This window comes from Elgaria multicarinata, chromosome 9 (assembly GCF_023053635.1).
Source record: "Elgaria multicarinata webbii isolate HBS135686 ecotype San Diego chromosome 9, rElgMul1.1.pri, whole genome shotgun sequence".
Taxonomy (NCBI): Eukaryota; Metazoa; Chordata; class Lepidosauria; order Squamata; family Anguidae; genus Elgaria; species Elgaria multicarinata.
The window spans coordinates 26,810,399-27,098,756 of record NC_086179.1 but is presented as its reverse complement, the minus strand read 5'-3'; the positions used below and the strand labels follow the sequence as shown (position 1 = coordinate 27,098,756).

The 288,358-nt window shown below is 42.9% G+C and overlaps 2 protein-coding genes across 4 annotated transcripts in view; one reads left to right on the top strand and one right to left on the bottom strand.

The window, feature by feature from the left end:
- Positions 1–43,867, bottom strand: part of TBXAS1 (thromboxane A synthase 1) — a 290,659-nt gene extending 246,792 nt beyond the window's left edge. Inside the window, exons 1-2 of the mRNA XM_063133347.1 lie at positions 43,800–43,867; positions 20,488–20,686 (exon numbers count right to left, since the gene is read on the bottom strand). Of these exons, the coding sequence (XP_062989417.1) occupies positions 20,488–20,585 (98 nt within the window). The 5' untranslated portion in view covers positions 20,586–20,686; positions 43,800–43,867. The remainder of the gene's footprint in view (positions 1–20,487; positions 20,687–43,799) is intronic.
- Positions 43,868–77,643: 33,776 nt separating this feature from the next.
- HIPK2 (homeodomain interacting protein kinase 2) lies at positions 77,644–275,296 on the top strand. Of its 3 annotated transcripts, none has more exons than XM_063133341.1 (15): positions 77,644–78,127; positions 145,956–147,048; positions 217,912–218,035; positions 221,468–221,587; positions 222,797–222,883; positions 224,255–224,439; positions 226,264–226,426; positions 229,947–230,073; positions 236,808–236,929; positions 245,539–245,681; positions 248,974–249,153; positions 252,483–252,764; positions 264,220–264,467; positions 265,318–265,478; positions 267,741–275,296. In XM_063133341.1, the coding sequence occupies exons 1-15, from the start codon at positions 78,109–78,111 to the stop codon at positions 268,203–268,205; spliced, it is 3,519 nt and encodes a 1,172-aa protein (XP_062989411.1). In that variant the 5' UTR covers positions 77,644–78,108; the 3' UTR covers positions 268,206–275,296. The 3 variants fall into 3 exon arrangements, with proteins under 3 accessions (XP_062989411.1, XP_062989409.1, XP_062989410.1); XM_063133339.1 differs by having other exon boundaries at positions 77,645–78,127; positions 229,851–230,073; XM_063133340.1 differs by lacking the exon at positions 77,644–78,127 and adding an exon at positions 138,079–138,128 and having other exon boundaries at positions 229,851–230,073.
- The last annotated feature ends 13,062 nt before the right edge of the window (positions 275,297–288,358 follow it).

The following is a 288,358-nucleotide window of genomic DNA, read 5'->3' as shown; positions in this document are numbered from 1 at the left end:
TAGCCGAAGCTCTCTGGGCGGTTTACAAAATACCGCTTTCATACCACTTTCATAGTAGAATATCCTGTTTGGTGTAGATGAGCTCATGGTTTCCCTAATGAGGTGCCCGTGAGCAGCAATGTGCCCGCAGACACCTGCATTGGTACCCACCTGCCCATCCTGATTTATTTTATTTTTTAGTGGAGGCTGGTGGCTCTGATTTTGGTGGGGCTGTAAATTCATTCTGGGATTCAGTCAGAACCAGCAAGAACTCTAAAGGAGCTATCCAAGGTGCTGAACCTATTTTGGTGCAAGGGTTCAGAATACTTGGATAGCTCCTTTAGAATTCTAACTGAAACCAAGAATGGGTTCATAGCCCCACCGAAATTGGGGCCATCAGCCTCCACCGCAATTAAGTTCATTAAATATTTTCCATCATTGCCAATGGGAGCTGATTTCTGAGCTTAACGGGCATGCAGGGAGAGATTTTCAGGAGGACCCAGTTGAGAAGGGAAACATTTCTCTCCCTCCGTGCTGCAGCCCCCCAAAATCCTCCCTCCTGTTTGACAATAAAGCTTAGAAGACAAAACTTCCATTGGTCCCAGTGGGAGCTGTGGGTTTTTTAAGCTTAACTGCATGGGGTTTGGAGCACTTTCCCTACAGGAAGGAAAGAAAAAGAAGTGGAAGGGGGAAAGAGAGATTGCAAATTCAGTTTAACTGAAGAGAGACTACTGATTTGGAATGATATGCAGCGGTGCACAAATTAATTAAATAATCAATTTTATTTGAGGCGATTTGAATGAGAACTTAATTGGCTGTGCCTTCTGTGAAGTTTAAATAAATCCATGGGCATAGCTACACCATCCATTTATCCCGGGGTCAGCTTGAGGTCATCCCTGTGCGTCCAAATGATGCACAGGGAATCCCAGGGATGACCACTCACTTTCCCCAGGATAAAACAGACTACTTTTATCCTGCTACTTCCCATGGTCCCAGAACAATCCTGAGGACCGTGAGCAGTATGGCCAGTGCTCCCAGGTCCTCCCTCCTCCCACAAGTAACAGGGCTCTTTAAATGGGCTCGGAGCTGCATAGGGTGACTCCGTGCCCATCAGGGGTAAGGTGGGAGCAATTTTGCCATCCCCAGGATGGCTGCCAGCACTTTTGTTTACTTACTTTTTCAGAGGATCGGGGCCACACAATTGCATGACCAGCTCCTCCTTCCAAAACAAACCACATGCCACACTGGACATCCCTCTTTCCTTCTGGGACATTGCGGTGGCATTTGGACACTGGGGGAGGATCCAGGAAGCCAGAAAACCTGAGATCCTCCCCCTCCCGTCCCAGAAGGCTCATAGATGTAGATGAGCCCCTAATAATTATTTCTAAATATATAGATATAAATAAGCATACACAAATGCTATGCAGATGTGCCCCTGCCAACAGGGAAAGTTACCCTTTGATTGGAGATGCCAAAGGCCATTCCATTTACAAACCATGTGCTCCACCACCAAGCGATGGCCCCTCTGTGCTTTAAGGTTGTTTTTATCTTTCATCCTCGCAAGACACTTTTGTAGAAGGGTTTTACTGATGGGGACACAGAGCTGGAAAGGTGGAAAGACAACTTAAGACAGCCCTGCAAAGCTTGTGAGCCACCAAGCTGAACGCAGCTCATCAATCAGGTATGGTGACCTACCTTCGGCATGATAAGCTTCCTGGTTTTATTTCCCAACAGAACCAGAAAAAGAGGGCAGTCATCAAGCACCCTGCCTGCCACAATATTTTATTTATTTAACGCGCAATCCTATCGGGATGTCCGTAAGCCTCCAAATTCAGAGGCTTACGGCCATCCAATGCAGAGCGGGAGGAGCACGGAAGTGATCTTTGCCTCCTCACTCCTCACTCCCACTCTGCATTTTGTCTAGATGGGCGGTTTTGCCCTTCAGCCCATGAAGGTGATTGGTGGGAGATTCAGGACAGATAAAAGGAAGGACTTCTTCACACAGTACATAGTTAAACTCTGGAATTCACTACACAAGATATGGTGATGGTCACCAAATTGGATGGCTTTAAAAGGAGGTTGGATAAGTTCCTGGAGGAGAAGGCTATCAATGGCTACTAGCCCTGAAGGTTGTGTGCTACCTCTGGTATTCGAGGCAGTAAGCCTGTGTGCACCAGTTGCTGGGGAACATGGGTGGGTGGGTGCTGTTGCACTGTGTCCTGCTTTGTTGGTCCCTGGCCGACAGCTGGTTGGCCACTGTGTGAACAGAGTGCTGGTCTAGATGTCTGATCCAGCATGGCTCTTATGTTCTTACCCAGGGCTTTGCAGAGCAGGAGGGAAGGAAGCTGGGAAAACCCAAAGATACATCGTAAGCGGGCATTCCCAACCTCCTCCTGTCCTTGCTCACCACAACGCCCCCTTCCCCTCCTCTCTGAGGTCGTCTTTGCAATTCTCTTTGCACTGGCTGCGAGCAGATGGGAGAGGGGAGCTCAGATTCCTGCCTCTGAGGTCGGAGCACTGATTCTGACCTCCGATCCATGACTCCGAACTATCCTATAGCCCCCAGGCTTGGTCAAGGGGGCATAGGATTGCTCCCTTAGTAGACTTTGGCCCACTTTTCTACAAGGCTATATTCAAAATGGCTAAAGAAAAGGTATTATATTTGTGTATTATGCACCTTTTTATTGATTTTTAAAAATTAAATGTGCCAAAGGAAAAAGACAACCCAGAGCCATGATCAGTGCCATCTTTTTGGTAGAAAGGCAGGGTATAAATCAAATCAAGTCAATCAATCAATAAAAGACGTGTTGCACAGTCAATGTGTACCAACATTTCGTTTTACCAACAAAAACAGTTTATCAACCCTTATGGTTCGTTGACTGTACCAGAACTGTTTAAACCACTTCTATTGTTGCTCAACCTTAGAACAAGACCTACCTGCCTGACAGAGATATTATAGTTGTGCTCTGACCTAGCCCATTGGTTTGGTGCATGATGGGGAGGCTAAAGCAATTTCTTCAATATTCCTCCCTGTCCACAGAGAGTTCACAATCTAGTTTTAAGGCTAGATGACTTAAGAAAACAAAGAAAGGCAAACAAACAACAAACATACAATTTCTATCCACCCTAGGCTTGGCTCCTTTTGTCCTGTCCCAAGATACACCTGATTTTGCAGGAAGGGTTACTTCAGGCAAACCCAAAAAACAGAAGCAGCATTTGCCAGGATGCAGGGAGAGGAAAGGTGAAAAAGTTTGTGCCATTTCAGGAGGTTAGCAAACACACCCCATGGCAATTCCTGCAGCTTCCTTTCTTCTTTTCCCCCAGCTTGGTGTAAAAAACCACCTCAGGTTGCATTTGAAAGCTTGATCATCAAAGTCTGTTCATGTCTTTATGACAATTTAGTAGGTCCTAATAAAAGTATTCCCTTGTCTCACTTTTGAAACATAAAAAAAAAGTTTTAAAAACTATTTTGTAAATGTTTTGGAAGTGCTAAACCCCATACTGCACAATTCCCGCTGCAAAAATACCAATCTAGATATTTTAAAAAAATATTTTAAGCGGTGAAAGCTGCATTGGGGAAATAGCCAGAAATTGGGCGGTATATAAAGACAGGAATGAATGAATGGTGATGGAAGCACAGTATATAAATGCTGTAACTGTTTGTGAACCGCCCAAGGAGCGTCGGCTATCGGACGGTATAAAAATGCAATAAATAAATAAACAAATAAAAGCAAAACTACGTAACTCCCTTTAATGTTGTCCAGTGTCTACATTTTCACCGTGGGAAAAGCTTCACCTATTGAATTTCTGCTTCTCGCAAGGCTGTTAAAGGCACAAGAGCCTCACCACAAAATAGCTGGCAACTGATTCTCTGCTCTGTAGAAGTATCTCACCAGTGGAGGAAGCCTTTGCATGCAGTTTTTGCTTTCAACATTCTTTGCAAGGCATGAGAACACACAACCAGCTTGCAGCCTGTAAGCTCCCACTTATTGGAAGGAAAAGTTGTACAGGAGAATGTCTCACCTTACATTTCCTTAGGCCTGCAATCCTGTGAACATTTTATGGAGAGCAAGTGACATTGGATTTAGTGGGCCGTTCTTCTGGGTAAACATGCACACACATGCATAGGTCTGCATTTACAGGAAGCTGAAGATAACATACAAGACTGTGAAAAATATGCTCTTTGAAAACAATTCAACTGACACGCCATAATTGGTATGGAATGTTCCTTCCTCATTATCATTGAGCACATTTGTAGGAAAACAGGATGTTTTGAATTCATCCGATTCTCTCGAAAAAGTCACTGCTCTGTACAAAACAATTGGATGTCTCCGCTTTCAAAAATGGATTCTTATGCTCCAATATAGTCAAACCCAGTTGTCCTTCCTTCCTTCCCCCCACTCCGACAAAAAAGAAATACAGATCAATCCAGATTTCATGTCAACAGGAGTTCAGCAAGCGTTAAAAAGCAAGTTTGCCAACACTCGAATTAGCCTACAGTTTGAAAGCATATATTGGACTCTTCCATAGTTCAATTCCATGTGGATGTCATCAAGCGATGGCTGGAAGAAAGGCCAAAACAACAAAGAAAACAACAAAGCCAGCCGAGTGAATGCATGCGACCATTTCATCTGGTTGCGTGACTTGGGCCACCAGGCATCAGCTACAGTGCAATGCCAAAGTTATACGTGGTTAACTGGAATTTCTAAGGAAACAACTTTTGTTTGCAAACAGAACTGTACAAAATGTCAAGCTAGTTGCAATAGAGGATTGGTACCTGGATTGGCACAGTCAGTCACAACAACACTCATGAGAAGACTTTTAGGATTTGCACAGGCATAAACTGGCAAAGCCCATTTACAGACAGGCCTGTAATTTAACTGTGCATATACAATTTGGGGTAGAAAGGAATGAGTGGCACATTAAGTGAAATGAGTGGGTTTTGGACCAGGGGGAGCAGTTGTTTTTGTTTGCTGGGAAAGAAAATGCTGCAGAATTTATATCTTGTCCGGTTTTTCTTTTTTGGAAAGTCTGCTTGGAATGACAGCCAGGGCATTTGTCAATCAACAGTATAACATCATCCGGTTGAAAGCTGCCATTCAAAGGCAGCTTGCTTGATGTTTTTAGCAACAAACAAAGCCTGAGCTGTGCAGAGGAGCGCACTTGTACATCACCAAAAAGAGAGGAAACACATAATCAAGAAAGAGGATCTGGATTTGCATTAACATTTGTATTATTATTATTATTATTATTATTATTATTATTATTATTATTATTAATTTATATAGCACCATCAATGTACATGGAGCTGTACAGAGTAAAACAGTAAATAGCAAGACCCTGCCCCATAGGCTTACATTCTAATAAAATCATAATAAAACAATAAGGAGGGGAAGAGAATGCAAACAGGCACAGGGTAGGGTAAACAGGCACAGGGTAGGGTAAAACTAACAGTATCAAGTCAGAACAAAATCAAGTTTTAAAAGCTTTAGGAAAAAGAAAAGTTTTTAGCTGAGCTTTAAAAGCTGTGGTTGAACTTGTAGTTCTCAAATGTTCTGGAAGAGCGTTCCAGGCATAAGGGGCAGCAGAAGAAAATGGACGAAGCCAATTCGATATCTATAGATGCAAACTTAGAAATAATAACTATCATTTAAATCTGCAACTTTGCTGCAACTTCGGTGGATCCTGGGGCCAATTCTCTGCCCCTCCGACTTCCCCACGAGCCACACACTCCTGTCACCACCAAATTCGGTAGCAGCAGTGGCAAAGAAAATCAGCGGTTTGCCACCAAATGTTAATAGCACACTGCAAGGGAGCAATAAGGAGGCCAAATTAAGCTTGTTCTCAAGTTAAATGTGTGTGTTTTTAGCATGGTATTCTTCTTTTACCACTGCAAATTTGGTGGAGGCAGGCAGCAAGATCCAGACCAAGGAGCAGCAGAAGCTGCATGCGGCCCATGTGTTCCCCACCCCTGATTTAATAAGGACCAGTGTGGCATAGTGGCTGGGAGTCGGGTGATCCAAGTTCTAGTCCCCACTCAGCCAGGGGAACCCACTGGGTGACTTTGGGCCAGTCACAGCCTCTCAGCCCAACCTACCTCACAGGGTGGTTGTTGTGAGGAGAAAATGGAGAGGAGGATTATGTATGCCACCTTGGATTCCTTGGAGGAAAGAAGGCAGGATATAAATGTAATAAATAAATACATAAATTTCATCACAGTGGCCTGCTTAGTCTTGCTGTCTAGGTGCTAACAGTTGATGAGCAGCCACCACTCTCACTGCTCAAAGTTTTTTAAACCAGACTTGGATTCAACATCCCGTCAAATAGTGGATGCCTTCAATTAGAAAGACTGCCCCCTTTAAAGTAGGACAAATGGCCACCCTAGCATCAGATAACATAAAATAAGAATACAGTTTGTATTCTCTGAGAACAGATATATTCTATTATGGGGTGGAAAAAAACATGCCACACTATTCTGCTTACTAGCAATACCACTCCAAGAGAGGACTCCACCATACTGGAGATCTAGTGTGGTATAGTGGAGACCCACATTCTAGTCCCCACTTGGCCATGAAGCTCACTGGGTGGCTTTGAGCCAGACACCAACTCTCAACCTAACCTACCTCACAGGGTGGTTGTGAGGATAAAATGTCCATCGCCTTGGGCTCTTTGGGCAGGGGGGAAGAAGGATATAAATGTAACCCATAATTAAACAAATAATACCTTTCAAACTACAGGGAGAACTTTGTGCTGTCCACTCAACCACACATATAGGGGACAATTTGGAGTGATCAAGATGTCTATGAATACTTATCAATATTAGACTGCCTCTTAAAGACCCTTGTTTGGAAGTGGGGGGCGGAGAGGACCTCAATAAGATGCTTCTATCAACAGCCACGTACGTGCCTCATGGTTCCTTGCTTTCCTTAAAAGTACAAAATACAAATAGTTGTGTGACAAATTCTTTAAGCACAGAACCTTCACAGCTGCCAAGGAGCACATCACAAAAACAGAAGAAAGGCTATAATTTCCCCTCCTTCGTTTTATTATTGTTTGACCTTCAATTCTTTGTTGCCCTTGGATTGCTTTTGCAACTAGATACAGTCTTCACTGTTTAGACATTTCACAAAAAAAACAGCTTTTTGGTGCCAAGGAAGGAAGTGTTATAATTTTATTTTTGCTCCCAATTGTCTTCAGAATAGCATTTTTAAAATATGTTTTTTAAAAAAAATACAGAAAGAAAGAGAGATAACATTCCCGCCCAATATCTTTACTAGAAGCTCTTTCAGTTTCAGGCCATTCCCAGAGAAAATGCCATGAATGGCTCAGTCTATTCTTCACAAGTTGGCCAATCTTAAATTAGCACAGTATCCGTTTATATATAGTTATTTCTCCTCCAGATGGATTCCATCATAATTTATCAGTGTATACAATCTAAATCAAGAGTAGGCAACATTTTCGGGGCCAAGGGCACATTTGTATATATTTTTTCCAGTCCCATGGCCACATTTATACTTGAGGAGGGATTCTCTCTCTTCTTACCCCCACCAGCAGGGAATCTCTATTTCCTCTGCCCTCCACCTGCTATCTCCCCATTTTCAGCTTCCCCTGCCTGTATCTCTCTACTTTTGCACACAACTTCCCGAGTACCTAATTGTAATTCCCACCCACCCACAGCCTACCACACTTCTGTTCCACTGAAGCCCTAAGGAGGAAGCATTACATATAGTGCACAAGGACAGACAGTGCAAAGGAGTCTTGGTGGATGTTAGGGTGCCCATAGGCACCGCCTTGCCAATCCCTGATCTACATCGAGTTCCTATCCCCCACCCCACCCCACCACACTCCACCCCATGCAGGAACAGAAAATTACACAACGTGTATCCTAATGGGTTCATTACAGGTGTTTTCACCTATTTCAATGACTTTTATTGGAAGCTACCCCATTTCCCATGGGGATCCAGCTTCAAGACTGAAAGGTTAAGAAATAGATCAAAGAACGCTGGCAATATTTGCTTCCATTCCAGCCTTCTTTCTTACTGCTCTCTACCTACCTCTACTACAAAGCTCAATGGCCACATGCTCTCCCAAATCCTGCTGTTCTCTCCCTGCTCCACAAATTCATTTCCAGTTGCTCTGGAAACCCACACACCAGTATAAATAGTGTCCCATTACTTTCCACAGCCTGTAAACTTTTCTCTATTACTGTTCCCAGTCTCCTACATTATCGCAACAGATTTTATTCCTCCATATTCTCCAAATTGTTGTGCCCGATTCCCATCACTCCAAACTTCCACATTTCTTTCTCTGCTCCTCCAAATCGCAACTGGAGTTTGTTGTACCACCACTATGCCATAGAGCACACCATTTTCTGATCCGTACAACAACTTTGACAAGTCTACCAGCTTCTCCAAGGTTAGTTAAATAACTAGGTATCAAAAGTACCATTTTAAAAAGCAGCAAAAGCATCGCAAAGAGCGTGCAGATATCCAGGGGGATCGGTGAGGTTAATACAACTCTGCAAAAGCCTATAAATGTTTACAGTAGTAAATCCTGTGATGCAACATGGCAACAAAGCAGGAGGAAGGCTAGACAGATCTAGCAAATGCTGGGCACTTGATCCCACATGTGACTGGGGAGAAGACCCATTAGAGCAAATTTAGCTGTCCAGGTGACTCTCAGTCATGGGGTTGCAAACATATTTTTGATATTAATTTTTATTGTACATTTCACCAAAACAAATTGTAAAAAGAAAAAAAGAGAAAATAATAGGCATAATTATATGTGTTAAAAGTATCAAGTTAAACTGGCAACAACATTCTAGAAAGAGTGGATTATATATAAACTTCATGGAAAGCAGGACAAGTATCTGCATTTGTCCAAACATGAGTGGTGCCTATATACCACTGTTCAAATTTTGATAGCATTGTTAGGGCCTCAATCCATTGCATTATAGGAGGGGAGAATTCATCCTTCCAATGTTGTAGTATCAATCTTTTGGCTGTCAAAAAAGTGCAGAGAATCCATTTACGCTGACCTTGAGTCAACTTCCAGGAAGCAGGTCAATGATTTAATAGAACTTGTACACCAGTAAATATTAAAGAGAGTTCCAGTACCCAGTTTATCCATATAATAACTTTTTCTGAAAAGGAAGCAACTATTGGGCATTTCCAAAACATTTGGTTAAGAGAAGTATTAACGGCATTATACCTCCAAAAATCTGCCAAATTAGACAAACCCTTATTAAAGAGACATTGTGGTGTCCAATAGACACTAAATAAGAGGTTTTGCTGAATAACTAGTGTTGCAATTGCAGGAGTTGCAGCCATGTTGATTACAGGATGGCTTAAAACCTTAGTCCTAAACTCCAATCACCAGGGCCCATAGCTCAGAGCCCCTATGAAGCTCTCTTACATGGAGCCAGACCACTGGTCCATCTAGCCCAGTACTGTCTAGTTTTGTTGGTGATGCCAACAAGAGGTGATGCTAGCTAGAGATGCCAGAGACTGGAGCTGAGTTCTTCTCCATTCAAAGCAGGTACTCTCCTTCTGAACTGTGGTACCTCCCACTTGCAGGCACAAAGTTCCAGGTTCAATCCCTGTAGTCTCAAAGGGAGCAGAGATGGAGGGTGGGGAATCCTGATACAACAAAGATCCGTTGCCAAAATTGCCTGACATAGTACCAGGCAGCTTCACATGTTTACAAAGGATGCCAAATATGTGTCACCGCATCTGCGCACATTCATTCTTTGTTAGAAAGGAAGGGAAAGGAACCTCTCGTGCAAGCACTTGAGTCATTGCTGACTCCTAGAGGGACACCTGCTTTCGCTGACATTTTCTTGGCAGACTTTGTAGCGGGGTGGTTTGCCATTGCCTTCCCCAGTCGCAGTTACCTTTCCCCCAGTTAGCTGGGTACTCATTTTACCCACCTCAGAATGATGGAAGGCTGAGTCGACCTGAGCCGGCTGCCTGAGAACCAGCTTCTGCTGGGATCGAACTCAGGCCATGGGGAGAGTTTCGGCTGCAGTAACTGCCGCTTACCACTCTGCGCCACACGAGGCTCATATTTTGTTAACCTATAGCCAAATTTTACATTGTAAGCTCCTCGGGGCAGGGGTCTGCTTTTTTTTCCTTGTGTTAACTTTGTATAATGTCATTCACATTGAGGCGCTACATAAATTATTTTAACCGCCTGGATGTCTTGTCAGAGAGAGCAACTCTATTCAGCTAACACAAAGCTCTTTCGTTTAGAGCTTGGTGGTCTGCCTTAAAATTTTGGATGGAAGTTAGTCTTTTTGGGAGGGGCTCAGGTCTGCTTCCCTGTCTGGCTCAGGACAACTATGTGAACAGCTGGTCCAAGCTTCTTGCCAGGAAGGCAGCTTCAATAGGTCTCTCCTCTTCCCTCCTCCTTAATCTGGGCTTGAATTTTGCTTTTAAAGCTATCAAACAAAGACTGTGGGATATAGCCTTCTGCGACTTACGTGCTCGCTCTCATGTCTCTTGCTCTCCCAGTGCATTGCACATTCATTACGTTGGGCCTCTTCAGCTGGCTGACTATCTAAAGAACTTGTCGGTCGCTAAATATCGTATTGCCTTCTCCAAGGCCAGATGCAATGTTTACTCTATTGAATTACTTCAGGGCAGATATGCTGGTATCCCTTATCAGGAACGACGGTGCCCCTGTAGGAATACGGAAGTGGAGACGATGGAGCATATCCTTCTGTCCTGTAGCTTTTATAATCAGGCCCGCCATCTTATGATTACCCCATTGTTGAGCAAACTGTCCAGAACTTCAGGCAAATTTTATGTTAAGTTTCTGTTGGAAGATAAGTCTTCAAGTGTAACTTTGGCTGTTGCTAAATTTCTTACAGTGGCGGCCAAGATTAGAGCTCTTTGTGTATTAGACTAAAGTTGATAATAGCTCTAATTGTATGATTTCATGTCTGATTCTTGTGTTTGGTTGTTTGTTGTTTGTTTGTTTTCTTTTTATGGATCTATAGATCGCAATAAAGAAAGTAAGTAAGTAAGCTAACACAAAATACGAAAACTTTCCTCACAAACTTACCACAGCGACATTTGTTCCAGTTAGCAAAACTGTTAGTATTTTAATCATTCATATACTGAGTCAAAGGTGAGCTACGTTTTTTTAAAAAAAAAATCTAGATCCTTTCTTTTACAAGACTTCAGAAACAGGATACTAGCCATATCTCAGCCATCATACATCATTTTTGATGTTATAACAACTTACATCAGTTAAAAGATACAACAGACTCTGATTTTGACATAACTGTTGCAAATAGCTCCCAAGAAATTATATACTTTCCCCCTTTTAAAGGAAGTCTGTTAATTTATCTCATATACTAATACGTTATGATTAACATCATTGTTAAGCAGAAAAAAATATCTTTGACATCAAAATTCAGGGTCAGTAGAGAATCCAAAAATTCTTGAGCCATAAAGCAGTCATTGTCTCATAACTAAAGTAACACCTGGGAAGTCATGATTTCTAGGGAGTTAAACCTGGGCTGAATTTGTCTTATTTCATCCTGTGGATATATAATCTGACACTAGTAAAGCCTCAATGACAAATCTCCCTGAATGTCAGGTTTTAAAATACCTGGCATGCCTTAGGCCAGATATGGAAAGGCCTCAAACACCCAAAATACACAGTGCTCTTTTATAAAATAAGAAATATTTTATCTTACTTTGCTCTGTTCTGGCTTATGCTCATTTTTCCTATCACTCTGCTGCCACTGAACAAAACCCAAATCCCAGATTCTATGCTAGAAGCACAAACTGCTTTTTCCACATGATGTTCCCCAAGGAACCCTGGACAATTGGGCCAAACTAAACATTTCATTAAGCACACACAGTGGAGCTATGCGCACTACTTTTATTTACTCTCCAGTAAGTATGCACAGCCACAATTTGGATTGGGAGCATGGGGCTTCAGGAGAGAAGGGTTTAAGCTTCCCTCCCTGCCACCAGTTCCCATCCCAGAATTTCACCCCACCCACCCAGTTCCCATCCCGGAATTTTTCATTCTTCAGATTTTGATGGAAAAGAAAGATGGGCCTCCCCTAAGGGCCTTTAAAAACCTGGGCAAGCTTGTAGGGGAGAACACAGCCTCTCAGTTATTGGTTTAACAGAAGCTAAAATTATCCCCTTCCCCACCGTAACCAACTGTCCAGTGGGAAATTCAGCAAAGGGAGAGAAAAACAAAACAGAACAAATGCTATCATTACACCTGCTGCTGGAATAGCTGTGCTTAGATCCTCCTGTTCCGTTGCCATGGCTCAAGCCTCTCCACGCTTATATGAAGAACTAACTGACCTATCTTTAACAACAAAAAGACAATATTTTTTGTCTGTCCTTTGTTCCCTTCCTTTATTTCTTTCACAATATTGCTGCTAATGTTGTAAGTCCTTGAGGGTCCTGCATATACCCTTTTATAGAAAACTGACATCATCCACCCAGAACCAATGAAATAGGGCGGGCTATAGATCTTTTTTTTTAAAAAAAAAACACAAATAAATATGAATCTAGATTAAAATAATCTGTCTGTGTGGACAAGAGCAATTGCAATACATGACAGTTTAGTTTGCGTTCCCTCTAAGCCTTTACAAGATAAAATACTTCCTTAAAATACCTGCTCCTATTTTCCCTCTATCCCTTTCCCTCCCACAAAAGAAAAAACTTTAAATAACCAATGTTATTCCCAGCAAAGTGTCAGCGGCTGTGACAGCAAGACATTCTCTCCTTGCTAAATGATAGGCTATTAAATAAGCAAACATCTCAGTGCTATTAGTAATCTTATTATTACCCACATTGTAAAAACCCACAATGTTTATGACAGTGCTGCTGTCTTGAGGAAGCCTACGCGTCACACACCCAAGCAGGTAGGCCGACTTATTTTATACGCTTGTGGTACAAACTGCACGGAACAGAGAACAGCTGGAAGAAAATGGCTACAGAGAAATGGGTCTCGAGGGCCCCATCTGTTGATTTATTTTGTTTATAGATGGAATAAGATTTTTTTAAAAAAAAACTCAGCTCAAAATATTAAAATGTTGCCATGGCGCGGGGCTCTCTGCTCGGAGATGCAGCAGCTAAGAAACATGAAAGCTGGAGTAAGATGTAGAAGGGATGGAACAGAAGAGGGTGTTGCAAAGAATGTGTGAAAAGATACACCAGTGGAATTGGAGTGGGGGGGAGGGATCTTTTATAAAAGAAACAACCAATTAGTAACCATTAAAAAGGAGGACTCAATCTCTTTAAATAGTAGTAATTTTGTTAACTGCTTCAGATCTATGACTTTGTTACGAGCTAATGAGCTGGGCATAATGAACCAGGTATTTCTGGTTTAAAATACCTGTTTACTCCCTGCACCAAACTCTGTCAACTGGAAACTAAAAACCACAAAGTCTGCAAAACCCTGAACTACATTTGACAGTTGTTCTTACCAGGGCTCATAAGGCAACAAAGAGAGGGTGCATCCAGACATACACAACACAAGTATCTAAAGGATCATTCTCTACCTCAACTGTCTTTCAAAGGGTGCTCCTGCCTTCAGAGGTCAGATGATTTGCTCAGGCGGATGGTCATCCGTGAGAGGCAGCTCTGACTATCATTCAAGGGGAGTTGGCCCCCTGGGCTAACTGTCCACACGTGAGCGGGGATGGGGAGACAAATCCTCTTTGAAGGAGCTCTTATTGGGTTTGGAGTCAGAGCACTGACAGATCCTGACAAAAACTGATAATTTACAGTATAGACGACACTTTCACTCACAAGAAGTCAGCTTTTCCTTTCCCCAAGGGGAGATGGTTACATATTGGGCGAGTTCACCCGTTACGATAAACCACCTGGAAAGAAAGCCACAGTGACTTGGATGTTCGCTCACTAACCCATGTTACTCCTGACAGATGATTGGGCACTCTGTGGCTTGCCATGGCTTGTTCCCTCTTTGTCCTCCAGCCTGTTCCATGGACATATCCTACTGTCCTTTGCAACACAACCCCTCCTCCATACAGAGGGAAACCTTTCTGGCTTCTTGCCCCGTTCCAATCGCTACCTCTCTTCTGTGTAAATGGGTTCATTTTGTTGTTGTTGTCATTCGCAGGTGTGGACTTGCAGACAGAAAACAACAACCCCAAACACATTTGCACAGTAAGCATACCCATACTCCCGAAGTAGTTACATCCACTCGCTCCCAACAGCTGTCTCCTTAAGCCGCTGCTTTCAGAGTTCAGGGTCCAGGGAAGCCCTGCAGTGAGGAAGGAAACTGACAAGTGTCAGTTCAACAGGCCAGGATGAAATTGACAAGTGGGATTTCAACACTCACAGAGTGGATATTGATTGATACTGCTGATGAGACAAAAGAAAGTAAATAGAGGAGAGGCAAATTTATGCACTTGCACATGACAGAAAAGAATTTAAAAAACAAATCCACTTGTATACTTCCAAAGCACCCAAACATAATTTTTAGAAAGGGTTGAGAATGAGTTATGGACATTCTCAAGTGTCATTTCTGTATCGGTGGAGGGGTGGATGGCAGTGATGAGGGAGGAAGGAGGTGCATTATCGACATGGTGAGGGAGCAACCATGTTTTCCCCCACTCTTGCCAGGTGGTTCTGTAGCCGCTTGGGAAAAGCCTCTCACAAGCCATCATGCTAGGTTCTCACATAATAAACTACCCTGAATAACCCAACAACAACCCATAGATGTTTAGGGTGACTTGTGCACAGTTAACAAACCATGCTGAAGAAACCATGTTGGGTTTGAACATCACAACAAGTCACTCTGAAGCAAACAAGAGTGATAACCCACCATGGTTATCGAATCATGGAAACCAGGTCATTGTTTGAGAGAAGAAAAGCAATCCTTGTTTTCCTAATGTTAGTCAACACTAGTTTTGCTCATGACACACAAACACAATGTGTACTCTTGAAAGAAAGCTGAACCTTCCCCATCATTCTCCAGCCAGCATGACCATCGGGAGTTGGAGCACATCACATATGCAGGGCACCAAGTTGGGGAAGGCTGCGTTAGGACATCTCTCTCAAACATCTGGAAAAGAGCTGTTGCAAAGGTTCTACCCTTGAGTTACAGGGGAGCCACCAAGCTGAAAATCCAATAGCATGTTTTGAGCATCATTGTTTAACCCTGGAACAATAATGTACAACTACAACAACAACAACAGATAATGCGTATGAGCATGTAGGAGAATGGCCATCTCACACAGCCCAATTCCTATAAAATTAGTGTGATAACTGTTCATGTGCAATGGCAGCTGGGAACCTACCTGGAGTGAGAATAGCTTCTTTGTGATGAACCCAAGAAGCTACCTTAGGACACTGTTTCCATCCCGCCCAGTATTACCTACTTGGACTGGCAACAGCTCCTCGAGCTCTCAAGAAGAGATGTTTACCATCACCTCCTACTTGACCCTTTTCGCTGGAGATGTTAAAAGATAAAACCTGCGGCATTCTTTGGGCAAACCATGTGCCTTTACTACTCAGCTATGGCCCATTCCCCCATAACGTCTCAGTGTAGCTTAGAGGAAAACTGGTGGTAAAGAGTGGGTGGGCATGCATTGCTTTTTGCAAAAATAGAGACAAGCACCTTTCAATTTCATAGGCATGGCTCAAGCCCTACACTTCTGTGGAATTCAGCATATTTTCTACCTTCTCTGCAGGAAGATGTACTAGAAGTTCCTTTAAAAAAAGAAAAGAGAACAAAGAGTGAAGAGAGTCTCAAATTCTATGTCTAAACAGCTCACAAAACACACACACACCATCAGTCCAGCATGTTCCTCATAGTGTAGGCATGAATGTTATCTATGCAGGCCCTAGTGATGCAAATGTTTTGTTACCAGCATTAGCCCGAGCACGTAATTGTTGTTTTTCATAAATCCTTCAACCAGCTAGCACATGAAGGAGAGTGCCTCATTCCATGGCATGTGCCTAAACAAAGGAGCCATTTAAGGGCCAGCTCCATTTATGCTAATCTCCCAAAGACGAGCAAAGAGACATGTCACACCACTGTCCACTGTTTATTTTAACATCGGAGAGAAGCACAGCAGGTTGTCTAGGTCAAGTATCCCAGCACTTATAATCTGCTACGAGATGAGAGCTTCTTCCGACTTCCAGAGTTGACTTTGGCACAGATTTCTAACAGAATCAGATAAGGGAATGGAGGCTGATCCTGTATATGGACTGAAAGATGATCTAAAAATGAAGAGTGAACTCCATCCCAAACATAACTGGGAGATAATAACTCCAGACAAGCATCATAAATACCCATCTCAGGATCCTGAAACAATGCAGTTTGAAGTGCGTCCCACACACATATATACAGACACCCACCCCTCAATTTCCACATTTCTAACACTCAGGTTTGTTTAGACAAGCCAGTGAAGATCCACTTTGAACAAAGATGTCTCAAAACTGTGACAGCTCCTTCATAATGGCAAGCTTACGGTACATTAAACTTTAAAAGGATGGTAAGTTCCTGCATTCATTTTATCAACACTTTCACAGGCAGCAAAAGGAAATCCACAAAAGGAATATGCACACCCACAGCAAAGCATGGGAGACTTGACTCAATATGCAGCTAAAGATTAAAAAAAACCACCGCACACTATTATTTATACTAATAATACTCTGCATGATGAACCACAGCATCTGCCACCCTAAGATATTAAACTTTTGCAAACCTCACACTTTCTCATTAAAACCTCATTAAAGCCTCACACACTTTCCTTGGATGCAACCATCATCCCAGATTGAAGATGGGTCACCAAATCATGTCCAATTAAGCTACCTTTTTGAATAAACACAAAACCAGCTCAGGACGAAGTTTGGGAAATCAACGAGCAAATGCTTTCAGGTAAGTGGAGACTTCTTAGTTGGCTGCTCCACATTTTCTGAAAAGGACCAGCAGGGTCAATCCATTAGTCCCATTCCTTAATTAACCAAGGAGCTGGAGTCTTTCAGATTTCTTGAAAATGGCTCAGCATGATCTGAATTTAGCAAAGGGGCACCAAGTTTAAGTGCCACCGACAAAAGTCCCTGGCTTAATAGAGCAGACCCCCTAGGTCATGGGAGAGCAGAAAGTAGAACTCCAGATGTTTTCGACTTCAACTCCTAATATTCCTGATCATTGACCATGCTAGCAGGGACTTTTGGGAGTTGAAGTCCAAACCATCTACCTTCTGGCCACCCCCACCCTGGGCATGCCTGTGCCATAACTTCTCTACCCTCAGATCACCCTTGAAGATGTACCTTTTCCCCAGGACATCTATATCCAGAAAGGGTTCATTCAAAAGCACATGCCCAGACAGAGGTACCATTTATTTTCTGAAGCATTTTTAGCATTTTAACATTCCAGTCTTTAGCTCTGCTGTTTTAAAACTGCTACTGTATTTTAAATCTCTGCGCTACTGCTAGGTATTTACCCTGGTTGTGCTTTTATGTTGGAATTTCTAAGCCTTTATATTGTATTTTATGCTGTGGTTTTAATTTTTGTCAACCGTCCAGAGAGCTTTGGCTGTTGGGTGGGATAGAAATGCAGTTAAATAAATAAGTCAATAATTTTAGAAGGAGATGCCCCAACTCCAGTGGCGTTACTAGATGGGGCTCTAGCACGCATTACCTTCCACAGTCACATCGAGGCTTCCAGATGACGTTCACCAGGATCCGCCGTTATCCTGCGGTGAAGCCTCTTTCTCCCGACTTTAAAAAAGTGAGTTCCAGTGCGCCTTTTCCTGCCATCCCGCGGTAATTCGGAGTACGTGTGGGAGGATGTGAGGTCACTGCGGTCTGCACTGGGCAGGAAAAGGCGTGCTAAGGGGGAGTGGTCAGCGGCTTCGGTCAAGCCGCCTCTGCCATTTGCGCCCAGTCCGCCAGCTGGGGCAGCACGGCGGAGCGGCTTTTTTTTTTTACTCCCCCAGTGACAGTTTGCGCAGGAACGGAGGAACGGAAAAGTGGCTGGTGACTCCTTGCGGTGGGCAGCTACCGTGGCCGCATAATGGCGGTGCTGTACGCTGCCTGTTAGTGTGGGTACCAGGCTGGCAGAGGGCAGAGCTGTTTGTGGGCTGCTGCCATGGCTACGGCCAGATGTGGGTTGGCTCCTTGGGATGGGGCACAGGGCACAGAGGCGGTCATCGCCGCCGACACCTCAGAGGCATGATGGGAGATGTAGGCACAGAGTGCCCATGCAGACGATTGACCTCGGGTCATATTACACCCGCCACGACCCCCATCAGGAAGTGAGCGCATCAATGCCCTCAACAGCACCAGCAGCACTTCAGCTGGCACTGGCACTGCCGCCGCCGCCACTGGCTCCGGTGCCGGCAGCAGCATCGCTGACGGCTGTGCAAGTTTGCGGTCTTTCGGACTTGCGCAAACCGTGCCGCGAGCGGAAAAAAAAACCCGCGGCAATCAGGCTGGTGTGGCTGCACAACCGTGCTCGCGGCGGCAGCAGCACAACCGGCGCAAACTTCTGCCACAAATCGAAGGCAGGTGTGGATCATGAGACGTCACGGCTGAACGGGAAAATCCGCTTTCACCGCTCCTCAACGACGGAACACCCGGTAGGTCTAGCAAAGCCCCAGGTTTCAATCCACATGAAATTACCTTTTCCTTATACGGGAGTGATTATTTAGCTTGTGTTGATTAACATTACTATAGTTACAAAGTATAGAAAGGTAGCCACAACACACACTCTTAAAATTCTGCAGTGAGTGCGTGTTTTGCAATTTAACCTTGGTTATCATCCTAACACAGATATTTAAAACTGCGCTGAGCCCCGCCCCCCTAAAAAATCTAGTTGCTCTTCATACTTAATGGTGCCCCTATCTGTGGGACATCTTATTTTTCCAGTAGCAAAATAAAGCATTGGGAAGTCTGAGGTTGCATTCTAGCATCCTCTACGGCATCAGAGATGATTCTGGTCCACAACTTTATATCTTGCATGCGTGATGCTTCATTTTGGTGGCTGCTGCATTTTCAGCTAAGAATTGTGCTTTGGAATCCTTTGCAACATTGCCAGAAGGTGTTACTTGGAGTAGCACAAAGGGTTGTCCCTCCCAACCATTTTAGCCTCACAACAGCCCTGCAAGGTAGGTTAGGCTGATCTCACCTAATGAGCCATGTGGCCAAGTAGGGATCTGATCCCAGGTTCTCCTAGTCCCATTCTGAAACTAACTACTATGCTACACTCACTCTTGCGTATTACAGTGTCTTCAGTCATTCAAGGACTGCTGAATGACTGAATTCACGCTGCTGCAGATACAAGTGCACATCTTTTCGTCATAATCACCCCAATGATTACACCTATTACACTGATAGTGCTGAAATCTGCCTTTGTTCCAGCATGTTATTTCCAAACTCCTTATGGACAGTAGGGCCTGAGCAGTGGAGGCTGGTGGCCCTGATGTCAGTGGGGCAGTAAATGTGCTCTTGTTTCCATCAGAATTCTAGAGGAGCTATCCAAGTAGCTCCTTTAGTTCTAACTGAAACCCACAGCAGATTCACCACCCCACTGACCTTGGAGCTACCAGCCCCCACCGGTCCTGGGTAACTACACTGCCAGTGGATTAGAGTCCAAGAACACATCTGCCCTTACAGCTGATTGTCTTCAACATTCTCACCCAAATGATATCTAATATAAAAATGTTCAGCATAAATATAATAGACTTCTATGGAGATTCTTCTTTCGGTGGTGGTAGTAGTGGGGACAATCTATACCCTTTAATAAATGGATGTTTTGATTATCCAATTGAATAAATATCCAGAACACGATTTTCTGTTAAAATAATTTCCAAAATACTTTGTTTTATTTAGGCCAATGAGCCAGTAAAACGTTTTTAAGTCGATCCACTGTCTAGTTTTCCACCTATTAATTGATGACAATTTTTACAGCAAATCAAGATACTTAATTATACTAACAGCTTCTCTCAATGAGACACACAAACCACCTATTGTTATGGAAATCCTCTTGAACAACTTGTTTGACTCAGATGTACAAAGATGGTTTACACCAGCCAGTGGCACTGAAACCCATTCGCAGAGGAAGGGTCCAATTAAAATTCGATTGCCACATTTTAAAACAAGCAATCAACGGATCATGCTGATTAATTCTTCCACCCACACATTTACTGTTTCTAATTCCCATTCAGAAGTGCGTATTGCCATCTTCTTCAAGGAAGCACAACATCCAGTCAATACAAAAAAAGAGATCCAATTTAAAACGAAGAGTCTTGTGGCACCTTAGAGACTGAAACATTTATTACGACATAAGCTTTTGTGGGCTCGAGTCTGCTTCATCAGATGGCTGGAACAAAATCCTAAATTGGCAGTACCACTGAAATCACTGGAAATTTCAAACAAGAGCTGTCTTTAGGATTGCAACTTGTCTATGGAAACCAATCAATACTGAACGCACGATGCCTGAAAAATGTACTCATGCCAGGCCTGGAAATACTGCACATCTCATGAATCCACTTACCGATAAAGTAGAACCAAGAGGATCACCAGGAGGGTCACCGTTGCTACTGGAACATTCATTTCCACAAAGCCAAGTCTCAAGGCATCCATAAGTCCCATTTTCTTTTATTACAGGAGAAGGCTGGTAGAGCGGGCGAAAAGATAAGGAAGCCACTTCGGTTAGGAATGGAGAGACGACCAACCGTTGTACAGATGGCAGTCTGCAAGAACAGGAAAACCAAGGAAGTCAGGCTGTGTTGAACTCACTCCAAACACCAACTTTTCTTGTTTTTGCTGCCTTACGGAGGCAGAATTAAAGGTTTCCTGCATCAGTAGGCCAAAGCAATGCTCTCCCCTTTTAATGACTGCAGCATCAATAAATATTTACATAGCTGCTGCTTGAGATATCGGAGCTCGCCCACAGGTTTTGCAGCAAGGCCTGGATAAAAGATAAGGATGAGCTATATTCACTCTTAGGCGATATAGATTTAAAAGCCCGGAGGGCAGTGGGCAAGGAATCGATGACACTCCTTTATCTCCATTTAATAGAAAATATCCTAGACAATATGAAGACTTTGGAATGGTAGGGCTGATTAATATGAATGTGGCTAGACAGACAGCCCTAGAAATGTGCAAGCGTAGATTAAGCGTCAGGCAGACAGTGGGAAGGTACGTTTCCCTCTTCACAGATCTGTTAATATGTCTTAATAAGGTTCGTCTCTGGAAGTAAAGGAAGAATGAATAAGTCTCTATCAAAATATAATCTCTAGCACCTGACTAGGTGTCAAGTGAACATATGAAGGTGCTTTATATTGGTCGGATTCACATGTAAGCCACCCAGCGAATAAGCCACGGAGGGTTGGTTGTTCACTGAGCAACACATCGTACACCCAACAGATGATCGGGCTTACCGTGGCTTGTTCTCCCTAAGTCCTCCCGTGGGCTCCAGCATGTATCCCAGTGTCCTTAGCAGTAGAACCCATCTTGTCTCCTCACCCTGGTCTCCTCCCCGTTCCGACTGTTACCTCTTTTGATTTGCCACCTTTTTATTATTATTATTTCGGTGCTTTAGGAGTATGCAAGTGGGGTTGTATTTTCTTTTCTCTTTTCAGTCCATGAAAATTGCACAGTTGGGGTCCACTGATTCATCTAATTCAGTACTATCTACTTTGACAGGCAGCAGGTCGCCAACCACTTTCAGAATAGCTTTCTACTCAAGAGCCTTTTTAACTGGACACACTGCGTGATTGAACCTGAAACGTTTGGTATGCTGTACCTCTGAGCTACAACTGTTGCAGATTTTTCGGACACAGATGCCCATGACTGGCTTTCCCAACCTGGTGCCCTCCAGATGTGTAGAATTGCAACTCCCAGCATCCCCAGCCAGCATGGCCATGATAGGAGTTGCAGTCTACACATTTTGAGCACCAGGCAGGGCAAGGTGGCCCAAAGCCACCATCCATAGTCTATTACAGAACTTACTGGATCATTTCTTTATTTATTTTATTATTGCATTTATATCCCGCCTTTTTTCCTCCAAGGAACCCAAAGTGGCATACATAATCCTCCTCCTCTCCATTTTATCCTCACAACAACAACCCAGTGAGGTAGGTTGGGCTGAGAGGCTGTGACTGGCCCAAAGTCACCCAGTGGGTTTCCATGGCCAAATGGGGACTAGAACCTGGATCTCCCGACTCCCAGTCCAAGACTTTAGCCACTGCACCACACTGAAATTTCCTAAATGCAGCCCATCCTCACCTTCCTTGCCCTTGGTCTAAGCATGTAGCATGAAAGAGCAGTCTAGCAGATGAGATAAAAGTCCCTTTATCTTAAGACATCTAACAATCAAACCCAACATTCAACTTAAGAATGTTTTATTTAGGACTATAAAAGGGGGAAAAAACCTGGAGTAAATGTGTAGTAAAAGAAGATCCATCCTAGACATTAAACCATTTAACCATCCTAGACATTAAAGCTGCTGACACTGTAGATTCAGTAATTCATTACTTACCCTTACATTGTGGCTGACATTTTTTCAATCACAAAAAATATATATTTAAAAAATGGCTTTTGAATCTTATGGACTCAGGAAAGCGGATAAAGGGAAGTTTGATCCACCAATCAGGAGTGAGAAGTGGGAAGGGGCTTCTAGCCATGACCCAATGGATGGAAATATTGCCATGATCAGACGGCCTAGAGCAGTTTTGACACCTGAGGTTGCCCTTGTCCTTAACGTATATATTTGCACGGAAGCATAGAATTGGAAGGTAACTTGGAGGTCATCTACCCCAAGCTTTTTGGTCCCATGGGCACATTTGGGATTTTGAGAAATTGCTCTGGGCACCATCACAAAATGACTCCCATGAAGGATGGAGTTAGTCGCATAATCATTGCTGTAAGAGCCTGACTTGTCAAAGGGGAGCTAAAAAGGTGGCGGTGAGAGAAATAGCAAGGTGAAAGGCAGGGAGGGAGGGGAAAACAGCAAGGCAAAGGGGCAGGGAGAGAAAGAACAAGTTGAAAGGCTACAAAGGGAGAGAAAGAATAAGACTGAGAAGGGAGAGAAATAACGAGGAAAGAGGATGCAGGGAGAGAAATAGCAAGGCTAGAGACTGGGGGTTTGGAGAGAGAGAGAGATATCAAATCGGAAAGGTCCGTGTGGGTGGAAGAAGACTGGGCAAGGCCAGGAAGCAACTCTTTCCTTCTCTGCTTGCCTACCAACAGCTGATCTGCAGCAGGTGCAGGCACAGAAAGGAGAACCCGACGCCCTAATGTTTTTCAAAGTTTTTATTTAAAATGATTTCATGAAAGGGGCAGGGAGTGGAGAGTTTCATGGACGTCATTGGAGGCCCTCTTGGGCGCTGCATTGGGGACCCTTGATCTAGTCCAACCCTTGAGCTCAATGCAGGATCTACAATGCAGGATGCAGCTACAGTATTCCTGAGGGATGGTCCTCCAGACTCAGATTAAATACCTCCTGCAATGGAGAGCCCACCACCTCCGGAGGGAGACGGTTCCACTGTCCTCTCTTACCATTACTTAATTTCTCCTAACGTTTACCCGAAATCTGCTCCCCTGCAATTTCCACCTTTTGGTTCTAATCCTCTGGAGCAACAGAGAACAAGCCTGCTCCATCTTCTGTGTGACAGCCCTTGAGATATTTATAGACAGCTATCAAGTCTCTCCTGCATCTTCTGGCTAGACATACCCAGCTCTTTTATCCATTCTTCATAGGACCTGCCTTTCCAGACCCCTCGTCATCCTGGTCACCCTCCTTCTTAAAATGTGGTGCATCAGTACTCCAAATACAGCCTGGCCAGTGCAGAATAGATACCAAAGAAGGTGAGACCTGAAGAATGATGAGCCCACGCACCTCCTGGCTTGGGTTCATCAATCAGGAGGGGGATCTCTTGCCTGTGTGCATGGAGGATGCTTAAGATATCTGGTGCTTGGTTAAGACAAGAGGGAGTTAATAAAACAGGCTGGACACCTGATGGGGAAAAAAAGGGAATTCTTAAAAGGAACGGTTCTTAGACTAAGTTTTTTTTTAATCCAGAGAGAGATGCCACTGAAGTTCACTTCTCCAGTTCTTTTCCTCCTCTAACATGACACTGCTCATGCCTGTAAACTTGAGTAATTATTTGCTTGGGAAAGTAATGTTTGCACCAAGCTCCAAGTAGCCTGAGCACAATGACAATGAGCACACTTTTTAACAATCATCTTGGGAGAACAAAGTACATTATTCCATTACAATCCTACTAGTTGTCACAGCAGCCTTGCAGGCCATAAACCAAAACATACTCTACGCATTCAGGTGGCAGCGGGTTTTGAAAGGCTTCTTTTACAAAGCTATGTATATTTACCATGTTGCTCAAGGATTGGGTTTCTATATTTTCTCTAGCAACTCTGAGAAACAGGCATTCTTCACCTTATATTCCCCTAACTATAAAAGGAATAGAAGAAAATATCATTTATCCCAAGGTAATAACTTTTATTTAACGCTCACAGTTTCTCCAATATCTCTCTATTGTGTTTTCTTCCTTTAGCATAAAAGAAATATAAGATCAGTAACACAAAAGAGTTTAATTCTAAGATGAGTCGGCTCTGCAATAACCAAATCACGTTTTGATACCTGTGCTATGCTACTACATGAGTTAGCCTCTACAGCTGAGGTAAAATGGTTAACTAGTTCACCTGCTCTGCACAGCATATATATCTTTCTCTCTCAGACATACGTACACATTTTATTGTATTAATAATGCCAATGTTTCCAGATGCTAGTCTACATCAATAAACGCTCTGCCACTTTACTGCTGTCCAGAAACCATATTAAGCTTCAAGACAGGAAAATTGCATCAGACAAGCCCATCCCCATCAGTAACCAAGAAGGATTTCCTGAAGTCAGCTTCGATCTTCACAGCTTCTGTATTACGTCCCTGGTCTGAAATTGGCCTCTTGGATCCTGTAGGATCCTTGGGAGCCATGTAAGATAATACTAACTTTGCCAGAAGGGGAAAAGGAAGTTACTTTATATGGTGTCAAACCATTTAGCCCAGTACTCCCTGCTTGGACCGGCAGCAGCTCACCTAGATCTCTGGCAGACATCTTGCCCAGCCCTGCTGCCTGTTATAAGTAAAATGGCTAATGTTGTAACACTTTTATATTCATGGTGCAAACAGCTTGGAATACTGTGTACAATTCTGCTTGCCACAGCTTTGGAAAAGGGTCCAGAAAGGGGTGGCTGTGACATTACACATCTGCATATATGGAATCTGTAAATATAGTAATGTGCTCCTGTTATATGTCTGTGGTTATGATTATGTATTCCTGTTATATCTCTGTGTTTTATGGCAAGTATATCTGGGGTGAGAGTGAGATGAATGACTGTGTGCTGTGCTGTGTGAATCAGATAGGGACTCAATGTGAGAAGGTTCAGATCAGGGATAGGATCTGGATTAGGGACAGACTGGGTAAGTTAGAGATATAATGAAGGTTTCTGGTGAAGACTGTGTAGTTTTTGATTGAGAGTGTTGTATGGAGTACTGTGTATGAGAGAACATACATTAATAGAACCATTACATGTTACTTATTTACTATTCAGCAACATATTGCTGTAATAAATAAAGTTTTATTTGTCTATACAAATCCTACGCCTTTTGCTCCTGGCTATGTAAGGGGAAGATAATAAAAGAGACAATACAGGTGAATAATATAAACAGGTGTGTCCTCACAGCTCGAGGACAAAGGAAAGGGTTGGATCTGAGCCTTAAAGGTCCAGGTGGCAGCATAACTGTGTGTGGGAAGGATGTTCCCCACTGGGGTGAGAAAGGCCTTAGAGAAGGGAAATTCTCACTGGGAATGGGCAGGAATGCCACAGCAACCATAGTGAGCAAAGAGCTGGAGCAACTCCACTCGGAGGAAAGGTTACAGCCCTGGCCAACGGCGTCTCATCACTACAGCACGTCCTGGGGAAGAGATCACGCTATCCCTTCCCCAGGACATGCAAATAACTCTGAAAGCTTTTGGTCACTGTATCCTCAAAAGCTTCAAAGTATAAAAACTACAGCTACAAGGTTTAACAGGCAAGATCGATCAATTAAAATACTTTTAGGCTGCAATCCTATGCATATTTACATAGAAAAACATCTACAATTCCTCTCATGCTAGGAGTTATAGGACTTCTTTCTACGTGAACATGCACAGGACTGTACCTTTAACTAAAGAGATTTTCCCAATTAATAGGGAATCAGATTTTATTTTAATTTTAATATAAGTGCCTTTAATATAAGTGCTTGGCAAGCTTTGCCTAAAAAGAGGCATTCTCTGTTCTCTCCCACAGAGACGGGAATGCCTCTTCTAAGAAGATGCCTGCTATGCCTGATGTGTGCATCATCCAAAAACAAAGAAATTGGGCTATTTGAAGCTGAAGTACTGCTCTTACCCATATGCAGATTTATGAGAAACACATTATATTCCCTAGCTTTCCAGATTCACTTGTACAGTCAAAGAAAAAAAATGCTTTCTCGGTGTTATGATCCTGCACTGTAAGAATAAAGTCTGAATAAAAGGAATAAAGTAAAAATAAAAATCGGACTGGACACCTGTCCCACCTCACCCCTACCTGGGCATTCCTTACAGCAATGACCTTATTTCTGAGCCTCCATACTGCAAACATAGAAGACATCCCCACCAAGCCCCATCTCATCAAATCACCTACATAGCTGATCTGAAGCTCGTCCCTGGGAGCAAGAGATGATGCAGCCATAAAGCAGGAAATTAATAACAGCAATACAAGACACTGCCTTATACCAGGTTAGGCTGTTTCTCCCTCTAGCTCTGCATTGCTCACTCTGACTGACAGTGTCTCTCCAGCGTCTCAGGGAGAGAAGGGCGTTCCCATCAACCTGCTACCTGATCCCCCTTTTAAATGGAAGATGCCAAGGACTGAACCTGCATGCAAAGCCAATGCTCTACCGCTAGGCAAGGATTCTGTCCCAAGCAAAAATGTTTATCCTCCCATCCCCCTATTCAGATTTTTTTTCCCTGTGACAAAACGCTCACCCTTCCCCGCTGCTCCAAGAAAATGATTCTTCCTTCTTCCTGATATTATGAGCCACCTACTGTGCTGCTCTTATGTGAAGAGTGCAAATTGTTTAAGGCGGTTTCTGTCTTACTTCTGCATCTGATAGGCAGCAACTGCACTACCTGCCTGCCCAGATGAAGAGTGGACTTTTATGTATTGTTGTCTCTTTCCCCCTTTGTTTCTTTCTTCTCTTCTACAGAAACTTTCAGGAAAGTCAAGAATTCTAAACATTAAAACGCACCCGTTCACAATTAGATGGGAATTTAACTTCAGGAAATGGGCCGTTTTTCCCCTCTGATAAGCTAGTTATTTGGAATTTAGGGTCAGGAACCCTGCTTTCCTGAACAGTGGTCTTTCCATATCTTCCTTTCTCATTTCCCTTTCTCCAGAAATGTGCAAGAAGTTGGAAATTCCAAAATCCCCGTTTTGGGAAAATGTCGTGGAGTCCATTGGCAAAGTTGACGTGATTGGATTCAGGGGAGAGATAAGAGTTCTCCCACTGATAAGGTAATTAGTTGGAATTTAGGAGAGGTTGTATGGCGCAGAGTGCTAAAGCAGCAGTTTCTGCAGCTGAAACTCTCCCCACGGCCTGAGTTCGATCCCAGCGGAAGCTGGTTTCAGGCAGCCGGCTCGGGTCGACTCAGCCTTCCATCCTCCCGAGGTTGGTGAAATGAGTACCCAGTTAGCTGGGGGAAAGGTAATAACGGCCGGGGAAGGCAACGGCAAACTACCCCGCTATAAGGCCTGCCAAGAAAACGTCAGCGAAAGCAGGCGTCCCTTTAGGAGTCAGCAATGACTCAAGTACTTTGCACGAGAGGTTCCTTCCCTTTCCTTCAAGCCCATGGGCAGGGCAGCGAAGAACTTCTGGATCAAGAAACAAATGATGGAGGAAGAAAAGATGCCGTTTCCTTTGTCAACCTCCATTCCCCAAACTAAGGGGAGTGACAACCTATGCTCATAAGGATATGAAGCAGCAGGCAGCTATTTGCTTTGATCAGAGTTGCCATTAGGTTTCCAGGGCCTCAGACAAGTTGTGGGGTGAGCTCCTGACAGCCCTCCATTTAATTTTTATGGGGAGGGAGGGGCAGCAGCTAAGCACCTGGACCTCCTCCTCCTTTCTACCCACTAGTAAAAGGAAGGAAAAATAACTCCATTGGGGCAGTGCTCACAGACGTCCCATTTCCGAGAACTGACACACCCCATGTGCTGCTACCAGTGAGTATTCCATAGCAATAAACGTAATGGCAATCCACATTCATCCCCAAGGCAAAACCTGGTGCCCTCCAGATGTTTTGGACTTCAACTCCCATCATTCCCAGCCAGCATGGCCAACGGTCAGGAATCCTGGCAGTTATTCAAAACATCTGGAAGGCCCCAAGGCTCTTGGATGAAGGCTGCCTTATATATGAACTCTCTCTCTCTTTCTCTTTCAATGTTATTTCAAGGCAGACTTCCCCAATGTGGCACCCTCCTGTGTTAAACTACAGCTCCCATCATCCCAACCAGCAGGACATACTGCCTGGGATGATGGACATTGTCATCCAAATACATCTGGAGGGCACTACATTGGGGAAGGCTGTTTTACAGGGCCAAAACTGGACATAATATTCAACGCATGTTTGCATTTAATATGCAGTGTTTGTTTCTTAAGTGTACACAATGTCAGCTGTTATTACTGATAATTGCCAGGGTCACAGCAGGAGTGGAGGGGAAACCAGACCCCTTTCTTCCCTGAGGAAAGTCTCACTTCTAAAGCCAGTGGAGTAACAACGGAGGACTTCCTCCCAATGCAAAGAGCACTTTCAGAAGAGGAATCTTCTTCAAGACTGCAGTACAGAGAGGAGTGGGTTAAACTCCGCCTCTATACTTGCTGCAATCCCTGATACATCACACACACACACACCAGCTCTTCATGTTAAACAGAACGCCTCAAATGCAAACATGCACGTAACATCATAAGCTCATTCAGATGGGGGAAATGGTGTTCCCTTACCATGGCTCTCCCACCTGCTTCTCTTCTGCTTCTGCAACAAGCTGTAATTACACGAGGAAGAGAGCAGGGACCACGTAGCTTGTACAGCCTCAATGTAGTTGAATGGGGGAGCGCCCTCTAGTGGGCATTTTATAGTGCAACTTTGCCTGCACACAGCAAGAAAACCCAACAAATATTGATATATCCCGCAAGAGTTGAGTTTTCTAAAGTTTTGTTTTTAGCGCTAAAACCAGAAAAATGGAGGAGGAGGAGGACGGCGGTGTCAAAATGACCCGCAACCATCCGTGAGTGGCCTGTAAGAAGCATACTATAAAACACTCATTTAAAGATGCTGTGTGTCTAGTCTAGCCCCAAGAGAACCATATACATGCAAACTTGCACTCCTTGTAGCAAAGGGGGATATAGACCATGAAATAAACTATTGGCTGTGGGTATCCATGACTAGAGGCTGATTTGCAGACTTATTTTTGAGGTGGTATAATCCTTGTGCTATGACTGTACCGTCTCATTTTCACAGAAGGTGCTGTTTTGTGTTTCAAGGTTGCTCAAAAGTAGCCTTCTCGCCACCTTGGTTACTTTCCCATTTTTCACACAGAATTTACTCCAAATAAACAAGCATCCCACTCATGCGTTGGGCGCAAAACAGTTTCAACAAGGGCATGAGAATATAAAAAGCAGCAAACTATATCAAAGCCCTCCCTAAGATAAGGTCTATAACTCCAATTAAACTTGTAAGAAAAATAGGAGCATGCTAAGATTACACCGTTTGCTGCTGGTTTTGTTCAATTCACCTCTTTTGCAATGGCATCAATAAGAATAAACTCGTATGTGAATTGCCCCCGTGACATATTACAAATCAAAACTAGCATGTTGACATTTAAAGATCATTGTAAACCTTGGAAAACACAGGTTTATAAACAGAGCTAAACACCAATTCACATTTAACTACAGCAGCACTAGGAGAAAAAGACAATGTTGCCATAAATTTAGCTTCAGTTTTTCCAGTGTCTATGTTTACAAGACAGGAATGACATATATCTACTTCTACACCTCTAGATGCCACATTACTCTTTCCATCATAGTATCATAGCTAGGAATTCTGCATTGTTGGCCTCTTCCATTGGTGAAAGGCAAGGATTCAAAAGAGAAGAACAAATTTTAAACTTTGTTTTTGTGTCTCTGGAAATAGCAGTCCCAGTACAGAAACAAAAATGCACTAGATGTCAAATTTGCTTGCATTACAAGACTATATTTCTGTATAAATCAACGGAAAGCCATCATCTTCTCATGCAACGAGTCCTTGGGCACAGTTGATACTATGCATTCACCAATAGAATACCCTAAAGTTCAATAAGAGAGTGCAAAAGCCAACTCAGAAATAGGCAAGTCACAATTGTCAGTCAAGGCAGATCTTGAGCAGCTAACGAAATACCGGAAGGCTTCAGCTAGACAAGTTAACTGGTGACTAAAGTGTGTCTGTGAGGAAATTCAATCAAGTTTTTGAAATACAAATGTGCTTTTTAAAAGATTTCATTTGGTTTTTATACCCTGTGAATAAGAGAAAGAGTGAGAATAATTGTGCACTGAATGGCAGAGAGAGAGAGAGAGAGAGAGAGAGAGAGAGAGAGAGAGAGAGAGAGAGAGAGAGAGAGAGAGAGAGATGTTTCCCTCAGCCAGGCTCTCCAGTACCAGAGGAAATTGTTTAAAGCAACGAGTGGGCAAGGGAAGGCAGGGAGGAGGCAGGTTCCTTTTCATGGAACAATTAGATCTCTCCCCACCTTGCATCCCTGCTTTATAGATGAGGAAAGCAGACATGTGCTTTAAATAAGAACCCGTCTTCTACCAAGTCCAAGTCAAGTTTATTGTACTTAGCAACCAGCCACCATGCAGCTTCACATAGAAGTGTTACATTCATTCGTTCATTCATTCCCTTGGCCTTTGTGCGCAAGAGCAGGGCCAGCACAAGAAATTTAGCAGTTCTAAAAGTTACACATTTGTTAAAATCATTCAATAAAAAATACAGTTTTTTGAGGGGTGATCTTCCCTTCATCCGAACTAGCAAAGGAAGGAAATAAATTTTCCTAATGTCAGAACAGACTTTCCATTCTGAAATAAAATGGGTGATTCTTCTAAAATAAAAGGGTTGTAACCTCTGGCTTCCCTGGGGTTATACCAGATCAGATGCTTTGTCCATCTAGCCTTGTATTGTCCACTCCAGTGGTCACTCTTTTCCAAGTGGGAGCCCCTTTGACAAAAGAAAATATTTTTTTAAAAAAAATCGATGTGAGAGCTGTCCCACACCCTGCCACATCTGTCTCCCTGCCCACCACCATATTCATCTTCCCCCCCCCACATAACCTGCCCAACCCGCCTGTTTTTCCCACCCTTCTCCCTACCCACTGCACTGCCACTGCCCATTCTGAAGGGTGTCTGAGCTCTATGAAAAGCCGCATCGGACAGAAAAGCAACCAACGCAACTCTCCACAAAGGTGGTCACGCACAACTGCCTGGCGCTGAGGGGGATCTTCCTCAGAGTCAGGCATTGTGGGAAGAGAGGAGTCCCTGGATATCACCTGCACTGCAGTTGCTCTCCAGGGACATCCCTCTTTCCACAAAGGTAGGGAGCGTGGCAGCTGATCCTCCCATCAGGGAGAAAGTGTGCAATCATACACATACAAGTGCGTATGATTCACCAATGGAGTTTTGGTGAGCTGCCCACAGCCCCTGCGGGGAAGTCCAAGGGTCTTCCTAGGGTACAGAGACACCTCTGGTCTTCCCTGCTCAGCTACAGAAAGGTCTTTTACCATCCCCTACGACCTGATCCTTTTAACTGGAGGCACCAGGGATTGAACCTGGGGCCTTGTGCATGCAAAGCGGGCGCTCTGCGTCTGTATGGTCCAATGATTCGGGTAACCTGGCTGCGCAGTGGCACTGCACTGTTTATATGACGCAGCCGCCAACAAGCAGACACATCAGGCTTCTCCACCAGAAACTCCATTTTCGTGCAATGTCAATTTACTGCAATTTTTGTCACCTCCATCTGTCAGTGGTGGCCTCTCTTCGGGTTGAGTTACTTGGCATTCCTGGGGGCAGATCGAAGCCCAAGGTAGGTCCAGGTCAGCATGGAAAGGCAGGGCGGGGGGGGGGGGGCTGAACAGGCCAAATGGCCACTGGCCCTGCGGCTATTCCACGGATAGCCCACGCTCCCTTTTGCTATCAGGATTTATCATTCCCACCCCGCAGCTGCTCTGCAAGCAGCAAAGTGGCATATAAAGACACCGCCCCATAGCCCACCACTCTAAGATAATGTCCAATTTTCAAGACAGCATGACCTCAATAAAATGTGCTGTGCCGCAGCAGCTGGAGGTATCTGATTATGTGGGAAGCAGGATACTGGACTACATAGTTCTTCAGTTTGATCCAGGAGGATTCCTTTCTTTTATTTATTTAAAATATTTCTTGGCCGCCTTTCAGGGCAGAAGCCCTCCCAAGGAAGCTTACAGCAATTTATAAAAACAGTTGAAAATGACAAAAGCGATAAAAACATGAATATGGGGAAATGGCAATAAAAACAAAAATAAAAGCCATCAATAAAAACAGCAGCAGCAACAAAAGCAATAACAGCCACAAGAACAGTCATATCAAGAGACGACAAATGTAAAATATGTTTTCAAGGCCTTCTTAAGCCTGCAATGATAGAGCATGGCAGACCTCCGATGGTAACCTGTTCCAAAGGTGTGAGGCCACCACAGAGAAGGACTCATCTTATGTTCTTATTTGTGAAACTCTTTAATGTTTCTTTTGCTTGCTGACAGCTGTTCCAGATAAGGTTTCTTCCTCCACACTCTGTTGCTCTACTTCTGCCCTTTCAGCACAGATTCTTGCTCCTGTCTCTTGGTCACCATAGAATCATAGAATAATAAAGTTGGAAGGGGCCTACAAGGCCATCAGGTCCAACCCCCTGCTCAATGCAGGAATCCACCCTAAAGCATCCCTGACAGATGGTTGTCCAGCTGCCTCTTGAAGGCCTCTAGTGTGGGAGAGCCCACAACCTCCCTAGGTAACTGGTTCCATTGTAGTACTGCTCTAACAGTCAAGAAGTTCTTCCTGATGTCCAGCTGGAATCTGGCCTCCTGCAACTTGAGCCCATTATTCCGGGTCCTGCACTCCGGGATGATCGAGAAGAGCTCATGGCCCTCCTCTGTGTGACAACCTTTGAAGTATTTTAGTATGTCTCCCCTCAATCTTCTCTTCTCCAGGCTAAATATGCCCAGTTGTTTCAGTCTCTCCTCATAGGGCTTTGTTTCCAGACCCCTGATCATCTCCTCTGAACACGCTCCAGCTTGTCTGCATCCTTCTTGAAGTGTGGTGCCCAGAACTGGACGCAATACTCAAGATGAGGCTTAACCAGGGCAGAATAGAGAGAAACCAGTACCTCACGCAATTTGGAAGCTATGCTTCTATTAATGCAGCCCAAAATAGCATTTGCTTTTTTTGCAGCCACATCACAATGTTGGCTCATATTCAGCTTGTGATCTACAACAATTCCAAGATCCTTCTCATTTCTAGTATTGCTGAGCCAAGTATCCCCCATCTTGTAACTGTTCATTTGGTTTCTTTTTCCTAGCATTAAGCATTCCAACAAAGTGTGTTGCCCTAGATGCCATGGAAGGGATGCTCAATGCACAACTGTCTTTTCCAAGTGGCAGCCACACATTTACCATCATCCCTAGTTTGGACCTTTCTATTCGACTGGTACCAAAAGGTCTTTCCCCATCACCTGCCCCTGGTCCTTTCAACTGGAGATGCCAAGACTTAAACCTCAGACCTTCTGCATGCAAAATATGTTCTTTACAACTGAACTTCTAAAAATTCTGCTTTCTAAATAAAAATTTGGACACCCATTGATACTGGTTTATTCTTATCCTGGACACTAAAGACTGGCAGTGTCTAGCTGCTACCTTATTTTTGTAACAAATATAGAAGGGGTGGGCCACTTGTAATGCTCCAGATCCTTTTGGCATACAACTCCCATCACGCCAGCCAGTGTAGCCAATGGTAAAGAATGATGGGAGTTATAGGCCAAAACATCTGGAAGCCATAAGTTGCCCACCCCTGAAATATAAGGTTGTATCCAATGTCAGTCCTACTTAAAGTAGATCCATCAAAATGTTGTATACAAACAAATGACCATGTTGGCTGGGAATGATGGGAGTTCCACTCCAACACCTCTTGGGGGCACCAGGTTGGGGAAGGCAAAGTTAGCTGATGAAAACTCAAACATTTATTTTTCCCTATCAACTATCTGCGCCATGCAGCTAACATAAGCCTTCAATCAGAATTCTATATAGCTGACAGACATGTGAACAGGTACAGATAAATACCTGTACCTGTTCATATACCTGCCACCTAAATGGGATTGTTCCTGTGTCCCCTGGCAGTTAAGCTGTGTTCTGTTCTCTTTCAGCAATGGCAATATGTTCCTTACATGCACAAAGCTGCAGTCGGAGAAGATGAATTCATTCTCCAGTCACCTGATCCTGGAGTTTTTACCAGTGCACTGACTCCAAGAACAAGCCCTGTGTTTATCTTACAGACATATGGTAAATGTCACTACTTCCAGCTGCATCCAAAAATCCACTTCACTCATTTTCCCCTTCTTTTTAAAAAATGCAACCGGGATCAGCATCTGACACACAGACATAGACTGCAATCCTATGCACACTTTCCTGGGGAAAACTTAACCATTGAACGTAAATGGCCTTGTTTCTGAGTAGACCTCCACAGGACTGCACTGTTTGTATAGGTTCACCTTTGCCCATTTAAAAGGCGTGGCACTACAAAGTGAATCAAAAGATTCCCTGATGCCATTTAAAATTCTTTTGGGACCTTGTTTGGGGCCTTTAGCTTAGAAAAAGGGTGGGTGGAGGGGAGGTGAAAGAGGTGAAGATCATGCATTGTGAGAAGGAAGTAGTTCAGGGAAGCTTCTCTCTCCCTCTCATAGTACTTCAATGACAAAGAACCCAATGAAACTGAGTGGTGTGAGATTGGGGCAGATACAAGGAAGTATTTCTTCCCACAGAGCATAGTTAAACTCTGGAATTCACTACCACAAGATGGGGTGATGGCCACCAACTCAGACAGCTTTAAGAAGGGATTAGACAAATTCATGGTGGATAAAGGGATCAGACAAATTCATGGAGGATAAAGCTCTCAGTGGCTACTAGTCACAATGGCTATATTTTTCCTCTCGTATCTGAGGCAATAAGCCTCTGTATACCAGTTGCTGGGTAAGACCAGTGGGAGGCTGCTGTTGTGCTCGTCCCCTCCTTATGAGCATCTGGGAGAACAGAATGCTGGACTAGACAGGCCTTTGGTGTAATCCTGCACAGCTGATCTTACGTTCATAAACTGAGGCTCCAAAAATGATGACCACATAGACACAGCAAACTACACAATACACAGAATGAGGAAATTGAATTCTGGTCAGGAGAGGGCTTGATAGGCTGGGAGTCCTCCCCCATCCTCAATAAAAATAAAATAAAATAAAAATCCTTGTAGGTAGCAAATTAACACCCTAGAAGAGAGTTATAGCATCCCCTTCTCCTGGATGTGTTAGTTTACAACTTGCAGAAGATATATTTGTGAACCGCCCAGAGAGCTCTGGCTATTGGGTGGTATAGAAATGTAATAAATAAATAAATATAAATAAATAAATATGTTCCCCTTGGAAAGCATTCAAAAATATGATACATCCCCTCACCTGAAGTCTGAAAAGATACTGCCCAGGAATCTTCCTCCTCATCCACTGACCCGGTCCACACATAACGGCAATTCCTAGTCGCATAACCTAGGAATTGCCACAGCTGTGCAGGAAGTTGCAAGCACACTGCCTCCCGCACGCTCGGCACATCCACTTTCAATCAACAACCCGTGTACGTCCTTCTAGACCAAAGACTGAGTCTTCATTATGGCTACATTTTGATGGAGAGTCCCATCTCCAAACCTCAGTCCACCTTGTTTAGGCTTAATAATATGCTGAGAGAATCTTCTGCACTAAACTCACAATTTGTATGTGCTATAAAATTGGAATTCCTATGTCTTTTTGGCATCAGATGAAGAGCTTCTTATTCTCCCAGGCATTTTAGTTTTTGTTGACCTTAAACTGTGAACCACCCAGAAAGCTTTGGCTATTGGGCGGTATAGAAATGTAATAAATAAATAAACAACCCAAGAGTGGCCCAGAAACTCTGGATTGATAGGAGGTCAACATCCCAGAGTTAACACAGAGTTTGTTGTTTGGTTAACTCTGTGTTGTTTAACCCCCTAAACAATCTTGTATTCCTGTGTTCATATGTCACAATAACAGCCAAGGAATTGGGCATTATTTAACCCAGGAATTGGCGAGCTTGATTGGGAGCGAATGTGCTGGCTATTGTGCGCTTGTCACTTCCACTTTCAACCAACAACCCAGGTACGCAAGTGGGATCAGCGGCTGACACACAGACCTGGCCTACGAGCCTGTACACACTTACCCAGGAATAACTTGCCCATTGAATTAAATTGGCCTTATATTCTGAGCACTGCGCTGTTTGTATAGGTTCACCTTTGCCCATTTAAAAGGTGTGGCACTATGGACAAAGCGGATCAACAGGCTCCCTGATGCTATTTTAAATTCTTTTAAGACCTTGTTTGGGGGTTTTAGCTCAGAAAAATGTGGATGGAAGAGACGTGAAAGAGGTGAAGAAGTTGATGCATTGTGTGGAAGAAATAAATACAAGGAAGCTTCTCTCTCCCTCTCATAGCACTTCAGTGACAAAGAACACAATGAAACTGAGTGGTGGGAGATTCGGGACAGATACAAGGAAGTCCTTCTTCCCACAGAGCATAGTTAAACTCTGGAATTCACTACCACAAGATGTGGTGATGGCCACCAACTCAGACAGCTTTAAGAGGGGATCATACAAATTCATGGAGGATAAAGCTCTCAGTGGCTACTGGTCACAATGGCTGTATTTTTCCTCTAGTATCAGAGGCAGTAAGCAAACTCCCACATGAAACAACACTCAGTAATTTGCTGCCATGGTATGGCACTTCAGTGACCTTATGCAGATTGCCAGGTTCATCTTCATGCACCAAGGGGAATCCTGGCTCCAATGTAAGTTATCCATGTTTTGCTTTATTTAACAGAGCTCCTTGGAGGAAAGAGCCTAACATCTAAAATCCACCCCTTTTTTTGCCCATGGACCAAGCCGGCATATGTTTATGCCTCAAAAGGCACAAATAGTAAAACACCCAAACTTTGTATGCAAACATTAGCTATATATGATTATTATTTATTACTGTTGCTGGGACCACCTTGGCACTACTACTTTAGCATATTTGAGTTACTTTAAGCCAATTTTATCTACTTCCCACACAAACCCTATTTTACATTTGCCTGCTGTTTAATACCAAAAATAATTAAAGTATCAAAACTGTCGAAGCATTTTTAAACGCGATAAGCACTAGGCTGGAGTTTCAAATCTTATAGATTTGCTTAGTGTAAAGCTAGTAAAATTGTTCCCACATAGTTCTCTGTTATCATTTATAACATGTCTCATTCTGGATTGGAGACCCCTGGTTACTAGATAGTCGCAGCTGGCATTTTTCATAACTGTGTGTTAATACAGCACTTATGGACTTTAGGTGACCTTGCATTGATCAGGGATGGCCTTCTTATGAAGCTATGCTTTCAGCCATAGATTTTGATGCACAGTGCGGGGAGGGGGAGACATGGTTTTTATTATCTCAGCTAAATGCCTTTAAACCAATGTGTTTCAGATGAGCGCACATCAAGCCAGTCCTTTTCCAGCTTCACTGGGATGCCAGTCCAGGTCCGGGCCCAATTCAAAGTGTTGGTATTAACATTCAAAGCCCTGAATGGCTTGGGGCCAGGCTACCTGAAGGAACACCTCCTCCCATATGGACCTGCCCCTAAGGTCAGGGGTCCTTCTCTGTGAGCTCCTGCCAAAGGAAGTAAGGCAGGTGGCTACCAGGAGAGGGCCTTTTCTTCTGTGGCACTCCGGCTGTGGAATGAGCTCCCTAAAGAGGTTCGCCTGGCACCTACACTATACTCTTTTAGACCTTTTCATTTTCTCAGCATTTTAACAGTCTAGCAACTAAATTTTAACTTTGCTGTTTAAAATTTGTAGTTTAAACCTGCGCTGCTGCTCGATTTTATCCTGATTGCGTTTTTATATTGTATTTTATATTATGCTTTTATACGGTTTGTTTTATATTTTGAATGGTTTAAATTTTTGTAAACCTCCCAGAGAGCTTCAGCTATTGGGCGGAATAAAAATGCAATAAATAAATAAATAATCTCTTTATTTAAACACGTTAAATACAAAGCTGTTAACCATTCAATGCAGGCAGTCCGAAAGGTTCCCCACCTCCCTCTTCAACATAGACACTTCCCTGGTTGTGATAACTGCATTTTCCCTCAATTGAATGCACTATATTTTGTACCTTGGAAAGTATCAGCCTTTCCCCAAGAAAGCACATACGTTTCATTTTAATGGCTGTATGCTGTGCAACTGCCAGAGAAACCTACTATGGCACAACTGGTAATAAGGGACACAATTCCCCCTCCCCCTTTATGCACATTCCATTTTCTAACTCACAGGGCGCAACCCTATCGATTTCACCTTCGCCAGCCCCCAAACTCAGAGGCTTCCTGTTTCCTATGCCTTGCCAGGCCGAAGCTGGCAGGACAGGAAGAACGGTGGAAGTGATCTTTGCTTCCCCATCCTCTGTTCTACTGTATTTTTGCTAGATGGTATTTTCAGCAGGGCCTTCTCTTCTGTGGCACCCCAGCTGCGGAATGAGCTCCCTAAAGAGGTTCGCCTGGCACCTACACTATACGCTTTTAGACCTTTTTATTCTTTTAGACCTTTTCAGCCTGTCTAGCAAGGGTGGTTTGGAGCGGGAGGGAAGAAGCTGGAGGAGGCTCAGGATAACTCATATCCTGGCCTCTCCAGTCTCTTCCCCTCCTCGCCCACTGGAATGCCCTCTTTCCTGATGCTCTACGGTTGCTTTTCCGACCTTGAAGAGGCAGCCGGCACAGTTCTTTCCACACTAGCTGTGAGGGGGAGGCGTCTGTGATCAGATCTCCAACTCCCCTTTCCAAGGTCGGAGCATCGTCTCCCAAAGACCATAGAATGGCTCTCTTCCAGCAGGCTTACCCAGTCGAGTTGCCTGGTTGTTACTTTAATCATGTATTAGTTTTATAGGTTTTTAATCAGATTTATGTATTTTATAGTATTTTTGTATTTGATGTTGTTCTCTGCCTCGATCCAGGAGGGAGAAGCGGGTAAATAATAATAATAATAATAATAATAATAATAATAATAATAATAATGTTAAAAAGTTACTTTTACTGGCTCAAATTTCTTGTACTATGTGATCCTTCTACTATTTTTGGCGAACACTAGCAAACTGATCGCCTAGAACGCCCTTCCATTTTGTGAATCTTTCACTTCCACTGATTTGTTAAAACAGCTTCTTGAAAAATCAAGGAAATGGAGCTTATTATTTACTTAAATATTAATTTTTATATCAGTACACAAAAACACAACAAGTTTGCTGCCCACAAACATCATCTTTTTATATACTTCTTGTTCCATATAACTGTTGGGGGGGAAATATTTCCAGGCATCTACCAATTTCTGAATTGTATTAAATGACTATGAGAAATTGCTGAGTTCATATTCATTAAGAAAATGTAACAATCTTTCTGAAGCCATCTCTAAACAAAGGTATTTTGCTACTTTTCCTTCGCAATAATTTTTGTTGCTAATAATCTTATCTATATACTTTTTGGAAGCATAAGTCCCACTGAACTCAATGGGACTTTACTTCAGAGAAGATATGCATAGGTTTGTGCTATAAAGTGTAATGTCTTCTTACACAGCCTCTAGTATCACTTAAATTAAAGAGAAGTAGTGTTGGTGTTAAAATCACTGAATCTTCTATTACTTCTTTTATTACTTCCTTAACAAACTGTCACCCCCATTTCATTTAGGTCTTGGAAGGCTGTGTTTTCCCTCTACATTAATGGGGTGCCTTCTTTTTTGATTTGCCTTCCAAAAGGACTGAATGGCCTTCATCCACTCTCCGACCAAGCACATTTATATTGTGCCATTATTGCCTCTCAATGGGAGCATGATGAAGGATTTTCACAAGAACTCAGAACTATGATGGATCATCTATTGACTAATATCAGAATAAGCCTCTAAAGTTGGAACTCTGTGTGCTTTTCCCTAGCAGATCCCTTACCTTTCAAAAGCCTCCTCACCCTCACGTGCAGCGGATATGGAGGGGGAATAACAGGAAGATCTTCGCTGACTAAGTTTCTGCTTCTTGTCGGGCAACAGTTAAATACATGGGAGCCCTTCTGCCTGGGAGGGTAGGTGGCAACTTTATTAGCCATTGGCTGCACCGAGTCCGCCTTTTCATCATGTTCTTTTCTTCCCAGCCCAGAAGCCTTTAAAAGCATACCACAAGCCTGTACAATCCTGTTCCTCCCATAATTTTGCCAGCCCCAAGGGCGAAAGGAAGAGGCCATGATACCTGCAGAGCTGTTTTGTCGTCCGTTTAACTTATACTCGAAAAAATATCCCCCCCACCCCGATTTCCTCCAGGCTTGAGTCAGATCCTCAGGACAGAATTTGGAAAAAAAACCCACCTGCCTTTTAGGGTGCAATCCTATGCAAGTTTAGACAGCAAGCCCTCGCATGCCCTAGCCAGTCATTAGCAATTTCCTCTGAGTGTGGTTCCACACTTTATACAACAGTTGTGTTTGCCACATGCACATATTTTCTGGCAGCAAACATGTGAAGTAGCCTTCCCCAACCTGGCCATGCTGACTGGGGATGATGGACATTGTATTCCAACACATCCAGAGGGCACCAGGCTGAGAAAGGCTGTTATAAAATATGAAAGGCAGACAAGCTCCCTTTAAACACTTAAAAATAGGGCAGCAGGGCTCTCAGGCGTGCATCTACATGGATGTTTAAGGCCAAATACACACGCCCTGTTAATATTTGCTCAGTGGAGGCTGGTGGCTCCGATGTCAGTGGGGCGATGAATACACTCCAGTTTTCAAGTCAGAACTTTAAAGGAGCTACCCAAGGTGCTTCACTTTAGAGTTCTCACTCGTTCTAAAATCTGGAGAGGATTCACAGCTCCACTGACATCGGAGCCACCAGCCTCCACTGCATTTGCTCATAAGTATCCACGTTCAGAACATCACAGAGGAAAAGTCAGTGGAAGAGAGCATGATTTCCAAGCAAAAGATGCTAAGTCAAGTCTCCAGCATCTCCAGGCAAGGCTGGGAAGGACGTCCAGAGGAAATCTTGGGGAGACATTGCCAAGGAGTGTAGATGATGCTGAGCTAGATGGAACAAGGGCTGAATCTGGTGAAAGGAAACGTCCTAGATTTTTTTAAAACTTTATGCGAGAGGTAATGGCGAAGCACCATTGTACCCATCACATACACAGCTGCTACATAAAGCAATTTGCTGTTGCACTCATGTCCTACTTATGGGCTTCCCGTAGGCACCCGGTTGGCCACTGGGAGAACAGAATGCTGGACTAGAGAGGTCTTTCGTCTGATCCAGCACAGCTCTTATTTTCTGATAAAGAACTGAGCCAATTTCAGAGACCTTGTCCAATTGACTCTGCTTTCAGAGCATGGAGCAAGTGCTTCTTGCCCCCAACACAGTGGAGACGCATGATGTGGTGACACAGCCCATGTGGCCCTCCGCCAGTCCACACAAGTGACTCAGACAAGTGGAGGCTGTGCAGGCCGCCTTGCATTCTTCCTGGGGTGAAACACTTTTCCCTGGAACAACATTTGACATGCAAGCAGAGCGGGAACCACAACAGGAAGCGTAAGTACTTTTGCATTTCCTACTCAAGTTTCTCTGAAAGCAGAGCTTCCACATCACCTCACTACCACAATAACAATTCAGAAGATGCAGCTTGTGCAAAATGCAGCAGCCAGATGGATAATAGGGACAGGAAGTTCTGAACATATATACCGATTCTGGCCCACTTGCACTGGCTGCCTGTATGTTTCTGAGCCCCAGTTCAAAGTGCTGTTTTTGACCTATAAGGCCTTACATGGCTCGGGACCACAATACCTGATGGAGCACCTGTCCCAGCATGGACCAACCCGTGCACAATGTTCAGAACCTAAGGCCCTTCTCCAGGTGCCTTGTTGCCACTCTCCAGGCTTGGAGGGTGACAACAAGAGAGAGGACCATCTCAGTGGTGGCCCCCAAGTTATGGAATGACCTTCCTGGTGATGCCTGCCTGGTGCCAACATTGTTATCCTGGTTAAAACTGTCCTCTTTTCTGGAGCATTTGGCAACATATAATGAGTTTTGTCAATTTTTGAAAACTGTTTTTAGATGTATGTTGTCTGTGTCATTTTATGTAAATGGTTTTGCAATTCATGCATCCCTCAACAACTCAAAGTTCTGGGTTTAGATGTCAGGGAGAACAACCCAGTGATAGAGTGTCCCTGGGTTATTTGCACACTGGAAGCGGGCAAATGGTCTGGAACCAACGCATTCACTTGCTCCCAAACAATCCATGTGAAATAAACTGTAGGTTGCTTCAACGTGCGAACCGCTTTGAAAAAGTAAAATGAGATGTGTGCCCCAAGAGGTGAACAAACTCAACTTAACCCAGGTAGCAAAAGATACAGAAGCAAAAAAATTGCTGGAGTTAAACTTTCTCTTCTCGCTTTCTCCCCCTTCAGACACTACGTATCAACACTACAGCACTCAACCAGAAGCACAGAAACCTGCCATTACAATATACATGTCCTTGCTGCTGCTGCTGCTGCCGCTACTGTTGTTGGTAGTGGGCCTGTTCAGACGACACTTCAGACTCTGTGATTAGTGAAAGTGTGGTTCTCTGGGGTTAGCACTAACCACAAGCTGTGCTGTCACACTCAACACTTTAAGCCACAGTTAGAGCTGCTAAACCTACTGCAGACAGTCCATCCATGCTTAGTGAGTGAGCAGTGTTTAGCAAAACGCATTGCACAAGACACCTTAAACCCTGCTGGAACCAGCAGGATTTAAGGTGTCTGAACAGGCCCATTATATTACATTTATATCCTGCCTTTTTTTCCTTACATAGTCCTCCTCTCCATTTTATCCTCACAACAACCCTGTGAGGTAGATTAAGCTGTGTGTCCATGACTGGCCCAAAGTCTCCCAATGAGGTTCATGGCCAAGCGGGAACTAGAACCCAGATCTTCAGAGTCCCAATCCAACACTCTAACCATTATATCACACTGACTCTCAATAATTATCATCATTATCGATTTAATTTGGGAGCATAGCAAATTAACCAGGAGGGAAACAATTTAAAAAAAAAACCCCAATGCTACAGCAAGCATCTGTAAGTCAACTTCATTCATTCTCTAGAACACAGTGCTGCAATCGTAAGTATGATTTTTTTTAAATCATTTTGTTCTTGTCCTGCTTATTGAAAAGTGGGTGGAGCCCCCTTTTTTCTCTCTTGTCCAGCTGCCGGGCATTGGGCGTCTCTAGAGGACCTCTTCCACGTGTTCCCATAAAAAAAGACATCTAACTACCCTCTCCTAAATCGTTAATGTCGTATCCCAACCCAAACAAGCAGCTAGTCAGAGGCTCTCCAGTGCAACACTCATTACTTTATAAAGCTTCCAAAAGCTCCTTACCTTGAGAGATGCACCACGCTTTTTGCAGAAGTTCCTGGATGGCTGGCTCTTAACTAGGAAATGCATTGTTTGCATGCCCAGAAGAAGGAGTGGCAAAGAAAGCGGGTTGGTTTCTGGGTTTTCTTTTTTAAAAAAAGGAAAAGGTGTGTGGGGGAAGCGTTCCCTGATTAGGGACAGGTGTTTCGAAATTAACCGCAACGGGAGGCTAAAGAGCAAAGAGACGCTGGAACTACTGTTCCCAGCATGCTTTGTGGTGGGGGGGGGGACGACTTTTCTTCCCTGAGTGCAAAGTGGTTTGTGGGAGTTGCAGTGCTAACATTTCCACGCTGTGCGGGAAATAAAAGGAGGAAAATAGTACATGTTCGTATGTTAAAAACAAACGAACAAGAATGGATCCGTGCATGGGAGATTGCAGTTATATTTTGCATGTATATTTACAGTTAAAAAATGATGTCTCAATTGTGTTGGAGTTTTATAATATATATTTTTGCACTTCATGGATTTATTTTTCTTAATGCAAATAACTAACACAAACTCCATTTTTTTTAAAAAAAAGAAACTGATTTATTTTTTAATTCATTTTATTTTGTATTCTAAAATAAAATGCACAACAATACATACATTCTACATTAATACGAAATATACTTTTCTATTATAACAACGAAAATAAATGAGCTGTGTCATTAGAAGCTGGGTACCTTCTTCTACCAATACTCATTAAAAGGTTTCCAGACCAACAAGAATCTATTCTGGGTTTGTCTTTCCTTTTTCTACTTTTTCATAATTAGTTAGTATTGGAGTTAACTGCATCACTTTATATTTTACCTTCCTATTCTTTAACATTAGGAGTTAATGTTAAACATTTTTAAAATATCTGGTTTATGTCATTAATATATTGCTCTGACATCAGGTAACCAAAAAGCAATGGAGTAAGCAAAGAGATGTTGGGTTTCATTGTAGTAGGCTTGCAGAGGGCAAGTCTATCTGAAAGTCTGTGGTTGGTCAGTCCTCTATTTGAAGGTGTTCTCTGAAGGGCTGTCCAGTCCAAGTCAGGCTTAAAAATAAAGGACCATAAGAAGGGAGAGCAGAGGCCTTGAAGTTGTCCATCAACAGTTGGCACCTGTTGAGTGAGCACACAGTTGAGTGAGCACACATCCAGGTTAACTGGTCACATTTTCCCCACTACAGTTGAGATGTACTGAGTTTCTATTTAGTCATTATGTCCAAATCTAAGGGGCCCATAAGGCCATCAAGTCCAACACCCTGCCCAATGCAGGAATCCATCTTAAAGCATCCCTGACAGATGGCTGTCCTGCTGCCTCTTGAATGCCTCTAGTATGGGAGAGCCCACGACCTTCCTAGGTCATTGGTTCCATTGTCATGCTCTCTATATAAATCAGCAAAGGCAGTTCTTTATGCAGCCCTCTCTCTCCTTTTGTCCTCTTTTTTAGCTATGTGTAACTAGACACCCCACTCTCACATACTCATGAGAGCAAACAGTTACTAGCCAAAGGCCCTCCTCCTTAATAGCAAGCCATGCTTGAACACCAATATCCTGGCAGAGCCCACCAGGACTGTCTCCTGCCCTGGAGCCACCAAGCCAGGCAGTTGAGTCCATGAGCCACTCCCACAATGCCTGCGAATGTTGCATTGCTCCAGGGCCTTGTAGGAAATATAAAATAGCAGCTTATAGCTGCCCACTATTTCTGCTAGGTACATCTGACATAAAAACTAGAGTGTCCATTTCCCCCTGATACACATACACCTAGAAAAAGTAAAGGGGTGCACAAGGCAGGGAGGGGGAATGGTCAGATGCCCCCAGTAAAGAATTCCATTCACCCCCATGCAAGCAGCACATAGGCTCACATCAAGCCCCTTAGCCTTGTCAGCTCCAAAGGACACAGATTGATCAAATCCACACCTCACCATATAGGGGAAAGGTTAAGTTCAGGTATGCAGGGCAAAGGACATCTGAGAGCAGGTATTTCACACTGATGGCGGTGGCCAGATGCCCCCCCCCCAGCTCCAGCGCCACCTAACTTCAAGTAAACATCACTTAAGTGCGCTTTAACACTATAAGTCAGTTTCAAAATGACACTGACCAGTTAAACTCAGCCAAGTCCTTAGGACTGCTCCCTAGCCACATCACCAATAGGGGAAGAGCTACACAGGCAAAGCACATGACAATCTCAGCTGCAATTCCCCTTCTGACCACTGCATGGAAGTATGTAAGCTATTGTCCTGCCCCAGCCCAGTGTGACTCTGATTAGCAGCGTGAGCGCAAAGAGGTTACCTTATTCTCGAGAATAAATGTTTGGAACCCAACGCCTTGTCTGTGATCTTTCGTGAGTGTCTCGATAATTGGACTTTTGCACACTCGGATTTGGCATAATTTATGCAACACATCCACACCTAGGAACTCACTCTCATAAGAAAGGGCTCATTTGTTTACATTTGTTATCCAATTTTGATCCAGCAGTGATAAACCTCTGCCTTTTGAACCATCTCTTTAATGCTCTTCTATTAACACCTAGCTACCCATTTCATTTCCTTGAGTACTTAACACAGGGCACCTCCACACCTGAGTTCCATTCATGCCAAAAAGCAGTGCTTCAATCATATTTTCAGAGGCAGTTTACCAAAAAAATAGAACAATTAAACTTTAAATGTTAAAGAGTAAAGCTCAGAAACACACACACCAAAAATGCTAAAAGACACACAGTTAGTAAAACAGCATAAAATAATTAGGGCGATTCAAATTACATCTAAAGAACCTGGGAAAATAAATAAAAGTCTTCATTGGACTCCAAAAGGACAATAAACTTTTCTGTGGAGGGAATGACACCACTGGGGTGCCATTACTGAGAAGGCCCTGTCTAGTAGTGATAGGCTTCCTCTCAAGGGGTGGGAACAGCTGCAACCCTCCACTGAAGATGTAATGGGTAACGTTTATGGAGCTGAGTAGTCCTTCAAGTACATGGTGCAACCTGTGTAGTTCTGGTCCAAGTCCAGTTTAAAGGTAAAGAATTATGAGAAGAGAAGGAAAGAGACCTTGAAGTTACCCATCAGCAGCACCTGGGCTGATCATCACTACTGCTTTTTATTGATCTGTTGGTTTATTTAATTTCTATAGTGCCCTTTAGCCAAAGCTCTCTGGGTGGTTTACAACAACTCATAAAAATACAAAATATAATTAAAATAGTCTTAATTTTTTTAACATAGAAAAAATAAAACAATGTAAACAGCTAAAAACAATTTAAATAAACAATGGGTACCTAATGCAACAAGGTAAAAGGGCACCGGGGAAAATCCCGAGCCTTTTATATTTATGATTTATTTTGATTTCTTAATTAATAATATTTCTCCTCCCTTCCAGAGGAAGCACTCACAGTTGTTTTCACAACATTTTAAAACAGCAAAATACAATCTAAAAATACCAGGAAAAGCAAACCAAATACGTTAAAGTTGGGGAGCATGTGTGTGCTTCACGGATGAGTCCTCAATGGAAGCCAGGTTTCCCTCCGATCACTGTGATCTGACCCATGGCTCCACACTCTTATATTAATCCCATCACTCTCTGTTTCTAAGAAAACTGGAAGCCAATTGTTTCTCTAGGTTGCCAGTATTTTATATTTAGCTCTTAAGACACTTTCTGGTTCCTGAAAACTACTTAGAACAACAGCTGCAGGGACAATTTTTGCTATTGCAATAAGTTTAGCATGCCTCTGCCATCATGGGTGGGCAGCTGATCTGAGCCAGCAATAAGCCAAGCTGCATCAAGACGCCTTAAATGGGCTAAGGTGGCCTAATGTAAAGGCCATCCATCTGTTCTCCTCCTTCTTTTGACCACGGACACCATTCATCTATCATTGCAATTACACTTGGATGGCTGATTCATACCTGCAAGTCGTGTCACAGTCAAGAAATCCTGAACACGCATCCTGTGTGAACCAAAGTGGCTTTTAAGTAAGAGCAACCTAATTTAACTTACCTTTCATTGTTGCTGTATTGAAGTTAAATAATATACTATAAGTAAGATTTCTCTACTAGAACAGTTGTAACCCAGTAGTACAGCACCTGTTTTGCATGGAGAAGGCTCCAGATTCGATCCTGGTCATCTCCAGGTAGGGCTGGAAAATTTCCCGCCTAACACCTTGGAGAGCTGCTGCCAGTAAGTGTCAACATTACTGGGCTAGATGTAGCAAGGGTCTGACTCAGTATAAGGCAGCTTCCTACCTTCCAAATGCTCCCCTTCCTCCAGATACGCTGGATTACAACCACCATCATCCCCAGTTAACATGGTCAACGCATCTGGAGGGCACCCGGCTGGTTTAGCTTGATTGTTTTAAAGTTTACACACCGTGTCTTTTCAGTGGGAACTCCTTTATAAAAACAAATAAACTGTGTTGTGATACTACCACAGGGCTTATTAAGATGAACAAATCCCTAAGGGTGGGAAATATAGCGCTTCCCCCCCCCCCCATCAGTTTAAAATTAAATGAATAAATAAAAGCAGCTGTTTTGTGTTTTACCCATTCTGACCTTAACTATTTTCAATTAAGGTCTTACCCTGTGTTATGGCCACCAAGGTGAATAGAAGCTTTTCAAATGGAAAAATGCACCAGTGTCTCTCATTTGCTTAATAATAGTCAATACATTTGAGGACAACACACAGCTAACCAGCCTTGCATATTGATTTAACTGCTCCTTAGCTGTCTTTTTATGCATTTTTATTTGGAAAATCGGAGATTATATTGGTTAAGAAAAAAGAAGAAAGAATAGAGAACCTTAAACATCAGACCTATGAAACAATCAACAGGAACAGACTTGTAAAATAATGTTCATATAGTTTCATCAGATTAATGTGGTACAACAAAGAAAAGCCTGCAACCACCCCACACTCTTCAAATCCTGTTGACATAGTTGTTTCCCCCATCTGCTGAGTAGACAATAAGTGATGGCATAGTTTAAGTTTTTTTATGGGGTACTAAACAACGAACATCAGCAAGAGTAAAATATTAAAGGCTTCGGACCTAGACAACATCTGCATGCAAGGGACCCCAGACTAATTGATTCATGAGTGAGTAAAAGTGAGATTCTTTGTTTCCATTTCTCTTGTATTCCCTTTTAAATATTTATTTTTCAAATGTAAATTATGTTGTAACCTAATGGCTTAGCTGGGGGTGGGGAGGAAGGGGAAACCCATCCAATCACCTGTCTCTTGCGTTTTAGCTTATCCAAGCTGCTTTGGTAGAAGGAAAAAGGCACCATTGTATAAAGGACACACTGCAGCAAGTTATAAATATATATATTTATTAAATTACCCTTGTGACTGCTAGTTGAACAACTTCTGTGTTATGTCTGAACTGAACTTCTGCTCAGATCTATGGAGAAACTGAAAACTTAGCAAAGAGTAGCCACAAGGAGTGAAGTTTATCCCTGTACGGAAGATTTGCACTGGGTGTTGTTGTTGTTGTTGGCCTTTGTTTTGAAAAAGCAAAGATAGAATCTCATTTATCTTTCTTCTGAATGTAAAATATTAATAGGTTTAGTAACTAGACCAACACAGAAAAATATGGAATTGATACTTTTAAATGCGAGGGCTGGGGTATGAATTCCAAATGACTGGTTGAAATAGCACACTGGAATTGGTTGATATTTTTACATTGTGATGAAAGCTTTTCATCTTGATTATGTGCAGACAGCAGATGTTATTAACCCTTACCCAAGCAGCGAGGGCAGGAGGAATATTAACAGGAGATCTAGTCAAATTACACACACCCTTTTTCTTTTTCTTTTTGGTGGACAGCAGTATTTTTCCAACACATTAAAAAGTATCTGTCTACATTGGGCAGAGCAAAGTGGGGGAAAGCGGGATACGGGAGAACAAAGAACTCTTTTGATATCGGCCTAATGAGGCCTCCAGGATCAGAGGTAGCAGCTTGATGTTAGGGCTGAACTTGCCACCTTTATCTTGCTCATACAGCCCACAGTCCGGCCAGCAAAACTTTGAACACAGTTGCAGGTAAATCAATAAGATTTGATTTGCTTGGCAGGAGTTCACAGGTACACAGAGAAGTGTCCTTTTATGAGGCCAGACTTAGTTCATCTAGCCCTGTACAATCTACTCCAACTAGCAGCAGCTCTTCAGGGTCTCGAGCTGAGTAAGATCTTTTCCATCGCTTGCGACCTAGTCCTTTTAAATAGAGATGGCAGGATTTGAACCCTTCGGTATGGCCCCTCCCTAGATAATCAATAGCTACTAGTCATGATGCCTATATACTACCTCCAGGATCAGAGGTAGCAGCAACATAGTCATGTGTCCTCTTTTATAGAGGACAGTCCCCTCTCTGATAAGCTATTCAGTCCTAGTCAAATTTAAAAATAAAGGGGGGGGGAATAAAGGGGAAGGAAGAGCTGAGCTTTGAAGTTGCCCATCAACCACACCTGGATAGCAGACCCAGCAAGGCACACAGGTCACTTGCTCACCATATTCCTCACTATGTGCGATATACTGTATTTCTTTTTAAATTATAATAATAATTTGTAAATTTGCATCTATGCATGTAAATTAGCAAATGTAAATTTTAAGCAAATTAGCAGCCTTTTTTCTTTTTTCTTTTTTTTCTCCTCTTTTCAGCAATTCTTAAGCAGCCATCCTATTTCCCCTGAATACCAGTTGCTGGGGGAACAACAGCAGAAGAGAACTGTTGCCCATCAACAAGCACCTAAACAGCAGACTGAACAGGTAGGCACACAGGACACCTGGCCACACTCTTCCACACTATGGTGAGATGTACAGTATTTCTATTTGAATTATAATACTTATTATATATATAAACTAGCATATGCCTATTTTATGCAAATTATGCATAAATTATGCATATATCCTCTTTTGTCATCTTTTTAGTGATGCATTTCCTCTTTTTTAGTGATTCCCAAGCGAACAGGCAGCAAAAGCAAGGAAGAGGAAAAGCAAGGCCAGCAGGTTCCAGGAATTGGCAATGAGCCTCCTGCTGGGGGTGTGGGCTGAAACTAAGACAATGAAATTCAGCAGAGACAAAAGCAAAGATCTGCATTTAGGCAAAATAATAACAACAATAATTAAATGCAAAGGCATAGGAACGGGAACATTTAGTTTGGCATTAATACAAATGAAAAGGATGTCAAGATTGTAGTTGATCAGAATCTGAATCTGAGGCAGCAATCTGATGTTGCTGCAAAAAAGGCTAATGCAATTTTAGGTTGCGTTATCAGAATCATCATTTCCATGCTACGAGAAATAATAGGTTCATTTTATTCCACATGGAGATCTCATGTGGGTGCTGCGCTTTAAGAAACATGTGGAAAAGTTGGAATGGGTTCAGAGGAGGAATGTGCAGTATGGAAAACAATGTCTTTGAATATTCATTGATGGGGAGCAACAGCAGAAGAGTGGGAAGGTTGAAGGAACTGGGTATGTTTAGCCTGGACAAGAGAACCACATGAAATGCCATTTTGGAGGCAGAAAGGCAAGACAGAAAATAAATAAATAAATAAATAAATAAATAAATAAATAAATAAGGCTGAGTGGAAACATGATAGCATCTTCAAACACCAGAAGGTTTGTCATATAGAAGATGCTCCCCAAGTAATTTTTGCAGAATTCTCTTTCGAACTAAATGGAATGGCATCCATTGAGGACAACTGATTGCTTCATTACATATAAGAAACAGGCTAGCAGTTTCTCCTGGATCTTCAGTACTACCTAGGATGGACATTGGTTAAGCAGAAGAGGCTTTAGTGTGGTGGCCCCTTCTCTTTGGAACTCCTTGCCCCTGGAAGTCAGGCAGGCGCCAACACTGTGCTGCTTCCAGCGCCTCCTGAAAACAACTATTTTCCAGGAAGCATTTCTCAACTGACCAGCCACCATTTTTATTGGTAGTCTCTTTAAAATTGATCAATTTTAATTTGCTTTTAATATTTTTAAAAAATTGTTTTATCATTTTATTCCTGTGTTCACCCACCACTCCACAATCTATTTTAGATATGAAGCAGTATATAAATATAATAAATAAATATTGTAGAGTGAACAGAGCCAAGTATCCTGTCCATAACTTCAGGAATTAGTACATGAAACGTATTCAATACAATCTGTCTAGAGGAAGTGTTGGATGCCTCTGCTATTAACTCTGAAACAATGGTGAGATCAAGGTCAGAATGGATTATTCCGGCAGGCCTATCCAGTGGAATTTTAGGATGCTTTTAGGATTTTTTTTAGGAAGTTTTAAAAATGTATCAGTATTTTATGTATTTTGTACTTGCTGCTGTTCCCCGCCTAGATCAAAATGGAGAGGAGGGTAAGTATTATTATTATTATCATTATCATTATCATCATTATTATCCGCATACACACACACTGCAAAATGGTCATAGTGAGTTGCCAAGTGATCTAACATTTCCAGAGAATGGGAGCTAGAATGTAAAATTTCAGCTGGACAAAACTGAACCGGCTACAACAACAGCGGCAGAAAAATAAGATTTCTTCCCTTCCATCACTACCTGGGAATAGGCCTTCAAATGAACTCTAGGCTGTGTTTAATAAGATTCACCACAAGTTTTCCTCCAGCTGTGCTGAAGTCATCATCCCTGCTGGCTCGTTGCCCTTAACCCCTCATTACACCCTGAAGAGGCCCAAACTCTAGCAGGCAGGCACGGACCCCTAAGAGCTATTGTGTCAATCACCCATGATAACACCCTATTCCAGGAGTCAGTCAAGGTTTTGACAGGTCAACTGGCCAGATCAGTATTGAGAATCCCTCGAAGTTATCCAGAAAGTTATCAATAAGCTGGGCTACCTTAATGGTTCGTAGTTGCAGAGCTTCTCTACATTAGGGGAAATCGTGGTCTTTACCCAAGGCTTTTGTACTTCCCAGTTCTTTGGCATGATTGTTATGGACTGTGTGACAGGGGAGGAGAGGGGTGACTACATGCTTTGAATTGAATACTAACCCTCCATTCAGTTCCATTGAGACAGCGCCATCTAGTGGCAGAAAATGCTGCTGTTTCCCAGATATTACCACTATAAAAAGTGGTTCTTTTCATACCGGGATTTCCAGAGGATACCACGGGAGACATCCTGGTCATTGACAATAACATGTAATCAACCTGAAAACTTCCATGAATGGCCAATCACAAGCATGCAACAAATTGCTCATTTAGAGGAGCTGGCAGTAAGTTCAACCTTAGCAAGATAATGATTTGTCCAGGATCAACAACAGATGCCTCACACATTAAGTTTCTGCACGAAACGTATGATGAACTTTGAGAAGGACAGTGAAGAGGGGGTGGAAAGTGTTTCAGTGCTTAGAGAAGCCTTCCCCAAACGGGTGCCCTTCAGATACCTTGGACTACAACTCCCCGCATTCCTGACCATTGGCTATGCTGACTGGGACTGATGGGTATTGAAGTTCAAAACATCTGGAGGGTGCTATTTAGACAGTAAAAAGACCTACAACTCCCAGAATTATAGTCTTTCATGCCAGTTTCCTTGATGAGATACAACATGCCTGCCTTATGTTGCAATATCTGAATAAACTCTTGGTTGTATTGCGTTGTATCTTGTATTCTTTAAACTCTCATTTTTGTCTTCAGACTTATTTTCTGGAATCAGTCTCTAACCAGCTGGCCAAAACTTTGAAAAGTTTCTTACAATAATTCCGTGGAAAACCTTTATGTATGCTGGCCCTTTGTGCACTTTAAGGTAGTCCTTGGGATCATAAAGCAATGAAAGAGAATATTGAAGAGCCAGATGTTTTTTGTAAGGTTCCACTCCATGTTAAAACCAGGAGTGTGTGTGTGTGTGTGTGTGTGTGTGTGTGTGTGTGTGTGTGCGTGTGTGTTTTAGTTTTAGTTTTACTGGAGCGTCTAGAAAATTCTCCCTTGTCTTTTAACTTGCTGCTTTAACAGAATCCTACACTGGCCTGTCTATTTTCCCAGGCTTTTGCTAATGGGAAGAAGTGAGGTTGAAGGGGCCAGGCACTTAACTGTAACACTGGGTGGGGTAGGAAGCTTTTCCTCTTTGTGACTATCAGACTGAGCTAACTTTAGCATGTGTTTATGATCCTTCAGCAGTGCCTGGAGTTTAGATAGGAGGGTTTGGGGTGTTTTTTTGAAATTACTTTCCCAATAAATAACGCTTGTGTACCTAACAGGACAAGCACATTTGGTTAATCAGAATAAAAATGAAATCTAAAGAAGAGACACAACTTTTTCCTCAGGTGCTGCTGCATTTCCAAGTTTGTCCTTTTCTGTAGTTTTCCACAGCGGACATTCACCGTAAGAAGTTACAATGCTGGTTTCTTTTTAAGCACCTCAATCTCTGCTCACATGGGTAGCCTCACCGTCAGTGTGGTTTACTGGCCAAGGTGCTGCATTTGGATACGGCAAACAAGATGGTAGCCGTCCTTACCTCAGTCCAGGTGATCAAGGTGATGCTGCTGGTTTTTAATGCTGTGGCAGGCCCAATGTAAATAGGCAAACTCTGAAAATGACTACCAGGAAAACCGGGCAGCAGATGATAGTTACAGAGGTGGGGCTTCTAGTCAGTTCAATGGTATATCAACCCTTTTGTACCTAACAGAGGGAGTGGGTGGCTATGTGTCTTTTACAGGAAACAGTCCTCTATTTGACAGGCAGTCATCTCTTTCTGAAGTTGTCCTCTGTTTGAAAGGGCTGTCCTGTCTAATTCCGGTTTAAAGATATCCATAAAAACCGTTGACCATCAACAGTTAGTACCTGAACAGCAGACCTAGGGGTAAGGTTCTGCACCCCTGTAATGGCCTCTCAGCTGGTGTAACTTGAGAATAGGATTGCTCTGTTAATGTCCTTAACTGAATGGCCTTACATAACAGTCACGTATTAGTGTAGTAAAATGTGCTTGAAGTCTTTTCAGTTGACAGTTTCTGGCTGATGAAATAGCTTTAAGGAGAAGTAAGAAGATCACCCAGAGAGTTTATAGAGCACTTTTTCATTTGTATTTTTAGCTCATGCTTAATGTGATTGTGTTTATATTTTCTTTGCAGGCTTATAACCAGCTTCTATCTATAACTTCAAATGAAGATATTCTGAGTTGAGATAGAAAGAAAAGAATTGCTCCTCTCTATGTAACTGAACTAAAAAGAGGGATTGTGAAGTTTTCCCCTCTGCGTTTTGTGTTGTTTTTTGCATGTCCAAAATCGGAAACATTTTAGTTTTACAAACGAGGAAAAGGGGTTTTCCCACCACCTACGCCTAAAGGTTTATTATTTAAAAATTCAGTCAAAATGACTTATTTTAAAGAATATAATGATTTCAATGAGGTGTTGTGCAGTTTATATTTCAACATATTACAAGGACCAGCTGACTTTTTTTTCCTGATCAGATTAATGGCTATTTCAAAATTTGTTTCAACACTACAACCCTTTATTGCAGCGGAGGCATGTCTTTTCTGTTGTTGCCTGGATGTGGAATTAAAACTGTAGTTCCGCACAATACTATATTTTCCATAAGAATTCAGTAATGCCCATCCCCCAGCAAGATCTTACTTTGTTTACCCAGAAGCAATTCCCATTCAGCAATAGTCCTGCTTCTTCCTTTAATTGGTACAGTAGTAGTAGTAGTAGTAATAATAATAATAATAATAATAATAATAATAATAATAATAATAATAAATTAGCTCCAGCAGCCATTCCAGCAAGCTATAGAGAGGGAGATGAGAACTAGGGTCATTCCACTGGCCCCATTGAAACAATTTCCCCCCTCTTCCTTCCCATTCCGTTTTTCTTGTTTCATGTCTTTCAGTCTGTAAGCCTGCAAGCACGGACTGTCCTGTTTTCCTGATGGCATGGAAGCTGCCCAAGGAGACTTTTTGACTGAGGAGTGGGATAAAAATACTTTAAATAAAGCAGAATACAAGAGCTTATCTCCCTGCCCTGAGGGCCTTACAATCTAAAAATTCAAAACATGAGAAACTACAGAGGAAGAGGATGCTGAGATTTTGTTTGTTTCTTGTAAGATAGGGAGAAAGGAGAAGATAAGAAGGGAATTCCATAGATCCCAATACAACTACGTTAGGTATGTGGTGCAGCTGATATGTCTGGGGTCACTGCTCCATCCTGAGAGAAAAGCGAGGGGATGCAGGATGAAACCAAGATGGATTCTCTCTCCCTGACTGCCCCACATGAAGGTTCTGAGGGGAAATGTTGAGGTTCTGGAGCAAGGACTGCAATTGGAAGCATGGCAGCACTGCACCAGATTCTTCCAAGCTCTGTTATGGCTTTGCTGGCCTTCTCTCTCACCCCACCCCTCTTTTCATGTCTAGGAGACAAGTATTTTGAAATTAAAATCTGGCATCCTTATTTAGCAGACAGGCAAGTTTCCTCAGAGCACCCTGCCATTTTCTTAACACAGTCCCGCGTGTGCTCTCGAAAGCTATATTTACCTTCGTTTTGCCAGTGATTAAAAATTAGAGCCAGCAGATTTTGAAGCTTTCCAGTTTAATGCCTGTCGTTTCCAGACTCAAAATGCGACGTACAGCTGGTTGCAGGTCAGCTAAAAGCTTTATAGATCTAAGCAGACTTAATTAGGCCACAATGCATGAACTTGAGTCATTACAAGCTGCTTTGCAGTGACACAGACATACATAAAACCCCTTTCCACAAGACAGGAGAGCACAGAATTTGCATGCGCACCTTTGACAACAAAGCAACTGCTTGAAGTGAAGGCCTGTTGCCAAGCAGAGAGACATAAAACAAATGGACACAACCACCATAACCTTTTCCTCTACCCCCCTTCCCACCAGCAGCCTCATTACTGTAAATAATGCTGCTCCTGATTGGAAAAGGCAGTTAAATGTGGGATGAATTCTGATCGGCATCCATGCAGATCTGCTGCCAAAATGAGGCAAATTACCTTGAGCTCGTGCGGCCCCCTTCTTTCTTCTGCCACCCTTTTTTGCCTTCAATAATAGCCGTCAAGAAATCACTTCAGTGACTTCTACAAAGTGGAGCTCAATCATGCTGCATCAGGGATGGTTGTGTTTCACACTCCTCAAGCCCCCAGTGACAGGAAGTTCCAGAGGTATCTTTACAAAACAAATTTGCTTGAGAGACCAAAGTACCTGAGACGAGCGACTGCGTTTTTTACAACGAACTGCACAGATCAAGCAGGTGGGAGCGGAGACAAGCAAGATGGACAGGCCGTGTTAGCAACGTGTATTCTGGCTTGACACCTCCTGAAACACGCTCACTGTTTCTTTTCTGCCTCCATTTAAAATGTATTTATTTATTACATTTATATACCACCCCATAGCCAAAACTCTCAAGGCGGTTTACAAAAATGGCAAAACTCTTCCTTTCAAGCTAATTTGCGACTGAAAGAGGCTTTAAGTGGTTGGGTGTGGTATATTTCCTTTATTGTGTGTATTTCATTGTGCTTTATAAATATATTTGTTCTTATGTTATCTATTAAGATTTTGTTTTTAATCTGTATTTTATTGTTAGTCACCTTGAGCACCATATTTTATTTTTTAATAGAAAGGTGGGATATAAATAAATTAAATAAAATCTTGCCTCTCCTTTCCACAGTAGTGTCATGGCCCAATCCAAAGTTGTGGGAACAATCTTGAAAGCCCTTTATGGTTTGGGACCAGGATGTCTGAAGGACCACCTTTCCCCATATGAAACTGCCCATTTCCTCAGTTCCACACTGGCAGCTCTCTTTTAAATTCCATTGATCCAAATGGCCTGTTCTAGGGAAAGGGCCTTCTCAGGAGCCACACCCAGGCTCTAGAACTCTCTCTTAAGGGAAGCTCATATTGTTCCCTCTCTTGCAGCCTTTGTTACATTTATATCCTGCCTCTTCCTCTAAGGAGCCCAAGACGGGGGATGTGATCCTCCTCTCCATTTTATCTTCACCACAACCCTGTGAAGTAGATTACACCAAGAATCAGTGAATGGCCTAAAGTCTCCGAGCGAGCTGCATGGCTGAGTGGGGACTTGAACCCTGTTCTCCAAAGTTCCAGTCCAACGCTCTAACCACTGCACCACACCGACTCTTCGCCTTATTCTCAGTCTTCCACTGTAGGCTTTTCCATTATTTGTTTGCACCAGCTGTCTTTTAATCTTGTCCTGCTAATGGTGCATCTGATGATTTTTGTTGTGGTTTTACTGGGAAAATATGTAAATGTTGAATAGTCTATGGTGCTTCCTGATGAGGCTTTTATGGAGCCATCACCATGCCTCATTCACAGTGTCCATACAACTTCTTGTGCTCATAACCCTCCTGTGTTTTCCCCTCTTCTTGCTTCTCCCACTTTTTTTTCTCAACACAGAAAATCTGTTAAGGAGAAAAACTTGGATGCCTTCTAATTGATAGTACTAGGAACCCTTCATCTGGAAGCACCTTATCATGTGGATGTGGTGGTTTTAGGATACCGCTTTTGTCTTTTAGTTTTTTGTAATGTTTAATCTATGATGCTGCTCCTGAGTTTGAACTCTTAAGGAAAGGTGGTCTACAAATATTTTAACTACATAAATGGAAAGACAAATTTTATTACGGTGCAATCCTATACTTGTTTACTCAGAAGTAAGCATCACGAGTTCAATAGGCTATATTCCCAATTAAGTGAGTACACAGGATGGCAGCTTTTAGGAATGTAGGTTTTGGGTGTGTCCCCTCGTTCTCTCCTCTCTTCTAGCAAGTAGCAACCCTGTCCTTTTTTAAGTACAGAACCGTTTCCTTAACAATATTTCAGAAACTTCCCCTTGTCAGTGAAATGTTCTGGAACAGTAATGGAAAAAACCCCACATATTGTTTATGGCTGAATGTCTTCTCTGTTGTGCATTTTCCAGTATTCATTGGCCCTCACTTGTCTAGCAAATTTTTCTGCCCGCCCTGCCCCCAACATGCTGAAACAGTTTTCTCTGACCTCTGGCTAAGTACAATCCTAGATTTCTCTTACAGATTTGGTTTCCAAGTAAAATATGCCCCATAGCTATACAAAATGGATCCCACAGAACATCAAGACTGTATGTTGTTGCGTGAAAGCTGTGGTTTATCAAATCAAGAACAAGATTAATATTACTTAAGCATGTCCTTTCCACGAGATTCTTCTCTCTGACTAATAAACGGGAGTTTGCAAAAAGCAAGCACTATCTACAAGATATTAGAGGAGGCAGGGCTCCTCAGAGATCCATATTGTGGAGGGTTCTGGTGAGCAATGTGATAGAATTGGGGGCAAGGGGCAATGGTATGCAGAGTTGCTGAGGCAGAGGCACACCCTTGTTTTGCAGGGGCGTTGGGCAAATGGCCCCCATTTGCCTCCACCCTCTGGGCAGGAACCAGGGAGGAACCAGGAGGCTAAGGTATCTCTTTGGCCATAAGGCAATGAGCAATGGAATAAGGGTGTCTCTACACGAGCAATTTTTTGCACACTCGTGATTGGTCACTCACGGAAGTTTGTAGGTCCTTTACACAACGTTGTCAACCTCCAGGACATATCTGGCACATTTCCCCCTTTATCCTGCTGTCAAAAAGATTGGAGATAAGCTAGTAATAAAAGTTAATGGACCATATCATCAGTGTGTAATGCCAGTGTAGCGCTATGAACTTGCTGAGGAAGGACTTTCCTCGATTCAAATCATGTGTCTGCCATGTAAATGCTTGAGCACATTTCTCAATCGCAGGCCAATTGGAGGGAGAAGAGGGTAAAATGCCTCTCTGCAATTTTTTTTTTTAAATAATTTTTTATTTTCTACAATACTTAAACATACACATTACATTCACATAAAAAAAACAGCAACAACAACATACTACATAATGTTCAATTTTGAATACAAAATATCTTATCTTAATAACATAATCAAATAAAACCTACAAGTGCACCCCCCACCCGGGATCTCATTCCTGATTCCAGAATCTCATACTTTCTTCTGCTGGTGGATGCCTCTCTGCAATGAAGGGAGACAGATCTGTTCCCCCACCCCACTGAGCTCAGAATCAACTTCATCTGTTGGCAGAGCACCCCATTAAGTTCAATGCGGATTACTCCCAAGTAAGTGTGGCAAAGGTTGCAGACTTATGTCTACTCAGACATAAAGTTGCAGATCTTATGTCTACTCAGAAGTAAGTCCCACTGAGTATTTATAGCAAAGTTTTTTTAAAAGTGCTTACCTTAAGAACACATCTATGCTCATGAATATAAATAAGTTGAACTGTCATAGTTTTGGGCAAAGACCTTCCCCCCCTCGACCTTTTCATACTCTGTACACTGTTTTTATGATGCTTGGTGTTTGTTTTTATTTCTGCTGCTTGCTTTTATAATGCTCTTTTAGCACTTGGTTAAATCTAATACAAGGTTTAACTTAACTAAAGGTGCACAAAGACTTTTAATGTTATTTTGTTGAATTTAATAGCTAGAGACTTCCTTTGACTGGGTTACTTTTAACTGCAGGTGTCTCTTAATCCCTTCATGATTTGTTTACAGGCCATATGCTACTGGTATATCACTGTACTTTGGTCTGCACTCATGTTTATAAAGACCTACAGAGCCTCTTTTGTGTGTGTGTGTGTGTGTGTGTGTGTGTGTGTGTGTTCATATTTCATTTTGCTCCAATTTGTAATTAGTTCTGTTTGTGTCATTATACACAAACAGAATATTTTTTGATATTACAAATAACAACTTTATGAAAATAAATAAACTCCCAACTTTAAATTACAGTAAAAATTATTGTTATTCATGGAATCTATGTTTCAAGAGCTTTCCAGTAAAGTATGTTTCACGAGAATTGGTCAACAGGAAGGCAGTCAAAAAGGGAAGACCAACTAACTCACGACTTTGAATTATATAGGATAAGAAAAGATACTGTGCTGTTGATTTTAAAAAAACCAATTAAAATGTTTTACTGTAATTGTAACCTCTTGTTAGCCACCCTGGGAACCAATTGAAGGACAGAGTATAAATCCTTTAAAATAAATTAATAGTGTGTAGAACTTTGCTGTTTATCAGTGGTTCTCAAACATGTTGGAAGGGCAACCAGAAACGTAGATTTATCTTTGAGAAATATCTGTCAGTTCTAGCCCATGCAACTCCCTTAGGCTACTTAGCTGAATTATCTTGAATATCAATTATTGGGATGGCCCTGGCACAGACCGTTTTAATAACTGATCAGACTGGTTTATTTGTTTGATTGATATTTTGTTTTAAACCACACATATCTATACAACTTTTAAACACAAGTGGTCAAAATGACTTACAAATACCAATATATAAGCATGCAATTAAAAAAAGAAACAGTTGGAATAGTTAGATAACCATAAAATGTTACTAAAGTAGTAGCTAAAATAAGTTAAAGTCCTGGACTGATGCCTCCAAATTATCAAATGTGATGCCAGGTGGGCAGCTCTGTGGAGAGTGCTCCATACTTTAAAAAGCCACCTGCCAGCCAATAGTCACTTGCCTAACTTGTGATGGAGACACTCAGAGAAGGAGCTCCGATGCAGATTTTAATGCATGGGTTGGTTCAAATGGGATAGGTCTATCAACAGCTATGACAGCCAACAGTGGAAGCCCCATCATCAGAGGCAGTAAAACTCTGATGCACGAGGCAAGCAACAGGAGATAGCTATACATATCATGCCTAATTTGTGAGCTTCCCAGGTGGATATTGCTGGCTACCTTTGGAGCCAGTGTGTTCAGTTAGAAGGATCTGGGCAGGAGGGTGCTGTTGCACTCATGTCTTGCTTGAGAGTTCCCCATGCGTAGCTGTTGGCCACTGTGTAAACAGAATGCTGGACTAGATGGACCCTTGGCCTTTTCCAGCATGGCTCTTCTTATGTTCTTATGACCTATCAGGGCAGTTCATATGACAATCAAATCAACCAAAGTTAACCCACTGGTAGATCCCTCCTGACCCATAATTATCATCTAAGCAACTTGACGTTTGATCAGTGCCCACCATATAGAATCATATAGTTAAAAGCATAATTATGGGCCAATTAGTCCAACCTCCTATTCAATGCAGGAAAACCAGAGCTAAAACATTCCCAGCAGATGTTTATCCAATCTCTACTTGAAGACATCTAGTGGGGCTTTGAATGTGAGGACGTGCAATAAGGGCACCTGCTGTACTATAACATACTAAGAATCAGTTCACCTATGGGCCCAGAGTATGCATTCTGTATATGGCAGGATACAGAAGACAGCCTCAAGCTCAACATCCTCCCTTGCCCCAGACATACACACATGCTATGCACAGAATCAATGTCCAGAAAAGCATGGAATGTCTAATGTAAACCAAGGCCTATATGCAAATTATTGTATTGTGACATAACAGGATAAGAAGAGCCATGCTGGATCAGACCAAGGGTCCATCTTGTCCTGCATTCTTATCACTCAGTGACCAACCACCTGCCATGTAAACCCACAAGCAGGACACTAGTGCAACAGCACCCGCCTGCCCAGGTTCCCCAGGAACTGGTGTACATAGTCTTATTGTCTCTGACACTGGAGATAGCATAGCCATCAGGGCTAGTAGCCATGGATAGCCTTCTCCTCCAGGTCTAACCCCCTTTAAAGGCATCCAAATTGGTAGGCATCACTACATCTCGTGGTACCCAATTCCATAGATTAACTATGCATGGTGTGACTAAGTAATCCTTTTTATCTGTCCCTATCCACTCCCTATCCTCTTTCTCCACACCATGCATAATTTTGTACATCTCCTTCATGTCCCACCTTATTCAACTTTTTTCAAAGCTAAATGATCCCAGCTGTTGTAACCTTCCCTCATAGGGGAGATGCTCCAGCCTATTAGATCATTTTAGTTGTCCTTTTCTGCACATTTTCTAACTCTACAATATCTTTTTTTAGGTGCGGTGACCACAACAGTACACAATATGCCAAGTGTGGTTGCACCATAGATTTGTATAAAGGTGGTATGATATTAGCAGTTTTATTATCAGTTCCTTTCTAATTATGCCTAACATGGAGTTTGCCTTTTTCCCAGTTTGGAGTGATCCTTTTGGAGCTCCTCGCAATCCCTTTTTGTTCTAGCCACACTAAATAATTTGGTGTCATCAGCAAATTTTGCTGCTTTGCTGCTCACTCCTAATTCCACATCATTTATCAATACCAGATTGTGGAAGAGACCTCACCCACATTTGCCTGCTTTTGTCCAGTAAATGGATTGCATGAGCCCTCACATGTCACACCCACAAGAGACGCACAAACTCTGTGGAAGATATTGGACTATGCACAAGCAGTGAGTAACTAATGTGCCTCATTGCACAAAAACACATTCTGTAGAAAGGCAGTGTGAGTTCGCCTGCCCTCCCTCCTGTTTTATTTTCGAGGGCCTTTTTAGTAAGCTCTGAGAAATATAAATTGCTCTCTTTTTTCTTGTATATATAACAAAGTCCTTTATACCATCTCTTCTTCTGAAATTATTTTCAAAGGATTTCCCTGACTTTCTTCCTTCTCTGACACTTGGCCTCTGTTATTGTTTGAAGACAGACTGAAATCGTGCGCTTGGAATGGTGTGATTCTGACATCCATTTTAGTTTTCATTTTTGCAGTGGAAATGTCAAGGGAAAGAATACTCTATAATTATACTTCAGACAAGACTATAATTACTTCCAATTAAATTGTGGCCTTTAATGTTTAAATGATTTGACCACAGTTAGAATTCCATTATCTGATAAGCACTTTTTTATATAAAAAAAATCAATTTGATTGTACTAGAAAGTGTGTACGTGTGTGTACACACAAACTCTCTCTCTCTCTCCCTCACTCCCTCTAATAAAGCAATTGTCAAAACGGATATATATATATAAAAAAAATTTCTATCGAACATTTGGGTTCCATCTTCCATCAGCGATCGTATAAGAGATGAAACAGCCCTCCAGGGTAACAGTTATAGAATGTTCATGCTCTGGATGGAATTTCCAGATTTGCAAGAGGAATACGGTAGGAGGTGGTTGAATCCACCAAGTACAGGCCATTTGGAGTCAATGTGCCCAGTCTATCAATCCAAAAGTTTTCTCTTGATTCAAAGATTATTAAACTAGATGGTGGTTCTGTTGGAAATATTGCCATGCCTGAAAGACTACGGCCATCAGAATTAGAAAGCAATTCTAGGCAGTGTTTGGGGGACATGATATTTTGGATTCCTGGTCTGAGCTTAGGACCAGGAAATCATGCTCCCCTCCCCGTCTCCCACCTCCTTGCAGCCAACGTGGAAAACTTGTAGGGCTGAAAGGGGGGTGATAGTGGGTGGGGAAGGGAGGAGACTGCCACCTCCCAACATCGGGGATCCGAGCTATCCTCAGTGGCCCCCAACCATCCACAACCCCCTTCCCTTCTCTCCCCCTGCCTGAAGCCTCCGCTAGACCAGCAAAATTACCCGTTCTGTATTGGATACTCATATACCTCCGAGGCTTACAAGTACCCAGGGCGCATCCCATAGGATTGCACCTGTAAAGTGTTTTGCCTCAGGTTTGCCTGATTGCAATGCTGTTTAGTTATTTTTCCTATAGTTATATATAAAATACCTGTGTGTGTGTATGTGTGTGTGAATATATGTGTGGGGATGAGAGAGAGAGGGTGGGGAGGGAGAGGGAGAGGGAGAGAGAGAGAGAGAGAGAGAGAGAGAGGATGAGAACGAGAACGAACCAGTGATGAACCCAAGCCCTCAATAACATTAAATGAAGCAACTGCTGAAATTTAATATTAAATGAAGCAATTGCTAAAATTAGAAGACAGGCAAGTACTTCAAACTTCTTTGAAGAGCCTCCCAAGTTTTCAAAAACTAGTAGCCCATATGACTGTGCATGTTCTCCTACCCTACTGAGTTCTATGGGACTTACTCCCTAATAAGGGGATGGAGCATTTCACCCTAGCAAAACAATTCTATCCACAAGTTAAGCCCTCTGTGCAGGACAAGCTCAGTCATAATAGCCCTTATGCTGGCAGAACAGAGCACAGCACTATTCCAGCTAAAAAAGAAAGGCACCAGTGTTGCAATATTCCTGCACCAGTGGAAAACTACGGTTGGCGTAACCCTTTCGGCTGGGGAAAAAGTTAATGGAGCAAGATCATGGCAAGGAAGGAGTAGACCTTGGGGAAATCTTATGCACATTCGGGTCTTATTCTTGTTCTGTAATGTTACAGCTGCAAAAGAGGTGATGAGATTGGCATGCCAATTGGGGCATCTAAGACACTAGTAGTAAGACCGGATCTTATATACCAACAGTAGGGCCACCCACTGATGATGCAGTGAGCCCCTATCCGCCAGAACAGAAGGGATTAGTGAGTGGATTCAGGCAACAGACTAGCATATGCCAAGAGTTGTGCTTCTGAGGCAAAGGTAGTCCCATTAGACTCCCACATGGAGAGTGCCACTCACAGCCTGTCTTCTCAGTACCTTAACCCTTTCCACCAACCACATATTGTTTGGTGCTTTTGTCCTGATTTTCTCCATTGAGAATGGTTGAAATGCTTATCCAAAGGCTTAGTTACCAGCAATAAGAGATTTAAACTAAAATATGATGATATTTTTGCTATTTTCTCTCATCAGGGTCAGCCCTGCCGTAAGACAAGGTGAGACAGTTACCTCAGGCAGCAGATGTTGGGAGGTGGCAGCAAGATGTTGGAGGAAAGAACTGTGGGCAATGTGGCCTGCTGTTCACCCCTATGTTAGCCTACTGCTTTCTTGGAGGGTAGAGGATGTTGTCCCACTGCCAATGTTGACAAAAGAGTCAACTACCAGTCCAGTCACGTAATGTATGTGGAATGGGAGGTGGCATCATCTTACCTCTCGCCTTAGGCAGAAAAATGCTGCCCACTGTGGCAATGCGGCTCTCAAGAACTTCCCTAGAATGGAATTTGGCCCTTGGGCTGAAAGAAGTTCAATAGCTCTAGTGTAAACAATACTGAACTAGAATATTGAGCTAGAAGGACCAACAGTCGGTATAAGGCCTGAACGAATTATCCACAGAATCTCAACTCCACTGCTACAACTATGGCTACAAGAAAAGGGCATTCCCCTGAGGTAAGCATAAGGAGGAGCCCTTATGTCAAAGTGGGACTCCAAAACTACCTACAAAACTCAAATCATTCATACACCCATGTCCACAAAATGTTTTCCCTCCCTCTCTAAAGTTTTTTAGGGAAACCTTATGTTGGCTTAACAACTCTCCCTTCCTCCACAGATTGTAGTAGTGTCTCTCGCAAAGGAGGCATAAAGTAAGTTTGCAGATTTCAGGTTGCTAAAAGGATATGCCCATATTGTCCACAAACGCCTTAATGGCCTGGTTCACACATAATGCTAATCCTTGTTGAATTCTGAGTTGTCAGGATTCGTGAACGTGGCCATGCTAACAAACTATGATTTGTTAACCACAAACAACCCAGAAAGAGAACAACCTATGGTTTGTTGTTGGGTTGTGAGCTCTGGGTTGTTTAAACCATATACAAATCCAGAACCATGACTTGTTTCGCCAGGCTACAGAGATGGCGGGCAACAGTGGTCAAACATTCCAGTCACTCTAAATACCAGTGCTACTACAGCGCCACAAAGGCATTTTGGAATACAAAGACGAGCAGGTGAAGGAGGAGGGAAGCAACATATGGTTTGTTCAATTGTCTGCCAGACAAACCTCAGGTAGGGCAATAAACCATGGGTTAAATAAACTAAGGGTTAGTGTTATGTATGAACCAGACCAATGCAATGGCGAAAGCCCTGGCAAGCAAGGTCATCTTTGTTGGCTAGCACCGAACACTATTCCACCTACTGGTACTGCCAGCCAAACATTCATAATTCTTCCTTGTAGTATACAAGCCAGGCCAAACAATATCTGTTTACATATTATAGACAAAGTCCCACTGCAACCTGCTTCATGGGACGGGCAAGTATCAGATCAGCCTCAGATTACATTACAATGGCCTTATCCTTGCAAAGAGACCATCTAGTATAGCAGGATGATAGGACTGCCTTATAGTAAGTCCAGCTTTTTTCACTGACATGGCAAAGTCAGGTTCAGAATTTGATCATATGTTGTGCTAATATCTCTGATCTTTTGCTTTCTTTCATATTTTAACCACAGGATGGTAATCTTGCTGTTGCTGATAATCTTGGGTAAAAGCCAACGTATGTCTTACTTAGTGTACACCCTTTGAAATGAAGGGGACTTAAATTATTCTTGACTAACTTAAGTTCATTTTTTTCAATGGGTCTACTCTAAGTGAGACTTATGTTGGTTTTTACCCCCTGTATTTGTGTTGTTAGTGAATGAACTACACCAAGTGTGCTGATAGCATGACCATAGAACCAAGTAGAAGAGTTAGGGGGATCTTTGATGTCCAAACTGCACAAAATGATCAGCCAGGTTAGAACAAAAGCTTCAATATCAATAAAAGTCTGTTGCTGTATTTTAATGACCTTCTAAAGCTATTTTTGTTGTGTTAAGCTCTCTGAAAAATGGGCTGCAAGCTTAGCAGCCTTTCTAACAGCAGCAGTTTTCATTTCCTGTACAAGTGTTAGATCAGGGACGGGAATGTGTGGTCCTCCAGATGTTGCTGGACTGCAACTCCCATCAGTCTAGCCAGCATATCCAATGGTGAGGAATGATGGGAATTGCAGTCCAAAACCATCTGGAGGGCCACATGTTCCCTATCTCTGTACTAAACATTCTTCTGTGCTAAGAAAGAAAAATAAAGCCAGGAGTACAATACACAAATGAAAACAAATTGAAATATAAATTTCAAATCATTTCCCCCCCAAGTTGTAGCATGGAATCTTGAATGGAGTCTGGTTTTAAGCCAGCAGAACACAGAAAGTGCCATCCTGCATTTGGTGCTGGGTTCAGTCATTATATACAAATGGGGGGATTAGATTCATATGGAATGTAACTGGTTAAGATTGTCTAGGTCCATCTGTGCACTCAAACTGGCCCTCTATGCCTGATGTCATCCAGATTATGGGATGGTGCAGGCGAAGAGCAGGAGTGAGCAATGTTGTAGTGATCTCATGCAACAGGGAGATCAATGGTACAATGCTCAGATTATGAGGATTGCATGTTATACCACGGGGCCTTTACCCTACCTCTCAACCACTGATCCTTTGATGATTTCCCAATTTTGCACATTTTCCCCATTCTAAAAGCTTGAAATGCCTCTCCTAAGGATCAGGTATCAGCAGTAAGTACTTTTTTTTTGGTATTTTGGTGCCACCCTTTTTGCCTTCAGTCCCACCTATCACTTAACTGTGATCTTCGAGAGCTTCTCCAAACTGGAATTTGGGCCTTGGTCAGAAAATAGTTCTTTCAGGTCATTGTCTATCACAATTTTCTAGATTACTGACTAGGCTTATCTAGTGGTGGTAACTTTTTATTTCCTGTCGAGGTCTGCATTTCCTTGGGGGTAATCTATCAGAGGCTGCCGGCTAGCAGTGGGCAGAGTTGGAGCCAGCAGTGGGTGGAGCAAGGGCAAACGATTTAGGACCAGCCCTTTTCTCTCCCGCTCTCTCTTCCTCCCTAGGGCTGCCAGGGGAGGGACAAATTGCTCTTGACAGAGGTCTGAACTCATTGCTTGCAGAGGGTTTTTTCAAATTATGCTGATGGGCGTATGCAGCCCTAGGGCCGCAAAGTGCTAATGCCTTTACCACTAAGCTAACCCCCGCCCAGTATTTCAGTGACACAGGTAATCATGTTCAAAGATGCATGATGGGCCCATCCTTCTCTGTGCAGAGAGGAGCGATCAGCCAAGCAGAAGTAGGATGCATCCGCTTTCTTTCTTTGAATTAGACCATCCAATTCCACCTAAATCCTCCTAAATTCCTGCCCGAAAGGATGGCTAAACCAGGCCTGCTTCTGTCCTCCCTCAAAGTAGTTTAGGCTGTTGCGTACCAGTCCCCGTGTTCCTTGCTATTTATTTATGTAAACTGTAGAGGGTTAGCACTGGCTATCAGTCCACAACAGCTGGCAATACTGGCACTTGCAAGCCAAATGCACAGCAGTCATTCCTCTGTGCCTTGGAAAATCACAATCAATGCATTCAGTACAACAGTAACTATTTTGTGTGCCGATTGCGTTATGAAGACAGAAACTGAAATGGCAGATGAATCATTGTTTAAAAATATGAGAGTCTCTGATGCAAATAAAATAGGGTCCCTTGACACTTCTGTGTAATAACTCCATTTTCATTAAATGATCCAGGCTATAACTGCAGGGATTATCTAAATAAAAAAAGCTTGTGTATATTTAGTAGGCAAAGTCTCCTTATTTATATGCAAAAAGGTTTTACAGATCTGTTCTGTGTTAGTGATTTAAACATTTTTCTTTTGTATGTATGTGTACACAATGGCTATATTATATTTATCTTAATGCAGCAGTGGACAAATTGTTCAGTCTAACACTATGTCCACACTGACACTCTCCTTCCTTATTATAATCCTTAATAATGTGCTTATTTGTCTTTATTTCCTTATTTGCTATCTCTCCTACGCCTACTTAAGGGCATCTCCACAAATTTACACTTGTTGCAGGAAGCACTAATGTTAGGCTGTTGTTTCCAGTAAACCGATGAAGTGTGGAAGTAAGGCACATCTTTCTCCTCTCTTTTTCATTTGAACATGTGAAGAGGCGACCTAAAACACAAAAGTGTCTTTAACCACCTGTATGCTTCTGTCTGGAACTACCCGATGACAATTTCCATTTGTAAGCCTCCCATGCCCCCCCCATTTCTTGTATTCCCCCCTGCCCCAATCACAAAGATGGGATAGCTCCAGGAGTTTCCACCTGGAAGCACCCAATGTTTAAACATGTTTGAACATATAGCCTTAAAAAAACCCACTCACAGTACTCAAATTCAAATGTCATGCTCCCCAAGGATTATGCTCCACTATTATGAGAACTTTTGAGTGTGTAAGTTTTCCTTAGGAGAGGAATTAACTGAACCAGGAGCAGGCAATCTTTTGAGGCCATGAGCACATTGGCAATTTGATAAACTGTCCTGGGCAATGCCACAAAGTGGCTGCCATTTGAGGTGTGGCAAGGACAAGCAACCTGCCCAGAAAACTGAGAACAAGACAGAGATGGGGGTCTGAGAGCCAACACACTGAACAACTCCTTTGAACCCACAGTTTTCAGCACCAACAGAAACATATTTCATAGTAAAATGTATGTGTGTGTGTGTTTTAAAGTGGGAGCAGTAGGTCATCATGGAGGGCACCAAGAAAGATGTCAGGGGGAGCATTGGTGCCTCTGAGAGTATTGGTTGCCTACCACTAAACCAGACAATATCAGAAACAGCTTCTGGATCAATTCATTTTGAGGAAGATGACAAACAGCTAAAAGAACAAAATACTATGCCAATAGTTAAAAGAATAAAATGAAACACAAATAGTTATATAAAACCACAAACAGCACAGGAATAAAGATATATAAGGACAGCTATAAAAACCTAAAAACGAAGTCTTTAAAATGTATCATCTTTTCATTGACTTTCAACACTTCTGAGTTGGATCAAGGCTAGTGCTTATTTATTTATTTATTTATTTATTACATTTTTATACCGCCCAATAGCCGAAGCTCTCTACAGCTGAAATAAGGAAAAATTCACTAATACAGAAATGATAATCTGAAGAGAGCTTCAATTTGCTTCGCACTGTCCCCAGCCACCTCACATTATGTACTAATCTCTCATTGCAAGAGGAAAGATCTCTCCTACTGCTGTTGTTTTAAGCAGGTTTCAGGAACCAGAATGCGTCTTGAGGTAAGAGCTAAATATAAAATACTGAGTATCTAGACAAACAATTGGCTTCCAGTTATCATAGAAGCAGAGAGTTATGGGATTAATAAAATGCCCGCTGGAAGTATAAGTCAGGAAATCATAATGATCTCAGCGTGGAGTCATAGGGTAGGTCACAGTGATCGTAGACAAATTTGGCTTCCATTGAGGACTCATCCATGAAGCAAACATTTCTCTCTCTCATACACACCTCCTTCTGTCTTTTAATATACTTGGTCTGTTTTTCTTGGTATTTTTTTTAGATATAAAAGAGCAGCCATGCAATTAAAATAAAGTCTTAAAAATGTCTCACCTTGTTTTAGAAACCTGCCTTCTATTGGCCCACCTCTGCAAAGCTGAATTTGGCCCTTTTAGGCCACTGTTGTGGTTTGCCACCAAAATTCAACAGCAAACTGCCAATTGTTTTACTGCTGTGTCTCCCGAAATTCAGAGGCACACAGCGGTGGTACAGCCCCTGGAGGGTTCCAGGGTGAATGGGTTTGAAGTTGTCTCCCAGAGCCCCGAAGTAGCCCACCCCTGCTTCAAAGATTAACAAATGTATTATGGCATAAGCTATTGTGGACTAGAGATCACTTAAACAAAAATGTATTGTGGTATAATAAGTTTCTTCGCCTTTCAGGTGCCACAAGACTCTCTGTTGTTTTTGCTACGACAAAATCGTTACCACTTGGGTAACGATTTCGAGCATATTTGCCAATGGAACCCATTTAATCCTGTCCCCACAATATACCCCTGTAAAATTTTTGAGGTCCAGAGATTTTCTCTGCTGATATGTGATCTTGAGGTATTGGATTAACATAATTTCTTGGGTAGACATTCTGATTCTTGCACAAAACTTTTTTAGGGGCTATTTTCATAATGGCGGACAATTTTATTTATTTATTTATTTATCATACTTATACCCCGCTCCTCAGCCAAAAAAGGCTCTCGGAGCGGCTTACACTTAGCAAAAAAGACAGTCCCTGCCCTCAGGCTTACAGTCTAATAAAGACATGACACACAAGGAAAAGGAGTCCAGGAGGGAGGGAGGGAGGGAGGAGAGAGAAAGAGAGAGAGAGAGTCCAAGAGGAGCAGGCCCCGATGTTACTTCTGCCTGCTCCTGTCCCCTAATTTTCTTTAGGTCTCTAGATTTCATCAACCACAGAAGTAACTATCTTGTGTTTGTTATCAAATTATAGGTTTTCAGGGTTAAGGAGTTCAAAGGATATGTTATTTTAATTGTCAGAGTACTCTACTATATTCCAAGATGGTGCTGAAATGTCTCATTTTCTCAACAAATCAACATATGAATGTGATTTTGGCTTTAAACTACAGTTTTTTTGGGTTGAGCAGGTCAAGGGGGGAAAAGGAAAGGAACCTCTTATGCAAGCACTTGCGTCATTGCTGACTCCTAGAGGAACGCCTGCTTTCGCTGACGTTTTCTTGGCAGACTTTGTAGCGGGGTGGTTTGCCATTGCCTTCCCCAGTCGCAGTTACCTTTCCCCCAGCTAGCTGGGTACTCATTTTACTGACCTCAGAAGGATGGAAGGCTGAGTCGACCTGAGCCGGCTGCCTGAGAACCAGCTTCTGCTGGGATCGAACTCAGGCCTTGGGGAGAGCTTCAGCTGCAGTAACTGCCACTTACCACTCTGCGCCACAATAGCAGATCAACAATTACATTAATTTTGATGGAAATTAATGTTCCTTCCACCATTTTTAAAAATGGCACCCAAGCGTCTATTGATATATGCAATCAGACATTTTTCTGTCTTGTCCAGAAAAATTCACTGATCTGTATCCCATGATGGGCATGTTCCATATGACAAAAGTAGCATTAAGATGTGCAGGAAATACATCAGTGGAAGTGGCATGGATGATGCCCTTATTGAAGCAGAAATTTTTGGCAGTAAAACTATGCAGTTAGTACTGAATGGAAGTCATTATATTCAGTCTGTCCAAGGTATGTTAATAATATAAGAGGCAATACAAACACTACAGTGGAATGCTTTTTGGTGCAGAGAGGACAAATCAGTATTTTTGGAAATCATTCAAGAGGTAAAAAAAAAAAGCTGCAGAATGTACTTGACCTAACAGACCAAAAAAAAGCTCACAATTTTTTTTATGTGCTAAGTGGGAAGGTCGTATATCTGAGAATCAAATTTGAAGCTTTTGTTAAAGAATGTGGAGAGAAATCTGAACTGTGTAGGTACTGGGAAGTCTTCCTCAAGATAGTTTCACTAGTGAAAAAATTGATTGCTGCTGATCATGATGGTAACTGGAATCTGCATGTTGACACTGCTGAGTCTTTACTTCCCATTTTTCGTGAGTGACTGCATAAGTTACCTATGATATGGCAGCTGGTACCTGGAGAGAGTAAAGAAACTGGAGCATAAGAACCCCTTCCTTTACCAAAAATTAATTGAAGGACATTTTGTTGTGAAGGATAAAGAGGGGAGGTTCAGTGCTGTAGCACCTGATATGAAGTTGGAGCAAACCATTCAAAGATCCCAGAAAAGTTCAAAAGGTATTGTCGGGTCTTGATGTCTTAAGACATGGTTCAGACCTGTATCAGCACCTCAGGCAGGAGAGATTTAAATCAAAAAATAAAAAGCTGTCAGACACAATCTCTAAAGTAAAGCTACCATCTTGTGATACAAAAAGCATCACACGGCCTACCACACCCAAACTGATAACTAAGAAAGTAATTGCTCAAACACACAGAGATATGGAAATTGCGGAAGAAAGGGGAGAATCAATAGAGAAAATTATGGAGCATGATGTACTGCCAACAAACATGCTGTTTGATGTTGATGCACCTACAAAACCAGCAAAACACCTTCCCGTAGCACAGCTTGAGAAGCATCTCTCCCCTGAAGGTTTTGAATTCAATGCATATTTGCCATTGAAAACCACTGTTGTTAATTGCCTCACCTGGATCTGATGCAGCGGTTCCTCCACAAAATTTCCCCTCCCCATGCAACAACCAGAGGATATAAGCAGTGGTTGTAGATGATTAGGGATGTGTGTGTGTGTGGACAGGCAACAGGCACAGCATGGGAGATAACATTGCAGCTTGTGGAAATCGCATGGGAGCAACAACAGCAGCAGCACCTGTGTGCATAAATAGAGAAGGCAGTAGTTGATATAAACAAGATACAACCAAAAGGTGCACAAGGCACACAACGACTTTAATATACAGAATGCAATGCTGCCAATACCCAGCCTGTATTATTATTATTATTATTATTATTATTATTAATTATTATTATTATTATTAATTATTATTATTATTAATAATATCTTTTATATACTGCCCCATAGACGAAGCTCTCTGGGCGGTTTACAAAGATTAAAAGACTGAACATTAAAAACCAATATACAAAATTTAAAACCATAAAAATAGCTAATATTTAAAACAATTTTTAAACTCTCAGCCAGGCCAAAGATATTTCTGGAGTCAGTTAAAACTCAACATATGCTATTAAATGCCTGGGAGAAAAGAAAACTCTTGACCTGGTGCTGAAAAGTTAACAATGTTGGCACCAGGAGGACCTCATCGGGGAGATGGTTCCAGAATTGGGGGGCCACGACAGAGAAGGCCTCTCCCTTGTTGCCATCCTCCAAGCTTCCCTTGGAGTAGGCACAAATCTCATCATGAACTCAGTTGGTGGCCCAAAGGCAAGCTGCTCTCTCTCAGGCTTGGCTCACCTTCTGCAATATGGGAATTATAATGGTGGCCTGCCTTGTAGGATTGTTGTATCGGTTGCTGAGATAATGGATTTGAAGTAGTGTCAAGAGCTATATTATTAATGATGTTACAGGAGCTGCTTCTAGGCCTTGGGACCAAATCATCTGTTGCTACCTAGTCTTGGTTGCCAGATAGCACATGTGTGGAGGTGTGCCTTTAAATATCTTTTGCCTTTAAGAATTTAAGAATTTTATTAGGTATTATGTAAATTATGAAGAATTGGTGTCCAAATTTGCATGTTCCCTTACTCCTTCTTCACCATCCTATTTGTATAATTTCTAGTAGATTTTAAGCCTGCAGGCAGGAATTATGTTATTGTTTTTTAATCTTAGTACATTTATTAATATACTGCTACTATTAGTATCATTCTTATTTTTATTATTTAGGGCAGGTACATTTAATCAATTATTTAGTTAGATTAACTGATTAAAGCTGTCTTTACAGTGCAATCCTAGGCATGTTTGCTCAAAATAAACCCTACTTGGTTCAATGGGGTAAATCTGCATAGGATTGCAGCATCATAGGATGGCAGCCTCAACTGACTACAGCAAGGCTCCAAATTAATCAGGTAAAATATTACATAAGAACATAATAAGAGCCATGGTGGATCGGACTAAGGGTCCATCTAGTCCAGCTGCCCATGGCAAACCCACAAGCAGGACATGGGTGCAACAGCACCCTCCCACCCATGTTCCCCAGCAACTGGTGTATATAGGCTTACTGCCTCACATACTGGAGGTAGCACATAACCATCAGGGCTAGTAGCCATTGATAGCCTTCTCCAGGAATTTATCCAACCCCCTTTAAAAGTCATCCAATTGTTGGTAGTGAATTCTATAATTTAACTATGCACTTGTGTGAGGAAGTACTTCCTTTTATTTGTCCTGAATCTCCCACCAATCAGCTTCATGGGATGACCCTGGATTCTAGTATTTTGAGAGAGGGAGAAAAATGTCTCCCTATCCACATTCTCCCCACCTTGCATAATTTTGTACACCTCTATCATGTCTACCCTTAGCCTCCTTTGTTCCAAGCTAAACAATTCCAGTTGTTGTAACTTTCCCTCATAGGGCAGATGCTCCAGCCCTTTGATCATTTTTAAAGATTATTTTTAACCCAAGTTCTTATAAAAGCTTCTGTCTGCAATTCCTGTCTTAAAAGAGGCCTTCTTCGTTCACTCCCATACTGGTGGGAATGCCTCTTTTCAGATTACACATATGAAAATATGATCAACAGATTCATCAATTACAACTCATGATAAAGTAATTAAAATTTAAAATTTACATTTACCACCTGAATCTGGAACTTAGTTTTCTAAGGATGCACGCCCTCCAACTATTTGGTAAAGTTATCCAATTTGGTTTCCTTGGTTTGTTGTTGTTTACGTTGTACACCATCGAAAACCCTCTCTAGCTGTGTAACTGTAACGTTTGTCTAGTTTTTCTCTACTTCTTTTTGCCTCCTACCAAGGAACCTGGAGTTTCCCCTGGATGGAGATAGTTTGTAGTAACATCTGGATTTTATGTTTTCAAAAATGGGGGATTCACCCATTTGTATTTTCTTCCCAGTAACCCTTGGGTGGGTCCCAAGTATCAGTTGAAACCATCTCTATACTTGAAACTTTGTAAACTGCCCAGAGAGCTTTGGCTATGGGGTGGTATAGAAATGCCAGAAATAATAATTAGAGCCACATACTCCCACTTTCCATCTTAAGACTGTAACCAAATGAAAACTCTATGGGCCTGTTCAGACAACAACCACTTTTTCCCTCCACCTCTCTCTTGCTTTATTTACTATCTTGCCCAATGATGAGATCTGGAGAACCCAAAAGCCTGCATAGTATTTTGTTACCTTTGAGTTGGCTTAATTATGGTGATGTGGATTTTGGATCCTTTTTTTTTTTTTTTGCATAATGATGATTTATGTCATGTGGAGTTAAAACATAGCTTGGTCGATTCATTCACCTGAAAGGATATTATACACTACCAATGAAGAATAATCATACCATCAGTGGTATTCTTTTTCAGTCAATGTTATCTGGTTGTGTAAATGGGGTCTGATAGCAGCTTATTTGAGTGGCTTTCTGTTTATAAGAACACCCTGGAATGTTTTAGCTGAGGTCGACCTGGGGCCAGTTTGCATACTATGAAAAAGTCGCTGTACTTGGGAGACCTCTATAAGATTAAGTTCTATAGAAGGCAAGAGGAAGAGAAAGGTTTTGCCAACAGCCCCGGGGGGAATGTCCTGAAGACATCTTACAAGAAGAGAGTTGGCAGTGCCAGGGCAGAAACTGAGCAAAAGGGATGGATCGCTTAAAATGAACACAGGAGGGGGCTCCTTGGCTGTCATACTCAATACATAAACACTCTTTTGATGTGGCTCTTTGCAAGGGGGAGGAAAAAAATCCTGAAAGCAACAGTGTATGTTTATCTCAAAATGCATCCCATAAACACTTGCACTGTTTATAGCAGACTATGTTTTAAAAAAGACGAAGAAAAAAGAAAAAAGCAACAACTTTTTCTCATTGAAACAAGACTGTAAAAAATGCAAACAGAGAATAGAACATTCTTCGAAAAGGGAGGGATGTTTGGTTCTTATTTTATGGCAAAATTTTGTATGTTCTTTTTATGCCGTTGAAAACTGCTCTGGAATGTAAAAGGATGAAGGTCGATATATCAAACAAAACTTATTATTCAAATTTCCACAAGGCTTTATTGTGATTTGTTATTGTTAAATTAACGATGAAAGTATTATGTGCATTTTGAATGCACAAGGCACTTTACAAAGTAACAAGAAAAAGATAGGACTGTGCCCCAAAGAGCGTACAGCCTTCAGCAGTGCCTTAAAAAAAATCTATCCATCCCCACATTGTTACTTAAATACTGAAAGAGAGAAAGAAGCCGCTTCACCAACTTCTGTTCCCTGTTCCGTTTTTTCTTCTCTCTGCCCCCCTCCCTGCCCCGCCCCCATCTCCTCCTCCTCCCCCTCCCCTTCCTGATTGAAATGTGTTGTTAAACACGATCCCATATAATCTCAGCAGAGGGTGATGAGGGTTTGTGTGTTTTTGTTTTGGAGGGATTTTTTTAAATTTGTTTTTGCTCCTCGCTGCTCTCCCCCTCCCTCCTTCTGGGAAACTGCGATCCATGCCATCGGTATTTGATTATTTGCAAACTCCCTGTGCTTTTTTTTCCCCTTTCTCCCTTCCCTCTTTCCTCCCTTTCCTCACTCTCCTCCTTCTCTCCTCCCCTCTTTTCTGTTTTCTCTGGCTCTCGCAGTCTTGTCTCTTCCTCTCCTCTCCAATGCAACTTTTGCAGAAATCTCCCCCGACGCACACACAGACAGACATGTTGAGCTGAGAGCTTCGGGGGATCGCTCGAGTCCCCCCCTCCCCGCCCCCCAAAACCCCAAGTCTGGGGGGACCTCCAGCCACCCACAGCCCCCTCCCCACTTGACCTGTTCACTGTGCATCGGCGCACACCCCCCTTCCCCTGTCCTCCCCCCTCCCCATCTTCTATTTTTGATCCTTTGGCTCCTGCTGCTGCCGTTTCTGCTTTATGGAGGTCTCTATGTGTATTTCCCCCCTCTGCCTCCCTCCTCGATGAATTGAAGGAGAGATGCAGGAGGCTTTTGGCCGCTTCGGCTGTACGGAGAGACACAGGCTCAAGATGGCAGATTTCTATTGAGTTTAAGGGGGGGGGGACCTGAAATCCTGCTTCGTTTTTCTTTCGTTGCCATGAATAACAGACATCCTTGCACCGATGGCCCCAATGTACGAAGGTAAGGGCAGCTTTCTAGATCTTTTTATTTCTCTTCCTGCTCAGATACATCTCTCCCATGCTCAGCCTCCCATCAGGGCGAGGATTATTATTATTATTTTAAAGCAAAAGAAGGGGAGGGAGAGGGGGGAAATGATGACCACGGGTTTGGTACCCCCTTTTTCATTATATAGGGTTAAATAGGAGCGCTGGAGGAAATTGCTTTGAAATAAGGGAGTTCTAGATCTAGCACATCACCCCTTTGTGTGTGTGTGTTGGTGTTAATATATCTATATGTGATACGTATATATTAGATCGCTGCTTTAGGTTTTAGTTGTTTGTTCTCCATTGCCCACTCCCCGCCCCCTTTTGAGATTGCCTTTTAAACATTTCTCGCCTCCGATTGTCGAGACGGTGCGGTGATAGTGCAAATGAACACGTCCCTTTCCGAGTCTTACTGTGGCGGTGCTGCTGCTGCTGTTTGCAAAAGTCTTATTTCGGTGCCGGGTTAGAACAATGAAATTGACAAGGGGCTGCCCGGCAATCGCCGGCGTCTGTCTCTATAGAATCCTTGTCCGCCTCTTAAACAAAACGAAAATGCAATTTTAAATTCCTAAGGCATTAGCGTTTAAGTGTCTCCTTTCGTTTTAATTCTCTAAAGGCGCAGTTGTGCTTTTTGTTTTGTTTTGTTCAGTCTTTGCTGATACCACCAAGATTGTATAGTTTGGGGTGGTGTTTTTTTTTTAAAAAAATAACCCAATGCAAAACGAGAAAATGATCAGTACGTATCAATCTATACGTGCGTGCGTGTGTATGTCAGGAGAGAGAATTTTGGTGTAAATACCCCCAACATTTTTCTTTCCTTCAACGATTGCCGGTACTTCTTTCAGTTTCAAGCTAAAACAGGCACTGGTCGGTGGTGAAGTGCACGAAGTTGGTTTTTCGTGTTTTAATCGGAATCTTGTTAGAGGAAACTGCTTTTGTTGTTTGCTTGTATTTATTTCTCCCCCAGGTAATAAATAAATCCGGCTTAATTTGAATCACCTTGCGCTTATATATACACCCCCTTTTTTCTTCGCCTTGGGTTGGCATTGACTAAAGAGCGTTACATAAATTGCGTGAGGGGAAAAGGCATTGCGTTTGATTATTGCTTTAAATTCAATTAATTGCCTCGTGCGATCTTCTTTTTTAAAAAAAAAATAGCAAAGACGGTGCTAAAGCCCAGCGAGGCTGCAGTGTGTGTGTGTGTGTATGGGAAGTGATACTTTTAGCCGTGCGAGGAAAGAGGGCGTTAAAACTTATAGTAACCCAGCATTACTTGTGAGTGCTGCTTCTCCCCTCTAAGAACTGGTTTCCTCGATGTTATAAAGTTACCGATCCGATGGCGTCCGAGGTCGGTTTTAGTAAATGCGTGGAGTTTTAAATAGTGGGTCTGTGTGTTTTCACAGGGAAATATATATTTATTGTTCCAGGTTTTTCTCACTTTCGGGTCAAAAGGTACCCAATTGGGGGTGGGGGGAGGAAAAAAAAAGCGAGAGAACGCATAGAAATAATAAGGTGAATTCAGCAGGCTTGAGCCCGTTAAAAAAGAAAAGAAAGGCAAGCAAGACACTCACTGTTGCTGAAAGAAGCAGGCAGCAAAGAGTTATATTTGTATTATTAAAAACTGTTTGCAAAGGCCACAGACTGCAGCGACTGGATCAGCCTGGTGCCGGGTTTTTTAATGATTACTATTATGATTTAAAGAAAGGTTTCTCTTTAAATACCTCCCTAAAGCGCCCTCTGCTGGGCGATGGTGTGACGGTGGTCTTTTCTAGGAAAGAAACTTGCACGTGAATAAGCAAGACCCGTAGGGCTGTTTTTTACTGGACGTTTTTAGAGAGTAGGAATATCTCTTCCCCCCCCCCCCCCAAGGGTAGTGTAGATCATGGTTTTAGAGCAACAGTTATTTCATTTTTATCCCACCCTTTCTTCAACAGCTCAGGGTGACACACGTGGACCTCTCCCTCCCTAAATCACCCTCAAAACAACCCTGTGAGGTAGGATTAGGCTGAGAGAGAGCAACTGGCCCAAGGTCACCCAGTGAGCTTTGTAGTGGAGGTGGGGAGATTTGGAGTTGAGTCTCCATTGGTTATTTGATACTACAATTGGGGGCTCATTGCCTTACCTTTTGTGTCACGCCCACCTACTCCAGAGGCTGGTTTTACATGGCTACAAGAGGGCCATGATTTGGCTAAAATTGGATGAGGGAGTGACAGTGAAGTGTGTGGATTTCTGTACATCTCCCCCCCCCCAATTTGAGCACATTGCTGAGCATACAAAAACAGCAGGTGTCTGACAGGCGAAATTCTCTTTGTTCACAGGGTTCCTTACTGCACCACCTGGAACATAACATTTTAGCTTGGACTTAATACTCAGAGCAAGTATGGCTACCCGTACCCTATCTTTAGCGTTCAACTACACACAGGGCCAGCCCTACCATTGGGCAGGCTGAGGCCTCCGCTTCAAGTGGGAAATGCCAAAGGGGATAGCATTAAATGGTGCTGAGGGCAGAGATGTCTGTACCATCTGGTCTTCCCTGTGTGCCTTAAGCTAGACTACTGCCCTCAGAGGCAGTGGGAGACACTGTCCCATTGCCAGGTTGAAGTAAAATTTAACTGTCAGTCCTCTTGGTTTCTGTACATAGAAGGGGTTGTACATAGAAGGGGTTCTCCTTTGCCTCAGGAAGCAAAATACCTTGGTCTGGCCCTCCCCAGTGGCCCCACTCCACAGAAAGTGAGGTCTGGATCACGCAGGCGTGTTTTGCTCATCGCTTGATGTCTGCACTGCTCCATCAAGTGTGGGCGTGCACATGGGAAGTGGACATCACAGATATATCGCCATAGACAGAACATTTCTTATCCCCTCAGTTGCAATGGAATTGATTCAGACATACAGCTGCTGGTCATTCAGGCCTGATTTATACATGCATGAATATCGTTTGATTCATTTCCCTACCCTTGATGAGTTTCCTTGTGATGATGGGTGGCTGAAAATGTGAGCCGACTGTATTGAAAATCATTTGTGTGTAAGATACAAAAGCTGCATCTGGGATGGTCCATTCACACATTCAGTTCCTTCCTGGCTGTTGCAGGGGTCAAGAGATGGGCATGCACATGTGAACCACGCCCAAGCCTATGGTAAACAAGTAGTGTAGAGAAACAAAGCGATACACACACGTGTGAATCAGCCCTTGGTCACACTTGAGTAATGTTGAACTCGGTGGGACAAATTAGCTGTGATGAACTCAACTTGCCCTCTCATTTCAGTGGTTTTAAAGATGGAATAAAATGCTAATTTGTACTAAATCAGAGTATTTGTCGAACTAGCCTAGTACTAGAGCATAAGAGGAGCTCTGCTAGATCAGACCAAGGGTCCATGTAGTCCAGCATTCTGTTCACACAGTGGCCAAACAGCTGCCCAAGGAAACCCACAAGCAAGACATGAGCACAACAGCACCTTCCCATCTAATTTATACTATCTACTTTGGTTGGCAGCCAGCCTTCCAAGGTCTCAGGAAGAACTGCTACCTGGCCATTTAAACTGGAGATGCCAGGGATTGTCTCCAGGACTTTTAGCATGCAAAGCATGTGCTCTACCCGTGGTTTGTGCCCCCTCCTCATAATCTTCACTAGTCCTGGTCTGTCTTTTTCTTGCTACTGTCTTCCTGAATTGCTCCACCCACCCACCCAGAAAATGCCTACTATTGGCCTATGCTCCTAAAAAAGAGAGAATATAAATGTTGTTGAATCATGCAGTTCTTTATATAAAGACTATAGAGAGAAGCTCACTGGGATGAATCAGCCAGGACCCTGCCCTCAGCTGGGCAGGTTCTAATTTAAATTTTGGATCTGAAAAACTCATAAGAGATTAGGCAGGTAACTTCTGTCCCATGAAAAACAACAACTGGAGTGTGACATAAGGAGATTTGTACTTGATCAGACCAAAGGCCTATGTTGTGATTTCACACTGGCCATGCAAATCCCCATAGGAACCCTACAAGCAGGACACGAATACAACAGCACCTTCCTGCTTATGTCCCCCAGCAACTGGTATTGAGAATGTTGGAAGTTATACACAGCCATCACGACCAGTAGCCACTGAAAGCCTTATCCTCCATGAATTTGTCTAACCTTTTAATGCCGCCCAAGTTGGCGGCCATCACTCTACCTTCTAGAAGTGAATCCCATAGTTTAAATACTTGCTGGTTGACCATTGACATAGTTCTTAATTGTCCCCTTCAGAATATTTGTCTCACTTCAATATTCTTTTCAGGAAATCACATGACAAATACTAGGTGGCAATACTAAACTCAGGCTTAATCTTTAAATGTCAGCCTTAATTTGGGACTATTACACATTACACAGTGAAGCAGTACACCTGGGGTTTACTACCGAATGTGCACTTGCTGGGATCTACAGTGAATCCTGTTCCCTTAAGCAATACAAAACACATTTGTCTCATTCACACATTACATTTTTTCACAATGCATTTAAAGGTGTATGCCTAGAAAATGTCATGTTTGATGAGGCCCTTGGGAGCCATCGCACAGATGCTTCAGAAGCTTTTAGGAAGAACATAAGAAGAACCGTGCTGGATCAGTCCAGCATTCTGTTCATACAGTGGCCAACCCACAAGCAGGACCCGAGTGTAACAGCACCCTTCCGCCCATGTTTCCCAGCAACTGGTGTACATAGGCTTACTACCTTTGCTACTAGACATAGCACATAGCTAACAGGACTAGTAGCCATTGATAGCCTTCGCCTCGAGGAATTTATCCAATTCCCTTTAAAGCCGACCAAATTGGTGGCCATCACTCCATCTTGTGGTAGTGAATTCCATAGTTTAACTGTGTTGTGTGAAGAAGTCCTTCCTTTTATCTTTCCTGAAAACCATTTCTTCATCTGAATTGCTCCAAGTATCATACGGATCATTAAAACAACACCAGCACTACACATTAATAGAGGAGGTCTATTTGGAGGCAGGATATATATTTAGCATAAGAGGTACAAAACCAGGCATTGCAGTGCTTCATTTTCTTGGTCACCTGAGTGCATAGGTGTACATGGATAGTTATGAAGCGTTCTTTCATTGTCGATTGTGATCACTTGATGAAAAATGAACCATTTTTCCTTCTTCAGAATCAATTAAACAACCTGGGAAAAATGCATGTCTTGTGCGTAATTTATTCTGCTTCTAAGATTCTGGGGGATTTGATTTTTCTTTTCTTTTTTCCTGTGGTGGCAGATGGTGAGGAAAAGAAGTAGAGAAAGATAATTTTATTGAGGAGGAGGGCGGCAAGAATTTTATTGAGTTTTATTGGGTGTTGTGATCGCTGGACAGGGACAGAAATCCGAAGCAACCAACATCATAAATGTTATTATCCTTAGTATTTGCATCACACTTCTTTTTAATTGTTTAATACGCTTTGGTCATCCATGCAACAACACTGTAAGATAAAATTATTGCCCCAGTATATTTATAGATGGGGGTCTGAGCCTGAGAGATTGGTTGCGCAAGGACACCTGATGCATTTATGGTTGAACTGAGATTTGAACTGGGAATTTTCAGTTTACTTCTTTTAACCACTGTGCTACACTAGTCTGGGACATTGAAGTCCTAACCTGCCCTAATGACTTAGATCTCTTTGAAATTATCTGAATCATCAGGGAAAGAAATATGTTGTTGCTGTTCTTCTTCTTCTTATTATTATTATTGTATTTATTTGTATCCCGCCTTTTGCCCAATGCTGGGCATTAAGGCGGCTTTACAAAATTAAAACATATGCAGTTAAAACTTATAAATAGAAATATACAAAAGTTAAAAATATAATTATACTTTAATACTAAAACATTTAAAATATGTAACAATTTGAAGAGTCTTATGCATAGACGGAGGTCCATACTATTCGCCAAAGGCCTGCCAGAACAAAAAAGTTTTTGCCTGCCTCCAAAAGCACATTGTGAAGGGAGCTAGTCTAGCTTCCCTGGGAAGGGAGCTCTAGAGCTGTGGATCAGCCACCCTCTTCCAGGTTTCTACCAAGTGTGCCTGTGATGGTGGTGGGATCCAGAGAAGGGCCTCCCCTGAAGGGGGAAAGACAATTTCAAATTGCAAGAGTAGGAAGAAGGGCTTTAGCTCATTAGTAGAGCACCAGATTTGTATGCAGAAGGTCCCAGGTTCAATCCATGGCATCTCCAGGTAGGCTTGGAAGGACTCTTGCCTGAAACCCTGGAGAGCTGCTGCTGGTCACTGTAGACAGATGGATCTGATTCAATATAAGGCAGCCACCTATGTTCCTATTGTTCCTTAAACTCAGTGGTGCCACCAGTAAAGAGTATATGGGCAGACAACCACCCTCCTGCACAAAACTAGGGCATTTTACAAAATTGGAAGTGGGGAGTTGAATGGGCAGTGCCAAAGGGAGCCCAATGATACTTTCGTCACCCCAAGGCAACCCGGAGCCAACCCTGAATATTACCATCTAAATGGGGTGGCCTCTAAGATCTTTAAGCTCATAATCTAAAATTACCTGCATGCAACACTGGTTCAACTGGGAGCAAAGCAATGGAAGCAGCAGCCGGATTCTTTAAATGGAAATTTTAATATTTGAAGGAATCATCTTAGTCCAGGTTTCCAAAACCAGTATGAAGGGTTAAAGATCTGGATACACCTTGCATTAAAAGAGATTGGTAGACTAGATTTTTATTGTAGTGAAGAAGGGATATGTTCTCTCCGTCATCTCCTCTTCTTCCTCGTGATTTGCAAAGTGCTACATTCTTTGGTGTTGAAGTAGAAAGAGATGGTGTGGATTTGTTCATCACATGCGATGTTCTAATCACGACAAGACTCATTGCTTCCTGGTGTACTTTCAATAACAAAAAGTTGTGGATTCCTCCCCTGTCCCCCCTCCCAATTGCACTCTTTCAATTCTAGCTTCTCCAAGTATCAGTTACTGCTAGGTTACTGATGGGTTGGATCAATACTGTTCTCTGTTGCTGTGCATAGCAGAACTCCTGTAAGGCCAATATCCCTACTGCAAGATGCCGATGCTGTTAATTGGACATGTTAATAACACCACCCTCAATAAAAGATGGATCATGGCCTATGGGAGAAGTCACCTTTCCCCAGCCACGTTCCACTTGCACACAATATGGGTTTGTGTCACTGTTATTTTATGGCCCCATTACACCGACTTGACTGTGCAGAAAGGCCTTGAAGTGCCAGGGAAACCGCTTCATTTATCATAAGCAGTATGATGCACTCATAATAAATAGATACGCAGTACAAATGGTTTGGGGAGTTGCTGTATCACAGTGGCTCAGAGTTTGATCTGTGAGCTTCGACGCTCCAGGATTTTGGGACCCCTCCGACAAGGCATGCTGCTCAGCTGGGTCCCATAGCATGCCAGAGGAAGGGCATGGAAATGGAGAGTTAGGAAGGAATATCAGAAGCTGCCTTTTACCAGGTGAGAAGCTCTTCATCCATCTAGCCTAATGCTGCTTACTCTGGTTGGCAACAGTTCTCCAGGGTCTCAGGCAGAGATCTTCCCCATCACCTGAGCATAGGAAGTGATCGCATTCAGAGTGGGACCATTGGTCCACCTAGCTCAGCACTGATTGGCTCTGAAGGGTATCAGTCAGGAGGCAGGGCTGGCATTAAGGGTCAGCATGGTCGGGCACCTGCCAAGGGCCCACATAACAGCAGGAGCCCACTGAAAAGACCCACCCCCCTGGAGTTGCTCCTCCTCTTCCCCATTGCAACCTTCTTGTACACCTGCCTCTCTCTCTGGCCCAGATGGTGGTGGTGAGAAGAAGGAGCAGCAGATGCCAGGGCCTCCTTGCTCACTGCCTCTCTGCCTGTCAAGGAAGCAAGTGGTTGCAATCGTGAGTAAGAGGATGAGGAGCAAGAGCACCTGGTCACAATGGTGAGGAAAAGGTAGACTTGCTGAAGGGAAGAAGGCCTACAGAGAGTGCTTATACAATCCTGAAACTGGCAGTGGTCAGGGGGCTTTCCTCAGCCGAATACCTGGAGATGCTGGGGTTTGAACCTGGGACCTTCCGCATGCAAAGTAGGTGCTCTACCACTGAGTTAGGGCTCCTTCCTTTGCATTCCATTAACGACAGTCTTCTTGGCTTCTCTGTGCAAAGCGAGATTATTATTATTATTATTATTATTATTATTATTATTATTATTATATTTATTTGTATCCCGCCTTTTGTCCAATATTGGGCCTCAAGGCGGCATTACAAAATTTAAAAACATATACATTTTAAAACCTATGAATAGAAATATACAGAGGTTAAAAATATATTAAATATATTCCAATATTTAAACATTTAAAATACACGACAATTTTAAAAGTCCTTAGCACAGATGAAGGCCCAGATTAATTGCCAAAGGCCTGCTTCCCAAAGTGCATCAAGGAGGGAGCCAACCTAGCTTCCCTGGGAAGAGAGTTCCAGAGCACTGGAGCAGCCACCGAGAAGGTCCTCTCCTGTGTTCCCACCAGACATGCCTGTGATGGTGGTGGGACTGAAAGAAGGGCTTCCTCAGAAGCTCTCAAAGCACAGGCAAGTTCATAAGGGAGAATATGGTCTTTCAGATAACCTGGACCCGAGCCGTATTGGACTTTATAGGTCATAACCGGCACTTTGAATTGTGCCCAGAAACAGACTGGAAGCCAGTGAAGCTGTTTTAAGAGGGGAGTTGTAGGCTCCCTGTAACCAGCCCTGGTCAACACTCTGGCTGCAGCTCTTTAAACCAGCTGAAGTTTCTGAAAACTCTTTAAGGGCAGTCTCACGTAGAGCACATTACAGTAATCCAGTCGGGATGTAACTAAGGCATGTGTCACCGTGGCCAGGTCTGACATCTCTAGGAACTGGTGCAGCTGGCGCACTAGCTTTAACTCTGCAAATGCACTCCTGGCCACTGCTGAAACTTGGGCATGCCAGCTCAGGGATGAATCCAGAAGTACACCCAAGCTGCGGACCTGTGCCTTCAGGGGCAGTGTAACCCCATCCAGCACAAGCTGAATCCCTATTCCCTGATCTGCCTTTCAACTGACCAAGAGCACCTCTGTATTGTCTGCATTAAGGTTCAATTTGTTCGCCCTCATCTAGTCCATTACTGCCGACAGACACCGGTTTAGCACAGAAACCGCTTCCTTGGAATTGGGTGGAAAATGTGTGGTAGAGTTGGATGTCATTGGCATATTGGACGTATTTGGTATAATGAACCCGTTGCAAGTCTTGGGCCTTGATAAGCATCTAACGTTGCATCCTTCCGAATGAAATGCAGTCCCTTTGGTGCAGCAAAAATGATCTCGTGGAATGCAATTATAATTTCTTCAGTTTCATTACAGATGGAATTTGGCAATGGTTTATGGATATAGGTGGCTTATCCATTCAACCTTTTAAGAATGGAAAGTCTTTACTGGAGTTTCTTTGTTGATTTTTTAAAAAAACGAGGATTCCTAAATATGCTCAGTAAATGGACATTTTACATGCAAGCTGCTAAGAAAGACTCATGATCAAAATGCATTCTGCTGGTGTAAGGGTTGATTTTTGTAATTGAATAATGCTGTTTTATTGTATTATATAAATATAATCTTGTACTTTAATCTTTTTATTATTAACATGTGGAATAAGTATGTTGCAATTATGATTGTTTTGTAAAAGGGTACAGGTAAATCATTTATTATTGTACTGATTTATTGTCAGGCCTAGCTCTGAGTTTCTTTAGGCACACATCTTACATCAATCACGAGCTCACTGTCTCTCAGTTTCAGCACGCACACAAGTCTGCAATATGGGGATAATAAATCATGCTTCTCTACCTTACAGGGTTGCTGTAATTATTATATAAGTGAAGCTCTTTGAACACTTGAAATGTGCTATATAAACACTCACAGTATTTTTTTTAATTATCTAACTTATTCCTGTACCATGGGACATATATAAAACAGGCAGTGGACAGTTACCTGGGTAAACATGACTTCTTTTTACCTAGAAGGTTGCTGATATAGGGCTGCATGGTCATAGGGTAGCCCCTTACTCATCGTTGGGAAAGAGGAATTGCATCACTCAAGAATAGGACATGGATTTATTAAAATAAGAATTTACATAACATTTGCATATGCTAATTTATATGCACATATGCAAATTTAGATGTCAATACTATATTTTAAAAAGAAATATAATACATCTCACCATACTGGGGAAGACTGAGCATTTTGGGGTGGGGTCTTGCTCAGTCTGCGTTCCAAGGCCCCTGCTGCTCTTCCTTCTCATGGTTCTTCTTTACTTTTAAACTGGAGAGATCTTCAGATAGAGGGCACCTTCAAACAGAGGACTGCCCTTCAATAGCCCTTCAAGTAGAGGATTGTCCTCCCTAAAGGAGGACACACGCCACCCTCCTTGGTAGATCTGTAACTCATTCAGATAAGCAAGCGTTTCTGATCAATTGTTTTGCTTTGGGTTTTTTTGTTTGGTTTGTTTTTTGCTGGAGAAGACAAGCGGAAGGGTATAAAACAGACGCAGCAAAATAAACCAGAAAGGCAAGCTGAAGCTAATGGCGCATGGTTTGATTTTTAGCTGCTTTATTCTTAATCAAGAGTTGGAAATGTATTGGCATGATGCAGCAACAGTGGGGCAAAATCCAATAGGCGTATGTTAGATGATCACAAAGGCCCTTTAAAAATCAATAGGGCAGTTTTCAGTAAAATCATTTTGATTTACATCAAGCAGAACAAAATGACCCTCCGTGAGTATAACCTGGGAATGGAGGGCCTCTTGCAGTATACATCCCTTGCTTGTGATGTACCTAAGGGCCAGTGTTCCTCAATGGAAGAAAATGTCTGTCAGCATAGGAAAACGATGGTAGGAAGAGGAAGAGGGAATTATCTTTAAAAAGAGGGAAATTTTGCAATCAAGAACTGAAAGGAGAGTGCCTCATTTTGAGCAGTGGTTTGCTTCTTGTTTCTGTATTTACATAGACTCTCTGCATAAATAATAACTAGCCATTACTTGTTCTCACTAATGGCTTCTGATACACCTATAGTTCTTGGAGGGGGAGTCAGGGCTTCTTTCTGTAAGCTAAATGATGGGTTCATTGTACCAGGTTTAGGGCAACAAACCAGGATTAGCAGTAATCCCAGATAGACGTTAGGCCTGCTTCAGCCTAATAGCTCCAAAATTTTTTTTTTTGAAGGCTATTCTGCAGTCACAACGCATGATGCTTCCCTGTTTTCTTTCACACATGCACCGCATGCTTTGACAAAAGGCAAGCTTTACTGCTGCAAAGTGCAGGTGTGCTCAGCAGTTGCAGTGTTTGTACCTACATCGCCATTTTGGTACATAAAATGTGTTCCAATAACCTCACTGGAAGTCTGGAGATAATCCCTCCCCCTCAATAAGGCAAATTCTGGTGCATGCAAAGGGAAAGTTGATTAATGAAATCTACGAGCGTTGCTTATCTGTGAGCCAAGACTTGTGAATGTGTCAAGTCCCATTCATTGTACAAAGAGTCGCCTTGCCCTTGCAGATGTTTAGTTACTTTTTGTCTTGGGGTGAGTTTCAGCTGTTCTTGGCTTGCTACTCCATCCAACCACAGTCTGGTTTTACCAACCTTTGGGGTTCTGTGGGTGTGTCAACAGATGTTCGTAAGCTTTCATCTTTGTTGACTGTATTAGAGACAGATCGTTATAATATGTATTCGTCTTGGCATCTCACTCTCTCTTTGTTTTTGCTTGCTTTGCTTACTGCTTCTCCTTGACAACTTTTATAGCAATTTGCAGCATATTTTTAGCAACAGTAGGCGGTATTTTGAATGTGGGCGGCTTGTGGAATTAATATCTATAATTTCTGTAAATTGTGCATAGTGGCTGACATCGGTGGAAGAAGGGGTAGGAAAGTGTTGCACTCCCAAGGCACAGCACAACTACTGTGTGGAGTTACTTATGGTTGGGTGGGCTGCTGGCTGGAAACCCACAAAGGGCCAAAGTTGGAGGTATGGGTGCCTTGGTCAAATATTTCTAGAGGTCAAAATGAAGGTCACTCTCAGGAAAGATATGCATTGTGTGGAAAGTCACACTGGGATCAGGGGAAAAAAACCTAAGTTCAAGTTTGGTTATGACTAACTGTGTGGCCTTAGTCAAGTCACTTATCAAGAGTTTCATCTCTAAAGTAAGAATTGTAGTGGCCACAGTTTTCATCTTCTTGCCCCTTAAAGGTTTACCAGGTGCTGTCCAATTAATAAAATAAGAGCCTGCCTCCATCTTTGAAAGTATTAAAAATGTAAGATACAAGGGAAGGGGGGAAGTAGGGATTAGAAAGAAGAGCAAATATGCTAAAAATCATACTGTGTAAAAGATTAATGAAGTCAAAATGACTGTTGCAACTGACAAATCAGAAGAATTAGTTAAATCTGGTCCACCCAAACTTTTCCCATGGAAAAGCTGTCTTTACCTTCATCCTTTTCTCCTACTATATATACAATGGCTGCGGTAACATTTAACCAATTAAATTCAAATTTATTTGTTTCGGCCTAAATAAAAAAAGGGGCCATGTGCCCTAGCTACCCACGGGGCTCTTATGAGCTATTACGAGTGGCTTTGCCCTAGCCATCCTTTCGTGGAAGCTCTCATGATAGTTGGGCCGCAAGGCGGGAGCGTCGACAATGCTGTCAGGAGCAACTAGCAGGAGAGCAGTGTGCTGACCTCCCGGCCCAGCCCTTGTCAGGAGGGACACCGCGGCTTGAGCCGCCGCCCTCCCAGCCTATGCCCACTCCCTCATTTGCTCAGGCAGCCAGCTGGCCACTTGCTCCTGCTGACCCAGTCACTCCAGCCTTTTGCCCCAGCCACCCACGGAGCTCCCAAGCTATTGTGAGAGGCTGCAGTACTTGAGGCAGAAGACAGAAGCCACGGCCACCCCAAGCTGACCTGGCTTGCTGAGTAAGTAAGGGAGAGGCCAGCCAGCTGGCCAGCCAAACAGGGAGGCATGCAGGAGTGTGAATGGTGGCTGGGAATTGGAGCGGTGGCAGCAAGAACAGTGTGTGTGTGTGTGTGTGTGTAGGCCTGTTGGCCAGCCGGGGGGCGGGGCAGCACTGCCACCTCACCTGAGGTGATAAAATATCTTGGGCCAGGCTTGTGTGCAGATGTAATATATTTCCTGTTGCCACCTTTTTTTACTGCCTACTGACCAATGGGGCTGCTGAGCCAGTTGGGAACCAGTGCTTGCAACAGCAAAGATATTCCATTGATGTTGAAATAGGTATGCAGTCATAATAAAAGCTTTACCAATGTTTCTGGGACAGATGCTGCATTGACCAGCTGGCTTGCCTAATGTATAAACTTCAGATAGATAAATCTTGAGGAAATGATCTAGATGTCCATCTAAAGTCTCTGCATTGGGATAACAACCTCTTCCTTTTTTAAAGGTCTCATAATTCATAACTATCCTTTCAGCTCACCCAAGGCTAAGACCAACAATGCAGTTGCTACTCCATCCAACCACAGTCTGGTTTTACCAACCTTTAGGGTTCTGTGGGGGTGTCAACAGATGTTCGTAAGCTTTCATCTTTGTTGACTATATTAGAGACAGATCAATACAATATGTTTTAGGCTTCACGCCTCACAAAATTCTAATTTAAAAGATTTAGAAGTATAATTAAGAGTCTGATACTTTAATTTAAGGAGAGAAAAGAACACATGCTGAAAGGTGAAGGTACTGAAAGCATTTAAACAAGTGTTAACGAGGGAAGCAAATTGTAGTAAAAGAAGGAATATCCTTACTCTTTCTGACTTTTGTAAGACTGGTCAAACGGACCCACAGAGATTTATGTGTGCAAGCAATTCAAAGACTAGTGCTGCAATCCTATGCCTTTTTCCCCTGGGAGTAAGCTCTATCCAGAACTCCATCCAGTGTGATTTACTTCTAAGTAAACTGTTAAGGCTGCATTACTATGCACTTATGCACAGGCTTATTCCACCCTTTATAAAACAGCATCATAAGCCCCACTTTACTCACTGGGAGTGACTTCTGAGTAAATATATCTATACTTCTGAATGCAGAGAAGTTATTTACCTGAATTGAATCTGACCTATGAAGCCCCTTGTCCTATGACATAATTGATATATTATGTCTCCGTTTTAAGACATGCAACTGGGAATCAATTCTTATTAACCCAGTGGGAGAAAAACACTGGAAAGAGTCATTGACTGTGGAAATTTCCTGCAGTCAGTTTTCTGAACTTGGATGGCTCACGTGTTGAGTGTCAGCCGTTCTGGTCTGTGATTGCCCATAGTCATGATGAATAAGTGTCTGACACAAATACATGCATTTCTTTTATTTTAATTGTATCCATATATATTTTTAGCCTGCTTCTTCCTGCAATTTGCAACCCACCCCTTCTATTAAAACCATATAACCCATAAGACAATCAGCAAAAAGTTAACAGTCCAACCAACGTTAGCATGCTGCAAACAAACCAGAACAGTAAGGTAGAGACACCAAAGCACTAAACTGCAGTATTTGAAAATCTGGGGTGGTCTTATTTTAGGTAAGCTCTCCCAGCAGGTGAGAATGATGCAGGAAAAGGATAAACTTTTCAAAGGATGGTTTCTGCTTATTATATACTTAAGCACAGAAAGGAATCTAACGAGCCCCTCCTGCCCCTGAAAAATATAGAATATTGAACTAAGATGAGCACAAGAAGGAAGAGGAGAAACCTAAATTGGAATAAAGGGAAGTGAAGGCGATGGGGCGGGGGGGGGGAGGAAGGTTTGTTCAAGGGAGAGTTTTATTATTGCATTTTAAAGAGAAAAGTAGGTAAACTGGTGCTAATAGGGCCAGAGAGATGTACTGTAATAATTACTGGGACATGTGTCAGGTGGTGGTCAGGATGGTGGCCCAGGTAGGGAAGCAACTTATGCATTGTCAAAAAAGAGAAAATGCATCAACTACCAAGCAAATAAAAGAGGATACAGATTTGCCTAACATTTGCAAATGCTCACTTATATGCATATATACACATTCCGTAATACCAACGATAATTTAAATAGAAATACAATAGCTCCCACCGTAGTGGAGAAGGCTGTGACCCAAGTGACCTGTGTTTCTTCTCAGTCTGCTGTCCAGGTGCTAACTGTGGATGGACAATTTCAAGGCCCCTCAGCTCTTCCCTTCTGATGGTTTTTTTATCTTTAAACCAGACCTGGACTCGACAGTCCTTCAAACAGAGATCACCTTAAAACAGAGGACTGTCCTCTGATAGCCCTTCAAATAGAGGATTGTTCTCTGTAAAAAAGAGAGGGGTAAGTAAACCACGGGGTACCCTATGGTTGCAACTCATGTGACTGGCCCCCTTGCAGTGGTTTTCTTACTCCTCCCTGCTCCGTGGTTCGCGTACCCACCCTCCCCCATGTGCATTTGAATGGGGCCCATGTATTTTTTGAAATACTTGCATTCTTGTGGTACCTGAATCTTTATGCACCAAACCATGTTAATTTTTGAAATACTTTAACTTGCCTTCTTGGGGTACCTGAATCTTTATGCACCAAACCGTGTTAATTTTTGGAATACTTTAACTTGTTTGTGCAAGAAACATGCATGAGTAAGAATGGGCATATATGCTGCCTTAAAACAAAAAAGCAAACAAAGCTATGATGCAGTGCAACTGGGAGAAAAAGATGCATGCTTAAAATCCTACAAAGCCCTAAAATAAGAAAATGAAAATGCTGTTGAATGAATTTATGTGCAAGCAGAACTTGCCAAAACTCAAATTGACCACTGTATTTTCTGTGGAATCCACTGCTCACGATAAGGAAACCTAAAGGAAAATCTGAATTCCTAGAGTGGGTTTCACAAAGTTCCATGCTGGCAACTCTCATTTCTTCCAATTATATGAGGTCTGAAAACACACTTGTCAGCAGAGCTGTGCTTCTCGTAGGAACCAAAGATTTTCATGATTGTCAGTTAATTCTAGCAGTGTTAATTTGCTGCTATAGTTTCCAAACTTATTGGTAGAAATGGTATCTAGGTCTAATTTTCCATATGCAGTTTGTCTCTTTAAGAACATAAGAAGAGCCCTTCTGGATCAGACCAAAGGCCTATCTTGTCCAACATGCTGTTTTACACATTTGCCCACCAGATGCCCATGAGAAGTCTTCAAGCTAGACACTGGGGCAAAAGCACTTTCTTGCTGTTGCTTCCCATCAACTGGTGTATATAGGCATACTGCTTCTGATAGTGGAGGTAGCATAAAGCCACCAGGACTCATAGACATTGATAGCCTTCTCTTCCAAGGATATGCCCAATCCCCTTTTAAAACCGTCCAAATTGGTGGCCATCACTACATCCTGTGGTAATAAATTCAACAGTATGTCTGTGTATGCTGCATTTCCTTTTAGATGGCCTGAATTTCCCACCAGTCAGCTTCACTAGATGACCCTGGATTTTAGAATTATGAGAAGAGGAGAAAACTTCTCTGTATCCACTTTTTCCAGGCATAATTTCTAAGTTTTGGTGAGTGATGAGAGTTCCCACACGAATATGACATTGTGGTTAGTCATGGAATAGCAAGGTATATAAAGCAGAAGAGCACATTGATGTAATAAGGTTTAGAAAATAACTGGTTTCTAGAAAATCGCAAAACATTTCTGACAGGCAAATGTTTGAAACATAATTAAAGTTCATGGCACAAAAGTGTTTTTGTATGCACTGTTCTACTCTTGGTTACTCAAAGCCTTGGATTTATTTCCCTCTTAACACTCGGGGTCTGTGTCCTAGCAGCTATTTGTGGGTGTATTTTCCACCCCTCCTTTGATTTACCTTTCCTTTCTGTTCAAGCCAAGGCATCCATAATCCTCACTGTCTGACATCATACTTGTTTCCATAGCAACAGATTATGATACTGGAACAAAGGATAATGTCAAACAGGAGGAGGGTATAGGTTACAGTATTTGTGTGTGACAGTGCATAATAATATCCCTATACCCAAATTTATTCCTAGGACAATCAGTCTGACTTCCTTCCTATCTCATTTTCTTGTAAGGAAAAAAAAGCAACTTGAGTCCATGTTTATTGCTTATGTCAATAGGAAGAAGTATCATGATGCCAAACGCAATTTAACTCATTCCCAACTCCAAAGTTATTATGAATTACTTCTCTGGATTTTTAGTTATTTGTACAAACCTCAAATTGAGGCTTAGGGCTTCATTTTATTAATGAAATAACCTAAAGGTGTTTATTGTTGCACTAGGTGTTAGCTAGTTCATTGCTGGAACTATTGTTGCACTGGGTGTTAGCTAGTTTCTTGCCAGAACTGCTGCTGGACACACCTCTACAGCAGCCAGGTTCACACCTGTCCAACAGTTCAACGTTTGTGCTGTGTCACATGTTTCATTTTTAAACATGCACTTAAAATATTTTAGGTAAATACAGTAAATGTGTTTTGCAAATACCTGGATTGGATGTACATAGGGTTGCTGTTATGAGCTGCAACTCTTTGTTAAGGGTACACTCGTCTGTGGCAAATCTGGATTTGCCTTGGCATAATGGGTAAAATGTCCCAGAAAGTACTGCTAGTGGATTTCTGCTATTTTCTGGAGGTTCTAATGATTCAGTGGTGAAGCCAGTGGGAATGGGATGCAGCATGCACAGAATTTGACAGTTCCAGGAGATGAGGACAATGTTTAAAAGGAAAAAAACCTTTGTGGGGCCAGCTGAGGCTCTAATAATACTGATTTTCCAGTATGCAGTTTTACTGGTTGGACCAATAAAATAATAGATGATTGGTAACCGTAAGCATGTCAGGGTGGGGAGAGGCAAAGAGAGACAGCTGTAGATTAATCCCTTCTGGTGGCAATGCAAACAGTGCAGAAGTGAAGCTATTTTACTGCTGAAGACAGTGGGTGCGAACGCACCACAGAGCTCACTCTGTGTGTCAGCTGCAGTGGAACAGGTGGCCAAAACAGTTGGAAGAAGAACAGGGTGGGAAAAGGAAGTGACAAAAACAATTTGCATCAGGAAGAGATGCAGGAAGGACTGCAGCTCAGACATAGAGCTACTCCTTTGCATGCAAAAGGTCCCAGGTTCAAGCTATGGCATCTCTAGTTAAGCCAGGGAAAAACTCTTGTCTTGTCTGAAACTCTGGAGTCCTGCACTCAATATCTGTAGATAATACTGAGCTAGACAAACCAATGGTCTGACTCAGTATAAGGCAGCTTCCTAAGTTCCTAAACGCCACCTTGGGCAGCATCCAGAGAATGGTTTCAATATCAGTTAAAAAGAACTCTGTAGTAGATGCACTGGAGACATTGGGGCTATTCACACAACATGCTAACCAACACTCAGTGGTTGAATGTAGGTTGTTGTGGAACTATGGGTTGTTTGTTGAACCAGGGGTTAGTGTGTTGTCAGAACCCAGGACATTTTCTGCAGTGTGGCTTGTTAACCACCCTGAACAAGTCAGCAACAAACCATGGGTTCTCAAGATGCCTGTTCGAGAAAACTAAGCCACACTATGGGCCTGCTCAAAAACACGATCCACAGTGGCTTAGCATGTCGTGTGGAGGGAGGTTCTCCCCCACACACACACACAATGGTCCAACTACCTATGCCCACTACCCACCTGCTGCAGTGCAGTTAGCAGACATCCACAGTGGTTCCTGTGTAGCCTGATGGGATCCCTGGGGTTAGATTGCTCCATTCCACACACAAAAATGGTGGACTGTAGAGTCCTCCAGCAAGAGCTACTGCCGCTTCCAGAGATGCTCTTGCCACTGTGGACTTCCTCTATGGTTGCCCAGCCATTTTTCTCCTCTGTTTTTGATGGAGCAGCTGCCAGGAGCCTGTTCACACCACAGAGTAGACTGGAATGTGAGGATAAACTGCGCAGAGGTTTGAATGGAAACTACAGAGAGGTGGGTGGGCAGTGGAACCACAGGGTGGTGCATGGTTCTCGGTGATGTGACAAGCCTGCTTGTCATGGTTCTGTTACTACCTCTCTGTAGTTACCATAACCACCATCCCTCCTCACACATGTGAATACGGCCTATGGAAAATGTCCTGGGTTAGGACAACATACTAACCCATGGTTCAAAAAACAACCTATAGTTCAACAACAACCCACACTCAACCACTGAGTGTGGGTTTTCATGTTGTGTGCACCAAGTAATTATAGTATGCATCAAAGCCGCTTGCTCCATTTCATCTCTTTGTGATACTGTATTGTGACCCATGTCATTCCCTGTATGGGATCCAGGACAGGGCCATACAGGAGATGGGGTCATCATACAGGTAGGGCCAAGTAGACACTCAGTCAGTTCCATGGAACAGGGGTGGGAAACACTGTTCCCCATGAAGGGCTGTTGACCCATGGGGGGAAATCCATCAGGGGCTGTAGTTAATGGGAGGCAGAGTCACAGGCTAAAGTGAACAGAGTCAGAGCTAAAGGTGGGCAGAGTTTGTGCTATTCTTGCCTAGCTATTTCTCTCTCTGTCCTTCTAATCTTGAACATCTATGGAACACTTTTCAATGTTCCATTCTGCCTTCCTTCCCTCCCACACTTCTAAACCAGTTGCTGATAAAATATTCCAAATTGTCCAGATTTTTCAAATCGTGCAAGACGGCATTGTACAGTTCCGTATCAAATTGAGAGCAGCAAAGCAGCCAAATGCATAGGATGGGTGGGTGAATTCCACTCTTTGGTATGAACTGAGCACAATAGTAGATGATAAAAAGGTACTGCACTGATTAAATAGGTACAATTGGAGGAAGGCTATTTACTCCAGGATTATGCTGTAAATAGATTAGGCTGCCAAATGTCATTAGCCCAAATCCTGATAGTAGCTTCTAGCTGAAAACATGAGCAGAATCTGTATTCTCCAGATCTTCTCCTAACTCTTGGCAAATCTACCAGACCTATAGTTTAAGACTTGCAATCAAAAATCAAGATCTTATGTCAATTTATAGTATCATAGAATAGTATAGTTGGAAGGGTCCTATAAGGCCATCGAGTCCAACCCCCTGCTCAATGCAGGAATCCGCCCTAAAACATACTTGACAGCTGGTTGTCCAGCTGCCTCTTGAATGCCTCCAGTGTGGGAGAGCCCACAACCTCCCTAGGTAACTGGTTCCATTGTCATACTACTCTAACAGTCATGAAGTTTTTCCTGATTTGGGTTTTGCTCTAAACCCAATTGCCTTCTTTCAAAAGTCAATGAGTTCTTAGGAAAACAGCAGCAATTTTAGGGTGGGGGGGATTAATTTTATTACTGATGCATTTTGAATGGAAATCTTTCAAGGAAAATCATTTATTCCTCCCACACACACACTGTGGCCAAAATAAATGTAACATTTTAATTTTTCACATTTAAGGCACAAGCTTCAAAAATGCAAAAAACTGTGATGTTGTTGCCTGAGCAGGAATGAGACTGTAAGGAGGTGGGGTTAAATTCTTTTCTCCTGCTGCAATCTTGACTTAAATACCCACCACCAATACTGGTAATTATATTAAGAGGCAAGCTCCTATCAGCACCAGTGTCTCTAAAAAATCAAAATTGTGACTGGCTTAAATAGCCAATTCCCCCCCCCCCCTTCCTTTGTTGGCTAGGTTCAGACAACACGATAACCCACGCTCAAGGGTTGTGTATGGATTCACTGTGGGTTGTTGTTGAACTAGGGGTTGTTGCTAAAATGTGGGTTATCATGTTGTCTGAACCCAACCGCACTAACAAACCATGGTTTGTTAACCATGAACAACCCACAGGTCACAATTCAACAACAAGAGCATACTGCATTACCTGAAAAATCATCTCCTCCGATATAAACCTTCCCAGACTCTTAGATCATCTTCAGAGGTGAAGTGGGTGGCCAATAAAGAAAAGGCCTTTTCAGTGCTGAGCCCCAGTTGCAGAATGCCCTCCCCAAAGACACCCATTTGGCACCTATGTTGTCATCTTTGGGATATTTTCATCTTTCAGTTTTTAGTAACTGTGGTACTCTTGTTTGGTTTACTTTAATTTTAGTGTGTAGCTGGGTTTTTTGTTTGTTTGTTTTAAAAATACATTATGTTTTATTATGTTCTTATATTTTATGGATTTAACCTCTTTTTATGAACCACCCAGAATGTTTCAGCTACTGGGTGGTATAGAAATGTAAAAAATTAATAGCATGTGCTCTGTTGCTGAGCTATGGTCGCTCTGTGAAAAAACAACCAGATTCTGTATTAGAAATCATATTCAGTGTTCTTCAGAATGCTGTTATATTGTCTTAATATCAGACTCCCATTTAAAACATATGGATTGGCATAGTAATAGAGTGTCTTATAAAAGAATATGGTAGTATAAATTGGGTGACCATATTTTGGAAACCAAAAAGGAAACATGTCCAGCCCCAAACGGGCGTGCCCACCAACATGTCCAGCCCCAAAAGGGCATGTCCACCAACATGCCCTGCCCCAAAGGGGTGTGCCCACCAAAATGCCCATCTTGATTTCTCAGCACATAATTAAGACAAACCTGTTCTATATAACATCTTAATGTTAAAATCACTGGAATAAAGAACAAGTGAGACATTCAATGTATCTGAAATTAACTTTACTCATTCCTACTTTTGTAGCTTTTGTTGTACTTTTTGAAGCTTTTGCTATACTCTCTGTGATACAATAATGCCCATTGGATTGTGTAACAACACTTCTCCCCGGCCCCATTTCTCCTAATCTCCTAGTTTTAAATGATCCCTCTCAAGAAGGGGCCTTCTTTTCCCCTCTCTGTCTCTCAGAGGGCATCCTGGCACCCACATCCAACTGTCTTTTCCTGCCTCCCCCTAAGAAAAGATAGCTTTAAAAGGGGGTTGGATACATTCCTGGAGGAGAGGGCTATTAGTCCCGATGGCTATGTGCTACCTCCAGTATCAGAGGCAGTAAGCCTATATACACCAGTTGCTGGGGAACATGGGCAGGAGGGTGCTGTTGCACTCGTGTCCTGTTTGTAGGTTCCTGATTGACAGCTGGTTGGCCACTTTGTGACCAGAGTGCTGGACTAGATGGATCCTCGGACTGATACAGCATGGCTCTTCTTACGTTCTTATGGTTGGGCACCTGTGGAGAGGCCACACTAGAGTTGCTTCTCCTCTTCCCCATTGCAACCTGCTTGTTCACTTGTCTCATGCTCTGGCACAGACAACGGTGGTGGAAAGAAGGAGGAGCAGCAGATGCCACGGCCTACTTGCTTACTGGCTCTCTGCCTATCATGAAAGCAAGTGGTAACGATGATGAGAAAGAGGATGAGGAGCAAGAGCAGCTGGTAACCACAACGGTGAGAAAGACTCACTGAGGAAGGAGGCCCATTGGGGGTGTCTTACCTGATGGTCTTCCGCACCTGGAGCCTGCACTTGCAGCACACCTTAAGAATACAGGTCTTCCCGTCTTGCACGTTTATTAGTAGGCCTGGTATAATCCCATTCCTTTGATCAGTTTTTCCAGACGTTTCGGGAACTGTCTTTGAAAATTTAATCTTCAGTCTGATTGCTTAGGTTATTTATTTAGAGAGATATCTCACCTTTCAATTGAACAGCCCTCAAAACAGTTTCCGGGAGATTGCAATGGCACACACACACAAGCGGACAGGCACACACAACCCTGCATATCAGCCATTATCCCCTGGCAGATGGATGTGACCAGAGTGTTCTGCAGTCCCAGGGCAACTGGAAGCATAGGATGGGGGTGGGGGTCAAAGTTCCCAGAAAAGGTGCCTTCTCTAGCTGATGGATAAGGCCAGGCTGGTTTTCCCCTTGCCGTGATGTTGTTCCTGAGAGGCCTGAACAACAGAACTGAAACATAAATCCAAGTTATTTCCACGTTCTTTACTGGCCTGACAAAATCTTGATAATCTATATATGGGGCTCTTTTCTTTCTTTAATTCTTCATGTTGACTGGCTTTCAGCTGAATAAAGGAATTGATTAACGAAGCTGTTGGACGAGAGAGAGAGAGAAAGAGAGAGAAGAGACACAAATGTAACTGTTCCTCCTCTTACTTCATGAGGAGGTAAAAGACAAATGAGGTGCTCGGAGTTAATCATAAAAAAAAAAAACACCTCAATAGCTTGCCATTTGTTTTCATATCGTCTCGTTAATGCCTGACAATGCTAATAGTCAAATTCCTAGGATACCCATGTCATCCTTGCGCATACCAAGTAAATTACTTCATAGCAGGGCAATGGTGGTACATAGCATTGATGGGAACATTTGTTATACATGGCTATGTGATGAGCAAAAGTTCTCAAATTCCTTTTCACTGGGCTGCTTAAGCAGGTATGTGTATGTGTCTAGGAGTGACAGAGACAGATGAGTAAATAGATATATTGTTCAAATTACTGAAGAAATAACACAGGTTGTCATAGTTTCCCCCAGAATGGTATTAGTTTTGATTATTTTCTCCTATACGTTTTTTTATCTCCACCCTCCGCTTTCTCCCTCCCTCCTGTTCTTCCTTGTTTGTTGATTGAAGACAAGGTGCTAAAAGGAGGTGACATCAGACAGTCATACATGTCTGGTCTCATCAGTATGGATTTCAAATGGCTGCTGGTGATAGTACTTTTGCTGCAGCAGCAGCTGATAGAGAGGACCAACTTCCCAGCATTTTCATATTGAATGTACTCCACTACTCAGAGGAAGATGGAAGATTGGTAGGCCTGTGGCTATAAGGAAGATAAAGAAGACCCAGACAAAAGATACTAGATCTCAACAGTAGCAGTAGGGGTCTCTGACTGAGTTGATGGTGAAATTGAATGTGGGGACTGAGCAGCCAAACATTAAGACTTGAGAACAAGAGCTGGTGTTCAGACCACTCTTATTGTAGGGTTTTGCATCTTCATGGCACATTTTCAATCACTGGCCCTATCATTTGGTAGAAGACTGTGTGAATCATGCCAATCACATACTAAGTTTCTTAATTTCTGCTCCCTTGTATTGGTGGCTAGCAGTAGTGGTGAGGGAACTCATTACATCATAAGAATTTTCATGATTGGTTCTAGTAAACAATTCTAGTAAAGAATTTGCATGATTGGTTCTAGGGTGGGAAACTCACTATAGGGATGCTGATCTCCATGGTGAATATAATGTGTTGGTTGCCATGTAAAACTAAACCATGGTTTAGTGTTTCAAGAATGAGCAACATCAAGCCTTGGGTTTGCACTCTCCTTCTTCCCCTCTCCTCCTCTGAGGAGGATATTGGAAGCTTATGCTTCCATTTTAGATTAACTACAGTTTAGAGTTTGAATGACATGCTTAGTTGCGGTTAATGTCAACTATGGTTATTGGAAACAAGCCAGGTTCATAAATTACTGTAGGTTTATTTTCACTAAGTATAGTTAAGATTAACCACAACTGGTTGGATGTGAATAACACAACAAGCCGTGGTTAATCAAATTGGAAGCAAAGGCTTCCAAATTCCTCCTCATGGCCTCACCAGAGGAGAAGAGGAGTGTGTGAATCCAAGGATTTCCCTTGACTCGTTCGTTCTCACAGTGCTAAACTACAGTATAGGATGGTGTCTGAACCAGCTCTAAGAAGCTGTAAGGAGTCATTAAAAAAGAAGAGAAATCCTGAATTGAAGCAGGGGGTAGACAGTTTGCAGGTGTAGCCATGAAAACGGGACCAACAAACAACAGTTGTCTCTGGGCGGTTTACAACAGTTGTTGTAAACCGCCCAGAGAGCTTCAGCTGGGGGGCGGTATATAAATGTAATAAAATAAATAAATAAATAAACAGGGTAAGAAAAGATGGGCTGCCAGGCTAAGAGGTCTAAACTCAAACACACACGGAACAGTGGCCTTCCATTTTAAAATCACTGGACTACTGCTTTAAGACTTTGTGATTGATCATGCTTTGATCCAAGCCAGAAATCCAGAATCTTCTGATAAATAACAGGCTACTCCACAAGAACATTTATACCAGACGGTGATGGTTAGAATTGTATCTGGTTACACAGCTTTGCCTCGTTGTGTGAACAAAGATCACAAGGTAAGGGCACAGAGAATGTGAGGATGTTCCTCAGCCAATCTGGAGGAAAATTCTACATGAATCTCAGATGAGTGCTACCAGAATACTGGACACTGCTCAAGCAAAGTAAACATGAAAAAAAATCAACCTCCACTCAGCTAATAGAGCAAGGAAGCCTCTCAACAAAAATAGAAACTGCCCGCGCTCCAGATGAAGCATTCTCACAGGAGGCAGCTGAGACATCCTCAAATTGGCACTCCACCTCACAGAGCACATCAAGCATCCATGAAAACAGCATAGGTAACACACTTTCAACTGTGGAGGCCCTATTGCGAAAGTGAGCCATCCTGCAAGATCGACACCTTGCTCTTACTATGGATGACATCATTGCACTTCTAAACTGCGTCGGTATTTTCTCCAACTAGACCTCATGACTGGTATACTGTCATCTTATTTATTTTCAATTATTCATTAAAGCGTTTAAATCCCACACATTCCATCCCAACACCAGAACCTCTGAGTTCGCTTGAGATCCATCCTGAGTTAACCTGATAAATAACAATATTCTCAGTTCCTGTGGGCCTTTGCCACTACAAATGCCTCAACTTTGGAATTTCTTCCACTGCAGAAATATTTCAGAAGACCATCCATGATCTTCTCCTTGGACTCAGGAGTTTTTAAATGTATTGTTTATTTATTGAAAGCATTTTTGCCCTGCTCTTTAGCCAAAATTGGGACAGGGTGCTTTAAAACTTTATCCCAGACATGTATAATTGCATTTCACTTCAGTTTTTTTCTTACATTAACCTTTGCTCTCCCTTTTCTTGCTTAGCATGGCTCATTCTCTCACGGATCTTGGGAATCCAAATTGCTCAGTGCCGTCATGTGTATCAACCTCATTAGAATCCCACCATTGGCATAAAGCAGTATAGATGATGCAATATTCATAGTGTGAGACGTTCCCAACCACTCTCTTCCTGACTTCCTCTTGCAATATTCTCACTTTTATTCTTGGAGCTTTGTAATCCTAAATATATTAGATTATAATCAATTTAATCAAGTTGAGTTTTCATCTGCGGCTTTTTTTGACCCAGCATTTAAGAAGAAAAACAAAAATGTTGGCAAAGCATTTATTTTAACTATCATGACTCCTAGTTTTGGCCACTTCTGCATCTTTTGACTTGTTGTGTTCATTGAGAGGTCAGTGTTATAATTGAACAAATCTTCAGCATCCCTGGGGAAATTTACCCCAAGGTATTTCATGTTTTCCAACTTTCCACTTAGTTTGCTTGCTGGTGTCATTTCATCTTTATTATCCGAGTCTACATTGATTCCTAACATCTCTGAATGAGGTTGATTGCTTGGGTTCTGACAGTTGCAAATTCCCCTAGTATGACTATTAATCTTATCAGAGATTAATTTGGGTTCTTTTAAAAAAGAAAATCACGTAATCTGCATATAATGTGACCTTATAATCATTCTCTGTTGCATGAACACTATGTATGCTCTGTTCAGTCCTTATCATAGATACTCACATATTTTTGGAGACGATTATCAGTGCCTGGTAGACATACCTCCTGAAAAAGAGGGAATACCTGACTTTTGATGGACAGGCAGTTCTCTTCAAGCGATTGCTCACATTAAGAGGAAACTTGCTGTCAAAGAGAATTACCTCTTTGGAGGCATTCGCTTGGTTATCCCTGTTGTTTATGGAACCATGCGACTGATTTGACTTACGAAGGTTACCAGGGAGAGGTTAAACCAAAGACCTGCCAGGAGAGAAAGTATGGCTCTCCGGAATTGACTGGACGATATAGGGAAGTTTGCACACAGTGCCAGCAGTGGTATAGTGGAGGCAGAGTTCACGGGGATGCAGTGCCAGTACATTTTTATTAGCAGGGACGCTGATGTCACCTGCCACCCCACTCAGATTTTCCTTTTCCCTCTAAGCTGATCTGCAGTTCTAACAGTAGCTGGGAGGTGAATGAAAGACTTTTGGGGTGGCTTGGTCCTGAATGGACATTAAGATCCATTTGCTTTACAAAAGACCTGCTCCTGGTGGAGATGAGAACTGCTAGAACTGGTTTGTCGAAATGGTTCAACGCTGCTGCTTGAGTTTTTGGATTCTTTTTGGAGGTGTGGCCACGGGGACTGTCATGATGAACTACAGCACAACAGCCATTTCATAGAACCACACTTATTTACTGCTTGGCTCTTCCTTTCTTGCATCTTGCTGTTTCCATATGAGTGCCTCCTATCGCCACCCAATCATTGCTCTTCTGTTGCAAACTCCCAAGTTAAATTGCAGTTGAGTTTCTACACTTTGGGGAGTATTGCACTTTAGCTATGAGTACACCCTGCTCTGTTCTGTCTACTCCAGTAGACATAATAACTGCTGAAGCCATTTGAATCTTAGCACACAATTATTATGACCTTTGTGGTAGACCCCATTGGACGACACAGTTTTTGTTAATTGATCTTTTAATTATTGCTAAAACACCTTTCTGAGTACATTGTTCTAAAAGAGGAAAGAGAGGTATAGTGCTATAACACCAAAACATAATTTAATTTTTTAGAACAATGATATTTTTTTAAACTTTTTTTCAAGTCATCTCCAAAAATGGGGATGATATTACAAATTATCATCATTGAATGTTATAGCAGTATTCCAAAAGGCTGAGATTAAAAGCTAACCCATCTCAGAATACTTACTAGATTGGCAGAACTGAGAAAGAACTATACCATTTTGTTTTGTTTTTGGTTATAGACATGAATGGTACCTGATATCAGTCTTTTCCCCAAACCATCTTATTTTTAAGACTCCCTGGTTATTCGGAGAACAGGGTCAGCTCTGTTATCAGTGCTGCAGGGAAATATGGTAGTAAGAAGGCTGAGGGGGATATTGGTAAAAGAAAGGAAGTCGATTTCTTGAAAGGTAAGAATAACACTAATGAAAGGTTCTGAGTTTGTGTCTCAGGGGTTTCACCAGCCAAATAAGCATAATGTTGTAATATATAGGCGGAGGCAATGTAAGTTATTCACATACATTGCTTGTCTTGCTAAGAAGTTTCAGTTTCCATATATCTTTTCAGCACAGACCCGGAAGGGTAGGATCCATCCAGCTTACTTCCACAGGTGATCTAAAAATGAGACTTTAATTCAGACCTCGCAAGGTGATTCAGTGTGTTGTTGCCAGCCATGGCAAATGACCTCATGGTATGAATAAGCAAGGAAAGATTAGTTAAGAGAGACGTAAGCTGCTACTGTACGCGAATGTCCACAGGATAACTTACCAAAGGATGGATCAGGAGAAGGAAAACTAGGAGGGAAGGGGGTGAAGGCATGAGCAAATTATTCATACAGTTTGAAAATAAAATAAAGTAAAACAGCGCTTTCAATTAATTCTTGTTGTTCATTTGAGATGTGGGCTTCCCCTTTGCTGGCTTCTGTCTGTGCCCAAGCAGGAGGGAGGGAGGGCTTAGCAAAGTAAAGAGTTAATGAAATGCTCAGTGGGGGATTATAAAAGAGCCAAGCACTCACAGATAATTAAGGAAGGAGAGCTGAATCTACCAGGAGGGAGTGTGGCTGTGGGTGGCAAGAATGACATAAAAGACTCTCCTAGAAAGGGCAGAAGCACAAGTAACCGAGGCTGCATTTACTTGTACATTTATATTTGTTTGTTTGTTCAAATAACATATGAAACACATGCAACTCTTGCTCATCTCCAAATGGGACTCTTGTGCAAGCTATTCCTACTTTGCAAAAGCCAACCAAAGCAAAAGTCTCACATCGCTTCTGCAAGACGCTCAGTTTTAGTGAATCAAAAACATCTTACTGTTGGAATGTTTGCATGAACAACTTGGAGCAGCAGATGCGTTGTCTGCAGAAGGACCCAGGTTCAATCTCTGACAGGGCAGTTTAAAAAGAGGATCAGGTGCAGGTGATGGGAAAAACCTCTGCCCAGGATCCTGGACAGCAGTGCAACCAGTCAGAGCAGATATATCCATTAGGGTGGATTCCTGCATTGAGCAGGGGGTTGGACTCGATGGCCTTGTAGGCCCCTTCCAACTCTGCTATTCTATGATTCTATATAGGGCTAGAGGAACTAAAAGTCTGACTCAGAATATAGCCGCTTCATATATTGTACATTATACACGCACGCACACGTTCTTCCAGTAGGGATGGGCAAATCTGTCAGTTCTGCTTCTGTCAAGTTCTGGTTCTGTTCAGTTCCTCATTTTTCTGACCTTAAGTTTGGTTCAGTCTGACAGCACCAATGCACATGTTTTATTTCCAAAAGTTCACATAAAAATCTGTATGATTTTTTTGTGCACATGTCTCTTAATATACACATATTTGCAGGGTGCTTTGTTCAAATGTATGCAGTTTTTGCTAATGTATGCTTTTTGCAAGCTATTTTCCCTACAATATTGTGTTTCTCTGTGTTATTTTCACTATTGTATACACGTGGTTTGCACTTTCCCCTGGTGTGCGCTGACTTTTTTTTTTTAATTGTGTGGAGAACCTAGTGTTAAATTCGGAGAAGTGCAGCTCCCAAGCCTTTCCACTGCATCGGAGGACAACTAGCTAGCTTAGGGGGCTGAGGGCAGGTCACATGATACACACAGCTCTCTCCTTTAACATCTTACTGTCACTCCCCGCCCTCCAGCATTTTGCCACATGAGGCAGCTTTCTCACTCTACCTTATGGTAGGGCCAGCCCTCTCTGGTACTCAGTTAAAGAAACAAGAGGAATGTCCTCTCACTAGATGCTGCCCAAATGTGACACTTTCCCATGCTCAGGCCCTTTTCACACCCATTCCAGGGAACTTTTCCTTTGACAAGAAAAGCGAAATATTCCTTTCTCTCCTTCCAGCTTCTTCAGGATCAGTTTAATTAGTGTACTGGATGTCTTTGTGACTTGCAGGTTGCCTCTGACCATTCCTTGAGTCACGAGTTGTTCATCAAGCAAAACATGGATGCAAAAGTGATCACGTCTTACTAAAAATACATTTTCTAGTCTTAAAGAAAGGGAAGGAGGTAAATATCTTGCTGTTCATTGACTAATGATACATTCAGCTCATACTCTAGCTGTGAGGTCTGCTACTATTTCTAGAGCAACGTTTTTCTTGATGAGTAATGCTACTAATTCAGCATGTAGCTTTATGTATGTGTGTCATGGGTAGCCGGAACAAGTGGATACAGAGTGTGCCATGCAGTGGTCTGAAAAGCTCCATAATTTAAAACAATACTTAGTTAATGCTAATGGAGGCAGGGAGGATGTCTTCGTCCCAGTGGCAGATGGTTATGCTGCACTGATACCATGTTTACTCCAAGGTGGATGCCAGAGTTGAGAAGGATGAAGGATTAAGGCGGGGCGCAGAACCTCAGACCCAGGGACCAAATTCGGCCCCTTCAGGGTCCCCAGAAAGCCTACCCCCTTTCCCCAAACACTGGTACCTTGGTGGTTTTTCAGCTTTTGTGCATTTCTTCTCCCTTCTAAAAGGTTGAAAGGCCAGTCAAAGTACGCAATACAGAGCTGGAGGGACCAATGATCTGACGTGATATAAGGCAGCTTCTGATGCTGTTCTTTTTGCAAGGCTTCTGAGAGCCAAGGAGCTTAAGCCAGCACATGTGGCCTTTCCCTCCTTTTTATCTTCAAAAAACCCCTGTGAGGTAAATTAGGCTGAAAGATAGTGACAGGCCTAAGTTCACCTAGGCCTAATCTACACCTACAGCCCTGTCGCAATGACTTTTCCGACTTTTCCTACTTCTGTGATTGGCTCTCTCAGGGCACATGCGAGCGAAGTTTCCTACAATGACAGGAGTGCTGTTGCGGGGAGTACATGTGCCCTGTTATGGCGGTTCCGCATGTGTACCAGTAGAAGTAGGCGGGGCTAAGCAGATGGCTACGGGGCACAGGATTTTTAAAAAAATTACTCCTGAGGGATGCGCACCAGCGCAGATACACAGCAGCACATGGAGGGATAGGAACTATGACAGATATGTGCTCCTGTGCAGAGATATGTTTGCTTTTTTTAAAAAAAAAAAAACACTCCGTAGTGAAACACGTTGATACCCATGCACACGCCCCTCACAGCTGATTGGCTGCTTACTGAGCCTGGAACTCGTGGCGAACAGCAACGACCTCGCAAAGGGGAGGCGCACCGCAAACATTCTTCGCAATGGAAGCGAGAGAGTCGGGAAAAATGTGACAAAAGCAGTCAGAGATATTCCGGTAAAACTGAGAGGTGGAGCTGTGATCACCACAGGAGCAGGTGAACATCATGTGGCCCTTTAGTGATGGCTACGATACAATCCTGCAATAAATGGCTGGTGTAGACTCCCCCATAGTAAGCTTCATGGCTGAGTTGGGGTTTGTTCAACACTTCAATCACTACAACATACTGGATCTTTTTTTTAACAGTCCAACTCCAGCCTCCTAAGTAGGCAGGGCAATACTCTGACACAGAGGGGAGCCAGCCAGATCATGAGGACTAGCAGCACAAAGCTCAGAGGTGCTGGACCCACGCCTTGACACTAGCCCTGTGCCTGGTAGTTGGGAGCCCCTTAACCTGTAACCCACCCACCCAAACTGGGACCCTGAGAGACAGCACCCTCTGAGCCAGTTTTCCCCAGGGAAGTGGCCTCCTCTACCTCAAAGACCTCACTGCCCCCTGCCCCCCAAGCACCTGCTCACCAGCATGGACAATGGAGGAGGTAGGAATGGCAGAGAGTCAATAGAGTGCTAAGCTGCAGGACACAGGCCCATTTAACATTTTCCATTCTTCAGAGAGAGAACAGAGTTTGAGAGAAGTAATCCGGCCTAGTTGAGCTCCAGACTTTGTCAGAGCAGCTTGTTAATCCAGAACTGTTGGAGACTCTGTTGTTCCTGCCTGACTTGCTCTCCTGTTTGAGTACAGCCAGACCTGCAACCTTCAGGTGCCCCATTGTGCCCTGTGGGCTCCCACTCCTGGTCAGCGTAGGACACATTCATGAACTGTGGCCTGTAAACTTGTGCTTTTATGTGTAGTGCTCTGACTTTCTTGGGTTGGATCCAGTCTTACCATTCGGAATGCGGTGTTACTGCTAAACATTGTCCTCGGCTGTTTGCAACTGCCCGTAAAAAGTCAGTCAGCTGTAAAGTTTAGGCTGTGTGAGTGCTGCTGTGCCCCAGGCAGAAAGTTCCACGTGGAAATGTGAAGTAACAGGTCACAGTAATGCTTGCCTCACTATGTAGACAGATGCTAGAGAGAACATTGCAGTTGGTCATTTGGGGGATGGAGTCATCCTCTTTGTGTGGGTATAGGTAGACGGCACTACAAGCAAATTTTATTGCTTTTTGTGCTCTTGGGACTACTTGTTCTATGATGCACAGTTTCCATCCTATTTATTATAAGAACTTTATAATTCTAAGGACTGCTGCCTGAGTTTGCTTCCCCCTTCCTCTACCCTCCTCCTCTTACTTTTCTTTTGTGTTGTGTCTTTTAAATTGTAAAACTGAGAGCAGAGATTGCCTTGTTTTTTTATTGGTCAGCAAAGTACTCTGGGAGCCTTTTTGGCTGAAAATGGGGTAGAAATGCTTTGAATAAGTAAGTAATTAAATGCTGCCGGCTGTCCACTGTAAACACACTCTAGCAGTATAGGCAGGAGGGAACCCCTATGAATGAGTTTGTGTCTAATTGTTTGTTGTTTATTCGTTCAGTCGCTGTGTGAACATTAAAAACAGATAAGGGTCATAAGTCTTTGATCCCTTTGGCCACATGGAAGGGCCAATCCAATTGTATAAGCAGCCTAAGTGGTCAGTTGGGGTGGCAGAACATGGTCCAAGACCTGCACTTCAACATCCTCTGTGGTGTTGCAAAAGATGCACTTCTTAGACTGTCAGTGGATCCTGCATTTATTTGCAAAAAAGGACAACTGAAATGATTAAGGGGCTGGAGCATCTCCCCTATGAGATGTTACAACAGCTGGGATTGTTTAGCTTGGGAAAAAAAAGGTTAACTGGAGACTTGATGGAGGTGTAGAAAATTATGCATGGTGTGAAGAATGGGGATTGGGAGACATTTTTCTCCCTCTCTCATAATACTAGAACTCATGCTCATCCCATGAAGCTGATTGGTGGAAGATTCACGACAGATAAAAGGAAGTACTTATCCATACAGTGCATAGTTAAACTGTGGAATTTGCTACCACAAGATGTAGTGATGGCCACCAATTTGGATGGTTTTAAAAGGGGGTTGGATAAATTCCTGGAGGAGAAGGCTATCAATGTCTACTAGTCCTGATGGTTATATGCTACCTCCTGTATCTGAGTCAGTAAGCTTATATACACCAGTTGCTGTTGCAACAGTGTTCTGTTTGTGGGTTCCTGGTCAACAGCTGGTTGGCCACTGTGTGAACAGAGTGCTTGACTAGATGGACCCTTTGTCTGATCCAGCATGGCTCTTCTGATGTTCTTATGCAGAATGAAGAGGGGAGATTCTTCTCTCTACACACCCTGACCCCAAACAGTAGCCTCAATGGCCCTTTACATGGAATACAAATTGCAAAGAAATTTTTGTGCGTTTCAAGTTTCCTGGCAAAATGCATGGATTTAACTTCATGCTTCTCTGGAACGTAGAATAATTCAGTCCTACTATTACCACAAACACTGACATCCAGATTACTTCTGTAGTTCCGTTGGTCAATTTCTCAAGGGCAAAATATTTTTCTCTTTCCCACTCCTTCTAGACTTTTTTGTTTGTTTTACTCTCATCACCATAATATCTACTGTCCATTCGGTTGAACCTCCTTTGTCTCTCAAACATGATGCTGGAGAGAGTTAATTCTGTAAAGCAGGAGCTGCTGTTCAGAATTGAGTAACAAGATGTTGTTATTGTGCATTAAGATTAAGAAATAAATGAATCCCGTTTATCTGACCGGAACCAGGAAATAAAATAGAGCTTTATCTGCTATTTGCATCTAAGCTGCATTTCATTGTGTCTGGGTTGCATCTGGTGTTTTGATATTTCTTCTTGCAGCTGGATAACACACAGTCCATGCTAGAAAATTTTGAATAATTAAATAAATAAATAAGAAATAAGGATAGTAGTAGCAGTAGTAGTATTGATTGGTATAATGGTACAAATGTGTAGTCACAAAAAAATAACAAGTGCTGTTTGTGGAGCAGGAAACTATCTGGGAATCTTGATACTTAGTCAATGTGTGGCAAAATATTTTTGGCCCTCTGTATTGAGAGATTAAGAATATAAACATACCAGAAGATAGATGGGCCTTTAAGACAAAACAAGGAAGCCTATTGCTAAAGGATTTCTTTTTGGAGCCTGTCTTAGTTGTCCTAATGTACTAAAAATAATAATCCAGTATTATAGTGTACTATCTCAAATCACTGTATTTTACCATTATGTTCAATAGGGATATTAGAATTGTGGCTATATTTGTTACAGATGTTCTAGGCATGAAAGCTTTTCTTGACAGTTCATTCAGTCTCTTTAAAATTCTGCCCCCTCCCCCACAATCTGTTTTTTTAGTAACCCGAAGATCTCTGCACAAAACAAATTTCCTGTATGGATATCACTATTATGTAGGAATGTACATAGATAGACCCTGTGTGATGAATACACATATGCCTCTGTTTTGCCATATGTCCATGTGACGGGATGCCCAGATTCGTTTTGCTTTACACAACATGTACATTCAGAAAAGTACACGCACATGTCTCCTCAGAAGTAAGCTCTCCTAAATTCAATGAGACTTACTCAGAGGTAATGAATAGGATTGACTTGTAGGTCGCACTACAGGGGAGTCTGTGGTTGTGGTGCACATCAGCACCAGTGGCATGGGGAAAAGTGATTGTGATATACCGAGGCCAAATTTAGGTTGGAAAAAAGAAGGATGCTGTGTGACAACAGGCCTCAGCCCTGGGATGTGGCTATGTGTGCCTAGGTGCTGGCACTGCACCTGCTTCCTGCTGCTGCTGCAACCCCCCATTGTCTTTTGCTGCTGTCTCTGGTGTTTGTTTGCAGGATCCCCAGGCTGCGGGGTTGTGGGCTGGCACCCCAAAGTCCAGCCCTAGGAGAGGCACTGAGAATTGCAGAGACTCCATTGGCATCTACTCAGCATAATGGATAATGGTGGTATTTGTTTTAATATTGGAAGTTCAGTTTTTTTGAGGTTATCTTCTTCTTCTATCTCTGTGGTTAAGAGGACCAGTGAGCAGGTGATAAGGAAATTCTTTGACTGGGTTCAGACATCACAATGACCCACACTCAAGGGCTGAGTGTAGGTTGTCATTGAACTGTGGGTTGTTGTTGAAACATGGATTAGTGTATTGGCTGAACCCATGGTTGTTAGCCACAAAAAAACCATGAAGAGAACTCATGGTTTGTTACTCAGTTGTGAACTCTGGGTTGCTTGTGGTTAACAAACCATGGTTTGCTATTGTGGATGGGTTCAGACATGATAACCCATGTTTCAACAGCAACCCACAGTTCAGCAACAATTCACACTCAACCCTTGAATGTAGGTTATCATCTTGTCTGAACCCAGCCTCTGTCTGCTTGGTTCTTCTCTATCTCCCTTTCCACACATCCTTCTGTCAGTCCACATTTTTTCATGTCCTCCTTAAGGACTTCACTTAATTTTAGGGAAGTTCAGTTCCCTTTTGGTTTTCTTGCAACTACAACCAAGCTATATTAGTGATACATGGCCACATGTATCACATACCAGTAGTGACAAGCCATATTTCAAACTCTATACAATAATGGCCATTTTCTTGATCAGTTGTAGATATTTGCTGCTCTACCATTTCCAATGTACAGCTCTCTGTATTTCCTGGTATACTGCTCTCCATTTTCTAATTTGACTAGCAGTTGGTTTCATGTACCAATGTCTAAAATTTAAAATAGATTAGTGTATGAATATACCTAAATTTATAATTTCAAATATATTCCAATTTAAAACAAATTGGTATATTAGACACAGAAAAAACACATGCAATGGTGTGTTTGATTGGTGTATGTTGATAGCTAGATGGATAGATGTGTGGAGTGAGGATTGAAGAATGAAAAAGAATTTTGGAAGTTGATATTAGAAAATGAAAGTGGGAATGTGAAAGCGTGAAAGGTCGCAGCCCCGACTAAAGACAAGTGTTGAGTAATTCCAGTACCACCACCCATTCTGTGGATGAAAGGCAAAAGGGACCATAGAACAGGCGGCATAGCTCAATGGTAGGACAGTTTGCTTTATATGTCACTTGAGGCACAGGTGGACTCAGTGGCAAAAAGCACCTTTTACCAGCTTAGGCTGATATACCAACTGCACCCTTATCTGGACAGAGATAGCCTAGCTGCAGTTATCCATGCTCTGATAACCTCTCATCTGGATTACTGCAATGTGTTATATGTGGGGTAGCCTTTGAAAATGGTCCTGAAGCTTCAGCTGGTACAAAACAGGGCAGCACGTTTGTTAACAGGGACTGGCCAACGAGACCACATCATGCCAGTCCTTTTCCAGCTTCACTGGCTGCCAATCCAGGTCTGGGCCTGATTCAAAGTGCTTGTATTAACATTCAAAGCCCTAAACAGCTTGGGGCCAGGTTATTTGAAGGAATGCCTCGTCCCATATGTACCTGCCTGGACCCTAAGATCATCTTCAGAGGTTTATCTCCATGAGCCCCTGCCAAAGGAAGTGAGGCAGGTGGATATGAGGAGGAGGGCCTTCTCTGCTGTGGCACCCCGGCTGTGGAATGAGCTCCCTAGAGACTTTCACCTGGTGCCTACACAGTGCTCTTTCCAGTGCCAGGTGAAGACCTTTTTATTGTCCCAGGCATTTTAGTCTTTTAACTGTATTGTTTAAAATATGTTGTATTTTAAATATCTGCATTGCTGCTAGGTTTTATCTTGGTTCTAATCTTATGCTGTAGCTTTAAACTTTTAATTTTTATATTGTATTTTATGCTGTATACTGCAGTTTTACTTGTTGTGAACCACCCAAAGAGCTTTAGCTATTGGCGGTAGAGAATTGTCATAAATAAATAGATGTTAGCTAATCGCTACATGTCCTTAAACCTCATGAGATGCCAAAGCTTTGCCACAGGTACTTATTTGCAGTACTTCAGTCACAAGACCTTGGCATCCTGTCTGATAAACTCTTGGGAAGATTCCTCTTTGACTCCTGGAGAGTCTCGGAGAATCTCCTCCCGTTTTCTGCCTTGACTGATGTCTGTCTCCTCCTTCTTCAGCCTCCAAGTCCAATTGAGGCTCTGAAAGCCTGTCTCCCACACTAGGAAGATCAGGCTTGATCCTAACACTGGGATAGGCCTGGAGGCAAAATGGTGGGGGAAGAGAGGTTATACGAAGCCCTGTGGCCAGCTCTTCTGTGCTTCGCATTCCCTGTGCAGGAGCTGCAGGATTGTCATCGCCATATGATGTGCCTAGAGTCGTTCTCACTCATACCGAAAACAGATACTACTCATATGGATATTTTAAATATATACCGACTTAACCTTAGCCACTGACTAGCACATAGGCGGGCTTAAAAGTGAAAGAATACCAGCTGGGGTGGCTCCAAAACCGGCCAACTGGCATCCCTTGCCCCGAGAAAGAGCGTGAAATTGACCTAGTGCAATGTGTTTAATTGCTTAATATGCGGAATATGAGTTGGTGTGGAAGATTGTATTTCATTATCTTTCCCCCCTGAAACAGTTTTTACGAAACCCTAGTTGCAGAATATGACCTTGTGTGGGAGATACTATTCCACATTTGCCTCCCTGAAACAGTTTTATGAACACTACTGTCATATCTCACTTTAGGAACCAAACTTTGGGGTCAGGTCAGGAGTTATGCATTGGCGCATCCTGAAGTAGCTCTGCTTTTTGTCCTGTTTTTAAGTTATCTGATCACCTATCCATATTTATTTTTAATTGTCACTTTCATCATTCATACAGGAGTGGGCATTCAGGTGTTTCTTCTTCATATTCTTATAATTGTTGTTGTTGTTGTAGTTGTTGTTGTATGATTGTGATTAAACTGTACATCCATAAGTGAAAACTGTGTCTTAGGTATTCAGGCTGAGCCGTCAAATGCCTTTGGATTTATGAAGTGCTTGGAAACATGCAAGATGTGATTTCTTTTGAGCTGCTCCTTTTGCACAGTAGCAATGTTTGCTCATTCTGGGAAACTGACAAAACACCAAGGTCTCCTAATACAGATTTTGAAACAGCAACAGACGTGTATTCCATAGTCTGACACAGCCAGTTTGTTCACCCCACCCCATTCTCCTCAAAGGAGGATCAAAACAAAGCAAGAATAATGTGTGTTCCCCTACTCTAACCCTCCCACACCCAGCCTGGTGCCTCATATAGAAATACACAAACCATTCTTCTCAGAAACAATGTTGTTTAGCATACAATTTCACATAGATGTTTATTTTATTTATTTATTTATTTATTTATTTATTTATTTATCATATTTATACCCCGCTCCTCAGCCAAAAAAGGCTCTCAGAGCGGCTTACACTTAGCAAAAAGACAGTTATGTTCTTACCAAGATGGTTATCAATATAGACATTATTATTATTATTATTTATTTATTTATTTATTTATATAGCACCATCATGTCTTTGTCTCTCCAAGCCACTCATTTTCAAACTTTCCTCCTTCAAGGAACCCTTTCAGATTGACCTTTATGCTGAAAAATGTTTGTGGGGTGCCTGCCATGAAACCAGTGTGCGCTGCAGCTATTCTGAGGCTTGGCCTAGGCCTCACAGTCAGCTTCACAGCCGGTACATGTGGAGAATTAGTCAGGTCTACTTGCCCTCAATGTTGCCCTGTAAAAACTGAGTACATGCTTGAACACACCCAAGTGCTTTGCTGTAGCTGCACGCCCAGCGCTACCATATGGTACACTTGGGCAACTCACAGGACCTACTGCGGCGCTGATCTGTGGTGGCCAGGTCTGAGAGGCACCATTTTACTTTCCCACGATGACATCCGAATCAGGGGAGGCTGTGCAAGTCCTGGACCAGTGCCTAGGCTCAGTAATGGGCTGGATGAGGGCCAGTAAAATCCTGGCAAGGTGGAATCCCTGTGTGTGAGTGCTTCCCAAGCCTGAGAGATAGGCTCATTGCCTCTTCTGGATGGGATTGCACTCCCTCTGAAAGATCAGTTTTGCAGCTTGGGGGTACTCCTAGATCCATCATTGTTGCTGGAGGCCCAAGTGGCCTTGGGGGCTCGGAGTACCTTTTACCAGCTTCGACTGGCTTGCCAAATATGGCCTCTTCTGGACAAGGATAGCTTGGCCACAGTGGTATGGGGGTTAGTAACCTCAAGACTGGATTACTGTTATGTGCTCTTCATGGGGCTGCCCTTAAGGCTTCTCCGGAAGCTGGAACTAGTGCAGAACACAGCAGCTCAACTGTTGTCAAGAGCTGCCCCTTTGCAGCACGTAACTCATTTGCTGAGAGAACTGCACTGGCTGCCTATTGGCTACCAGGCCAGGTTTAAAGTTCTAGTACTAGTGTATAAAGCCCTAAACAACTTGGGACCAGGATATCTGAGAGAGCGCCTTCTCCCTTACCTGTCTGCCCAGTCCCTGAGGTCATCCAAAGGCATGCTCCTGGTGGTTCCACATGGACCTACGGCCTGATTGGAGCGCACCAGAGGAAGAGCCTTTAGTGTGGTGGCCCCTTTCTCTTTAGAACTCCCTGCCCCTGGAGGTCAGACGAGCACCAACACTGTGCTACTTCCAGCATCTCCTGAAGTCAGCTCTTTTCCAGGAAGCATTCCTCAAATGACCAGCCGCCACTTTTATTGGTATTCTGTTTTCAATTTAACATTTTCAATTTGCTGTTTTATCTTTTTACTGTTTTATTCCTATGTTCACTGCTCCAGAATTTATTTTAGTTATGGAGCGGTATGTAAATATTGTAAATAATAAATAAATAAATGCCGCTAAATGTCCTTATCTAACTGCTGTGTGGTTAAGGAAACTGGGAACCGGACAGGGTTAACGGTGTCGTTTGTGAGCGTACGGCTTGTGGTTATTGCTAGCTACAGAGAAGCACGGTTAAGCTAACCACAAAGCCCTCAGTGTCGTCTGAATGGGCCTGATGGCTTATACTGTCAGACCAATGGCTTGCCTAGCTTAGTTGGGTCAGTTTGACTGGCAGTCAATCTCCAGGATCACTGGTCTTCAGCTACTTCAGATCTTTAACTGAAGAGGTCTTAACTGGGACTTTAGACATGCAAAGAATGAGCCATGTTTTCCCCATGTTACCAGACAGTGGGATAGGATAGTCAGTGTGGTCAAACTGCAATGAAACGAATGGGAAAACAGAAGAAAAATATATCCCCCCCACCTGTTCAGTTATACTTATTTTAGAAATCTGTAAACAGAAGGCAAATGTTCTGGTAGGCAGCATTAAGTTTAAGTGGTTTGCAAAGTGTTCCTTCTTTGTTATTAACTGGAATGTTCATAATATTTCTTTTCACATCTATCTGTTTGGACAGGAGTCAGAAAATTAAAGCTTAGTTGAATGGTGAAGTAGGAGCCACTGTCTCACTCTTTTTCACACACTATTTATTTTTAGTGTATTTTATTAAGGCTCCTTTTATTTTCTCCCCTCTAAAACAAATGGCTCCAAACCATTAAAAATCTGTTTTTATGCATACTTTCCACTTCTGATCATGCTTGCTGTGTATTTCCAGGCTACAGTTGTTTCACCCAGATGAACGAGCGTGTCAAATGCAGAAAAGGACAGCGTGTAACTTTTGAGAGCTTTTGCTGTGTGTGGAAGGCTCTAATTTTTACAAATGTCTTAACGCAAGGGCAAAGCCACTGAGTTTGCTCTGCTTCTCAGTGCTGTGCCTGGAATGTTGATGGAAGCCATGTGAGTCATAAGAGTTGAATGGATCTGGAAACTTTCTGATTATGCGGGTTCATTAAGCCGTACTCAGCTTCACGTTGCTTGTGTACACATATTAATTTTCCCAGCCTCAAATGCCCAATTATGTGTTAAGAACAGTCCCCTCATATATATATGTATATATTGCAGCAAATAATTATGTGTGTATCTCTTTTGGTGGGGGTGGAAGTTTTCCAGTTTTCACTAGTTCTGTAGCATTAGCATTTTAGTGCCTGTTTTCAGTATCTTTCACAGGGCAATTCTATGTATGTCTACTCAGAAAAAAGAACTGTGTCAAAGACACTTACTCCCTGGTGAGTGTGTATAGCAGGGGAGAGCAGCTTATGGCTTTCGGCTCTTGGCCTTATTTCTTGCAGCTCTCTGCAAGCAATCCATTCAGACCTCTGCTGAGAGCAACCTGTCCCTTCCCCAGAATGATGTGACCCACCTTGTGAGCATAGGCATGCACAAGGGGTGTGCTGGGTGTGCCCAGGCACACCCCAATGTCTCAAGCAATAAGCCCCGAATTGAGGGGGGGCATTGAGTAAGGATCCAGAGAGGGATCCAGATGTAGCAGGAATAGTTCTCCAGCTGCCCCAATGGCATCCCATTGCTCCCAGCAGCAAAAGTGAAAAGGAATTGCTCTGCCGGGAGCCACACTTCAAAGAGGCCAGGAGGAGGGGACTTGGAGGCTAATATCACCTTGTAAGCTCCTTTTCTGACCAGTGTCACCACAAAACCCCACCAATGTCCCACCTGCAACGGCCCTCCCCAGTCAGGCAAGCCGAACGCAGAGTAGGGCATCAGTATCTACAGTGTTTAATAACTAAATGAATAAAAACAATGTCCTTTATGATTGAGTGTTCAATAAATGTCCGCCTTTAAAAAAATAAAATTAAATGAAATTCCCTGGGTGCACACCCTACTGAAATGTACTGCGCACGCCTATGCTTGTGGGGCAAGGAGCAAGAAAGGGCATGGGGAAAGGGGTGGCAGCAAGAGAGAGAAAACGGTGCATGTATGCACTGTATGGGATTCTTGTATCAATAGTAGATGAGAGACAGCAGATGGGGATGTAATGCAATTAAAGAAATTTTAAACAAAATGGTTTAAATTTGCATAAATGTGCATATCAATCAAACTGTTTCTGAAGCAAGAAGCTTTTTTTTTAGATGATGCACTCATGTGACATAGCAGACATCATCTTGGAAGAGGCATTTCTGTTGTGTGTAAGAGAAGGGAGAATGCCTCTGTTAGGATGGATGCTTGCCACCTGCAATTTTTATAAATCCTTGTAATATCTTTGAAAAACAATTTTAAAGCTTTCAAAAAACCTTTGTTTGTGCAGTTGCATCTTCCCTAACTTACTCAAATTACCTTCCATAGCATAGCTAGGGTTGATGGGATTTGAGCCCCACACACATGGATAGCAGGTTGGTGAAGGCTGTTCTAGGGCAGGAATGGGAAGCCTTCAGGCTTGCAAGCTCTACTTTGTTTCTAACTACAACCCAGAGACCCACCAACTAGGGCCTGGTGTAAAAGACCTAGAATTAAAGAATTCCAAGACTGAGAATCTGTTTTCAGCACCAGAATTCTATGGAGCTCAGTTCATACGCCTTCCATATAAAAACCCACTCCTGATTATCCGACGTGTTCTTCATTTTGGCAGTGTGCAGTCGTTTTGTTGTAAGAAATCCTATATGATCTACTGCAAATCACCTGGAAATCTACCAGTAGATCCAGAACTGCCTTCTACCTACCCCTGTTCCAGGGCCCAGTTCTGAGAAAGAACCGATGAACTGATTAAATTGTTTCTTGATTGTACCAGTAAGGACTGCAATTGGGGCTTCTAAAGTTTGAATGCCCTCAGCTGTAGCCCTTACTATACACAGTCCTTACTGCGCGTGCGCACACACGCACACACATGCACAGACCTCCCTACACATAGAAAACTAGATGTCAAGGAGACTGATACGGCATGCCCATTTTCTGTATGCATTGACATTTGTTGTTGTTATTATCGTGTGAGCCCCGCACCTGTGCTCTGAAGTGGTACAATCCAGGAACCATATTTATCGGACCATCTGTTGTTTGTGAAAACTAAGGCCACACAGTCAGTCAGTGGCAGACATAAATCAAGATCCCCCAGATCCAGGCCTGACATGACTCAATCACTGGAACTGCCATACAGTTTGCCACCTCCATGAGAGAGTTGTGGTACATCTGGTTCCTTTAGTTCACTCAGAATACGTAGAAATATACTGCTATGGAAGTAGTAGGAGGAAGGCAGAAGATGAGGCACAGAGAACCTATTGCTGAAATCATCAGTACTGGATCCATGTGCAAAACATCCTTTCTGGTCTTTAAAAGGCTGGGAGACATATTCATCTCCTGTGCACAAATATGAAACATCCCTGTTCTCTTTGTTCTGCAAACAATAGACCTCAAATACAAAGTACAGGCCCACATTCACAGAAAGGTCACATGCTTTGTACACAAAGACACAGTGCTGTGTGTTAGACAGATTAGAATGGCTCTTCAAAGCAGCTGAGTTAATCGCTGTTTCATTTGATATGCCAGGAGGTGCCTAGAAACTAACAGATAGGGGGAGAAAGCCATTTCTCAACGGGCGGAGAGGGAGGCCTTCTGCCAGACGTACACTGGGGTGATAGTTCGTGTTTGCTCTTGAAGTCTGTGCCCCCCAAATGTGGCAGAGATGAAAAAGTTGGAACAGACAGCAAACAGTGACTCCTTGCCTTTGCAGTTTGTTTTAGGGCCAGTTTGGATAGAGGAGCGATATTTTATTGCAAGGGTGTTTTTCAAAGACAGTGCAAGAAATCAAGGTTTGAAATTCACAAGATTCTCTGATGATGTCATAATTACTGGCATTATTCAATGCACACTGTGGCATTTTCTGTGCGCCTGATTTTCAACTTTTCCCACTCTTTTAGGATGATCGCTGTGTGTACAGCGAACACAGATGGTGTTGGTGGTGTTGGGGGAATGGGATTGTGTTGGCAAACCCTGTTCTCGTATTCCCAAGATCATCTGGTTGGTCCCTATCCATATAAACCAGGGGTGTCGAACATCTTTCAGCCCAAGGGTCAAATTCAATTTTGGAGAAGCTCTCTGGAGCTGCATTCCAATGGTGGGCGGGACTTGAAGGAAAGCAAAAGGGGCAGGGCCAAAATACTGAACATACCAGCATATTTTAGTTTAAAGCTCTTACTGTCAGTAACAAAGCCTTAGGAGAGACATTTCAACCTTTTAGAAAGGCTATCAATGGCTACTACTCCTGATGGCTGTGTGATACCTCCACTAGCAGAGACCGTAAGCTTTTATACACAAGTTGCTGAGGAACATAGATGGTAGGGTGCTCTTGCACTTGTGTCCTGCTTGTGGGTTCCTGGACAACAGCTCGTTGGCCACTGTGTGAACAGAGTGCTGGACTAGATGGACCCTGGTCTAATCTAGTGTGCAGTAGCCAGGAAATCACCAAATGGCAGTTGAAGGAAAGGGAGTGGAGCCAGGCAAAAGGGGCATGGGCATCAAGGGGACCCAGGAGGGCTGGATTGGGACTGCAGATGTTCTGGATTTGGCCTGTGGGGCTGAGGTTCAACACCCCTGATATTTTTATCCACCCCTTCTTTTATGGAGCTCACAGTAGTATACATGGTTCTTTCAGAGACTGTTGTATCCTCACAACTACTCTGTAAGGTAGATTAGGCTGAGCGTGTGTATGTATGTGTGATTAGCCCAAGATCAACTAGCGAACTTTGTGGGTAAATGGAGATTTGAACCTGGGTTTATCCGGTTCTAGTCCAACACTAATCCAGAATAGGTGACCTGGTGCCCTCCAATGGTTTTGTTCTACAGCTCCCATGATCCCTGATCACTGGCCATGCTGGCTAGGGCTAATGGGAATTGTAGTCCAATACATCTGGAGGGCACGTGGGTTACATACCTCTGCTTGAACCACTACACCACACTAACTTGATCACTATACTGATTTGATCACTACAAAATGAAGGGAAGGGTGCACTAACAGGAAAACGAAACTTTGCATCCCAGCTTACAACTGATACAAGTGTCCAGTTTTACCTACAAAATAAAGTGCTGAATAGCCTTGCTATAAACAAAACACTTATAAAAATGCTACGAATGTTAACTGACTCAGGCTCAGTCATGGAATTATATAAATCTGTGCCTACGCCTTGTCTTAACAAACATGGCTGAGAACAAATATGTGTGAGGCACAGGCTGTTACACAGACATTTGTTTTGATTTTCTACCTGCCCCTCCAACCTGAAGACATGGTAGCCCGAAAAAAACAAGAAAGTATAACCGTATATTAAAATAGAAAATGGCATTGGGCAACACTGAATTAAAATGGCACCAAATGTACCATAAAAGCGAGCCCAGTTGAGATCTTACACTGTTTCCAGAATATGCTCAGGTTCTATTTTTAATGCTCCCCGGGAAGATGAAATATGACAGTTGCAGGGCAGCCAATGAAACCCCTTTAGCAGCCCTTGCAGGGAGATTCGGCGCATGGATGCTACAGTACAGATACAAGCGAATTCAGGGTTGTTGGATCTACTTTGTGTATGTCTGTGTGTACTAAGATCCTGAGAGCTGCCAATCAGAGTCAGGTATAGAATAGTGGCTGGGGAGGGGGGCACAGCCAATAACCTGTTGTGCCCCACTTTAGCATGTCCTATATCCAAGTACAAATCTACATCTGCATTAGCAGTCTCTGAGTTAACAGATCTGCTTCGAACAGCCTCGTTTAGCAGAGGGAAAAGCCTTTTTGTTACTGCTATTGTCAGGGCCGGCCCTACCGTTTGGCAAAATGAAGGGATTGCTTCAGGCAGCAAATGCTGGAAGGCATCCGCTGTATGCTGGAGAAAAGAGCTGGGTGTGCCATGCGGCCTGCTCTGTACCCTCTAAGCTAGCCTGCTGCCTTCAGATGCAGCGGGAGATGTTGTCTTATCCACCAGCATTGTAGAAAGATTCAACTGCTAGCCCAGTCAGTTTTTGTACATGGAACAGGAGTGGGCACCATCTTGGTCTTTTGCTTCAGGCTGGCTATCATTAAATAGTTGGGAACAGAAATCCTGTGCCAGTCTCCTGTAAATCATCCAGTGCTCTACCGAGAGAAGCCAAACACCTCTCTTTTGACCAGAAAGATCCTTCTACAACTAGGGTATCCATGTGTCCCTGTTGAACAGAGGACAGTCCTCTATTTGAAGGCATCCTCTGTTTCAAGGGCCATCCAGTCAGGGTCCAGTTTAAAGCTAAAGTACCTTTAGAAGGGTGAGTCAGTAGGACCCTTGTGAGCACCTAGTTACAGGCAAACAGGTCATCTGGTCATTGTGGTGATATCAACTGTGTTCCTTTTTAAACAATAGTAATCATTGGTAAAGCTGCGTCTATGCATTAAAAGTAGCATACTCAAATTGTATGCAAACTTAGATCATGTTTTCGGGATGATGCCTTTCCTCTTTTGGGGTGATGCACAGATGGCCACCAACTGACCATGTGATGGTTCTCATACAACTAAACAAGACTGAAGCTAAGGTTTGAACAGAGCTCTTGCTTGAGGCTGGAGAAAATTTAGAGTTGCCACTTCCAATTTGCAGAAGACGCCTTGCAGTCCCTTAATGTCTCTAACAGTAGGGGGGAAAATGGGGTATCTTTGGCTAGCCCTATGTTTACAACTGAAGTCTTCTGTGTGATATCACAAATGGAGGCTGGTGGCTCCGGTGTCAGTGGGGCAGTGAATCTGCTCCATGTTTCAGTCAGAATTAGTCAGAACTCTATAGGAGCTGTCCAAGATGTGTGTTGCCCTCTTAGATATTTTTCCCCTTAAAATATATATATATATATCTCCCGCAAGCTTTTTACTCCTGCACACCTAGGACTACACACACCTTAGAAAGCTCCTTTAGGGTTCTGACTGGTTCTGATTGAAACCCGGAGCAGATTCACCATCCCACTGACATCGGAGCCACCAGCCACCACTGGTCCCAAGCCCACTTGTGTTGGCAGCCGACCATTGCTGCGAAGGCAAGAAAGGTGGTTGGTTTTGTGGCAAGGATTTGCAACGTGAGCCAGCAGCACGAACCCGTTGTATCTGCTCCTCAAAGTCTCCGCTGGCACGTGTCTTATGGAAAATAGAACTTGACTTCCCTTGGGATGAATTCCCAGTGGGGCGTATGGGCATCAGCTGGTGCAGTTTATACAAATCTGTCCCACGGACTAATTAATTCTCCAAGCACCCTTGTGTGACAAAGAGCTATTATAAGAACCCTTTTTTTTTTTTTTTTTGAAGCTGGAAAACATACCCATAAAAGTTAAGGAAGTCTGTGAAGTCACGTACAAAATCCATGCAAACGAGGGCTTAGCTTTCTTAGCTAGCTTTCACAGACCAGACCAAAGTTTTGGAGAGATGGTTGTCTCAAGTTGAAACTAGGTTATTTGGGGCCAGAATCTCTTGGGTGTTTTTTTTTAACATAAACATGCGATAGAAAGTGTGTGTTCCAAATGCAATCTGTGTGCATGTGAATGTGGCTATATATATACTGAACCAGCGTCAAGGGTGGGCATAGTCAGGCGCTTGCTGAAAGCCCAGACCCCAGCAAGGATCCAACAACAACAGCTGCCTTGATTTGCTCCTCCTCTTTACCATTGTGACCTTCTTGTCATTTATTTATTTATTATTTCATTTTTATCCCGCCTTTTTTTCCTCCATGGAACCCAAGGCGGTGTACATAATCCTCCTTCTCTCCATTTTATCCTCACAACAACCACCCAGTGAGGTAAGTTGGGCTGAGAGTCTGTGACTGGCCCAAAGTCACCCAGTGGGTTTCCATGGCCGAGGGGGACTAGAACCTGGATCTCCTGGCTCCCAGTCTGACACTTTAGCCACTACACCACACTGGCATCACACTTGTCATAATGGTGAGGCAGAGGAAGAGGAGATGCCACTGCCTTCTTGCTCACCAGCACTCTTCCTGTCAAACAAGCAAAGAGTTGCAATTATGGGGAAGAGGATGAGGAGTAATAACAGCCAGGGACAACGGCAATGGGAAGGTGGACTCACTGAGGGAAGGGACTCATGGAAGGTGTCTTGCGCAAAGGTTGTCAAAAACCTGGACTCAATGCGGTGCCTGCATACAATAGAACTGCTTCCCATTTAATATGGAGGTGAGGCTCATTGAAGGAATATGAATCGCCACTCTGATTTGTGCAGCACTATTTTTATGAAATGCAAACATGTATCCCATGTAACATTTGCATAAGGAGAACCATAAGCTTGAAATTGCATAGATCACGCAAGTAATAGCCAGGGAGTGACAAATGTGATAAATTGTCCAAAATAAGTAACTACAGCAAATTTTATTGCAGTCAATAGACCATTCCGGCACACCAAAAGTGACATACAAAAGGACTGGGCATACATGGAGGATCTGATAGAAATGGGCAAGTTCAAAAATTTGGCCACTTGCTCGGTGATTGATTTGTCTGAGTTCTGAAGTAATGAGGTCAGTAGGAATTCAGTAGGGTGAGCAGGAAAAGATTGTAAAATGGGATTCAGAAGATCATTCCTAGCCCCTTGATAAAATCTGCAGAACTGTAACACATGTGATATGGTTTCCACCTCGGTATTATTACAAGGACAGCATCTGTTGAGCAGTGGGGTTTGATTATATCTGCCATCTAAAACTTTAGAGGGAAGAACGTTAAGTCTAGCTAACGAGAATGCTCTCCTGTATTTGGGAATTGTTAACCAGCGCAGGTAGGGCATCCCATCTTTGCAAAAGGAGACTGGTAAGCCTAAGGACTTTGGGGAGCATGGACCCCGAGTAGCACTCTGAAGGTCTTGCATATCTGTGTTGAGCAGCCTCTGTTTCACAATTGATTTGGCACTTGCTAGATCCCTAGATAGTAACATAGGGGATGAGAGCCCTGCCGAGTTGGTTTTACTTGTCACCGCCTTTGACCAGGGAGATTCAAAATGGTCTGACAAGGTCTTGGATACCAGGGAATTTGTTGGAAGTGCCAATTTGCAGCAAAGCTGGAAGTGGATAACATGGATCCAAGCCAGACAGTTTACATTTGAATTTATACAATTCCCCAAAAAGTTTATCCTTGCTTACCCAGGTAGAGAAATCATCAAGAAAAGAGGGCACTGGTTTTTGGTTTTTATGTTTTGTTTTTGCATCGGTTGTTGCCAAAAGAGAGCAGATTCAGATTGGAAGCTTATGCTCAATTTATCAGTGGTTCTGGAAATAGTGAAGCACTGTGGGAAAACTGTGAATTAAACATAGCCCTGATATTTAAACAAAGAGTGCATCAGACCCTTACACAGAAACAGAGAAAATAACTTTGGTTCGTAATTGAAATTTGAGTGCCCAAACCATTTATCTTTACGTTTGTGTTTTAGTTGAATATTGCATTGAATATTATTACAGAAAAAGAAAAGGTTCAGAAACAGGACTAATGTACTTCCTGCTCTCTGTACTCCTCCCAAAGGGAGACTCTTACATCCTTTCCATTCCAAGTGAGATACAAATGCTCCAAATGTGCCTCCACCTGACTGTATGGGAAGCAAGAAGTGCAGCATTTAGGACTTTACAGAGAGGTGCAGGACACGAATTGTGAGATAACTGCATTTCCTGTCCCCCCCCCTCCTTCTCTGTCTATCTGATCTTTGCATTGCATGCAAATAGTTCTCCTTTTCGTTCTTTTATTTAATCTGACTATTGATCTATTCTCTTCCTCAGCACCCCCATTTCTCCTTTCTGTCCTTCTCTCTCTCTCTCTCTCTCTCTCTCTCTCTCTCTCTCTCTGTGTGTGTGTGTGTGTGTGTTTGTGTGTGTGTGTGTCTTTGTAGTTTTCTTCTGATGCTTATTGTGCTTGTGGAAAGTACGTGAGCATTGAACACACTCTCAGAAAGCAAGTCATACAGAAGCTGTTGGGTGTTGCTTTTATAGAGCTAAAACCAGGGACGTCAGCCAGTTAGCTAGTTTGTAGCATATAGCAAGTGCAAGTACCTGGCACACATTTCACGGTCAATTTACAAGCTGTCCAACCCACTTGTCTCCAGCCTTGATTGTCTAGCAACCAGATATAAACCTTCCAGATAACGCCAGATCTCAATCCTTCCTGAACATTCTGTTGCCCATCATGGCCAGTATGCCAGGTCTATGTCACTGCTCCTGTATGATGTGTTTTCCATAGCTGAACTGGTTTGCACATAATGCTTACCCATGGTTTATTTTACCCATGGTTTGTTGACCTACCCATGGTTTTTCTCAGTCCCAGGGTTTGCTTTCCTCTTCTTTTGCCTGCTCCTTGCCTGTATAGCAAATGCTTTTAAGGTGTTGGAGCACTGCCATCTAGTGACTGGGTTTTTTTGGGTTTTTTTACCACTCTTGCTCCCCACCTCTGTAACCTGGCAAAACAAGCCATGAAATTCCCACAGTTCTGGGTTTGCATGTAAACCTACGGTTAAAACAACTTCACACCCCAACAACATAGGTCCTCTTTCTGGGTTGTTAACAAACCACAGTTTGTTAGCATAACTGGGTTCACACATGACTCCTGCACTTAGCTGATGTACTAGACAAGTTCACTGCTCCTCACCTTTCTGTAGGCTACTTTTAAGGTTGTTGGGTTTTTTTTAAAAAAAAACTTCTGTTCCCGTCCCTCTCACCCATGTAATCTCCAAGTGACTGAGCTAAGGCTCCTACATTTGCCATGTACCATCCAGTTCGCTCAACTCCTTAAAAAAAAGAAAAAAAAAGAAACCTGTTCCATCAACAACAAAAATAGCAGAAATTACTAACTATGCTGCAGATCTCTGCTAAAAGGATGGGCAAAGGGTGTCACTATTTTTTAATCTTGTTTATAAAAAGCACTTCTGGCAGTTTGTGACACGGGCACTAATCAAAGTAAAAATGGTCTTGAAACAGTCTGTAGTGATCAGGCCCTCCATGAATTACACTTAAATGTTCAGAGCCATGACAAGATCCTCAGGCAATCTCAGCAGGAATTGTTTTTCTAAAACATTCCCAATCTCTAACACTAAGGCGGGTGTACTATACAACTGGGAATATATGTAGAAGAGGACTGTGTTTCATTTGCAGATGTATTTATTAGGAAAAGGGGTGGGGGAACCAGAGTCTTCACACATTCCTCTCTGCCTCCTGACAGGTGTGCATAGATGGATGGATAGATAGATAGATAGATAGATTTCTCCCTGATGGGAGACTTGAAGACAATGATTTCAAGCATCTTTGGTGCATCGTTTAGATGTTGAATGACAAGCCATAGACTGTCCGCAATATTTTTCAAGCCGCTAGTGAGATCCTTGGGTTCGATGAGATACTGGGTGCTTCCAGATGGTAGGACTCCTAGTGCCAGGGCCAACATCAAGGGTAGGCATGGTTGGGCCCCTGCTGTTTGGGACCTGGAACCCCTGAGCAACTCCTTAAAGATCTCTTGCCTCCTTCAGAATCCTACCTTCCTTCCTTTCTCCCCCCCCCCTTCCCCTCAGTAACGTGGGGTTTAGGCTGTAGATGTAGAGTGGTTGGCACATCAGACACTTTAGGTTTAACACAACAGTTTACTAGTATATTAAAACAAGCAACTTACAATTCAAAGTATTTAGTCAATAGAGCTGAGTGATACAAAAGGCATTAAAAGAAAATAAAAGTTGCAAAAAGTTACCCTAGCTGCATTTAGGCTTTTTCAGCTGCTTCTTTCTCATACTCTCATCTTTTCCTGCTCTCCCTCTCTCTGGCTGTCTCACTCTTTTACACCCTCACCCCCCAAAACAGAAAGTAGTGTTTCAATCTTGAAGAAATGAGACTTAACTGGGGAAATGAAACTTAACCAGGGAAATTATTCTTAACAGGAGAAATGAAACCACTCCTCTCAGGAATACTCCCTCCTAACGGGAAAACCCCCCAGAACTTTAAGGCCTGCCCTTTTTACTTTGCCTCTGTAGGCCTCAAACCTTTACACCTGCCAAGGACCCCCCTGGACTTGCGCCTTCTCTTCACCATGGCAACCTGCTTGTTCACTTGCCTCTAGCGTTGGCTCAGACGACGGTGGTAGAGAGAAGAAGGAGCAGTAGATGCCACAGCCTACCAGCTCACTGGTTTTCTTCCTGTCAAGCAAGCAAATGGTAGCAATGATGAAAAAGAGGAGGAGGAGGAGGGAGAGGGCCTATTGAGAATGTCTTGCGCAAAGGCCCTTGAAATCCTGGAGCTGTTACTGCCTAGGACTACCTATTGAAAGACTTTGTGGAGTTATTATGTTCCTCTTTGACACATTTTTGTCGGAAAGAGAAAAAGAAGCAGGGAGACAAAAAGCTTGGTCTAGGAGCTCTCCATGTCCCAAAACATCATCCTAGGTATTTGCATTGTTGTGGCATTTTACTGGGAAGTTCAATAAAGTTCCCTCACAATGATCATGGGCCATATAGTTCAGTGGCAGAACACATGTTTTGCACACAGAAGGTCTCATATTCATCCCCTGGAATCTCCAGGCAGGGCTGTGAATGACCCCTGCCTGAAACCCTGGGGAACCACTGCTAGTCAGTGTCTGAACTACGTGGACCAGCAGTGGTTTCAGTAACAGGTCTCCCCATATTCTTATTTATTTCTTACATTATCTCACACCTTTCTACCAATGCATTGTGCAGCTTTTCCATCTTTTTTTCCTTAACAGATTATTTTCTAGTAAGAAAAGAAAGCTGGAAAAAGCACTTGGCCAACACAGGAGGGCTACAAATTGAAGATGATTTTTTTTTCTGACACTGCCCCCCCCTCTAAAATTCTGTCAAAGAGGCAGGCCATGAATGAGGCAAAGTCTTGTCTAGAAGCACCCACTGTGAAAGGTTTAATTGCCTGGTTAATGTAAAGCAAGGCCATGCTTTCCCGCAGTCTGTTTGCCCAATTTATAAATCACCAGTCAGTGGTACAAATGAAAAGGAAAGACTTCAGTAACTTTCAGGTTCCTGGTTTCTCCACCAGCTGCAATGCTTTTTTCTTTAAAATTTTTGTGAGGTGACAACTATAAAGCCCTCTCTTTGCTGTTCTGGATTTTATATGGATTACATCACTGCAGGTGTGCAACAAAAATTTGCTTGAACCAAAGTAATCTTGAAACTGGGTGAAGAGCTTAGAAAATTAATATTTAGTTGAGATTGGGATGGGAGAAATTCTCAGAAGAAGTTACCTTAAAAAATCCCTCAGAGCAGAGGGCAGACAACTCAGTGTGCCCATGTTTTCTCTGTCAGGCATGCAGAAATCCAGCTGCAGCAGATTTCCCCAACTTCAGAGTTTGCCTATCATGCTAACAGAATGAGGGCTTTGCTAGAAAAAGACAGAATTTTGGATGAATTGAACCCTTCCATTTATTGAGAAAATCAACATTATGTACATTTGCATACACCCACCCACCCCAAATTAATATTTACTGATATTCAGTTCTAACAAAATGTCAATTTTTTTTATAAAAGACCAGTGTGAAAAAGCGACGAGAAAATAAATGAGAAAGACACACAAGCTACAATTTGAGATTTCTGGGAGCTCGGTCCATGGTCCCCTTTGGTTTATGAGCTGTCAGCAGATATTGCCAGTACATTTTACTATTTTTCATGAGGACTGGGATCTTGGGTTTTGGAAAAACAAAGGTCTATGCAGCTTGTATATTTATTATTTAGAGAATTTATATCCTGCCTTTCAGATATAAGAACCCCAAAGCAGCTTACAATATAGATGAAAGGCATATATAATCAAATCACTGTAATATCACAATAAAATAATAAAAGAGTTGAGAGTTTACAGAGCAGCAATAAACTAGTTATAGCAGCAGGGCACAAAGTTAAAACAAGCCAAAAGCCTGGTGAAAAGGGAATGTCTTGACCATTTGCCTAAATAATAAAGCAAAGGAAGCCAACTAGATTCCCCAAACGGGCTTTCCACAGAGAATATCAATCATAAAGGTGGACAGATTCATATGGCTTTAGTGTAGTCACCAGCACTCTACAGTTTGCCTGGAAATGAATTGGAAGCTAGTGCAAGTCATATAATTCCAGAGTTATGTGCTCCCTGAAGCAGATCCATGCCAACAACCTGGCTGACGCATTTTGCACCAGCTGAAGTTTCTAAACACTTTTTAAGGGCAGCCCTAAGTAGAATACCTTTCAGTAGTCTAATCTGGATGTGACCAAGGTCTGCGCAGATCTGCTTTTTTCCTTGGAAAGTGTGCAGCTGCCAATTAGCCATAAGCTATGCAAAAATACTCCGGACTACTGCATCAAGCTGCACACCCAAGAGCAAAGTTAGGTCAAGGAGAGCCCCCAGACTAGAAACCTGATCCTTGAGGGCAGTGCAACCCTATTCTGAGTAGGTTGTACCCCTAGTCCCAAAATCATTTCCCCACTGACTAATAGCTCTTCTGTCCTGTCTGGATTAAAGCTCGGTTTATTTGCCAACATCCAGTCCACAGCTGTACTCAAACATTTGTTCAGGTTGTCCACAGCCTCCTTGGCATTAGATGAAATGGAGAGAGAGAACTGGGTGCAGTCTTCATATTGGTGACACCCAACCCTGCATCCCTGGACAAGCTCCCCCTGGGCCCTGCAGCTTCATGTAGATGTTGAACAGCATGGGGGACAAGACAGAATCCTGTGGGACCCCATAAGCCAAAAGCCAAGATGTCAAGTAACAGTCTCCAACAACACTTCCTAGGACAAACCCCCACCCTGATAGGCAGCACTGAAAAACAGAACTTCAAAGCCCCACCCTGTTCAGGCAATTCAGAAGTGTTCCATGGTTGACGGTGCCAAAATCAGAAGTCCAGCAAAACCAACAGGGATGCACCATCACCCACCCACCCCATCTAACTCCTGGCATAGGTCATCTACCAGAATGACCAAGGCTGCTTCAGCCCCAAACAGGGCTGAAATCCAGATTGGAAAGGATCAAGTAAACCAAGAAAACTTGAAGTTATGATGTTGTTACAGGGCCAGCCCAAGGGCTTTTGCTGCTGGTGCAAAGAACAAGATGGTACACCCTCCCAATGCAAAACCTGGTAGTTGAATATTTCTTCACTGGCGCTGATCTTGAATATTTCTCCAACACTCCACCACATCTGAAGGCAGCAAGGGCTTTTTTTCTGTCTGAACATGCATAAGATTGTGTGTTTATGTAGAAAAATACATATTAGTTTTATTTAGAAAAATCTTAGTTTTATGTAGAAAAGCGACTAATTTTAATCTATTAAACCAATCTGCTTCTACTGTCCGGAAACAATGTTTCAGTGTAATCACAGTTTAGTCTCACAAAATGCATAAAAACTGTTCCTCCTTGTATCAAAATTATTTTGCACCTGTTAATATTAATAGACATTATATGTTTGTTTGTTTTGTCAGAGACGTGGATACAAATATTCGCTCTATCCATATGAATACAATACGACAAGTACTTGGTAGAATGCAGAATTCTGTGTCGGCCATCGCTCTGGTCCCTTGGTTTTATGGCAATCGCAGTTCCCCATCAGAATTTGCTATCAGACCTGGAAGGGATGTTTAGAGAGGTCTTACATCATTCCCCATATTATTTCTGTGTCGGTAAAATAGAACCTAGCAGACTCAAGGCTTTTGCTATTGACCTTGTCATCTACACACATTTTTTTCAGTCTCTCTGGAAAATGTGATCTACTGTTCACTCCCCACCCCCCTTAGCTCCTTTGCGTCAGTCTCTCTCAAATGTTTTGAACTCAGAGATCCAATTCTATTTATTTTCTCCCTTACTTAGCGACATTCGTCAGTGTACAAACTTTAATCAAAATGGCTCCTTCTTTGCTAACTCTAGACCAGGGCTTAGCTATAACATGATCTGCTAAATCAAGTTGAAGGATAGTATAATCTTGTAAACTATTAAGGGAAAGGTCTGGTATAGCCAGCATAAAAGTTTCGGAGAAAAGAAGTGCTGGGAAACCAGATGGACTGCCCAGCCTCTTAATATCAAATGTAGGGCACGTACATTGTCGCCTGGGATGGGATGTTATGTTCTTCTGCTCAGGTGGATATAAAACTATCCTGCTTCTTTTCAATGAATGTCAAACTATTCCAGGATGCTGCATAGAGCTGGACCATACCTTTATAGTGAAAAGTGACTTGATCCATGCTAGAGCTGTTCGTGGAGCTAGGGAAGACAGGAAGGGCTGGCCCTACCATTAGGCAAAATGACATGGTGGGCTTTGGCAGCAAATACTGGGAAGTGGCAGCAAGGAGTTGGGAGGCCAGGTGGCCAACTTTGTGCTTCCTAAGCTAGCCTGTTGCCTTCAGGTGTGGTGGAGGATGCTGTCTTTTTACCAGTTGTTGAAGAAAGATCCAATTGTCAGTCCAGACAGTTTTTATACAAGGAATAAGAAAGGGGGTACCAACTTGTTCTTTACCTCAGGCAGCAAAATGTTGGAGCAAGAAGCAGCTTCCTCTTGGTCCAGCAACTGAAGCTCTAATCCCAGCAAAGATTCTGCTGGACTAAAAAGATACTGTAGAGATGGAAAAAGTTCAGAAAAGGGCAACTAAAATGTTCAAGGGGCTGGAGGTAGGCAAAGATTCTGTGCGTGAAGAACAGGAAACCAGGAGAGAAAGGGTGACTTGAGGTAGTGGATGAAACTGGAGAGTGAAACTATTTCCAGTATAGGAAATTCCTGTCTCTCCTGTTCTGCTTCACCCCCTGTCACTCACCCGCAGTGCTGAAGCTCACACAACTCAACATACACATGTCACCTCAGGAAGAAGGAGAGAATTTCCTGCATTGCCCAGCCCTTTTCCTTTCCTGTCTTCCCCTTATATCCCCCCCACCCTACAACATTCCTGGGTTGGTTTGTTGTTTAAATTATACCCCACGTTTCATTAAAAAATCTCAAGGTGGCATACCTGGGACACCACTGCCTTTTTTCTCTCTCAAAACAATCCTGTGAGGTAAGTTGGGCTGAAAGGTCATGAATGGCCCATGGTCACCCAATGGTTTTCATGGCTGAGGGGGAATTTCACCCTGGGTTTCCCTGGTCCCCAGATCTCGTCCAATATTCTAATCACCTCACACTCACTCACACACACACACACACACACACACACCAGACTTTCCATCTGTGTTGTATTCATCACAATGAATTAACTACAGTGCCCCTTAAGGGCAACACAACTGCCAACTTACTCCTTCCTTTAGCCTAACAGAAATTCTGCTTCAGGCCTGTGTTCAGAGCCCTGCCAAAACCAAAATTAAACCTGTTAAGTTACCAAACCCTGTCCAGAACCCAAATCACTAGTTGAGGTTCAACAGACAACACACCACCCTTCACTCTCCCCGCCTACCGCAACAGTATGGGGAGAAGGGCTGTCGAATTTGGATAATGACTAGCATTTTTGTGTGTGTTGAGGCTGACATCTGGGAAAGCCTGGAGCTGAAGTGGCTAAATTGCTCCTCCATTACACCCCTCAGCGTACTGACAGTTCCTTCTTTATTATTCACTATTGGGGGAATATTGAGGCCTGTGGTCGTGCGGGTGGATGTGAATGTACATCCAGCTCAGAAAGGTTAATGCCAGAAAAGGGAACAATGACTCTTCTTTCAGTGGGAAGGAAAGCCATCATCGTGGCCTTAGCCAGATATGATGTTTGTGTTCTGGATGACAAGTTGAGTAATACTGCTGCAGTTCTCTGAGCTCACATGTGCCTCATGCTTTAATCCGTCGCTGCAACATCATCACCCTGTGGAAAGTCAGGAGAAAAGCAGAAGGAGGGAGGAAAAGAGAGGGGGGAGAGACCTGGCATCTGAGTCACTGGAACTTTGGTGGGGTTTTCCTTTAAATATATAAACATGATAGGAAATCACATTAAAATGTAAGTTGGGTTTACATGCACTGCACTCTGTGCTGGAGTTTACAGAGAGTTTTGCACTGCAGGTAAGAAGGGTCCAGGGGCTTTTATTCCCCCCCTCCTTCTGCCTAAAAGGTTTCTTTAACATTGCGCTAGATGCAAAAGCTCATTTCTCTGATGGGTTTAAATTTGGAGATTCTGGGATAAATCGTCATGCTCAATGGCTTGGCAGTTTACACATCAATACCCTAGAATGCTTTTCCAGACCGCTTACTCCAGAGGGTTCTTTCCTTGGTTCCAGAAGTTATGAATTAACTGACAGGTGTGTATTCGCTTAACGGAGCCTTTATTTCTTTTAACAGCTTTGAAATAGGGAAGGACATAGGAACGGTCAAGGCTTGTTAGAAAGTGGCCCTGTATGTGGCACTTTCTTTATGGGGTGTTTGCATGGAGGAGAGCCATGAGTCAGGTATGCTTTAAGGTGGATTCCTGCATTGAGCAGGGGGTTGGAGTTGATGGCCTTATAGGCCCCTTCCAACTCTACTATTCTGTGATGCTTTGTGGTGTGTGGGTTGTGTGCGTGTACAAAGGCACACTCTCAACAGCATTCAGCCAGAAACTACACCCGCTCTTCTGTGAATACCTTGTTGGTTTTGCTGTTTTTGAATTGCGAAGCATTTATCTATGCTTGATTCCTGCTCCTCCACTCCTCGCTGTTTTTCTCTTGAAATATGGAAACAAATCAAGCTACATTTGCTCTTAAACTTTTAGAGAGGTTGCCCGCTCAGCACGTTGTCCTTTATTGTTGGGAGGGAAAATATGTTATTTATTTATAAACTTGTTTAAATTGCTGTGGAATATTTAATTGATCATAAACTAACATGCATGGTGACATTCTTACTTATCCTGGGCTGCATGTTTGTCCATTCCTCTATTGCCTTTACTATTCATTAGGCCAGATGTACAGAGAGTGTGCCCTAACATTCACCCAGCAGAACAACTGTGCGATGCAGTGGAAGGATGGATAAGCTGTCTTTCAGGGAAACTGGTCTTCCGTTGCTGATCTTTTCACTGAGAACCAGTTAGAACACACACCCTTTCTCACATTTCCCGCTTTCCTTCTGACCACCTATCATTTAGCCTTTGTATGTTTTCTTACCCATTCTAAAAGGCTGAAATGCCTCTCTAAGGCTCAGTTATTGGCAGTCAAGAGCTTTAAGCTAAAATATGCTGGTATATTGACTCCACCCCCTTTGCCTTCAGCCCTGCCCACCAATGGAAAGCAATTCCCGTGAGCTCTTTTGAAATTGAATTTGCCTCTTGGGCTGAAAGGTTTTCAACCCTTCTGCCTTAGAAGCAGGGTGTTTAGGGCGGCAGAGGTCTAGAACAGATGACCATGATTTGATCTTCAAGATATAAAGTGGTAGCAAAAGTCTTTGCGATTTCAGGTTTTGCACTAACGGAGCCAGATTTTGATATACTTAATGAGCAGCATGTTGTTCCATTCATTGCCCCTTTTCTCTCACTGAAAACAAGTACCAAAGAGGAAGCAGCCAAGGTAATGAGAGCCAGACCCAGAGACATTTGCGATGCAGCAGCAGCAGCACTAGGGAAGGGTGATAACGGAGTAGCCTCAGTCTCCATGTAAGCTCCCCACATGCAAAACGGACGAAGGGATTTCATTTCCAAGACGACATCACCAGCTATTTTTGTCTTGGGTTGGCTCTCTGACTTTGCTAATGCACCTTAATTTGAATTGGAGACACACACACAACCCCGCTAGCCTCCTTTAGAAACACTTACGAGGAGAAAATGAGAATTGTGTGCCACCTCCGAGGATTTGAAGTTGAGACATTGGAGGTAAAGTAGGAGCACAGTATCGTTGCTAATTCTCCACAGCCACAAGGCATTTCTGCACTGCTACAAATCTGCCTGACAGAGCTATGCTGGGTGCACTTTAATGTTCACTTGACTTGCGTAGTTTGCTTCAGACCTTGCCCCAAAGCGGTATCTTTGCCTGCTCTACAGACGGTTGCCGGCATGGCCTGCAATGTGGCAGAAGACGTATTCGGCATTTATAGAATTGCGAATGGCGTGGGATGGAGAAAGGGGGCATTTTTCTCCCTCTCTCATGCTGCTGATACATAGGGTCTGAAAGAACCTGATTGATAGTAAGTTTAGGACTGACAAAAAGTCACATAGTGTGTGATTAACTAAGGGCACAATCCTGTGCAGAAAGAAGTCCTACAAACCCCAGCATTCCTTAGCTAGCTGTACTGGTTGGGGAATGATGGGAGTGGTAGGACTTTTTTCTTTCTGAACTTGCATAGGATTGCACCTAATAATAATAATAATAATAATAACAATAATGGGGTGGTGGCTGTTGCTTAGATGAGTTTCATGAGGGGCTAGAGGGGAACAGCCCTTAGCATGGCCTTAAACAGGGGGGAAGAGTTGACAAGTACTATTCACCCTCCCTCAACCTTCCTTTTGGGTAGAACTACAGAGGATCTTTCCCCAGATTCTCCATTCCTGTGCCTTTTATCAACAGCCCCCAAGTAGGGATGGGTGCTTTGCACTTTCAAACCAAGGTGTGAATGGAAATGTCATTATCCTTTGAAATTCGCACTCCTTCAACTTTTGCAGAGTTCTATTAAAAAAGGGCATATGAAGTGTGCATATTAGAGAAACATTCACACAAAATGGGTGCATTAGTGAAAATTATATTTGAAATGCATTGCATTAGGAAAATGGCTTGCAAAAATGTGTATGTTAGGCAAAATCCCATGCAAAAATGCAGAGATTGGGAGAAATGAACATGAAAATACATACAAAGATTCACACAAACTTCTCTTAAGTTCAGGGCAAACTGAATTCTAAAGTTTGGGACAAACCAAACCTGAAACAGGAAAAACGAGAAATGGAGAGAAACTGAAATTGACAGATTTGTCCATCCTTACCCCAAGCCACGCCCAGTTCTTGGTTCCCTTTCCTTACACAAGTGTAGTCACCCTGTTTATCTTCCCTTGCATCTGTTTTCCTTTCCTTATATGAGTTGTGAACTTCCTTGGAAATCCTTTGTGATGAGGCTGTCCCTTGCTATCCCCTTATGCTTGTGCACACACAGTGGTATAGACACTTTGACTTCTGTGAGCCCATTGCAGGGGTGGCATCAAGGACAGGCTTGGTTGAGTACCTGCCAAGGGCCCACATCCCAGCAGGGGCCCCCTGACAAAATCCCCCTGGAGTTGCTCCTCCTTTTCACCCTTCCAATCTTCTTGTTTACTTACCTCTCACCGTGGTCCAGACAACAGTGGACCACGGTGTGAAGGAAGGAGGAACAGTGGACCATATTGCCTGTTAAGTGGATCTCCCTGCCTGTTAAGCAAGTGAGTGATAGTGATGATGGTGATCATAGATTAGTAGAGTTGGAAGGGACCTTCGAGTCCAACACCCCTACTCAGTGCAGGAATCCACCTTAATGTATACCTGGAAGATGGCTGTCCAGCTGCCTCTTGAATGCCTCTCGTGTGGGAGAGCCCACGACCTCCCTAGGTAATTGATTCCATTGTCGCACTGCTCTAACAGTCAGGAATTTTTCCTGATGTTCAGCCGGAATCTGGCTTCCTGTAACTTGAACCCATTAGTCCGTGTCCTGCACTCTGGGAGGATCAAGAAGAGAAACTGTCCCTCCTCTGTGTGAAAACCTTTCGAGTATTTGAAGAGTGCTATCATGTCTCCCCTCAGTCTTCTCTTCTCCAGGCTAAACATACCCAGCTCTTTCAGTCTCTCCTCATAGGGCTTTGTTTCCAGACCCCTGATCATCCTCCTCTGAACACGCTCCAGCTTGTCTGCATCCTTCTTGGAGGGTGGTGCCCAGAACTGGATGCAGTACTTAAGAGGAGGCCTAAGCAGTGCCGAATAGAGGGGAACCAGTACGTCGCACGATTTGGAAGCTATAGTTCTATTAATGAGGAGTAGGAGCAGTAGCAGCTGGTGGCAATGGTAGTGAGAAGGTTGATTCATTGATGGAAGGGTCCCATTGAGGGTGCCTTGCCCAAGAGTCCTCAAAAAACTGGAGCTGGTATTGACCCATTGCCTCCTGCCTCTTTCCACCTCATCCGCACAGTTAAATGTAATCTCCCTGTACAGAGGCAGTGTATCTCTGAATATGAGATAACTGGGGACAGACAGGAGGAGGAGGAGGAGGAGGACATAATCTCCATGCCCTACATGTTGGCTGTCTGGCTGCTGTTGCTAAGAGAATGTTAGACTAGATGCACCTTAGTCTGGCCCAGCAACGACTTGTATTTTTATGTTCCTACAAAGGCAGCTTCAGGTGCCTTTATACACATTGTTCCTATGGGGTATACATTCATAATATTATAGAACAGGCAGCATCCAGCTGTTAGGGAAGACAATCCATTGTGCCGTCCCTGTCCCCCCCGCAGATTAATTTGGTTGTAGATCATAATGTATGTTAAACATTGCACAAAAATGCTTCAGGAACAAATAGCTTGAGATGACTCTGGCAAGTAAGCCAAGCTACACATTGCAAGAGGAAATAACCCCAAGATCACAAAACAAATGTGACTGTGGGCAAAGGACATGATCTCTTCCTAACTCTACATACGGCAACTGCTGAAGCCATGAACAGGAATAAATCTCATATCCTATGGCCCCTAGACAGAGTCGTGAGGGGAGGCAATAGGAGAGTTCAGATTCCTGGATCTAAGTTTCCCACCCCCCTTCCCCTTGCAGCCAGCGCAGAGAAAACTGCCTCTCTGAGGTTGCAAAGGTGACCTAGGAGTGGAGGGAAAGGGGACATGCCAGTGGGAGGGGATGTCTGGGGAGGACAGTTTATGATGTAATCCCAGACCTCCCCAGCCTCCTTCCCTCCTACACAGGGCCTCTGCCAGACAGGCAAAAAAGCCGTCTAGCCAAAACGCAGAATGGCAGGAACACGGAGACGAAGATCATCTCTGCTGCTCCTCCCATTCTGCATTGGATGGCTGTGAGGCTTATGGCCATTCCGATAGGTTTTATTATTTTATTATTATTTATTGAATTTGTATACCGCCCCATAGCCAACGCTCTCTGGGCGGTTTACTTAAGATTAAGACACTTGAAAACAATTTACAACAATTAAAAACCACAAAAATATGCAAGATACACATACATTTAAAACTGCTATAACAACTTAAAAAAACTATGAGCCTAAAAAAATAGACCCAGGCTCATCACATATTGCTAAATGCCTGGGAGAAGAGAAAAGTCTTGACTTGATGCCAAAAAGATAACAATGTTGGCGCCAGGCGGGCCTTGTCAGGGAAATCGTTCCACTGTTGGGGGGCCACCACAGAGAAGGCCCTTTCTCTTGTTGCCATCCTACGTCATCACAAAATAGATTGTCTTCGTCGTAGTTCCTTAACTCTCAGTACCTGGTTATGTCTCTTCCTGATACCCTGATGGAAGCAGGGATGGAAGAGAAGGAGAGCACAGTCACATTTCTGACTCAGTTTTGAGTTATATGAAACAGAAAATATCAGTTGCGGCACACTCATTTCCTAAATGGATTTGAGACAGGGAGTGGCAGGGACTTTGATGGCAAGCAAAACTAAAGTTTAATTTTGTGCCCCCTCTCAGAACCTAACCTTTGAATAATTTGACTTGGTAAACTCGGGATCATTTAGCTTGCTTAGGCTGCAGGTGGGCAACCTATGACTTATAGTCTGCACATACAGCCCACTGGCATTTCTTAGACTTGTTTTCTTTTTTTGGAATAAAGGGTATGTTCTATTCTCCAGCAATTATTAATATCTAAAAGTTCAGATCTGCCTGGAACCCGTGTCCGTTGACTTTGGAGCCTTTTTTTTTATCCCCCCCCCCCCCAGTAAAACCAAAGGTGTAGGAGGCGGATTGTGGTTATTCAGTGGTAAGGATATACTGTGGAGCGACCCAAGCAATGGTAGCAGTGCATGAAATCTGCAACAAAGCCAAATTTGCCATTTTGACCTTGAAATTATTATTATTAATTGTTATTATTTAAAATTAGCAACATATGTTGAGAATCATGTCTAGCTCTGCTCAGGCAGTTGCTGGGTATAAATGAACATGTGCAGAAGTCTGATCAGACATACGTTCGCTGGCCTCAGCCCCAACATCCACACCCACAAATATGCATATATATCCTTCTGTACACATAATGTGGTACCCTGGAAAGAAGCTCTGGATTCAGGAACCTACGTCTGTTTGGGTAAATGTGTGCAAATGGTACATTTGCACGGTACACTGTAGAAATAGTACACTCGAACGTATGATTTGGGGCAGAGTAGGAGATGCAACCCTTATCTTTTCTCTCTGTATGCTCATTTGGATCCAAATGGTCACCAGAATTATTCCTTAATTGCTATTTCAATAAATTACCAACTTTAAATAATGTTCTGTAAATACTGTCAAATTATATATCTCCTCTTTTCTGAACTGTTCTGATTACCCCCCCCACCCCATTTCTTAAATTTGCCAGATTTTCAGTAAAAAACTAAAACCCTCTCTGCACTGGCACAGTGTTTAACTCCCAATGTCTGGTGTACATCGCCAATGGTACATTCATCCTTCCTTGAGATCTTGCATTTCATAAAATCTCTTTCAAACCTTTTCTAAACCTGAGAGCTCTAGCTTCATATATTATTTTCAATAGCCATATTCTAATATTTATAAAGGAAAGGCTCTAACGGCATCCAGCAGCTAGCGTTATTTATGGTGCGCTCACGGAAACCTACACTTGCAGTTTTTTAGCGCGACAGGATTCCGAGGGAACCCACGCGCTAGCTAGCGCTGTTGATGTTGCACAAGCATTGTTTTCTGCTAGTGCAATATAAATAGTGCTATGGGCCACAGAACATGGGATCCTTCCCAAAGTTTTAGGTCAGCTCCACCATAAAAGTAAAAGATCAGTGTCAATCACAGCAGGCATTCAACAGCACAAAGTATTTTAAAATTCAATTCCTGACGTGTCATATATCTATAGATAATCTTACATTGGACTTCCTTTCTCGTTGGCTGGTGGCCATTCGGTAAACCGACCCTCCATGTAGGATGTCGTGCCGTGTGAACCTGACGAGGGTGTGTTGTTGCTGTGGTTAACAAACGGCCCAGAACCCATGGCCTGTTCCAGGTTCTGGATTGGCTTGTTAACTACGGCAACAAGCCCCGCTGACCTGGGTTGCACAACTTGGCAAGCTGCACTGGTGAAGGAAATTGGGCTGGAGGGAGCTGTTGTACACATACCTTGTGGGTGGGTTTCCCGTGGGCAGCTGGTCGGCCAATGTGTGAACAGAATTCTGGACTAGATGGACCCTTGGTCTGATGCAGCAAGGCTCTTCTTAGGTTCTTATGCATATCCCCACCATGGCTTATTTCCCCCTCTGTGATTGTGCAAACAGGCCCACTGTATCCATCCACTCCCCCACTGCCATTTACTCTGATGGGTACGAGCACTACAGGGTCTCAGAAAAAGGCTTGTTTCACACAACATGCCAATCCACACTCAGTGGTTGAGTGTGAGTTTTTGTTGAACTGTGGGTTGTTCGCTGAACCATTATTGTCTGAACCCAGGACGTTTTCTGCAGCACGGCTTGTTAATCATGCAGTGTGGCTTATTTTTCTCGAACAAGCCACCTTGGGAACCCATTGTTTGTTGTTGGGTAATTCAGGGTGGTTAAGAAGCAACACTGCATTGTTAACAAGCTACCCTGCGGAAATGTCCTGGGTTTGGACAACACACTAACCCATGGTTCAACAAAAACACACACACTCAACCATTGAGTGTGAGTTAGCATGTTGCGCGAAACCAGCCATCACCTAATCCCTTTCAACGAAAGATGTTGGGGATTGAACCTGGATCCTTCTGCATGCAAAGCCTGTGCTCCACCCCTGACTTATGATCCTTTCCTTAAAGATTTGGGGGCTAAGCTCAATTCAGCTCTGTCTGAATTATGTTCTAGCCTCCACCTGGTAGTGGTCAAGAGGAACAACTGCTAAGGGATCTGTGGTGGGGAAGGAAGAAAATAAACAGACCCCAGAATTCACAGTATTTAATTTCCATGATTTTTCACACATCGGGAAACATCACTCTGAGACTTATCACTCATCACCGCCTAGCACAAATTTAGGCACTCCAGTAATTAATTATTATTTGCTGACCTACTTCTGGATGTGGAAACTACCTCCACTGAAAGGTATTTAGTTTGGGGGTGGCTTCATGTGATTGCAAAAGTTTGTATATGGTGTTTAACCTGGGATGGCTGATTCACACACACAAGCAATTACCTTATGCTGCAAACATTGGATGCTCTGTGTGTGTGTGTGTGTGTATGACCTCACCCCAAGAATATATTTGAAGACTTTTCAAAATTCATATTAAAGTTTGTTTGTTTTTTAAATTAAGGATGACAATCTCAGAATGAGAAGACTGTAGATTAAATGTTGCTTGGCATCTGTCAGATTAATAAAAATGATATGCAAATTATATTAGTTACATGCCAATGAACTATGCAAATTAGGAGGAAGTTTGTCTTATTGTGTATTATTTTCATTATAGCCCTTACTGCTGAACAACTTTTCTGCCTCTGGCTTAGGCCAGCCATCAGGGGCCATTTCAGATTTCATGAGGGAGGAGGGGTGTGATCCAGACTTTCATACACACAGAGATAAATTGTAGCAATGCAGTATATTTTAGCAGCATTCGCTCTATTTATCCATTCCTTTTATACCTCATCAGAGAGCTATCAACAAAGGTCAGTCACCTTGTTTTCTAAAAGCACAGAAAGATTGCCCTTGGCTTGCATAGCTGCTACATAGGCCTATTTAATTGTTGATAACAACAACCACTTATTGTGCAGATCAAGTAATATTGCCACAGATCTTGGCATTCTGGATAAATAATAATGAAGTACTAGTGAGATTACCCTTCACACTGCTCTCCGTAAAGAGTACTCCTGCAGCAAGCCACTTCAGTAAGCAGACTCACCAGTGGAACTTGGTTACGGAAGTATCTGTTAGCCCCGTCCATCATCTGACTTGGAAGATAATTTTCACTTAGCAGTTTGTGAGGAATTGCTCCAGTAGCGCCCAGCTTTGTAATGGGGAGGTCATCCTGATCCATCTTTTCAAATTGCTATCTATAGGTAACGATGACTCTGCTAGGACAGCTTTGAGGCAAGTTAATCAACCATAAGCTGCATTAGTAGTATGACTTGAATTCCCAAATAGTAGGGTAGGATGAGACCCAGCAGCATGACCCACTCCAGCAGTGCTCAGCCTCAGGCCCTGGGGTCAAATCCAGCCCTCTGGCATTCTCCCAGAGAGCCATGCCTCTTTCCCCACATCACCATGTGGCTCCCTCACCCCCATCCCTCCAAAATATTGTCTAGTTTGACTCTTAATCTTGAAATAAATGCTGTTGTTTATGATGCTTGCATGAGAGAGAGACAGGCTAACAGAAATCCTTAATTTCACAATTGTTCTCCTACCTTTAAACATAAATACATTCTGTAGCAGGCAAGCAGGTAGAGTGCCTTGATCAGAGATTTTGGATTTCTCTTCTGAGTTGTAGAAAGCTCTGTCACCCTTTGCTCAGCTGAAAGGCCAGAAGATATGCAGCGAGGCCTTTTCAGTAGTGGCACCTGCTCTCTGGAACATTCTTCCTAAAGAGCTTCAAGTGACTCTCACCATTTACTTTCCCTCCCTATAGTCAGATAAAAAGCTTACACATTTGTGGGCCTTTTCGAAACACTGGGACTAGTGAGATGTTATTGTCATTTTGGATTTAATTACTGTTTTGGTATTTTGTTTTGTTTTTTCTGTGGAACTGTATTTATTATAATTTTGGATGTTTTCAAAATATAAATTGGTTTGTTGGCTGTAATGGTGGCAAATAAATACTATAGTCACTTCCTGTTTTCAACACTTTTGTTTTCTCTTGTGTTGTGATGCAGGTATGGCCTCCCATGTGCAAGTTTTCTCCCCTCACACCCTTCAATCAAGTGCCTTCTGTAGCGTGAAGAAACTGAAAGTGGAACCAAGTTCTAACTGGGATATGACTGGGTACGGCACACATAGCAAAGTCTACAGTCAGAGCAAGAACGTGCAATCCTCTCAAGCAGCTGCCGCCATCAACGCCTCTCTCCAGATCCCGAACCCCAGCATCCCTTACGAGCAGACCATCATCTTCCCTGCCAGCACGGGGCACATTGTGGTGACATCCGCCAGCAGCACCTCCGGTGTGGTTGCAGTCTCTGGGCAAGCCTTGGGTGGACCGCACAACCTGATGCGTCGAAGCACTGTGAGCCTTTTGGACACCTACCAAAAATGTGGACTTAAGCGCAAGAGCGAGGAAATCGAGAACACAAGCAGCGTTCAGATTATCGAAGAGCATCCACCAATGATTCAGAACAATGCCAGTGGGGCCACGGTAGCCACCACCACCACGTCCACTGCCACATCCAAAAACAGTGGCTCCAACAGTGAAGGGGATTACCAACTAGTGCAACATGAAGTGCTGTGTTCCATGACCAACACGTACGAAGTATTAGAATTCCTTGGCCGGGGAACCTTTGGGCAAGTGGTCAAATGCTGGAAACGTGGCACCAATGAGATTGTGGCCATCAAGATCCTTAAAAACCATCCTTCTTATGCCCGGCAAGGTCAAATTGAAGTGAGCATCCTGGCCCGGTTAAGCACTGAAAGCGCAGATGATTACAACTTTGTCCGCGCCTACGAATGCTTCCAGCACAAGAACCACACTTGCCTGGTCTTTGAGATGTTGGAACAGAACCTCTATGATTTCCTAAAGCAAAACAAGTTCAGCCCATTGCCCCTTAAGTACATTCGGCCAATCCTGCAGCAGGTAGCCACAGCCCTAATGAAATTGAAAAGTCTGGGCTTGATTCATGCAGACCTCAAGCCAGAAAACATCATGTTGGTGGATCCGTCTCGACAGCCGTATAGGGTCAAGGTCATAGACTTTGGTTCTGCTAGCCATGTGTCGAAGGCTGTGTGCTCTACGTACCTTCAGTCCAGATACTACAGGTAAGAGATCTAGAATATTAGTGTGTGGCATTATTTCTTGAAGGCATCTGCTGTGGTACTATAAAAAGCATTTAACTCAGCCAGATGAACCAGGACTAGTGGAACCCTGTCAAAGATAAAAATCCACTTTGGTTGTAAGGCAACTCTATTTTATTGAGCTGTATGGAGAAAGTCCTACAGACAAAGAACTTGTCAGCTGGCAGTGTGAAAAGCAGGTATATTTATACAAAGTAGCAACCAATTAGCAGTTAGTAAAGTTCTAAAGCAAAACAAAGATCAAAGAAAACTTAATTGTACCTTATCAACAGACGGCCCGTTAAAACTCTTTTCACCTGGTGAAATGCCCTCTTCATCACAACAGTTCAAGCTGCAGGAGCCCTGCCCTCTTTTGTATCTGGTCAAGGGGGCAGGGCTCCTGCAGCTTGAACTGTTGTGATGAAGAGGGCATTTCACCAGGTGCTGCATGCATACAAATGACACCTGCTGAAATTCCCTGTTCTGTACAACTATTAAAGATACAGGAGCCTGGTCCTCCTTTCCACATAGTCACCCTAAATGTGTCCCTCCCATTGCTGGCAAATTCAGCATTGGAAGGAAATGGTTTTTCTTTCATCCACAGACAGACGAAAAATACAGGAAGCCCCGCCTCTCTCTTTTCTTCCACCCTCCTGGCAAGAGCCAACGAGGTGTAGGAGAGAATGGAGCGCTCCAATCACAGAGTGCTCCGTCGAGAGCATAGGATTGCTCTCTCACATGGTTATGCTTCTGGAAGTAATCAGTGATGTAATTCTTCAGGCTGATGGATTTGATCATAATACGCCCGGCGAGTTCTTACTGTGGCTTATATGTTAAATGCAACAGATGTTTCCTCTATGAAAATGCAGGTAACAGCAGTGCTTAATTTGTCAGCAGCATGGGTCTCTTAAAATGCAGATTTCAGACACTAGAGGGGGAACCTAATCAGGGCTGAATAAGAGTTAATTTCCAGAATGTGGAAGTTTGACAGTGTAGCATTGCAGCAGCCAATGCTTATCTTTGTGTCCTTTTGTTCTGAGAAGGAAGAAAAGAAAAAAAAACAGCGCTTCTCTCTTACCTTAGAACGGGTTCATTAAAGGAAATGTTCAGCCCCAAAACAGACCCATCCTAATTTAGATCAAGGGTGGGCCAAAGACAGGGGTCAGAATTGACTTAGAGATCTCAAGGCGCTTTGCAGTACATCTTCAAGAGTTTCCGACTCCTAGGGTGTCCGTATGAAAAGGAGGACAGGGCTCCTGTATCTTTAACAGTCACATAGAAAAGGGAATTTCAGCAGGTGTCATTTGTATGCATGCAGCACCTGGTGAAATTTCCCCTTCATCACAGCAGTTAAAGCTGCAGGAGCCCTGCCCTCTTGACTAGTTACAAAAGAGGACGGGGCTCCTGTAACTTTAACTGTTGGGATGAAGAGGGAATTTCACCAGGTCCTGCATGCATAGAAATGACACCTGCTGAAATTCCCTTTTCTATGCGACTGTTAAAGATACAGGAGCCCTGTCCTTTCCATATGGTCACCCTACTAACTTCCAATGGTTCAACAACAGCACCGACTATAAGCCCCTCCCCTTCCAAATTAGATTGCTCTAATGAAGAAAGCTTGAAGGGAAAATCGGATGTCGCTCTTTTGTGTGAAAGGGTTGGGAGCTCAGTTCTGCTACTGGAAACAAATGATTGGGCTGAGCATGTGCTCAGAGGCACCCTTGTCCTTCATTCTAAGTGTACTGAAGCCCCCTGGAGTCACCATTTTAAATCTGGCTCCAATTGGTGGACCTTGAGGTTCTAAAAAAGAAGCAAATTAGATCCATCAATCCTTAGAGCCAAAATGGACATTACTTTAAACCTGTGTCTGGTAGCTCTGTCTCCCCGCTCCCATTTTTGCTCCAGAGTAGGTGCAAGGCTCGCAATCTGGATTTCAGAAGCCGTCCTACCTACATCCTCACACTAGAGTTCTGATCTAAATTAGGGCTGCTGAAATTACTGTAGAGTACATTTTTTTTAAAAAAAAACACCATATAACTGCTAGATACAGATTTAAAGTCATGTCTGTTTTGGCCCTGGTCTGTCCACCCCTGGTTTAGAACAGGCATGTTGTTTTCTGTTAATGCATCAAAGCTTTTAAGCTGTCATTAGCTTATTGGATGGAGTGGGAGAAGGGGAAATTCTTGATAATCAGAGCAGTACCTGTGGTCGTACAGAGCCAACTCAGGTCCTCACATGGACCTGGAATAGGCATCCGTAGGAGATAGAAATGAAAGGGGAGAAATGTTTGATTTTCGGAGACAAAAGGAGTGTTTTTGTCATGGTGACTGGGAAATGTCTGATGAGATTTGTGACTCAGAATTTGAAAGTGGTGTTTGAAGGCTGCCACTTTTCAGGTCATCAAGCCCGGTTTAACTAATTCCTTTCCTGACTGGGAAGAAGAGAACAGCAGTTCACTGAAAATGGTGAGCTGGGATGAGTTACTACAGTAGGAGGTAGCTAACAAAGTCATAAGGAAAATTCATATTGTGCCCTGCCTCTGCATTTTCGGATGGCAGTATGTGGGGAGCATAAGGGGATGCTGGTGAAACAAAGGTCTATTCTCCACCAGAAAATAGACAACTTGGTGCTACAGGCAACAGGCAACAGGCAACTTTAGAAACCTTTGAAAAGAAAAGAATTTGTTTTTATACTGGTTTTGTTGCCAGGTCATTAGGAAGATGAATGGCGTGGCATTAAGAAAACATAAATTGCACATGAGTGTGATTAAAAAAACAAAAAACAAAACATCCTAACAATCAATTCTATTAGGTCAGATAATGGTCTTTTTTAAAAAAAAGGAAAAAAGCATGAGACGTTGCTTGAGATAATTAAAATCTCTGCTTGACAAATGAAGAAAATGTTATGGGTGGCTCCTGAAATGGCAGCAGGAGTCATCTTGTAAGGATGGATTCATCTCTGCTGCCTCTAAGTTAGGTGATCAACATTAATATTATATGTAGATTGCATGGTGGCGTGAAACAATCCCTTAGCGTTAACCATCACAAACAGAATCTTTCCCATTACCTGATATTTGTACCTGTCTACAGGAAGACCAGCTGACATCCAACAAACCTATGAATTTACTGTAGGTACAGTGGTGTAGTGGTGAATTTTGAAGGGCAGGCGCTCATCGTGACAATCCTTATAGGTACGCCCGCTCAAGGAGAATCCAGAAATCCAGGCAGTGGTGCTGATCTATGTCATCAAGCCAGGTCTAGCAGTTAGTGGGCAGTATCCAATGCTGACATTCTGCAAACTCACAGCGGAGCTCTGCTGAATCTTTCCATTGGACAAGTGGTTGCCCATTACGCTTGTGCAACCAGTTGCACGTGCGTAACGCACAATAGGTTGCACAATGGGTTACACAAGAGTTTTACAAAACAATGTAACTTTAGTTGGATTCTTCTCTCGTGCATAGTTCAGAACTTAGTGTTCCCTAGTGCAACATCATTTGTGCTAATGGAATGACACTGTTGGATATTGCGTTTTATCTCCAGGAGGAGCAGGTATTTTGTAAAGTTAATGGGTCTTAATTGCCCATTCAGGACCAAGCCTCCGCAAAATACTTTGCATTACGGCAGAGAACAATGTATTGTTGCTGGAAAAATCCATTTCAGACCCAGTCCCATGCCCCACTCCAGCTACCGTGGGGATTGCAGCTAATCTCAGAGGGAACAGGGTGTTCTGAAGGGGGTAGCAGATGACTTCAGTGTCCCTGCTAATCAAAAAGTGCCAGTGCTGTGTCCCTGTGAGCCACTACACCACTATGTAAGCACCTTAATTAAGATATTCTACTGTGGCATGATTGCTGGTGCCTCCTTGCTAGCACATTCTGGCCTTAAAGATGATGTAATTAGAGCAGTGGGGAGAAGAAGGACAATCATCTGGTAATGTAGAAACATGTGTCTTCTTCTCTTCCACCACTTGGCACTGCATGGAGAAAGGGTCATGACTCAGATGCGTCTGAGCTATGGGGTACAATATGAATGTGAATGTTTTGGCCTCTCAAGTTAATGCATTTGGATGTAGGGTTCGCCCTCATGGATCTGTACCAGGACTTCAGATAAGAAGCGTCTTCTTTAAAATTAGCTGTTCACATGGTTTTGTGTGATGACTGAGAATCTCTGGTAGGTGACCAGACAAGTTTTTGCAAATGGGGAGAGAAAAGGTTGTTTTTTGTTTCCTTTTAGGATGTCAACATGCCATACACGACTAACATAGGGACATTTGCTTGGACAGGCAAGCCCCAAGGTCTTTAGAAGTTCAGTGTTAGGACACACAGTGGGTGCTATTCGGCACATTCTAGACCCATGGCTTTCCAAGGCCCTGAGACTTGGACTCAACAAGTCCCAAGGTCATCAAAGCCACGGAGGGAGCAATCCTATGGCTCCTAGACAGCATCTGAGGGGCCATAGGATATTTTGGATTTCCAGATAGTACTCCAACCTTGGAGATGGGAATTGGAGCTCCCCTGTACCAGTTGCCTTTCCGAGGTCAGAAACGCAGCGTCGGAGAAGGTGAAGAGTCGTTGTTTTGGTGGGGGGGAGCGGGACTGGAGAGGCCAGAATATGAGCTATCCTGGGGCCTCTCAAGCCTCTCCCCCTCCGAAATGCCCCTGGTAGATGGGCAAAAAACCCCATCTAGTGAAAATGCAGGGTGGGGAAATCCAACACTCCTGCATAGGATGCTCATAAGCTTCCAAGTTTTGGGCCTTACGAGTATTGACAGCGCAAACCATAGGATTGCGCTCTTACACAATAGTGACTGGATTAGAAACACAGTGCTGGGAGGTGACTATAGCTTAGTGTTTAAATATATGTGAACCGCCCAGAGACCTTCGACTATTGGGCGGTATAAAAATGTAATAAATAAATAAATACATAATTTGCATGCAGAAGGTCCTAGGTTCAATCCATGGCATCTCCGAGTTTAAAATATGTCAGCTAGAAGGTGATGGAAAAGTATTCTATCCCCAAATCCTTGGTAGCGCCACTCGGAGTCGCGGCTACTGGGCCAGATGGTCAAGTAGTCTTATCTGCTATCAGGCAACTTCATGACCGTGTGCTACTTCGTTTGCTTAAACAATTTCTTTTAGAATAAGCCAGTCTGCTTCTCTGATCTTGTTGTTGAATTTATAAATATGAAGGCAAGGTCATGCAAAGTTCTTCCGTGAAAAGCATTTCCATAATCCCTTTTACCAGCCTCTTATTGCAACCAGATGGGTCCAGTGGTATTGCAGATGTCTTCTTGGTTACAGAATGCAAATGTGCCTCTTTTCTGACTTTTAAGGACGCGAAGGACCCTTGGCTTAGCCTTTTGCATGCTTCAGTCCAAACAGTTTGACAGCACTATATTGTTGTTTTCAGTCGAAGGGTCCTTGCGGGCCAGGAGAACAGCGACTCCCTAATAAGAGTATTCTGTTAATTTGTTGAAACACAAAAGATTGCATCATGGTGTCAAAGTTCTTTTAGGCAGAGATGAGGAAAAATATATCGTTGTCTCCAAAACTGTCCTAAAGCCTCATTGTTGCCGTTTTTATCGCAGCCGTTATCTGTACTATATATTTTTCTCTTCCTCTTCCTCGTGTTCTTTGCTCTCATTTGCATTTTAAAGGACTGCGTGTTTCTTAGAGTTCATGCTTTTCCAGCCGCTTATCTTCCCTACCTGAAGGCAAGATCATTCTACTAGAAGCATAGAATCAGCTGATCCGTTGGAATTTCTGATTCAAGAACTAGTTATGACTTCTGGTGAGGGAATGATCAGCAAGAGAAAATGAGCTCCTATACAGATGAATCTCCCACTCTTTAAAGAAAATGTGCCAGAATTCAAAGGATGAAAAGGGAACAAAGCAAATAGGATACGTGCAAATGTTTGTTTCCTAAACAACAATGTTTTTCCAAAGCTTCGTCAACTTTTTATGTTTGTCAGTGATTCTTTTTGGCACAAAGTCAGGATATAAAATAGACAAATAGATAAATAAGTATTCCCCCCTCTCCCCAATTGCTGAAATGCCTCCCTCTCTTTTGCCACCTGCAAATGGGATGGTGAATGTGGGCAGCAGGGGGCAAGTATTTCAACCCAACCGTACAAAGCTGACATCTAGAAGTATAATTTTTGGGAACCGCCCAGAGAGTTTCGGCTATTAGACAGTATGGTGTATTAGCCAGTGTGGTGTAGTGGCTAAAGTGTTGGACTGGGAATTGGGAGATCCAGGTTCTAGTCCCCGCTCGGCCAGTCGCAGACTCTCAGCCCAACCTACCTCACAGGGTTGTTGTTGCTGTGAGGATACAAGGGAGAGGAGGAGGATTATGTACACTGCCTTGGGCTCCTTGGAGGAAAAAAGGCAGGATATAAATGTAATAAATAAAATAAATAAAGAAATTAAATGAAATACATAAATAACAGAGAAAGAGGGGGGAACCCTTCTCCACATTATTTGCAGTTTTATAATCCTCCATCGTATCACCCCTTAGTCATCTTTTACATTTAAAAGCCACAGCACTGTTGACTTTTAAGGAAGGTGCAATAAGGATATGATCATTTTGACTGTCCTTTGCTGTGGCTTTTCCGTCTCTGTGATATCCTTCCCCAACCCCTCTAATAGAACTGCTGTGGGATGTTTTAAAGAAACAACCAGCTGGGACCAAGTTGGAATGGTTTATATTAAGGAGCTGTATGTAAATATGCATTCTTTGTGTCTGGAGGCAAAGATGTATGTAAAGAGCATTCTGCTCTGGTAGCAGAGATGTATTGCATTGAGCTATTGCATTGAACAGGTTGGCTCTTCATGGCTGTGCTACTCACCTGTTGAGCTGTGTTGTAAAATGATGAGTCTCAACAAGGTCAAGGAAATGACCTGAACAAAAGCTTGATTAATACTTTAAAGGGGGGGGGTCAGGTTTCCGGAACTGTTCCGACCATGACTTCAACACCTGTGAGTTTCTGCCACATTTCCTGCTCTCACAACACCTGCGAAGTTCTAAATTAGCTGCAGATGGTCTGGTTGAGGTTCATTGCCAGCCAGCTGGCAAGAGGAACATGTATAGTGTGCCCAAGGCCAGCCCAAGACATTTTGCAGCTTGAGGTGAAGGACAAGATGGCTCTCCTCAACATTCCACATATGGAAGCCAGCCATGCTGGCCTTTAAATTGTACTTCAATACTGGTTAAGGGGCAGCATCCTCCAATGCATCCGAGGGCAGCAGGCTGACATAGGCCCTTTCTACACCTAAGGATTATCCCAGGCAAATGGAGGAATTGTCCCTGCCTGCTCCCAGGATCCCTTGTGTGCCATTTGGATGCACAGGGATGATCCCGGGATAAAAGTATGGTGTAGACATGCCCTTAGAGGGTGCAGAGCAAGCAACATGGCACATGCAGCTCTGTCCGCCAACACCTAGCCATGATTCACTGCCCCCTCAGCATCTGCTGCCTGAGGCAAACGCTTCACTCTCCCTAATGGTAGGGCCGGCTCCAATACTGGCAGTGGGATAATGTCCTGCACAGCACAGTGCACCTGAGGGCAGCAGGATACTTTAGGGGATGCTGGACAGGCTGTGTGGCACACCCAGCTCTGCCCTCCAACTGAGGGGAAAGGCTGGGGGGCTCAGGAGAAATGGTCGGGGAAGTGCCACCTCAGTTGTCTGAGACAGTTACTTCACTCTGCTTAATGGTAGGGCCGGCCCTGAGAGTGCCACCTAGAAGAGCCTGCACAACCACTATTTCTTTTGAGATATGTACAGGCTCAAGATGATTCTACACATATCTCACTGAAATGGATGGCAAATACACAGTAGCAGTGTTTGGGGGCTCTCACCCTCAGTCTTTGGCCCAGCTGTGGGTACATGCTGTAGTTCTACAGCTGAATCTCAGTATGACTGGCCTTAAGCACCACTACATGGGAGACCACCCAGGAGCTCATGTGGTATAGTGGTTGGACGGTATGTTGGACTTTGACCAGGGAGACCTCCAAAAATTACTTTGTGTCCCTAGACTAGTCACGGTCTTCCAGTCCAGCCTATCTCATAGGATTGTTGTGAGGATAAAAGAGAAGGGGCATGTATACTAACCTAAGTTCTTTGGAGGAAAGACAGGATAAAAATATAAGCTGCAATGAGCTGTTCAGAAGAAGTGTTGGTTACAGATGAAATAAATAGATCACTTTGTGCAGGACTAACTGTGCCATCCTATACATGTCTACTCAGCAGTAAGCTCCAGGGAGTTAGGAACCCACCTTTGGTCCATCTTTGTATTGTTGACAGTGGCTGAGTTTCAGGCAGCAGTTTTCCTACCCTTAGCTGGAAATGCCGGGGATTGAACCTGGGATCTTCTCTGTGCAAAGCACGTGCTTTATCACTGAGCTATAGCCCCTTCCTGAACTCACTGTGCATATGTTATTATAATGTCCTATAAAATGTCATTGTCCAAGTCTGGCCAATAGTGTCCATAGTTGAGCAGAAATTTGAATCCGTTGTCAGACAGTGAAAAGCAGCATCCTTTGTGACATATATATGTTTTTATCAATGTTTGTATGTTTTCAGATATATCTGCAACCATGACATCTAGAAACATGTTTTTTAAAAGATGATATTCTTAGGATGCTGAATTCTGCACCCCATGTTGGCTTCCACATACATGTTATCATAGAAGATAAACAACCTTGCTCTGGAAGAGGATAAATAGGTTTGTTGGTTTGTTTATATAGGGAGCTTAGTGTGACAACACTTGATGACTTTTTGAAAAGTCTGTGAGTTTATAATTAGTTTTTAGCAAGGACCATCCTTTCCATTGCTTTGGTCCTAGATGCTTTGTGTAACACAGATGACGTGGCCCCTTGTGTCAGAACTGCAGTGGTAGTTAATGGTTGGAGGAATCCAGACTGTAGCCACTTCTGTAGATGCTCCCCACTTGTCCTGGAGGGGAAATTTTAGGTTTTGTCAGACTAGGGTGTCCATATGGAAAGGAGGACAGGGCTCCTGTACCTTTAACAGTTGTAGAGAAAAGGGAATTTCAGCAGGTGTCATTGTTATGCTGGTGAAACTCCCTCTTCATCACAACAGTTAAAGATGCAAGAGCCCTGTCCTCTTTTGTATCTGGTCAAGAGGGCAGGGCTCCTGCAGCTAACTTGTGATGCAGGAATTTCACTAGGTGCTGCATGCATACAAGTGAAACCTGCTGAAATTCCCTTTTCAATACAACTGTTAAAGATACAGGAGCCATGTCCTCCTTTCCATATGGTCACCCTATGTCAGACCCCCAGGAGCTCAAAGATCATTGTTGCTCAGGTGATATTAAGGTTCTGCAGGACCAGGCCTATAAGTCATACCAAACAAGACTACCCGTAAGCACAAATTGTACTGGACAGACAAGCAAATAGTTCAATTGATGGATGTATTGATTATTATGATATGTGTACCCCACCTTTCCATCTATGTGGACCCTCAGGGCAGCTAACAATTTTCCATTAAAAAAATCCCATTGAAACATATTAAATATATACATAATAATCATTAAAAATAAAACACCAAATAGCAATTAAAAAAGAATTAACAAAACTGGCAGTGGGATGCAGAACGAGACCCCCACTGAAGATCTAAATGTGGAAGTGGTTTTGTATGAAAGGAGCAAATCCTTAAAATTTTGAGCAGATTGAGAAATCTAGCACATCTAATCCAGGGAGACAGGTTGTGGTTAAATGGGGAATGGAGCTCAGGACTCAGCAGCCCAGATCAAGAAAATCATCACAAGAGGTTTTTCAGACTGGAGAATCAAGAAAATTCAGGAAGCTGTGTAAGGAAAGAGATGCTTCTCATCTGAACCTGTAATGAAGCTTCTGGGTGCGTTGAAGTATCTGCTGTTTTCTTTGCCAGCCAGCAGGGAATAGAAAACTGATGCCTGTCAGGGGATTTCAACTCACTGTCCCAACAGGTTGCTGTCTACTCTTTAGTTGCAAATCCATTGTATGATTCGAACTCAGGGTGTGGCAATGTTAGGACCTCAAAATTCAGTCAAAAAACAGCAAAGTCTGAACCTATAAGGTTCAAAAGCTCAATCTAATCTGTTTACAATTTTTTTCTGCACAACTTTTTTACAGTTCTGAATGTTTAAAGCGGTATTGCATACAGAAGAATTTCCTTTAACTCTTTTAGTAATTCCAGTTTAACTAGACATTTAGAAACACCTCCCCCACCCCCTTTGATTGTCTTCTGTTTAGTATGAACAGTTTGTAGAGGGGCAAGAAAACATAAATTATTGAAGGTAATACAATAGTCTTCAGGTGATTCCAGCTGGAGGGCCCCAGGCACTCCCAATCAAAAGGTATTGTGCAGCTTTTTAAAAAATCTTTCCCTCCTTAATGGATTTTTTTCTGGTAAGAAAAAAGACAGACGAAACAGTGGGCCAACACAGGAGGGTTACAAATCGAAGTCGTCAACATTTGGACCTCCTGAAAAATTCTATGAATAAGGCGGGACGATTGCACAGTAACAGTCTTGTCCTGAAACAGTCTTTTGTTTCTTTCTCTGCTTTAGTACATTTTTAGCTTACTCACTTGACCTGCCCTTTTACAAAACCAGATAACATATTGATATTGGAGAACTTTTTTCCGATGACTCTGCTTCCCTAGTATTGAAGCTATCACTAAAAGCCTTGACTTGACAAACTACAGTGTGAAGAGAAAAGAAACACATGATTGGATATGACCTGCTGCATGAAATGAAATATTACAGACGCTTTCTGAAAGTAGACTGTTGCCTCTGAATGTGCCTGTTTCTATGAACCAATTAGTTTCTAAGGTGCCCTGGTACGTTTAATCTCCCCCCCCCTTTTTTTTTTTTAGAAATGAGATCAGCTGCTAAACCTTTAGCAAGCAAAACCCTCAAAAGAATGTCTATATCATAGAGAGAGATGAAGGATATATCATCTCTGAAACTATATACTGGTCAAGATCATAAGAAAAGCTTGTGTGTAGCTATTGTAGGCCTACACTGAGGTGATGACATTAATTAGGGCTGCAACTGTCTACCCACTTAGCTCAATGGGACTTAGTTCTGAATAGAGTCCACTGTGAGGCACAAAAACCTTTCAGTGGTTTTTATTCTGACTAGGCCTCCATGAACGGAAGCTGTCCTGTTCAGCAAAGGAACCAACAAACAGAATGGGTAAGGTGATTTTTACCAGAAAGAAAACCCCAAACCTTTTCACTCCTCACCGCCACACAGTTCCAGATAGTCCCTCAATTCTCCAAAACAGATTTTGAGGAGATACAAGAGGGCTGCAGGGTGTGTGGAGGAATTGGTGAAAGCCGGCTCCCTGTTCCGCTGGTGGAAGTGTCCCATGTGTAGAACTCTGCTCAGGGGATGCTCCCACCAGGAAGAACAAACTCATGAACTCCATATGAGCTGAATTTGGGAGGAAGCTCATGAGAATATCTCCACAAGGTTCTATTTGTGCAATTTCCATATGGAGGTTGTGCAGGGCTGAAAGGTACCTGATCCAGGTCAGCTACAAGAGTTGTATCCTCCCATACAGCACCTAGCTTTCCTAGAGAAATGTACCTGTCAGGCTCCATTTCCCATTCATCTGGAGAGGTGAGGATACAGAAATAAATAGTACATAAATATTTTCAGATACATGATGGTCATGATCAACACTAAATCCAGCCCCCTTATACAAAGCACAAATCAGACACAGTTAAACCTTTTGGAGTCCCATTGATTTCATGTGCTTTTGCATCTTGTTTTTTGTTTTTTAAAACGACTCTTTAAACAAAAACTCTATCCAACATTCTTCATCATTGCCCCATTCTTTTGGCTGACTGCCACCAGGGGACTAAAATTATTGAGTCAAGAGGAAAATGTAGTATTTCACTGTGAAATTAACAGAGACAAATAAAATTGGAAAGGTAAATACATAGAGGCCTGCATTATTCAAAACTCAGAAGTGAGTGATGAAACACAACTTTATTTCAGCTGAGAAATACGTTGGCGGCAGTTAGCTTCTATATTTATTTATTTTTAATCCTAAGAGAAGCTTTCTCCTGGTTTGCTAAAATGCACAGTTTATTATTCCCAACAACACCCTCGATATGAATCTGTCATACTAAATATATACTATTCAGAAGGATGTTACCACCTAGTAGGCTATTCCTGAATATTTATTTAATAATCTCAGTTAGGAATAAAGAATGTGAAAGTGGTGTGGGCCAGACAATTTAACATGTGGAAAAATTCACTGGCACTAGTAGATTTTATTCCTGTGCAAATGAGATCAGAAGTTCTTTTTTCTCTCTCGTTAGTGACATTAATGTGATGATGACGACGACAACGACGATGATTGAAGGCTTTATATTAGCAATATTCTTGGCATTTTATAGAGTAACATAAGCAAAAGACTGAAGAGGAGCTGTTCTCACAACACACTAACCCATTATCTGTGGTTGAGTGTGGGTAGTTTTGAACCATGAGTTGCTTGTTGAACTGTGGGTTAGTGTGTTGTCTGAACACAGCCAGGATGGCTTGGTAACCACGCAGTGTGGCTTATTTTCTCAAACAAGCCTCCTTGAGAACTCATAGTTTGTTGTTGAGTTTCTCAGGGTGGTTAACAACCCACACTGCATGGTTAACAAGCCACCTTGTCTGCATGGCTAACAACTGCATGGTTAACACACTGCATGATTAACAATAATCCATCCTGCAGAAAATATGCTGCATTTAGGCAGTGCTAATCCATGGTTCAACAAATAACCTATGGTTCCAAACAATCCACACTCAATCATCACTAAGTGTGGGTTAGTGTGTTGTGTGAACAGCGGCAGACTTTACTCTGAGGTTACCATCTAAAATTCAAACATTTCTAATGCTGTGACAAAAAACTGTCCCGCTACATATACACACACTTTAACTATTGTGTTGACCTGTGCAAAGTTGATTTTATTTTTACAATCAGCTTCAAGTGAAAAGTGATGGGATATCTCCCAAATCTGGGCCATACGTTCTGCACTCATTCCTACCTGGTGTATGTTTTCCATTTTGTTGCCCTTTGACAAATGCCATATCAAATTGTCTTCCCTCTCCCACCCCCTCCTTAACTGTTGATCTTGATTTTGCATTAGATTATTTCAGTGTGGTTTGGTTAGTGGATTGGATTCAATTGTAATATTGAATATATGTTATCATAGTTGGTTTTCTTTTATTTGAATTAGTTGACATGCTGTACTTTAATATGTTATTGTATTTTGATATTTATTTAATGCATAAAGTCAGTCGCTTTGGGAACGATCCACTGTGGGAAAAGCAGAATATAAATACACTAAATTCAACCTGTCCTGCCTCCAAAGTCCCCAAATATCATTCTTTATGGGGCTAAAATGTTTGAATGAGGACTGTGCATGTACAATTGAATGTATACATGGCAGTTTCACATGGCTGCTTTCCCAGATAGTATATCCAGTAATTAACTGCATGCACACGTTGGATTTTATCTGCATTACTGCTCTGCGTGGACATCCAGGGACATCAGAAGCAGTTCAGGTGTAGTGGTTCGGCAGGGAGGGCAAAGTATTGTCCCTATCCAGCCTGCTGTGTTTGAGTGACAAATCTCCATCTGTGCTATTTGATCTATGGTGGCTATTTCACATGTGCAAAGTCATCAGTTGATGTTGCATGCATCACGGGCTAAACATGCCTGTGTGAACATGCTATGAACTGGTGCTTCTTAAGAGTACGGAAGTGGGTCTCCTTGCTTTCCTCTGAAGCAATGATGCAGAAGAATGCCCACATCAGCTTTGTGACATGTGTGTTGTGCTCAACATAGTCACTTGCATCATCATTCACACGTTATGCTTAATATGCCTTTCTCAACTGGGTGTGTATCTACATGGATGTTTTCATAGTGGATCTGTATCCATTGCAGAACCCACCCCTGGAATCCACACATATCTGCGACTTCACCTTATGGTGTCATCTTGACTTCCACATTGTGGGTGCCAACAGTTGTGGAGCTGGTGTGAGCCGTGCCACACGACTCTGCCTGAAGAAAAGTGTTTGCTTTTTCAGGGGTACTGTTCATGCGTTAGCAGCCTACTGCAAAACCAAGAACTCGAGTAGCTGTCCTTAGGACACATCTCAACATCACTTTTCCAAATCAGCTGTCCAAAGACAGTTACATATGATCTAAAAGGAATGTTATAGAAGAGTAATAAGGCTCTACATTTATAGCATTCTTCATGCAGCTGGCTCCACAAAAGCAGAAAGAAAGTCCCTCTTCTTCACCTGTGCAGTGACTGTGTTTAGTTTACAGAAATAAAGAACGGAAAAGCAGATGGCGCTGCTGCAGAGGTTGAGGCCTTGTCTTCCTTATTATTATGTGCATTTCACATTCTCTGTGCATGTGAGTGTGTGTGTATGTGTGCTTGCATCAAATTAGAGTAATCAGATAGTCAAATGCTTTGGGGGTATATTCAGTTCCGCATCTCTGAACTACATGCCGTGGCTAGGATTGTGAGATAAAGCATTATCAGAAATAAAAGTCACTGAGCCTAGAGTTGTAGTGACATCAGTGCTTGGATAATGGGGGAAAGGGTAGGGGGACCTTTAATATTGACAAACCCCAGCCCCCGACTCACACCAAATTTAGCCGAATCATCCCCTCTTCTCTGCTCCCCCTCTAACCCAACGAAATAATCATCATAATAATCATAGTTAAAAGAACTATGGCAACAGGAAAAGGTCACAATTATCCCATTAGTCACGTCAGTTACTGGCATCGCATCAAAAAACTATGCTGAAAACTTCAGAAACTGGGCCTACCAAAATACATCCACACCAACATCCAGAGAGCAGTCATACTTAAAACATTCTTGATTGTAAATCCCTGAATCAGTGAGAAAATAATAATTGTTCCAAGAAACAATAGACCATGTAACAGGAGGATGTAAAATTCTGGCAGGAATGGACTATACAGACAGGCACAATATAGCTGCAAAAAGAATTCACCAACTGGCCATCAAATTCAACCTCATCAAACAACCCACACTATACTATACATACTCACCTGAAACAATCATGGAAAATGGAGATCATAAAATATATTGGTACAAAACAATCCATATAGACGAGAGAAAAATACCCTATTTCTTCGATTCTAAGATGCACTTTCCCCCCCATATAAACATCTCTAAAAATGGGGTGCGTCTTAGAATCGCGGGTATGTCTTAGGGGTTTTTTTTCTGTTGGTGGTACTGAAATTTAGTGTGTGTCTTACAGTCGATGGCGTCTTACAATAGAAGAAATACGGTATACACCACTGGCCATAGAAGTTAAAGAACTATGGCAACAGGAAAAGGTCATATTTGTTCAGTAGTCAGTAAAAGACAGCATGACTTGTTCGTCTAGAAAAACCGCCACAAGCAAGAAAAGAGAGATAACAACAACAACAAACAAACAAACTGGAAAGCTTTCCACTAAAACGACCACTAAAGACAGAGACCACATCCAAGGTGCTGATGATATTTACATATAGGCTTGTAACAACATATCATCAGCGTCTCAGGACGTGGTCTCTCTTTTTGGTGGCCCCCTCTCATCCAAGCACTGGAGGAAACTGTGGGATATCTGTGTAATAAGTTCTGATTTCCATATAATAATAGATGACTCTTAATTTCCCCCTTTCTTTCTTTGTATAGTATTTATATCCTGCTCCTTCTACAAATACTTCCAGGGGGACAAAATTTAAATAAATAAATAAAGAACACCTGGCATTGGCTTAACAACATTACACTTAAATGTGGAAATTTAGGAAACAAAACCAAGCCACACTTTTTCAAGCAAATTAGCTACATCATTCACTTCTCCTTTCTTTGCAGCAGTCTGGAAAATATAGGATCCCATATTTTCTTCGCCACGTGTTCTCTTTCAAACATCCAGCATAACAGATGTACTTTTGAGAAATCGTTTTGACTTATTCTCTCTCAGTGCAGCAAAAATAGTTTTATCAGAAATTTATACAGCTATAAGAACAATACACACCCAGCAGGATTTGCTGTCTTGGGAGATAGAGAGGGGTTATAAATCATTCCAGTATGACTGTATTTTGTTGTTTGATTGCACTGTCTGACTAACAAACATTTTGCTATTTTTGTATAAGGTGTATAAGGCTTCACTTATTAGGTTATAAATATTTTCTGTACATAAGTTTGCAGGGGTGTGCAAAAGGATTCATCCTAGATGTGGTGGAAATTCTGTGCAACCACGAGAACACAGGATGGCCATTTACTCATCCTCCCACTCTGCTCCCTCCTGAAAAAAAGAGGGCAAAAGAGGACACAGACTTGCATACATTGTGCATCTGCTATTTTATATGTATAGATGCAAATTTAGAAAGAATTACTATAATTTAAATAGAAATACAATTCATCTCAGCATTGTGTCCAGGGGGGGATCTACACTATTGCTTTTGAAGCGCTTTAAAGCACTTTGAAAACGTTTTGAAAACTCTATATGCAGTGTGTCCTGGGCCCCAACAGTTGTCAAAACTGTTCTACAGCGCTTTAAAGCAGTAGTGTAGATCCCCCCCAGCTGACCTGCTCAAGTTGTGTGCCTGCTAGATCTGTTGTCTAGGTACTAATGGTTGATGGGCAACTTCCAAGGATGCCTTCAAATAGAGGACTGTCCTCTGTAAAATAGGACATATGGCAACTTTAGGGGAGCACCATGTTGCATGTCACAACAAACCAGATTTTTTTAAAAACCCTAGACTGTTGTGAGTCTGGTAGCCTGCTGGTGCCCGGTGCCTGGTAACTCCCACTGTAGGTGGAAGAAAAGTCAAACAACTGATCCCAAAGTTGTTTGCTGTGACGTGTGAACCTCTGACTTGTCTCTCCTCCAACAAGCCAGAGAAATAACCCAACATCAATCTGTGTCTGTAGCAAGCTTCAGGTGCGCCGATGCAGGGAGCCAATGCAGGCGCTACATATTCAAGGACTACTTGAATTCATGGAGGATACCAATGACTATTAGTAAAGATGCCTAAAAAGGAATCTGTGCTCAAAAACAGTATGCATCAAAATCTGGGGGCAATCAGAGAATGAAGGGTGATACAGAAATCTGACATATAAATAAATAACCAAACCACAACAGTCTTGGAATCCTGGGGCATGTCTTTTATTGGAGACCGACTGCTAGACTAGATTGACTTTTAATTGATCCAGATAGAAGTTGTTATGTTAAGGATCCACAATTCTAGTACTTTGATATTATGGCAGTTTTATCAATACTTGTGCTGTTCATTGTTTTGCATTGAATTGTATTTTGGTCTTTTAAATATTTGTATCATATTTTATATTTTGAACTGTTCTATGGCAGTTTAATTTTTAACTGTTTTTAATCTGCCAAGAAAACACTAGTTATTGGTTGGATTAGAAATGTAATAAATAAATACATAATAAAGAAAACAAAGAGCATGATGAGTTTACGTGAATTAGCCTTTAAGGGGCGCAATCCTATACATGTTTAGACAGAAAAAAATCCTACTATTCCCAGCATTCCCTAGCCAGCCATATCTAAACATGTGTTTGTTGATGTTTTTAATGCCATTGTATTCTGATATTATTTATGACTTAAAAAACAAATGAAGAAATTTCACAGAGATTTTCATACATCTATTTCCACCTTCATTTGGCAAAGTGTGTGTGTGTGTGTGTGTGTGTGTGTGTGTGTGTGTGTATGTGGCAGGGAGATGGGGAGTGGAAGATAATTTTTTAAAGAAAAGTAGCATTGCTGAAGCCATTCTCCCTCCCCAGTGGGGAAAGAAAGAATAAGGGTGCAAACCTATGCAGATTTATACAGAAAAAAGTCCTTCAACTCCCAGAATGACTGGCTGGGGGCTTCTTTCTCTGCCTAAACATGCATAGGGTTGCACCTTAAATATACCTGTCATTGTAGCCGAAATGTAGGTCCACCAGTGCAAAATGGACTATGAATTATAGATGTGCTTTAGAGTAGCCTTTTTCAGATGACATCCAGCATTCAGTGGACACATGAGGAGTGTGTTTAGGAGCAAATCGCACATGCTGATCCCTCCCCTGCTTTCTGTGGTTCAGTTGAAGGTCAGAGCAGGGCTTACCCGCAACCAGCTGCACGCACATAGGGGCTTCCCCCCCCCCCCATATGCTGAAAAAGCAGTGCTCCCAATTGTGTACAGAGCGCCCTACTCAGGTAAAACCGCTCTCTACTGTGCATGACAAAGGTTCTTTTCCAACCTTTAAAAGCCAGTCTGCAAAGAGCTGTAGTGGCACAAAGCAGCTAGAAAAGGATTTTGACTCTCCTAAAACGGAAGGTTGTATGCAAACAAGCAAGCTGGTGAACTTCTCTGCCTGTGCTGATCCTTTGTGGAGGAGGAAGCTTACTACTGCAGCAGAAATTATGCTGCCAGAATTACTCTACGGCGTGGAAAATTATTCTTTGACAGTGTTCTAGCAATAAGCTATGTGCATGTGTGGGTGTGGGGAGTAAACAGATTTTATGTGTAATGGAATGAATGCTTATGATACAGGCAGGTGAGTGGGTCTTATTGCTGGACAAGCTCTGCTCATGGAAAGTGCCTCTCCCTGATTCTCCACGCACGCCCATATTCCTGCCCCACAACTCACTCCATTCAGTGGGGTCCCCTAACCCCCTCTGATCATTTTTGGGAGGGGCTGTTGTGGGAAGTAAGGGGCAGGAAACTCTGCTTCCACCAGCCCAATTGCATGTGCCTAAATCTGGATCTAACCAAATGTTTTTATAAATAATAATAAAGCTGGGTTTATGGTCCACATTTTTTCTTGATTAATGGTGTGGGATATCAAAGTTTATATTCCCTCCATGCTTACTGGGGTGGAAACATTATTTTTAAAGTCAAGATTCACATATAATCATAACATTCCAGGAGCTGGAACTTCAAGAGGGGCGGAAAGAACTCTTAAATACCATGAGACTAAGCAGAGCCAGCGTAGAAGCACTGTGGCAGGCAGGCATCAGATGGCAAAATAATGTTTTGTTTGCCACTGACCAGTGATTAGAGGTGAATGGTTCTGTGTTCCATTAGCAGTCCCTAGAGCCCATTGCTTTTTAGTGCTCCCTTTTTTATTATCTAAACCTGACACAGGAGATGCCTGGGATACAAGTGTGATGGTTTCTCAGCTTGCCAATGCAGGCAAGAAAAATGGACAAGTTTGCAAAAAATGCTGTATACTATTATATGGCAACACAATGCCTGGTGTGTTTTTAAAGTATGTACTGGAAAGCCGACTTGTTAAATAGAAAGATTACAAGCTGTGTTTACTGAAAGAGAGGCAGAATACATAGCAAGGGCAGGATGTGGGAAATGCCAGCTCGTTATTTCTCTGACAACAACAGTAACAAAAAAGGATGAAGTAACCAGGGATTTCCCATGGTGCAAGGCAATGACGAGAAATGGCTGAAATCTGTTTACTTTGGGAGAGGCAAATAAAAATCTGACTGGGCTGCTAAGAGTAGGGTTGCAAACTGCTCATAATTTTTTTTATAGATTGTTCACTTTTCAGAAACTCCGTCAACAATAAGGAGTTGCCCATTTCCTGTGTGCAAGGGCAGAATATTACAAGCATTTCAATGCATCTTGCCTTCACCTTTAAAAATACAAATTTGAGGATAGCTCTGAAGTAGTTTACAGGAAATACTCTTTCAAAAAATAAAAATAAAAATAAAGAGTCAGCAAGTGTTTTGTAGGACTGTACTATGTAGTGTTATTTTCAAACATCCGTGTTCTCTCTCTCTCTCATATACATACATACATACATACACATGCATCACATATACACACAGTCCAGCTTGGACAGCATTAAAAGAAGATTAGACAAATCCACGAAAAATAAGGCTACCAATGGCTACTAATCATGATGGCTATATACTACCACCAGTATAAGAGAGGGTATGCCTATATACACTAGTCGCTGGGGAATACAAGCAGGACAGTGCCATGTTGCTCATGTCCTGCTTGTGAGTTTTCCATAGGAGCACCTAGTTGGCCGCTATGGGAGAAGAATGCTGGACTAGACAGGCCTTTGGTCTGATTCAACATGGCTCTTACATTCTTAGCCACCAAATGTTGTTTTGCAGAACTATAATCAATAGTGTTTAGTTATTATATTTATTCACACACACACACACACACACACACACACACACACACACACACACACTTTTGACAGAAAAATAAAATTGCCTGGTAAAATAGTAAGAGATTATAATAACCATTAGACATACTGACCTGTTCTTCAACTCCATATATAATCATTGCAATAACTTAAAAGCTGTAACAAGATATCCATGATTGGGCCATGACAGTAATAAGTGCCTTGAAGCCCTACTCATTTAGCCCCCTGATACAGTGCATGGCTGGATTGACCACAATTTGCTAGGTTAAAGGGTGACTGTCCCTTAAAAATTTGGCGCTATAATGAAATCTGAAAGGCAGCATTGTTATTACAATAAAGATTTGTGTATTGCCTTACTGTGAGCCTGTACAGACAACACATTAAGCCATGGTTAGTCTGCTAACCCTTCTGGAGCAAATGGTTAGTGAGTGTGTTTAAACCATGGTTATGTAGCCATCATGGTTAGGAATGGTTCACAAGACACGCTAAACTATAATGTTTATCTCAAAATACTTAACCACTGTGGCTTAGTGTGTTGTCTGAACAGGGTCAATATTTGAAAAGGGGGGCGGATTAAAAGGAAAGCAAATCAGCTGGGACTGCCTCAGAATTCTCCCTCCTTTTTCTGACATTAATGAGACTTTCTCCAAACCAAAGTGGGCCTAATAATTTCCTCCAAAGGGCTTCAGGAAGCCTGTGCTTATAGAATGAAACAAACTTAGCCTGACAGTGACTTACTGAACAAGGAAGGGAGGCCTCAGGACATGTGGCATTATTAGAATCCCCTTCAATAGGCTTTTATAAACGATGTCCCTTTGTAATCGGTACACAAGTGCACTGGTTGAATGTGTACGCAAGCCTATTGCCTTCAACTGTGTGAACATGACTGTTGTGATGCTGTAGTTTCTGGTATTGTGAGTGGATTTTTCAGTGCCTGCACTAATTCACTGTAAAATTACAATATTCTGGGAGTGAATGTTTCAAAAAGAATCAGCTAGACCTGAGACTAGATACTGGCAGCTGTGTGAGGAGACGTGCTACAGGAAGGTGAATTTCCTGAGCTGAGGTGGAAGTTGGGTTGTGGGAGGGAAGGGCAAACATGAACTAAACTTCCTTGACAAGAATTCCTACTAAGCAAAAAGAAATTTAGTGCTTTCCAGGAAACAGAGTTTCTCAGAAGCCTCTCAAGCAGAAGGCGCGCTTCAGGGGAAAAAGGAGGGTGGTGGAGAGAGGAGAAGCGGGATGGAGTGGTCTGTGCTTTGGAATGGCTTGCCAAACATACTAAGGCAGTAAGAAGGTTTTCTCAGTGCTTTCATGGGTCCCTTGAAACCATATTCTGTAACTTGGGCCACAATGTGATACATAATTCGTTGTGAGGCCGGCCCTAGCATTAGGCAGAGTGAGGCGACTTCCTCAGGTAGCTGATTGAGGGTGTCATGAAAGGGGAGTAACTTATGTATTTATGTATTTTATTAGTATTGTATTTATATTTCCAGGGAGTGATGCTTGTCAGATTTTCTGTCTCAGGTGTCAGAATCACCTGGCTTCTATGTCGTTTTGATTGGGTTGGGGCACCATTTACAGTTCTGCTTCAGGCAGCAAAAAGTCTTGGGCCAACCCTGTATACATATGGGGCTTCATCCAGTCCACTGCAGGTGCCCATGTGTGGAGGGATTCCCATAGCACATGAATATAGGCACTTGGTATTTCATGCCAATTATGTTGAATGAGCGGTCTATAGTCATCTCCCATATATCTGACTAGCCCCTTTCCCTGTCATATGTCAAGGAATATGAGCTTAGAGCTTAGATCACTCCATGATCAAGTGGAGAAGGAAGGCTGGACAGGAATAAAGAAGGAGCACACAGGCCTACCATGGCTTGGCATGGTGCTTTTGTATGCACCTGAGCAAATGCATCACAAGGGATGGGGAGAAACTGTGATGCCTTATGAAGATCCTTATGCCCACCAAAATGGCCTCCAGCAAGTCAGCAGATTATGCATAGGTGCTCTTATTTACTAGATGAGCTATTGGTAGGTATATATGTGGCTATGCATATCCTGTGTAAGGATGGGGACAAATTCATTGGTTTGCATTTTAATATGAACTGACTTAATTTGCATGTCTTGAACTAATATGCAAAATTATCCTTCAGTTTTTGCACAATTCTCAAATTTGCAATCCAGTTCTTCAATCAAACAAATGTATACAAAAATGTATATATTAGGGGAAATTGCATACAAAAATGCATTTCAATATCCATGCGCATGAACATTATGCAAATTTTCATGTGTTTAAAGAAATGTGCAAAAACTGATGCATAAATTGGACAGAAGAAACTTGTGGTTGAAATCATGTGACCATTATAATAAGCAAAGCAGACAGATACATGCATATCTAAGCCTGCACTCAAATTCTACATCAAGAAAAGTTGACTTCTGCAGCATATATACACAATGCACATTAAGCCAACTTGCATATATTTTGCATAATTTGTTCTTCTGCTGATATTTCTAGAAGAATGTGCAGATATACATCAGACATCCTGCTAGGGGAATGTAGTGAGTGTAGAGTGCGTAGTGGATCCCATATGCTTCTGAAGCACTTCTTCATAATTCTCACTCACGTGTTCCTTCAATTACTTCTATGGACTACTATGGGAGGAAATTAAGTTAAATTAAGTTTATTTATGACATTTATATCCCGCTTTTTTTCCTCCTTAAGGAACCCAAGGTAGAGTACATAATCCTCCTCCTCTCCATTTTATCCTCACAACCCTGTGAGATAGGTTGGGCTGAGAGACTGCGATTGGCCCAAAGTCACCCAGTGGACTTCCATAGCTGATTGGGGACTAGAACCTGGATTTCCTGACTCCCAGTTCAACACTTTAGCTACTATACCACACTGGCTAATACCATACTGCCTAATAGCTGAACCTCTCTGGCCAATTCACAAAAATTATACTTCTAGATGTCAGCTTTGTATGGTTGGGTTGAAATACTCGCCCCCTGCTGCCCACATTCACCATCCCATTTGCAGGTGGCAAAATTTGTTGATTTTATATCCCGTCTTTCTGCCAAAAATGGCACTCAAGGCGGCAAACAATGATAAAGTAGAGATTAAAACAAAATCTTAATTAAAACATAAATTCAAAGTACTATTAAAAGCAACACAATAAGAGAAATAAATAGCACTCAACCATTAAAAGGCCCTTCAGCAACCAACCAGTTCAAATGCCAAAGGCCTGCCTGAATGAAAATAATTTTGCCTGCTGTAAGAAGGATAACAGAGAAGGGGCCAAACTAGCCTCGCTTGGCAGGGAATTCCAGAGGCTGGAAGTGGCCACTGAGAAGGCTCTTTGTCATGTCCCCACCAAACATGCTTCCATGGCCAAGTGGTGACTGGGGTGGGGGGGAATCTACACTACTGAAAACGTTTTGAAAACTGTATATGGAGTGTGTCCTGGGCCCCAACAGTTGTCAAAACTGTTATAAAGCACTTTAAAGCAGTAGTGTAGATCCTGCCTAGAACCTTGATCTCCTGACTCCCAGTCCAACGCTCTAACCACTACACCACACTAGGTGTCAAGTTATTTCTGGGATGTCTGGATATGCCTAAAGTGCCTGCCCTACCATTAAGCAAAGTAAGGCAATTGCATCAAGTGTCAGATGCTGGGTGGAGGCAGCAAGGTGTTAGAAGAGAGAGAGCTGTATGCCAACAGCCTGCTCTGTGCCCCCTAATCTAGCCAGCTGTCTTCAGGTGTCATGAAGAATACTGTTCCATTGCCAGTATTGAAACAAAGATTCAACTGCCAGGCCATATGGCTTTTGTACATGGAATGGGAGAGGGCGCCATCTTGTTCTTTGCCTCAAGTGGCAAAATGTCTTGGGCCAGCCCTGGTGCCTAACAGGTATGATTCTTTCTAAGGCACTGTGACTGAGTGGCAAGAGGGGGTAGAAGGCCTGAGGAGAGGAATAAACTAGATCAGTCTTTTCTCTTCTTTCCTACTCCTACATGTCACTAGTCACTCATTCTTGCTCTCCAGCTTCCCATCCTCTATGGTTTGCCCTCCACATGTGGAGGGGATGAACTGTGAAAATTCATGGAAAAAACTGCTATATGTTACCATGTATAAATGGATGTGGAGGTTGGGTACTCAGGAAGCCCATTCTGTGAGATAGGTAAGAACATAAGAAGCACTCTAGTGGATAAAGCCAAAGGTCCATGAAGTCCTCCATTCTGTTTCCCACGGTGGCTGTGACATTTTTCAGGATCCTTCAGAGAATCCTGCCCCTTCTCCTTTAACCCAGGACCTAAGGAGGTCACTATTTATGCTGCTTAAATTATTGATTTTATAGGTTGGTGCTGAGGTCTGCCTGAAATTTGACCATAGAATGCATGTGGTCCATGGCCTGCCCATCTCCATCCTAGACTTACAGGAGTTTAACATGATGCCAATCCCTAATTCAGGATATTGGGCATGGTTGAAATATAGCCCCCACAGGGAGGAAGGCAGTGGAGTCTCTGTGTAATAGAAAATCAAATGTTTATGTGTGTTTTCTACAATTTAACGCCTAATGAAATGACCAGTCTTAAGAAACACATAAGCAAAACATGAAGGCAATCTCTCTCTCTCTCTCTCTCTCTCTCTCTCTCTCTCTCTCTCTCTCTCTCTCTCTCTCTCTCTCTGTCTCTCTCTCTTGTTTTTGCTCCTTAGCAACTGGTTCTCAGTGGCGTATTTCCTTTGAATCAGTAGATTCCATTTAGTAGCTATTGATAGCTATTGATAGCCTTATCCTTCGTGAAATTATCTAATCCCCCTTTAAAGCCATCAAAGCCAGTGGTCATCACTACACCCTGTAGCAGCAAGTTCCACAAATTACTTCTGTGTCATGTGAAGAAGTACTTTGCGTGCGTAGTCTTTAAAAAAAGTAAATGCCTAGGCATATAGTAACCGTTTCTATGATATCTTGCCAGGAATTTACTCTGCTTTCATGAGATCAAAACATTTCTCACGAGTTGGGATCAGATACCGATGCAGAGCTGGATAGACTAAAGTAATCCCAGGGCAGGGCTAATGTCAAGGGTAGGCATGGTTAGGCACCTACTGAGGGCCCACAACCCTGCATGAGCCTAATGATAAGAGCCCTTTGGAATTGTTCCTCCTCTTCACCATTGCAGCCTTCTTGTTCACCAGCCTCTCACTCTGCCCCAAACAATGGTGGTGGTGGTGGTGGGAAGGACGAGCAGTAGATTCCACTGCCTACTTGCTTACTGGCTCTCAAGCAAGTGATAGCAATGATGAGAAAGAGGATAAGGAGCAACAGCAGCAAATGACATTGGTTGTGAGAAGGTAGATTCATTGAGGGAGGGGGGCTCATTGAAGGTGTCTTGCCCAAGGCCCCTCAAAAATCTAGAGCCAGCATTGAATCAAGGCAGCATTCCTAAACATGTTGAAATCAATTGAATCCTACGTAAAAAGGATTAGGATTGGTCTGCAAATGAGAGGCCCCATTCAGAAGACACCTTAAACCACAGCTTTAACCACAGTGGTTAAGCTAGAAAACCAGGGCGTGTTCAGAAGACACTTTAAACCATGGTTTAACCACTGTGAATAAGACTTTTTGCTGGTTAAAGCCATGGTTTAAGGTGCCTTCTGAACACAGCCCGGCTTTCTGGCTTAACCACCATTGTTAAAGCGGTGGTTTAAGGTGTCTTCTGAACGGGGCCAGAGAGTGTACGGCTGATAATTTAGGACGTAAATTAGCATCTGATAGTTGCATCTCCAAACTGAGAGATTGTTCATGAATGCATTTTACCTCATGTGAATTTCCTTGGGTCTTAGAAGATATCCTATATGCAGTGTTTTTCAAGAGTCAGTTCACACATCTACTCATTCAAGTGTAGAGAAGTCAACTGCTGTATCTGCATGTGTGAACCTGCCTCACGTTTACTCCCAAGATACAGGCAGGTTCCCCAAACAATTTGGCTACCATACATCTCAACTAATGGATAACCAAAATTGATTACTTTTTCCCATGCCATCAGAACACCTGCTGGGAGGTTAGTATTCGGTTCCTGTTTTTGGTATATCTGCCGCTTAGCAGAGGCAATGAAATTATGATGCTGAAAATGGTCACAGGCATAGAGCTCAATTCCTTTGTTTCAGTGCAGAAGCAAGTAATCAGCAGTAATTAGCTCAATAAGGAAAAAAGCAAGTAATCAAATCAGTAACAGATTGCTTTCTGGGTGAGTTCCATAATAAGATCTTTGTAATTTATAATGGGTTATACATATATATTCTGGAACCAGTAAATACACCTACATTTCTGAGTTCTGGTTAATAAATCAGAAGGGGCTTCTTTTTCAAAGAAGGCTGTATTCAATACTAGTATGACAGACAAAATTATCATCATTAGGAGTTTTAAAAAATGTGCACAATTCTCGTAGTCCTTGAGGCATGTGTACATAATTAAAATGCATAAGATGAATATAGATCATATACATGATAAATATTAAAAGTAGGCTTGTAATTAATTTGACAGATTGACTCTATGAACACACACTTGGATTTCCTTACTCGTATAAACAGTGTGGGTTAAAAAGACAAACTGAAAGGCTGAATAAGGGTTTGCAAGTTCAGATCCTTACAAGATGGTGTCCCAGAGCTCTGGGATTCGTATGAATACATGAGCGATGGTCCACATTCAACTTTATGAAAGGAGTTGGTTGGAGTCAGCAGCAATAGATAAACTGCCCCTTCTGTGGAAGAGAATACAGAATACCTACGTGTCACTCCCACCCTTCCAAGGAAATCAGACGGTGGCATATGTATAGCTTTTGTCTGAGTACATCCCACCCAGCAGCTACTCTTGAGGACACACCATGACCACAATCCAGAGCATTGCAAACTGGATCCCCAATGCAGTTTGGGGTTTGTTTGGACTTTCCCCCACTATTCTCCCCTCTCCCAAATAAACAATCTTTGAAATTTTTCAAAAGTCAAAGGAGTTTTTTGAGATGGCATGCTGCAGGGAGTGTGGGACATAAAGGTTGTGCTATTCCAAGAAAAATGAAAATAAGTGAATCAGCAGGGCTAGCAGCAGACTGCAAGGAGCCCTCAGGTATAGGGCCAGCCTTAGGGGTGGGCGGACTGAGCAGTCATCCAGGGCGCTGTGCTGAAAGAGGGTGCTCAGCAGAGCTGGGGGTGCAAAGAACCAAGGGGGCACAAAACAGAGCTAAGGCTGGCGTCAACATCACACCTGCATCAGGCCCCCAAACCCTTAGGGTGGTCCAGCAAAGGTGAACATGGGGGAGGCACCAAAGGCACTCCTCACTTGGGGTGCTGTGCTGAAAGGGGGTGCCAAGCAGAGCTGGGGGTGCAAAAAATCAAGGGGGGGCACAAAGCAGAGCTGAGGCTGGCGTCAACATCACACCTGCCTCAGGCCCCCAAAACCCTCACGGTGGCCCAGCAAAGGTGAATGGGGGGGCAACAAAGGCACTCCTCACCTGGGGCGCTATTTATCCTAAGGTCGGCCTGGCCTGGCCAGGGTGCTGCCACTGCCCTCCCCCTGCCTTTCACCCCTTACCTGCTGGCCACCTCCTTCTCCCCTGCCACCACAGCTACTGCACCCACTTCCTCCTCCGGTTCTGCCACCTGCCATTGCCCTTTCTGCTGCCTTCTGCTGCTTGCCTCCTTCCCAAAAAGTTTCCCTGGGGCAGTGGCAATTTTAAATGGGAGCAGAGCCAGTGCTTGGCTCCATCCTGCACCTGTCACCCGCCATCTTAGATTACTCCAAAGGCAATGCTGGACATCAACGGGGAAATCGAAGATGGTAATTGGCAGGTAAGCAGTGGGGCTAAGCACTCCGTTCCCATTCAAAAGTGTTATTGCTCCCAGGGGAAACTTTTCCTGGTGGTGCGGGGGTGAGCGGCTGTTGCTGCAGCACTTTTGAGTAGGAGCCAAATTGCCACTTGGCTCCACTTCATGCCTGCTGCCTGCCATCTTAGGGCTTCACACAATTGGATATGGGCTCTTGTGAGCTGCCCCACCACACCGACTCCTGACACAAGCCCTTGAAATCAACATAATTGCGTTACTTTCACTCCTGAAATCTCTCTTCCAAATCCAGACCTATTCTCATTGATGTGAACATTTAAATGATGGACTCGATGCAATGACAAAGATGCTTTTAGAAGGATCCAATACAATGACTGTCCCAACACAATGTTGATAATTTGTAGTGTTATAGCAGAGATACAAGCTGATTTAAGAAATTACATTAGCTCCCTAGGGTGGTGGGTCTGTTCCACTGTGATTGTAGGAATCTCTGTTGGGTGAGTCATGCCATGCTTCCGTATCAGACGATCAGCTGAACAGGAGCCTAGGCACGGGCAAGATTTGGGATGATGCACCTAAAAGTCTGGCCACCTCAGAAACTGAAGTGATAAATACTTTGTAAAAATAACTTTTTACACCCTGTGAGTGCAAGCACACTTGTTCATAAGTAAGTTTCTCTGAAAGCAACAGGACTTAGATAGGGTGGCCTCTTACCAATCACCCTAAAAGAGGAAATGCATCATTAAAATAAGGACAAAAGAGGACACAGATTTGCTAGACATTTGCATATACTAATTTATATGTATAGATGTACATTTATAAATAGTTACTATAATTTAAATAGAAATACACCCTGCTATAGTGGAGAAGATTGTGACCAGGTGACTACTGTGCCTGTTCAGCTTGCTGTCCAGGGCAGGATCTTCACTACTGCTTTATAACGGTTTATAGCAGTATTGACAACTATTGGGACACATGACATATTCCATACGCCATTTTCAAACTACTTTCAGAGTGTTATATCCTGCTTGGTGTAGATCATGTGATGGGTAATGTCAAGGTGCCCAATTGTTGATGGGCAATTTCAAGGCTCATGGTCTCTCTTCTTGGAGTTCTTTTTCTTTAAGCTGGACTCAGACTGGACAGCCCTTCAGACAGAGGATTCTTTCAAAGACAGGAATGTCCTGTGACAGCCCTTCAAATACAAGATGGCCCTTTGTAAAATAGGACACCTGACAACCCAAGCACTTTCTTGCAACCAAATCTGACTGTGAGTAGGACCACACAACCAAACGGAAGTTGAGCACAAAGGACTTGTTTCACATAGTGAAATGGCATCATATAGGGATGGAATGTGGCAGAGTTTTTGCAGGGGTGTGTGTGCTATTTTCCAGCTGCTGCTGGAGCTATGGAAAAAATGTTCTTTCTTTCTTTCTTTCTTTCTTTCTTTCTTTCTTTCTTTCTTTCTTTCTTTCTTCTCTCTCTCTCTCTCTCTCTCTCTCACACACCCTTTCTAATGAATCATTGTAAGTACATTCCATCTTAAAAAAAACCACAAAGAATTTCCCAAAATGCATTCATTAAGGAAGATGCAGTTTTACCTCTAGCGACAACTCATTAGCAAAATAGGGCATGGGGGAAGTGGGAAATGTATAGGGTGCACAGCGCCTGAAAAATCAGTTTGCAAAACAGGCAACCTATTCAGTGAAGCTTTCTGCAGTCCAGTGTACTAAACTGCTGAGTGGCTTTCTAATCTAATCATTTCACTTGCAATTCAAATGACTTCCCAATTAAAAATGAGCTAATAAATTCTGAAATGTAAATCAGACTCCATTACCTTTTATAATTGCAATGCCAGTTTCAGTCTTCTCTTTGCTCAAATCAGTAGGTACAGGCTTCCTCAGATCTGTGTATATAAGGGATATATACTGCATTCATTTGCCTCTTTAATGAACTTCCCCATTATTCTGTATGTCAGTCAGCCTTACAAAATCGCACTTGCCATTTGCTGGCGGGTTACAAGGGATAGTACTGGTGTTCCATAGTCTGTGACTGCATGGGTGTAGCCCTATCCATGCCATAAGCAAATATATGCAACAAAGTCATGTTGCGATCCAAAATGTGTTGTTGGGGAAGTTTTATTCCAGTCAGGCTTGCAAACTGCAGATCAAAACCAACATTGGGTTATTCTAGGGTGACCATATGAAAAAGGAGGACAGGGCTCCTGATCTTTTAAAAATTGTATAGAAAGCGGAATTATAGCAGATGTCATTTGTATGCATGCAGCATCTGGTGAAATTCCTTCTTCATCACAACAGTTAAAGCTGTAGAAGCCCTAGAGTGACCAGATACAAATGAGGGCAGGGCTCCTGCAGCTTTAAGGGTTATGATGAAGAGGGAATTTCACCAGGTGCTGCATGCATACAAATGACACCTGCTGAAATTCCCTTTATCCCGTTAATGATACAAGAGTCCTGTCCTCCTTTTCATATAGTCACCCTAAATAATACCCAATCTTAGTCCCATTCATTCCAGTGGGTCTACTCTAAGTAGGACAAACATTGGCTACAATCCATTATTACTACGATTGCGCCATCAGTGTGCATAGCACTTTACAGAGTACAAGAGGGAAGGTCTTTGCCCCAAGGAGCTTACATTCTAACAATTAATGCAGGAGAAACAAAAGAGGAAGGAGAGGGAAGGGATGGTTGGGGTACAGAAGCAGGATCAATGATTAGAGAATCCAACTTGGCATAGAGCCTATATTAAGGCCTATGCTGTGGTGATGATGTTGGCAAAGGACTCACACTTTTCTTTCACCACTGTGTTTGCAAAGAGTCATGCACTGGAACTATTTTGAATAGTAAAAGGTCTGTTAGGTCAAGGGCTGGTTAGAAAAGAGCAGCCTTCTCCAAGATGGTGCCCTCCAAATATGTTCGGCTCCAGCTCCCATGATCCCTCAACACTGGCTGTGTTAACTGGGGCTGATGGGAGTTGTAGTCCAAACATTTGGAGAGCACCAGGTTGGAGAAGCCTGGAGTAGAGGAAGAGGTCTAGGTTGTCCACTGTGACAGTTTTGCTAGACTCATTGTAGATACCGACTTAGATGCCATGGATGTAGCAGATCCTAGTGATGTATGTTTGGCACCTGGGTGTCCTATTGTGATGGTTACATTTCAGTTAGTATGGCTTGAGGCTGTAGATGAGATTCTTGGGAGTATGAGATTTACCATTTGTTCACTTGATCACTGCCATTCCTCTGATTAAGGTAGCCAGAGGAGGTCTGGTCAAATGCATTAGGGGAGTGGCAAATGCCTCCTTGGAGAAAGGTATAGTAACATCCAGCCTTAAGACACTTATTGTAAGGCCTCCACTGAAGAAACCATCCCAGGATCCCACTGTACTAGATGATTTCCAACCAGCCTTAAATTTACTACTTTTGAGCAAGGTTCTTGCTCATGGGGTGGCATCTCAACTCCAAGCGTTCTGGGATGAATCGGATTATGTAGACCCATTTCAATCTGGCTAGAGGCTTGGTTCAAGACTGAGACAGCTTTGGATGCCTTGGGAGATTATTGTATATACTTGCAATTTTTTTCCAAAAAAAAATGCATTTTGAAATTACTATTTTGCTATTCCTATTTAGAGATAAAAGTAGTTTAGCTGTTACAACAGGATATCCTGATATTTTAATAACTGATGGCTGCCAAATGTTGTATTGGCTACAAATAGCAGGCAAGAAACACTACTTAGATTTTCATTCCTTAAATTGGTATAGTTAACTAAGGATCAGTTTACAATCACTATGTAGTTTAGCTATAGCTGTGTATTAGGGTAGCTTCCCCAACCTGGTACCTTCCAATGCCCACGCTGGCTGGGGAGGAGATTAGTCATAGTCCCACACATCTGAAGAGCACCAGGTTGAGAAAAGCATTATTAGTCAGTTAATCCCCGCCCAAAATAAAATCAATGAAGAACACATTGTTTAATTTACTGCAATTTAGTAAGGTGTCCTTTATGTTAGTAAATTAGTACGGAACATAATTTGCACAAACTCATACTCAAGACCAGAGAAAGTAAAAAAGTAAAAGTAAAAGAAATCTGTACAGAAATGACTTTTTATTACTCTTTATTTCATTTTTCTTTAAGCTACCTTTTATTGTTAATGAATCAAGAGACATTCAGGCCTCATAAATGGATAACGAGCAGACAATTTTATTCGAAAATTACATTCAGGTGCATGCCGTGGGAGAAGAACAGTGTTGTGTTATAATGAAACCATAGGTTATTTATGAACAATCAGAATGCATGGCTACCTTGTCAAACCTATATTTAAATAAAAATGGGAACATATCTTGCTAGCTTTCAGCATAGTTGCTGTGACTTTTCTGAATGGAAAGGAATGTTGCACATAAGGGCTAAGTAACACATTATTCACTGTCCATTATTATAGCTGAACATCCCTTTGCCAGGTAGGTGATCCAAACGGAGCAAAGTAAAAGCAAGATGTGTCTATGACATGCTTTGGTCTAATATATGGAGTGTTCAAATGCCAGCATCAACCAAATTACGTGTTTTAGATATATTTTTTATGGTTTTGTGGGTTGGTCGGGTGGGGGGAGAGTTAGTATATTGAATGCATGGGTTTAGCAGTTATGAAATAATTTGGAGATTTAAAGGTATTTATTAGCCCATAAAACATATCTAATTGGACTTGAGAGTATGTTAAGCTGACTGGAGCAACTTAGCAGAAAAGCAAAAATGAACGAGTTTCTGAGTTTCAAATTTCCAGCAGTGTTGCTCAACTTTTCAGATATGTTTCACATGAGTAACTGAGGCAAAGTGCAAAAGTAGAAAGTAGATGTCCAGTTGTTTTGGACTTCAACTTCCAGAATTCCTGACCATTGGCCATGCTGACAGGTGCTTCTGGGAGTGGAAGTCCAAAACATCTGGAGATCTACCCTCTGCCCACTCCTGTTCTAGAGGATTTTAGTGGCCTACTTCCAAGTGCTGTTGGATGAACATTTCAATCTAAAACTAAGCCAGGGTTTGGAACTGAAACAGTTTTGGTAACCCTGATGTCCACTGTCAAGAGAGAGATGGGGGAGTGTGACCCTATTGGTTCTTTTCAATCTCTCAGGTGGTGTGATGAGGAGCAGAGTCACATGCTTTCACATCCTTGGAAGCATGTGACTTTGCTCCTACATACAGGATAGGTTTCAGAAAGTTGTTTTGGCGTAGGGTCGTTCAAGATTCTATCTGATCACCTATTCTTTTTCATTTCTATATGAAGTTTCTAGGCAAGGTCTTCTGGTGTTTTTGAGTGACGTGTCATCAACAAGCTGATGATGTCCAACTCTTCTTTCCCTTTGTCATCTGAGTCCAGTGAGGTTGTGGAGGTGCTGAACTCTGGATTCAGTAATAGGCTGGATTAGGAACAATAAAATGAAGCTGAATCTTGACAAGATGGAGGCACTGTGGGTAGATGGTTCCAGGGCCTGGGAAATTCATTTATTATTTACTCTGGATGGGACTGAACTCCCTCTAAAGGAGCAGCTGTGCATCTTGGTTGTGCTTCTTGAGCCAATATTGTCACTAGAGGCCCAAGTGGCATTGGTGGCTTGGGTGACTTTTTACAAACTTTTCTTGGATAGAGGTGGCCTAGCTTTGATGATCCATGTTCTGGTAACCTCCAGGTTGGCTTACTGTAATGCCTTATATGTGGGGCTGCCCTTGAAATGGCTTGGAAGTTTCAATTACTGCAGAATTTGGCTGCTAGAATTCTGTCTGATCTATCTAAGTAGATACTTCTGTAGGAAACTACATTGGCTGCCCCTATTCACTACTTCATCGAATTCATTGGGCCGGTGCTAAGTTCTAAAGCCATTAATGGCTTGGGACCCAAATATCTGAAGGAGTGCCTCCTGTCCATGCATTAAGAAGTGGCCCTTTCCTGTTTTCTATCGATAGGACAGGTACATTATGCATCTACAAAAGAGAAGGCCTTCTTTGTGATGGCTCCCCAACTCTGGAATGCCTACACACACACACACACACGAGGTACACCTGGCACCAACATTGTATTCCTTTTGGTGCCTGGTTGAAACTTAAAACAAAAAAAATTCCCAGGCATTTGAAATTTAAATTTAGTTTAGTTTTTGCTAGTTGAATAGTTCTTACAGCTCTGAATTTTATTGCGTTGTTGTTTGAAGTTTTATATAATTTCATATTGTATTGTATGCTTGGATTGTTATGTATACAGTCTTGCAATCCAGTTTTGAATGAAGGTGTGTTGCATACTCTTTAACAAATAAATAATAGTGGGCTTATTTCTCAGTAGGTGAGATAGTTATTCATCATAGTGGGCTAACCCGAAAGCAGCATAAGCAAGCCACTTCAATGGGGACCAGTGGCAACCATCTCCACCCAATAAAAATTTCAACAACAAGATGTACACTTTCCAGTTTCCTTGAAAGCATGTGCTTTCTATATTTCAACACTACAGATCTGCATTTTTCAGTATCCTTACCCCCCACCCAATAATATAATGTTCAGGGCTTAATAAACACTAGTCACATTTTGATATATTAGCCATCCACAAATGCCGTACAAATGCCATACACAACAGGACCGGGTACATAAATACTTCATTAGAAAAAAGGTACTGTTCCTATTAAATAATTGGGAGAAGAGTCATGCTGGTTTAAATTATTCAGTGCCCCTCATTCCGTGGAACCAACAAGTAGCAAAACAGTGAAGTATCCTGTATATTGAAGTTACACCCACTCCCCCAACCTCCCATTCAGCTCCTAAGTAAAAGTCCTCCCATTTGATTTACTCCCAATTCACCGATTATATCTGGCTTTTTAGAGGAAAACTATGCCTGGCTCTGGAGCATTAACAGCTTCTGCTGCTGCTGCTGCTGCCACCCTTGCGTGCAGTGCTGCTGTGTTGCCATGTCAACTGTGCATGTCATTTGTTTACATTTGATTTGGCAGAACACTTCATGATAAGAACCAAGGTCTCAAGTGACTTTGAACTGGGGAGGGGAAGGCGGAAGGGAGAGAGAGAGGAGGAGGAGGAGGAGGATTCAGGAGGAGACAGGAGCAATGGGAAAGTGAGGAAAGGATATCCACCCTCTCCTAATCAGTACCATATCCGTTGTGCTTTGCCTAATTGCCCCCTTAGTTCTCTCAAGCCTGTTCCCTCAGAGATTGGAATGTGGGAAATTCATGCTAATCCATCACGGCTAAAGTTTGAGCAAGGAACTGTGAGGCAAACCAGTTAAGCCAAAGTGTGCGGATTTAAGTTGATTTACAGCCCCATTGACTTCAGTCATGCTGAACTTCCCTTGGATTGTGGTGGATTGGGTCTCACTGTTTCATTCTTTAATTGAGGCAGCCTTTCTCTCCGATGTTTATAATCCCCCTGAGAGGCCTGATTTCGAAGTTTTCTTTTTCCATGATGTCATCCACTTGCCCACCATGTTACTTACACTATTCTCTCCATATATTTCAATTTTAGCATTAGTGCAAATATAACTAGGATTCAAGGTGAGTTAAATACTCTTTTCATAGAAACGGTATATGTGGCAGCATAGAGAGCCAGTGTGGTGTAGTGGGTAAAGTATCAGACTGGGAGTTGGGAGATCCGGGTTCTAGTCCCCACTCGGCCATGGAAGCTCACTGGGTGACTTTGAGCCAGTCACAGACTCTCAGCCCAACCCACCTCACAGGGTTGCTGTTGTGAGGATAAAATAGAGAGGAGGATTATTTATCCCGCCTTGGGTTCCTTGGAGGAAAAAAGGCAGGATATAAATGCAATAAATAAATAAATAGCAATCCTAAGGTTTTGATGGTGGGGGATTCTGTGGCAGAGAAACCGCCACATCCTAAACACTAAATACTACAATTTAGTCTTTCCTTTTCTTTTGCTTCTGTTGTCACTAGTGGGAGGGAAAATAAGTTTACCAGCTCCAAGGCTGGCATACTTTTCTGGTCTTTCGGGGTGGTTGTGTCAGGGAATGAGGGGGTTTTGGATCCACTATGCCATTGATAACCCTGCTTTTGACCCCTGTGTTCAGGGAGTGCTGAGGGTGATACCGCAATGGACCTTCTGCCAGAGTATGGGGGAGGCCTCTAGTAGCAGATTGGGAGGTCCATGGCATCAAGCAGCCCTTCAGGTGCTCTCCCCACAAGTTTAGGGTTGCACCCTAAGTATACTTACTTAACAAGGGTAAAAGCCACAATGTAGTACATGTTCACTTATTATTACATTTCTATCCTACCATTCCTCCAAAGAGCTCAGATTAACATACATGGTTCTCATACAGACATTGTTTTATTCTTACAGCCTAAAGTAGTTTAGGATGAGAGATGCTACTACTGGGGACTATCTCAAAGTCAACTGGTAAGGTTCAAGGACAAGTGAGCATGTGAACCCAGGTCTTCCCGATCCTTGCCTGACACACTAAACCACACTGGATGTCTCAAAGGCTTATTTAATTAATTTTTTATTATTATTGCATACATTCAGTGTTTATTTAATGCATACCAGCTTCTGTAGATAGCGAGGAAACGGGAGTTGTACATATGGTCTTCATCCTGTATATTTTACCACTCTGGTTGCACAATGAAGCTGCCCTACATTCTTTTGAGTCAGACCACTGATCCATCAAGCTCAGCATTGGCTGCTCTAACTGGCAGCAGCTCTCCAAGGTCTTTGGCAAAGGTCTCCACAGATCTGCTATTTGATCTCCTTTGTGCTGCCCAGAATTTGACCCGGAGGCCTTCTGCATACAAGGTGTGTGCTCTGTTGCACGGTGACAGCCCATGCCCTGGCATTCTCTCCTAAAATTCGGAAGGGTTAGTATTTTGGAATTGAAATGCTGTTAAAACCTATCTTGACATTTGTGGTGTGCACACTGACATTTTATCTTCTGGTTATAGCAAATACTGTATTTTGAAATTATTATGGTGGTGCAGAACACAAGTAACCCCCTTATGTTCATGGCTGGAGGGGGGGCAGGATGGTGCATTGGTGACTCTCTGCTGGCCTGTGCCAACAGAAAGGAACACTGCTGGGGGTGGGGGGCATGCGCTTTGCATCCAGGTGAGCAGAAATCTGTCACCAGTGGTTCTCCTGCTTGCAGAAGCGGGGAGAAACGGCCAAAAGCAGGCATTCTGTGGGCAAGGAGGAGCTGGCTGTGGATTCACTCCGAATTGCTCTGCCCATCATCTGCTTTGCCCATTGACCATGCCCCTGAGAGTCCTGAGTCTGTTCTCTTTGCAAATCCATTTCCCCTATTTTTTTCTGTCAGGTGTTGAAAGGTATGCAATTGTTGCCCACTGAAAACCTGAGATGTGCTGTTCCTTAAAGAGATGCATTTTTATGTCAGCCCTTTCTATGACTGTGTTGAGTGAGGCACAGCAAAGACATCAGAAAAGGTTTCAAATAAGTGGAAACACCAGTAGCCGTCTTGCATGATTAATATCCTGCAGAGTGAGTGACTATGAGAAACAATTTATGAATAGAAGTGGGGAAAATAAGGTCAGTGTGATCACTTCATGTACCATTCTCTTTTAACCTTCCTATCTGGCACTTTGGTCAAAAAGACCTTTGCCTGCAGCAACGTATTGGTTCTTGCGAACTCTGTTCTGTATCACTTACCTACCGTCAAAAATCCTGAAAGTCAATGCATCTCGAGGCTATGAGAAAGCAGGGAAGAAAAAGCTCTTCAAGAACTCAGCAGACAGAAACTGCAGCACAACTCCCCTTCCATGCTCTACATTGTGAGAATCAGCAATAACTCTTGCACACTTCCGGTTTCAATGGGACAGTTATCCTTTGAAATTTAGAGTGGCTTCTAGCATACGTGTTGCACAGTTCTGAAAACAACCAACAGTTCCTGATGTCTCACTGCGTTTGCAAAAGCTAAGTAACCTAGCTGTGCGTGATACATTTCCAACAGTCCCATGCACATTTATGCTGTTCACTGTGATTACTCCCAGATAAATGTGCATTAAAATGGCACCCTAAAATAGAAAATTATTTCAGTCCGTTGAGTGCACTCTGTGAGTGTGCACGCGCAATGTGCTTGTAACACCTACATTGCCACAAACAAAAGATTGCTGGCATGCCTTTTCCAAACCATGTAGTGGTAGGGGAAAGTCACATAACCTGTGCTATTTGTCATAAAAATAATAAACATTGAGCGTCACCATGGAGGGGTGAAGATCTCGCAATATTTTTATCGCGAAATTTCCCCTTTTGTTCAAATGCGGCGAACAATGACCTCAGAGGGAGAGGTGTTGCGCCCACCATTTTGTTTTGTTTTTTTCTTAAAGAAGAAGATGTGCACGAGCACTCGTGTGCAAAAGGTAAGGTTTTTTTAAAAAAATAATTATTATTTTCCACGCTCCCCCCACCCTCGATGGGCGCAGTGCTCCTGAGAATCTCTGTGTCCGTTGTGCGTGTTCGGGCTCCTCATGAGGAACCGGGACAAACTGCGATGCGGTCCACATGTTCTGCAGTCTCGGGCTCAGCCCGAGACTGCGGAGAAAGCGGGCCTAAAGTGTAGGGCGAGATTCCGGGGCAAGGGAGGGATCATCCCTCCCTGATCCCAGGATCCCCTGTACATCATATGGACGCACAGGGACGACCCCAGGGATCGCCCAGGGATTTCGGCCTGTCTAGCGAGTATCTATGGATTTCGCCCTGTCTAGTGAGTATCTACGCCCATAGTAACATTGAAACTCTTGATATTGGAGCATAAGTAAAAATCCAGTTGTAAACATGTTTACTTGGAAGTAAATCTTACTGATTCAGTGTGATTTACTTCCTAGTAAATTTATTGTGGATTGCAGCCTTAATGCATCCCAGAATCCATTGTTTGGTTGAATGAAATTTAAATGTTGTATTTAGAGAATGAGAAAGTTAAGCTAAGAACCTATAATGGGGAGCTAATTCCAACTATTAGTGCATGTATGTTAGACACCAAGGGCATATAGTAAGTGTGTATCTTGTAATGGTTCTTTGAAAATAAGCGCTTATTATTGGATGAAGTTGTGCAAATATCTATCTATCTAAATAAGTGTATGAAAAGGTTAGATGCTGTTAATCAACAAGTTACCAGCATCATATAGGATCAGTTAGAACTTCTCTAAGTTCTCAGCCGAATATAAAACAGCTCCTTGAGTCAAACACTCCCACCATTCATGCTGTAAGGAAGATTCCTTTTGCCTTAAGAAAAAGGCTGAAAAAGTAACTAGACAGGGTGACTTGACCAGGGGGGAGGGGGAAGGGATAGAAGATCTAACTTCCTGGGTTAAACTAATTTTTATAGAATAAAAGGGAAGACTCATAAGGATGCATTGAGTTCCTAAATAATTAAATATATTAAAAGGAAACAGTCCCATTTTCTCATCAGGGATGGAATCTTTGGAGATCTGGCCAAAAAAAAAAGATACTTTCCTACTCCAAATTTCTCTCTGGGAGTTTTGAAATTCCCTTGGAAAAGGATAGTATAAAATTATGCATTTTCAGTACACTCTTTGGAACGTCCTGCTTTTGTAGGCTTCTATTTGGTTTATGTTGTTCTTCTGAAGTCTTTTCAGAGAAAGGTTCAACAAATAATTGAGAGGCCTATGGTGTATGTTTATGTCTCTAAGGAAAGGTAGTTGGAGCCCAACAGTGGCAGGCCTGTATATTTAAACCTGGGTCAGCCCTGATGATATATAAAGTGGGGAGGGGAGAAGCCAATTTTTAAAACAACCAGGGGTATAGATAAAGGAGTGGAATCTGGTTTGTTGCTGTGAGAATAAACTGGGATCAAACTGTAGTTTCTGATCCTGGTTTGTTCACTAACTAGACAAACCCACTGTTTTCCAAATTCAGATGTTATGTGGAATAGTGGTTAGATTAAAATCAAAAGTGAAAATTTCCAGTCTTCTCCACTGAGGATAGCTTTGGCATTATGCTCTAGCAATGAATGTGAATGTCTGAGGAATAAGCACAGCAACTTTTCATACCTCTGGTGTAACATGCAAAAGCTGAAGTTATGCATCTCTTCCACAATGAGCTGCTTTTAGAAATTAACCACTGCTTATTTTGAAACATAGCGATGCCATCACAGATGCATATAAATCAGACTTTAATCTTTGGAAGTTTGTTTATGCAATGAATTATGAAAATGCTGTCATATGACACTGTTTGTCAAGAAAGAAACTCAAAGAATAATTATGGATATTGGGCCTTCTGACTGTTGAAGTTCAGCCAACAAGAAATTGACTGAAGTTATGGAGAGAGGAAAAAACAAAGAGCAAAAGAATAATAATGCTAATGGGAAATACATGATAAACGATAGTTATTTTTCACATTGATATAAAAATGGAAGCAAAATGTCTTCATTTATATTTGTGGTATGTGTGTATATGTCTCCTGAAGCTCCTCTACATCATAAACCAGATTGTTACCAGTAGCCCAAATTATTAATGACTTATGGCTGTAAAATTTATATATTATTATATCAGGCTGGCCAGCCAGACATTTGGGTTTGAAACATACCAAGGCCTTAGCTAGACCTACCTGTATCCCGCGACGGAGGAGGAAAGATCTCGCGTTGTATTTAACATGAGATCCCTCCTCTGTTTACATGTAATGCGCAACGACCTCAGAAGGAGAGGCGTTGCGCCTGCCATTTTTTATTTTTAAAGGGGCAGCAGCGCACGAACGCTCGTGCGCAAAAGGTAAGTGTTTTTTAATTTTAAATTACTTTCACCGCTCCCCCCCCACCTTACCCCCAATGGGTGCAGCGCTCCTGACAAGTGCTGCGCCCTGTGCGTGGCTCCTTGCGAGGAATTGCACGGAGCTGGGTCAACCTGTGGCACCCGGCCACATGTTCCGCAGTCTCAGGCTCAGCCCGGGACTGCGGAAAAACCAGGGCCAAAGGCGAGGGCGAGATCCCGGGGCAAGGGAGGGATCATCCCTCCCTGATCCTGGGATCCCCTGTGCGTCATGTGGACACACAAGGACAATACTGGGGTTCGCCCTGGGATAAAGCCCCGTCTAGCTATGGCCCAAGTCTGTCTGTCTGTCTGTCTGTCTGTCTGTCTGTCTGTCTGTCTGTCTGTCTGTCTCTCTCTCTCTCTCTCTCTCTCTCTCTCTCTCTCTCTCTCTCTCTCTCTCTCTCTCTCTCACACACACACACACACACACACACACACACACACACACACACACACACACAGAGAGAGACAATGCATGCATGCACACACAAACGTCTACCAAAAAGCAGTGGTGGGGAGCCCACCTTGATTTATAATGAATTATTTTTTGCTGTTAGTTGACTGATAAGCAATGAAACTTTGTGCACATGCAACATCCATCAAAATTGACTATTTTTGCCTGGAAGAACACTTCTGTACCCAAATACCAATGAGAAACAGCCTCCCTTAGGTGAATGCCAGCTGAGAAGCACTCTAAATTCAGAACCCTCCTTATCTCCCTGTATTACCCCAGCCTGTACATCTGTTTTGTGTTACATGCAGAATTTGGTAGTGGCATATGCTAATCAAGCTAATGTTGTTTTCACATTGCTTTAGCCAGCTATCTGGGGGGACTTATCTAATACATTTCAGACACCAGGGCAGGTTGAGATTGGGAGGGATGATAGATTGATCCCTGGATAGTGTATTAACTGAACAGCATGAAGTAGGCAGGCAGAAAAGATGACCGTGGTGCGTGAGAGAGAGGAGAGGGCATGGAACCTTGCAGTGAGGGGCTCGCCATCTTGCATGTAGTTAGCCATTAGCGGCAGTAATCTGATTACAAGGCCCTAGGAGCTGGAATAGTAAATGGCTACTGCAGAGGGAGCTGATTATCATGACCTCTGGGAAAAAAGAAAAAGAAATATTGCCTTTGCCCTTAAAGATAAAGCTGCAGCTGCTCCTGAATTCAGCTCAAGAAGTATAATGTTGATCTCCATATATAATTGCAAAGTGCTATCAACTGTGGGCTATCTGGCAGACACGAGCGGTTTGCTATTATGGCCGCCCAGTATCCCAGTAAATGCAATGGAAGAACAACAGGTGATTTCATGAAATTCAGCATATGACTGACTGCATTTACTGAGTGTTTCAGCAACAGATATATAATAAATCACTTTATTAGGAGAAACGTATTCCGGTTTCCCTCAGAGCCAAAATGGCAAGATTCCAGGGGGTGCATAATCAGTCTCCTAATAGCTTTTTTAAAACACTGAAATAGGGAGGGACACTCTGAATCTTGGTGGGTTAGTCACTGAGAGAGGACATGCTTCCCCCTTTCCCAGTGGGCCATAATTTTCTCATTAAACTCACCCCCCCCAAGCTCCTGTCCTACCTGTGGGAGAAAGATTCAGGGTGCCCATATATTTCCCTCAGGAAAGCAGTTAAGCAGAGCCTCTTCCCATACCATTACTTCAGTGAGATACATACACATTTGCAACTGCATTTCAGTAATAAAATAAAATAATGCTGTCAGAAGACTGATTGTGCATCTCCTGGCATCTCATCTAGTTTGGCCCTCAGCTTTCATGTGTTCTCTTCTTCATTTTCATTTCTACCTAGCTAGCTCATTTCGTTTCATTTGTTACATTTTTATGCCGCCCGATAGCCACAGCTCTTGGGGCGGTTTACAAAGATTAAAAACCTTAAAAATACAATGTTATACATAGTATAAAAACCATTAACATGTAAACACACAAATGTACTCACGTAGCTACTAAATATATCGCTATACCCCAATTACTTGTAAATGAATGTAGCTAATGTTTCTGTACCTTTGCGTAGGTGAATTGAACATTTCTATATCTCTCAAATATAGAACCCACTTTTAAAGAAATTGTTGGGCAGTCTTGTCTGTGACTTTGGACTTCAGCGTTAGCAGTCCCTGCAACACACCTCCCTTGTGCTTTGATGGCACATGTACAAGTAAAGCTAAGAATGCTAATAGAATGAAACAAACAGCCTTTTAAAAAATTAATATAGAGTTCCTAGAAATATGGCTCTTTAATTCAAATGATCTGATGAAACATGTTCTCTGGAAGCAGGATATAGGCTCAGTTCAGATACCATGGAAAACTGGTAACAGAGGGTGAGGGAATTGGGAGCATGTAAATCCACAGCACATATCAAACCATGGCTTAGCCATGACATCTGGACCAGGGCATTATCTCTTGATGGCATGGCCCTCAGTGGAATTCTAATCTTAATCCCTGGCTGCTTTGGGCCAGACCATTGGTCCATCTTGGCCACTAGTCTGATTTATTTATACCACCCAATAGCCAAAAATGTCTGGGAGTTCACAACATTACTGGTAGTTCTCTGAGCTCTTTCTCAGCCTTGCTACCCGAGTGGCCTGCTTACCGTGATACAGCTCTGGGGATTTTGCCAGGGTCAATTCCAAAGGCAAGGTCAGTAGGCAGTCCAAATGCAGGGAGGCCCAGAGAAGTCAAGCACAGGCATTGTTCCAGCAGCTAGAACTGAAGGCTTAAGCCTGAGCCTTCAAAGCCCCACCTAGAGCACAGCTGCAGGCCTCAGTGCCACCTAAGGAATGGTGTACTCATGAGTAAAGCCTTGTTCATGATGATACCTTTATACATGAGGTGTCCTTATTCCTCAAGCAGGTACTTCTGCATCTGGTAGCTTGCCAAGACTGCATCTTAAGGTCTCTATGCGCCCTGAGGCTATATGACCATTCCACATCTGTAAGTCTAAGAGGAGGGTTCTTGTGTCTTGAAGGGAATGTACAATGGCCATTTTCCCCTGAAGGTCATTTGGCAGAGGCAGCTCCTCCATGATGTTTTGTTTGGGGGATTCTTGGTCATCCTCAGAAGAGAAGTGTTCTAAAGGGGACATGATACAGAGAGCCTTGGAACTGATGAAGCCAATGACTGAATTTGGAAACTCCGACAAGAAGAGTGTGTGCCCTACCACTGAGATACAGGCCTTCAACAAAGATAAAATAACATAGAAGGCAAAGGGAGGCAGCATAAGTAAAAGGTGTATAACTTCTATATAAAATGGCAGATGTCAGGTGTAATAAAATCAGCTCTATATTTTATCACTGGGATAAGCAACACCTTCATATAAATATAAAGCTTCTCTGTGTATACTGAAGAGACCTTGTCAACTATGTTTATAAGATGGCTGAATCTTCACTTTTTTATTTTCAAACCTGACAAAGTAAAATAAAACTTGGCTCGTACATCCTCAGAAGTATTCTCAAGCATTTAATAATGCTTTCTCTCATCTAGCTCCCTGGTTCAAGAAACAATAGGATAAGAGAACTTATGTGTGTGCATGTATTTAAATCAAATTCCCATATGTGCACAGTTCCTCCGAAAGGAGTACATTGAACCCATCCTATTCCATAGTCACAAGAGTCCATCAATAAGTGCAGGCAACTTTTATTTGTAAATCTTTGCACTGAGGCAAAGCAAGCATATAGACTTCTAACTTGGGGCAAGGAATTACTCCTCCCCCTCCTTCCCCCCCTCCGGCTTTAAATTACAAAAATGTCCAAGTCTCCCCTTTTGAAGTACTGCCTTTTCAGTTGGCAACTTTGCCCGGTTTTCCTTCACAGGAGGTTGTCTCTCTAGACCAAGCAGAAAGATCTGCCTGAGGTCTACCCACCAGGAATTTTTGTAAAACGCCCAGGGCTATGGGGTGGTATTATAAATGCAATAAATAAATAAATAAATAAATAAGTCCCTCAGCAAAGGAAACCTGGGGGTGGTGGTGGCTGCGGGTAAAGCACTCCTCCAGCATCCGCCTTGGCAAAAACAGTGGGTGGGTGGGCCCTCCTGCAAGCCACTCTCACCCGCCTGTCTTCCCTTCCTTGACTTTCGCCAGCTCTCTCTTCTACCAGCTCCTTCCCCGAGCTTAGCAGCAGCAGCAGCAGCAGCACCTCGATGAAACGCTGCTGAGGCTTCATTCTCCCACAGCTGAGCTGGGAGGCCCTTATCAGCTTTAGCCCTTCCCACACAGTGCTCCCGTTTAACTTTATGCACAGGCTCAGCTGCCTGCTGCCTCTCTGCCTGGGAGTCTTCAGCAAGGGAAGGAAAATGGCTTGGCCCGGTGAGTCCTGGTGGGCTGTTACACCATATTATACATTCAAATAGTATCCTGTAATCATATTTGCTTGACTCTTTATTTTTTTGTGTAAACAGTAAAAAATAATTTGAAATAGGATGGGGAAAATTTAGAAATGAAAAGAATCGGTGACAGCTTTAATTTTATTCATTCTCTAGGAAGCTCTGCGTTGCCTGCCAGTGAGCTTCCAGGCCTTATTCAAGATATTGGTGCTAGTATACAAAGCCCCAAACAGCTCCCAAATCCAAGTACTTGAAGGGTCAACTGCCCTAGTACCAACCAATCTGAGTTTTAATATTGCCAGAGGAGGCTCCGCTGGTGGTGCCCATGCAGAGCATGGCTTGTGGGGGATAACATGAGAAGCAGGGCCTTTTCGGTGGCAGTTCTCTTGTTATGGATATCCCTCTCTGTAGAGATAAAGCTGGCCCCCACACTGATGTGTTTAGACATCAGTTAGAATGTATTTATTTCTGCACATTTTTGGAATACAATGAAAGTTGATGGCAGTTATTTAGTTCTGTTGCTGATTGATGTTAATTATCTGCTTTTTAATTTGTTATTTTATCTATGTTTTTAGAATTGGTTTTAATGTTGGCTTTTGCATTGCGTCAGTGTGTTGTAGTGGCTAAGGTGTTGGACTGGGAGTTGGGAGATCTGGGTTCTAGTCCCCACTCGGCTATGGAAACCCACAGGGTGACTTTGGGCCAGTCACAGACTCTCAGCCCAACCTACCTCACAGGGTTGTTGTTATGAGGATAAAATGGAGGGGAGAAGGATTATGTACCACCTTGGATTCCTTGGAGGAAAAAAGGTGGGATATAAATGAAATAAATAAAAAATTACTGACCTGTGCTCTTTTGAGAGCAAGATGCAAGAATGGCAGGTAAATTAATAAGTATTTCTTGTTTGCAGCCGCCCCCAAATGACAGGGAAAATATCTGAACATATCTGACGGAGTGGTGTGGCATGTCTATTCTTCATGGCTGAGCAACTACAGTTTATCCTCCCTCCTACTCACTTATAATTAAGAATCCAGGCTTGCAGGGCATATGGCATGACCATTCATACAGCCTGAGCACTACACCTCTCTCTTTAGAAATGAAGCATTGCTATCCCACCTCTTTTGCCAGCATAACATGCAATCAAAAATGTGCAATGTTCGTCCATAAAAATCTATCCCTGGTTTTCTCCATCACCTTTATAGCACCATCTCCTAAAAGTGCTCTCTGGTCACTCTCCCCCACCTTGTCTCAATTTTTCCATGCTTTGCTTCCACTCAGGGCTACAGTGTATCAGGACTCAGCTGAGGAACCTGGTTTTATTAATAGGGCCAAACCCAGGGAGTTCCTCTTCTCCTTCTACAAACTAGGACTACAACTTCAGCATGTGATGATGGAAGTTACAGTACAACACGTCTGGAGGGCAAGAGTCTGGGGAAAGTGTGGATACAAAGGAGTTGGCGTTGACTCCATCCATGTCAGACAACGAGTTTGTCATAAAGGCGGCACAGAAATAATTTTAGATAGATTTAGATGGATGGTGGCAATTCAAGGTTAGCTCATTTGTTATGGCATGAGCTTTTGTAGTCAAGAAGCTCTACTTCATCAGATCCACCTCTACCAGTGGCTCATAAGCCCATGCTACTATGTCACTGCCACAGAAAGGACGGAGGGGTGTGTGTGCTGATATAGCAGTATCCATGCATAATAGGATGGATTCAGGACTATATATGGTTATAAGACAGAGGTCGTGTCAGCAGCGATAGTCAACAGTGGGTTATTAGTAATCTCACAATTAGTTATTTTGCAGGCATTCCCCATACAATCAGAGAAGTAACCAACCATGCATGTGTTGTAAACAATTGTGAATGGATTACTAATCCACAGTGTATTGACTAACTCATCCCCCACTTGCCCTTCTCCTTTCAGTCCTCCCACTTGTAGGCCATCATCCCTTGCAGCCAAAAATGCTGGCTCAAGTAGAGTGTCAGCTGCCACTTTGACTGCTCTTGCCTAGTGACTCTGTAACTGATGAAAATAACCAATGGTGCCCTCCACATGACACAATAACCAATGATGGCTTAAATAACCCACTCTGCACATTGTTGGTTATTTGTGTGGGTTATTTTGGCAAAATAACCCACCATGGGTTAAAGAATAGTTCTGCCACATGACACTGGCGCACTAATCAACGGTTGTTCCCATTCTGTTCCTATTACCCCCCAGTTGATTAGCATGTCATCTGAACTCAGTCACAATAACCCATGGTAGGTTAAATAACCCACTGTGGATTATTTGTAGTATATAAATAATTATTTGTATTGTAGATAACCTTTGTAGGTTATCGTGTCATCCAAACCCAGTCCCAGATGCTCTGCCTCACTGCCTGTCCCTGAACGCCCCCTGTATTTGCTCAGTGGGGAATGTTTTGGTCACATGAACACCACACATACGCACAAAAACTCACCCAGGCAGGACTGCGAATGAAGGACTGGAGGAGACTTTGCAAGTAAGCATGGACTCTGAATAGGCCTTAGCCACACAGAGAGTAATACTGCTGCTGTGCATCTATCTGAACAGCTTTGTCTTACTCTGTCTTATTCTTGCTTCTCAGATGTGGGAGGTAGGTATTAGCCCAGGTCAACAGGGACACTGTAGGATGAATGAGGGCAACAGAACAACTGATCTCCCTTTTATATCCCTGAGTGGGTCTTTCTCAAACTCTTTGCCCTTCCTTATGTGGTGTCCTCACCTGGACGCCCTTGACCACTGTGACGAGACAGTGTAGTGAGAGAGAGTGCTGTATAGTGGTTATTTATTTATTTTAGAATATTTATGAACCATTTTAAAAATCCTGAAGTGGTGTACTGCAAATGACGAAATAATACATCACTATGATAACAACATTTAGGTTAGTTAATGGTTGGGAAAAGCCAGGGTAAACAAGTAAGTTTTAAATAATCATTTAAAGAACAGAATCATCAGTGCTTGATGTATGAAGTGAGGTCATTCCAGAAGGAGAGTGCCACCACTGAGAAGGCCCAGTGCTGTGTGGCTGCCAGATGGGACTCTGCAGGATGTGGTATGGACAATAAGGCCTCCCCTGAGAATCATAGTGGTCTAACAGATCTATATAAGGGGGACGTATTCAGCAAATTATATGCATATGGCAAGGTATTCCATTCAACATTGCTGCAGGATTCTGCACTAGCTGCATCTTCCAAACCAGCCAAAAAGGCACCCCCCCCCCCGTAGAGAGCTTTGTTTAGAGTCTTGTACTAGTGCTGGCGAGACCAAGGTTCAAATACCCACTCAGCCATGAAGCTTACTGGTTGACCTTGGACCAGTTGCTGTGTAACTTAGCCTAATCTTCCTCACAGGGCTGTTGTGAAGACGGAAGGAAGAACTATGTATGTCACGCTGACCTCTTTGGATGGCGGTTGGGGTAAAAATCTAATAAATAGCAATCACCATTACTCTACCCCCTTTTCCTGGTGTCTATCCCATTCACCCAAAAATAATATAGTTGGTGCATGGCTAAGATGATGGTTCTGCAGCTGATAAAGCATTCACAGAACTAAAAACCAAACAAATAAAAAACACCACCTAGCCACCCATTTCCAAAGTCTTCTCCAAAACTATGAGGGCCAGAAATGTAATTTTCTCAGGGTAAGTATATGTGATCACCAGTATTCTATAGGGTTCCCCCCCACACACACACCAAATAGATTTCTTCATATGCTTTTAAAATGTATTTTAAGGAGCGCCTGCTTTTTCATTTTTAATTCTTGTTTTGAGCCTCATACGTTGTATGCTAAAAATAAAAACATGTACATCAGTTTCCGTTCTCTTCCTACCCTATTTTCCCTCTAGTCTAGCAAGAGCTACAATCAGCTGCTGTGTCATGATGGTTTGCTGCAAAGTGGCAGCAGCAAGTGTAAAAAAACACAACCCACCACAACCACTTAATTAATAATGTTGGTGGGGGTTAAATTTGGTGATGGTGAAGGGATGCAAGTTTGAGGTGTGTGTGCGTGGAGAGACAAGGAGGTCATTAGAGCACTAAAAAATGACATCTGAGCATATGTAACCTTTCTAGGATAGATGACTTGTGATCAATAGTCTGCATCATGTTCATTTTGACCTTATCATGAGCCTCCCTTTAGGACGATAAAGGAAATATAATTATTCCTTACCAGTGTGTTGTTCTCAGTAATGGGTTGAGGCAGAGAATTCTTATATTTTAGCTGTCTTTTTTAAAAAAATGTTTGGAATTAGGAAATTATACTGTGAGTATTCACATCTCAATGACATTTTAATGAAAAGGGGTGAAGTCTTTTGTTGGGGCGGGGCATAGGAAGCTGTCTTATACCAAGTCAGACAATCTTGCTCAGCGTTGTCTACACTGATCAACAGTGGCTTCCCAGGGTTTCTAGGCAGAGGTGTCTCTCAGTTCCACGTGGAGATGCCAGGGATTGGGTTCTTCTGCATGCAAAGCTTGTGTTCTACCATGGCATTTCATTTATTCACTACTGTAACCGTATGAAATGGGCATTATGGTTCCACTTTTATAGACTGAGGTGGAGAGGATCTGAGACCAAGAATGAGTGTTATGCCCGGGGCCATCCAAACATAAGGGACATGGAGACCAGAGAGATGTGAAAACTGTTATCTTATCTTTATTTATTTATTACATTTATATACCGCCCCATAGCCGAAGCTCTCTGTACAAGCGCCATCAGGGCCACTTTCGGTTGTCAGAAATAAAATCCTATCTCCTCCATACTTTTGGTTGTGGAGACAGTCTTCTTATTCATCCATACACGTGATAATGAATGGTGCTGTAGTGAGGAGAAAAAGGAGAAGGAGCCATAGCTCAGTGGTAGGTTACCTACTCTGCATGCAGAAGGTTCCAGGTTCAATCCAACCTCCAGGTAGGTTGGAAAAACTTCTGCCTGGAACCTGGAGAGCAACTGCCAGTGAGTGTCCACAATCTGGGCTTAGATGGGACCCATGGTGACTGGAGACAAGTGACAGCTTTTTGAGACAGCTGAAGATGACATCATTATCCCAATGGTGTATACCAGGAGCAGGCAACTTGGTGGCCTCCAAGTGTTTTTGGAGGACAAATTCCAATAATCCCTGACCATTGGCCATGCTGGCAGGCATTTATGGAATTTATAATCCAAAACATATGGAAGGCACACATTCATCCCACTATCATCATCTGTGTTCATGGGTTTTGCAGGTTCTTTTCAGTGCTTTTGAACCGCAGGAAAGCCTATTTGACCAGTCACAATAGTGCTGAATAATAAATGAATGTCCACATCTTGGCTCCTGTGCTGAAAAGAGGTAAACTTATTAACCTAGCACATGCACCGTTCTGGGTTACAACCTGAGAAGGGGACATGCTGAGATAAATTGGTCAGTGCATTAGGCATTGGAAATAAGAATTCTCAAAAAAGGATGGAATGTGTCAAAAATGTAGGTGTTCCATAGGGTGAGAAGCAAAAGCTATTAAGATAGTTGCTCAAAATGTATGACATGGCCCCAAAGACAGATGTCACGGAGAAGTGATTCTCTAGTTGAGTCACCTGCTGTTTGAACTTGACACAGCTTGACCTTTTGAATCCAGAGCATTGCATTCTCTGTTTGTTAACGTGTATGTTTTTCAACAGTTTTGAATGGCTTCTCCTGAGTAACTGATAAGGTTTAAGAAGATCTTAAACTTCATCTGACGCCTGCAGATGAGGTTTAAGAAGTTTGAACACTTTGGAAATTACATCCATCCTTAACCCCTGGCTGGGGATGGTGGGAGTTGTGATCCAAGACATGTGGAGGGCAGCAGGTTGAGGAAGGCTGCTGTATACAGAGGAAGGAAATGAGCTTGAGTCAGTATATTCCAGCAGATGAGATTTAATGAACAAAATAGGCACTGCCTATTTGAATGTGTTAGAAGAGTGTGTGAACACGTTTTAAACACTCAGTTGTCTTAGCAGCATATCTAAATAGAAGTGGGTATATAACTGGGCCTATGCTTAATGTAATGTATAGCTCTTTGTGTCTGTAGACTGTGACTTTGGACTGGGTCATTTATATCTCTCTGGAGTGACTATTGAATTCCCCTCAGCCAGAAGAATTCCCATTAAAAGGCTGTTTCTTGACCATTTGTGTGGAATGCATAGGCTATTTGTAAAGCAGTCGCATTAAGCAATGACATTTACTGCAGGGAAAACTGAAAACAAATTAGGAAAAAAATCAAACTGGATGTCTCTCTCCACACCCTCTAAATCCTACCCTTGGCTTGTTAACGAGGAAATTTCAAAATTATGAAAGGAAAGACTTGCTTTTCTGATGATTCTCTATTATCCCTGCCTAAGGGAACACACTCAAAATCACTTAACTTAGATTAGTTACTCCTCAACTTAACATACTTTTACGGTCTTTTCACACTCAGTAATTTCTTCTATATTTTAAGAACATGCTTTGGAGTTCACTAGGCCTCACCTCTTGACTGCTATGAGAAGGCCCCAGTAACCATAGAGACAGTTTTGATTGCTTTTAAAAAAATTCACTTTTTAATCCTCTGTCACAGGCCCATTTTCATCAGACCTACTGAATCAAATATGTTAGGGCTGGAGAAACCCTTTGGCGTAACTAGGTTGAAAATAAGCTTGCCACCTACACAGGCTCATTCGGTTTTGGCCAGTCTTGGGCCTGGAAATCATCGCAGCAGCTGTTTTTGTTTTCCCTCAGTGTATAGAAAAACAAACAGTCACACACTAAGGAAATTGCAGTTCTTCAAATAGACGTAGTGGAACTTGTCGGGAAAATGAGAAACAATTTCACCAGAAAAGCCGGCTTCCGTTAAAACATGTTAGACAGTTTTCCATCCTTGAATCACCAGCTGTATTTTGCATAGGACCCATAAGCCAAAGAGAGAGGTGTCAGGCAGAGCTGGGGGATGGATAAGAGCAAATGTGGAAAGTAGCAGGATCCAAAACTTGAATTAATGTTTTGCTCTTTTTGAGTTTCCTGTCCAATTTGTTTTTGAGTTTTCACTGTGGAATATATATCGTACCTTCCACTGAATGTTCAAAATAATAATGATAAGGAAAGACTGACAATCCCACATACGTATAGGGTGGCGAGGTGTCTTAATTTATAGAGGACAGTCCTCTATTTGAAAGCCTGTTCAGTCCAAGTCAGGTTTAAATTTAAAAAAAAAAAACATACACGAAGAAATGGAGAACAGGCCTTGAAACAGGCCATCAAGAGTTAGCACCTGGTCATCATACTGAGCAGATACAAAGTCTTCCTCATTATGGCAGGATGTATTGTATTTCTATTTTCATTATAGCAATTATTTCTAAATTAGCATTTAGACATATTTATTATTATTTTTATTTTTTTATTTTTATATCCCACCTTTCTTGTATTGTGAAACTCAAGGTGGTTACATGCGGTTCCCAGGTGGTCTCCCCTCCAAGCATTGACCAGACCCAGGCCTGCTTAGCTTCAGCAAGGCAACGGCCTCATGTGCTTTCGGACCATGCCTTGGGACCATATGAATTAGTATATGCAATTTTTGTGCGACTCTGTATGTTCTTTTTTTTTTTTTGGCAATGCATATCCTTTTGTTTTACAATGGCTCAGTTCGGACAACATGCTAGTCAACGGCGGGCTATTTAATCAAGCGTTGCTTAAATAGTCCACCATTTACTAACATGTCATCTGTCAGGCAAAAACCACACTATGGTTGGTTATTTCTAAAAAATAACCAACAGAGATAACCAACAATTTGCAGAGTTCTTTTTCTTTTATAAATAAATACATTTATAATTTATAAATTTAGAGTTCTTTTTATAAATAAATAAATAAATAAATAAAATAAATAATTCTTTTTCTGCACAATCGTTGATTATTGTGTCATGTCGTGGGCTTCAGTGACTGTTTCCTCTGCTCACAGAGTTGTGAGACGAGAGCTGCAGAAACCCCTGGTGCTCTAGCTCAGTGTGACTCCATTGGCAGGGGAAATAATCTCGTGCTGGCAAGTGCTTGGGGAGCCACCAATTGTGCCAACCCTCAGTGGAGCGGCGCAATCCTCAGCTTCTCATGTGCTTCCCAGCACAGGCATATGCTGTCCCTTCGTGGGGTGCTGCTGATCGTAGTGCCCCACGTGTTCCCAGGGATGTGCACATCCCTTGCCACCCCCCACCCCGCAATCCGTCTGGAGACAGGCTCGAGGGGATAGAAGGAGCCCCTTCCATCCCCTTGAGTCGATCCCCAAATGGATCGTGGGGCGGGAGGGTGAAGGATGTCTCCCATGGCTGGACATGAAATGTCCAACCACAGAAGGAATCCATCTGCCGTTATCAGAGGGGATGCAAGGATCCGAGCTGCTGCTGTGATGAGCAGGACAGATTCTTGCACATCCCCACCCCATTTCGCCAGAACAGAAGGGGAATCCTTTGCTGTGGCAGGTGGGATGCAGGGGAATTGGACTCAAAAGCATCCTTCCTGCTGCAGCAAAGGATTCCTCTTCTGTTCTGGTGAATGGGGAGGAGATGCGCAAGAATCTGTCATCACAGCAGCAGCTCCTCCATCACTGTAATTACCATAGCAATGGGGCAGTGGGCAGCATTGTTATAGCCACCCCAGTCCCTGTTGCTATGGAGATGAGGGTGAAGGATGCATTGGCGTGGAGAGAACTTCTCTGCTGAGAGGGCATCAGTTGTCTCGGTGGCACCTCTTCCGCCCACATCTAATTTTGAGGTGGAGAGCTAATGGTCACAGCTCTCCCCATTCCCTGCCTTGAAACTAGATGGGGACGGAAGAAGCGCTGCTGAGACAACTGATGCCCTCTCAGCGGAGAAATTCTCTCCGCGTCAATTTGTCCTTTGCCAGCAGAAACTACTCATTGCGTGACATTTGAGTAGACCGCTCTGCAGCTTCCTCCTTCGGCGGGTGAGTGTGGAGGAACACCCACACGCACCCACCACAGAAGGAGAAAGCTTCAGAGTGGTCTCCTTACGTGTCACACGACGAGAGATTTCTGCCAGTGAAGGATGCAATGGCGCCCCCTTTGCCTGTCCCTCTGTGCCGGGTGCAGTGAGAATCGGTGGGCGCATTACCTCCAATGTCAGGGGAGGTGGTGCAACCGTTGTCAGAGTGAGGTGGGGTTAATCTGCCACCATGGCAGTTGCTCTTGCAAAGGCTGCGGTGCATCTCTCCCCACCCTGCTCCTCTCCACGGAATGGCAGTGCCCCAATAAGGTAAGTGGTAACCAGCTCCGCCATTTGGTGAGGAGAGCTGACAGGGGGAGAGATGCCCCGCAAATAGCCATTCGTGGAGTGGACTATTCCCACTCCTTGGACTAAAGTGTCGTCTGAACACACCCAATGTGTAACCGGCCATCTGATGAATTTCTGAAATCCTAGAGTTCATGCTGATAATGTCTTCTAGGTGATTGCCCTCATTTACTGGTCTGTGTCGCTAGGTTTGCACATTCAGTACCTATATGAGGGATTGTCAGCATTCCCTGTTGACATTTTCGGCATTTACTGAAACATAAGCAAGGCAAAATTTGAGTCAAAGTTTGGCACTGGTGGGTATTTGGCTCTGAAGCTAGCAAGATCAGCTTGCATTTACATAAACTGCATAGTCTAGAGCAGAATTCGCTTTCATTGCATTGGCATGAATGGAACCCCATAATTGTCATTCTTCTCCTTGTGGTCAGATGCCTCTTCAGAGAAAATAGAAAATGCACCCAATCTATAGTGAGTCATCCTTTTCAGGATTTTGCATAGGAAGGGCTTTTGTTTGCACACTATTATTTCTCTCTCCCTCCCACCCCCATATTACGCATTTCAGGAGTGGGGAGAAAGGAATATTTGAATAGCCTCTTTTGTCCAGCACTTCACCCTCTATCAGCCTTGAGAACAGGAGGCCATATACTTAACAATCCCATTTGATTATACATATGTGGATTGAAAATAGGGCTGAGCAAAATGCACAGTAGTCAGGTAGCAGGCCCTCAGTGCCCCACAGAGTTCTTTGCCAGGACTGTACACTTGAAGACTGGCACCTAAACATGTGGCCTGCCTCCAGTAAAGAACTATTGTGTGCAAGAAACTTTATTTGGTGGCATTATATCGGCAAAGGCTCATGCAACCACACCAGCAAGATGCTGTAGTCAAGTAATAGACATGCACAAATGGACCAGGCCTAGTTTAATCAGCCGGATCACGTGCAGCACTGGAGACCAAATGATTAAGAATAAATACCTGTGCCTTCCTGATATGCATTTTAGGTTTAGTCCAACAGTGGAATTGCAGCTAATGCATTACCACAGGACAATTTACTGTGGTTTCTTTTCATTTAAAGGCTGTGGGTTAAGACCTATGAAGGCTTCAATAAATTGAAAGGAATGAAGTCAGACAATATTCAGAGATAGGTTCAGGTTACTTGGTCTGAGTATAATGTGCAGCAACTATATATTCACCAATGACATGGTAACTGCTAGTCCTCTAGTTCCATAACTGAAATGTTTTGTAATTGAAGATGTCATAGAGAGGTGAGGGGCAGATTTAATGCTGCAATTTTTCCAAGTATGTGCACTGTTATTTCTGTCTTCTTAAAACAGAGGGCAGGTTCCACAACAGTTACTTTTGGCCTTGATAAGTATAATTTACCAAGTGGTTTCTGGAGCCTGTAATTACTACAGAGTATTTAATAGCAAATAAGCTATTGAGGCTGTGATTGAAAATTCCGGCTTGGCCGTTCTGACACCTGCTATTAAGACTTTAGTAGTAGTAAGTAGCCAGAGTCAAAAAGATTTGCTTTCTTCTGCAAATATTAGCTGCAGGGTATTATCATGCTACTTCTCTCTAAAGGAAGGCTAGTAGGGTGGGTATAATATTGATCTGACCAAGACCTCTGCAGACATAATGAAGGGCCTGTTTCAAGTTCAGTGGCAGGCGGGTTGGAAACAGGGTTGGTCCTGCCATTAAGCAAAGTGAGGCAGCTGCCTTAAGCAGATGTAGCAGGGGCACATCATGCTCATCAAGCATCCTCAACCAAGCTGAGTATTGGTTCCTGTTAGATACGCAGGACCATAAAATGACTTCCTGTCCAGTTTAGCCTTGCTTGAGCAAGAAGGCTTGTCTGAGCTCTGGTATGTTTTTCTATCCTTTGATCTGCCTTACTTTTGTCTAGCTTGCTTCTTGATACTGCCTTTGTTCCTGACTTGCTCTTCCATCCTGATTTTGCTTCTCCATCTTGGCCGCTAATTCAGATTTACTGTTCAATTCTGACTATTGGTTTGTCCTTAGCTCCTGACTCACCACAGATTGCTGTCAAATACCCATCCGTGAAACTACATGTCCTCTTGACCAGGGCTGAACGTGGCATTAAGCCTTGATTTCATTGTTTGTCTAGGATCTTCATCAAAATTATAGCACCAAATCATTGTTCATGCTGACCACAATTATGCATTATGGCCTGAGAGAAGCGTCTTGAACAAGACCATATAGTGTCAGCCCTACATCAGCACACAATATCTTTGGGCACCCACCATGGCTCCAGCAGCCTGGTAGGGCCTATCAACACTGACACCTGCCCAGGGCCCTCCATGCCAGGCAGCCAGCTCTGGGAAGCAGTCATTTAAAAATCGGAACAATACTTTGGGTGCTCTGAGGCACTGTGGGAGATAGCGTGGCATCAGTATCTAATATGATGGAATAAATGCTGAAGCCCTTTGGTACTGACTCCGGGCATCATCATCGTCGTCGTCATCATCATAGTTTTCTTAGCTCAATGCTCCAAAGAGAAGTGCCAGGAGGGGTGACACCATCTTACTTCCCCCAAATGCCTATGGGTCCTGATGTAGCACCCAGAAGTATTTTGGGGAAATTAAGATGGCAGTGGTTCATTTCTCTTTGAAGTACCAGGCTACATCCTGCTGCCCATCTCTACTGCTGTTCACTGCTGTGCCACCGCCAAATCTGCCACCCTTGGTAAGCTTGTATGTGGGCCCACAAGGGTGGTGCTGCCCAAGGCTCCTTCAAATCTGGCATCACTGCTGGGTACAAATTTTAAATGGCAGCTTCGCAGACTCCTGGCACTGCCACCAGGCAAGTCCACTAATATAGGAGGTGCCCATCAGAGGGCACTTTGCCAAGGCTGGCCCTATGACAGATGAAAGGTGGGCATTTGAATCAGACTTTCTCTACAGCCAACCAAAACAGTCTAACTACTACACCATTTTTAGACATGTTTCCATGAACAGGCTGTAACCAGTCTGATTGCATCAGCATAGATATACAAATATATGCACCTTATAATATACGCAGAGTCTGGAAGGGAAACACCTGCTCATTTTAAGAGCAAGTAGAGGGAAACACACACACATGAAACACAAAAGACTGAAGCCTTGAGCTGGAGGATACAGCACAGCTGTTATGTTGAAAGAAGACAAAAGCTTTAGTTATGGTGGTTCCCCTTCCCCTCAGACACACCCTCTTTCCTCTTCACATTGTTTACTGAATGCAAAGACTGAAATTTCACAGACAAAGCTACTGATGGTTGCCTGTAAACCTCAGAGGATGAAATATAGAATGAAATCCTTTTTTGTATGTATCATTACTATGCTACATTATCAATCAATAAACCTATCAGTTAACTCTTTTTTGAAGTACACAGTATGCAACCATTTGCACCCTCCGTTCAGCAGCTGCTCTCCCTTCTTTCCAAACCTGATGGAGAAACTATTCAAACGGTCACAAATTTGGTAAAGTACTTAAATCTGTTTTCCGTTCCTGGGAGGAGCAAAGCCTAGTTCAAGAACTTTCCTGACCCAAGACCAGTAAGAGCGAGCCAGTGTCGTATAATGGCTAGAGCAGTGGTTCCCAAACTTTTTCAGGTAACCGCCCCCTTGGTTCCACAAACTCATGCCCAGCGCGCCCCCCCCCCTATAAAAATCATTATTCAGAATAGCGGTTTTCAACAAACCACCAAGGGAGATAATAACAATAAAATTCAAAACAGTAACAATTAATTGAATACTTTATTCAAAATCCAGTTGGTGTGCCCTGCCATGCTGACTGCAAACAGAGGCGTTCACTCTCTTTTCCCTGCCTCCCTTGGCAAGCCTGGGGCGAGTACTTCCCATATAGAGGGGATTCTAGGAGTTGAAGGACTTTTTTCTGTCTAAACATGCATAAAATTGTGCCTTTAACTTATCATGTCACACTAAGAGGAATCAAATAGGATTTCCTTCTTCAGTGGAACACACTTACTTAGGAGTAAGCACCATTTTGTTATAGGAAAGGATAATGTGTTTTAATTAAAATTTAAAAATAATTATCTGCCACCTGGTACAGAGTTTTCCTATGGAAAACCTGGCTGGGACTGAAGTAGAGGGGCACTAATTTTACTGTACTTATTGTCTTTAAATATGGTTAAATATCCCACAGTTACCTTGCTATTCTATTTCTATAATTCATTTTCTCCTGCCTTTTCTTCACCCTCTCTTCGTTTTCAGGCTTAATCCTATGCATATTTACTTCAGAGTAAGTTCTGTTGATCTCAGTCGGGCTTACTTCTGAGTAGATATACTTAGGATTGTGCTGCAGCTCTGTTTTTATGGTGACGCAAGATACACACATACCATGTTTACCAAAAGAACTTTCGAAAAAAGGAGGTTGGACACCCTGAAATAAGCAAGGGCAGATAGGAATGGTTTCAGCAAGCATTCTGGAAAAAGGTGCTGCTGAATCTTCTTTAGCCAGGAAGGACCTGGGGAACTGCAATTCTCTCTCCCTCCCCCTTTTCTTTTCTCTCCCAATCCTGTTGTAGTCCAGTTTTGTTGGGGGGGTGGGAGCACACACACAGACACACAGAGTCTCTGTCTCTCTCTCCAACCCCCCCCCCCCATCCACCCAACCAAGCCTCTCAGTAGCTGCCAGGCTGATTAGGACAGGAGGGCAGCAGCTCAGAGGGGAGATGGCCCCAATCTGCAACTCCTGATTGGGGGGGGGGAGCCTGGTGATACCTTGCAGCAGCACAAGCAGTCCTGCTCCCCACCCAGCCTGCTGGCTGACTGCTGTTCTGCCGTCCTCCACGTGCTCCTTCCTCTCCGCCACAGGGCTGCTGCTCCCACCTTGTGCAGCAACTATCGTGAGAGGTCTGCCGGGGCAGCTCTGGCCGAGGGAGGGAGCAAGGAGAAGAGTGGGCAGAGCAGCTGAATTCGCCGCTCTTTCCTGCTCTGCTACCTCCTGTGGGCGCTTCCCTCACCCCCTACTTCTGGTGGGGCCGCTGTGGGCTTGACATTAGAGGAGAGAGCGGCTGTGTGAGTGAGAAAGTCACTCACTTTCCCCACACCACTCAGGAGCGGTGTGGGGAGAGCAGCTGAATTTGCTGCTCTTTCCTGCTCGGTCCCTGGGTTTTAGGACCTTCTGGACCACCTTGACCGCCCCCCTGCCGCCCCTTTGCCTGTTAGTTCCCCCTGTTAGCGCCCCCTGCCATCCCTTTGCCTCTTAACGCCCCCCTATGCAATCCCACCGCCCCCACGGGGGCAGTACCGCCCACTTTGGAAACCACTAGGCTAGAGCATTGGATCAGGTTCAAATCCCCACTTAGTCATAAAGCCCACTGGATGATCTTGGGCCATCAGTCTTTCTCTCTTTCCTTCTAGTTAACCTTCTGCTGTGAGGTTAGAGAAGGGTGGTGGAAACAGGGTACATCATCTGAAGAAGGGTGGGATAAAAACAAGTAATGCATTTCAGAACTTACTGTGTACAGAAAGAACAGAGCAACAGATTGGCTTGAACAGTACACATGCTATTTATTTTATTTGTATCCTTACATGATCCTCCTCCTCTCCATTTTATCTTCACAACAACCCTGTTGGTCTGAAAGTCTTACCAGCCCAAAGTCTCCCAGTGAGCTTCCATGGCCGACTGGGGACTAGAACCCGGGTCTCGTGCATCCCAGTCCGACACTCAAACTGCTACACCACACTGGCTCTTATTAATTCGAACTAAATAGCAGTACTTTTAGATGCATGTCAGGTGCTGGTTCTCAACATCCTGTGGGTTTACAGATAAAGGTCTTAACTACTTGGCCAGCTTTCAAGGCCTAGCAAGTACTGAACCCGATTTACCTTCCTTCATCATTTTTCAAGGTTCCCAAGATCTGATTGGCACCCAGCCCAGTTTTCTGGTAATATAGGGAATGCAGTAGTTCTAAAAATCCTAACATGAACTCAAGTAAGCTGTTATATCATTCATTGCTCAGCGAAGTTAGGTTATGGGGGTAGCAATGAATAGATTTGTTAATTTCTAAACTGATACAGATGCCTATGAGTCAGACAATGAGCTAATATTCTTCCATTAATGAAGCATGGTGCTGAAGCAATGGGAACAGGAGCTCAGTGATAGCACATGCTTTGCACGTAGACAGCCCCAGATGCAGTCCACAGCATCTCTAGGTAGGGCTGAGAAAGACACTTGTCTGAATCCCTAACTATAAATACGTGTAGTTAATACCGAGCCTCTGTAAAAGGCCGCTTCCTATCCAATAAGCCCGTTTTGCATGTTCAGTGAATGCAAATACGTTTCAGTGAAGATCCCTTCCGCACATGAATCCAATTCATGGAGGGTGAGTCAGGACCACTCCAAGATGTGTGTACACTTCCCCCACCCTGTCCACAGTGTCTGCATGTAGAACAGCGTGCTACATATAGGGGAGCCTGCATACATACAATTGTATGCACATAGGATCACACATGATCAAAACCCCGCACTGTGTGAGAGCCTACGTGTGTACAGCTGTATGTACGTAGGGTCCTGTTTTCATACGTTGCTTCAAATACGTGGATGTTAGGGGCAAGTCTGGAGGTACAATGCTACTTCATCTGTTGGAACATTGGTAGAGGGGAATTCTCTTGCCACTGTGCATTGCAGGGCATGACTGCAGTAGTAGCAAACTAGTTGCAAAGATTGTGCATCGTTGCTGGTCTTCCCATTGTAGAACCCACTGATAAGTTTCTCAGGAATCTTAGGGTTCCCCAGAATCCAGCTTGAATCCAGTTTAAGAGATACTGATTTGTTATTTTTATAGGAACTCACTCAGCTTTACAGCTGAGCAGAGCCTTGAACCCTAAGATTGCTAATAGGGATGGGTGAATGAGTCTATTTGTGGTCCATATCAGTTTTGCATATATTCAATCATAAGTCTGCTGCATACAATGTCTGTAACTTTTGGAAAAATCTGTGAATTAAAAACAAAACATGAAATTTTGCGTTCATTTTTTTATATGATACAATACATTTGTTGTGTGTGCTATCTGTTTTATGTCCTTATGTCAATGGTTTTATACTTTATATAATGTATTTAAATGGTTTTTAATTTTTGTGAACTGCCCAGAGAGCTTCAGCTATGGGACGGTATAGAAATGTAATAAATGAATGAATGAAATGAATGAAATTTTCCTTAACTTATACATTATTGTATGCAACTTTCCCTAATATGCTCATTTTGGCACGCAATGTTCCTTAATAAAGACATTTTGGCACGCAGTCTCTGAGCCTACAACTGCATCACAAAAGTCATAGAACAATGCAATCTGAAAAAATAAGTGTATTCCAATCCACATATTAGTTTGGGAACCACAAATTTGAGTAGCATACTTAAAAATGTGAACCAAACACATTTTCCTCTCTGGCCCTAGTTGCCAGAGAGTTGGCTGGTGGGGGACAGCCTGTCCTGGTCCTGTGCCTTTGACAGGAGTAGGTGGGCACATGGGTCAGTGGTTGAACATACCTTGCATGCAGAAGGCCCCAGGTTGAATCCATGGCAGCTCCAGATAAGGCTGGAGAAAACTCCTGCCTGAAACCCAGGAGAGCAGCTGCCTGTCATTGTCGACAGTGCTGGACTGGATGAACCAATGGTCTGACCTCAGTATAAGGCACTTTACAATGTCCCTATGATATGCAGAAATCAGCAGGTAAAGCTGTGCACTGCATTGAGCAGGAGTGCCCATGTATTTTGGACTTGTGGCTGCATTAGGGAATTTGAGTTACTGCTATGGGCAGGGCCGGTGCCAGACTATTTTGCGCCGTAGGCAAGGCGAGCTACTTGCACCTCCTCCACAAAAATTTGCCAACTTCGATTCAGCTGTTCAAGAAGAGTTTCTGAACTATTATATTTTCCTTTGATTATGTTTTTTTTCTTAAAACAGCTAATTTGTATAAAACTGTGACCCTTAAAAGGTCAGTACTGTGCCCCTCTGAGGTCTGCGCCCTAGGCCTAATGGTAGCGCCGGCCCTGGCTATGGGCACCACCACAAAATGCCGAGGGTATTTTGTAGAAAGGCAGGGTATAAATTGAATAAATCATCATGATCATCAGGTCGCCGCTTTGGCCTATGCAGATCTTAGGCTACGTTTTATTCAGCAAAACTTTTGCTTCCTATTTATTGGACCCCACAACTTCTCTTTCATAAGGGATTGCCTAATACAGCTAATTGCTGGCAGCAGTGCAATACAGCTAATGCTTATTTTAAACTTACGTTTTGGCAATATCCAGTAGTTGCTTCTCTTTGTGGGGAGGTTATTGTACAGAAAAATTGTGTACTATAATATTTGCTGTCTTTAATATTTGCTAATGTTGATGCTCTTTTGAAGGATTTACCTGTTTCATGGCAATTAACAAATGATCAACATTAATGGTTTCTCTGCACGCTTTTGACAGCTAAAAGACTATTATTACAACATTGGAAGGAAAAACACTCACCTCTTCTAATACAATGAATGAATGACCATATTTGAAGTTGTGAGGTATAGACATTTTCAAAAGGATACTTACTTGGATATTTGATCTACTTTTGTGCAGCTGATGTATAATTACTAGAAAGGTGTATTGATTTCATACAAATCCGTGTGTGTGTGTTTTCTTCATGAGCACCACATTGGGGACCCATGGTGTAGAGTGTAATGCGACCACCTGCTCATTGCTGCAGATCAACCTGTTGTTAAAGGCACAGCTAAGGTTGAAAGGTTGACCACCCTACTTAACTTTTATTTCCCATCTCCAAACCCAAGGCTCTTCTAGTACAGTACACTGCTTCTCACAGCATTTTACCAGATTTGCCAAGATGTTAACAAAATGAATGCAATACCACACTGTTTCATGGACAGCATGAGAGCACAAAAACTGGAGAGGGAGAATATTTCTTCTTATTAAATATTTTGCTGTTCAGGCTTAGCAGCTGTGATTCAACTCTGTATGACCTACAAAATCCCAAGTTCCTGGAGAATGGGTTAAAAAGGAAGGTGTCAAGACAAATATGGTTTTCAAAGCAGAGATAAAACCAAGTTGCCTTGACATGCAGCCTGTGAATGGATTATAGGGCAGAGATAGGAAACTTGCATAGTGCATAAGGTCCCCTCAGGAACATATCTTGACCCAGAGTTCCATAGCTAATTTGCATATTTTTTGTTGCATGCAATTAACGTAATTGGCATATCACTTTCATAAAGATGGCAGATGTTAAGCTACAATTGGTGAGTGTGCTGCATTTACAGTACAATATTTGGAAACTATTTCCCTCAGACATGGAAACTGAACCAGCCCTTTTTGATGTGTGAAACTTGAGTCGTCTTGAGAGGTGAAAAACATAATCAATTTGAGTCTTGAATGTTTTATTTATTGTATTATATATTATTTATTTCTATAAGAGGTTGGTCCTTATAGTGTGGGCTTGTTCTGATAGTATTTTTTTTATAAAAAAGATGGGATATAGGACATAGGAAATTGTGTTATATTTTGAGGTTTCCCGGCCCCTCAGGCAAGCACGCATTCTGGCAAACTGACATGGGACGCCCAAATCAGTGAGGCTTCTTTATTGTAGGAAATTTCACGACAAAAGCTGAATGGTTACACACTTCAGAAATTATCTAGCTGATGGTCAGTAGCTATAGGATCTAAGAAAATGCAGAACAGTCAAAAGCAAATCACTATTACTGTGATGAGATCCCCATCAATGTGGTTTCCTCATTGTCATCTCCACAGTTCAGAACGCAAGGGAAGGTGAATCCTTACACAGGTTTCAAACCTGGACATGAGAGGGGAATGATTCCTGACATCCCTCAGGCAATCAAAGGGACAAATTCTTAAAAGGCCTAACAAACCACCCAAAGAGAGCTAGTCTAACCTCGGATCATACATTGGTAACTCCAGGCAATATGGTCAAGGCCTAAACAAGATCCAGGGCAAGAAGTTCAGTGCCAGGAGCCCAGTGACCTTTCACATTGGCACCTCCATGCCACACGAGTCCAGGCAGAGGAAAGTCTAACAGTCGTAGATCAAACCCGGTCGTAGATCAAACCTAGTCTGCCGGTACACTGAGCTGACAACAAACAAAGACACACCATCTACAGCAAACGAGAGTTCAAGACTGTGAAAAACCTTGCAGTAGTTTTCATGGCACGTTCTTAGCAATGCAAAGTTTCAATTAGGAGACTCCATGTGTAGAGTGCCTCCAGAGGCCCAGATACCCTATTTCTTCGATTTTAAGACACACTTTTTTCCCCATATAAACATCTCTAAAAATGGGGTGCGTCTTAGAATTGCAGGTGTGTCTTAGGGTTTTTTTTTTCTGTTGGTGGTACTGAAATTAGTGTGCATCTTACAATCGATGGCGTCTTACAATCGAAGAAATACGGTAATGATGGATCCAAACAGGGAGGGGTTGCATCAGGGAGGTGTGACACCTCCTCTGGACCCCTTGGCAGACAGGGCTTTGTCCTTTCAGCAAGGCCCCTGTCCAAACAGGGCGGCAGTGCTCAGCCCGCCCCCCCGGCTGACGCTTCAATCTGGGTGATCCTTCTGGAAACCCCCATCCTTGCTCTGTCAGATTCTCACAGAGAGCTGCTTCGTTCCAAGGCTGAAGCCAGCAAGTGGTTGCAGGGAGTAGGGTAACTCCCCCTGGATCTGCTCTGAGAACACCCACAGAGATAAGCTCACACAGATTCTGACATTTCACGGGCTGAAAAGGGCCAAACCTTTCCAGACTACTTCTAATTAAATCTTAGCTAAAAACTACAAGGCCCCAGTGCAGTGCTATTCCCAAAACTATTCCCTGGCATATATTGAATCAGACCAGTGGCATAGCAAGGGGTGGACCAAGTCAAGGAGACCAAGGAGGGCTTAAGTGGCCACCCCAAAAGCAGAAGGTATCTAAGGAAAGTAGAAGGACTTTGCAGAAGATGCTATGATTTAAGTGAGTTTAAAATGCAAACTCCAAATTGTTGTAGTTAGGAAATAGGATTGTGGTTATTATTGTTCTAACATACCAGGAGTGTAGAAGCATAGAATGGTGATTGGTGTGTGTATGTATGAATACTTGTGTTCACAACTGAATTGAGACACATGGCTGTCTCAAAGGGTTCCCCATAAGTCCAGGGTCTAAAATTACCTTGATGCACCACTGAGTCTGAACATTGGTCCATCTAGTACAGTATTGTTGGCACTGATGGCCAGCAACTCTCCAGAGGTTCAGGACAGGAGAGGTTGTTTTGCCCTACTTGGAGAGGCTGGGCATTGAACCTGGGACCTTTTGCATGCAAAGCCTGTGTACTTACCACTGAGCTATACCTGTCCTACTAGAACAGTGCAGAGCTGATAGAAATTTATTTCCTGTCACTAGGCCACTGCAGGTATCATATAATATTCTGAGGCAGATTTAACATTTAGGAGTCCAGCTCCCAAATAGCTCAAACTATGGAAGCTATCCGGCAGTTGCTTTTAATGTCCTCTGATGTGTGGGTGAGGGAGCTGGTGAGCTAGAGTAGTAATTAATTTCACTGACAGAAACACCAGACAATGAAATTACCCTGCCACAGAGCAGAGTCACTAAAGTAAATATTCTGCCTGAGGCAGGTGGAATATGGGCACAGAGTCACATGTCAAGAACCAACCAATAGTGAAGTAAGTTTTCTTGGTAAGGGGAACTGTGAGCCCTGTACGGAGAGTTTAGGCCTCCAGCCGGCTTGTTTTGTGGCTTCAGAGGTGGAGGATACCGTTGCCGAACCAAGATGAAACAGCTGTCGAAAAAACGCACGTCCTGCTGCTGTTCAGTTCCAAGGGGGAAGTAGGGATTAGAAGGAATGAGTGCCAAATCCCAGCAGCATCGCAGGCACTTTGATCCAAGCCTTCCCAATTGCTTGGTGCAGGAATTCAATTTGAATGCAGGATGTAAGTGCTGGAAATTGAGGAAGGGAGCACCTGATTTTAGCTGCCTTTGGTTTATAGCTTGCTCTCTGCATCTCACTCATGTCAAATTTTGTGACCCTTAAATAAAAACGCTGCACTTTTGTTAGTGAGATGGCAATTAACCGCCAGAAGGTGCCTTTAAAGATAGTTGTCTTAGCACTTGTGAAAACTAAAAATACAGTTTATCCATCCTACATTTTTTAGGCATTTGCCCCCATCAAACAGGCTGTGTAAATCACATTCTGGTACACAGTGCAGTGTTTAGAGCTTCTAGCTCAGGGGCGGGGGTGGGGTCTGTAGACATCCAGAAATTGTTGGACTACAACTCCCAAAATCCCTGCCCATTGGCCATGCTGGCTGAGGCTGATAGGAGCTGGAGGCCAACAACATCTGGAAAGCATAGGTTCCGCACCTTAGTTTTTCACCCGTTTGATTTCTCAAAACTATATTTTTCAGCAGTACCCAAAAGTCGGTGTCATTCTGTTCCTTAATAATACAATCAATGAAGGGCTGTTTTCTCATTCCTGATAGCTGCAAACTGCCAGTCTGACCTGCACCTGTAAAAACAGTTAAGACGACATTTCAGAGCAGATGAAGTTGCAAATGGATAATCATGACATTTTAAGAAATTGTCAGCATGGGTTTGGGGCATGCTTGTAATATCTTGAATGTTTTAAAACACATAAATGTGAGACACATATTGTTCAGGGCATTTTCACACATGAGACTCAAAAGTGCCTTTTAGCCTCTCTTTGTGCTATTTGTGTGCATGTACTTAATGTGGTATATAAAGCAGAAGAGAGACATTTTAAATTTATTTTGCATTCTAGCCAGCATAGTTTTTATATACACATTACAGACCTCGGAAATGCAAAAGGCAATTTTAGTGTCAACTGTGAAAACTTCCTGAGTGTTTTACATAATACTTGAACTGAAAAGCATGTGATGCAATTAACATACATCATGACGACGAGAGAAGGAAATATTTCTTCCCCATATATTTCTCCACTGCTGTTTGGAACTCTTTGCTATGGAATGTGGCAACTCAGGGGTGGGCAACTTGTGCCTTCCAGATAATTATGGCCTACAACTCCCATCAGTCCTAGCAAGCATAACTAATAGCGATGAATCATGGGAGTTATAGGCTAGAACATCTGGAGGGACAAAAGTTGCCCATCCCTGTGGTAAGTAATGAGGACCTGTTAGAACCGTGTTTGAGAAATACCAGTATTGCTTATCTAATAGCGTAATATTGAAAAGAATGGCAGCACAGCTTCTTGGATCCTTGTATCTGCATTTTGGGGCCATGTTTCCAGAGGCTGGTTTTGTTGCAATGGTGTAAACTAGCTTTGGCCACGCAAGTCTGTGTGGTCAAATAAGCTGTCAGATGAGCTGATAACTTTGAACTAGTGAAAAAAGAACCCTACTCCTTTACATTGAGAGACACATCAAGATGCAATCTTCACACACACAGAAAGGGGCTGGAACACTGTGCCCGATTCCTTTTGAAGCTAATCCTGTGTTGTGTTCTTGAAAGCTGCACTATTCCCTTCTGAGATCCAAACAGTGATCAAGTGGATAGTTGCAGGATGTTCATATTGATTATTTTACATCAGAAGGATATGTTTTCCAGACATTTCACAAAGAGTCTTGCTCCTTTCAATGGGCGTTGCATATATGAATCAGGACCACATTAAACTACTGCTGCTGTTCTTGTTGTTAGAATAATTTATTTCCTACTCTGCCACTGTATACACAGCACTCAGAGCACTTATTGTAAGCTGCCTTGAACACGTTTTAAGAAAGCAGCATTTTTTAAAGTGAATGAATACAAGCCAGTTCAGAAGTTATTTTTAGCTACTTTTTTCCATGATAAGAGCAGTCTACTCCTGGAAAGATCTCAAAGATCTCCGCTGCAGCAGCTAACAATCTATACATTTCAGGGAGAGATGGGAGAGCAGAACGTGCTTCCTTCCCACGGCAGCATCCATAATTAAGATTCATTAACTTGCAAAAGCCAACAAGTAGGTTCTAACAGACACACACACACACACACACAACCCTGCTATCACTATTTTGCTAAAGACATTAGAATTTGGGAATCTTCTATGGGGGTGAAGCAAGAGTGTGGAAGCTGTGGCCACCAGTTGCTGGACTCTAACTCCCATTAGCCCCAGTGAACATGACCAGTGGTCAGAAATGATGGCGTCCAACAACATCTGGAGATCCAGAAGTTCTCCACCCCTAGGGTAAAAGCTCATTTAAGAAGCCTCCACATCCATTTAAATCCTTGACAAAGAGCAACTATTTCTCTATTTATATCTTTGGATTATCTTCAGAGGCCCTGCTTGTGGGCCTGTCACCAAGAACTGTAAGGTTTGTGGGTTCTAGAGACAGGGACTTGTCAGTGGTGGTTCCTACCCTATCAAATTAAAACTTGAGAGAGATACAACTGACCCAATCTGTGGCTTCTTTTAAGAGTTTTAAAAACTCATCTGTTCTTACTGGCTTTTAATGATTTTTTCAGAATTCAATAGTGTGATAGATATTTTGATATTGCATTTTATTGAAACTTGTTTTATTTAAAATTCCTTATATTTAATAAGATTTTATTAATATATTTGTCTTGTTTTTATGCTGGAAGCCAGCTTGAGAAAAGATTTGTCTTAAAAGGCAGCTAAGAAATGGATAAATAATTAAACATTCCTTTGCAATGAATATTTAACCCATTTTTACGAAAAATGGAACCTCTTTCCAAATATAGGGATGTATGGAGTGTGTAAAATCCATACATTTGTGCCTGCGAAAATATGCAAATACACCCAAAATGTGCATTTTCATGCTTTAGCCTATAAGGGAAATGCATATTTCTTTTGCCTTTTTTTAAAAAAATGCATTTTTTTTTGCCTTTTAAATTTTTTTTGGGGGGGGGCATATTTTTCTGTGACTAAATTTGCACAAATTTTCGGAAAGTTAGAAAAATGGTCCACATGTCCGGGGAATCAGCCTGACTGGGGGAAAACCTGTCCACTGCAGAATCTGCAGATTCCTAAAACTCCAAACTCAGTTGATCAGGTTTTCAATTGGTTGGCACTGTCACATTCTTGTTTAGAGGATGCGCAGAATCTGCTGGACCACAAGGATAATTTTTTTTCATCAGAAATAGAATTTTTGAGGCAGGTTTCTATGAAAATGTACTTGCTAGCCAGCTGCAAGCCTTTTCCCTGTGGTTTAGCCATATTAGGAGAGAATGATACTTACCACAGTATTTTCAAGACCTGACTTATTATTACTACTAGGGTCTGTATCATTTTTTCAACAGTATAAATCTCAGCCTTTTCTCCCAGTTTGGTTCTTTTAATGAATTCTCTCCCTATGAGTTTGTAAGAATTCTGGCTGTCATAGAGAGATCTTGTTTTATTGTTGTGGTTGTAATGACCTTTGTGCAATAGACAAATAAAATGTATATCTGATCAGGTTTCTTGCAACACTCCTACCCAGAAATGACAGAGATCCCAATTCACACTCATGGTGGCTTAATGGTTGCTTGAAATGCAACTGCATGCATGCAAAGGATTTCAGGGATTCCTTCTGCATCTCTAATAGCTGTGCAGTAGAGAACATTTTTGACAAGTTCGCTTGTCATGCAGGAGTGAGGAAAGCCATGTGTATCAAAATCCTGATGATGGCACAGAAGCCCTTTATATCTGGTCACCTCTAGCAACTGTAGGTCTTTGCTCTGGTATGGGTTTTTACTTTAAGAATATAAGAACATAAGAAGAGCCCTGCTGGATCAGACCAAGGGTCCATCTAGACCAGCATTCTGTTCAAGCAGTGGCCAACCAACCGTTGGCCAGCAACTCACAAGCAGGACATGAGTGCAACAGCACTCTCCCACCCATGTTCCCCAACAACTGGTGTTCATAGGCTTACTGCCTCTCCTCCTGGAGGTTGCACATAGCTGTCAGAACTAGCCTTCTCCTCTAGGAATGTTATCTAACCCCCTTTTAAATAGGATGACCATATGGAAAGGAGGACAGGGCTTCTGTATCTTTAACAGTTGTATAGAACAGTGAATTTCCGCAGGTGTTATTTGTATGCATGCAGCACCTGGTGAACTTCACTCTTCATCACAACAGGATGTTGCCCTGCCCTCTTTTGTATCTGGTCATGCTACGCAGTGGTAACCCTAGTAATTTGCACAACAATAATTTAATCTTGTATATGCAGTTACTTGTGAGTAAGTCTCATTGAACTCAGCGGGGTTTACTTCTGAATACACATTCCTTGGATTGCATTATAAGTCTTATTTTACTAGTTTCTCTCATAATCAAATATCTGTGTTCTGTAATGACCAAAACTTTCTCTTGTGCTGTTCTTCTGCAGAGCCCCTGAAATCATCCTTGGTTTACCTTTCTGCGAAGCAATTGACATGTGGTCTCTGGGATGCGTCATTGCAGAACTTTTCTTGGGCTGGCCTTTATATCCGGGAGCTTCAGAGTATGATCAGGTTGGTACTTCCCTTCCATAGACCTGTTAAAAAGGCAAGAGTGACAGATAGCCTGAATTTTCAGTCAAACGGAAAGCCACCTTTGGCCATGATTCCCTACAGATGCAGAATAGTGTTGAATTGAGGATTTATTTCATCTCTCTTCTCCCACTGGCACATCAAATCAACAGCCATACCACCCCAAATCAACCTGTGGTACTGCTCTAGCCATCTCTAGTGTTAAACCTTTATAGTCTTTGCTTTAGAGGTTAGAATGGAAAACCAGTTCAGTTTTTGACCAGGGTGCTCGTAAAGACTAAGATAGTGTATGACTCTAGTTGTTTCCTGTCTCCATGTTCTTCCGCCCTCCCCTCCCCTCCCCTTCTGTTACTCTTGTTCGCATTGCTCTTCCTTACTAAACTGAAATGTCCTTCTCTATACCTTTAATCCCTGAGACAACTTTTTCATTATTCATCTGTAGTGTTTTTGTATTACTGTACCTTTAAGAGCTGACTGCCTAAATGAACTGTCAATCAAGAGTCTCACTTCCAGCTGACTAGGAAGCATTGTACATGTGTGTTTCTGCTGTAACAGCAAGTATCAGTGCAGGTTTATTTGTTATATAATGCAAGAACTGTGACGTTTTTCTTGCCTCCTGCAAGCTACCACAGAGGACACATCCTATGGAATGAGAAGCATGCGAATGCTCATAGACTTTAACCTCTTGTATCTTGACTTCAGGAGAATCAGCATTGAAGGCCCAATCCATGGACAAAGGGTTCCTGGATTAGATTAATTTCTAGTTCACATTTCTGGTTTTCACGCTGAAATAATACAGTGATGGCAAAAGTTTCACCTGCAGCCTTGTTTCTTATCAAGCAACAGTTAAGCATGTCAGGAAAAAAGTTGGCAAGAATATTACTAGTTATTGTTACCTCCTTTCCCCCTCTGTCCTTGCTCCTGTGCCTTCAGCAGAGATATGACCAAGGCACAGGAATCTATAAATTAATTTTAACTTTGCTGTTTTAAATTTGTATTTTAAATTAGTATTTTTGCATTGCTGCTGTTTTTATCTTAGTTGTGTTTTATAATGTATTTTATATTACGGTTTTATACTGTTGTTTTATACTTTGAATTGTCTTAATTTTGTAAACTGCCCAGAGAGCTTTGGCTATTCGGTGGTACAGAAATTCAATAAATAAATAACATCATAATAATAATAATAATAATAATAATAATAATAATAATAATATGACATAAAAAAATTAAAGGTGCAATCCTATGCATGTTTAGATCGAAAAAGGTTCTACAATTTTCAGCTTGCTGAGAGAGCTGTAGGACATTTTTTTGTCTATGCATGCATAGGATTGCACTTTAAGTAGATGAAGCTTTCTCTACTACTTTTGTTCATCCTGGGGAACATTTCACCTGTTTAAATATTGAGTAGGAGAATGGTGGCAGTCCTGGTCCTCGCTCAACTAAAGAAGTCCCATTGAATAACCAAAGATCATGCAGTGAATTCATGGCTATAAACTACACAAAGAACTGTCCATTTGATTACTAATTTCCCCCAAGAGGGGTTGGCCGTCTCTAGTTCCCAAGTTTCACCATCATGATCTTTGGACATTGCTCTAGTGTAGGATGGCCATATGGAAAGGAGGACAGGGCTCCTGTATCTTTAACAGTTGCAGAGAAAAGGGAAGTTCAGCAGGTGCCATTTGTATGGATGCAGCACCTGGTGAAATGCCCTCTTCATCTCAACAGTTAAAGCTGCAGGAGCCTTGCCCTCTTTTGTATCTGGTCACTCTAGTATAGCTCCTGCAGCTTTAACTGTTGTGATGAAGAGGGGATTTCACCTGGTGCTGCATGCATACAAATGACACCTGCTGAAATTCCGTTTTCTATACAACTGTTAAAGATACAGGAGCCCTGTCCTCCTTTTCATAGGGTCACCCTGGACAGGGCCATGGTGTAAGAAGACTGGCCACAGTTCATCTTCATTGCTTCCATTCAGGATCAATGTTTGTATGTAAATATGGTGCAGGATCATGGGAGTAGTAGGTTAATGGTACGGAACTATAGGAGTTGTAGGCCCCTAAAAATGTGGAGTCCCTCAAGTCGCTCACCCCTGCGGTAGAGACATCAGTGCTATGTTTATCTTGCCCGTCCTGTTTCACCAATTGTCTTCCATCTTCATATTCTGAACATCAGTACTATTTACCCTCCTTTAGCTTCTGGTTTAGTGCCACTGACCCTGTTTGTTGAGACGGGTCTCTCCAGGCGAGCTCATGCTTTCGGTGCAGCCTGATAAACTGCAGTCACAGCTGCTGCTGCAGGCAGCCCACCCTGAGTATCTATTTCCCAAGGAACAAGATGTAGAGGCTGTAAACCAATAGTTTTAGAATTTGCTTATAGGCTGCCTTCATTTTTCAGATGTGTTCTTTCGGCAACGAGAAGAGTTGAAAGGCTGTGCCTCACGTTAAACAGAGATGTTCCAATCTAGGATTTCTGTGTGTCTACTTTATAGAAACATAGGAAGGTGCCTTAAACCAGATGGGACTGTGTATCCAGACCAGTATTGTTTCCTTTTACTAGCAGAAGCTTTCTGAGGCCTGAGAGAAATCTTTCCCTATCATCGTCTACCTGTTCCTTTTTTAACTGGAGATGTCGGGGATTGAACCTGTGACCTTCTGCATGCAAAGAACATGCTCTATCACTGAGCACTGTATGGCCCCACTGAATGTGTAGACGCAGATGGTCATTTGGGTGCGCATCCCTCTGAATCCATATTGTGATGCTTATCTGGTTGGGTGCATCTTTTGACTCACTTGGGATACAATCCACCCCCGGGTCAAATCTAGGGCTACCATTGGTTACACACAACTAGTTGCCAGTGACTAGAGCTGGATGGGGGTGGTAGAATACGCAATCCTACATTTCTGACATTCGAAAACAACAAGAGAAAAGGATGCAACCCATCCCTCAAAATACCTTGCTCAAACAAGTCCTCTTGAAATTAATGTTTGAGGATCAAAGCCAAGGTTGTAAAAGGCTCTTTTGCCAATAAAGCACACCCTCAAGGCATACATGCGTTCTTCTTATACCTTTATACTCTTCCTTTATCTTTACAGTCTATGGATAAAGTGATGAATGTGCAGAGGCTTCAAAGGCTAAAGGAGGAGTGTGATAGAGTTTAACTATAAAAGGAAAGATAATTGTGTAACACCTAGTTATTTAGGCTCTTAATGCATCATAAACATTATCGATTGTTAATGTCTGCGGGCCTACGCCTTCCTTTTCAGCCCTTCGTTTGAGCAGAACTTTCTGAGCCCTCACATCATTTCCTCGTTCTTTGTTTCATTGTCATAAATACCTTGTCCACCATCACCCCCAAAGAAACCCTGCCACATATTCCAGCAAGATAAACCTGGAGTTCCCATCCTTCTCTTACAGATCCGATATATTTCACAGACGCAGGGTTTGCCAGCTGAGTATTTGTTAAGTGCAGGGACGAAAACAACAAGGTTTTTCAACAGGGATACAGATTCGCCATACCCACTGTGGAGGCTAAAGGTAAGAGGCTGTTTCCCCATCTCCTTTATCTCCATCAGGGCCTGGCATGGATGTTAAAATTTTACCAATACATTTATCAAAGGTGCGAGGAGAGGCTGATAAAAAGCTGCAGCAACAATATATGCAGCTTTTGGCTGGCTAGAAGGGTTGGCATTTGATGCTTTGCACTTTCAGACAGGATCTTCAAAATCTTTTGCCCAATTAAGGCTTAGAAACAAAATGCATTACAAGGGCTCCATGAAGTAAGCCAAAAACAGATCCTTCCTGACTACCTCGTTAGGACTGGCTTGGTAGTGTGCAACCTTATATTGAAGATGGCCTTTGCGCTGGGGGACTTCCTAGCTCAAAGCAAACTCTGTGAACCAGCTCATTACTTCTATGATAATATGAGAAAGACTGCTGTGAATAAAGCCATATGGAGCTCCAAGTCCAGCCTTTTCCAAGCTAGTTCCTTCGAGATGTTTGGGACTTCAACTCCCATCAACCTTGGCCATTGGTCATGATGGCTCTGGATGATTGGAAAGGCAGTCCCAAACATCTGGAGGGCCCCAAGTTGGGGAAAGTTTATCTATCCATTCCTTGTCTGCATTCTACTGCTATGCCCCTACTCCGACCCTGGATAATGCCAACAGTCTTCATAAACATTGAAAAGGAATGTTTTCCCTTAAGATTGGATTGGGGAATCTTTTTCATCCTGAGGGCTTCATTCATTTTTGTAGGGTCTCACGTCGTAGTTGGGCATGGCCAAATCCAACACTGGGTATGGTCAAAGCAACATTCCCTCTGCCCTCTTCTCTTTCTCCCATTTTCTCCCTCAACCTCTGCTAATGGGATTTCCCCCCCTAAGGCTAATTACTGGGGGCGAGGTGGGGTGGCAGTGGTGGAAGGAAGCAGTGGATTAGATCCAAGGCTTAGTGGCCAACATTCAGCCTTTAGGCCAGTCCCCATACATGCTCTAAGACCATGGGTTGCTGAAACTGCAGCTCTCTTACATTGGATGAAATTTAACAGTGGCTTGGAAAGATGCATGGGTTTACTTTCATCCCTATGCAATTTTAGAATACGAGATGGACAATATGTAAATAGTGGATAATGTTAGTTTGGAGCTGAGTCAAAAGGGATGGTGGGCTTTGTAGTGAAGCAGCTGTAAATGTTATACAGAGGTCCGGATGGTTGCCAATAAATCATTTTTTTGTTGATTTTGGACAGACACCAGATGATCATGAGGCAGAGACGGGGATCAAGTCAAAAGAAGCAAGAAAGTATATTTTCAACTGTTTGGATGATATGGCACAGGTAAGAATACTGCTGAAGCATCACATCTGTCAGTAATTTCCAGGGAGAGAATATAGCATATGATAAAAAAATATATGCTTTACCCTCATGCAAAAACATTAGGAACATTTTGGTCTTACAAGTTCAGATCATAGGGGGGCGCACATGCTCTCCCATGCATTCATGCAATATGTGAGGAGGTCACAGGACTGGGCCAGCTAGCCCCACCCTCTGCTTCCACCATGCTCACTGGCCACACCAACTGCCAACCATGTATTCTACAATGTGTGACTGGGACTTATGCACATTCACCTTCATATGTAGAGCTCTTCCACGTGAGAGGGGATGCTGATTGGTCCAGAATCCCCACTTGTGTGGAGGGTCTCCACGCATATAGTTTGTTATGCACGTAAGGCTCCTTCAAGAGCTGTCAGATGTGCAGCCAGTGGGAAGAATGGTCAGCGCACGTGGGCTAAGATGGGGCTAAGTAGCATGATCCCACAATCCCATCATGCATCCTTTCAACATGTGAGGGTATTCAAGTGAAAATCCCTCTCCCCCAAAGGCCTGGTTTGTACAGAAAAAAAATATTGCAATGACTTGGAACAGAATGGTTGAGTGGATCAATGGGCCATAGGATAAAGTTCCAAGGTAATAATCCCATATAAGCCATAATTTTTAAAAGGGGACGGCGCTAGTACTTTACCCAGTTTGTACATCAATTAACAATTGGGATAGTGCACAGAGTGTCAGGCTAGGACTGGGGAGGCCCAGGTTTAAAGCCCCAGTTGGCCAGGAAGTTGTCAGCCTACCCTTCCGAACAGGGATCTTGTAACAATAAAATGGGAGGAGGTCCATGTACACCACCATGACTTCTTGGAGGAAAGGCAGGACATAAATGCGACAAACAAACAATATTGTGGCACTCTACAAAATCTCCAGTGCTTCAAGCTGCCTGACAATCGGATCTAGGGCTTATATGGAATGTAAAGAACATATGAAGGTACCTTCTGCTGTGTCAGACCATTGGTCCATCTAGCCCAGTAATGTCATAACTGACTGGGAGTAGCTCCCCAGAGTTCCCCAAAGTTTGAAAGTTTGAACCTCATGGTCTTCTTAAGACTGATCTCACGTGATGGGGGGAGTAACACTGTGACCACTGGCCCCGCCCCCTACATGCCATTGGTGTAACCAGTGAGATCACCCAACCATGTTCAAGTGTGCAGTTGAGTCCTCTGCGTATTCAAGGGCCTTTGCTCTAGCACGTGCTCTTTCCCTGGCTCTGCCAAATGTGCAACAGGGCCAGGCTAGTAGGTGTGAGCAGGTGTGATTTTGGGGGGTGTCATGGCTTCTGGAAATGTGGATTCGTTACTGATTCAGCTTCCCTTCCAGGTGAATATGACAACAGACTTGGAAGGAAGTGATATGTTGGTGGAAAAGGCAGACCGGCGGGAGTTTATAGATCTGTTAAAGAAGATGTTGACGATAGACGCAGATAAGAGGATAACGCCGATCGAAACACTCAACCACCCGTTTGTCACCATGACGCACTTGCTTGATTTCCCCCATAGCACTCAGTAGGCTTCTTTCACTCTGCTTTGGGTTGGAGATCTTGGAGAGGGAGTAAACTGTGGGTTGGCAAACTGCCAGACGTACCATTGAGCTGCTAAGCGTTCCTGCCCAAAAATGTTATGATTTGAGTTGCAGCCTAGAAGAGTGGTGACCAGCAGAGCTTGGCTATTAGGAAAGCCATTTTTATGGCAAGAATGTTTTGATAAGTATAGATGGCAGCTCCTGTCCCAGAAATGGCCTGATCTGAGTAGCTTTCAGAGCTTGGGAGCACTGAGATATTATTTGGGCACGGTGTCCTCAGCTCTTTGTTCCAGTGGTTTCTTTCCCTGCTCCCTGGCTGCTGAGAGTTGTAGGATTTCATTTTTACCCGGTAACATGTGTGAGAGTCAGGCCAGATCTACACCAAGCAGGATATGACATTTTGAGTAGTGTAGATCCTGCCCCTGGTAGGTGGGTATTTAACAAAATAGGCAGGAGTCATTTTTCCCCCTGATGATTATTTCACTGCCAGAAATTGGGAGGCTTAGAGGGATGAGAGAAAGTTGCAGAGGAAAATCATAGCGTCCTCTTCTATGCAGGTTTTCTAAGGCTGGAAATGTACATTGCCAATAACACAGGGCTGCTGCTGCTGCTGCTGAAGAAAATGGTAGCCCTGAATTCTGTTTTCCCTCCTCTGTAATGTTTAGTATTAAACAACTTAACTTGTGCTGTGATATTGCATGTGAATTTTGCACATTTCCCTGCTCTTGCCCCATATCTTCGGCTGCCTCTGGTGGGGGCAAGGAAACACACTCCATTGTTACATCATGGCACAAGGAGGAAAGGAGGAGGATGAGACTCATGGCTGCCATTTTTAGCAGCAGCTGTGTGTTTTCAAGTAACATGTTCTACCCAAAGACATGAGTGGATAAACATCAGTGATGATTTGCTGAGCTCATTGGAATCCCATCTCAAAGTGAGGAGTTGGACATCTTTACCCTGGAAGCTTCTTCCAAGCTGATGATTATTTTTTCATGCAGTAGTACTGCTGGCCCCTTTATGTTTGCCTTTTAAATTAAAAACAAAACATGTTTTGAATATAAAGCTGCAAAACCTTGTACAAATAAGGAAATGTGCTCATGCATGGCATTCAAACTGTTGTAGAATTACAATAATTATAGAAGAGTTTGATTGCTACAAATGAAGGTGCAAAAAATTGCAAGGAGTTGCTGTTGAGTCTGCTTGTTACAGGAAGATGCAGCAGAGATCCATAGAGGGTTTTGGGTTGGGGAGATATAGCCTTCCTAAAATGTTTAAACTTGCTAAGGTTTGGTTTCAAGACTGGGTAATTTTGAGGTTTTAATAAGGTTCAATACAGGAAGGAACAATCTGAGATTGTACAAGGAACAAATGGGGATTCTAGTTGATCATGCATAATTGATGTTCAGATAATTGTTAATTTAATAATGATGATGATGATTTCATTTCTGCGCAGTTTACAACAATTTGTCCCTTTAAGCCTTTGGACACATTGACACTACCGATTTGTATCCATTTTATACCAGCTTAACTTTCATAGCTGCCCTCAAAGAATCCTGGGAACTGTAGTTTGGTGCCAATACTGGTGTTAGGAAACTTTAGCTGCCTCTCAACATCCCTGACCCAAACTACAGTTCTTAGTGTTCCCTGGGAAGAAGTAATACCTCCCAAATCGTTTTAAGTTTCTGGTGTAGCACTTAGGCCGGTGGCGAAACGGGCAGTATCCTTTTGCCACTGGGTGCTTGAATTTTCCCCATCAGATGACTTACTATTGCCTTCTTGCTTCTTGTGCCCTCTTTCTCTATAAACAGTGTCAAATCCTGTTTCCAAAACATGGAGATTTGCAAGCGACGGGTGAACATGTATGACACAGTGAATCAGAGCAAGACACCTTTCATCACCCACGTGGCCCCAAGCACATCCACCAACCTAACCATGACCTTCAACAACCAGCTCAATACGGTCCATAACCAGGTGAGGGGAACCATTATTATGTCATCTTTGAGAGGAGTGTGTGTTTGTGTCCGGGCTTGATCACCCATCCTTGAGAGTGCGCAGGCACGATTCCTTGAGGTCTGCTCCGTTTCCACGTTTCTGACAAGTTTCATGTGGCTAACTCTTTTATTATTGGAAATGTATCATCTGTCAGGGATGCTTTAGGGTGGATTCCTGCATTAAGCAGGGGGTTGGACTCGATGGCCTTGTAGGCCCCTTCCAACTCTGCTATTCTATGATTCTATGATATGAAAGGGCTATGCATATTTCTCATAGGATTTTGGTGCAGAATCCAGCAGGTTGAGCATCTCAATTTTCATTTATTTATTTATTTTGAGAAAAGCAAGTTACACTCGCAAACACGTATCATTATTCTGTTTATTTTTATTCCACCATTCCTCCAAGATGCTCCGGGTAAAAAGTACACAGGTTCTTTTTCTTCTTTTCTTCTTTTTTTTACCTCACAATGACTCTAGGAAGTATGTTAGGCCCAGAGATATTGAGTGGCCCAAGGTCACCCAAGAAGCTTTGTGGCTGGGCTGAGCAGGAATTTGAACCTGGCTTGTCCTGATTTAAATCCTTCTCTCCCAGGGCTGGGGAACCTTTCCCCGGCACGGATTCTATTCAACACATTCTACTGGAGGTAATGTGTTGATGGCTATGTGCCAACAGTGGGCACGGCTCCTGCACATACACATATACCTCCCCATCCATACATTTATACTCACACAAGCGTATCCCATATTCCCCAACTCCCAATACAAATTGCAGATGCTGGGGGCCTGACCTGGATTGACACCCTGGTGTGTGTGGGGGTGGGCGAGCTGAGGGGCTTTGCCCCTGTGCCCCCCCACCTGCCGTCATGATCCCCGCCCCCCGACACACCTGCCCCATACCTGCAATTCTCATCGGAGGGGGAAAACCCCTGCTATTCTCTCCAATGGGAGCTTTTCTTCAATGCAAACAGCAGACACTTGTGGCCTGATCAGGATCGGAAGTACAGCAAAGGATTACAGCCCCTCCTAACCCCTATCGCAGGAGCCTGCAATTTGCTACTTTTCTGCGCTTGCTGGGGAGGGAGAGAAGCCCTTCCCTTTGCAGCCAGCATGAGGGCTGAGGAAGAGAGCTGTCTGAAGTTTTAGATATTATCCCCTTCCCTGTGCCTTTTTCCTTGACATGCTAGCTTTCTGTAGGTGGTGAGTTCTCGAAAGCACTCGCTCGCATTCTGAAGTAGCACACTCCCAAGAGAGCTAATTCTGAATGCATTGCTGAGATTGACGTGTGAGATATTCACACTCCTCCACTGTCAACTTCCAAGCAGTGTCTAGATTTTGTTTCACTGCTGCTGGAACTGTGAGTGTCACGCGCCCTGTTTAGTTCTAGCGTTGGGCTAAGTGCAATAAAGAACACTGAAGTGGCACATTTCCTGCTTAAAAGGCTTAAAATTTAAGTCAGACAAGGAGAAGACAAGCCTTGATAAAAGAGAGGGAGGGGAGAGCAGATGACTCCCCTAGCTACATTTGTGTTCCATCTTTAAAGGATTTTACATAGCGTATTTGTGTAGGAAAACTTCTTAAAAGAATTGTGGTGGTGGTGTTGTTTTTGAGAAACTTTGCATATGTATAATCCCTGCAAAACAAAGTACACAGTTTAGGGGAGAGACTTTAGCTCAGTGGTAATGTAGGGGCTTTGCTTGCAAATGGTCCCAGGTTCAATGCCGGGCAACCCTGGCTGAAAGGGTAACATTGCTGGGAGTGATTCTTTTCTGCTCAATAGCTCAGAGAGTTCAGCACAGTCATAGTAAACAACCAACTTGTCTGATTCAGTATAAAGCAGTGTCATACTCCATAGTCCCATAAGAATACATTTCCATTTTTCCCCACCCCACCTTTTCAGGTGGACGAGAACTGAAGGAGGGAGCAACCCTATGGCCTCTAGACATTGTCTGAGGGGCCAAAGGATTCCAGGGATTCCTCAGAAGGGGGATTCAGAGATTTGACCCTCTCCTCCCGCAAACCCTTGCATCTGGTGCAGGAAGAACTGTGCTGGCTGCCCTCCATGGTCAGAAAACCAACCTTGGAGAAGGGAGAAGGGGGCATTCCAGTGGGCAGGGAGGAGAGGAGGCCAGAGAGGCCAGGATACGAGTTATCCTGAGCCTCTGCCAGCCTCCTTTCCTCCCCCTCCAAAGCACAGTTGGTAGATGGGCTAAAAAGCCCATGTAGCCAAAAAAAGCGCCCATCTAGCTAAAAAACCCAATTAGCAAATATGCAGGGTGGGAGGATAGAGAGGTAAAGATCACCTCCATTCCGATCATTAAGGGTGCAATCAATAGTATTGTGCTCTTCATTAATCCATTTTTTAAAGAAGAGGTCATGTTTGAGTATCTTCATCGTTCCTCTCACTAAACCTCACCAGATGTTCTTAGTTCTAAAAGATTCATAATCTAAAGCATTGTACAAAGCAAGGATTCTTGAAATAAAAAAAATTGTTTTATCAAACCAAAGACATCAGAACCACAGAAAAGATTACAACTGTGCCAGAGCCTACATGCTGAGCAAGTAACTCAACAAAGTGAGCCAAGCCATCAGCTACAGATTAAGTCATTCGCATCCCTTGTATCATCAAGACATTAGACATCTAGAAATATTTATACGTTTTTCAGATGGACAGTCTTGAGACTTCACCTCTATAGACAGACACACATATATGCACACACATACGCACTCATTGCTATTTCATTCAGAGATCACAGATATACATATACCCTCTTTCTCTTATGTAAGCCAACAAGAAACATCAATTCTTTTCTTTCTTTCTTTCTTTCTTTCTTTCTTTCTTTCTTTCTTTCTTTCTTCCTTCCTTCCTTCCTTCCTTCCTTCCTTCCTTCCTTCCTTCCTTCCTTCTCTTCCCATCCCATCCCATCCCATCCCATCCCATCCCACCCTTCCCTTCCCTTCCCTTCCCTTCCCTTCCCTTCCCTTCCCTTCCCTTCCCTTCCCATCCTTCCCATCCTTCCCTTCCCTTCCCTTCCCTTCCCTTTCTTCCCATCTTTTCCTTTCCTTTCCTTTCCTTTCCTTTCTTTCTTTTCTATCTCTGGGCTGCAGGGTGTGTGTGTGTGTGTGTGTGTGTGTGTGTGTGTGTCTGTTTTCTGGTCAGTTGTCAACAATATGCAGAACAGTGGGGCGTATGAAGTCCTCATCCGCACTCCTTAGCCTCCTCCTTTTTACTTACACCCTTCCCTTCTTCCTGCAATTCTTCCTTATCATCTCTGTTTTTCCTTTTTTGTGATTGTTTACTTGTTTTATTTAGATAATTTCTTTTTTAAAACAACGACAGCTTTCCAGCATTACCATTTCCTTCATATTTTGTTTTTATTTTACTTTAAATCCCACCATTCCTTCAGGCCACCACCCTGGCTCCCACCTCCACCACCAGTGCCACTATTTCCTTAGCCAACCCTGAGGTCTCCATACTAAACTACCAATCTGCACTCTACCAGCCCTCGGCAGCCTCCATGGCCGCGGTGGCCCAGAGGAGCGTCCCCCTGCAGACAGGAACGGCGCAGATATGTGCTCGTCCTGACCCCTTCCAGCAAGCCCTCATCGTGTGTCCTCCAGGATTTCAAGGTAAGCCCCACAACTTCTCCACGGTGGTCCGCTGCTGGTCCTTTGTGTTGATATTGTCTCATTTGAAAACCCCTTGCCACTAGGTCAGGGCCAGTGCATCTCTCTGGCATGTCCCCAACATTAAGATGGGCTCCATGGAGCAGTATTTGCTAGAAAGGTCTACAGATACATCAACAGGGGATGGATCACAGTTCAGAAGGAGAGCACCTGCTTTGCAGGCCAAGGGTCCCAGATCCAATCTCTAGCCAATGGTGCAGCTAGGTCATTTTGGACCATGGACTTAATGGTCTTATGGGGGCTTCCTGCTGCTCTCTGGACGGTCATTGGGAGCAGGGCTTGGATATGGGGTCCTGGACTTAGGCTCCGAGGTCCAGTCCCAGCTGCATCACTGTCTCTAGCTCCTCCAGTTAAAAATATCAAGTAACAGGTGATGGGAAACTTGTCTCCCTGTTACCTTGGAGAGCAAGTAGAATAGATAAGACTTTGGTTTAATTCAGCAGGCCATTTCTTATGTTTGTCTGGAATAATGCCAGACGCCAATTGGAGGTAAAAATCACCTCTGATGCAGTAGCATGTGAACCACCAAGAGAGCTTTGGCTATTGGGTGGTATGGAGATGATGATGAAGATGATGATCATACAATCACAGAATAGTAGAGTTGGAAGGGGCCCACAAGGGCATTGAGTTCAACCCCCTGCTCAATGCAGGAATCCACCTCAAAGCATGAGGTGGATGATGTGCTCCTAGTGATTCATCTCCCATCAGGAAGCAAGGCTTCCACACTCCCAGCATTCTGCCGCTTCTAAAAAATCTTCAGTGGAAGTCAAGTTGAGCACATGACAGTGGTCTAGTAGGCTGAGCATTACAGAGGCATGCATGATTGCAGTGCTATCTGGCCCAAGGGCATGTCCTCAAGGATATATGGCATCTGCGAGACATATCTCCAGGAATATTCATGAACAACCATCTTGCTTGCTAATGATGGGACTGAGAAATAGCCTCTTGCAAATCCCCTCAGCATAAATAATTTGGTAGTATTGTTTTAGGCTTGCGCATTGGCTATATGGTTGATGACTGGCATTGGTTCTGACAACCTATGGAGGACATATTCCTGTTGCTAAGTTATTCATTGCCCCCATTAGGGGAAAGTACATTTTATTTTGGCAGACCCACAAAGGCGCAGAATAATTAACCGGTCCCATGGCTAAGCCTCCAAGGTTGCAATCCTGAACACGCTTTCCTGGGAGTAAGTCCCATTGAACTCAATGGGGCTTATTTATTTTTATTTATTTATTTAAAACATTTATATCCCGACCTATATTATAAAGATCTCAGAGTGGCGTTCAGATAAAAACATACAGTACAGAACAGTAAATATGCACAGTTAAAAACAAATTAAACCATGATCCAAGTTAAAACGATATATAATTTAAAAGCAGTAAAAACAGTTAAAACAATGTGTCAGTGAGTTTAACCATCAAAGGCTTTGTTGAAAAGCCATGTTTTTACTTCTGAGTCAGTATATATAGGATTGCATTTAAAGTTGGCAAGGCATGTCTTGGCTAATTAGAGCATTGCTTAAGGTGGAAAATTCCTCCCAAATCATCGGAATAGCTGTCCCAATGCATTGCCAGGTGATGCAATCCAAAGCTATCACACATGCATTAAACAATGCATTGTAGCCATTGCCAATTTTCGGGGGTGGTGGGTTGTTTGGTAGTATTTGGAGTTGGAAGACCGAGGGAGGGGTGACCCCCTTTCCCAATTTCTTCTTGAGGTTCTTCTTACCCCAGAGCTGTGCTCGCCTACAAACATCTGGGCTCAGCTGCCACCTGGCTGCCTCTCTCTCATTTTTATCCAAAGATATTAAAGTCCTTTGCAGATATTGATGTCTCGGCGCGCCGCTGTGCAGCAGACGCTTTATCCTTTTTATGCGGGGTTAAAATAACATAAAAGAGCTCGAGGGTGAAATCCTGAAAAGTCCCCTGAGTCTTATTTACAAAAGCTACAAAAGGCATTTGACTATTTTGGGCAAATTTTTATCCTCAATGATTCCTTCAGCTCCAAAGGCACAAAGTGAGCCGGCCAGGCTACAAACGGCGACAGACTGCTGGTGTCTTAATTTCTACCCTGGCTTTTAGCAACAGGCAGCGTTTCCGTGGCGAGACGAGAAGTCTCTTTTTCAGCTGCTGTGTTGAGAAAATACGTTGGGAAAACGGCACCACAGACTTATTTACTCCGGATTGATTTCTACCCCACCCGTTCCCAGCGGCTCAGGGATCGTAACAACCGTTACACACAAAACACAGGCATATATAAAGACAGGCATATAGTTTCCTCTCTTCTCAAGGCCAAGCTACACGCGGTGCCAAATGTGTCATTAGGCACTAAGTGAGGCTTTCAAAAAAATAATAATTTAATAATAGGTGTGCATGAGGTGGGGTGGGGGTGATTTTCATCAGGTCTGCGCAGTACCCTTTATTTATTTATTTTATTTAAAACATTTCTTGGCCCTCCCAAGGTGGCTTACAACAATACATAAAAACAGTATAAACATTAAAAGCAATAAAAATGTACACAGTAAAATAGCAGTTAAAAACAATAAACACTAACAATAAAAATTAACAATAACAATAATGTACAAAAACAATAAAATCATCAAGAACAACAAGGGCAATAGCAGCAAAACAACACTCATTATGAGAAGGCCACAGTAAGATAAGTCTTTTTGAGGCCTTCTTAGAAGCCTGCAAGGATGGTGCATGGCAGACCTCCAATGGGAGTTTGTTCCACTGGTGTGGGGCCACTGCTGAGAAGGCCCTCTCCCCCGTGATCACCCACCTAATTTCTCTCACTGGTGGGCAGCTGAGAAGGGCCTCTCTTTCTGATCTTAAAAGTGCAGGCACATTTATTTTGACCCTTAGAAGGCAGTGTTCCTTCCGCAGTTCACTGTTCCTTCTGCAATTAGATTAAGCAAGTTATTTTTTCCGATGTTTTTGCTTATTCTGGCACCTTGCTTTGAATATCCTGATGTTGCTGCTTCAAGTTGAGACTGTTTGCTTGTTGGTTTTTAGATTTATTTTTAGACTTCCATTTTTAATCTGAATTGTTTTAATTTGTTTTTGTTAAGGCTGAGCTATAGTGCTTCCATCCAAATTTCATGGCCTTATTCAAATGTGGCAAAACTGGGGACTTCCTAGGGTGACCATATGAAAAGGAGGACAGGGCTCCTGTGTCTTTAACAGCTGCATAGAAAAGGGAATTTCAGCAGGTGTCATTTGTATATATGGGGAACCTGGTGAAATTCCCTCTTCGTCACAACAGTTAAAGCTGCAGGTGCCCTGTCCTCTTTTAAATCTGGTCATTCTAGTATAGCTCCTGCACCTTTAACTGTTGTGATGAAGAGGGAATTTCACCAGGTTCTCCATATATACAAATGACACCTGCTGAAACTCCCTTTTCTATGCAGCTGTTAAAGATACAGGAGCCCTGTCCTCCTTTTCATATGGTCACCCTAACTTCACTGGTTATGGAGGCATGAGGGGAAGCACTGGTTTGGGGAGGGTTATCTAGGGGCCACCGTTCCTGTCTGTTCCCCCACCCCCGGTCCCCTCGGAACAATGCTGCATGAAGATGTAGCATCATGGCAAGTGGGGATTCTCAGGCGGTGTGTGGGGAGGAGGATTGCTGATGATGATGATGATAAGAGTGCCACTACTAAACATACAGTGAGGCTGAAAAGGGATCACCTTAAGGGTAGTTTGCCGCCCTGCCCCCTGCCCCTTTGCACCCCTGAATCTCCAACATTTCAAGATGAAAATTTGCCATGGAGAACTTTTGCCTCAGCTGTAGTTTTTATTGCAAACTGGCACAGGAGCCATTATGGCTGAAAGGCAATCTATAAATACAAATATCAACAAACACCCAAACAAAAATTAACCCACACCTGCTTAATCCCAGCTGTTGAATGTCAGCCCAAGCTGGAAGGCTCTTTCCAGCTGGAAAGTACACAGGCTGAGCTTTGACTGACCTCTAACAGCCTTCTCCAAACTGGTGCCCTCGGGATGTGTTGGACTCTTAACTCCCATCATCCCCATTCAGCGTGGCTATTGGTCATTCCACTGAGGATATTAATTTCTCTACATGTCCTGGTTGTTTGAACTTGGAATTCACATCACATGTTGAAAACATTCCTTCTTTCGGATGTATTTTCATGTCCAGCTTCCACAGAGAGATCAGTATTTAATTAAGAAGTTCTATGCAGTTATTTGAGTGCAGGTCCCATTGAATTCAGTGGGAGTTACTTCAGAGTAGCATGCACTGGAGTGGGCTGCGTAGATAGCCTGGTAGCTCCTAAACATTTTTTTAGGTCCGCAGCTCTAGTTTAACTGGTTTGCCACACGTCCTTAGCTTATGTCCAATCTGTGGGAAGATCAGGAATGGTGCTAGGTACCTAAAAAATCTGGGGCTCAGGCCCAAAGGATAAACACACACACACACACACACACACACACACACACACACACATTTGCATATGCTAATTTAAATATGCAAATGTATTTTATTTACTTATTTATTTATTACATTTATATCCCGCCTTTTTTCCTCCAAGGAACCCAAGGCGGTATACATAATCCTCCTCCTCCGCTCAATTTTATCCTCACAACAACAACCCTGTGAGGTAGGTTGGGCTGAGAGTCTGTGACTGGCCCAAAATCACCCAGTGGGTTTCCATGGCCAAGTGGGGACTAGAACCCGGATCTCCTGACTCCTAGTCCAACACCTTAGCCACTATACCACACTGGCTCTATATGTGCATAATTAAAAGAATTACTATAATAAAAATTATAGAAGGCAAGCTAATTAACCTCTTGCTTGCTTTCAGAACAGAGCTGTGCACCGTCCCAAATTGTGCTTGCTTAACGCCTGCCTTCCATGCAACCCCACATTTCCTTGGTCTTTCAGGCCCAAAGCCAGATGGAGAGACTAGAGTGCCTGGGACCAGCAAAGCGCTGTATGGCCCCTTAAATGTTTACTGATTCATTGCAACGTGAGCATGGCACAATGGCAAGAGAGAGAAAGGGAATGGATTCATGCTTTTAGGCTGCAAACTTACACAGTTACTAGGGAGTAACCCCCATTAAACCGAGTGGGATTTACTTCTAAAAAAAATCCTCACTCACATCACACACACACACACACACACACACACCCTCAGTCATCAACAAGTACAACAGTACTGGATGGTGATCTCAGGACTGAAAGACGCTGCTTTGCTGCTCCTGGTCCTGGACCAGGTGAGGAGACAGAAAGAATTGCCCCTACAGTTCTTGGATTCTAACTTCATGAAATCCCCAAATCTACATAAAATGTTGCGATATTAAGTTTCTAGTAATCTCATCATCATTATACAGCTCTTAAAGTACCAAAATGCATAGTTAGATACCTTTATTCAGGCCAACCAAAATTCCTAATAGAGTTATTGCTCATTTTGAGTTTGGGGCTTTCATTTCTCATGGGCCAGCATGGTGACTTTTGCTTTAGGCTGGTTGTTTCTTAAATCACCGAAGTTATACACCCCCTGGTTTCTCTCTAGATCCAGATATTGGAACTATCTTCCGGGTGGAGAAGGCAGGTTGCAGCACTGAGCACATTTACTAAGGAGTAAAAACAATGCCAAGGCATTGAGAAGAACTCAGCAGAGAGCAATAAGAAGGAGGAATACAAAGCATTAAAGGGGCTCGTCACACTCCTTTATGATTAAGGAAGTGAGGAGTAGTGAGTCTCAACAGGCAAGGAAATGAGAGATGTGACATGTTTGTTTGTTTATTTATTTATTTATTTATTACATTTCTATACCGCCCAATAGCCGAAGCTCTCTGGGCGGTTCACAAAAATTAAAACCATCATAAAACAACCAACAAGTTAAAAACACAAATACAAAGTACAATATAAAAAGCACAACCAGGATAAAAACCACGCAGCAAAATTGATATAAGGTTAAAATACAGAGTTAAAACAGTATAATTTAAATTTAAGTTAAAATTAAGTGTTAAAATACTGAGTGAATAAAAAGGTCTTCAGCTGGCGACGAAAGCAGTACAGTGTAGGCGCCAGGCGGACCTCTCTGGGGAGCTCGTTCCACAGCCGGGGTGCCACAGCGGAGAAAGCCCTCCTCCTAGTAGCCACCTGCCTCACTTCCTTTGGCAGGGGCTCACGGAGAAGGGCCCCTGTAGATGATCTTAAGGTCCGGGCAGGTACATATGGGAGGAGGCGTTCCTTCAAATAACCTGGCCCCAAACCGTTTAGGGCTTTAAATGTCAATACCAGCACTTTGAATTGGGCCCGGACCTGGACTGGCAGCCAATGAAGTTGTAAAAGGACTGGCGTAATGTGATCTCACCAGCCAGTCCCTGTTAGTAAACGGGCTGCCCTGTTTTGTACCAGCTGAAGCTTCCGGACCGTTTTCAAAGGCAGCCCCACGTATGTTCAAATAGTAGGTTTGGATTTGACAGAATGGAGAGCTTGCCTGTCTTAAGATCTGTGGGCCAATGGGAAGAGTTGCCCGGGAAAATTGTAGAATCTCAACCACTGAAATTTGTAAGAAGCATTTTGGTAGACACGGTGCCGAGGTTTAAAGCAAACACTATCTCAGTTGTGCTTAGTGTTTTGGGTGCCTGTTCGTAGAGAGGCAACTGATGTCTAACTCTTTACCTTTTCTTTTCATTGCACAGGATTGCAGACCTCCCCTTCGAAGCACGCTGGGTATTCTGTCCGGATGGAGAATGCTGTCCCAATAGTCACTCAGGCCCCAGGGGCTCAGCCCCTTCAGATCCAACCAGGACTCTTAGCACAGGTAGATATGACTTCTCTGGGATCCATCTTGGCCAGCTGTCAGCTATAATATATATAAAAAACATGGCTGCAGAGCATGTTTTTTTTTTAATTTAACAAATAAGAGAGCGGGTGCTAACGTGGATTTTTATTTTTCATTTTTATTTCTCCACCTTTTAATTCCCTAGAGTAGAAGGTAGGTAACATGGTGTCCATGAACACCAGTGCTCCTCTCAGACTCCTTTCTTGATGCCTTCTGTGTTGCCTTGCCCCTCCTCCTTTTTATTTATTTTTTAGGATAACAATATTTCTTCCTGGCAGGTGGGATTGCTTCAAAGCAAAGTGAGGGCCTCTAGCTGCTCCCACCTTCTTTTCCCACGAATGCCTCTGGGCCACAGGTACAGCTCCAAGACATTCTTAGGAAATTAAGGTGGCAGGCGGCTGCAGGCACAGGCGTTCATCTGCAGTGCACCCCTTTTTTGGTGGTGCCCAGGACAATTTCTCAAATTGCCAGACGTGCCCATGGGCCCAAGAAGGTTGCTTCCTCCTGCCCTAGGGTCATGGGGTTCCACAAAGCTCTGTTACCTCCTTTTTTCTTTGACCCAACTGCCCCAAAGCCAAGGACAAAAGTAGGTGTTGCAGATAAATGGGCTGCTCCGTATCTTGTTTTTGTTATAGAATCACAGTATAGTAGAGTTGGAAGGGTCCTATAAGGCCATTGAGTCCACCCCCCTGCTCAATGCAGGAATCCACCTTAAAGCATACCTGACAGATGGTTGTCCAGCTGCCTCTTGAAGGCCTCTAGTGTGGGAGAGCCCACAACCTCCTTAGGTCACTTGTTCCATTGTTGTACTGCTCTAACAGTCAGGCAGTTTTTCCTGATGTCCAGCCGGAATCTGGCTTCCTGTAACTTGAGCCCATTATTCTGTGTCCTGCACTCTGGGATGATCGAGAAGAGATCCTGGACCTCCTCTGTGTGACAACCAAACTATAGCTCAAACTATAATGTTAATTAAGATGATTATGATGATGATGACGACGATGACAATAACGGTATACGTGCTGCTTTACTGAGTTAGCGAAAACAAAAATCAACCAGATGGATCAATGGTCTGACTCAGTTTAAGCCAGCTTCATAAGCTTAGATCTCTTAGGGCATTCAGCCATACCAAAATTATGTCATGTGCCTTGAAATACTTAGGAATTTGGGTCATCCCATTATATGATCCAGCTCGTATTCCAGACGAAATTAATTTGCGCTAATGTGTAAGAGCGAATGCAGCGTCTAGATGCCAGAGCATTCCAGTGTTCTCAAGCATCAGCAGTCCCCCAAATCCTGCCAAAGCGTTGCCTTGCCTGGATAGCATTCCAGTGTGTGTTAGTTCAGTCGTTTTCCTTTTGCCAGCTGCCAGGATGGCTTATCTGGGAAAGACAGTATGGAACAGAACTTGAAGCTTGCATGATTTCCTTTTCATTAACTAAGTGCTGCCTCCTGTTCCCATGAAGAGCCTTTGTCAAGGAACTGCCTCTTTGACATGAATGAAGTCCACCTCCACGAAAGCCCTGCCATCCCTTTCCAAGTGGTGCAGTCGGGGAAAACTATCCTTCTCAGTTAAAAATAAAACAAAACCAAAGCTTTCAAAAGCAGGACAAGAAAGGGGGGAGAGTTTTCAAAACAGAAACGAAGAAAGAAATTATTAATTTTTTTTGCAAATATAAATATGTAAAATATTTGGACAGAAGTACTCTGTGAATTGAGTTGAATAGCCTGGCTGCGAGCATGGGTAATCACGAACAGTTTCAAAACTCAGACCCAAAACATATTACAGGCTCCTCAGTTGGCCCTCGTACAATTGGCAGTCTCAGCAGACAGACTAAAAACACAGGGCTGATCCAAGCGCTTACAAGTTAAAGCAGTGGTGGAGACAGTTTGAATAGTAATTATATCACTTAAACAGTGGTAACAAAAACTGAAGTGTGAGCACGCCCTGGGAATTATTTTCTTACAGTCCTCAGGGGCAAGCATATAATGCATTTAAGACCCATTTGTAAAGAACCACTCCCCTGGTAAGCTATGACAGAGGTTATCTGTCACAGCAAAAACAACCGAAAGCCTTGTGGGACCTTAAAAAACTAACAGGTTTATATTGTAGTCATAGGTGTGCTCAAGGGGTATGCCAGGTGTGCCCAGGCACACCCTAATGACTCAAGCAGTAAGTGCTGAATTGAGGGGGGGGCATTGAGCAGAGATCCAGAGGGGGATCCAGATGCAGCAGGAACAGTCCTCCAGCTACCCTCTGGCTGCTTCACCACTGCACTAAAGAACTGCTGCCTTTGAGAGAGCACCATTGCTCCTGGCAGCAGGAGCGAAAAGGAATTGTTCTGATGGGAGCCTCTCTGCTGAGAGCTTCACTTCAAAGAGGCCAGGAGGAGGAGCCCCAAAGGTTACTACCGCCAGTGTCCAGGGCCGGTGCTACAATAGGCCACTCAGGCGGTCGCCTAGAGCGCCAAGGTAAGGGGGGCGCCGAACGCCGCTCCTGGATGCTGCTCTCCCACAGCGGCTCTGAGAGGGCGGCTTCTGGGCGCGCCGTTCTGAAGCTGCCTGCCCGCCCCAGCGTCCTGGCTTCGCTTCAGCTGGGCGCCCACTCAGCCAAAGTGAAGCCACGCCCACCCACCCCACCCCAGCGTCCTGGCTTCGCTTCAGCTGGGTGGGCTCCCAGCCGAAGCGAAGCCAGAATGCTGGGGTGGGGAGACAGGCGGGCGGCTTTGGAACGGCGCGCCCGGAAGTCGCTCTCCCAGAGTGGCTGCCGGGCTGCCGGGTGCGCCGTTCCGAAGCCGCCCCCCTACCCCAGCATCCTGGCTTCGCTTTGGCTGGGCTAGCGCCCAGGTATGCAGGGGTGGGTGGGTCGGTGGGTGAAAGCAGCTCAACTGCCTAGGGCGCAAAATAGTCTGGCACCGGCCCTGCCAGTGTCACCACAAGGATGGGGCTTGAGGAGGGTCTCCTCATCCCTCCCCCATCACCTGCAGTGGCCCTCCCACGGCCAGGCAAGCAGAACTTGGAGTAGGGCATCAGTGTCTACAGTGCTTAATCAATAAAGGACTAAAAATAATGTCCTTTTTGAATGTTCACCTTTTAAAAAAAATCCCTGGGTGCACACCCCAATGAAATGTGCTGCACACACCTATGATTATAGCATAATTCGGTAAAGCATACTTTGTGCTACAATATAAATCCGTTAAAGGCACAATCCTATGCATGTTTAGACAAAAAGAAAAGGCCTACAGATCCCATCACGCCCCAGCAATGATGAAAAAGTACAGTGCTTTTGAATATGGACAAAATAACACATTATTGTTGTATGAGGGTGATGCTGATGGTGATGATGTATGGCTACCAAACCGGGGTGGGGTGGGGAATTAGAGTAATTACAAGGTAAGATGAACAGATAACATAACATTTAGAAAATAATAAGAGCAGATTTGTAGTCGAAACAGCAAACTACATAAATACGTGGGGTTAAAACCAGGAAGATCATACGCTGGTGTACCTGGATAATTAAAAAGGTCTTCGTCTGGTGCCGGAAAGACATCCGATTCCCTTCCAGGCAAGCCTCCTTGGGCAGGCATTCCATAGGTAGGAAGCCACAACTGAGAAGGCCCTACCTCTGGTCACTGCAGGAAATCAATATATAGAAGGTCTCTGGTTAAAAGGATCTCAGGCTGTAGTCTAGAGAAGACCTCTGTGTAAGGTCTTGGAAAGCTGCTGCCAGTCTGAACAAACAGCCCTTGCTAGATGAACCAACATCTTGATTAGGGACATCACCAGGGAATCGAATTTGGGTGCTTGCAACAATAACCCCCGCTGTTCGACTCCTCACAAGTAGGATCAGCCTGAGCAGCTGGACCGGCCCTACCATTAGGAAGAGTAAAGAAATTGTCTCAGGCACCAGATGCTGTAGGAGGTGGTGGCAGTAGGGGCAGCCCCCTGAAATCCACAGTGTTTTCCCTCTGTTTGAAGACATAACTGTGTATGCCGCACAACCTGTCCTGGCTAGCCGTCTGCCCTTGGGTGTGATAGAGGACACTATTCCATTGCCAGCGCTGAAGGAAGATTCATCTGCCAGGCCAGCTGGTTTCTGAAGGTGGAAAGGGCAGGGGGGTGCCATTCTCAGGCAGCAAAATGTCTTGGGCCAAAGCCCAAATTTTCTCTGCTCAAAAACAACCAGCCTCCCTCCACCTGGGTAAGGTTTGTGGGGACTGGAGTAGGCAGGTGAAGGCAGCACCGATAGTTGGTGCTCACTTGTAGCACACATCTACTGTTTTCCTTACATGCACCCTTCTAGATCACTCAAAGTTTCAAGCCCCTTTCAGAGCAAACAGGAATGCTCACACATCCCTAATTCTGATTCAGTAAAGGTAGGGTGACCCTATGAAAAAGGAGGACAGGGCTCCTGTATCTTTAACAGTTGCATAGAAAAGGAAATTTCAGCAGGTGTCATTTATATGCATGCAGCACCTGGTGAAATTCCCTCTTCATCACAACAGTTAAAGCTGCAGGAGCCCTGCCCTCTTGACCAGATACAAAAGAGGGCAGGGCTCCTGCAGGTTTAACTGCTGTGATGAAGAGGGAATTTCACCATGCATACAAACGATACCTTATTATTATTACTATTATTATTTATTTATGTAGCACCATTAATGTACATGGTGCTGTACAGAGTAAAACAATAAATAGCAAGACCCTGCCGCATAGGCTTACATTCTAATAAAATCATAATACCTGCTGAAATTCCCTTTTCTATGCAGCTGTTAAAGACACAGGAGCCCTGTCCTCCTTTCCACATGGTCACCCTACTAAAGGCAGCCTTATGTGTTCATGTCTCTCTTTCACCACTGAGGAACAGCCATCAGGGTCCACATATTTGAGATTAAGGGAAATGGCTTCCAGGTCCCAGGATGTGCCTTCTAGAGATGTTTGAGCCTTAATATCTCACAGTTTCAAAATTGTACTCTTTGAAGATTACTGCTCTTTTGCCGCCTTCTTTCCTAACAGAAGCACTGTGGATTGAAGAGTGACATGAGAAACAAAAAAATCAGCAGGTTCCGATTTCCCCATCATGAAAATGATCTGAGATGGAAAGCTGTACCTGTTGAATTGTTTTTGTCCGTCATGTGGCTATTGAGATGAACTGCCTCTGGCAGGAAGGGGTAAAAAATAGCAACCCTGCTTTAGGATCTTGGCTCTGTGCAATAATTTACGTTCGCCAGAGGCTGATGGGCAGGAATTGGTATATCATCTTCGTAGATGTTGATTGCAGGAAATGTGATCTGAAAGTGAGATGTGTTGCCTGCAACTCCTAGAGCAGGTGGTGAAAAACCAGCCTTCCTGCCCAGCCATTCAGGGTGTGTTTCTACCCACATGGACAAATATATCAGTTTGCCTGTCTACACAGACAACCAGTGACAGGGAGCTCTGGTTCCACTTTTTGTAAACTTAGCTACAGCTTCTTAAAGAGGCAGGGCATGAGTTGATCTTTGGCTGGAAATAAAAATAATATAAAAATGATTTTGCACAAATGAACTTGAAATTCAGTTCTCTAAAAAATATGGAAAAGAAATATGAGTGTGTGTGTGTGTGTGTGTGTGTGTGTGTGTGTGTATGTATGTATGTATGTATGTATAGAGGCCGGCCCTACCACTAGGCAGAATGAAGCAGTCGCCTCAGGCAGCAGGGGCTGAGAGGCAGTATCATGCTCTGTGCTCCCAATGTTAGGCTGTTGCCTTCAAGTGCAGTGTCCCATCATCAGTGTTGAAGACAGGTGTTCATCTGCAAGTCTTCTGATGGAATGAGTAGGGTGACCATATGAAAAGGAGATCAAGGCTCCTGCATCTTCAACAGCTGTATTGAAAGGGGGATTTCAAGAGGTGTTGTTTGTATGCATGCAACACCTGCTGAAATTCTTTCATCACAATAGTTAAAGGTGCAAGAGCTCTGTCCTCTTTTGTATCTGGTCACTCTACTATAGATCCTGCAGCTTTACCTGTTGTGATAAAGAGGGAATTTCACCAGGTGCTGCATGCATACAAATGACATCTGCTGGAATTCCCTTTTCAATACAACTATTAAAGATACAGGAGCCCTGTCCTCTTTTTCCATAAGGTCACCCTAGGAATGGGAGGGGAACCCTCTTTGCCTCAGGCAGCCAAATGTCTTGGGCCAGCCCTGGTGTGTGTGTGTGTGTGTGTGTGTGTGTGTGTGTGTGTGTGTGTATAGATTGCCTCTAGATGTTGCCTCTAGATGTTTTGGACTAAAAGCATCACCCCTGACCAGTGTCCATGCTGAGTGTTGCTGATTGGAGTTGTACTCCAAAACATCTAGAGGGCATTATGCTGGCGAAGGCATGATGTAGATGCTCCCAAAGTTCAGGCTGTTCAAATAACTTGGAAAGTTTAGTGAGGCTGAGTCCTCAGATAAAGGGCAAGAAGAAAAAGAAGAACACGGAGATTGGAAATGTGGGCAGAAGAACCTATAGCATAGTAAGTTGGCATAGGCGGCTCTATAGCCTGCACACATTCATTCAGAAATACGCATGACTGAGGGCAAGGGGAGCTGAGTGAAGTAAATGTGGATCTTACTTCTGAGTAAGTACGCATAGGATCAGGCTATACATGGGATATCTGAAAGGAGGAGGGACCCCCCATGCCCTCTAGGAACACTATCAGTGTCTTTGTGGATTTCCAAAGGGAGAGGCTGTTGCTTGCATAGGGACCACCTGAACTACCAGGAGCTCTTGCCATGGGGATGGGAGATGTTCCTGTCGTAGATCAGTCATGTGCCCTGAAGCTGTCGTTTAGCCTTGTCCTCCTAAATCACAGCAAAAATTATTCCTGGTTCTTTGAACACATGAATCAGATTATACTCGGAGTAAGCATTCCTTCTCTTTGAGCACACACTATGAGGTCCCTTCGTGCAGAATTTAGGACTTTGGAGTCCAGAGTGCTCATTGCCCTGGGTGTTAAGCTGCCACCCTAGAATTCCAGGAACAGGCAAATCTTTTAGCACATGCATTTCTTCAATCTGTACTTGGAAGAGATTATGTTGCCCTGCCGTGCCATGCAGGGGGAATCCGAATGTGACCTACTTGTAAAATACTAGAGAACTCCAAAATCGAGCCATTTGAGTAAGATGACACTTACACATGGCTTAGGTGGCAGCGTGTGCAGAATGATGCTTCTGCAGCAGTGTGGCTGCTCAGTGCGCAGGCACAAAGCCATGGCGCTGCTCATAAACCATTTTGAAAATACCAGGAAAAGAAAGGGCCACCGATCTGCGCATTAATTTGAGGATGCCTAATATTTCACACTTCTAGATGGCCATGTATTTCGATCCTTCCTTGATAATGTAGCGTCTCTACTACTTCACGAGATCCCACTGCAAACCCCTGACGTCAAATGGCACGTAGGTAACGTCTCTCCTGAGATATAACATAAAGGGTGACCCTGTGCAGTAAGTCCCATGGAGTTCAGTGGAACTTGCAGCCTGATCCTGTGGACATTTACTTGGGAGTCAACTCACGGGACTTCCTCTGAATAAAGCTGCGTGGCTGCCCATGCAAAACTTACCATGGAGAATGGCTGCAATTCCTTGCACCAGCCCTCCCCAATCGTGTGCCCTCCAGATGTTTTGAACTTCAGTTCCCATCAGCCCTAGTCAGCATGGCCAGTGGTCAGAAATGCTGGGACTTGTAGTAAAAAAAAATCTAGAGGACACCAGATTGGGAAAATACACACTTAATGGAGACAGTGCTGGTTCCAGGATTCTGTGAGCATGTGGGCCGTGGCATGTAGTGCTCCTCCTACTCACCACCACTGTTGTCTGGGGCAGAGCAAGAGGTGAACGAGGAGGTTGCAGTGGTGAAGAGGAACAACCCCAGCAGGCTCTTATTAGTGCCCACTTCTGGGGGGGGGGGGTTGCCCTTGGCAGGTGTCCAACCATGCCTGTCCTTGACACCAGCCTCATTGAGGAGTAAGTTCCACTGACTACAGTGAAGCTTACATATAAGTAAGTGTGCATATGGAATTCGGTGCCATACACACTTACCTGGGAGTGAGCCCCATCGAACGTAGGAAATCTTACTCCCGAATAAACAAGCTTAAGATCAGAGCAGCAATCTGAAGTACTCTTTCAGCCTGATTCTATGCATAGTGACTCAGAGTTCGGGGGAACTTAACTCCCAAGTAAGTGCGCAGCTCCTACTAGGAAGTATAGCCTAGGATCATGGTCCGACAGATGAGACATGTGTGTGCATACTTAGGCATTTAATACTAGCAATTTTGCCTCTACAGCTGTCATTCCAAAGATGTTGGCTTAAAGTTAGCTTGGCTTTCAAGCTGGTTCATTTCCTCTCAGGTTTACAGCACTGTCCAGGTTTATTTTCTTGACCATAACTGACTGAGCCATAATGGTTGCCTTTGAATTAGTTATTTGGGCTTTTTCTGCTGACTTGTATTAAATCGCTTCCATGCTGCATAGTTTCTATAGTGCTTCCCAAAAGAAGCCAAGCCTGGTATGAGTTGGCACAGAATTTCGTGATCATTATACAGAGAACCGTTTTCTGTTCTGACCTGCAGCAAGCTTGGCCTAGCGGTACTCAGCAAATCCTGCTCCCTCCAGCGTGGCAGCAACTGACTGGCGTAGCCGCCCACACATCGGTTCAGCATGCAACAGTCATCCCGGAGACCATGGCTGGGACCCAGCCGCTGGCGGATTGGAGGTAAACAGGAAGGAAACCTTGTGTTTGTCTGTGAGTTACCTACTTTGTGTGTGAGCCTCAGTATCCAGGCAAGGTTGTTCCCCATTTGTAACATTCCTGCTGCATTTTCCCATTGCTTCTTCCATCTTTTTTTTCTTACCATATAAAAATCTGTTAAAAAAGAAAATGTGGAATAGGTACACAATGCTTTCTGAGTATTAGCACTGGAAACATCCTCAGCCTGGAAGCATCCTTTGCCCTAGAGAACTGGACTGAAGTTGCTTTCACACTAGACCTGTCCTTCATTCTTTATGCCTTCCTTTATACACTCACTTCTTACAGAACAGACAGATGCCATACTTGTTGGTTCATTACATTCTGGTGTTTCAGGTTTATTCTGTATTTTTTTCAGGCCTGATTTGTGTTGATGTTTTGTAATAAAATGCAGTTTTACCACCTGGGCAGGACCTGCAAAAAGAAAGCTTCTAAATTAAAGGCATGAGAGCTCTTAAATGCTTCAGTAGCACTTTGCCTTGCCTACATTAAATAGACCCACCTCTGTTCAACATAGTCTATATGCCAGATTTAGAGTCCGTGATGCCATATTTTGGTGACAGTGCTGAGATGTTGGAAAGAACTCAACAGAGAGTGTACTACAATGTTGAAAAATGGGGGGGGGAGAATTATAATCGAGAGGAAATCAGTAATAACCTTCCTTGTTGGAATAGAAACTGATACTGGAGCAATTTACAAATGAACAACAACAAGCTGTAAAATGGCCAGGAGATGCAAACAGGAAACTTTTAATAAATGTTGGTGGGAATCTTTGCTGAATAGAAGTTATTTGTGAGTAAATATTATAGGATGATCTTGGCCCTGGAGAAAGATATTGTTAGGTAATAATATAGTTCGACATGGTGCTTATGTGGAACCTCGATTTCAATTCTCCTTTCAGCGAATTGTAGAAGAACAATGCCTCAGCAGTGCTGAAGTGATCTAGTATGGAAGCAACCTAATACTCAACTAGTCCGTAACATGAACCTGTACACACTACAGTCTGAGCACACTGTGGCCATTTGTCAAGGTTGTGCATGGTGGCTTTCAACCTGTGGCTGAAAATCAAATCTTGCATGTAGTAAAATAGTTACATGTTATCAACTTGCTATGGGCTGGGACCATTGTACATAATCAGTGTTTGTTTTAAAACCACTTGCTTCTTTCATACAAGTCACCTATTGAGAGATACACCACTATATTTATCAAACCAACTATGTTAATCTTAGGAGTTCTTTACTAGCACTGCTCCCCTGCCAAACTTTGCAATAGGCTAAGAAGTCCTGAATAAAAACTGCAGTTTCTCCTGGATTGCTTACCGTACCTCTGTGCTTGCAGCAAAATCACTTTTCGAAAAGAACAGTAGATAGTTCTCTTACGATCCTTTATCATCTTCTTGCTTGCTTCCCCTATTAAATGCTTCTTAAATGCTGCGTAGGGACAACTCTTCGTCACATGTCCGTGCGTGCCAGGGAAGATTTTTGCCGCTTTGCTTTTGGTTCAGTAACTGCTTTCACAGAATCACTGGGGAAAGTGATACCTATTTATTGCCCTCTTTGAAGCCTTTGTGCCGTGGTGGATAATGGAACCTTGAGATTTGCTGTGGGGCAGATGGAATTCTGGCAGCGTTCTGTCTTCCTCCCTTGGAATCGCTCCCATGTTGCTCTCTTCATTCTCTTCCTCCTTCACTCTATACCCTGCCAAAAACAATTGCTACCCTTGTAATGTGAATGGGGAACAAAGAAACTGTGGCAGGCAAAGAAGCAGTGTGGCTCAAGGAATACTGGGCCGTGTATTCACATCCTCCCTGGGCCATAAGTAGTCGTGGTCAAGTCGCTATCGCTGAGCCTCTGTAGCAAGCAGGTAATAATGTCAAGCCAGATCGTGATTTTGAAGCACGTAGCCTCTGGGAAGGGCAATATAAATGATGACTCGTAGAAGTCGTGGGTTTCTAAGACCCTTGAGGCTGCTTCACACATTTATCCATCCAGTGATCTTCCGTGTCTGATGGATACACATCCTGCCACTTCACACATACGTGGCTTTGTATGACATGAGCAGTCTACACTTTGGGGCATGTGCCAAAGGGGTCCCCCAGGCCAGCCCCCCCACTACCCCAACATGATGGGTCCCCTGCGAGCTTACTAAGAGGATGGGGTGGAGTTCATGGCAGTGACACCACGGCAGAAATGGGTGGTGACAACCAGCAAGGCTCCGAAGTATTGCCATGCTGTTTAAACAAGGAGCATGTCATCACCAGCAGTGGAATCTGGCATTTGACCCATCCTGTTGCTGGGCCTGTGTAGGCCTATAGGTTTGGTTCTTGCCATTCTTCCCTCTCGAAGAAGGGTGGAGATAGTGCAAATGGTTGGAATAATCGCATGACTTAACTGTGTGGTAGCTCAAAGAGGGTGAGCGCATGAGTCAGCAGTGAGGAACGTTTGCGTAACTGGGCATGCCCCGACTTGTGGGATGAGCTCCTTCCTGCTTACTTTTCTTCTGACCACCATGACGGCAGCAGCTCATAAGAACTTAAGATGTGCCTTCCTGGATTAAACCAAAGGTCCATCTAGTCCAGCACTCTGTTCACACAGTGGCCAACCAGCTGTCGGCCAGGGACCAACAAATTAGGACATGGTGCAACAGCACCCTCCCACCCATGTTCCCCAGCAACTGGTGCATATAGTCTTACTGCCTCGGATACCAGAGGTAGCACATAGCCATCAGGGCAAGAAGCCATTGATAGCCTTCTCTTCTCCTTCTCCCTGTGAAGACCCCTCCTCAGCAATCTATTTTGACCGGTTAGGGAGTTCCCTTCCTTCCTTCCTTCTTTAATTTTATTACTGTAATGGGGAAATCATCCCTTGGGGGTTCTTTCTTCCACCGTCTCTCTTCCTCCAGACTCAGAGGTTCATTCTGGGAAAGAGCACTAGCCACTCCAGTGTGTGATCAGCTTATGGATTCCTAGGCTTTGAGTACCAACAGCTCCTTGCCAACAGCTTGGATTCCTCCCAGGCTCCTGTTTCCACCAGTAACCTCAGTACAAAACCATTTTACAGAGTTCAGTCCTTAAGCAAGCTGCTAAAGTAGCTTCTAGGCCACTGAAGGAATTCAAGGGAGAAAAAGGAAATAATTTCTAAACAGCCTGAAATAGCTTGTTCTACATGTAGTGGGATGTACTGATAATTGCCATTCATTTGTAAACATTATTTTCAAAAAGTGCAATTTGACTTTTTCTCTTGCTTGTCTCTTCTTGCAGAAATACTCACGCTCATGGCAGCCATTACAATCCCATCATGCAACAGCCTGCACTTTTAGCTAGTCACGTCACTCTTCCAGCAGCCCAGCCCTTAAATGTGGGTGTAGCTCATGTCATGAGACAACAACCAACCAGCACCACTTCCTCAAGGAAGAATAAACAGCACCAGTCCTCAACGAGGTATGAACTTGTGGGAGGTATGAGGGAGGGAGATGAGAAAGATACCTTCTATTGTCCATGCTGCTGTGTGGGTAAGGAGAAAGGCTGGGTCAAATATGGGGTTAGTGACCTCCATTGAATTCATCAGCTTCCTTTCCTCTTATCTGGCAAAGCACTGAAATAAACTAAAGTATTATCAGAGTGGTACCATGAGAGAGATTCCCAGTTCAGTCAAGGCATTGTTGGTAGGGATGGACAGACTCACCCGTGTCCAGGTCTGTTGGATGCTCACCAAGCCGCCATCTGCCCAATTTGTGTAATTGGCAGTCAGAAAGGCCACATTTCCACAATATTAAATTTAAACTTATGTAAATGAGGCCTCTATGGCTACCATTTACGCAACGTGGGAAATACGCAATTTCTGGAGCCTCCGTCGTGGCGCACAATGGAGGCTCTGGAAATTGCGTATTTACTATGTTGTGTAAATGCTGGCTATAAAGGCCCCATTTACTCCAAGTAGGAAATACGTAATTTCTGGAGCCTGGAATTTCTGGTGGTTAAGCCAGAAAGCCAGGCCGTGTTCAGAAGACAACATAAACCATGGCTTTAACCATGGTGAATAAGGCATTCTTGCTTAACCACCATGGTCAAAGCCATGGTTTAAGGTGTCTTCTGAACGGGGTCTATTTCCCTTTCTCTCTCCCCCCCCCTTCTCTTTTTCTCCCTCTCCCCATCTTCCTGTTCGTTTCCTCTCTTTGCCTCTCTTCTTGGGACTACGGAGGGGACTGAGTGATGCAAGAAGGGTTTGTATTCCCATATAGCCTCTTTCTCAGTGTTCAGTGTAGAAATGTAATGACATGGCAGTGCAGGGGGAGAGCAATCTCTCCCTGCATTCACCAGCTCACTCTGCCCTCCCCAGAGCCCCGTTTCTCCCACCTTCTCATCCGTTTCGGGCAGATCAGCTGAGCAGTGGCGGGTCAGGGAGAGATTGTGGGGAGGGGAGGTTGAAATTCAATCCCCCCCATATGACTATTCAGCTGATATGTGGGGGAAATAGAGATGTGGAGGGGGTAGGGCCGAGGAGAGGATCTTGGGGAAAGATGGCAGGCCGGATGAGGAGGCTGGCAGGCCACATCTGGATCACAGGCTGGAGAAACATAGAGTGGTGTAATGGCTAAAGTGTTGGACTGGGAGTCGGGAGATTCGGGTTCTAGGCCTCACTTGGCCATGGAAACCCACTGGGTGTCTTTGGGCCAGTCACAGACTCTCAGCCCAACCTACTTCACAGGGTTGTTGTTGTTGTGAGGATAAAATGGAGAGGAGGAGGATTATGTACGCCACCTTAGTTTCCTTGGAAGAAAAAAGGCAGGATGTAAATGCAATACTAAATAAATAAAATAAAATAAACATAACCTTATCCTGAGGTCAGAACATTCATCCATCTAGCTCAGTATTGTCAACACTGACTGGCAGTGGCTCTTTCAGGTAGGGGTCTTCCCTGCTCTACCTGGAGATGCCGGGGATTGAACCTGGGACCTTCTGCACGCTGAGCTATGGCTCCTTCCTTGTGCTAAACTATAGTTTAGTGTTATGTGCAAACACAGCCTGTGTCTTATTTCTACTGCTGCATTTATCGGATTAGATCAACTGTGTGTCTTTAGCATGCAGTGTTTATGATTTTGTTGGACTCTGCTTTGAGGAGGATGCTAAAAAAGATTATCAAACTTTAAAATTAAATTAACAAATTAAATTATGCTTGCATCAGGCAATCACTGGGCGCAAGGATAATACTTTGGATTGGAAGAGTGGGCGTTTTTATTTCCCACAATGCAAAATTTGTAAAAAGGAGAAATCATTAGACGGCTGGCTGCAACCTTTTCGTGGCATGCTGCATTGCAAAACACAAGCCATAATATGGAATACACACATGGATGAGTAAAGTGTCTGGCCATGTATGATACACTCCCCCACACGCAAGTCTGAATGAAACCCCTCCCAAGCACATTGTCAGGGCAGATGTTTGAAGCATTTGCATTACTACAACCTCTTTTGTGGGTGGATTGAACTGACACTTTCTGTCAAAACATCACTTTTAATTAACACTAAATTCCTCTTAATAGCTGGGGGAAGAGCGTTGAAATGGATCTGCAGTTTGTAAAATGGGAGAGGTGTGCGTTTCTGGTCTGTCCTGGCTGAGGCCAGAAGACCCGTAATGAATTTACAACCAGTCTCAGCCTAGTAGCAAATCTACTGCTTTAAGTCCTTCCCAGTCTTTATTTCATTTACTTTGGGTGCATTCCAGCTCTTTTTGCCCACGTGAAATGCCAACAAAACAGGGAACAGATCCTCCTTGCACATCTTGGCCTACCGAAACATCTCCCTTCCCACATGTGTACCGTGTTTATACGGGGAGGGGGGGACCCAGCCCTTGCACAATGTGCGATTCCCGTGGTCTGGTCTCTGCTTTGCATGATTATGTCCAAATGAGTGGTGTGCTTTTGAGAGGAGAATACTCAATATTTCTCATTGGTATTCAACCAGCGCCATGAATGCTACTGTGCAGTCGTTTGTTATGCAAAGGACTTTCAGTGCAGTGTGATATGTCCGTAATTCCCTCCCTTTGATACATTCCAGCTAGTCTTTTGTTCGCTCTCCGACCGAACTGAAAATTCAAACAAAGCTCAGCTGCAGAATGCTTTCCCCAGAACCAAAACTTTGCTCGCTTTTGACTCGTGTAATGTTCTGCTTTGCGAGGGCCAAAAAGAAAAAGAACCGGAGATTTCAAACTGTTTTCTGGAAGTTTGAGCAGCAACTCTGGGAGAGGTTGAATACCTTCCCAGATTGCATCCATCCTTCAAATTTGGATTGCGTGTGTATATATAGGTTGGTGCAGAAGCACTGTAAATATGGCACTCACTTGAACTCCATTTATTTTGTTTGAAAGCTTCGGCTGCATGATAATCCCAGGGTCGGCTCCAAGTTTGAGGGGACCCTCCACAAAGTGCCTGTTGGTGGGTTCCCTCGTACAGTGATGGACTGGAGAACAGATACTCTCAGCCTGATCTACGTTTGGGTATGGTTGATCAGAGCTACATCCTAGATCCTGATAACATGCAACATTGATGTTCTTATAAGAACATAAGAAGAGCCCTGCTGGATCAGACCAAGGGTCTGTCTAGTCCAGCACCCAGTTCACACAGTGGCCAAACAGCTGTTGGCCAGGGACCAACAAGCAGGACACAGGTGCAGCAGCATCCTCCCACCCATGTTCCCCAGCAACTGCAAGCAAGCAAAAACACATTGCAATTGTGGAACAACGATGCATGGTGTGTCTCTCTTACTCTTTTCAGAAATATGTCCAACTTTGAAGTGTCCTCCTCTCAGACGATCAGCTCTCCACAGCGGTCTAAGCGAGTAAAGGAGAACACCCCCCCTCGCTGCGCCATGGTGCATAACAGCCCTGCCTGCAGCACCTCTGTCACGTGTGGGTGGGGCGATGGGGCTTCCAGCACCACGCGGGAGCGGCAGCGACAGACGATAGTCATTCCTGACACGCCCAGCCCTGCCGTCAGTGTCATCACTATCAGCAGTGACACGGATGAGGAGGAGGAGCAGAAACACGCGCCCACCAGGTAAGCAGGTAGAGCGTGTGGATGGAGTGTGTGTGTCTTGTGTGTGAGTGCCCATATAGATGTGAATGCCTGTACATAGGAGCCTGTGTAAGCGAGGGTTTTAGGCTTCCGGTTCATCGATCAATGCATCACCAGCCACTCTCAGTTATCCCAGGCCTTCTAGAAGAAATATTTGAAGAGGGCAGTAATGATGGAACAAAGAGGGGGAAAGGTGGGGATTATTTAAAGTATTTTTATGCCGCCCCTCAGCCCCCTCCCAAAGGCTCCCAGAGGGGCTTCCAATTTGAAAAGCCACAGCACACAAGGAAAAAGGGTTAGGGAGGGAAAAGGAAAAAAATATATAGATTTTCTGCAGGGCTGGTGGAATGGCCCTGATTTGCCTCTCTTGGCAGGGGCAGTCCAACTAGAGCCTGCTCATGTCTCTCGCACTCCTTCTACCTCCCCATGGGGCAATTGATGCCAGTTAGCACTGGGGAAGCAGGGAAGAGTCCAAATGGAGTAAAGTCCTGATGCTCCCTCAACCTTCTCCTGCCTCCCTTGCGCCTTCTTCTTCCCCACAGGGCAGTTTATTTGGTCTCTCTTTGATTGTACTCGGTCTGTCTTTGTGTGATGGCCATGAAAATTGGTGTGTTTGTGTTTAAAATGTTAAGACTGGAGAATTTTATAGCTAGGTATGCTAATACTGGAGGCAGAGCTATTTTACTGATGTATACTAGCTGTGAAGGCACATTTCCCTGCTGTATACTGTACTTTGCAACCCACATTTCATAGGCTAGCTATACCCTTAGTGAAACAATTCATAAGCTAAAACTCTTATTTATGTCTCACAAACTCACATTTTCACATATGAACGAGAAAAATCAACAAACAGAATAAAATAGAAAGCCATGGTCAAAATTAAGCCAGTATTACACACACACACACACACACACACACACACACACACACACACACATTATTTGCTTGAGAAACAATCCAAAGTTACTGTATTAATTTCCTGGACATCATCTTTTGAATGTCTGGAAAATTAATCCAGTCTCAAGATTGGATCTAAATCAGACGCTAGGCCTTGGTTTGCAACAGTGACAAGTATGCCAAAAGATGAATGCTCCCCAGACTGAAAAATCATATTTCAGTTTTCATAATGATGATGTTGATAAGGTTTCATTTGTTCTATGTCAGCTCGTTTCATTATAAATAAAATGCAGACAAATGCCATGCAACATGGGAAGAATTTTTCCTATTGAAATAAAATGTAGATGTACAATATTTGATTCATTTATTTATTGATAAGCCACCTTTCTGGACCAAGACAATTAACAAGACATAAATCAAAATCAAATAATATACTATTATAATAAAAGTTTAAAATACAAAAATACAACAACATAGTACATTACATTCATTATATATGTTAAAATACAATTCAGCCAGTATAAAAAATATTTTCAGAGCCACAATAATATCTATTCCTGCATATGCATTTCCTAATATATAGTCATTTCTTCAGCAGCAGTCCTAAAGTGTGCTTATTAGGAAGTAAGTCCCATAAATTTTAGTGGGATATACTTTGATATACAGATTTTGGATCAAGCTGTAAAAGAAATTGAAAATCAATATATGAGATACATGGGTCATTTCAAAGAGTAGTATAGAAATGACTTTTATTTCATTAACAGTGCAATCCTATGCATGTTTATTCAGAAGATTGTTCAATGGATCTTACTCCCAGGTAAGTGTACACAGGATTCTATGCACAGTTATTTGGGTGTAAGCCCATTGAATTCAGTGGAACTTACTTCTGAGTAAACATGCATAGAATTGGGCTGAAAGAAGTTGACTGTATTTTAACCCACAATTTTTATGGATGCATTTTGTATAACGGTTTTAAAATCAATCAACACTTTAAAATATTGTGAATTCTAATGTTTTGAGAAGCAGTGGGAATTCTCAAGGCCAAGTAATAAGAAACCCAGGTGCCTTCAAGTGTAATGCAATGCAAGGGCACCACCTAATGGTGACAATTCTTAAGAGTTTAAAATGGAAGACTTTTTTTACTGCCAATCTTACGTTAGCTGAATTTCCATAGATCAGTAAAGTGCAGAGTTAAATTCTCACCCAAATAAATGGTCAAATTCATAGAATCATAGAATAGCAGAGTTGGAAGGGTCCTACAAGGCCATCTAGTCCAACCCCCTGCTCAATGCAGGAATCCACCCTAAAGCATCCCTGACAGATGGTTGTCCAGCTGCCTCTTGAATGCCTCTAGTGTGGGAGAGCCCACAACCTCCCTAGGTAACCTAGGTAACCTACCCTAGGTAACCTACCTCTGCTTTTTGTACACAACAATGCTTTGCTCTCACTAGATGCCTTGGATAGTTTTTCCCAGGGTGGATAAAAATCAATGATTTTTTTTTTAAAAAAAATTAAAAATCGGATAAATTTTTTTTGTTTAAATCGGATTTTTTTTATTTAAATTGGATTTTTTTTAATAAAATGCTTTTTGAGGAAAAATCTATTTAAAGATAGTTTTCTGTTTGAGATACATTATAGTCCAAAGATTATTCATCATGAAATAAGGATTAGTTTTTAATTATGTAGTATGAAGCTGTATATTCATGCAATGTTTAAATTTTGGGGTAAATGAATTCCATTAATCCATTCACAATGTCATGCTCTTCCAGAGGTTTCTGTAAGATTATTGGGCAATTTTTCTGTCTAGAAAATATTATCGCAGATGCTTGGTTTTACAGTTCTCAAAACTGTGAATTTGTGTCTGCAGAGATCACAATCCCATTTTTCCTTTGCAAATCTATGTACACAGAATCTACCCCTTACCTCTTAAGTGCTAAGTTTCAAAAAATTCAATGAATAGAGTGCATTGGGGGGGGGGAGTCACATGATTAAATCCAGTCTTTCTGAGTAGTGATTTAAATCGTGATTTAAATCAAATTGATTTAAATCAAATCCACCCTGGTTTCTCATCATTTCACTTGCCATTATCAGCTGTATGGGTCTCCAAACTGGGTTGGAGCAGCTCAGTGGATGGATGTCAATGCCAACACCACACTCTGCTGTTTTTCTGATCTGAATCACCACAGAGTTGTTTACCCAGTGGGGGGAAAAACTAGTGTCTGTTTTCACCAGCTTTCACTATAGGTCAGGAAAACTGTGGGGTGAAAAGGGTTAATTCAATGAAGCTGAATGTGGGGGGATTCAGGGCTGTCTGATCTAGTGATGGCCACCAATTTGGACAGCCTTCAAAGGGGATTTGATAGATCAGGCTATCCATAGGTAGTAGTCACGGTGGCTATATATTGCCTTCAGTATTGGAGGCAGCATGCCTTGAACACCAATTGCTGGGGAATACAACTAGGAGGGTGCTATTGTGTACATGTCGTGCTGGTGGGCTTCCCATAGGCAACTAGTTGGCTACTGTGGGAACAGAATGTTGGACTAGATAGTCCTTTGGTCTGATCCAGCAGGGTTCTTCTTTTATATTCTTAAGACCTCCAATCCCATTTGGGGCATGCCGGATCTTTTAACAGCAGGTGTTTTCATGTCATGTGTACCCTCAAGATTAGCCCTAAATAAATATAGTGAGCTCAGCATCTTTTCGAATGACTATCTAACCACATGGCAGCCATTAACCTGCACACTCCCAAGTCCTATCAAGTTGTGTGCATTTCCCACCCTCACAAGATCCAGCTTTTAGCCCGCCCCCATAAACGGCACCCTTTGATGAATTCTGGATATGGCAGCAAAGGCATGCAATTCCTTTGGCCTGGGCTGGGAATCAATAGGTGTGAGCTTCTTAAGAGCTGCTTTTAGAATAACACCATGTTCCTCTTAGTTCCTACAGAAAGGCCCGAGACTTTCAACAGTGTGCTGCCCGGTCACAAAACCTCTGTGTGTTCTTTCTTCAAAAGGAAAATGATTAGCCTTACTTGGTTAGTAAGGGAAGTATCGGTGTTATATGCAGGGTTACAGCATTCTTATAAATAGGACAACAAGGTGTTTAACCAAGGACATTTTCTCATAATCCCTTGGAATGGAAGACTAAGCAGACTTGAGGATATGTTCTTTCCTGCTCCTTCAGTGGATGTGTGGAATGGTGATTCTAGAATGTTGTTTATTTATGTATTGCATTTCTACCCTGCTTACTAGACCTAACAAGATTTCTCAAAGCAGCTAACATAATCACCCAAATCAGTGAGGCTTCTTTAGTGCAGGAAATCTCACGGCAAAAGCTTAATGGTTGCACACTTCAGAAATCATATAGCTGAGGGTCAGTAGATATAGGATCCAAGAAATTCCAGAACAGGCAAAAGCTAGTCACTACTACTGTGATGAGATCTCCATCAACGTGGTTTCCCTATTGCCATCCCTATTGCGAACAGAAGGGAAGGTCAATCCATGCACAGGTTCCAAACCTGGACAAAGTAGGGGAAAGATTCCTGACATGATCCCTCAGGCAACATGGTCAAAGCCTAAACAAGGTCCAGGAAGGTATAAACTCACAGACGCAAGGAGGCCAGTGCCAGCACTTTCTCATTGGCATCTCCAAGCCACATGAGTCCAGGCAGAGGAAAGTCCAAGAGTCGTCGATCCAACCCAGTCTGCCGGTACACTGAGCTGACAACAAACAAAGACACACCATTCACAGTGAATGGGAGTTCAAGGCTGTGAAAGGCCTCACAGTACTTTTCATGGCAAGTCTTTAGTAATCCAAAATTCCAATTAGGAGAGAGTCCATGTGCAGAGTGCCTCCAGAGTCTCAGACGATGATGGATCCAAACAAGGAGGGGGTTTTGAGCAATGCAGATGAGATGTTCCTAGCAAAGCTTCCTCACCTTTGCATCTGCTTAAAAAGGGAATGTGACACCTCCTCCGGACTCCTTGACAGCCAAGGGCGGTTGGCCTAACAGGGCGACACTGCTCAGCCCTCCTGGGTTACACTTCAGTGGGAATGTCTCCTCTGCAAACTCCTCCCAACTCTGATCAGGTTATCAGGGAGAATTCCCCTGCCAAGGCCAGGGCAAGCAAGTGGCTGCAGGGAGTAGCACCTCCCCTCCCCTGCTGTAAGAACGCCGACAGAGATAAACTCACGCAGATTCTGGCATTCCACAGGCTGAATAGGCCAAACCTTCTAATTAAATCTTTGCTAAAAATTACAAAGCCCCACTGCAGTGCCGGAACTATTCCCTGACAGCTGTCCTTTCCGTATCCAGAAAATACCTTTTTATTTTCCCATACCGTTTTGATACAATTTTAATCCCGCTGACTGTTCTGTGCTACTTTTTATTTTATTTTATGGCTTTTAGCTTATTCTGTGCTGTCTGTATTTACATCGGGCGGTTCCCTCTGCTGCCCGTGCACTAGTAGGATCCGCCTGAGACAAATGGAAACAAGTGGAAACGCAGGTCAGCGGAGCTCGCAGAAGGGAGTTCTGCTGACGTATCCCGTTCTGGAAACAAGCATTTCCACTCCTTTCCAAGATTGCTTTAGGAATCTCTAGGTGGTAGCAGTGAGCCTGCTGGCACAACAGAAATAGCTGGAGCTGCCCAATATTCTTATTGTTGTTGGAAACTACTCTGGGAATATAACTGATGTAGAGGAAAACCATTCATTTTCGTTCGTGGGCAGCTATTTCCATGGGTAACCAGTCCCAATAACATTTGCACTGGCTGTGCAAGAAGGCCTAAAATTTGTGGTTATATTTGGAGGTGCTTCCAGAGCCATTATATAGTTTTGCAAAAAAATTAAAAACCATATTTGGAATTATTTTCTTCAGAGGAAAATCAATGATTTCCTTACTTATATCTATTTGCGGTATCTAATGTTGTTGTTTATTCATTCAGTTGCTTCCGACTCTTCGTGATTTCATGGACCAGCCCACGTCAGAGCTTTCTGTCGGCCGTCGCCACCCCCAGCTCCCCCAAGGTCAAGTCTGTCACCTCCAGAATATCATCCATCCATCTTGCCCTTGGTCGGCCCCTCTTCCTTTTGCCTTCTACTTTCCCTAGCATCAGCCTCTTCTCCAGGGTATCCTGTCTTCTCATTATGTGGCCAAAGTACTTCAGTTTTGCCTTTAATGCCATTCCCTCAAGTGAGCAGTCTGGCTTTATTTCCTGGAGTATGGACTGGTTTGATCTTCTTGCAGTCCAAGGTACTCTCAGAATTTTCCTCCAACACCCCAGTTCAAAAGCATCTATCTTCCTTCGCTCAGCTTTCCTTATGGTCCAGCTCTCGCAGCCATAGGTTACTACGGGGAATACCATTGCTTTAACTATGCGGACCTTTGTTGTCAGTGTGGTGTCTCTGCTCTTAACTATTTTATCAAGATTTGTCATTGCTCTCCTCCCAAGAAGTAAACGTCTTCTGATTTCCTGGCTGCAGTCAGCGTCTGCAGTAATCTTTGCGCCCAGAAATACAAAGTCTGTCACTGCCTCTACGTTTTCTCCCTCTATTTGCCAGTTATCAATCAAGCTGGTTGGCCATAATCTTGGTTTTTTTGAGGTTTAACTGCAACCCGGCTTTTGTACTTTCTTCTTTCACCTTTGTCATAAGGCTCCTCAGCTCCTCCTCGTGCATAAAATTCTGCTAAGACAATAACAGTAGCAAGCAACACGATCATATAATTTATCATGATTTAGCATTGATCTTCAATTAGTGGGTTGGGATTCAAAAGTGGATTATGGGGCAACATGGTGTAGGCTGAACCCTTTTACTGATTTTTTTTAGAAGAGGAATGTAGGTAAAGCAAAAAATGGGGGAGGCATGGATAAAAATATTGGGCAGAATGCAGTTGTAACTTCCTACAAGTAACCGGTCCTGTCAATTCCTTTCCTCAAGCTGTGCGTACTCCTTGCGCAATGGAGATTCAGCGCTTCTGGAAGCAACCCAAAATGAGTGGAGATTCTAATTTCTGGAATGGAGCAGGCTGGTGGAGCTTGCATTAAAGAACTTTGCCGACCTGCCTTGTTCCAGAAACGAGTATTTTTTCTTGTTTCGGAGTTTGTCTCTGGAAGCACTAGATCTCTGTTGTGCAGTGGGTGTCACTTGCACCACAGAATCAACAGGGCTGGACGTTCATGGAATGGAAGCAGCGGTGGGCCCTGCTTGTGAATGGGCAGCATTGGATACTGCCCAGTGAGAAATTGAGACGAAACAGAGAAAGAGAGACATGTATAATAAATATTCAAAGTGAATCCTATGTAGCCAGTTGTGATTGGATCTGAAAAGCTTAAAGGCTATTATGCTACTATTCTGAATCAATATTACACTAATAAATAATGTATGCAGTAAGATCAAAGGTAATTTAATATAAATTAGTTTTCAGTACAACCCATTAATTAGGCAAAACACTTCAGTAGCTTACTCTATAGAAGAAGCTATATGAAACCGCTCAGAGAGCTTCGGCTATGGAGCGTTATATAAATGTAATAAAACAAATAAATAAATAAGAGGGGGCTTGAATGTGTAATAAATGTGTTAGTCTCTAACAGTCTTCCCCAACCTGGTGCCATCCAGATGTTATGGACCACAATTCCCAACATACCTGACCATTGGGCCTGCTAGGAGTTGGAGTCCAAAACCTCTGGAGGACATCAGGTGGGGGAATTCTCGTCTTTAAAGTGCCACAAGACTTTCGCTGCAACAGACTCACCTGGCTCCCCCTCTGGAAGTTGTTTGACTCAGAAATTCCGCACCAACAGGTTGCTGGATTTCTTAGGAATGTTTTTATTAATAATAATTTCTCCTCTGGTGGGCGACAGAGTGAACATTCACAGCAGTTTTTTTCTGGTAACCCCAGTGATGCTGTAGCTACAAAGACTTAAAGTAGTTTGACCGACTTTCTCTAAATCCAGGGAAATGTGGGAACTAGAAGTCGTGGGTGGGGTAATGATCTCAAAGAAAGAATTTCCCACAGATTGCAATTCCTACGAGTCCTTAGTGAAGCCACGGCTGTTAAACTGGTATAAAACCGATATACCTTTGCAGTATGGTAGGAATAAAGTTCAACATTAATGCCCTTTCTTGTGAACAAACATTTTTAAAACTCAAAAACCAAATCATGCCTGTGTTTAGAAGCTGCAAAAGGCATGGATTTTTTAAAAAAGAAGCAGTATCAATTGATTTAGGAAAGTCATGTTTGGGTTCTAAAAACTGCTAATCGCCCTGTGAGGTGGCTTCCACCAATATCTCTAATTGCAGAGATCTTTATCCATGATCCATTTCTTTTCATCGTTTTACAAAAATTAACGACATAATGCAATCGGTAAAACATCATTGCTGTTTTCTGTGGTCAAGGACTTGAGCTATTCTGCAAACTGCCCATCCTCTAAAGTAGGTTATGATGGGGAGGAGGACAAAAAACCTAAAGTGTTATTAGACCCAATAATACTGGGAATCCCAATGACGTCATTGCATTTTCTTAATGAACAGTTCCTTATAAGAACATAAGAGCCATGCTGGATCAGACCAAGGGTCCATCTAGTCCAGCACTCTCACACAGTGGCCAACCAGCTGTTGACCAGGAACCCATAAGCAGGACATGAGTGCAACAGCACCCTCCCACCCAAATCCAAATCTTTATTAAGCAACCAAAATAGGTTTTAGCCAACATCATCAACATCAACAATAGACACCACAAGGTACAATATAAAACAGAGTATTATAGTAGTTCTGTCACAATAATATATATTAATTAAAGTTCCATTAATTAATCAGGATATAAATTATAGCAGCCTGTATCGTAATTATAGTGGCTGGTCCGATGGTAGTGGGTTATTTCAATTTCAGTTGATTGTTCAAAGTTAGTTACACCCTCCCACCCATGTTCCCCAGCAACTAGTGCATATAGGCTTGTTGCCTCCGATACTGGAGGTTGCACATAGCCATCAGGACTAGTAGTCATTGATAGCCTTCTCCTCCAGGAATTTATCCAACTCCCTTTTAAAGACATCCCAATTGGTGACCATCACTACATCTTGTGGTAGTTTAACTATGTGCTTTGTGAAGAAGTCCTTTCTTTTATCTGTCCTAAATCTCATGGGATGACCCCGGGTTCTAGTATTTTGGGAGAGGGAGAAAAATGTCTCCTTATCCACATTCTCCACGCCATGCATAATTTTGTACACATAATTTTATAATTTCTTTAATTTATTAATTCATTATATTTCTGTACAGACTATTACACATCTCATAAGACTGCCAAGTTTGTTAAACGGGCTTTGCAGAAACGGAAGCTATCAATTGCTCTAGATTAGAAGATTAAGCTTGCTAATATAATATGTTAATATATAGTGCTTAGATTTTATTAAATAATGTTCCAATTCTAACTAGTTTTTGCTATTGTTTTCTTTCTTAACAATGTTTTCAGTGCTGTTCTTTTTGCTTAAGAGGAGTATTTTATTAAGTTTTTCTTTGTCTATGGCCTGATTAGTCAATAAGCAATAAATTGGATTGGATATTTATATACCGCCCCAAAGTCCAGAGTTGCTCTCTGGGCAGTTCACAGAAATACCATTATAGGCAGATTAGCTTGAATAACATCTCGGTGTTTCTGAATTCACAATGCGGATACCTTAGGATCCTGTTCAGTCTGCTTTTGGAAAAGAACTGATCTGATTCACACCTTCCGAATAAATGTGCAGATCGCATCACAGTTATTCTTTCTATCCTACACTTATCCAAATTTTGCAATGCAGTTTTTGACTTTAAAAACACACCAAAATGTGTATAAAATTTGCTTACCATAAAACACATATTAAAATGCACATTCAATGATATTTTACCATAAAATGCCTATAAAATGTGTTTTAATTTTTGTGCAGATTTAAAAAAAACCCCACAGATTAATGCATAAACAAGATGGAACAGTTTTAAGAATGAAGACGTATAAAATTGACCCAGACTGAATGGACTGATCTATCCAGCCTGAATTCATGTTAATTTATGAAGGGATATCAAATAAAATATAAAACTGAAGAATCTTCAATTTTATTTTATATCTCTTCAGAAGTTAACATGAACACGGGCTGGATAGATCAGTCCATTGTTCATCATAAAAATACACACTTTAAATGTTTTTGTTTGTTTGTTTTATTTTTAATCTGAGCCTTAGGTGGCATATCCTTTATAAACTGAGCTGCATTGCACAAATTGAATTAGCAAAGCATAATTTTATATTCCTTTGAAATTTGATGATTTTCCCCGAACCTGGGTATTTTGTCAGAGCATGGTAGAGAGGGGAAAAGAGGCTGTGAATTGGGCATTGGGAAGGGAGGATTATAAAAGATGCAGGTGGAAAATAAAAGTGTATGGGGATAAATGAAAGAATAGTATGGTTATTCCTTTGCAGCTTTCTAGCTTCTGAAACTTACATCTGAATATAATCAACCCTATCTCTATAATGGTGATGACTGGGAACCTATTTGTGTGTATATAGTGTGTGTGTGTGTGTGTGTGAGAGAGAGAGAGAGAGAGAGAGAGAGAGAGAGAGAGAACAGTATGCCCAGATTCGCACAACACACTAATCCACCATGGGTTATCGTATTGTCTGGAAGCAGTGTGTTTCCTCAAGGTAGTTAACATGTTGTCTGTGTTTTCCACAGGGTGGCTTGTTAACCATGCAATGTGGTTTATTCTTCTCAAACAAGCCAACTTGAGAACCCACGGCTTGTTGTTGGGTTGTTCAGAGCGGTTAACAAGCCACACTATATGGTTAACAAGCAACCCTGCAGAAAACTCACTGTGTTCAAACAATGCGATAGACCATCCTGTGGAAAACGCACTGCGTTTAGACAGCGCAATTCAACAACAACCCATACTGAGTGGGTTAGCTCGCTGTGTGAACCCAGCCATCGTTATAATGGACTAGGACAAAATTCCTATAGGAAGGAGGAGAAAAAGGCTGGAATAGAAGCTTCTACCCTTGAGATGTGCATAGCAGGGCTGTGTATACTCTGCAGTTGCATACACGGTACCGTTCATGTTCGAGGCACCCTGCTCACCTAGCACTGACCTATAGCAATCTACAATATAGGGTGGTTGTGAAAAGCTGCTCATATATTCCCAAAACTCAGCAGTTTGACACTGATGCAAAGTGGGTGGGTTGAATGTCCCAACTGCTTATCTCTCCCTCGCACCATATGTGTGCTTGCCTATTTTGCTTCAGCCATTGTCAGGGGAAGTAACCACACAGCACTTTGCCAGCCCCCCATTTAATCTGGGGCTGGCCCTGCAACTAGGACACTTATCTGATACAGAGAAAGTGGTTGGAAGAGAGGCCAGTTGTGTTGTCAACATTCTGGAGCTGGGAGGCCTCCTGAAAGTGCTTCAGGTATAAAAAGGCTAGAAGGACCATCCGTGAAATAAGAGCCTGAGGGTGCTTTTACACACTGGCGCATGTGGGATCCTCACATGGGAAGGGTTTGTTTTTGTGTTACAGCCCCCTGTCTAAGCAAAGGAAAAACGTCATCAGCTGCGTCACTGTGCATGATTCGCCCTACTCTGACTCCTCCGGCAACAACAGTCCCTATGCTGTGCAGCACCGCGGAAACAACAACAATGGAAACAGCTATGATACGAAGGGAGCACTGGAAACGCATTGCAATGGCAATCCCAGGACGATCATCGTACCTCCCCTGAAAACCCAGGCCAGCGAGGTGTTAGTAGAATGCGATAGCCTGGTACCAGGTACGTGTGCTACATCCCTTGGGAAAGAGGAAGCCTTAAACAAACACCTTAGAAGAATCCATTTGTTCCCCCCCAAAAGTTATTTATTTAATTATTCATTTATTTAAAACACTTCTTGGTCTCCTTTCAGGGCAAAGGCCCTCGCAAGGTGGCTTACAATAAAAAACATGAACAGTTAAAATATTAAAAGCAATAAAAGCATAAACACAATTAAATAGCAACAAAAACAACAATAGCAGCAACCACAGTAGTTGTATCACAAGAAGGCCACAGTAAAATAATATGTTTTCAAGGCCTTTTTAAAAGCCTGTAATGACAGAGCATGGCAGTGGTGTGGGGCCACTGCTGAGAAGGCCCTCTTGTGTGATCACCCACCTAATTGCTCTCAAGGGTGGGCAAATGAGAAGGTGTGACTTGCTCTCTGCTAAGTTCCAAATTGTCCCCAGCAAACTCAGCCACACGCATCCTACCACTCGCTAAGAGTGGGCTGGTAGGAAGGCAGTCAGGCATCACCTCCCCCTACCTTTAAAGGAAAAACTCCCAAAGGTGGATAAGGAAGATCTCCCTCAGAGTCCCATGTATCAGGAGGGAAAACTCTTGCCTCTAGACCACGTACTTATAATGGGTTAAATATGAATAAAGCACAAGTAACTTGAACCACTTCCTCCTAGAACGAGGGCAGTGAACCTCAATCCCATGGGCCAAATCCAGCCTGCCTGGGGCCCCAATATGGCCCTCCTGTGTTCCTCACTTTGCCACGCTGAGAGAGGTTCAAACCTCCCTGCCTTGATGTTTCTGATGCCTGTTGCACATCCATGAAATCTTAAATATCTGTTATTTCCCCTCCTAGTCACCACCAGTCACCACTCATCATCCTACAAGTCGAAGTCCTCCAGCATCGTGACCTCCACCAGCGGTCACTCTTCAGGGAGCTCGTCTGGAGCCATTGCCTACAGGCAGCAGCGGCCAGGACCACAGTTCCAGCAGCAGCAGCCTCTTAATCTCAGCCAGGTAAGTTAAGGAAGGCAGAGCCTGCAGACAGAAGGTGCTGTAACATCGTACAGTAATGGCCAGAGAAATGGCCTGGCCTGCAGTCTATGAAGAAGACCACTTCCTTTCCCATTCAGAACACTTACTCAAAGACTCAGTTCAGACAACTCATTAATCAATGCAGTGTGAAAACTCCACTCAACGGTTAAGTTTTTAGGAGATACTCCCCACACAACATGTTCTAACTCCACCGTTGTGTGACTGTGGGCTACCGTGGCATTGAGTAAAATCCATTGCAACATTTGATTTGACAGTTCCTCCGCCCTCTCTCCCCTGGTTCTTCTGACGGTATTCCATTTTGCAGCCATTGCTGCAAAAAAAAACCCATCTCAGTGGCTCTCCTAGAGTGGCACTCGCTCCTTTCGCCGCTCTTGCCACGGAACTCTGTAGACAGTGGGAAATGTCAACTCAAGGCAATGGAAAACTCCACGGAGCCCTCCACACAACACGCCACACAGCGGTTGTGCAGGAACTGTCCTCTGCACAGCATAGATATTCAGCATGCAGTGTTTTCTTTTTTAAAAAAACCTCCACTGTGAGGTGATTTTCCTACCAGACAACACATTTCTCAATAGTGGTGTAAAAACTCCATCTTGGAGCTCTAAAACCACCATTGAGAAACATGTTGTCTGAACTGAGTCAACATGAGTTGTGCTAATCTGGCTTCAGTGCAGGACACCAGGGATTGTCAAACAGGTAGAAGTAGGGGTGGGAAGGGAGATAGGAAAGGAATCCCTCTTTTATTGTGCTGTATTTTACTGTCTTAATCATTGTGAACATCCCACTCAGCTTTGAGTATTGGGTGGTATAGAAATGTAATAAATAGATAAATATTGATACATTTGAAAAAGGGTACCTATAAATATGAGTGCCTCATTCAAACACTTGCAGCCATTTGCAGTGAGAACAATTTCAAAGGCCCACCTCCTCCTCCCCCTTCCCCAGCCTCCCCCTCCCCTGCAAGGGCACCCAAACTTTATCCATTGTTGGCAAGGGGGAAGCAGTGGCAAAGGCGGCAGTGGGCGCACCAATTCCCCAGCGGACCATCCTGGAATGTCTACTGCTGCAAGTAAGTCACTGAGCCCATGGGGAGCAGGGGAAGAGAGTGGGGGTTTGTGGGGGCTTGAACCAGGTTCTCCCAAAAGGCTTCAGCTTCTGTGAGCATCTGACTTGGGCGTTCACAAAATGGCGGCATTTTTTGGATTGAACGTCAAGATGCTGAGAACATAAGAAGTGCCCTGCTGGATCAGACCAAGGGACCATGTAGTGCAGCACTCTGTTCACACAGTGGCCAACCAGCTGCAGCCAGGGAACAACAAAGCAGGACATGGTGCAACAACATCCACCCACCCATGTGCCCCAGCAACTGGTACACACAGGCTTAGTGCCTCAAATACTGGAGGTAGCACACAACCATCAGCTACTGCTTGGCCTCTTGTCTTTTTTTTTTTAAATGGAGATGCCAGGAATTATGCTTTACAAAATGCAAAGGGAGAAGTCCCTGCCTCAAGAATCTTACAATCTAAAATTCTGAATAGGGGAGGCAACAGGGAGGCAGAGTAAACAGGGCAGGACTGCTATGCATGTACTTTAGTTATATGTACTTAGCCTTCATTAGAGAAGGGTAGGCTAAAGCAGTGTGATAGTTTTAGATTCACCACACACACACATATACACACACACTTTGGAAGGGGACAGGAAAGATGTTGAGATTTAAGAATCAGAGTGTATCATTAGGGATGTCTGTCACTGGGAATTTCCATTACTTTTTGGACTTGACAGAGTTTCGCAGGATGTACCGCTTGATTTGTGTTTGCGAGCCAAACTGTGGGCTTTCCTCCAGAACTCCAGGAACATTTTAGTGCATTTCCCCCCCACAGGTTCTGCAATTTGCGCACATTTCTGAACAATTTGCACACATTTCTGAACAATTTGTGCAAATTGCTCAGAAATGTGTGCAAGTTGTAGAAACTGCTGCCACCCACGCCCCCGTTGTGCAAAATGCCCAGAAAATCCACCAACCAGCCCGATTATCTGAAGACCAAGTCAGGAACTGGAATGTAGTCTGCACAGCCGAACCTAGGTAAACCTATCGAAATCCACCCCACAAAAGGAATTTTTCAGACATCTCTAACTGTCATGAGGATTCATGTGATAACTCAAGGTGGGCAAAGGATGAAAACCAAATCTCACTGTTGTTTTATTGGTGTTCCTTTCGGACAGGCCCAGCAGCACATCACGACGGATCGCACAGGGAGTCATCGGCGACAGCAAGCCTACATCACTCCGACAATTGCTCAGGCGCCCTATTCCTTCCCACACAACAGCCCCAGCCATGGCACGGTCCATCCTCACCTGGCTGCGGCCGCCGCTGCTCACCTCCCCACTCAACCTCATCTCTACACGTACACTGCGCCTGCCGCTCTGGGTTCCACAGGCACCGTCGCCCATTTGGTGGCTTCCCAAGGTTCGGCTCGTCATGCTGTACAACACACTACATACCCAGCCAGCATCGTCCACCAAGTCCCGGTCAGCATGGGCCCTCGTGTCCTCCCATCACCCACCATCCACCCGAGTCAATATCAGGCTCAGTTTGCCCACCAGACCTATATCAGTGCGTCTCCAGCCTCAGTCTACACTGGATATCCCCTGAGCCCCGCTAAGGTCAACCAGTACCCTTACATCTAAACACTGGAATGAGAAAGAGACACGGCACACGTGGAGGGGAACGAGGCTGCTTTTATACTGAAGAACATTTCAGGCAAAGGAACAATGCAATGGGAGACTCAAACAAAACTTGAACAAAGGAGACTTTTGAGGAAGAAAGGAGAGAAAAGGCGATACCAGTCCTACACTTTTTATTTAAAAAAATATATAAGAAAAAAAAAGAATAAAAAGAATGAAAAACAAACATACAAAAAAACAACAACATTCTGCACCAAACCACATAGTGGTAGAAACAAAAGGACCATCGTTGTCTGGTCCTGTTTTTGGATAACTTCACCAATAGACTTTTACAGATTATTTTCATCTGATTACAGGAGACTACATTTAGGAATTTGCTGTTCAAACCTCCTAATACAAAGTTTCATACGTGTTTAGGTATATTTTTTTTAAAATCAAACCAAGATGCATACAAATTAGGGATTTATCCAGAATTTCAAAAGGGTTATCGCTTTGTCATTGCACTGGTCGCTGTAACCCAAAATAAAAAAAAGACAATAAAAAGTGTGATGTGTTTTCTGTTGGGAGGATCAACAGAGGAACCAGCCAAGGATGAGGGGAGTTTTGGATTTTTCCAGCTCTCTCAATCTCAGGCTTAGCAGTACCAGTAGGTGGAGGGGGGGGGGGCAGGGAACACACACACTAAGCAGAAAACACGATCTGGTGGAATTGGGCGGGGGGGAATGGGGATATTTGTTTTTACTCTGAGCACCCTGGATAAATCCCTGAGAAATGTTATTCTTAAAAGAAACGTCTTTAATAATGAACAATAGAATCTCATCTTCCTTACTTGGAAATACTTTTCTTTCTTTCTTTCTTTTTTTGGATAACCCTTCACATTTGGCAGCCCAATCCTAACATTCCCCTGCTCCAGCAGATAAATGCTTATGGTGGGCTGTGCGGATTGCCAATTCATCGCGGTGTCACAAAGCGTGACATCAAGCTAACATCGCCGTGACATCTCACCGGTGTCATGAGCAGGTACACAATCCTAAATGTTTAGGATTGGGCTGTTAGTGTAGGAGTAGAGGTTCTAGCTGGCCCTTGGTAGAATGTAGCACTATACCATACATACACCCTTTTTTCTACTTTGTGTTAAACTCCAGTGATACCAATAGAACTATTCCTCAATGTGATTGCACAAAAAAGTGATATAACATAGGCATGTAACAAATGTGATTGTCCAGGTATATATGTGTGTGTGAGTGTGTGTGTGTGTGTGCGCATGTGCGCGCTGATGCTGCCTTCTCTTGTGGTGTGGTCCTCAGCACAGCCATTACAAACTGTCACAGTCTTAGTTTTACATCATTCCCTTGTAGTGCCTTACCAAACTCCAGTTGCGGTTTTAAGGGTTTACTTCCACTGGTACTCCTAGAAACTGACTGAGGCTGGTTGGAATTTAATCTCAGCTCTTTTTCTTCTTTTTAGTGTTCTTTATTGTTGCTTTCCTTCTTCTATACCTTTTGTTTTGATATTGTCTTTCTTGGGTAAGTTGCAAGGGTCAAGGGTGGGGCTGTGGGAATTTGGCTGGAATGTAAAAATAAATTAAAAAATGGGCAGGCCTAGGAAGGTTTTATGGGAATTGAAGTGACTGGACTGGTTGTTCGGCCCTAAAGCAGCTTTCCAAGTGGTTCCATTTTGTTGATGGGGTTATTGATTGAATTTTCTATCCGGATGTTTAGCTTCCCCCATAATTCTTTGCAGTTTAGTATTCTTACTAAAGTATAAATAGAACGGGGTGGGGGCTCCTAGGCTGGCTTCGTAGTACCTCAAACGTAGGTACTACATACATAGTACCTCATGTTAAATTGTTATGTCTGAAGTGGGGGTGGGGAGTTGATTACATGGGAAGGACTCTATATATTTTCACTTGAATGCTTTCAGTGGGAAAAAAAATATGAGAATGAGAGGAATTCTTTCTAGAGCATCAGACTCAGGTTTGCTCCAGAAGTTATTTTTCTGGAGAAGAGATTGCACTGGCACCTGAGCAGGTTGGGCCGTTGAATAAGGCCCCGGCACTACCTCGGGCTGGGCTATGCTATCTTCACAGGAGGCCTAGGCCCAATTCCCAGAAGTAGGGGCTTAATCCCTTTTAGGTGGTATGTGCTGAAGCTCCATCATCTATGAAATCGCGGAGCTAGACCTGACTTGGAGACACCGTGGTGATAGCCATCATGGTTTAGAATCTAAACTTTAAATGGTGTTTTCTTCACTTCCTCCCACCTCATTCTTCCTGTGTTTTTTTTTTTTTAAAAATGTTCAGATTTGCTGGCTGGATTGTGTATCCTCAGCTCCAAACAGTCTGAACTACCTTGTTTAAAAATAATAATAAATAAAGGTTTCCAAAGAGAAGCTTTTCTACAGTGAAAAAAGTCAAAGGGTCGAGGGAAATTCTACCGCTATAATGCAAGTGGGTGTTTCTTCTATGTCAGTGCTTAGTATTTCCCCCCTGTGGAGCTTTACTTGTATTGGTGGTCTGAGACTTGTGGTAAAACAGGATGAATGCCTGCATAGCATCTTGGTACCACTACAGCTGTATTTGTGACTTCAGAAAAGGAGTGTTTAGGCAATATGGTAAGATGTTGGGATAAGGCAGGTCAGTTAGCTGAGAGAAGAGGGAGGGGTCCCAGGGATGGTTAAGGCGAAAAGGTTTCTCAAGAGGTAAGTTGGCAAGAAAGACAAGCACAGTTGTAAGATCCGGAAACGGGCGCGCATGCTTCGCCTGGAGGAAAGAAAGGCTCTCATCATGAATACTTTGTTGGACACAAGTTATTCTTCTGAGGCAAACTCTCAAACAAACCCTTTCTTTTTGCCATTTTCAAACTGAGTGCCATGTTACATTTTTATTTTTCTCCCTTTGTCCCCCTAAGCATAGTAATGCAAATACCAGCTTGATCTTTCATTGGTTCATGCACCTTACATCTTCTTGTTATGAAGAAAACCCTTTCCAGTTGCTATCCCGGTAAAAAAAATCCTCTGCTTTATCAGTGTACTGCATTCCTCTCCCGTCTCATCACATTTGGAATGGAAGCTTCATGCTGCTTGTGTCATTGACAGGAAGGATATTGTTTTGTTATTATTGTATTATTAATTTTAATATGTTATAATTATATTTTATTCTTTGTTTTAATTGCACATGCATTCCTGCATCTTTGTATTATTATTATTTTCTCTTAATACGGTATTGGTTGTTAATTAAGTAGTTTTTTTCTGTGTCAGTGATATCAGAAAGCTTGTCACATAGGTAGGTTTTGCAGGGAAAGGGAGACAGAGGGACACTCTGGTTAGGAGAGGAACCAAGGTGTAGGCCCACTTGAGATGTAATGGCAAATCATGGCTTCCTGCTATATGAATGAACTATAGTGAGCCTCAGGCTCGGATGCTGTACTCTAGTCTTTCACATGAGCAAGGAAAGGATCGGAAGCATTCACTTCCGGTTTTAAACGAGCCACAATTCTCCGTGATGTCCAAACTCAGGAAACTGTGGTTTGTTCACTACTGTTACTGAGATCGTCAGGATCTGAAACTATGGTTTGACCATAGTTTCAGATCCTGACTTGAAACTATAGCATTGAGCATTGAGCATTGAGCATAGCATTGAGCAGGGGGTTGGACTCGATGGCCTTGTAGGCCCCTTCCAACTCTGCTATTCTATGATTCTATGACCCTAGTTTGTTCTTTCCAATGATAGTTTAAACAAACCACAGTTCTCCAAGTTTAAATATTATGAGGCACTCTGGTTACTTTAAAACCAGAAACAGATGCTTCCCGTCTCCTCTGGTACGCGAAAGAGCTGCAGAGGGGAAGGAGAAGTATGTGAGCCCAAGACTTGCTGTGGCTTTTTAACATAGGAAATCATGGCTTCCTATTAGATCTGAACTGTGCCATATTACGGCGATTATACAATGACACAGTTTCTGGATACCTTTACATGGTATCTTCACATTGGCAGAAGTGTGCTCTTTTAGGCAAAACCCAAACAACTACTGGATTCAGAACTGGATTCAAGAAGGATACTAGGATCATGGAGACACTTTAATCTCACATTGTCTGATCAGTTGCTGTGATATCAAAATAAATTAATAGGCCAAACCCACAACCCTTTATTACAGAGTTGAAGGTGTCCTGTAATAAACTAGTTATGTTTCCCACTTTAAAAGCCCAGTGGCAGCTGGGAGGAAGGCTCTGTCGTCCTAGAGCCAGCTGAAGAGAAGCCATGGTCCAATGACTCAAGATGTTGACTAGGTAAAAACTGAAGAACTCCAGAATTCAAGATAAGACATGGTATGTTCTGCCCCTTAATGTTCAAAATTAAAGGCTTAATCATATGGCCAAAATAGTTTGCATTTCCTCCTTCTCAAAGTATTTTTTTCTTATAATTAATACTTGTGAATATTTTTGCTCATTGTACAAAATGATGATATTCTCTTTTTAAGTAAAAAGTCATTCTATTCTTATTTTTAACTACAAAACTTAAGAGTGTTGATTGTCTTCTACAGCATGTTATCTGGCAGAGCATGTTCTTAAGGTGCAGCATCTTGGCATATTTGATGAATTACTATTTATTGGTCTACCAGGAATGTATGTGATTGGCTGATTTGTGGCAAGAAAGGAACGAAGAGCTCGTTTTAATTACGCACTCTGAAATGTTTTATTTATATATTTTACCTCTCTGTCATTTTCATTATAGAATGATTTCAATAATATAGGAACAGGACACCTAAGGGCTTTTGATGTAGAGGCGAAAAAATTCATAGTGCAGGAAGAGTTTCTCCCACCACCACACACCTGGGTTGAAAAAGAATTGTACTCTTGACAGAATAGTTAGAGGGTGGATTAGTTATAGAGGTGAGAATGAGGTGAGGAGGTAGTTGGCCTCCACAGATGTTGATGGACTGCAATTCCCAACTGATCTAGCCAGCATAATCAGTGGTGAGGACTGATGGAATTTTCAGTCCTGCAACATCTGGAGGTCCACATGTTCCCCATCCCTGTGCTATACCAACAGGAGAATTATGGGTTTCTTCTAGACAAGGAGATGTTTTATTGAATATAGTAAACTACTGCAGTGATTTTTAGGAACAAAGCAGTGAAGACAATCCTTAATTGTACCTAGCTTAGCTTTCCCCCAACCTGGCACTCTCCATATACAGTATGTTTGACTACAACTCCCAGCCAGCATGTATCTAGTGGTCAAGGATAATGGGAGTTGTAGCGCAAAACATCTGGAGGGCACCCAATTGGGGAAGCCTACATTAGATTAATCACTTTCTGATGTACTGTGTTGTTAAGAGGCAGAGAGCCTTATCCAGGTCTGGCCCTACCATTAGGCAGAGTGAAGCGCTCGCCTTAGGCGTCAGATGCTGAGAGGTGGGGAATAGCAATGAGGTGTTGGGCGACAGAGCTGTGTATACTACTTGGCCTCCCCTGTGTCCCCTAAGCTAGCTTGAGGCCCTCAGGAGCGATGAAGGACACTATTGATTGCCAGTGCTGAAGTAAGATTTAACTGCGATTCCAGTCCATTTGGTTTCTGTACATGGAATGGGGGGCACCATTTTGTCATTTGTTTCAGGCAGCAAAATATTTTGGGGAAGGGTTGGCTGTATCCAATGTTTCACATGCACCAGCGGGACCTACCACTAGCTAGCGCTTCCTAAAGTAACCAGAAACAAGCCAAGTTTCCGAAACGGGTCAGCAGAGCTCTACTGACGTGTCCTGTTCCAGAAAGTAGCATTTTGACTTGTTTCTGGGGTTGTTCCAGGAAGTGCTAACTCCCTGTTGTACTGACAGTGGTTCCCGCTGGTGCATCATAATCAGCAAAGGCACACAGGCAGCATTGGATACTGCCCAGAAATTAGGCTGGGAATTAGGTAAAGAGTGATTTGTCCAATGAGAATGATTTCTCTAATGAGCCTTTCCCCAACGTGGTTCCCCCCAGATGTATTGGACAACAACTCCTATCATCCCTGAGCACTGGTCACACACTAGCTGGTGATGATGGGCTTTGTAGTCATATGGTGCTAGGTCAGGGAAAGCTGGCCTACAACCTGAATTGGAGGGAAATGATATTGCTATGTTTGTTTTGTTTTGACATAACCTTTGGAGTTCTTTGTGAGTCTGTGGGGAAAGCTGCTTAAAATCTGTGAAAGGATGTGACAATTTAGCTGTAGCATAGCTGCGCACCCACAAGGAAATTCAGGCTGCAATCCCATCCGCACTTACTTGGGAATCAGTCCCATTGAACATCATCTGCTTTTTTGTCTTGGTAGGCGTCAATACGACTGCACTGTGAAGCTGCTGTAGGATTTTTGAGAAAGAATATACACACAGTGGCCCCATTCTGAAGACATCTTAAACCATGACTTTAACCATGGCGGTTAAGCCAGAAAGCCAGGCTATGTTCAGAAGACACTTTAAACCATGGCTTTAACCATGGTGAATAAGGCAAAAAGCCTTATTCACCGTGGTTAAATCTGTGGTTTAAGGTGTCTTCTGAACATGGCCTGGCTTTCTGGCTTAACCACCATGGTTAAAGTCATGGTTCAAGGTATCTTCTGAATGGGGCCAGTAAAATGTTTAGCCCTTTCTCTGACCAGAGCAGTTTCCTTATGTAGGAAGGAGAAAGAGATGATTAGACACACCATTTTTATTTCCTTGTGGTTCCTGACAATTTGTACTACCAATATTGATTCCAAATTATATGCAGTGAAGGAGCCACTTAACAAATGGAAACCATGCAGAAGACCTGGATCTACTCCCTTCCCTGCCCCCCGACAGTGCTTATCAACAAAATGCCATTGTTTTGAAGGAGTAATTCCAGTTTCAGTGAACCTGACCCTGCAGCCAGCAAAATTTAATATTTTTCCTCCCAACCCCAACTTAGTAGCTCTGTCACAAAACAGCCCAACAAAATAATACTGTCTCCCCTTGTTTCCTTCCATGCGTTTTTAAGGGAGTATGCCTCAGAGTTTGGCTTGCAAAGAAATTTGAATTCACCAAATTTGAAGGGAAATTAAAACCCATGTCTTTCTTTAACCAAAGAATTTTTTTTTAAAGATGAATAAATATGTAAATTAGAGTGTGTCTCTGCTCACTAAGGAATTCAGTCATGTTAGGACTTTTGGGACAATGAATAATATGGAATGCCATTTTCCTTTCTGTTGCCCAGTAGGTGTCTGGTGAAGGGGAGATGGACGCTTGTGTTTATTTAATTGTTCTTAACAGAAATTGATTAAAAATGTATTTTATCATCCATGGCAATTACTATAGAGTACAAATTCACCAAGCTGCCTATTAGAGCTAAGCTTCTGTAAATTCCTTTCATTTCTGTGAGATGTGACCTTCATGCCACATAGTAACCAGTATCTACTGTCTGGGTCAGAGTCAGTGCAGCACTGAAGACTAAGTTGGAGGGTTACTTAACTGCACAAGATCAGTAGGTGAAATGCTTCACCAGCCCAAATGTGAGAATTTGAATGCCTAGGGATCAACTCCGGTTTCCTTGAGCAAGATCTGTCTTTTAGAGGATTCACGAAGAAGTCTTTTTCTACTCTGCCAATGTTGCCACTGCCCTCAAGTTAACACGTGATGCACCTTTCCCCCACCTTGATGATTTCCAGATATGTTGGATTACAACTCTCATAGTTCCCAGCCAGTCTGTTGGCTGGGAATGTTGGGGAATGTAGTCCAACACATCTGGACAATAACAGGTTGGGGAAGGCTGACTTCATGCTTGCTCTGCCCTTGCCTAGCCCTCATCCTATAGGTGATGCTTTAGGCCAGTAAATTGTATACTCATGGACTCCTGCTGCCTTTTTGAAAATCCCCCTGGTCATTTCTGTGGACAACCTGTATATTGCAGTGTTGTGGTACATCTTCTGGGCCTTTTTGTGTCTGGTTTTCTTTGGTTCCTGTGAGTTATAGGTCTTTGTGCCTGTAGCAGGAGTGACAGGACGAGGCACACTTAAACCTTAACACCCTTGCTCCCTCTTTCTTACCCAGTGCCTCGAGGAATCCTGATTGTATAGATGCCTAGTACATAAGCTAAGACTTACTTGGTCCCATGTTAATCAAATTGAGCAAAGTATCCTTCATCCTACAGGACATGTACAGTAATACGAGTTGCTGTGTCCCAGGTCATTGCTGCAATATTTTACATGAGGCACAGCTTTCTTGGTGCTGCTTTGGAATTGGGTCATGACTACACCACTTTCTGAATAGACTGCTGTGTTCTATCATCACTTTGGGTAGCTGGATTGCATTGTAATTTGTATTGAAGTCATGTCATTGTAAGGGTTGGGTTCATACCAGTTGGTTAAAAAACTGGGTTTGTTTCTATAGATAATTAATCCCATCCTTATTTGGTAGTGGTGGTGTGATGGTGGTGGTGCAGGGAAAAACAGCCCCATAAGAATGCTTATGTGTTTGCAGGATTTTCCAAGCTGGGTAAGCAAAAGGGTGATACCAGTGAATGTAAAAAATAAAAATAAAAAATCTTATAGCAGAAGAAAACACTTATGTAGCAAGTATGTAATTTTGAGTGGGCAATTAGTGAACGTCGTCAGGAGCCTCCAATACCTTGTTTTCTTTCTGAAAATAGCAAATAAGAGTGAAACTCTCGTTTCTCATGTACGGGTTAGTATTGTCCTTCCAGTTTTAGCAGTGCTGCTATACCAGACTTGACATGTGCATATTAAGATAAATAAAGTTGTATATTAATCTTTTGCTTAATGTAGTTAAACCAAGAAAGGCAATACTAAAGGCATATTTTTTCCAAATATGATATTTTTACTGCACTGATAAATATTGTAACATCTCTAATCCTAACTCTTCAGCTGATGGGGAAGCTGCATGCCAGTTCACCCAAATACTTGTGTGTGAATGGTACCTAGGGGCATCGCCTTCCTTCCTTCCTTCTTTCCTCATTTCCCTCCTTCCTCCTCCCTTTCTCCCAGAGGTGGGACAACACTGCTGAAAGCAAGAGAAATGTCTATCTCACTTTCGGTACAAAGCCAAGGACTTACTAAGGTGTTAGGATGAAGCAGATAATAACAGAGAGATATTTGTTTGTTTGTTTTAAGTCAATAAATTATGAGGCAATTTGAAATATTTTGGTCTGGAATTTCTATTAGAAAATATATGCATTTACCATCCATCTTATTTTTATTTTTTTATTTCCTCACTAGTTTTTTTTCATTTTTCCTTGTTTTCTATGGTTCTAGAGTAGTCTCTCTGTGTTCTAGATGTTTCTAACTTCCTAGAACTCACTGACTCCACTGGAAGCAAACCCACCTGATTAGGATTCTGGAATTCAAGTTGGATTAACTGGGATACTAGAATTCTGACAGAACACTTTGTTTTATATATAAAGAAGGATTAAAATACTTATCTTACAAAAACTGTGACCTAATGGCAATAATTACCTCAAACGTGGGCATTCATCTTGGTTTTAGCCTTTTTTCCTGAAAACATGTAGCCAGTTTGAATTTGGAGTTTAAAGATATATAAATTATACTTATCTGTATGGGCAGAATATTGATTAATGCCCACTCTGGTCATTGTTGCTTTGAGTGATTCTTTAAAAATAAAATGATGAAACCAAGGATTAAATTGCTTTTTATGTATTTTAATTAATTGTGATGTTGAAATGCACATGTAATTATGTATGTTCATAGCTACTGTAAAGTGCTTCGGCCTTCTCGAAGATATCTAATGAATCACATTTTAAACCAATATGAACTGATCAGACTGTGGCTACTAAAAGATTTCTGGCTACATTTTATAGTTATAGTGTTTTATAGTTTACATTTAAACTGGTACTTTCTAACTAAATGTTCTGTTTTTAATGGTATCTTCAAAATCTCAACACTACTATCCCTTTACATGTTTATTTTGCCCTTTTAAAAACAGAAGTAGAAGTGTGTCTTCAAATATGTACATTCTGTTCTGAGATATAACATAGTAGTAGAAAGTCAGATCAGATAAAATAATTCCAAAGTTAAGAATAAAAATCACTCCATGCATGTTGAAAGTATAGCAAGTATAGTCCAACAGATGACTTATTTATTTTTTAATTTAAAAGAAAAAAAATGAAACTCTTGGGGATGAATTAGGAAGCACAATAATTCCCAACTAGCTATTCCATTGGCAATCCTAAACAAACTTACCAGGGAGTAAACCCCAGTGAACACACTGGGACTTACTTCTGAGTAAAAATGTGTAGGATTGCATTGTTAAGATCCTAACTTGAGCAGAAATACCTGTATGATAAGAACGAAGGTATTCAGAGCTAGGGATGGATTGTATAGCTGAGTGACTCAGAGCTAGTTCACATAGATGTGTCATTACGTGTCTGCGGGCTCTATAATCACATGAAGCAGAATCATGATGATTTTAGATGTTGTAAAAATGGCAATCATGGATTACAGGTGCATTATGCATGACCTTTAGTTGAAAATCTTAGAAGCACTGTGCTCAGTACGTCTCATCCCACACCTCGGTGTTGATCAATTGGCACGCTAACCGTGGAAATATTTCAATGCAGGAATAGTCACTAGTACCTCACGTGCATGTCCACAGTAGGGAGGCTGATGATGAAGTCCTCAAATATTGAATGATTGGTTCCTAAGACAACAAATCCTTGAATTGTTTTGGAAAACAATGACAGTGCTGTAATTTTGTTATTGTGCATTTCTCTCTCCTATATATTACCTTATACTTGTCACTCTAGATCTACTTTGAACCCCTAAACTAATTATGATGAAGAACTTGACCAGCTCCTTGTAAATTTAATTTGCCTGTTAGCCAATGACAGTATTGGATGCTGTTTCCATATTATTGATTGTAGTGAATTATGTGTTTGGATGTAAACAGTCTTTTGGTTTCTTCTTTTCGCTTTTAGTTCCACGTATATCTGTTTATATGTGGGGGTTTTTTTCTTTCAGTCACGTAACCTAACCTATTAATATAAATGGAAACGTTCTGCTGGGCAAAGAGGTATTTTTAGACAGTAAACGTTCAGGAAATGGCACAAAAATAATGATATCTGAACAGCTGAGCTTCATTGTGGAGTTGACAATCTCAGCAAAGTTCCTTGCATTGTTCAGTGTGGCAGATTAATAGGTTACAAGAAAAGGGAAAAATATATTGCTTTTAGGCCCCTGTTAAAAATAAGTATTCTCACTGGATTCATTGGAAGACCCCCTGCCCCTTCAAGAAATCCATTTAAAGACACGGTATCCACATTATAGCTCACTTTACCAAAGTGATAACTTGGCATATGGCTGGGTCATCATTTTAAAAGCTGAATGGAAAGCCTGTTGTGATTGCAGACCTTAAGAGAACTGGAAGAGATTGGCTTCTGTAGCTCCTTTAGCACAGTTAACAGCAACTAACCCATTTATTACCCTTAGCAACCGCTTGTTCTTCCTTTTATATCAAAGCTAGCCTTGGAAATTTCAGCATATTCATTTCCAGGAGCTACAGTTTTTCTTTTTTAAAAACCCTGGGCTTGGAGTCTGTAAAGCATGAAAGGGTTTTTTTAACACGGCAGATCCATATTAGAATCTGCATGGTTATAGCACCTCTGTCCTCAGAAAGGGGAATATGCTCTTCCACACTTCCCCTTTGGGGTGGTTACATACAACACTTTCTATCTTTTTAGTCTACTAAATTGGGATTTTTCTTCTCAAAGTGATGTTTCCATGGGCATTCCAAGGCACAGCTTTTTGGGGTGCAGAAAGTATCTCATAACTTGTGCTTCACCATCTTAGTAAAAAAAATAAAACAGGCATTTTCTGTGCCAAAATCGTACACACCCAAAATTGGAATGTATAATCTGTGTAAATTCTATACAATTTTTTTTTCCAAACGAGAGGAAGACAATAGCTTTATTAGAAAGGGGAGAAAGAAAAGAAGTATCTCTACAGTTGAGAGTCTTATGTTGTGGTAGTTAAAAGAACACAAATGGGGAAGTATTTGTGAATATTTGGGTTCTTTTGACATAATTATTGCCCATAAACCCAATATGCTCCAAATGGTAAGGAAAACATATACTACACATGAACTGTTTAAAAAAAGAAGAGAGGGCAAAACCTTACAAAATACAAAGAAAAGTCACCTCCCTACCCTCTCAACTGATGGATACTTTGAAGGGTTCACTTTTCTATTTACAGTATCATCTCTGTTCAAAAACCCCATGAAAGCCCTGATTGGTTGTATTCTTTCACTGTATGGTTCTGTATTGAGTGTTAATCCATGTTAAAACTTCGTGAAAATTATTGTGTGCAACAGTATTTTCTTGTGTATTGTTTATTTTTTTTCCTTTTCTGTGAATTGTCCCCTTTTTTTCCTTTATTTTTTCCCCTTTTGTTATTTTTTTTCTTCCTTCTGGTAATGTCTTTGAAAAAAAAAAAAAACCAGAAAAGAAACTGATGTGTTGTAGAACTATATGTAACCTACTCCTTAGTCTCATATTATAGGTATGTTATAAGAATGGATATTTTACTTGGCTTTAGAATGTTTTACAAGAAAACTAATTCTTAACCAATCAAGTTCTTGCTACTAAAAAAAAAAAAAATGCTTGTGTTTCTCATCATGACGTTGTGTGCTTCTAATTAATAATCATTTTCGTTGTAGAAAAATGGAGTGAATTTATATTAGACTTGAAAACTAATAATAGCATTGTAAATTTATGAGATGATTTTAACAGAAAAAAACATTATAGAAGAATATAGTTATTTTAACTGTAATATTACTAACTGTAGGGTGAGAAAGGGGCTCCCGTTGTGGTGAACTATGTTATAGCTTGTTATTCACAGTTTCTTTTTGATCATTTTTTCGGTCTCTGAGGTGAAACGAGTTATTAATCAGAATTTGTAAACTCACATATGCATATTGTATATGTGTAGAAATGTAATCACACTTTGTCTTGGAATTACATTAAACTGTTTTAAATCACTGCTCTGTCTGCTTGTCTTTTAACTGGCATGAGTGTGTATAATTCCTTTTGGACTTGCTTTTAAATTCTTCTAAAGTCTTGGGAACAGTCTGAAGTAAAAGAATTTGGAAGCAGAGCCTACAAGGTCCCTCACTTCTAATTAGTATGCCATGCCTTGAGTTAATATTTTGTCTGAACGCAGTGCATTTTCTGCTGGCTGAGTTATGGTGTTGTGTGAACGTAGCACGTTCTCTGCAGGGTGGCTGGTTGGTTAACTATGCAGTGTGGTTTATTTTTCTCGAACAAGCCACCTTGATTACCCAGGGCTTGTTGGTGGGTTGTTCAGGTTAACTACCCACACAGCATGGTGAATGAGCACCCTGCGGAAAAAGCCCTGTGCTGTGTTCAGACAACACGTTAACCCACAGTTCAACAACAACAGACCACACTGAGTGGGTTAACGTGTTGTGTGTACCCAGCCATTGTCTCATTTCCCATAGTCAGTGAACTGTTGGATTAGGAATATCAACAGCTTTCTGAGAAGATATTTTTCTGTCTGTCTTTCCTCTACCCATTGAGGTTCTAAATTTTAATACTTTATTTATTATATCCTCCCCATCCACAACCACAACATTTCTGACAGGACTGGCTCCCAAAGCACAGAGTTAAAAATCCATAAAAAGCTACAATCTAATCCAGGATATGTTTGTGTGGTCAATTTCTTGTAACTCCTGGTGTTTGGATATTCAATTATTGATTTAAAACATTTTTAGCCCGTATTATTATTATTATTATTATTATTATTATTATTATTATTATTATTTCAGGCTCCTCCCTCCAGCAGCAGGGAGAAGAAGGAAATGAAGAAGGATTCTGGGGATGGCTGATGTTAAAAATGCCAACCCACATAAGCAGCCATTCCATGTTCTGCCCCCTGACAGCTAGGGATAGCCACTGTAGCCTGGAGAAGATGGTAGTTACCTACCATCTGAGCTTGATAACACTAATAACTCATGGGATTCTGATGGGTCTGTTGCACTTGGGGGTGCGGAGGTCTGATCTAGTTAACAATGCAATTCTGGTACTTACTCCCAAGCAAATTCTGTATAGGATTGCAGCCATAGAATTGTTATTTTTTTAAAAGCAGGAGCACTTTTTAAAGGAGATCTTTCTGCTCACTTCACCAGTATGATATAACAGAGAGCGTGCACACATGCACACACACACACCATTGACCTGTACATACACAAAAACCCAGCCCAATGAGGATTAAGCATATTGAGTAGTCATAGAATGCGGAGGGTTTGTTGTGTGGGATGGGAAATTGGGTGGGTAGGTGGGTCGGGGTGAATAGAATGGCATATTCTGAAAAAAGGCATAGCTGGAACATTGCATTCCACCTTGCTAAATTTTATTGCAAATGTTACTCGTGTTTGTCATCATAGTAACAGATCTACACCAAGCAGGATACGACACTTTGAAAATGGTTTGAAACTCTTTATGGAGTGTGTCCTGGGCCCCAACAGTTGTTGAAGAGCAATGGGCCCAAGACTGAGTCATGCGGTATCCTGCTTGTTACCTCCCTCCAGTTTGAGAAGGTACCATTGATTAGCACTCTTTGAATCCGATTCTGTAGCCAACTGTGGATCCACCTAATAGCTGTTCCATCTAGCCCACTTTTAGCTAGTTTGCTAATCAGAATGTCATGGAGTACTTTGTCAAAAGCTTTGCTGAAGTCAAGATATATTATGTCCACAGCATTCGCACAGTCCACAAGAGAAGTTACCCGATCAAAAAATGAGATCAAATTCATCTGGCAGGATTTGTTCTTGACAAATCCATGCTGGCTTCTAGTGATCACTGAATTGTTTCCAAGGTGCTTACAGACTGACTACTTTATAATCTGCTCCAAAATTTCCCCATGGATGGATGTCGGATTAACTGGTCTGTAGTTCCTAGGTGCCTCCTTTTTGCCCTTTTTGAAGATAGGTGCAACATTAGTACTCCTCCAGTCATTCGGCACTTCACCCATCTTCCATGATTTCGCAAAGATAATAGACAGTGGTTCTGAGAGTTCTTCTGCCAGGTCCTTTTTTTACTCTAGAATGCAGTTAATCGGGCCCTGGAGATTTGAACTCATTCAGAGAAATTAGATGTTCCTTGACCATTTGTTTATCAGTCTTAAGCTTCAATCCTGCTCTTTCAGCTTGTACTTCACTTTTTCCAGGGGCGGGGTCATAGACCTGCATTTGGGGAAATACGGAGCCAAAGTAGGAATTGAGCACTTCAGCTCCACTAAACATTTCTCCCTGATATAGAAGTTTGCTGGTTCTAATTTTTGAGCTGTGTTGATATTTTAATATTTTAGTTGTTTTGACTGTTATTTTATATAAAATGTTAGACTGTGAATTCTCTTGAGGGAATCAGTCAGACAAAAATATGGGGGTTAAATTGTATAAATAAATGGAGGTGGGGGAGCATTCAGAAACATGACTTCTTCAACTGCTGAAATAGGATAGTCCAGTATTTTATCCCCTCGGCCTACTTCTTCACTCTGTGTACCATGTAGATCGGCTCCTATAGCCTTGTTCATATCTCCTTTCCTTAGCTTGTCCAAACCTGGGTAAATGCTGGGTAAACATCTCACCTTTCAGGGAAATGGGGTAAAAGTACAATAGCTCAAGTATGATTTTCGTCCTGTGTTTAAAAGTTACCTCAGAAGTTACCTCAGATGTTGTGAAAGCTCAGTGTAAATACATTTCTGAATAAGATTCCCTCATCATTGTACATATGTGGTGTGTTCAGTATTTAAGGAAAACAAAAGTATTTTGATGTTTTAAATTACTAAAAAAAGTAAATTTGATTTGTTTAAAAATACATAGACTACAAAGTTTATAATCCTTTAAAAATGAGGCTTTGCATAAATTTGGGTTTTGCACATTAGTCATTGTATCTAGAATGCAAAATCATCATAACCTAAAGATGCAATCCTATGCATGCTTAATTAGCAGCAAGCCTGATTGAATTCACTGGGGTGCACTTCTGAGTAAACATGGATAGGATTGAACACTAAAATCCCTTGAAATTCTGTGACTTGTGCCAGTAGAGTGAAATTCAATTTAAGCTTGAAAATCTGTAGCTTCAAAATGAGATGCAGTTTTGATCATGCATAACCATAATGTGAGAGACCGAAGTTCACAATGTGCAGATTTTGTTGGTAGGGAAGTTCAGGAAGTTCTGCCTATTTTGCTCCATGTTGTATATTTGTTTAGGTGTATTTCTGTTTTGGTATTCTGCACTGTCAGCCTGTATCCAGCAGAGGATGCTAAGTACCTACTTCCTTAGACAATGAATGGACCATAGATAAGCCTAAATCTATTTTTAAACTCATGCACACTATCGTCATCTCTTCTACTGTAGTAATAATTGGATGCAAATTTTGCCCTCCTTCCATCTCATCACATGGAACATTGGTATAAATGTGCAATATAAACAAAATCTGCTTTTTCAAAGATTAATAAAATAGGGACACAAGTAAGAGAGCATTTTTAACCAAAAAAAAAAAAAATGTGAAGAGGTGGAAAACTTGACAATGAATAATCTTCTGGGTGGGGTAGGTTGTTCTAAATCAGGATTGCTAACTAGCCAGGATCTAAAGCCATAACTTATGCAATAAGGATGTAACACGAAACTCTACTTGGTTTTAAACCACTGAGTTTCTTGAGACTACGCTGGGGGAAGGGGAGGGTCATGTATGAACCTGATGCTCATTGCTATTTTGGCACAAGTGGGCCACTGATTTTATTTATTTAAATATGTGAATGGTGCTGTAGTGGGCCAGTACTGCATGGATCAATAGCCCTTTTCACATAAGGCTATGTGCAAGAGTAGCAATGAGCATCAGGCTCATGCACTGGCTAGGGTGACCATATGAAAAGGAGAAAAGGGCTCCTGTATCTTTAACAGTTGCATAGAAAATGGAATTTCAGCAGGTGTTATTTGTATATATGGACAACCTGGTGAAAATCCCTCTTCCTCACAACAGTTAAAGTGCAGGAGTTATACTAGAGTGACCAGATTTAAAAGAGGGCAGGGCACCTGCAGCTTCAACTGTTGTGATGAAGAGGAAATTTCACCAGATTCTCCATATATACAAATTACACCTGCTGAAATTTCCTTTTCAATACAACTGTTAAAGATACAGGAAACTGTCCTCCTTTTCATATGGTCACCCTAGCACTGGCACTTTTTCTTCTTTTTATTAATGGAGAAGTTGACAACATCTACCACACACCCCTCCTCCCTCAGAATTGCCTGTTTCCTCTGAGCTGAGTTGCAGTCCTCATAGTAGCTGGGGTATGTGTGTGAATTTTACCCACAACAATGTATTCCTAATTTCTTAACTGTTGTAACGCAAAGTAACGGCTTGATCTTCAATGGATAATTAAGACTCATTAGCTTCTCCTGGATGTAACAATAAAAAGGAACTACTGAGTTCAGTCTGAGTAGCTTGTGCTTCCTGAGAGGAGCCAGGAAGTAGTTAAGGGCTGCTTCTGGCTTGGGGAGAGAGAGGCCACAGCCTGAGAGAGCTCTGTAGAAAAGCCTCTTGGTAACATTTTGTTTATAAAGCAAAGGTTTCTGTTTCTAGAAGGTGTGCGCCATCAAGTTTGAAATGGTGGAGATCAAACTGCTAGGATGTTGCTTTGTTAAAATGCATCAATGTAGCTGCTTGAATTTTTGGACTCTCCTGAGAGTTTAGTTATGGGGACTGAACATGGTGAGAGCATGCACTTCAAAATGTACTACTGCACCCCTGTATGTGACTTCACCCCTGTGTCTACTCCCATATGAGCCTGCCCATTCCCTGAGATAACCAGTGGAAGCTCTGTTCTAAACACTCCAGCTTTTTAGAGGTTGGCAGGAGATGGTGGGAAAGAAGGCCTCCTCAATTGTAGCACCCCACTTCTAAAATTTCCTCTCCAGGAAAATTTGATTAACTATGCCTTCTCCCCAACATTTCTGTGAAGGTTGCTGTCTTGTTGCTTGCTTTGAGATTTAGTTCTGAATTTGTTACTCTGTTCCTCGTTTATGCTTTTTTTTTTTTATGATTTCATGTAAACCACCATGGCACTGAAAAATGGAAAGGCAGGGTATAAATTAATTGATTAGAGGATATAGATTATGCATGCTGCGATGCTTGCATGCAGATGCCACCAGGCATAGAATTGTGCTTTTTGCATGCCATGTCTAATCCACATTTGCAGCCCAATTTAGCCATGCTTATTCAGATGCCTCACTTTGTTCAATGGCGATTACTTCCAAATAACTGTGCAGAGGATTGCAGTCTCAGCCACTCAGTGGGGCTTACCTCTGAGTAAACATACGTAGGTTTGCACTGTAAAAGTCCAATCCTGAACATGACGGTGTCCGCACACAACCTGATCACCTGGGGTAAAGAGCCAATGCCCATAGCAGTATGAAGTGGAATCCCACTGACTCTAGCCCATGCACTTGGTTGGCATGAGATTCTGGTGTCCCTGAATCGTTGTGGCACAATTAAGCATTAATCAGACTATCAGTGGCTAATAGTCCTGATGGCTATACGCTGCCTCCAGTATCAGAGGCCGTGTGCCTTTGTATACCCTTTGTTTCAGAACAAAACCAGGAGAATGCTCTTGCACTTGTGTCCTACTTGTGGGTTGCTCATGGGTATCTGGTTGGCTGCTGTTTGAACAAAATGCTGGACTAGATGGACCTTTGGTCTGACCCAGCATGTGTCTTATGTTCTTCATGTTGCTCAAATGTGTCATTTGACAGTCCAGTAAGGGGTTAAAATGGGTGTGTTCCTCTGAGGTTTAGAACACACTGCCTGGCAGGCTGTGAGAAGGTATATATGTAAAATTCAAGAGCTCCTCCTTGACAATATGAATAAATATGGACTTTTTTTGCCTCAGAGTAGAGTGTAATGTTTGTTGATCCAGCCATTTATTTAAGCATTTTATCCCACCATTCAGCCAAAAACATGGCGGCTTACAAAAACCTTTCTTGACAGTCCCTGCCCACAGGCTTACAATCTAAAAAAAAAAATACACAAAAGGAAAGGGGATTGGGACATGCAAGTGTCATATTGGCTGATCCTAGCATACTGCAAAAATGTCTCACTTTGCAACCAACTGGAGATCATAGTCATGAATGTATTATTGATTTTATTCATCGTAAGTGTCTATATACCGCCTTTTAATGAACGTTTCCCAGCGCAGTCCACAATGAAGTAATACAATAGAATCTAACTCATCCAGACAAAAACAAGCAAAACTCCAACAAATGAAAAGCACCAGAACTTAAAACATCTGGGTGCACAAAAGAGTATTTCATGTGCTACCCAAAAGATAGCAAAGTGAATTTCAGATGGGCCTCTCTAGGGAAGGAATTCTACAGATGCAGTATACAAGTGACCTTAATGTTGGTAGAGTGCAGATGTTCAAACCACAATACACCAATTTTGCATCAACTGCACTGGCTGTCTATTTGTTTCCAGGCCCAATTCAAAGTACTTGTTTTAAACTTCAAAGCTCTAAATGGTTTGGGACCAATTTACTTAAAGGACCGCCTGCCCTTTGCCCATGGGAACCTGACATGGTATTAAGACCAGCTTCAAAAACTCTGCTTGAGTGCCTGCCAGGAATGGGTGGTTAGGTTGGCAAGCACAAGAGATAGGGCCTTTTTGGCAGTGGCCCCAACATTATGGAACTCTCTTACTTGGGAGTTATGTTTAACGGCCTCCTTATTTTCTTTTAGGTGGTCCCTGAAATCATTTATTGAAGACTGCTTATAATTAAGAAACTAAGTTAGGTTTTTATTATGTTGCTCTCATGACTGTTTTAGGCTAAATTGGCCAGCTAAATGGAAATGATTTTGTGCTCTTTTACTTTTTTGTTTATTATCGTTCTTGCTGTCTATTTTGTAATTTTAATGTTGATAAAGGTTTTAATTCATTTATTCATATTCCCCCTTTTCTTTACAATCAAATCGATTTCCCCACCACAATGCATTGAGAGAGGGGGAAATGTCGCATGTGAGGCAGATCACATATTTTTGTAGTTGCAGAGATGGATCTCTGGCGGCACAGGCCAGCCCACAGTTGCTCAAAATAAGCTGTGCACACATGGATAGCGGCCCT

Coding starts and splice junctions, on each gene's coding strand:
- HIPK2 (XM_063133339.1), top strand. Junction 147,049..217,911: donor CTTCAGTCCAGATACTACAG/GTAAGAGATCTA, acceptor GTTCTTCTGCAG/AGCCCCTGAAATCATCCTTG. Junction 218,036..221,467: donor GAGCTTCAGAGTATGATCAG/GTTGGTACTTCC, acceptor CTTCTCTTACAG/ATCCGATATATTTCACAGAC.